The 288358-nt window shown below is 44.1% G+C and overlaps 1 long non-coding RNA gene across 1 annotated transcript; it reads left to right on the forward strand.

Moving 5' to 3' along the window:
* The first annotated feature begins 18040 nt into the window (after positions 1–18040).
* Positions 18041–178724, forward strand: LOC141264349 (uncharacterized). Its single transcript, XR_012319899.1, has 3 exons — positions 18041–18175; positions 145270–145382; positions 178642–178724. It is a non-coding gene; the product is annotated as an uncharacterized lncRNA (long non-coding RNA).
* Positions 178725–288358: the final 109634 nt, after the last annotated feature.

The following is a 288358-nucleotide window of genomic DNA, read 5'->3' on the forward strand; positions in this document are numbered from 1 at the left end:
TTGTTTACTCTTTTATACAGGTTTAATAATCTTCCATTTTCTGTTCACCACACAGTACATTGTTTAACAAGAGTTGATGTTTTATTTATATGAAAAATAAATTGTCAGTGTTGGAAAATAAAATCTGTGCATTTTGTTCTTGGCAACATTTCTTTTTTATCACACAAATAATTTATTGCTTCTTTCCCCAGATGAGATCCATTGCTGACCTTTACAGGTATGATGTATATAGCTGTATATTTGTGATTCTTAATGTTTTAAGAATTAGTTTTGTCATGCTGTTAACACATGTTGCCTTTGGTATTCTAGGCTGAGCCGCTACACACGGCAGGTATTATAAATGGTTTTCTTTAATTTAAAGGATGTTATGTAGGAAAATGTTTTCATTAAAGTTGCAGTACAATTTACAAAATCATATTCCAGTTTCAGTAAAGCAAAGATAATGCCGATAAAATAAATGCAGTTATTGAATAATATGCAGCCTTCTTATTTTTTAGCAATACATCACCAGTGGCATATACATTTTTATCATAACTTTCCACATGCATGTTTTGAATAGCAATGAATTTGTTTAGTAGTCTAAGGGCTGAATTAGACAAATAGATTTCCTTCTGTACTTATCCTGAGCTCAAAATAATGAATAAATCATGCTTTATTTCTGGAGTACCTTGCACCTCGTGGTTTCAGCTTCTGAATTATATTACAGAAACCAGAGGTGGAGGAAATGTTTTGGCAAATTTGAGAATTTTCGTCTCTCAGATTCTGATCATTTTCAAAATTTGTCAGTATTTTAAATAGAATAAAACTCCATTGTGTGTCTAATGTTATTCCATAAAGAATTCATAAAACAGACAACTCTGTCATACTCAGATGACTCAAGGTAGATGGTAGAATGGCTACCAATAACTACTTAATGTATTTTCAAAAAAGAAACATTGATAACTAGTACTTTGCTATGAATATTGTCAAAATAAATTCTATAATCTACCTGAATTACAGGGATTCATGCTAAGGAAAATTTGATTATAACATTTTTGAGTACTGCTCAAAAAAATAAAGGGAACATTTAAACAACACAATGTAACTCCAAGTCAATAACACTTCTGTGAAATCAAACTGTCCACTTAGGAAGCAACACTGATTGACAATCAATTTCACATGCTGTTGTGCAAATGGAATAGACAATACATGGAAATTATTGGCAAATATCAAGACACCCTCAATAAAGGAGTGGTTCTGCAGGTGGGGACCACAGACCACATCTCAGTACCAATGCTTTCTGGCTGATGTTTTGGTCACTTTTGAATGTTGGTTGTGCTTTCACACTCGTGGTAGCATGAGATGGACTCTACAACCCACAGAAGTTGCTCAGATAGTGCAGCTCATCCAGGATGGCACATCAATGCGAGCTGTGGCAAGAAGGTTTGCTGTGTCTGTCAGCATAGTGTCCAGACACTGGAGGCGCTACCAGGAGACAGGCCAGTACACCTGGAGACGTAGAGGGGGCCGTAGGAGGGCAATAACCCAGCAGCAGGACCGCTACCTTTGCCTTTGTGCAAGGAGGAACAGGAGGAGCACTGCCAAAGCCCTGCAAAATGACTTCCAGCAGGCCACAAATGTGCATGTGCCTGCAGAAATGGTTAGAAACCGACTCCATGGGGGGGTATGAGGGCTTGTCATCCACAAATGGGGGTTGTGCTCACAGACCCACACTGTGCAGGACGCTTTGCATTTGCCACAGAACACTAGGATTGGCAAAGTTGCCACTGGCGCCCTGTGCTCTTCACAGATGAAAGCAGGTTAACACTGAGCACATGTGACAGACGTTAAAGAGTCTGGAGACTACGTGGAGAGAGATCTGCTGCCTGCAACATCCTTCAGCATGTCTGGTTTGGCAGTGAGTCAGAAATCGTGTGGGGTGGCATTTCTTTGGAGGGCCGCACGGCTATCTATGTGCTCTCCAGAGGTAGCCTGACTGCCATTAGGTACCGAGATGAGATCCTCAGACCCCTTGTGAGACCATATGCTGGAGCGGTTGGCCCTATGTTCCTCCTAATGCAGGACAATGCCAGTCCTCATGTGGCTGGAGTGTGTCAGCAGTTCCTGCAAGATGAAGACATTGAAGCTATGGACTGGTCCGCCCGTTCCCCAGACCTGAATCCGATTGAACACATCTGGGACATCATGTGTCGCTCCATCCACCAACGTCACGTTGTACCACAGACTGTCCAGCAGTTGGCGGATGCTTTTGTCCAGGTCTGGGAGGAGATCCCACAGGAGACCATCCGCAACCTCATCAGGAGCATGCCCATCAGGGAGGTCATACAGGCACGTGGAGGCCACACACAATACTGAACCTCATTTTGACTTGTTTTAAGGACATTACATTAAAGTTGGATCAGCCTGGAGTGTGTTTTGCCACTTTAATTTTGGGGTGACTCCAAATCCAGGCCTCCATTGGTTAATAAATTTGATTTCCATTGATAATTTGTGTGTGATTTTGATCTTAGCACATTCAACTTTGTACAGAACAAAGTATTCAATGAGAATATTTCATTCATTCAGATCTAGGATGTGTTATTTGAGTGTTCCCACAGTGTATTGAAGTGGAATAAAATTCGACTCAGATATTACAATTTTTTTTAATGTGCTTCCTCACAGATTTAAAAAAATGTTGGCAACTGGCTGGGTCATCAAAAGGTTAAAAAAAAAAAAAAAAACTTGTGCTCACCTTACTGCTTAACTGCTTAACCCAGTGCACCTGCATCCTGGAAACAGGCCAATTGAATGCCGCTATCACTGACTGACAACAACATTTATATAGGTAAACACCAGTGACTAGAGCTAGCTTTGGCTGCTGTTATAGTCAGATGACTGTTTTAAAACATAGCCAGCATCTGCCTGGTATAGAGCAGGATCAGCTCCTGAGCCCATTTATACACATGCACCATGACTGTGACTTATCAAGATATCTAAGGGGGTTAAGCCAGATGCATACAGAGGTATCTTAATGGCCTAAATCTTCCTTACTCAATTATTTCTTGTATTCAGAAGTTGAATAGCTCATAATACTTAACTTTTATTTTATTTTTTATCTGTCACCTTATATTAAAGGCATATTCATAGGATACACATTAACCCATTAGTGATGGACCAATTTTTTTTAATCTGACCAGTGTCATTTTAAGTAGTAATAACTCTGGAATGCTTCATCATATCCCATTGATTTTGAGACTGTTTTTTTGCGACACATGATACTTTATTATAAATGGTAAATTTAGATTGATAGGTTTTGCGTTTAATTATAAAAATATCCGAAATTTGACAAATATATTTTAAAAATTGCAATTTTCAAACTTTGAATGACTATCCCTTTAATCTCAATAGGCATACCACACACAAATATCAATAAATAACATTTCTCTCATGTATGCCTTACATCAGCGCCATTTGTAAAGTGTTGTTTTATTTTGTTAGCATTTTAGAAAGTTTAAAATGTAGCAGTAAGTTTTCATTTCTTATTTTTATAGGGACCTGTTCAGTTTTGAAGCAACTTTGGGGGTCCTATATGTTGGAAACCACCCAAAAGTTATACCATTTTAAAAACCGCACCCCTCAACATATTTAAAATTGCTTTCAGGTAGTTTATTAACCCTTCTGGTCCTTTTCAGGAAATAATGGAAAGTGGCATGACAGGAATGAAAAAGTTTATTTTTACCACCTAAATTTTGATAACTTCTGAACAGGCCGCTGTAGCCGGCAGACTCTAAACTCTAAGGCCGGCTATAGCGGCTCTGTTAACTATTTAGATTCTGTACTCACTATTGACAGCAGAATCTAAGGGGTTAAATGTCCATGGTCGGTGCCAACACTGATCGTGGCTGACGCAGCAAGTTGTCAGCTATAGTGTACAGGTGACAGTTACAGGATTGTCACCAGTCAGGGGATGCTAGTCTCTTATATCGCAGGTCAGTAAAAGAGACGTCTAGTGGTCACTAAGGGGTTAAAACAAAACCATGGCCAGGTAAAATTCAATATCTGTCATTGAGGAGAGTAAGAAGGCCCCCATACACATTAAATGGTCATGGGGTTGCACCTGAATATAACATTATCGCCTTTATAGAAAAGTGTCCTTATAATTGCTGATATAAACACTTGTAATTGTAAAAGATCCAGCAACAGCACTCTAATAGCTCTAGTCCCAACTTACCACAGATGTCCAAATATAAAACGTGTGAAGTAAAGGTGTTACACACTGCTACTTCTCATACATGTATTTTGCTGAATAGAGACAACTGCACCAACAACCACTCTTAGAGCTAGAGCCTGGCTATGTGAGCCTTGTAACATGCTTCATATATCCAATAGCATATTTTATACATTTACTATACATGCAAAATATAAAATACAAATAAATAACATGCCATTATTTATTCTGCTCCTTTTTACTGCATTCAGCAAGGTTTGACGTCATAACATTTTAATATTTTTATATAGTATTTTCTCTAAAATGGATCATTTGTATGTAGGTCACATGCTCATTGTTACCCATACAAGGCAAGGTTACCATAATATGAATAGATGACAAACATTTAACCCCTTTACTTCTGAAGACGCTGATAATATTCCTTCTATGCTACAAGCCAACATGACTTTAGGCAACATGACTTTTAATTAGTCTATTTGATGTTTGACACCAGCTTGGTAAAATGCATTTTTATAGTGTGCGGAAATGTGCGTTAAAGCTTCAGTAGAAGAAAATTAATAGTCTGGAACCATGAGAATCTGACTATCTGAATATTGATGATCACACATTCTGAGTCTCTCTGGAATAGTGGGTGTGAGGTGTTGATCATTGCTGCTCACTGATAAGCAAAATATTTCCGGAGCGTGAAGAATTCTGTGGTGTGTGAGAGGGATAAACCATAATCTTCATCAGCACACTAACTTCTCTGCTGCCATTTGCATTGAAAATCAGGTAGAAGTTATGCTAAGCTCTCTATTATAGCCTCATGTATGTGAAAGGTCTTCCCCTTCATTTGAATAAGGCCTCTTATGCATGTGCAAAAAAGCACATTTAGAAAGGGACGTTCCTTTAATTAGTATGGCATTTAGAAGCAGGATCCTTAAATGTTCAGGAGGTTTTTTTTTTGTGATGTTAAATTTTGCAGACTATTTCCAATGGATCACACTAGTCATTTTCATTATGCATTTTAGTTTATTTTAAGAAATGATATGCTTCAAAACAGGGCACAGAAGGCGTTGACTCACGTGACAAGCAAGATTAGGGAAAATTTAAATCTGGTTGCTTGATGAAACATCGAAAAGTCTTTAAATATGGGATTAGTTTTCCATTCTGAATAGCAGTCGGAGCAAAAAAAAAAAAAAAAGATCAAACATCGTTTTCAGAGGTGCTGTTGCAAGGAGATGAAAATTAAATCCATTTCCAGTGTAATAAGTGAAGTTTTCAGGGTTTATTAGCAACATGTGTTAGTATTACACATTATTTAAATGTTTTTCACAGGAATCTGACATAATGGTTAAATCTATTTTAAATCCATGATTTTGTGTTTTCTCCTAAATCAAAAGCATCACTTTCATGTCAGTATTTACACGTCATCTTTAACTTTTTTTAACAATTTATTCAGGTTGGAAAATTACGTTTGCAGTTATAAGCTCGGCATCTTTTCCATAACTGAGGTCTCAACAAATATTATTATTATTATTATTATAAAAAAGTACCTTAAAAAATAGCTCCGAAAAATGTGCTGTTGGATGCACGGTCATGCTTTCAACAAATATTTGCTGCAGCAACATGGTCTTGGACATATTACATACATATTACATATTTTAGCATGTGCTACTAAACACTCATACTCATGGGTTTTCTTTCAGGTAAGAAATTTAACTACAAGAGCTATTCTCCAGTAATATTAAGGCTACAAATCCTGGCCTGGCAGCAGATCTCATAACCTTACCTTAAAGCATCGTAGATATATACAGCATGGTTAGTTTGGGTCACAAGATGCAAACTCAGGCCAGAATTTAGGACCGAGCTTTCAGCTGTAAACGTTATTTTCCAACCTGAATAATTGTTCAAAAAAGTATATGATATTGCAACATTATAACATTATAATATAATGACCTTATATTATATTACTTCAGGCATTTCAAATGTTTAAAATAGCTTCTGCGAGAGGATAATGACTTGAAATATTTTCGCTATCGTGAAATTGGTCAAATAGACATATACAAACTATTTTAGAAGACATTTTTAAACTGTTATTGTTTCTCACTCTTCACATTCTCTGTATAACTGCTCGCACTATTGAAATGCAAGCAAAAATCACATGTGGAAATAAACCTTTACAGAATTGTCATATGTAAAGCTTAAGTGACTTTGACATGTTGGGTGATTTACAGCATGTTTGACTTGGCCTGTCTTGACTACATTGTTTTCATTCTGTTGTCTTTCTCTGTGGTTGTATCTGTATTTATCTCATTGGGGGGTGATTTATTTTCACTAGATACAGTATATGTACAACTGTGTCTACTACTCTTTGGTTTCTAAAACATTGAATGTCCCCATGTTCCCTCATATAAATATTCATAGAATCACATTAAGCTCTTTAAATAAAAAATCACAATGAGTAAAAGTTCATTTCTAGGAATTAAAAGTTACTTGTGTGTTCGACTCATCAATTAACTCATTAATAGAAGCAAAATAAAAAATGTTATTATCAATAATGTTCCTGTCAATGGTGATATAATAAAATATGTGATTTTTGCATGTAAGTATTTGTTTATACTTTAAAAGGGTATAGAAAAGAATAAATACATAGTACACAATCAACATTTCTAAGGTTAGTAAAGCATTGTAGTTTGGATTAGCTCTTGGATTGACCTGTAACACAAGGTTTAGTAAACAAGCTGCCTGTTGACTGACAGATAAATACTTCTACTTTACATATGGATCAGATACTGCTTGTTTGTCTTCATAGTTAGTCTCAAAGAGGGGTTGGGGGAAACCAAACAATCTGTTTTGCCACAAGCAGCTAGGCACAGCATGAGATTGTGTACAGTGGTAATGACACATAACCAGTAGGTGGTGCCAGTCTTTGGAATGAGCTGTAATGTATTCATGCAGGGTTTAAATGGTAAACAACGGGTTTATGTTGATTATGAAGAGGAATTGCAAATGAAGATCTTTGTCTGCTTTATTTTTTTTTCTGACAACAGAAGTGTTTTTGCTCAACACGTGTGTCAGCTGTTAACCACCACTGCCAAATGTAGTTACATCTCATAGACATGCTGCCAGCACTCACTGAAGCTTGGTTTATGCACACCATGTTTTGTCAATGCCACTCTGTCACCCTGACAGGCAACACAATGATATATTGTTAAATGGAAACCATGCTGAAATCACATAAGGGTGTTTTTTTACTCTATCCATAACCATAATTTGTAGCTGAGGTTTTGAGATGACAATATTGAAAATCAAGCGCATTGATGACAGCATCATTACTGTGGGGTACCCAACTACTTGGCAGAATTTTACAACACTTGCCACCATAAGGAGAAAATTTAATACTGATGTACATACACATGACCATACATCCTCTGCTCCATTTGTCTGAGGTATGCATCGATTACCATTCCTATACTTTTCACCCTGCATGATTATTCTAATATTTCTATTATATATTACTTGTCTCAATATTGAAATTGTAACACCAAGAAAGAAGATTCCTGGAATTATGGAAATCACAGGATCAATAGACATGTTAGTGATATGGAAATGATGAAAAAATGGAAACATATTGTTGAAAACATCTTAATTTACTCAATATCGAATATGAGTGCAACACTCAGAAATACATGCAATTACACACTTTGGCATGCTATCAATTAAGTTATTAATGGTTGTCTGAGAAATGTTATGCCATGCTTAACGCACTTGGGCATGCTAATCATCAAGATTTGCTGCTGGCAGCTAGATTTTGTATTTCTGATGAATGATGTCCCATATGTGCTTGATGAGAGTCAAGTTCATAGATGCTGCAGGCCATAGTAGCATGTTTAGACCACACTGGCTGCTCACAGTAGCAACATGCAGCCTGCCATGAAAAACAGCTCCTGGGACACTTTGGAGAAATGGCCGTACCAATGGTTTCAAGACCAAATCAATGTAACACCGAGCTGTTAGTATAACTGGAATGAAGAAGAGAGGGAGCCAGTTGCTGCACTATATGCCACTCCACACCATATTCCTGGGAGTGGGACCAGTGTAATGTTTCCTTTGAAGACCTCTTCATGGCATCGTCCACATAGTGTAAAGATCAAGAACTATGCAAAAATCCTACATGGATAAAGGATGATCCCCTTCAAAACTAGAGCAACTAAACCCTTAGCAATATAGAGGGAGCATACAGCAAGGGAGCAAGTTCAGAGAAGAGCAACCAGGATGGTGATCGGACTGCAAAGTATGTCCTACGAGCAACGGTTAAAGGATCTGGGAATGTTTAGCTTGCAAAAAAGAAGGCTAAGAGGAAACTTAATGGCTGTCTACAAATATCTGAAGGGATGTCACAGTATAGAGGGATCATTCTTATTTTTATTTGCACATGGAAACACAAGAAGCAAAGGAATGAAATGGAAAGGCAGAAGATACAGATTAGATATGAGAAAAAAACTTTTTGACAATGGAAAAGGCTGCCACGAGAGGTGGTGAGTTCTCCTTCAATGGAAGTCTTCAAACACAGGCTGGACAGACATCTGTCTGAGATGATTTAGTGAATCCTGCATTGAGCAGGGGGTTGGACACGATGACCCCAGAGGTCCCCTCCAACCTTAACATTCTATGATTCTATAGTGAGGGTGATCAATGAGTGGAACAGGCTGCCATGAGAGGTGGTGAGTTCCCCTTCAATGGACGTCTTCAAACAGAGGCTGGACAGACATCTGTCTGAGATGGTTTAGTGAATCTTGCATTGAGCAGGGGGTTGGACCAGATGACCAAGGAGGTCCCATCCAACTCTAACATTCTACGATTCTATAATTCTATGATCAATATGTAATAGAAATATATCATAGTTTATTGTTCATTTACATTAGCAAATCTATATAAAAAAACAAAAATATATGATGAAGAGGACAATGGATATGTACATCTTGAGCAGATTCACGTACAGTACGTGCTATAATGGGAGACTAGCAACAGCCTAATTAAGGCTTTAATGTGCTTTCTTTGCCCAATTATTCATTACTATGGCCACAGGTAACTGTTATTATGATAAACATATGACTGGTTGGCTTTATTTATAACTTAATCTTATTACTACAGTATTCATATGTTATTTATATTATTTTATTATCATAATACTCTTTATAAGGCACATTGAGGCTAGTCAAATCTCTGCAATATTTTTTATGTACATATTACCTTTTGCAGCAGTCTTTTTGTTGACTTTCCATGTCATGCGAATAGTTCATTATTAAGAGTATCTTTATGTTTCTTTATCTACATGTTGATCAATAGGCTAGGCTTTTCAATATTAGGGCATCTAGTTATATGCTTTTCTGAATCTGCTCCAGCCTAGCTGCTTTATAAGGGCTATAAGTGCATTACAGGCCTTGCAGTAGTAACAAAAACTCCTGATCAGGCCTGCATCTATTCTATTGAATACTGCTTTTAGCTGGACACGTTTCATGAACTGTCTCTCTACGCCTTGGAGGTCCTGGCCTGCCCTGGCACTAGTGTTTTGTCAGAGCTGAATATTAGTGCCAAAAAGGACATCATAACTGATAGGCGCATCCGCCTGTCAACTGAAAATGCTGACAGGCTGCTCTTATAAAAATGAACAAGGGCTGTATTGGCCCAGACTTTTCAACCTCACCGGATGACAGCAGCACAACATAAAGCCAATTCTAATGTTCCTTTTTGCACACATTTACCCCTTCCCATCCAAAGACGGGTATAAGGTTTTTGTTGTCTTGCTACTACAACATAATTTTTACAGGATATACACTGCTCAAAAAAAATCAAGGGAACACTTAAACAACAGAATATAACTCCAAGTAAATCAAACTTCTGTGAAATCAAACTGTCCACTTAGGAAGCAACACTGATTGACAATCAATTTCACATGCTGTTGTGCAAATGGAATAGACAATAGATGGAAATTATTGGCAATTATCAAGACACCCTCAATAAAGGAGTGGTTCTGCAGGTGGGGACCACAGACCACATCTCAGTACCAATGCTTTCTGGCTGATGTTTTGGTCACTTTTGAATGTTGGTTGTGCTTTCACACTCGTGGTAGCATGAGACGGACTCTACAACCCACAGAAGTTGCTCAGGTAGTGCAGCTCATCCAGGATGGCACATAAGTGCGAGCTATGGCAAGAAGGTTTGCTGTATCTGTCAGTGTAGTGTCCAGAAGCTGGAGGCGCTACCAGAAAACAGGCCAGTACACCAGGAGACGTGGAGGGGGCCATAGGAGGGCAACAACCCAGCAGCAGGACCTCTGCCTCCGCCTTTGTGCAAGGAGGAACAGGAGGAGCACTGCCAGAGCCCTGCAAAATTACCTCCAGCAGGCCACAAATGTGCATGTGTCTGTACAAACGGTTAGAAACCGACTCCATGAGGGTGGTATGAGGACCCGACGTCCACAGATGAGGGTTGTGCTCACAGCCCAACACCGTGCATGATGCTTGGCATTTGCCACAGAACACCAGGATTGGCAAAGTCGCCACTGGTGCCCTGTGCTCTTCACACACCCTGTGAAAGCAGGTTCACACTGAGCACATGTGACAGACGTGATAGAGTCTGGAGACGCCGTGGAGAGCAATCTGCTGCCTGCAACATCCTTCAGCATGACGGGTTTGGCAGTGGGTCAGTAATGGTGTGGGGTGGCATTTCTTTGGAGGGCCAGACTGCCCTCCATGTGCTCACCAGAGGTAGCCTGACTGGCATTAGACCCCTTTTAAGACCATATGCTGGTGCGGTTGGCCTGGGTTCCTCCTAATGCACGACAATGCCAGACCTCATGTGGCTGGAGTGTGTCAGCAGTTCCTGCAAGATGAAGGCATTGAAGCTTTGGACTGGCCCACCTGTTCCCCAGACCTGAATCCGATTGAGCACATCTGGGACATCATGTCTCGCTCCATCCACCAACGTCACGTTGCACCACAGACTGTCCAGGAGTTGGCGGATGCTTTAGTCCAGATCTGGGAGGAGATTCCACAGGAGACCATCCGCAACCTCATCAGGAGTATGCCCAGACATTGTAGGGAGGTCATACAGGCAGGTGGAGGCCACACACAATGCTGAGCCTCATTTTGGCTTGTTTTAAGGACATTACATCAAAGTTGTATCAGCCTGTAGTGTGCTTTTCCACTTTAGTTTTGGGGGTGACTCCAAATCCAGGCCTCCATTGGTTAATAAATTTGATTTCCATTGAGGATTTTTGTGTGATTTTGTTGTCAGCACATTTAACTTTGTACAGAACAAAGTATTCAATGAGAATATTTCATTCATTCATATATGGAATGTGTTATTTGAGTGTTCCCTTTATTTTTTTTGAGCAGCGTATATGAAGCCTACCTCTAGAATTCTCTTACATATATACTGTTTATGTAATCCCCCCAGGGCTAATTGTTTTTCAGCCCTTGAACTTACTGCATCGGCTTTACAAGTTTAGGTCTCCCACTCCTAAATGTGTCCCAGTCGTACCTGGCAGTCAATATCTTTGTCTTCTTTGTGTTGACTTCAGGCTTTCCACCCAACAAATGAACAAAACACTCATTCATTGGGTAATTTTTAAACTTGCTGAGAACAGTGACAGTCTGTGCACACAGAAAAATCTAATACCGATAGGTCAACTGTGCTTCCAATGTGCACAGAACAATCTAAACATTGTATTAAATGACCAATAATCAGTGTTCATTTAATGCCTCAGATAAGCCAAAGTAATCTCTCTCCACAATCCTCCCTACTCCTTATCAATTTTAAAGCTCTTCTTTCTATCTTTTCTAACTCTAAGACATCCTTTCTATGAACTAATGCTTAGAACTGAACTGCATATTGCAGAGAAAGGTGCAATCAGGTTTTGTAAAGTGGTAGTGCTGCATCCCTGTCCAAAAAGTCCATGCAGCTTTTAAAACATTTTGCTATCCAGCTGGCCTTCAGAGCAGCTGATTGACATTGCATTGTGTTATCTAGTCTGTGATCTACAAAAACACACAGATATGTCTCTTCAAGTAGCTCTCCAAGATTTTACTCTTTGGCTATGTGCCCACGTAGCGTTTTTGTAGCGTTTTTGCGGTGTACTTACGGCCGTGAAAATGCCGCGAAAACGCTTGTAAAACAGTCTGCCATGCAAAGCAATGTGAATTCGGATGTGCTGTGCACATGATGCGCTAATATGCGCGCCGAATTCGCATTGGTTTGCAAAACGCAGCATGACCATTTCTACCACGATTACGCTGCAGCGTAATCACGGTGCCTGTGGTACCTGGGATGAAGAGGAGACTACAACTCCTCTTTATCCCAGCTACCAAGTGGTGAAAAAAAGAAATAAAAAAGTTAAAAATAAACAAAACCTATATATTCACCTCTCCGGCGGCCCCTGGTCTCCTCCGGTCTGCTCCAGTCTGCTCCCAGCCTCGTCTTCTCTCTCAAGCGTCCCGCAGTGTACTGTCAAGACCTGCGGTGACGTCATTTAGTCACCTGATGGTCACGAGACGGCTTACGTCGGCGGTCAGGTGATGGTCGTGTGACCATCAGCTGATGAAATGACGTCACCGCAGGTCCTGACAGTACACTGCGGGACACTTAAGAGAGAAGATGCGTCCGGGAGCAGACTGGAGCAGACCGGGGGCCGCTGGAGAGGTGAATATACAGTTTTTTTTTATTTTTAACGTTTTAATTCTTTTTATTTTACTATAGATGCTGAATTTAAAGCATCTAAGTTGTTCACACATTATAAATCCATGCCGGTTGCATGGATTTATATTGTGTGATCAACTTGTCAAGCACTTTTCCAAGTGATGCTCAAAATCGCTTGGAAAAGTGCTTGAAAAAACGCATGCAAAAAGGCATGTAAAACGCTTCTCTCTGTCAGAGAAAACGCATGTGAATCTGCTTGAGTTTTTTCTGCCAGAGAGAGGCAAAAACGCTCTGCATCAAATCTGCTACGTGGGCACATAACCATCCTAGGACATAAGATGCATGTAGATTGTTAGTACCCAGATGCATAACTGTACATTTATCCACTCTAGACCTCCACTCTAGACCTCATCTGCCAAGTGCAATCCTCAGTTTGTCAGAGTCAGCTCACACTTTACAAACATCTGCCATAGACTGCACTATACTATGCATTTTGGTGTCTTTCACAAAATAAGAAACAACGCTATTAATAATATTGTCAATATCATTAATATGTACAATGAATAATAGCGAGTGCACTACTGAAGCCGCATCTAATCTAAATGTATACAAACTATTCCACCTTATAAATAATAATCATATTTTTCATATTTTTAGTGGTATCACTGCACAAAAAAATTAAATTTTACAGTTAATTTCAATATGTTGTTTGAGATACACTATTAACGCCTTCGCAACATATGATGTTCTTGTACGTCACACACCATCTCTCTGACTTTGTTGTGGGCTCACTCACCAAGCCCACATCTTTCCCTGCTGATAATGGCTGATTTAATCAGCCATCCTGTGCCTTTAACAGTTGTGGGTGGAGTGGAGCTCTGCCCGCGGCTGTTAACCAGTTGAATCCCACTGTTAATCTCTGATAATGGAATTTAACACATGACAGCAGAGGGTGCGTTGTTCCATGCATTCGTCGGCACGTCCGTGATGTGATCATGAGGTGCTGATGGGTTGCTATGAGTGACGTTCGTCTACTCAAAACCTCCATGATTGTAATGATGATCCTCCTGTGAAAGCCATCATGTAGCTGGCGTTCATAGAAGATTATGATTTCAGTGATGCATAGCAGTACTGATGCACTGCTATGAACAGCACAAACTGTACATTTTGCTGAATCCGTGCAAAGCGAATTTACAAAAAATTGTATTCTCAAAAATACTATTTTTTTTTTATAAAAACGAGTAGAATTCAATTCCATTCAAATAAATTCACTAATCTCTAGTAAAAATCTATCTATATTTATGTTTAAGAATATAAATTGTGAGACTAAGACCATGGCCCCACTATCAGAATTTGGTCAATATTTTTTCTCAGGAGTAGGAGTAAAAACCAGGTGAGGAACAATCAGAGAAAAGGTGTAATAGAAACAAGTCACTAACTCTCCATTTATCACCCACTTCTGGTTTTGACTCCCACTCCTGAGAAAAAATACTGACCGAATACTGACCAAATACTGATACTGCCGTGGCCTAAGAGTTGGTTCATACTGGCATAGAAACAGTGTGTGCTGTCCAACACTGACCAATGCAATTTAATAGGGCTGTTCAGGTAACAGTTCTTCTAGTAATCAATAGTGGTGTAGGTGGCACACCCTTGCTGGATGGCATGACTTTGTATAGGTTGACACACACCTATCCCTTTACAAAATCCCTAGTCCTGGTGTACCTCCTTGTTCTGGAGAAATCCATTCCAAATCTTGGACCTTTCTAATTTTGAGAGCATTTACCACAGCAGGCATGTCTGATGAAGGGTATTTAGCTTAAATGTTATGTTTTGTCTATACTGACTGTGGTGTAATCTATGTATATGAGATATTCTGAATAAACATTGATTACGCATCTCCATGTGCCTTATGATTTGCAGTTCCTTCGTTTTTCACTGCAGAGTATTTTATTAATTGTCTGTGTGAAAATAATTGTAGCATGCACTATTCTCTTCCATATACAGTTGAAACCAGAAGTTTACATACACTATACAAAGACACATATGTATGTTTTTCTCAATATCTGACATGAAATCAGAAAAAAACTTTCCCATTTTAGGCCAATTAGGATAGTTTTTAATATTTGCCAAATACCAGACTAATGAAAGAGAAAGAGAATGTTTTAAGGCATTTTTATTACTTACTGCAAAGTCAAAGGTTTACATACATTTCATTAGTATTTGGTACCATTGCCCTTAAACTGAATGACTTGGATCAAACATTTGGAAAATCCTTCCACAAGTTTCTCACAATAGTTTGTCGGAATTTGGGCCCATTCCTCCTGACAAAACTGGTCAGGTTTGTAGGTTGCCTTGCTCGCACCTGCCTTTTCAGCTTTGCCCACACATTTTCAATAGGATTGAGATCAAGGCTTTGTGATGGCCTCTCCAAAAGATTGACTTTGTTATCCTTAAGCCACTTTGTTACCATTTTGGCAGTATGCTTTGGGTCACTGTTCATTTGGAAGACCCATTTCCGCCCAAGCTTTAACTTCCTGGCTGATGTCTTGAGATGTTGCTTCAGTATCGCCAAATAATCTTATTTTCTCATGATGCCATCTATTTTGTGAAGTGCATCAGTCCCTCCTGCAGCAAAACAACCCCAAAACATGATGCTGCCACCCACCCCCGTGTTTCACAGTTGGGACGGTGTTCTTAGGCTTCCAAACTTCTCCCTTTTTCCTCCAAACATAATGATGGTCATTAATTATGCCCAAAAAGTTAAATTTTAGTTTCATCAGACCACAGGACATGTCTCCAAAAATGAAGGTCTTTGTTCCTGTACATTAATCTGGATTTTTTATGTTTCTTTTGGAGTAATGGCTTCCTCCTGGCTGAGTGGCCTTTCAGCCCATGTTGATACAGTACTCGTTTCACTGTGGATATAGACACAATCTTACCAGCTTCCGCCATCATCTTCACCAGGTCTTTTGCTTTTGTCCTTGGGTTGATATGCTCATGTCGGACAAAAGCACGTTCATCTCTAGGACACAGAACCTCTCTTTTTCATGAGCGGTATGATGGCTGGACATTCCCATCTTGTTTGTACTTGTGTTTAATTGTTTGTGCAGATGAACGAGGCACCTTCAGGTATCTTTAAATCGTACCCAAGGATAAGCCAGACTTGTGCAAGTCCACAACTCTCTTTCTGATATCTTGGCTGATTTCTTTAGACTTTCCTATGATGCTGCACAAAGAAGCAATGTTTCAGGTGTGCATTAAAATACATCCACAGGTGTGTCTCTAATTAACTCAGATGTTGCTAAAAAACAGAAGATTCCAAACACATGACATTATCATATAGGCAGTCCAGAATTGTTTAAAGGCATAGTAATCTTAGTGCATTTAAACTTTTGACTTTGCAGTAAGTAATAAAAATACCTTAAAACATTCTCTCTTATTATTCTGGCATTTGGCAAATATTAAAAATTATGGTAATCCTAATTGACCTAAAACGGGAAAGGTTTATTCTGATTTCATGTCAGATATTGAGAAAAACATGGATATGTGTCTTTTTATATAGTGTATGTAAACTTCTCGCTTCAACAGTATAAGATGAGACTAACCCGTTCAAGTCTATGGCTGCGTAAATTTTTTTTAATCTTATATGAAACATCCTTATTGCATCAGATTTTACTGGATGCATTGCTACCATTAACCTAGAAAACTGTATTTGTACACTTTAAAATGTTGATGGATAATTGCGGATGAAAAATAGATTCCATATAGATATCACACAGAGGGAAAATTCAAACACTCAAATGGCACAAGGATGTCACTAAGGTTGAAAATCATCTGAATTTTCTAGATGAAACCCAAGAAGCACGGCAGCATGGTGGCTCAGTGTTTAGCACTGCAGCCTTGCAGTGCTGGGGTCCTGGGTTCAAATCCCACCAAGGACAACATCTGCAAGGAGTCTGTATGTTCTCCCCATGTTTGCATAGGTTTCCTCTGGGTTCTCCAGTTTCCTCCAACACACCAAAGACATACTGATAGAGAATGTAGATTGTGAGCCCCAGTGATGATAATTTCTGCAAATTGTCTGAATTGTAAAGCTCTACAGAATATGTTGGCGCTAAATAAGAAGATTATTATTATTATAAATGCTCGTCTGACCCAGGACATACTTAGGAAAGGACTCCACTTTTCCGCTTTGGCACTGCAATATTTTCTGCACTGTGCAGAAAATATTGCAGTGCCAAAGCGGAAATAAATATGTATAAAAATCTCTTCAGTACACACAGGAAAATCAAGTAGAGAGCAAAAACACAGGTTTCAGACAAAACTATTTTTAAGTGATGGTAAAATATCTCATAATTCTAAGGGTGAAACTGTACTTCTGTCTTAAACATTTAAAACATTTATATTGAAATAGAATAATTTTGTCCAAAAGACAACATGTCGATGATCAATTTCATCTTCATTAAAATGTTTCAATTAAAGTGTCACTTAATGAAGGTATTTTATAGCTGAAGCAGGTCATTGTTTTATTCTTTTCTTGCGGAATCTGTCGAATTTAATTACTACAGATAGTGTCTTAAAGCCTTCAGCCTAAAGCTAGATTTAGTTTGCTTTATTTGCATGTAATTAGACAAATGTGATAAAGGGCAATGGAACTTGTTAAATGTATCCCCCTCTGTTTCTCTTGGTGATACATCATGGAAAGTCGTCAGACCTGTCATTGTGGCATCACTAAAAGGATGTGGACAACATACCCCATTCAAATTACCGTTCAAATCAATCACCCTCATCAGTCTCCTATCTTTATTTGATGGCTGTGGGACAAATGTTTTGGCTTATGGGTAGGAAATGTTAGCATCTGAAAGAGAACTGACTGAGAAGGTTTCAGTGGGTAACTTTGATAAATTAAGCTTTAGTAAGAAAGAATAGAAAATGTCCTTCTTAAAAATACTTTCTCAACTAAGTTCAATGGCTTAATACTGTGTGTGCACAGTGGACTCTAAAGAAAGCATGTAGCGGCAGAGGCAATGTCTAAAATCGTACTCCATTTTAATCCAAACACAATTATCATTATCAAATACAAAGCAAACATATTTTATCTCTGCATTATCATAAAACCACACTGCTTAAATGTTGCTATCTGCATTGCTTAGCATTGTACTGACAGCCTGCTCGGTCACATTAAACTGCTTATTGCAGCCCTTTCACAGAAGACGCCGGATAACATAAAATGCTACTAAGAGCATTTAAAACACTTGGATTATCTTCATTAACCTATGGGATGTAAGTGTTGACATTACCAAATCTATTATTATACAATGTTAAGAATTTCCTGAACATAGAAATGTAACTTTTATGTAAAATTAACTTTTTTTTCAACTTGGTAACATAAGAGCTTGTTATGGTGAAAGGTTAATTAAATTGCACGAAAAGGTACATTTTTTTCCAATAGATTTTGAGTGCCAGCATATTTGGCAAAGGAACCTGCAAATTGTAGTCACTTAACTGTTTCCCTACTCGCAGAGGTTTGTTGGTGTCTTTGAAAATCACACCTAATGCGAAGGTTGTATGTATTTAGGTCTATTGTTGAAGCTCGCTCTTTGACTGGCTAATGGGAATCAGTGCACAAAAGCTTCAGTTCGTGGTAAACTTAACTAGTAATGCATGGTCAGTATGTCCTTCATATGTAATGAAGGATCATTTCTGATGTCAATGTTGGATGCAAAAAATATATGTTCCATGTAAGGTTTAAATACCTTTATTAGGTACAAGAACCACCTATGTGTTATTAGACCGTGCTGATCTCTTCATCAAGGTGATACAAAATCATTAATTGTGTCATAAACTACAGATGTTCTACACAAAATAGAGCTTGCTCCGTGTAGCTAAGAGTTTTAATGTGTGCACTTGTCTGCACCCCTTAGCCTCTGTTCACATTGAGTTCTTAGGATTGATAGTGTTTTGGTTATTCACATACTACCAATTAGATTCAAAACCCTTTTTAATGCTGCCATAAATAATATCAATACTTCAGAGCATATTTTGTCCTTCTGCATAGTATTAGAGCATTGCCCAGCACTGACATACTGTTAGATATATGACATATAATTTGGCCATCCAAGGTAAAAAAAACAAATATTGTTAGCAATTTTGTTATCATATCCACGAATAAAGAATGTAGGAAGTAAGCGATGCTTACTTCTATCTTCAACTGTCTGTTGAAACGGTTGTATTATTTTTTATTATTTATTAATAAATAATAAAAAGAGGGAGACAACTACCACAGTTGTCTAGTGGGTAAATAGAAGTAAAAAAAATATATAAAGAATATATATAGACCTGCGCTACTATTAAAGTATATAAAGTATATGTACCCAATTCTAGAGAATAGAAGAGGAGATGTAGAACAAACCACTGCAATACTAAGAAGCACCCTGCACTTTATTTAGGACCATCAGGATCTGCCCAAAACTTACCTTTTGTTTTTATAAATAATTTTTTATCTAATTTTTATAATTTTTCTAAATAAATTTGTTTTTTATGCAGCTGACATCTCCTTTTCTATTCTTTAGAATTGGGTACATATACGTTACATATTTTGATACTAGAGCAGGTCTGTATATATTCTTTATATATATTTTTACTTCTAAAGTGAAATAAAATCAGCAAACAGAAATTGTATATTGGCATCACCATGTATTGCACTACATTGTGTATACTATTAGCCAAAATATTATTGTCTACTAATATAAATTGTGGTTGTCACAAAATAGGACACTGTAGCCATGTACAGTACAGACCAAAAGTTTGGGCACACCTTCTCATTTAAAAATGTTTCTGTATTTTCATGACTATGAAAACTGTACATTCACACTGAAGACATCAAAACTATGAATTAACACATGTGGAATTATATACAGTGCCTACAAGTAGTATTCAATCCCCTGCAGATTTAGCTGGTTGACACATGCGGAATTAACTTGGCATTGTGACATTTGTACTGTAGATCAGCCTGGAAGTGGGAAATGCACTGCAGCAAATTTTTTTTTTTTTTTTAAAACGTAAAAAGTTAATTCAGAGTGTCATTTATTATTCAACCCCTCAAACCACAAGAATTCTGTTTGGTCCCCCTAAAGTATTAAGAAGTAGTTCAGGCACCAAGAATAATGAACTTCACATGTGTGGATTAAAGATCTCTTTTGCCAGCCTTTTCTGACTATTTAAGACCCTCCCCAAACTTGTGAACAGCACTCAGACATGGTCAACATGGGAAGGACAAAGGAGCATTCCAAGGCCATCAGAGACAAGATCGTGGAGGGTCACAAGGCTGGCAAGGGGTACAAAACCCTTTCCAAGGAGTTGGGCCTACCTGTCTCCACTGTTGGGAGCATCATCCGTAAGTGGAAGGCTTATGGAACTACTGTTAGCCTTCCACGGCCAGGACAGCCTTTGAAAGTGTACTCCCGTGCCGAGGCCAGGCTTGTCCGAAGAGTCAAGGCTAACCCAAGGACAACAAGGAAGGAGCTCCGGGAAGATCTCATGGCAGTGGGGACATTGGTTTCAGTCAATACCATAAGTAACGTACTCCACCGCAATGGTCTCCGTTCCAGACGAGCCCGTAAGGTACCTTTACTTTCAAAGTGTCATGTCAAGGCTCGTCTACAGTTTGCTCATGATCACTTGGAGGACTCTGAGACAGACTGGTTCAAGGTTCTATGGTCTGATGAGACCAAGATCGAGATCTTTGGTGCCAACCACACACGTGACATTTGGAGACTGGATGGCACTGCATGAATACCATCCCTACAGTCAAGCATGGTGGTGGCAGCATCATGCTGTGGGGCTGTTTCTCTGCCAAGGGGCCTGGCCATCTGGTCCGCATCCATGGGAAGATGGATAGCACGGCCTTCCTGGAGATTTTGGCCAAGAACCTCCGCTCCTCCATCAAGGATCTCAAGATGGGTCGTAATTTCATCTTCCAACAAGACAACGACCCAAAGCACACAGCCAAGAAAACCAAGGCCTGGTTCAATAGGGAAAAAGTCAAGGTGTTGGAGTGGCCTAGTCAGTCTCCTGACCTTGACCCAATTGAAAACTTGTGGAAGGAGCTCAAGAATAAAGTCCACATGAGACACCCAAAGAACCTAGATAACTTGGAGAAGATCTGCATGGAGGAGTGGGCCAAGATAACTCCACAGACCTGTGCCGGCCTGATCAGGTCTTATAAAAGACGATTATTAGCTGTAATTGCAAACAAGGGTTATTCCACAAAATATTAAACATAGGGGTTGTATAATAATTGACCCACACTTTTATGTTTAAAATTTAATAAAATTCAACTGAGCAACATAACTTTTTGGTTTGTAAGATTTATGCTTCTGTTCATAAAACCTACTCTCGTTTGCAGTTTGAAGGCTCTAACTTATTTGCATCTTATCAAACCAGCTAAATCTGCAGGGGGTTGAATACTACTTGTAGGCACTGTAGTTAACAAAAAAGTGTGAAACAACTGAAAATATGTCTTATATTCTAGGTTCTTCAAAGTAGCCACCTTTTGCTTTGATGACTGCTTTGCACACTCTTGGTATTCTCTTGATGTGCTTCAAGAGGTAGTCACTTCACAGGTGTGCCCTGTCAGGTTTAATAAGTGGGATTTCTTGCCTTATAAATGGGGTTGGGACAATCAGTTGTGTTGTGCAGAAGTCTGGTGGATACACAGCTGATAGTCCTACTGAATAGACTGTTAGAATTTGCATTAAGGCAAGAAAAAAGCAGCTAAGTAAAGAAAAACAAGTGGCCACCATTACTTTAAGAAAAGAAGGTCAGTCAGTCTGAAAAATTGGGCAAACTTTGAATGTGTCCCCAAGTGCAGTTGCAAAAACCATCAAGCGCTACAAAGAAACTGGCTCACATGAGGACCGCCCCAGGAAAGGAAGACCAAGAGTCACCTCTGCTTCTGAGGATAAGTTTATCCGAATCACCAGCCTCAGAAATCGCAGGTTAACAGCAGCTCAGATTAGAGACCAGGTCAATGCCACACAGAGTTCTAGCAGCAGACACATCTCTACAACAACTGTTAAGAGGAGACTTTGTGCAGCAGGCCTTCATGGTAAAATAGCTGCTAGGAATCCACTGCTAAGGACAGGCAACAAGCAGAAGAAACTTATTTGGCCTAAAGAACACAAGGAATGGACATTAGACCAGTGGAAATCTGTACTTTTGTCTGATGAGTCCAAATTTGAGATCTTTGATTCCAACCACCGTGTCTTTGTGTGACGCAGAAAAGGTTAACAGATGGACTCTACATGCCTGGTTTCCACCGTGAAGCATGGAGGAGGAGGTGTGATGGTGTGGGGGTGCTTTGCTGGTGACACTGTTGGGGATTTATTCAAAATTGAAGGCAGACTGAACCAGCATGGCTACCACAGCATCTTGCAGCGGCATGCTATTCCATCCGGTTTGCGTTAAGTTGGACCATCATTTTTCAACAGGATAATGACCCCAAGCACAACACCAGGCTGTGTAAGGGCTATTTGACCAAAAGTGAGAGTGATGGGGTGCTACGCCAGATGACCTGGCCTCCACAGTCACCAGACCTGAACCCAATCGAGATGGTTTGGGGTGAGCTGGACCGCAGAGTGAAGGCAAAAGGGCCAACAAGTGCTAAACATCTCTGGCAACTCCTTAAAGATTGTTGGATGACCATTTCCAGTGACTACCTCTTGAAGCTCATCAAGAGAATACCAAGTGTGTGCAAAGCAGTCATCAAAGCAAAAGGTGGCTGCTTTGAATAACCTAGAATATAAGACTTATTTTCAGTTGTTTCACACTTTTTTGTTAAGTATATAATTCCACGTGTGTTAATTCATAGTTTTGATGCCTTCAGTGTGAATGTACAATTTTCATAGTCCTGAAAATACAGAAAAATCTTTAAATGAGAAGGTGTGTCCAAACTTTTGGTCTGTACTGTAGATAGAGGCCTTAGTAATGCAGGTGCTTCTAATTGAAGGCCCCAATAATAAAGACAAAGTGAATCAATGACCTAGTGCACCCCAAATGTCACAAATTAGCAACAGTAGTAGTATACTTCTGTCTCTCTCCAGTTTGAAAAACCTCAAAATTTTACTTTAATATGATGCAAACATATTCAATATTTATTGAGCTTGAATCTAAAGGTATGCACTGATGAGCAAAAGGGTAACAATGTTTTGAACTTTTGACTTTCAGGCTCCCTATCTCACCATCCACTACTGCTTCGAATATGAGACAACCATCATTTTATAGACAATCATCTTGGCTATCTCATACATAAATTTGACTTTCAACTATTTTGCATATGACTAGTTATGCAGATTCATGTCATGTCACTGCATTGTTACTGTTTTGCTCCTAAAAATCTAAATTTACATTTTTATTATTTTGTAAATATTTTGTAAATTCACCTTTGGCTTTCAACACTGCATCACTCCTTCTGGGCATGCTCTCAATCTGATTCAAGCATGTCTTGGTCCAAAATCTGATCCCAGGTCTCTTCTACACATTCCAAAAGTTGGTGCATACTGGTTGACTCACTTAGGTATGTATACAACTTTCTCTTCAACTCTACCTACAAGTGTTCAATTCTGTTGAGGTCTGGGAACTGTGGGGGCCAATCCAGCTCCTCTAATTTATTGTCATTGAACCATTTCTTCGCCAATCTCAATGTATGCTTTGGGTCGCTGTCCTGCTGGAACACTATGTCGTCATTTTCATAATGATAGTGACGCGCCCCCAGAGCCGTGGGGCACTCGGCAGCGGGGCCTCTGGATGCCGGTGGGGGATATCACGGTGGCTGACCCAGTCCATGGCCCAGGGCGGTCAACAAAAAGGGGAATATTTATAGGGGATTTGTAAAGTGTTCGTGACGTCACCTGTGGAATGCGGCTAAAGGGAGCTGCCGCTGCGGAACAGTCCTCTGGAGTTGGTGTTACGGCAGCAGGGATGGTGTGGCTTTCCACAGGTAGAGCTAGCTCCACGGCAGTGTAGGTAGTGTGAGTTGCGCTGGGCGTTGTAGTGCCAGGAGGCAAGAGGGCGCAGATGAGAGAATGGACGGAGGCAGTACGGTGCAGTCATCCGAGTTTTTACTCACAGTTCTTATGACAGTTCCACTGGTGCACTGTACGGGTGCCAGCCTCCCACATCACGCTGCGTTCACCAGGCAGGATTTCAGCTCTTCCTCAGGCAGATTAGGAGCACCTGACGGAAATCCACTTTCTTGTGTTCCTAGCTAGACCGTCTTCACGCTGGGTCTTTCTCCCTCCTGCCCTGCGCTTCCCCACTCTCAATCCCGCTCGGGTGCTCTGAGGTCCCTCCTGTCTTGCTGGAGTTTCCAGACCTGCTTGACCCTCACGGAGATTAGAATGAGACTTCGGCAACTGACTATATAAGCCAGAAGCCTCCGGTTTTTCCAGCCGAGACTTGGAGTTACACGACTGGTCCAGGGGCCGGTCCCCTTCTTGCGGCCTACGATCCCTCTGTCTTCTGACAGATTCGGGGTGTACGGATGCTGTCCCGCACTCGCCGTACCCCCTGGGATCCCTTCTTTAGATCGGAGCCTACTCCTCTGCTCCCTTCTGGGCCTCTAGGACTGGGCCCTACTTTTGGAGCAGAGCTCCAAAAGAGACTCTGCTCCCTGACTGACTTCTCCCTCTTACTAATCTCTCTGTTCTACCACCCTAAGATGGCCTCCCTTTTTATATCTCACTCTATAGTGCTCCCCTAAACTTCTTCCTTCACCCACACCCACTACTGGTTCCCCCTACCTTTGGGTTTCCCCCACTCCAGCCAGGGACAGGGCTCAGCAGGAAAACACATTGCACCTTACCCTTCCAGCCGGCCTGGATTAGTGTAGTGTTGGATGCAGGTGTTGGGGTTCCGGGAAGCACTCTCTCCTTACCTGATCGAAGGAGACACCACACCTCTGGGTGAGGTGCAGCACCTCTGTGGCGACTGAACCCTCAGGGGCGCCACAATAGTACTCGTGTGTATGAAGTAACTTGTCTTGTAGAATACTCACATACAGCTCATCATTGAGACCACCATCGATCCTGGTCAAGTATCCAAGGCCTTTGGCACTGAAACAACCCCATATTATCAGGCTTCCTCCACCAAACGTGACAGTTCCTTCAATTTCTCAATTCTTTAGCCCCTTTTTCTTGCACCCACCAGAGTCTAGACTCCTGACTTTCAGCTCATCACTCTAAATCAACATTTTCCAAACTTCTACTGTTCACTTTTTGTACTTTTTTGCAAACTTACGCCAATGCTTCTTAAGACGATATTGAAGTTGGTTTGTTCATTTTTTTCGGGCCACCAAGCCACACTTGTGTAATGTGCATCGCACAGTGCTTGTATGGATGTCTGTGATCTCACAATAATTTGCATTGTAATAACAAATGCATGAGTTTGCATTGTAATAATAAAGCACCTGAGCCACTTCCAGTGCCGTGTTTTTCGCGCAAGACCCGATTGACCTTAAAATGAGCCAACTGGTTGACTCCGATATTTAGCTTGGACATCCACCTCTTGGCTTTTGAATGAATGGAAAAACTTTATATCGTATTCTTCCAACTGCCATAGCACTAACATGATGCAGTTTAGCAATTTTCTTGGCTCAGAGTCCCCTATCGATGAGATGGATGATGCTGCTTCTCTTTTCCTGTGAAATCTTCTTCATGGCTGCTCCTCAATTCAAACCAGTGACCTTTTGCTTGGGAATCAACCTAATAACAGACTGAGTTATTGGAGAATGTGAGAACAGGTTGTAATTTGTAGTATACAGAAAAAAAACAGTAACAATGCAATGACATGCATTGCAGTGACATGACAAGAATAACTAATTATATGCAAAATAGTTACAAGTTACATATATGTATGAGATAACCAAGATGGTTGTCTATAAAATGCTGGTAGTCTCACAAACAAAGCAGTAGTGGATGGTGAGATATGGAACCTGAAAGTCAAAGGTTCAGCATATTGTGTTACCCTTTTGCTCATCAGTGTCAGTTAAAATGGCTACCCTTTCATGTCATCCATTGAGGAGATAATCTTTTCTAAGTCTTTACTCAACATAGGAAGTTGCCCAACATAGGAAGTTGCCCAAATTTACTAAGTAATATCCAGCCGTAGCTGTGTCTATATCGTGTGTATTCTTACTTTAAGTCATAAGGAAAAATTTGGCATTTTAGAAAATCTTTTGACGTAAATTGTTAAAGTTGTGCATGGAAACTTTTATAATAGAGTTACTTTTTTCTAATGTATACTTTTAAAAATTGTTAGTATTAGTTAAAGACATTCAATTCCTTTTACTGAAGTTGTTGAGATCAATTTTTTTATATCATGTTTTTTTTTAAATTGTATTGCAAATTTATAGATTTTCATTCTACTAACTGTTTTAGTCATATCCAGCATTTCAATTAGCGTCTGTTTTTACTGAAGTTCTTTCACTATATTTATATACTGCAGTTGTACTACAATTGTAATGTAATTTTTTCAACTACAATCTAATATTGCAGCTAGACTTGCTGCATATGTCCATGTGGCTTCTAAACTTTTGCTAATATTTCGTGTTGACATCTTAAAAAACAATCTAGTGAAGAGTTATGACATTTTTATGAAAGAAAGCCAAGGTAGGCGCCACAAAACATAAAATTAGAGTGCCACTATAAACAGTGTAAGAAAACTAAGCAATGTAATATAAAAACTATATACTGTGCAAACAAGGCACATCGAATTATCAAATATATGGAAAATTGTTAAAGTGTATTTAAATGTATAAAAAAATTAGACTATGTAGAAGACACAGATAAAAACATATATACAGCAGGTTATACTACCACTCATGTCAGACGCCACCAATATTTAAATACTATAACCTAGTGTAGCAAGCACATTGTAGCTAATGAGCCAAACAGAGATGAAGGAGAAATTAAACAATTAAGGAGAAACCACCATGAGCTGGAATAACCTAAATAAATATCATGTGGTATAAAAAGCTACCAAATAGTGCAGGTCAGTCAAAAGGAACATGAAGGAAATAAAAACCTCATATGTATTGCTGGGAAAACCAACTTCTTCAGTGGTTGAGTTTTATGACATCTATTTACATAGTATGATGCTACTTCATTTTGAAAGTGCATATCAATGTGCATTTCCACCCGATGAGCTCAGTGCTGGTGGGCATGTGACGCGCCCCTGGGCCTGTGTCGCGCTGCGTTGCGCACGCGGGAGCTTACCCGGAGCCGGATCTGTTTAGGGTTGTAGTCTCGTGGCGGTGACCCGGTCCGTGCCCAGGGAGTCAAACTGGACGGCAGTCTGTTAGCGGTAGAAAATGTTTGATGACTACGCCACCCGTTGAATGCAGCCAGGGGGCTGCTGCTGCAGGGCAGACCGCGGAGGCCGGTGGAAGGATGGTGCAGCGTGATAGTATAACCCCCAACGGGAGGGGTATGGCCTCAGGGCAGCCGACGTGGATGATGGGGGTAGCAGGAACCACTCAGAGACGGTATGGTAGCGTTCAGGGTCTTTACTGGTAACAACGATAGACCCTCCCGGAGTACTTGCTAGCGAACGGGGCCTGGTCAGTCCTTGAGCAGATGGGATCTCCCCTGGCCAGGCGTAGTTGTAGGCCTCCCAATCTGACTGTACTCTTCTGGCTACCTTGCTAGAAGCTGATGTAAGTAGCCCACGTCCCTGAGTGTACCGTGTGGTGCTCACCCGTATGGCCGGTGACTCGGGGCCTTCTAATGGCTTCCGCTCCACGATGGCGGTGCTGGTCCCACGCGTGTGACCGGGCCTTCGGGCTTCTGGGCCAGGGGACCTGAAATCCCCTGCCTGACGGATTCTGCTGCTGGGTAGAAGTTAGTCCCCACAGCCTCGGACTCCGGGTCCGGTAAAGAATCTTCTTAGTCAGGGCGAGCTCTTTAGCTGCCAGCCCCTGACTCCTTGTGACTCTGCTGCTTCCTATGCTGCTCTTGTCTCTACTCTTCCTGGACTCACTAACCCTGCCTCAGCCCCGGGTTTATACAGGGGAAGTTCTTCCCCTCCTAAGGCTGGGCAGGAGGTGTGGCATGCACAGGATCCCTGACCAAAGGACCTCCCACCTGCTCTCAGACGTAATATCTCTATCACTGTGACAACCAGACCCCTGGGGTGTCACACTCCCCCCTAGTGAAATTTAGTACTCCGGGACTAAACACTTTTTAGAAAAATATAACAAGGTATATCAAAGAACAATAAAATACAATAAGGAAACACAATAAGATGGTCACGGATGTCCGCAACCGGGTGCAGTCTTTGAAGAAAAGCAAAGGTGTCCATTTCACCAACACAGGGAGACGTAACCAGGTAGGGGTCTGTCCTACCCCGAGTCCTTAACAGTCTCTAGTCCATCCTGGGTTACGCTCCAACTATATACAAAGGATTCCCGGTAAATCCACCGAAGACTCCTAAAAACAACTAGAAACACAAAATTACACACAAGCAACAATAAACAGGTAAACATTGTAAAACAACTTAAACATTTAGATCCTCCAACGTGCGGGTAACTGGCCTCTAGTGGCCCTAGTGGACCTACGGAGCTGACTGTCTGGCCCTGAACTACAGGGTGTAGGAGCTGTCAAGGGTAAACTGGGCAGCTGTCTACCGGCTCTTTGTCTCACTAGGGGTACGGCAGGCTCACTATAAGCAGAGGGTGGATTCTCCTGTTCCGCTTGGGTGGAGTCTTCTGCCTCCTGGACCGGCTGCTCTTCCAGCTCTACCCGTTGCTCCGTAGGTTCTTGGGATGATGGTTGGAGGAAGGTGAGTACGGGTACCACAACTGCACCATTGACTTGAGTCCAAGACCGAGGGAAGTCCCCGAGCACGGTACTTACCATATCTTCCCTTTCTTCCACGGGTCGATGGTCTTCCTGTTCCTCCTCAGGGTTCCTCAGTTGTTCGGGGCACTTCTTCAGGTGGTCCCGGGATACAATGGCTGTGGTTTCCCCTCCGTCTTTACTGATGGTACAGACCTTCGGGTTCTCGTGGCTTGAGGGCAGTACGGTGTACGGGTCCTTCTCCCACTGGTCGTCCAACTTGTGGAGCCGTCTCTTCCTCTTCAAGACCTGCTCTCCGGGTACCAGGGGAACAGCGGGAGCATACTGGTTGTAAGTCTTCTCTTGTCTTTCCCTAGCCTGACAGAGACTTCGCTCCACGCTCTCCTGTACTTTCCGGTACTGCTGCTGCCTCTCTGTGTCCCAGTCTGTTTCTGGTGAAGTGTCCTCGGGCGTCAGGACTCCCATTTCCAGGTCAACAGGTAACTTACCAGGTCTTGCCCTCATTAGGTAAGCCGGGGTACAGTTGGTGGAACCTACCGGGATGTGGTTGTATAGGTCCACCAGATCGGGCAACTTCTCAGGCCACAGACTGCGTTCTTCCAGGGGCAACGTTTTTAGAAGATCCATTACCACCTGGTTCATTTTCTCACAAAGTCCATTAGTTTGCGGATGGTAGGGTGTCGTCCTTATCTTCCGGCAGCCATACAGATTGCAGAATTCCTGGAAGACCTCCGCTTCAAAGGCAGGTCCCTGGTCCGTCAGCACTTGGTCCGGGTACCCGTGTGGACAGCAAAAGTGCTGCTGGAAGGCTCTAGCTGCTGTTCGAGCCGTTAAGTCCTTGACGGGGACGACAACCAGAAACCGGGAGTAATGATCCACGATGGTTAACGCGTAGACGTAGCCACTTCTGCTGGGGGTCAGTTTTACATGATCCAAGGCTACCAGTTCCAACGGTTGCCGGGTGACGATGGACTGCAGGGGAGTCTTCTGGCTGGCACGGTCCTTCCTTCTCAGATTGCACGGGCCACAGTCTCTGCACCACTTCTCGATGGTTCCCCTCATGCCTACCCAGTGGAACCGCTCGCGCAGCAGGAACTCCAGCTTTTTCCACCCGAAGTGTCCAGCTCCGTCGTGGTATGCCTCCATCACCATGGCTGCGTCTCTTCTTGGCACCACTACTTGCCAGAGTAGTTCATGCGTCCTGGAGTTAACCATTCTGCGGCACAACTTCCCCTTGTAAAGGAACAGTCGACTCTTCTCTGCCCATAGTTGTTTGGCTTCCTCTGGAGCGTCTGATTCCAGGCTAGCCTCCGGGCGAGTCAGCATCTCCTTCACCAGTCGGACGGCAGGGTCGCTGTCTTGCGTTTCCGCCCAGTTGTAGTGAGGTAAGGGGTTCAACGTAGCAGCCTGCTTACTCCTTACCCGGTGGGAATACTGGATAGTCCCATGACGGTGGAACGCAGGGAGTTCAACTTCTTCCAGTCCCTCCGGATCTTCTCCTCCGTCCGGCAGGTTGGGCATCCTGGACAGGGCGTCCGCGTTGGTATTGGAGCGCCCTGCCCGGTATTTAATTGTGAACTCGTAGTTGGACAGACGGGCCATCCACCTCTGCTCCAGGGCACCGAGTCTTGCCGTGTCCAGGTGTGTCAGCGGGTTGTTATCCGTGTATACGGTGAACCGGGAAGAAGCGAGGTAATGCTTAAAGTGCTCGGTGACTGCCCATACCACGGCCAGGAACTCTAGCTTAAATGAGCTATAATTCTCGGGATTCCTTTCGGTGGGTCGCAGTTTTCGGCTGGCATAGGCGATTACTCGCTCTTTCCCCTGCTGAATCTGGGACAGTACGGCTCCTAGCCCGACGTTACTGGCGTCGGTGTAGAGGATGAAGGGCTGGCTATAGTCCGGATACGCCAAGATTTCATCCCCCGTGAGGGCCATCTTCAGCTGGCGGAAGGACTCTTCCTCTAGCTCTTCCCATTTGAAGGGCGGCTTCTGGTTCTTGGCCTTCCGGGACTGGCCTATCAGGAGGTCCTGCATAGGCGCCGCCTTTTTGGTGAAACCGGGAATAAACCTTCGGTAGTAGCCTACCAACCCTAGGAACTGCCGCACTTCTTTTACGCTGGAAGGGCTTGGCCATCCTTTGATTGCGGTGATCTTATCGGGGTCGGGAGCCACTCCGTCAGCGCTCACCACGTGTCCCAGGTATTGCACCTTTGGTTTCAGGAGGTGACACTTGGAGGGTTTCACCTTTAGGCCGTAACTCGCCAGAGCTTCGAACACCTCCGCCAGGTGTTTCAGGTGGTCCTCATAAGTTTTGGAGTATACGATGACATCGTCCAGGTACAACAGGACCGTCTCGAAGTTTCTGTGGCCCAGACAGCACTCCATTAATCGTTGGAAGGTTCCTGGGGCGTTGCAGAGTCCGAACGGCATGCAGGTGAACTCGCTAAGTCCCATCGGGGTGGTGAATGCGGTCTTCTCCCGGTCCGCCTCTGCTACAGGAACCTGCCAGTACCCGCTAGTGAGATCCAAGGTAGAGAAGAAGTTAGCAGATCTTAAAGCAGCCAATGACTCCTCTATCCTTGGTAAGGGGTACGCATCCTTGTGTGTGATACGGTTGATTTTCCGGTAATCTACACACATCCTCATGGTGTTGTCTTTCTTTTTGACTAAAACTAGTGGGGCTGCCCAGGGGCTACAGCTATCCCGGATTACCCCAGCCTCCTTCATGTCTCTAAGCATCCCCTTGGCGTGTTGGTAATGTGCAGGGGGTACGGGTCGATACCTCTCTTTTATGGGAGGATGATCTCCCGTGGGGATGCGGTGTTCTACCCCCTTGACTCGCCCGAAGTCTAACGGGTGTTTACTAAACACTCTCTCATACTCTTGAACCACCCGATAGACTCCTTGTTTCTGGTGTGAGGGAGTGGAGTCAGTACCCAGATGTAGTTGCTGACACCAGTCCTCCATGTCTTTCTTAGAGCCGTTACCTTCCTCCGGGTGAGATGGAGGCAAGGGTTCCACAGATTGTATAGAATTTTGATTAGTGGTATATAATTTGGCCAGCGTGGCATACCGGGGCAGGTACACTTCCCTCTCCCCGATATTTATTATGCGAACGGGCACCCTCCCATGGCGTACATTGACCACCCCCCGTGCTGTCAAAATGGTGGGCCTACTGTCTGAGTAAACTGGTTCTACCATTGCCTGGTAATCTCTACCTCTCAGACCAATAGCTGCCCGGCACCAAATCATCATTTCACTTTTTGGGGGCATGGCAATAGGAAAAGGGTCACACATTCTTACGCTACCAATCTCACCGCCGGAGAGTTCCACTTGTTGCCGTTGCATCAGTGCCCGGATCTCTTTCTGGAGCACCCGCTGCTCGCCGGAGCTGGCATTCTTGGCAACCTGCTGTAAAAGGAAAATCACCTCTGCAAGACAATTTTCAATTACATTAGTTCCTAGAGTTATTTTTGGGTGACTCTCATGTTTGTCAATATCTACAATGATCAGTCCCTGTGCGGCCAGTTCGACTCTACCAATTTTGATGGTCACCTCTTTAAATCCGATCTGTGGCACGGGCTGACCATTGCTGGCGATGATACTCAAGTCGTCGTCAGGGTAGCGGGTAATATCCGAGTCATTCCAGTACTGCTTGAAGAGCACGTACGGGATGGTGGTGACCTGTGACCCGGTGTCCAGTAGGGCACTCATGGGAATGCCATCCAGTATCACAGGCAAGACTGGACGTCCTCCCACATATCTGTCGCGCCAGTTCGATGGGCCTGGTGATCTTTTTCCTGGGGGTTGGCCCTCTACCCCAGGTTGTGCCCGTTTAAAGAACAGTACCTTTCCATATGTCCGGGTTGATTGCAGCGGCGGCAGATGGGTCGTCCGTCCTCGCTGTATCGGTCACTGGGTCTTCCTCTGGCCGGTGGGGTCCTCCTTGGTCGACGCCACGGGATGTCCTCCGGTCCGGATGCCAGCTGGATCTTCCCTGGAGTGGAAACCTGTAAAGACTGCACAGTTCGGGTTAGCGCAGCAACGCTTTTAGCTAGCTCTTGGACCTGATGGTGTAGGTCTGGAGCCGGGTCATTGTCCAAAGCCTGCGCATCAGCTCCCACAGGCCCTGCTGACAAGGGCGCCGCCTCCTGGTAGTAAGTGGTAGTGGGGCGTCTGTGGGTCACAACGCCACCTGGTGCCGGTTCTCGGAGCACCCGGATGGCTCTGTCCTTGAACTGTGCAAATTCTAGATGAGGGTCCTGTAAGGCCATTGCCCGCAACTGGGTGCGGTGGGCATTGCAATATAAACCCTCTATAAATTGTTCGGTCAACAGCCTGTCCTCGTTTCCCACTCCATTAGGGTCGGTCTGCTTAATGGCCCTCAGGGCCTCTTGTAGGTTGAGTGCATAGTCCCTTATACTCTCATGCGCTCGCTGCTTGCACCCGTAGAATCTAAGTTTAATCTCGGCTGAGGTGCGGGTATCAAAGGTGTCCTTCAGCCGGGTTAGTATCCCTGCGACAGTCTTCCTCCCAGGTGGCCAGGATTTTACTTCCCTTTTGGCTGCCCCAGTTAGTTGGGCCACCAGGATGCTCACTTTTTGCTCTTCTGTGAGGGGGTACACCTGGAAGAGGCTATCCAGCTTTTCTCTAAAGTCATGCAGGGTATGTGACTCCCCTGAGTACTGGGGTAGCCAAGCTGCTCCCGGGATATAGGGCATGGTGAAGGGCATAACTGCAACAGCGGTAGCGCTGGCGGGGGTTGAGGCAGTGGAGCTCCCCTCCGTATCCGACATCTTCCTCCCCCCTAGTGGACCGTGGCCTACCTTGCGATGATCCTGTTCCGTAGGCCGCGGCTCCGCAGTGGATCGTCAGGGTTGAGGACCTTCCGTCGCGCTCCTGTGACGTCGGCGTCTGCTGGGCTCCTTCCAGGACCTTACGCAACGTCCGGACGTGAGGCGGGGCTTCAGTTCTCGCGCGCTTTCGGAGTCCACGCCCCTCTTCTTCCCGCGCGGCGTCCTCAAGATGGCGTCCAATGGCGGGAAAACTCCACGGATGGCGGGAAGAAGGCTGAAGATGGCGCCGGATGGCGGGAAACTTCACCGATGGCGGGAATCTTCACCACTGGTAAGTTTGAACAGTCTTTGCTTTTCAGGCACGCAGTACCCGGTGGTTGCGGGCACGTGATCCTGCCGACTACGCCAAAGTTGACGCGCCCCTGGGCCTGTGTTGCGCTGCGTTGCGCACGCGGGAGCTTACCCGGAGCTGGATCTGTTTAGGGTTGTAGTCTCGTGGCGGTGACCCGGTCCGTGCCCAGGGAGTCAAACTGGACGGCAGTCTGTTAGCGGTAGAAAATGTTTGATGACTACGCCACCCGTTGAATGCAGCCAGGGGGCTGCTGCTGCAGGGCAGACCGCGGAGGCCGGTGGAAGGATGGTGCAGCGTGATAGTATAACCCCCAACGGGAGGGGTATGGCCTCAGGGCAGCCGACGTGGATGATGGGGGTAGCAGGAACCACTCAGAGACGGTATGGTAGCGTTCAGGGTCTTTACTGGTAACAACGATAGACCCTCCCGGAGTACTTGCTAGCGAACGGGGCCTGGTCAGTCCTTGAGCAGATGGGATCTCCCCTGGCCAGGCGTAGTTGTAGGCCTCCCAATCTGACTGTACTCTTCTGGCTACCTTGCTAGAAGCTGATGTAAGTAGCCCACGTCCCTGAGTGTACCGTGTGGTGCTCACCCGTATGGCCGGTGACTCGGGGCCTTCTAATGGCTTCCGCTCCACGATGGCGGTGCTGGTCCCACGCGTGTGACCGGGCCTTCGGGCTTCTGGGCCAGGGGACCTGAAATCCCCTGCCTGACGGATTCTGCTGCTGGGTAGAAGTTAGTCCCCACAGCCTCGGACTCCGGGTCCGGTAAAGAATCTTCTTAGTCAGGGCGAGCTCTTTAGCTGCCAGCCCCTGACTCCTTGTGACTCTGCTGCTTCCTATGCTGCTCTTGTCTCTACTCTTCCTGGACTCACTAACCCTGCCTCAGCCCCGGGTTTATACAGGGGAAGTTCTTCCCCTCCTAAGGCTGGGCAGGAGGTGTGGCATGCACAGGATCCCTGACCAAAGGACCTCCCACCTGCTCTCAGACGTAATATCTCTATCACTGTGACAACCAGACCCCTGGGGTGTCACACATGCATGCTTAGTCCCTTTGCTCATCGTGACTGAGCATGCATATCTTTCTGGCTCCGTTGTCAGAAAAGGATCAGACCCTCTGCAGTTTAATTGCATTATAGCTAAATAGACTTTTTCTACAGGTTAAATAATAAGTAATTATAGTTTAAGCTGCCAGAGGGGAAAGGAGACTGATTCTGTACAGTGCTTCCTTCCAGCAGTAAAAATAGCAGCAGCACTAAGGGTCACATGAATACAAATTATGAAAAATAAATGTTTCATTCAATAAGCACTGTCAATTATTTTAAAATACCTCTTTATAGCATTTGGAAAAATGTCAACTAAGACGATTTTGCATCACAGGATCAAAGTGCTTGTGGCAAAAGTCTGACCTAAGCAAAGCCTTAGATGCAGAATATTAAATAAATAAATGTAGTGAAGGAATGAGAGACCCAGGCAAGTCTGCGTGTCGGGTGGAATCTCGGAATTAGACAACAAATAAAAAATAAAAAAAGGAAGAACTGAAAAAGAGCTTATTAGTATTGATGAGCAAGCATGCTCACCACTATTCGTTATTCGCCCGAGCATCACAGTGCTCGAGATACTCGCTATCCGGCGAGTATTTTTTTAATGTTTGGGCGGGAGCTCGAGTCCCTGCCCCGCATGTTGGGCGCATTTTAGGCAGCCAATTGACAGGCAGGGATTATCTGACAGTCACTGTAGTGCTGTAGCCATGTTGATTATGGCATTACAGTGATTGGCTGGCCGCATTGTGTCATCAGGTCTATATAAGACCCGGGGACCCTATGCTTGTCACAGTCTACCCAATAAACAGTCAGAGCAGGGAGAGGTGCTGCTGAGTGAGGGAGAGAATTAGCGGTTATTTCAAACAGAGATTCCACACCACTATTATAAATCTACTCTAACAGTCCCTGTAAGTACTAATTCTGAAGAAAATATCAATCCTGCTGATAGCACTACTTAGGCAGAGTATGTGGAGAGCTAGTATAGTACAGAATATGGTCCATTGCACGTTCTTTCTGCTGCTGAAATTCCTATCACTAGCCCTAGATATCAGGGCTAATGATATTCTAATTGCTCTTAATCCTGCTAATTTTGTTGAAAAGCAATATAATACAAAATTTTTACTGCTCCATTTGCTTTTTATCAGCATACAGCCAGATTTGGTTGATTTGAATAGCATTGCTGTATTGTGGAAGCAGAGAAACTTGTCCATCATCTCAGGTGGTCAGATATTACTGCAGTATTAATCCTTTTTTTTGCAAGCTGCAAAAGATTATACTAAATTTAAAGTCTGCTACTTGTGTGTCCGAAATATATTCACACTTGTTTGCTGACCAATAGCATCGGTATACCCTCACTGGGCAAAAGAATTGGTCACCAGATGTGATCAAATACTGCAATATTAATCCTGATTTTTTTGCAAGCTGCAAAATATTATACTGCATTTAAAGTCTGCTACTTGTGTGTCACAAATATATTCGCACTTGTTCACTTACCAATAGCATTGGTATACCCTTACTGGGCAAAAGAATTGGTCATCAGACATGATCAAATACTGTAGTATTAATCCTGATTTTTTTTTTGCAAGCTGCAAAAGATTATACTCCATTTAAAGTCTGCTACTTGCATGTCAAAAATACATTCACAATTGTTCGCTGACCAATAGCATCGGTATATCCTCACTGGGCAAAAGAATTGGTCATCAGACGTCATCAAATACTCTGATATTAATCCAGATTTTTTTTGCTAGCTGCAAAATATTGTACTCCATTTAAAATGGACAAGGAGCGGGGTAAGGGACAATGAAGTGGACGTGATGCTGATGACGCACGCTGAGGCCGAGGCCGTGGGTAAGATGAAATTGTGCCTGCTGGGGGAGCACAACAAACACCAACATCATGTCCACATACTTTCCTGTCCCACTTTCTAGGGGGCCGCGTGACACCACTCTTGAAGCCAGAGCAGTGTGAAAAGGTTGTTGGTTGGATAGCAGATAATGCTTCCAGTCAATTTGCCACCACCACCACACTGTCTTTCACATGGTCCAGTCTCAGTAGCCGTGAGTCTGGACCACATGTTCCTCATCCTGATCCTCCTTCCTCCCACCATGCGGAGCGCCTGGAGACAAGTGATCCCACACTTGGACAGTCTGAAGAGCTGTTCACATTTCCATTTATAGATTCTGGTCTTTCGCTCGGTCTGCTTCAAGAGAGCCAAGAGGAATTCACATGTAGCGATGACCAAATATTTGAGCAGCCACTGTCACACAAAAGCGACGTTGGGAAAGGGCAATTACTGTCGCAAGAGGTGGATGATGATGATGAGACACAATTTCCAGCAAGTCAGGAGTAGGCCCAGGGTGCGTACATGGAAGATGAGGTTGTGAATGATAAAGTCACTGACCCAACATGGCAAGGTGATATGCATAGTAAGGACAGCAGCACAGAGGGGGAGGGAGGCATAGCACCAGAACAGGTAGGAAGAAGCAGTGGGGTGGCCACAGACACAAGGCGGGCAACTGTTCCCCAAAACACCAATATGAGGAAAGTTGCCAGTCCAACTGCTAGGTCTTCCTAAGTCTGGTTCTTTTTTAAAGACTGTCCACTTAACACAAAAAAGGCCATTTGCAACATCTGCCATGCCAGCATTAGCAGGGGCAGCAAAACTGCCAGCCTGACCACCACCAGCATGCTCAGGCACATGTCAGTAAAGAACACGACCAGTTAGGCTGAACGCCAGTGTCCAGCAACAATGTCTGTGGGTGACAGCACTGCTTGTTTAACTGTAGTGCATGCATGCCAATCCCCTGTCCATGGTGCAGGCGAGGCTTGTGGGCCTTGGGTCAATCAGAGTTGCACCCACATTCTACAGCTCCTGCACCTCCTCCTCTTCTTCAGCCTCCATATCCGAAATGACCACATCAGTCGGAAGCTGGAAGCACTGCAGCACTGCCTTGGCCAAGCAGCAAAAGGCTGTGCTGAAGCTAATATACTTAGGTGACAAACCGCTCACCGCTGCAGAGTTGTTGAAAGCTGTTACAGAGCAGGCAGATCTGTGGCTGTAACCGCTGAACCTACAACCAGGCATGGTCATGTGAGACAATGGCTGGAACCTTGTGACGGCTCTGAAGCTTGGCTACCTCGCACATGTACCATGCCTGTCCCATGTGCTCAACCTAGTGGTTCAGCGGTTTCTCAAAGCCTACCCTTATCTGCCTGAGCTGCTTGTGAAAGTACGCCGCGTGTGTGCCCATTTCAAAAAGTCAGCTACTGCATCTACCGCCCTGGCAGTGCTTCAGCAGCGTTTGCAGCTTCCAGCTCACCAACTGATCTGCGATGTCACCACGCATTGGAACTCAACGTTGCATATGTTGGGAAGGATTTGTGAGCAGCAGAAGGCAGTTGTTGAATACCAGCTTCAACACGCCCGTCGGTATTCTGGTCAACCTCCCCACATAACAGCTGATGAGTGGTCAGGAATGTCTGACAACAGTGTCTTCCTCCAAAACTTTGAGGACTCCACCAAGATGGGGCCTGACAAGTGATTCTGACAAGTGATTCTGACGATTGATTCTGACGAGTGATTCTGACGAGTGATTTTGATAAGTGATTCTGATGAGTGATTTTGACAAGCGATTCTGACAAGTGATTCTGACGAGTGATTTTGATAAGTGATTTTGATGAGTGATTTTGACGAGTGATTCTGACAAGTGATTCTGACAAGTGATTTTGACAAGTGATTCTGACAAGTGAATCTGACAAGTGACTTTGACAAGTGACTTTTACAACTGTAATAATAATAATAAAAAAAGTAACTGTTAAAGGAGAAGGGGATAGAGAGTGTTGTAGAATTCTCCTATTTCCCTGTTTTTGCATAGGTTTACTCCAGGTGCTCTGGCTTCCCCCTGTACAACAAAAGACCTACTAGTAGGGAATCTAGATTCTGAACCCCAATGGGGAGAGTTGTGGTAGTGTCTGTAAAGCACTGCGGAATATGATAGTGCCATATAAGCAAGTACAATAGATAAATAAATCATTTTTCAGGTGAAGAACTCTATTTTATTTGTTATGGTTTGGGAGGCAGAGGGCTTGAAGGAGGAGTTGGCTGACAGAGTCAAAGACACAAGATAACATGACATCTTAGTTATGAACAGAAGAAGAGATATGTGTGTCATCTGGATAAAGATGATATTAAAAAAGCTATAGGGAAGGTAAATCAAATCAACTGATGCAAGGAAATTTTTATATTATTATTATTATTTATTATTACAGCACCATTCATTCCATGGCGCTTTACATGTGAAAGGGATATACATACCGTAGCACAAACAATTACAATAAATTTTGAACAATACAAGTCGACAACTGGTACAGGAGGAGCTAGGACCCTGCCCGCGAGGGGTCACAATCTATATAGGAAAAATACTGAATACTGAATGTCAAGAAAAGGTAAACAGAAAATCAGTTTCAATTGTGTTAAATTATTACAACACTGAGTCATTACAATTGGTTGGCTTCATCATACAAATTTAATTCCTTAAAGTGAAATATTATTGTAAATGTGTTTTTTTGCAACAAGTCAGGAAACAAAAATGTTATTGAACCTGTTTTAAATCAAAGAGTTTCCACTAAAACATTCTCAAAAACTGTATTACTTTAAACCTTTAGGCTGTGTGCCCATGATGCGTTTTTTAAGCGTTTCCGCAGCGGCAAAAACGCTGCAGAAACGCTTAAAAAACGCATGGTAGAAGGCCTGCCATGTTCCCCAATGATAATCCGCTTGTGCTGTGCCCATGCTGCGGAAATTTCCGCCGCGGATAATAATTGCGGAAAAAAACGTAGCACTACCAATTATTTTGCGGAAGTGCTGCGGTTTCGCCGCCATTGACTTGCATTAGACCGCATGGATTATGCATCACTGTATTTGTAGATGCGCATTCCATGCGTTCTAATGTGCGGATGGTACCCGGGTCTAGAGGAGAGGAGACTCTCCTCTGGACCTGGGTACCATTGAAAACTGTAAAAAAAAAGAATAAAATAAAAAATAAATATATACTTACCTTCTGGCGGCCCGCGCTGCGCTCCTCCTTGCTTGGCTGCAGTTCACGATGGAATGAAGGACCTGCGCTGACGTCAGTGTCATGTGACGGGTCACGCGACGCTGACGTCGGCAGGTCCTTCAGTCTACCGCTGCCGGCAGCCGGGACGGTGAAGCAAGCCAGCGCGGGCCATCGGAGGGAAAGCATATATTTATTTTTTTTTTTTTTTACATTATCTCGGGTCACAGTATATAAATCCATGCTGTTTGCATGGATTTATATACTGTGACCAAGTTGACAAGCACTTTCCAAGTGATGCTAAAATCGCTTGGAAAGCGCTTGTCAACCCGCATGCGGAAATGCAAGTGAAGAACGCTTCACTTCCGCATGTCCCTGGCAGGAAAACGCATGTACAATCCGCATGTACAATCCGCATACTTTTTTTTCTGCCAGGGAGATGCAGAAACGCTCAGGAAAAAATCCTGAGCATTTCTGTATCGTGGGCACATAGCCTTAGAGTGTGCACTTAGAAGAAGGAGAGTTTTTTGTCATCAGTTGAGACTTTACTAATCCTTAAAAGATGTTGGCTATGGCAGCTGTAACAAGGAGTTCCATCTGGGATTAGATTGTTGGCAAAGTATTATTTACAGTTGCACTTCCGTGGAAGGTGATGAAAGTGACGGCCATGATCTTATGACTACTCCGCATACAGAGCTGTCTTCTCCGCAGAAAAGGGCCACACTATTTACGTGCACAGCTCTAGAAGGCTTTCAGGTTTCTGGGAGCTATTTAATGTGTTTGTCTTAGTAAATTTCACTCAAATCCTTGTAACATCCCATGCACTAATGATATATTCTTAGACAAAGCTTTTGACTTAACAATTATTTAGACTCGCACTAGGGCTCAGTGTCCAACATACCGGTAGTATGCAGCAGAATATTATCAGGTGAAAAGGAAAATTAGCCCTAATTTACCATTGAAACTTGCTTTTAGTAGAAAAAAACTGCACACATGCTGTCTGGTGGGACTTATGTTCTTTTGGAATGACTGAATTTCCTTTTTCCATATGCAGACACTCTCTTATCACAGCCAAATTAGGTACCACTAAACCTATTAACTTATATTACCTCACTATAAATCCATCGTAGCTCCACTGACTGTAAAATTCCATGGTAATGCCTAGCATTTGAAATATGATTTGAAACAGAATTTATAATGTTGCAGAATTACATAAAACTGTGTGAAATTGTGCAGATAATCATTTAAATCTCCCTACATGAGAAGATAATTGCTCCAGAAATTAACTGTACCTGGGGTTCATTCATTTGGTCATGGATAGTTTCTTATATAGTAATGATTTGATATTAGAGCTAATTAAGATCAGGTCAGAGTTGCTGAAGGTCAGACATTAATGCACAGGATCATTGAAATGATAATTATAAACAGATTAGGAAGCTACGGTCTTTTATAAGGGGTTATTAGATAATTACTGTGTGAGTGTACCGCTTACTGTAATAATGGATTATCATCTGCTTACACTGTTTTAAGGCTGAGAATACATTGATTCCTTACGGACTGTACTTAATTCTTCCTGCAGATTCTAAATATCGTGTTTTTTTTCTTACATTTTTATTGCTTTTTTTTTTACAATACAGACAGAAACATGGTATTACCCACATCAGATACATGAAAGGTGCCACTAACAACCTGATAATGGTCTAGCAATCAATGATAAACTGCTAGGGTAGAGCTACATGGGCAGAAAAGCTGCAGGTTTTACCTGACTTTGAACTAGAAAAATCCACTACAGAATACACCAGCATTTAGTAGCAGTAGTAAGTCATGTGAAGATTTTAACTATTTTATCTACAAAATGCACAATTTTTCATATTAAAACTGAACTGTGGAGCAAAATTTAATATCTATCATTCACCTATCCAGAATATAATATCTATCATTCACCTATCCAGAATTTAATATCTATCATTCATAGAATCATAGAATGGTAGAGTAGAAGGGGACCTCCTAGGTCATCTGGTCCAACCCCCTGCTCAAAGCAGGATTCACTAAATCATCTCAAACAGATGTCTGTCCAGCCTCTGTTTGAAGACGTCCATTGAAGGGGAACTCACCACCTCTCGTGGCAGCCTGTTCCACTCATTGATCACCCTAACTGTGAAAAAGTTTTTTCTAATATCTAATCTGTGTCTCCTCCCATTCAGTTTCATCCCATTGCTTCTAGTCTTTCCTTGTGCAAATGAGAATAAAGATGATCCTTCTACAATGTGACAGCCCTTGAGATATTTGTAGACAGCTATTAAGTCTCCTCTCAGTCTTCTTTTTTGCAAGCTAAACATTCCCAAATCCTGTAACCATTCCTCATAGGACATGGTTTGCAGACCGGTCACCATTCTGGTCGCTCTTCTCTGAACTTGCTCCAGTTTGTCAATGTCTTTTTTAAAATGTGGTGCCTAAAACTGGACGCAGTATTCCAGATGAGGTCAGACCAAAGAGGAGTAAAGTGCAATAATGACTTCACATGATCTAGACTGTATACTTCTGAATATCTCTCCATGGAGTTGAACTCATGAACTCCTATTTACAAGACAGGCGCATTAACCCAGTAAGCCACTGGAACATCACATTCACCTATCCAGAATTTAATATCTATCATTCACCTAACCAGAATTTAAAATGTGTGGTATGTCCAAGTCAGAGGCAGATTTTTACAGCATAATTTACTCTTTTCATTGTCAGTGGGTCACTTCTGTGATGAATTGGGGGCGAAGCCGAACTAGTCAGATGTCAGGTTCTCTTTAAACCAGGGATGGACTATAAAATGTGGAATCTTAGCAATGTATAGTATAGGGTTCTCCTCTATTTCTCACATCTGGTTATGTGTTAAAATATTACTATTTTCTCCACTAGTAAGAGGACCTTTCACCAAATTGTTCATGTTGAACAGAACAAATGATGTAATAGTGGATGTGGAGCGGAATAATTTGTGTCTCCATAAGAGATATTAGCAATCAACATATTTTGCACCTAATGAGTTAACTTTTGATAAGTGCAAGTGGGTGTATTTCTCCCTGTATGAGTTTCTGTCTGTTTACACCCACTTGGACTTAACAAAAGTTAACACGTTAGGTGCCAATACTTTGATTGCAAATATCTCCGCAACAGACAGTCGAAATTAAAAAAAATAGTTTTATAACACCTTACAACCACAATTGCATCATACATACTATTAAAAGTATTACATTACTTTTATTCTGCGCAGGAGCCGGAAAGTCAAAGTAATTTCCACTCCCAGTGTTCTCCGGCGCCCAGAAAAGGTGCACACCCGAATTCCTTCCTCCCACCCTGCATAGTAAGCTTGTCATTTGCACCTTTTCTGTGCACCAGAGAACAATGGGAGGGGAAGCTACAGTGACTCTCCGGTGCCTGTGCAGAACAAAAGTGAAGCCAATGGCCATAGAAGGTTGGAACAGCGAAGAGGAGCAATGGCAGTCAGAATGCACAGGTATGGGATTTCTGGTCACGCACCTGATGTCACAGGGACAGAGTGACAATGTGGGAGAAGAAAGATAGGATAGTGAAGCGAGGAGGCAGCGTTATCTTTCGGGCCGCGTACGCCCCATAGCCTAGAAGAAGTTTCCATAAAGCGATGAAAGCTGATTCTTCCACAACAAGGCATATGATGTGAGGCGTACAGGTACCATTTTTTTCAGCACTCTACATATTACATATTGTTATGCACACGCCCGGGCTGAGCGGCGTGTACGTGTGATTGTAGTGATTCCACTGGACCATGAACCGGAGAGTGCCTGGAGGGGCGTGACTAAGTATCTGGCCGATCCGACCAAGATGGCACGACGGCATACGACGCCAGTGCACCAGGGAGAAACCGGGCAGAGGGACCAGGTGCTACTCCAGGTCAAACTCCGGACACGGGGGTTGACCCACACAGGGATTACTGGATCAGGCTGGTTAGGCTGGCGCACAGACTGGAGGGTATAGGCAGGCACGACTGGTATGCAGGCAGGCGGGTAAAGGCAAGCGCAGCTAGAGTGCAGACAGGGAGGCACTTGCAGGTAGGAACACAGGCGGGATAGGACCCAGTACACACTGGGACTCAGGAACAATACAGGTAGAGGGGTACAGGCAAGCACAGCTAGAGTGCAGACAGGGAGGCACTAGCAGGTAGGAACACAGGCGGGATAGGACCCAGTACACACTGGGACTCAGGAACAGGCAGGTTAGGCTGGCACAGACTGGTGGATATAAGCAAACACGGCAGGTATGCAGATGGGTGGATACAGGCGAGTATGCAGGCAGGGAGGTACTGGCCGAAAGGACGGGCTGGAGCACAGAAAGGTTAAGACCCAGTACAGACTGGGTCACAGAACCGCAGATGCGGTAGACAACCACAGCAGAGAGGGAACGCCCGAAGCGGTGGGCAAGAACAGAGCAGGACGGGGCTGCAGGAGCAGCGAGCACAAGCAGGGCAGGACAGGACTGCCGGAGCAGCGGGCAGAAGCAGGGCAGGACAGGACTGCCGGAGCAGCGGGCAGAAGCAGGGCAGGACAGGACTGCCGGAGCAGCGGGCAGAAGCAGGGCAGGACAGGACTGCCGGAGCAGCGGGCAGAAGCAGGGCAGGACAGGACTGCCGGAGCAGCGGGCAGAAGCAGGGCAGGACAGGACTGCCGGAGCAGCGGGCAGAAGCAGGGCAGGACAGGACTGCCGGAGCAGCGGGCAGAAGCAGGGCAGGACAGGACTGCCGGAGCAGCGGGCAGAAGCAGGGCAGGACAGGACTGCCGGAGCAGCGGGCAGAAGCAGGGCAGGACAGGACTGCCGGAGCAGCGGGCAGAAGCAGGGCAGGACAGGACTGCCGGAGCAGCGGGCAGAAGCAGGGCAGACTAGAACCGCCGGAGCGGTGAGCAAAGGAGTCAGAGCAGGCTAGAACCGCCGGAGCGGTGAGCAAAGGAGTCAGACCAGGCTAGAACCGCCGGAGCGGTGAGCAAAGGAGTCAGAGCAGGCAAGGCTGAGTAGGGGGGACAGGGCTCTGTTCACACGGAACAGACAGGAAGGGAAAGGCAGAGCCAGACACCCACAGGGTACTAGCAGAGAAGTAGCGAGTGGACCACAAACTCACAAACGGGAGTACAGAGACAACAAGCAGGAGTTAGGTACGAGTTCAGACTCTGCAGAAAAAGGAAGGGAACGGACATAGAGGCAAAACAGGTAAAGGATAGGAGAGAGTTCAGACTGGAACTGAGTGTACGGAGGAGACCGACACTGCAGCGGAATACAGGAGCGGGTCTGGGAATACGGCCCCCAGAGAGGCAGGACGAACAGGCAAGGAGCGTGTTCAGACAGGACAGACAAGATACAGGAGCGGGTCTAGGTAATCAGCCCCTAGAAGGCGGGAGGAACAGGCTAGGAGCGTGTTCAGACAGGTCAGACAAGATACAGGAACAGGTCTAGGTAATCGGCCCCTAGAAGGCAGGAGGAACAGGCTAGGAGCGTGTTCAGACAGGCCTGGAAATACAGCCTCCAGGATAGGCAGACAAGAGAACACAGAACGGGACCTGGCACCTTCAGAGTGCAAGCACACACTGAATGAAACACTATGCTCAGGCAGTGATAGATGGGAGCAGCTGAGCTATATACCAGGTGACAGACAGCAATAGGCTGAGGACGCACAAGGGGTGTGACCCACAGCAGGTACAAAATCAGGAAGTGATCGGGCGCCGCCCTTAAGCAGCAGAAACAGACACAAACAGACAGCATGGAGGGAAGCCAGAGAGACATTCTGGACAGGAGATCAAGTGCGCGCTCTTGCACAGTGGGAGATGGACCACTATGCAAGGACGCCGCCAGGTATGTTACACATATGTACACAACCTACATATTAATAGGTCAGAACACTTAAATGTGATGACAGATTCCCTTTAAACACGTGCAATTCTTACTATAAAATGTGTGCTTAATAAAAAACAAAAGAAGAGAATAAGCAGCAAGTGTTTATAAGCTGATTGATGAAGCAAGGAACAATTACAAACAATGAGTGTTGAAAGAAAAGGTACCTGATCATAATGTTTCCAACCTTTGTTCCCTAGTTGTAGAAGACAATAAGTCCATCTTCAGCAGCACTCGGCAGATAGTATCTCATATTTAATTTGCTGTTCAGTCCATGTTTCCAAAACACTAAAGTTTCATTACTTGGCTGCACTGGCTTGAATTACTTTAGTGGTACTTAGAATGTTTTTTTTCTTTTCCTTACCCTTTTCCTTACCCTGTAGGTCAATCTTATTTCCTTAAAAACTGCTTGAAATACCAGGTAATATTTGGTGAAGGATCTATAAAACCAAATTATCTATTATGAACTTCTAAACAACATATTAGAAGCTAATTGATTAAATCAAGATAGTAGTATGGAAACATCAAACAAATAGTTTACCCCACAGCACGATTAGTCTCGGGTAGGATAGAGCAAAAATATTTGCACTGCCCCCGTCCAGCGTCCAGTTTAGTTGTCTGTGGCAGGCTGATCAGGGCAGTCCTCACTTCTGGATCCAGCATTCTTGACCCGGCATCCTAGGCGCCTCTCATTTTTACTAGGACCCCCGACATCTAGTTTTGGGGTTTTGCTTTAGGTAAGTTTTACATTTACTACTACTAAAAGGGAGAGATGTTTTCTTTTCATAAGCAGTTATTAACCATGGCGACATGGATAGTGGAGAAATAATTTGAAAGTGTTTACCAAGAGGGAATGCTGAGGATTACTAAAACACTTCTAGAAGCAGAGCCTTGGCTCTTCATGGGCTCTCCGGTATTGCAGATGTCCCACTTTATAAGTAAATAAAATTAAACTGAATATCAGACATGGTCCATGAAAAGATATTTTTTTTAATTATGAAAGCCCTTCTAATACTCAATTTGTCTGACAAAGGGCACTTTTACCTCAGTCATAAACATCTACACTTATACATTTCATATTAGATGTGTGAAAGATTAAAACATTTGCAACATCATTAAATTGCTTCCCGTCCCTTAAAAATCAGCAAATTGAATGAGAAGAAACTTCTTATTTATAGATGCAACTTCAGAAAATGGCTGTACAATTGAATACCAGCTAAAGCCTCATTCAGTCTGTGATTTTTATTGTACGTAAAAACACAGATTGTTGTTTATTGGTGTCTTGGAACAGAGATTCATCAGTGTTTGGTCAGTTTTTCAGTTTTTTTACCATCAGTGTTATGTCAGGGATTTTCACATATATAAAAATAAATACATTGTAAATCTTCTCCTATGCAATACAAAGTTAATCACAGACAGCAAACTGATTGCACATGGCTACAATAATTGTGCTGTCCATGACTTTCATGGACCCATAGACTGTTATGGATAATTTTCATCCTTAACCTGTATCAAAAATGGATATGTCTGAATGATTTTTTGTATACCATTTGGACATGTGACTAGCCCAATAGAATATGATAAAGAGGTGTGATATCTGTGAGGAAAGTAAAGACAACATCTACATGACTGAAGGACGTCTGAATGAGACTTATGCTGATTTGTAAGGAAGCAGGAAGGTAAATCTGTGTCATAGTCAGTGCCATTTGTTTCAATACGTGGTGTATTATTGTTTTGCAACACCAGGGCGGCAGCATACAATTCACAGTGCAGCTCACGCACTGCAGCGCCAAAAACTTCCTGCTGTTCTAACTCAACATGCAGTAAGCTTGGCTTTATGAATCTGAAGGGAGAATATGTCTGCTTCAATCTGCAAGGCTGAGAGAATACTCAGTGTGTGCACATCCCTTTCTGCTGCTGTTTTACACTGGAATAAAGTGAAGAATTAATAAACCCTGCAGCAATATAAGGTCAGAGAAACAGCTCATAGAAAGTACATGTGTGTGCATGCATAATGTAATATGTGACTATATAAGTAAAAAAAATATATACAATACAGACCAAAAGTTTGGACACACCTTCTCATTTAAAGATTTTTCTGTATTTTCATGACTATGAAAATTGTACATTCACACTGAAGGCATCAAAACTATGAATTAACACATGTGGAATTATATACTTAACAAAAAAGTGTGAAACAACTGAAAATATGTCTTATATTCTAGGTTCTTCAAAGTAGCCACCTTTTGCTTGGATGACTGCTTTGCACACTCTTGGCATTCTCTTGATGAGCTTCAAGAGGTAGTCACCGGAAATGGTTTTCACTTCACAGGTGTGCCCTGTCAGGTTTAATAAGTGGGATTTCTTGCCTTATAAATGGGGTTGGGACCATCAGTTGTGTTGTGCAGAAGTCTGGTGGATACACAGCTGATTGTCCTACTGAATATACTGTTAGAATTTGTATTATGGCAAGAAAAAAGCAGCTAAGTAAAGAAAAATGAGTGGCCATCATTACTTTAAGAAATGAAAGTCAGTCAGTCGAAAAAATTGGGAAAACTGAAAGTGTCCCCAAGTGCAGTTGCAAAAACCATCAAGCGCTACAAAGAAACTGGCTCACATGAGGACCGCCACAGGAAAGGAAGACCAAGAGTCACCTCTGCTTCTGAGGATAAGTTAATCCGAGTCACCAGCCTCAGAAATCGCAGGTTAACAGTAGAGTTGAGCAACCCCCGTAGTGTTCGAGATCGGTTCGGTTCGTCGAACACCCGTATGTTCGTCGAACTGTTCGTCGAACTGTTTGTCGAACACAGTTAAAACCAATGGCAGGCAAACAAAAACACATAGAAACACATAGAAAACACATAGAAAACACTTCAAAGGTGTCCAAAAGCTGACAAACTGCTCAGAAGACACAACTAACACATGGAAAAGTGACAAGTACATATAGTCATGCGAAAAGAAAAGAGGTGGAGGAGTAAAAGGAGGGGGAGACACAGATATAGGCATGTCATGCCCTTCTAAAACCAAAAAAGTGCGAAGCCGACACGGCCAGTCCGTTCCTGCCCGTGCGACCTCTGTGTCGCCGGGTTTGTGCCAGAGCCACGGTGGACCCTGACGGCCAGCCCCCCTCTCCCAATACTGGTGCCTGTCCGCTGGTGGGTCGAGCCCCCCCGCGGTGGGGGGGGGGGTAACATCTGCAGAAGAAAGACCATCTTCCAGCCAAACTAAGATGTCTACTTCCTTTCGTGGACAATGTGATACGATCCCTTTCTTACGGACACGCCCATCGCTACAAATTCCAGATGAGGCACAAAAACAGCAGGTGCTTCAACGGATATCAAGTGCTCCTTCAAGTGGGCTCTACTCCACCTCAACTTCAACATCACAAATACTCCAGTCCTCAGAGGTGTTACCCCAATCGCACTTGCTTCCTCGCAGCTCCCAAGTCTCCAGCTGCCCGTCTGAGTATGGGGTAACACAGATGGTTGAGTCTGCACAGCTGTTTACTCATACTATAGCCTGGGAAACGGAGGTCTGCTCCAGAGCTTCTGTTAATCCAGACGAGGAAATGATCTGCACTGATGCCCAGAATCTTTATGAGTTGGATCCAGGACCAGATGAAGAAGGTTTTGAGCATAATGTAGACCCTCGTTTCCAAACTGTAACTCCTGTTGGTGGAGACAATGATGAAGACGATGATGAGACTCAAATACCTGATTGGAGCGACAACTTGACTTTTCGGTCAGGGCAGGAAGAGGTTGGCTCTGAGGACGACGGGTGTGATAACACACAGGGTGATGATGATGATGAGGTTGGAGATCCCACTTACTGTCAACCCACAGTCAGCCAGTCGATGAGGTAAGCAGAGGAGGTGGAGGAGGATGTGACTATCCCAGGGGATGGGGATGACTCTGTACCCGGGCCTTTGCCTGGCCTTTGGGATGTCGCGGTGGTTGGCTTCCGGGCCCCTACCCTGGGGTCACTCTTTAAAAGGGTGGATAATTGTTAATTTTATAAGACTTCGTAACGCCACCTGTGGTATCTGGTGAGAAGAACCAGCGATGCAGCAGTCCACTGAGGCCGGTGATAAGGCAGCTCGATGGTATAGCTCCCCACAGGTGGAGCTAGGCTTCAGAAAAGCGTATGCAGGGGGAATGCAGGACAGGCGAGACCCAGCTGGGTCAGAGCAAGAATGGGAACGGACACGGTAGTCACTTCAGTACCTTTTACTGGTGGAAATTCAGGCACATCCTGGAGCACTGTAGGGTGAAGGGTGCATATCAGGATCCTCCCCAATGAGGGGGTATAGGGCCTCCTGTTTCTTGCCTCTGCGTACTAAGTTTCTGACCTGCCTGGAGCTAGGCCTAACTTTGTCTCTGTCCTGCGCTGGCTGACCTTGTGGTAGGGCCTTGTCTTGGAGTTCACACTCCCAGTATGCGGGGCCTAAGCATCTCCTGGCTCTGTTACGTATCAGCACCTTAGCGATCCTGGGACTTGTAGTTCTCCAGGGATTCCATTTATGCCTTACTGGGTCATAGAGATCCCGGTAAGCTCGGATCCGGTGTCTGGTAAATGCTTTGGGGTGAGCTGGTTAAGCTCCTCTGCCCCCTATGTACTAACTCTCCACTCGCCTTCGGCCTAATCGGGCCTTCACTAGGCTATACACACTAACGGCAGCTTGCCGCGCTTCACCGATCTTATGGCGCCGCCACACCTTAAGCTCTAACTGGGCTCCCTGAATCTAGCTAGCAGGAGCCTTGTGCTCCACTGCTGAACTATTAATGAGTTCTCTAGACTAGACTGAGCTCCTCTGCAGACTGACTTCTCTTAGGCTTCTCTACTGCAGGAACTCTTCAGAGCAACTGAACTGCCTAGCTCCACCTTCCCTATTTATATCCCTAACGGGCTCCCTCTTCTGGTCTGAGGTGGAAGGTGGAGATGTGAGAATGTTTATGGGGGCCTCTTGTGGAGGATTCCGTCAATGCACTCTTCTAGGATCTGTGATACCAACCGCAGCTGGGCGTCACAGATGCTACTGACTAGTGTTGAGCCACCCCGTAGTGTTCGGGTTCGGTTCGTCGAACACCGGGATGTTCGAGGAACTGTTCGTCGAACTGTTCGTCGAACACCTTAGATCACCGTCGAACACCGTTAAAACCAATGGCAGGCAAACAAAAACACATAGAAACACATAGAAAACACCTTCAAAGGTGTCCAAAAGCTGACAAACTGCTCAGAAGACACTCTCTTTAAAAAAGCCGGCTGGCAAATTCAGCAGCGGCATACACCGGTACCCGACAATTTAGACAAGAAGGAATAGAGCATCACACATAGATTAGATAGATAGAAACATGTCAGTCACACATATAAGAAGCACAGTGACAGTGTTGGTTACTGCACTTGTCATTTAGTGTAAAGGATTTATTAAAAAAAATATTAGTGTTTTCATGCACCATCTCTTTAAAAAAGCCGGCCGGCAATTCAGCAGCGGTACCCGACAATTCAGAACAGAAAGAATAGAGCTTCACACATAGATTAGATAGATAGAAACATGTCAGTCACATATATAATAAGTACAGTGACAGTGTTGCTTACTGTACTTGTCATTTAGTGTAAAGGATTTATTTAAAAAAATAATAGTGTTTTCATGCACCGTCTCTTTAAAAAAGCCGGCCGGCAATTCAGCTGCAGTACCAGACAATTTAGAACAGAAAGATAGAGCATCACACATAGAGTAGATAGATAGAAACATGTCAGTCATATATATATTATAAGTACAGTGATAGTGTTGGTTACTGTACTTGTCATTTAGTGTTAAAATAAAGGATTTATTAAAAAAAAAATTAGCGTGGGGTTCCCCGTAATTTTAGTCTCTAGCGGAGGTTAAGCAGACGGCTGGGGCAGATGTTTGAAGCCTGGGAAGGGGGTAATACCCATGGAGCTTCCCAGGCTACTAATATCAGCCCCCAGCTGAATACCTAGCCTTTACTAGCTATTAAAATGGGGGACACCCCCCAAAAAAAATGACGTGGGGACCTCCCTATTTTAATAGCTAGCAAAGGCTAGGCAGACAGCTGGGGGCTGATATTAAAAGCTCAGGAAGGGTGCCATGAATATTGGCCCCCTCCCAGGCTAGAAACACCAGCCGTCAGCCGCCCCAGAAATGGCGCATCCATAGGATGCGCCAATTCTGGCACTTAGCCTCGCTCTTCCCACTGCCCTGTAGTGGTGGCAGTGGGGTAATAGGGCTGGGGTTGATGTCAGCTTATAATGCCAGCTGACATCAAGCCAGGTTAGTAATGGAGAGGCGTCTATAAGACACCCCCATTACTAACCCCATAGTGAAAGTTAAAAAAAACACAAACACCCAGAATAAAGTCCTTTAATTGAAATAAACACACAATTCTTTATTGTTCTAAATTAAACCATACTTACCGTCACGCCCATTCCAGCTGAAGCCAACGATCTCCCGCAATAAAAATAAAATAATAAACCAACATCATCCTTACCTTTCGATGGTTCCCAGGACAGCTTCAGCTCTGCTACATCGAGATGACAGGCTGGACCGCAGCAGAACGCAGCCATCCAGCCTGTCAACCCGCAGACACTGAGAAGAGCAGGCTTGCTTGCGCTCCTCAGTGTCTCGCTGTGACGGCATCCAGATGAGCCGAGGTCATGTCCAATGAACACGGCTCACCTCACGCACGTCACTGACAGCGTGGGAAAATTCTCCTGCGCTCAGCGCTTCAGCGTGGGAGAATTCTCACGCGGAAGCGCTGAGTGCAGGAGAATTTTCCCATGCTGTCAGTGACGTGCATGAGGTGAGCTGAGATCACTGGACATGAACTCACCTCATGCACGTCACTGACAGCGTGGGAAATTTCTCACGCTGAAGCGTTGAGTGCAGGAGAATTCTCCCACGCTGTCAGTGACGTGCATGAGGTGAGCTCATGTCCAATGAACTCAGCTCACCTCATGCACGTCACTGACAGTGTGGGAAAATTCTCCTGCACTCAGCGCTTCAGCATGAGAATTTTACCACGCTGTCAGTGACGTGCATGAGGTGAGCTCATGTCCAATGATCTCAGCTCACCTCATGCAAGTCACTTACAGCGTGGGAGAATTCTCACGCTGAAGCGCTGAGTGCAGGAGAATTTTCCCACGCTGTCAGTGACGTGCATGAGGTGAGCCGAGTTCATTGGACATGACCTCGGCTCATCTGGATGCCGTCACAGCGAGACACTGAGGAACGCAAGCAAGCCTGCACTTCTCAGTGTCTGCGGGATGACAGGCTGGATGGCAGCGTTCTGCTGCGGTCCAGCCTGTCATCTCGATGTAGCAGAGCTGAAGCTGTCATGGGAACCATGGAAGGGTAAGGATGATGTTGGTTTATTATTTTTCTTTTATTGCAGGAGATCGTTGGCTTCAGCTGGAATGGGCGTGATTGTAAGTATGGTTTAATTTAGAACAATAAAGAATTGTGTGTTTATTTCAATTAAAGGACTTTATTCTGGGTGTTGTGTTTTTTTTAAATGCTTTACTAGAAATTAATGGCGGTCATGTCTAATACTGGCGTGACCCCATGAATTTTGGGCTTAGGGCCAGCTGATAATACCAAGCTGGCCCTAACCCCTTTATTACCCAGTGAGCCACCGCACCAGGGCCCTGGATGAGTTGGGTACAGCGCCAGAAGATGGCGCTTCTATGAACGCGCCATTTTCCGGGGTGGCTGCGGACTGCAAGTTGCAGCGGGGGGGGCCCAGAAAGCTTGGGCCTCCCTGCGCTGCAGATTCCAGCCCCCAGCTGCCTAGTTGTACCTGGCTGGACACAAAAATAGGGCGAAGCCCCAGGTATTTTTTTTCTAATTATTTCATGAAATTCATGAAATAATTAAGATAAAAAGGCCTTCCCTATATTGTTGTGACCGGCCAGGTACAAATAGGCAGCTGGTGGTTGGGGGCAGCACGTTCCTGCCTGCTGTACCTGGCTGGACACAAATATAGTGCGAAGCCCCACTTCAATTTTTTTTAATTATTTCAGGAAATTTATGAAATAATTAATAAAAAAAAGGCCTTCCCTATATTGTTGTGTCCGGCCAGGTACAAATAGGCAGCTGGTGGTTGGGGGCAGCCCGTTCCTGCCTGCTGTACCTGGCTGGACACAAATATAGTGCGAAGCCCCACTTCAATTTTTTTAAATTATTTCAGGAAATTCATGAAATAATTAAAAAAAAATTGACGTGGGGCTTCGCACTATATTTGTGTCCAGTCAGGTGCAGCAGGCAGGAACGGGCTTCCCCCAACCACCAGCTGCCTATTTGTACCTGGCCGGACACAACAATATAGGGAAGGCCTTTTTTTTTTAAATTATTTCATGAAATAATTTAAAAAAAATTGACGTGGGGCTTCGCACTATATTTGTGTCCAGCCAGGTACAGCAGGCAGGAACGGGCTGCCCCCAACCACCAGCTGCCTATTTGTACCTGGCCGGACACAACAATATAGGGAAGCCCTTTTTTTTTTTAATTATTTCATGAAATAATTTAAAAAAAATTGACGTGGGGCTTCGCACTATATTTGTGTCCAGCCAGGTACAGCAGGCAGGAACGGGCTGCCCCCAACCAACAGCTGCCTATTTGTACCTGGCCGGACACAACAATATAGGGAAGCCCTTTTTTTCTTAATTATTTCATGAAATAATTTAAAGAAAATTGACGTGGGGATTCGCCCTGTTTTTGTGTCCAGCCAGGTACAACTAGGCAGCTGGGGGCTGGAATCCGCAGCGCAGGGAGGCCCAAGCTTTCTGGGCCACCCCCGCTGCAAATTGCAGTCCGCAGCCACCCCGGAAAATGGCGCGTTCATAGAAGCGCCATCTTATGGCGCTGTACCCAACTCATCCAGGGCCCTGATGCGGTGGCTCACTGGGTAATAAAGGGGTTAGGGCCAGCTTGGCATTATCAGCTGGCCCTAAGCCCGAAATTCATGGGGTCACGCCAATATTAGACATGACCACCATGAATTTCTAGTAAAGTATTTAAAAAAAACACAACACCCAGAACAAAAGTCCTTTAATTGAAATAAACACACAATTCTTTATTGTTCTAAATTAAACCATACTTACCATCACGCCCATTCCAGCTGAAGCCAACGATCTCCTGAAATAAAAGAAAAATAATAAAGCAACCTCATCCTTACCTTTCCATGGTTCCCATGACAGCTTCAGCTCTGCTACATCGAGATGACAGGCTGGACCGCAGCAGAACGCTGCCATCCAGCCTGTCATCCCGTAGACATTGAGAAGCGCAGGCTTGCTTGCGCTCCACAGTGTCTCTCTGTGAGGGCATCCAGATGAGCCGAGTTAATGTCCAATGAACTCGGCTCACCTAATGCACGTCACTGACAGCGTGGGAAAATTCTCATGCACTCAGCGCTTCAGCGTGGGAGAATTCCCCCGCTGAAGCGCTGAGTGCAGGAGAATTTTCCCACGCTGTCTGACGTGCATGAGGTGAGCTGAGTTCATTGGACATGAGCTCACCTCATGCACGTCACTGACAGTGTGGGAGAATTCTCCTGCACTCAGCGCTTCAGCGTGAGAATTTTCCCACGCTGTCAGTGACGTGCATGAGGTGAGCCGAGTTCATTGGACATGACCTCGGCTCATCTTTATGCCGTCACAGAGAGACGCTGAGGAGCGCAAGCAAGCCTGCGCTTCTCAGTGTCTGCGGGATGACAGGCTGGATGGCAGCTTTCTGCTGCGGTCCAGCCTGTCATCTCGATGTAGCAGAGCTGAAGCTGTCGTGGGAACCATGGAAAGGTAAGGATTATGTGGCTTTATTATTTTTCTTTTATTGCAGGGGATCGTTGGCTTCAGCTGGAATGGGCGTGATTGTAAGTATGGTTTAATTTAGAACAATAAAGAATTGTGTCTTTACTTCAATTAAACGACTTTATTCTGGGTGTTTGTGTTTTTTTTAACTTTGACTATGTGGTTAGTAATGGGGGTGTCTTATAGACGCCTCTCCATTACTAACCTGGGCTTGATGTCAGCTGGCATTATAAGCTGACATCAACCCCAGCCCTATTACCCCACTGCCACCGCTACAGGGCAGTGGGAAGAGCGAGGCTAAGTGCCAGAATTGGCGCATCCTATGGATGCGCCATTTCTGGGGCGGCTGACGGCTGGTGTTTCTAGCCTGGGAGGGGGCCAATATTCATGGCACCCTTCCTGGGCTATTAATAACAGCCCCCAGCTGTCTGCCTAGCCTTTGCTAGCTATTAAAATAGGGGGGACCCCACGTCAATTTTTTGGGGGGTCCCCCATTTTAATAGCTAGTAATGGCTAGGCATTCAGCTGGGGGCTGATATTAGTAGCCTGGGAAGCTCCGTGGGTATTACCCCTTCCCAGGCTTCAAACATCGCCCCAGCTGTCAGTTTAATCTCCGCTAGAGCCTAAAATTATGGGGAACCCCACGCCAATTTTTTTTTAAATAAATCCTTTATTTTAACACTAAATGACAAGTACAGTAATCAACACTGTCACTGTACTTCATATATATGTGACTGACATGTTTCTATCTATCTAATCTATGTGTGATTCTCTATTCCTTCCATTCTAAATTGTCGGTACCGCTGCTGAATTGCCGGCCGGCTTTTTTAAAGAGACGGTGCATGAAAACACTAATATTTTTTTTTAATAAATCCTTTACACTAAATGGCAAGTACAGTAATCAACACTGTCACTGTACTTCTTATATATGTGACTGACATGTTTCTATATATCTAATCTATGTGTGATGCTCTATTCTTTCGGTTCTAAATTGTCGGGTACCGGTGTATGCCGCTGCTGAATTGCCGGCTTTTCATGTTTCACTGTGAGCACAGTTCCCATCGATTTGGGCAATCACTCTAATGCCACAACCACCATGGCTGTGGCATTACAGTGAGTGGCAGACAATCCCTGCATTATTGGTGCTCTAAATAGCGCCAGACATGCAGGACACGCTTTTGGTGCACGAACAGTTATCGAACATAACCTCGAACAGCCGAATTTTTTGCAAATCGTTCGGGTTCGTCGAACAACTCGAACACCGCCCAAAACAGCTCGAATTTGAGATTGGTGAACAGTTCTAGTCGAACACCGCTCATCTCTACTATTGACGAAGAGGTTAGGTTGCGCCTTCCTGGACACAGACGGAGTACTGGAAGCAAGTCAACAACTGCATCCTCAACCACAACTCTGCCTCTGACCACAAGTCGTGGTGGCTCTTCAGGTCACATGGGCTCTAAGCCTTGCATAGGCTGGACATTTTTTCAGATCAATAAGGATGACCCAACTCATGCTCTCTGTAATATTTGTCACCAAAAGCTAAGTAGAGGCCAAAAAATCCATAGTTTGAGTACTTCATGCATGAACCGTCACATGGATATGAAGCATAAGTTGCAGTGGGAAGCTCACTGTGCTACAATGCGGCCTAGCGGGCCGGACCAACTACCATCTGCCCCATCTTCTGCATCCGCAGAATCTTCATCCTCTGTGACTGGGGGGACAGCAGTCACACATCTTTTTGGACGCAGACCTGCCACCTCTTTACCCGCAACAGCCAGTGTGATTGGCAGGTCATCATTTCATTTGGAAGTGGAAACACCAGCTGGTGTTGAGCGCTCTCCGACATCGAGAGCACCACCTTTGGATCAAGGCAACCTAACTTTTCCGCCTGCATCTTCCTCACAGACCGGCAGTTTGCCTGGGACACCCTACTCTACCCCGTCTAAGCACAACAGCCAGCCCTCGGTCCCTCAGATGTGGACAAGTAAAAGACCATTTCCTCCTAGCCATGACAAAGCTAAGAGGTTGAATTTCACCATCTGCAAGCTGTTGGCTACAGAAATGCTGCCTTTCCACCTTGTGGGCACAAAGGATTTTCGAGACCTTATGTCCGTTGCAGTGCCCCAGTACTAGATGCCCAGTCGGCACTACTTCTCAAAGAAAGGTGTGCCTGCGCTACACCAGCATGTCGCACACAACATCACCGCTTCTTTGAGAAACTCTGTGTGTGACAGGGTGCATTTCACCACAGACACTTGGACGAGTAGGCATGGACAGGCGCGTTACATGTCGCTGACTGGGCACTGGGTAACTATGGTGACAGCAGGACAAGGGGCTGCTGTCCAAGTCTTGCCATCCCCACGAGTTTTGCGTCAATCCTCTTTATCTAGAAGTTCCTCCACTGCTTATGCCTCCTCAACCTCCTCTCAGTCCTTCACCTGCACCCAAAGCCTGTCTGGTAATGCCACCCGCTTTCTAACTGCGCAGAAGGGATCCTGCACACCTCCTTACTATGCTGGCAGCAGGGCTCAACGGCATCAGGCGATGTTTACTTTGAAATGTCTGGGAAATGTGAGTCACACAGCTGAGGAGCTGTGGTCAGCTCTGGAGACCCAGTTCATGAATGGTTGTCTCCACTGGACCTGCAATCAGGGAAGGCCGTGTGAGACAATGCTGCAAACCTGGGTGCGGCCCTTCGCCGGGGCAATGTCACACACGTGCCTTGTATGGCTCACGTGTTGAACCTGGCTGTCCAGAAATTTTTAGCCCACTATCCCGGACAAGATGGCCTTCTGCAAAGGGCACGGTCGCTGTGTGCTCACTTCCACCATTCGCATCCCGCAGCTCAACGACTTACATCTCTACAGAAGTCGTTGGGCCTGCCAGTTCAACGGCTGAAATGCGATGTTCCGACACAGTGGAATTCAACTCTGCACATGTTGCAGCGACTGTGGCAGCACCGACAAGCCCTGGTGCAATACGTTCTGACGTATAGCCTGGGCCAACGAGATCCAGAGGTGGGGCAAATCACGCTGCAGGAGTGGCCTCAAATCAGGGACCTATGAAGTTAACGCGCCTCCTGGGCCATGGGGTACCCAGAGCCGGGCCATGGGGTACCCGGAGCCGGGCCGGTAGAAGCTGGGGGTTGTAGTCACTGTGGCGGTGACCCGGTACGTGACCCAGGGTGGTCAATCCAAGGGTAATTTGTATATATGGGTTTTATAATGTCCGACTACGCCACCCGTGGAGTGCGGCCAAAGGGGCCGCCGCTGCGGAACAGTCCTCTGAAGCTGGTGGTTTTTCAGCAATGGTATTATTACTCCCCACAGGAAGAGAGTAGCTTCAGGGCAGTGTGGGTGGATGATGGTGGTTGAAGTGCAGGGAGTCAGTAATGAACACAGAGTCCGTGTGTTGCAGTCCCAAGATCTTTACTCACAGTTGTTGCAGTCTAGATTACAGGTACCAGAGCAATCTGCCCCGTCGTGCTGTGCGTACTCAGTGAGGGGCTCAGTCCACCCCCATATAGCTCCGGAGTACTTAGCAGGACCCCCTTCTGTGTGTCCTTTCTCTGGCCTTCTCCCTGCACCTCACACACAGTGACACTTCTATCTAGTATCCTCGGGCCTTGGCGGGCGACGTGTGTTCCGTCCCCTGGGTCCTATGTGGCTACCTTCTTAGTGAGACTGGTGTGGACTTTGGCCTGCAGTACATGAAATGCTGCAGCCTCCGGATTCTAGTTGAGCCTTGCTGTTTCTCCGCTAGTTGAGGGACCATTTCCCCTTATCTGGCCTGACCCCTATACCTCCTGGTAGCAGCAGGCGTACGGGTGGCCTTCTGCATGGCCCGTACCCCTAGGGTCCCTTCGGTTCCTGGAGCCTTCCTGCTCCCACTCCTCTCTTCTCTCCTTCAGTCCTGGGCCTCCCAGGCTAGGCCCGCCTCCGAAGCTGAGCTCATGCAGAGCCTCTGCTCCTGTCACTTCTCCTCCTCTGACTGGCTTGCTCTTTCTAAGATGGCTTCCTATTTATACTCTCCCTGTCATGTGCTCACCTAAGCTGCTTTCTCCACCCACACCCACTACATAGGACCGTCCCGCCAGCTAGGGACCTGGGACTGTGCTCTCCCATAGGAGCAATCTCACCCTACCCCCACTGCGGGTATGTGTTGGATGCAAGTGTTAGGGTCCCGAGCCATACTCCTTCCTTACCTGAGGGTGAGATACCACACCTCTGGGTGAGATGCAGTGCCTCTGTGGCGACTGAACCCTCAGGGGCGCCACACACCCTTCTGCACTGTTTTGAAATGGTGACGAAGATGTTTAGTGCTGACAACGATGCCATTATCAGCATGACTATTCCGGTGATTTACATGCTGGAGCACACGTTAAACAGAATTCAGAGTCAGGTGGTGGGACAAGAGGAGGTGGAGGAAGTAGAGGAGGAGTCGTATGCTGAAGGGATAACATCTCCAAGGTCCAGACGGTCGGCAGCACCAAGGCGGCAGGCATGGGAGGGTGGGGGAGAGGGATTAACCAGTGCACATGGTAGCAGCCAAACTGTTGAGGAAGGTGCAGGAGCCGAGGAAGAAGTGGAGGATGAACTGGCGATGGGCATGGAAGACTCATCAGGTGAGAGAGACCTTGATCACATTTCTGTTGTGTGAGGTTGGGGGGAGAGGGCAGAGGAAGGAAGCATGATTCTTACCTCGCTACCAACACAACAAGGACTTGGTCCTCCTGGATGCTCAGGACACATGAGTGCCTTCTTGCTGCACTACCTGCAACATGACCCTTGGATTGTCAGAATTCGAAGTAATCTCGACTACTGGGTTGCCAGTGCCACACTCTTAGATCCCGGGTACAAAAGTAAATTTGCCGAAATAATTCCTGCCATAGAAAGGGATTCACGCATGCAGGAGTATCAGCAGAGGCTGTTGCGGAATCTTACATGTGCTTTTCCGCAAAACACCAGTGGTGCATGTAGTGAATCTCACAGTTCTAACTTGCAAACCGTGGGACTGTCGAGTCTTCATGACTCAAACCATAACAGTAACACAGTATCTGCTGGTAACAGCAATTTTGTGGAATCGTTTCACCACTTTTTTATACCATCCTTTGCAAGGCCACAGGAGACAAGAAGTCTGACACATAGTCAACGCCTAGAGAGGATGGTACAGGAGTATCTCCAAGAGAACATCGAAGCTATGACTGTGTCACTGGACCCTTGTTCATTTTGGGATTCCAATCTGGAAAAATGTCTGGAGCTCGCCACTCACGACTTGGAGATCTTGTCATGCCCTGCAGCCAGCGTTCTCTCTGAATGTGTGTTCAGCGCTGCTGGTGGTGTGCTGACAGATAAGCGCACGCGGCTGTCCACTGAGAATGTAGACAGACTCACGTTCATAAAGATGAACAAATCATGGATCCGCAAGGACTTTTCTACCCCTGTCTCATCCTGGGGAGAATAAAAGCTTGAGGATTTGGTAAAATCACCTCACCAACCGTTTTAAGCAACTCTGGGTCAATTGATGCCACTTAAGTGGTGTCTGTGCCACAATTTTTGGAAAAAATGGAGACTCTTTTTGGAGTCCCCTTGCTGTGTTTTACATGACGTTGGCATCGTCAATTCCAGGTGGGTTGGGGCGCCCCCCCCTTTTAACTGTAAGAAACTACATACACTATGGCTTGGGGTAACACAGATGGTTGAGTCTGGAGAGCTGTTTACTCAGAGGTCTGCTCCAAAGCTTCAGTGTCTGCTAGTCAGCGTACAATTTTTAACTGCATCTAGCCTAGGCAATACTTTGGGCATAGTAGCCCAGCTGCGAAGCAAGCTGCACCGCCTGTGTATCTAATAAGAATTTTTAAATGCATATAGCCTAGGCAGACTGTGGGGACCTCCAACCAAACCCAGACGCTCAGCCCCCCTACCGCCCCCCTTTCCTTGACAATACAATAATGTAACTTTTACAACTGGATGGGTGAGGACTGGTCACAGCTTTATTAACTCTTTATACTCATTCCATTAGAAAGGCATTTTATTTCTAAAATAATTCAGCTTGTTGCAGCATGCCCTGGGTCTCCACACCGGCAAGTTGGCCAACAAGTGTAACTCTTCAACATGTCCTTTCTATTTCCAGGCCACAGAGGATCCTGTGTACTCGTATGCAGGACTCTGACCCCCATCCATCACTCTTAACGCTTGTTCCACTCTGTCCTGGAGTCCCGACAGGAATATGTTCAGTCCAATATCCATTAAGTAAACACCGTCGGGCCGTATGAGGCCTGCTTTATCTCCTTCCAGTTGTCAGTGTTGTATCACTACACCGCCTCTGTCTCTTCTAAATTTTGCCATCCGAATATTTATTACCCGCCTTGTCCGTTCGATGGCTGTGATGTCTCGCGCACCTTGCCATACCGCTAACGGCACAATCTCTGACCATACTATAGTTAGTTTTGTGAAAAATTCTCTGAAGCTCTCAGTGTCTAGTTTCATTATTGCCATTAGTTATGCGCTCTTGTGATGACCTAGGTCGTTTCCCCCGGCCTGTATAACTAAGATGACCGGACCTCTTGTATCTCTCCCTACCTTGATTACCTCCTTGAGTACCTGTGGCCATAGCAGACCTCTAATACCTCTCCAGTTGAAATATGTGTTATGAAACTCTAATTTCCTCCTTTCGCCCTTTTTTCTGCCCAATAAATGTACGAGTGGCCTGTCACCCACACTGTTGGCTTAGCGTCACCTGTAAAAGAAACAAACCACGTTAGGATAACAAGTCCGGTCTTATGTATCTCGCCAAACATGTGGATCGCCATCTCCCTATCCTCTGAACTTCCGTTTCTGACAGTCCTGCTCTTGCTGCTTCCGTGGCCGCGCCTATGCGAAATGAGTGTGTCCCGTAATCTTTGGGGTGGTTCCCTGCCGATGTTAGGCATTTATTAAATATAGCTTGGAACTGGTATCTTGATAATGGCATTCCATCATTGTGTGATAGGAAGAAATTACTTTGTGATCTGATGGTTATATACTGTATGTTTTTACTATTGTTACCCGACTCAGTGTACCGTTTGTGGGTTGTAGAAGTACCCAAGTGCCCTTGCCAGCTGGAACCGTTTTCGATTGGCCTATGCGTAGACGTATTGCATTATTGGCTATGACTACATCCTGGTGTAATAAGCCTCCACTCGTGGTAATTTTGAATTGAGGGACTAATTCGCTTATGCATAGCGCCCCGAACAAGGCGATCGCAAATGCAGTAGACAGTAGTCTTGCTTCAAATTGTGAGTGTCATGTTAATGGTGTTAGGGATATGATGTGAGAAATCAGTTTTAGTGACCCGGGACGGGACGTCTATACTCCTGACTTGGCTGACCCCTTTTCCACCCTTTTATGGATTGTCTGATGATGAATCTCTTTGTCACATCTCCCCAATTCAGTAGTTGGAAGTGAAATGCTACTCCGGTCAGACACCGCTGCGGTGATGCCCCTGATATTTCCCACATCATTAGCTGGTGGAGAAATTCTATGGTGACTTGTAATCTGGCTTGTTCACATTGGTCAACCCGTCTGCCTGCTACTAGTCGTGTCCACTCTTCCCATGCCTTACCGTATGCTTGCCACGTCGATGGGGCAACTGACGCTCTGATTAATGGCATCAACTATTCGCCACTAGATCCCATAGGCAGGGTGGGCAACTGTTGCCCGATGGGTGGGCGTTGGGGAGGAGCTCTGTGAAAATCTGCCAATTGAATTGTGATAAAGCGTTAGCAGCAGCTTTAGACCCCTCAGCATCATGGCTAGCGCGGACCTATACATTGTGTTTTAGGCACAGGAATGCTAGCTGGCGTAGTAGGCCTAGCACTGGGAGAGACGATGATGCCATCTTTTTAATGCAGTACACTAGGCTGGTGTTTTTTGTTATGAAGCGTATATTTTTGTTAGCCAGGCGCGCGCCCCATATTTCTTTTGCTACCACTATTGGGAAGAAAAATTATTTTCCGGGCTAGATGCAGCTAAAAATTATTATTAATTTCAAAGCTGGTGGACCTTAGTATAGATGGCCTAATAGAATCAGTACCACACACTGCTAATATGCCCAAAATTATTTTACAGGCAAGATGCAGCTAAAAATTATTATCAATTTCAAAGCTGGTGGAGCTTGGTATAGATGGCCTAATACAATGAGTACCACACGGTGCTCCTATGCCCAAAATTATTTTCCAGGCAAGATGCAGCTAGAAATTATTATTAATTTCAAACCTGGTGGAGCTTGGTGTAGATGGCCTAATACAATGAGTACCACACACTGCTACTATGCCCAAAATTATTTTCCAGGCAAGATGCAGTTAAAATTATTAGTAATTTGAAAGCTGGTGGAGCTTAGTATAGATGGCCTAATAGAATGAGTACCACACACTGCTAATATGCCCAAAATTATTTTACAGGCAAGATGCAGCTAAAAATTATTATTAATTTCTAACCTGGTGGAGCTTGGTATAGATTGCCTAATACTATGAGTACCACACACTGCTACTATGCCCAAAATTATTTTCCAGACAAGATGCAGCTAAAAATTATTAATAATTTGAATGCTGGTGGAGCTTAGTATAGATGGACGAAGAATAAGTCCCACACACTGCAACAAGCCCAAAATTATTTTCCGAGCTAGATGCAGTTAAAAATTATTTGCAATTTGCAAGCTGGAGGAGCTTAGTATAGATGGACTAAGAATAAGTCCCACACAATGCTACAAGCCCAAAATTATTTTCTGAGCTAGATACAGATAAAAAATATTTGTAATTTGCAAGCTGGTGGAGCTTAGTATAGATGGACTAAGATTAAGTCCCACACACTGCTACAAGCCCAAAATTATTTTCCGAGCTAGATGCAGATTAAAATTATTTGTAATTTGCAAGCTAGGGGAGCTTAGTATAGATGGACTAAGATTAAGTCCCACACACTGCTACAAGCCCAAAATTATTTTCCGAGCTAGATGCAGATAAAAATTATTAGTAATTTGCAAGCTGGTGGAGCTTAGTATAGATGGCCTAATAGAATGATGCTATGCCCAAAAGGTTTTACTTGGCTAGGTGCAGTTAAAAAAATTGTATTCTATACACAGGTGGTGTAGCTTGCAACACAGATACGCTACTCCACTGACTAACACACACTGCAAGAGGCCAAAAAGGATTTGCTTAGCTAGATTTAGCCAAATGCTGTGAAAAACTCTTGGCACAGACCTGCCTGGCAAAAAGTCCAAGGAAATGCTGTAACCTAGTCCTCAAAAGGACTGCAATTACAATTAGCCCCTACTCCCAACCTATCTATTTAAGAACACAGACCTGCCTTTTAAAAGTCATAGGAAATGCTGGAACCTAGTCCTCAAAAGGACTGCAATCACAACTATTCCCTACTTCCAAGCTATCTGTATATTTCTGAGAAAATTGGCTTGAAATTAACACTGAAAGTATAGCGCACTCAGCAACAGCGGTGCCGTCTAACCCGCAGCTGCAGCAGTGAGAAAATGGCGGTGACGGGGAAAATGGCTGGGTCTTATAGGGCAAGGACATGTGACATACACAGCCAATGACACATGCCCTTGCTTGTGTGAAAAAAAGCAGTTCGCTCCGTGTGTGCGCTGCTGATAGGCTGACAGACTGCACCTCCCCACTGTAAATGCGGGAAAGAGAAAAAAAATGGAGATCTTCATTATTTATGCAGAGATCCATCCCCTGCCCCTCCCCCCGCCCCACTGTACACTCAAACTGTGTATTAACATTGATTATCAGCATCACTGTGAAAAAATCCAGTAATGATTTTTGTGCACGAACAGTTATCGAACATAGCCTCGAACAGCCGGATTTTTTTCAAATCGTTCATGTTCGCCGAACGGCTCGAACACCGCTCAAAACAGCTCGAATTTGAGATTGGCCAACAGTTCGAGTCGAACACCGCTCATCTCTAGTTAACAGCAGTTCAGATTAGAGACAAGGTCAATGCCACACAGAGTTCTAGCAGCAGACACATCTCTTCAACAACTGTTAAGAGGAGACATTGTGCAGCAGGCCTTCATGGTAAAATAGCTGCTAGGAAACCACTGCTAAGGACAGGCAACAAGCAGAAGAGACTTGTTTGGGCTAAAGAACACAAGGAATGGACATTAGACCAGTGGAATTCTGTGCTTTGGTCTGATGAGTCCAAATTTGAGATCTTTTGGTTCCAACCACCGTGTCTTTGCGTGACGCAGAAAAGGTGAACGGATGGACTCTACATGCCTGGTTCCCACCGTGAAGCATGGAGGAGGAGGTGTGATGGTGTGGGGGTGCTTTGCTGGTGACACTGTTGGGGATTTATTCAAAATTCAAGGCATACTGAACTAGCATGAAAAAATGAAAGAAAAAAGAAAGGCGACAACAAAGCCCCAAATAAGCAAAGAAAAAATATATAATTTTACTGAATACACAAGTCAAAAAGGTAATACATGAACGAGCTTAAAGGCACAGGGTGCCACATATGTGATAAAAAACCAAGGACACCAAAAGACCCCCCCCACACACAATAACCCAATATAGACAACAATTAGAGGCATGTTCCCTTGCGATGCCCCCTGTACTCATATTACTATATCCTTATGTCTGCAGACTAGTATTCCATGATTGATTGATATGATTATGCGGGCGTTTCTGTGGTATATTCTTTATATACTGAACTAGCATGGCTACCACAGCATCTTGCAGCGACATTCTTATCCATCTGGTTTGAGTTTAGTTGGACCATCATTTATTTTTCAACATGACAATGACCCCAAACACACCTCCAGGCTGTATAAGGTATATTTGACCAAGAGGGAGAGTGATGGGGTGCTACACCAGATGACCTGGCCTCCACAGTCACCAGACCTGAACCCAATCGAGATGGTTTGGGGTGAGCTGGACCGCAGAGTGAAGGCAAAAGGGCCAACAAGTGCTAAGCATCTCTGGGAACTCCTTCAAGATTGTTGGAAGACCATTTCCGGTGACTACCTCTTGAAGCTCATCAAGAGAATGCCAAGAGTGTGCAAAGCAGTCATCCAAGCAAAAGGTGGCTACTTTGAAGAACCTAGAATATAAGACATATTTTCAGTTGTTTCACACTTTTTTGTTAAGTATATAATTCCACATGTGTTAATTCATAGTTTTTATGCCTTAAGAGTGAATGTACAATTTTCATAGTCATGAAAATACAGAGAAATCTTTAAATGAGAATGTGTGTCCAAACTCTTGGTCTTTACTGTATATATATATATATATACTGTATGTATATATACAGTATACTAGCTATTGAACCCGTTCCATGCCCGGGTGGCAAGCATTTTTATTGGTATGTGGTCCCCCATCTTGTTATGTGCTGTCCCCATCCTGTTATTTGCTGTCCCCATCCTGCGCCCCCGTCCTGTTATGTGCTGTCACCACCCTGGTATTTGTGCTACCCAATCCTGTTCCCCCATCCTGTTATGTGCTGTCCCCTTTTTATCCTGGTATGCATGGCACTCCTCATCCCCAATCCTGGTATGCATGGCACTCCTCAACCCCAATCCTGGTATGTATGGCACCCCTCATCCCCAATGTTGGTATGCATGGCCCATCATCCCTATCCTGGTATGCATGGTAACCCTTCATCCCTATCCTGGTATGCATTATACCCCCTCATCCCTATCCTGGTATGCATGGTACTCCTCATCCCCAATCCTGGTATGCATGGCACCCCTCATCCCCAATCCTGGTATTCATGGCACCCCTCATCCCAATACTGGTATGCATGCACCCCATCCCTTATTCTGGTATGCATGACCCCCTCATCCCCAATCCTTTTATGCATGGTACCCCTCATCTCAAATCTGGTATGCATGGCACCCCTCATATCAATCCTGGTATGCATGGCACCCCATCCCTTATTCTGGTATGCATGACCCCCTCATCCCCAATCCTTTTATGCATGGTATCCCTCATCCCAAATCTGGTATGCATGGTACCCCTCATCCCAATACTGGTATGCATGGCACCCCATCCCTTATTCTGGTATGCATGACCCCCTCATCCCCAATCCTTTTATGCATGGTACCCTCATCCCAAATCTGGTATGCATGGCACCCCTCATATCAATCCTGGTATGCATTGCTCCCTCATCCCCAATCCTGGTATGCATAGAACACCTCATCCCCATCCTGGTTTGCATGGCACCCCTCATCCCCATCCTTGTTTGCTTGTCACCCCTCATCCCCCAATCCTGGTATGCATGGCACCCCTCATCCCCCAATACTGGTATGCATGGCACCACATCCCTCATCCTGGTATGTATGGTACCCCTCATCCCAAATCCTAGTAGGCAAGGCACCCCTCATCCCCAATCCTGGTATGTATGGTACCCCTCATCCCCAATTCTGGTATGTATGGTACACCTCATCCCCAATTCTGGTATGTATGGTACCCCTCATCCCTATTCTGGTATGCATGGTACCCCTCATTACCAATCCTGGTATGTATGGTACCCCTCATCCCTATCCTGGTATGTATGGTACCCCTCATCCCTATCCTGGTATGCATGGCACCCCTCATCCCAATCCTGGTATACATGGCACCCATCATCCCCCAATCCTGGTATGCATGGCACCCATCATCCCCCAATCCTGGTATGCATGGCACCCCTCATCCCCAATCCTGGTATGCATGGGACCCCTCATCCCCAATCCTGGTATGTATGGTACCCCATCCCTCATCCTGGTATGCATGGTACTCCCTCATCCCTATTCTGGTATGTATGGTGCCCCTCATCCCTATCCTGGTATGCATGGTAACCCTCATCCCCAATCCTGGTATGCATGGTGCCCCATCCCTCATCCTGGAATGCAGGGTACCCCCTCATCCCTATCCTGGTAAGCATGATACCCCATCCCTCATCCTGGTATGCATGGTACCCCTCATCCCCAATCCTGGTATGCATGGTACTCCATCCCTCATCCTGGTATGCATGGTACCCCTCATCCCTATCACTCTTCACACACAAAAAAATAAACACTTATACTCACCTTTCTTCCCTTGCTGTTGGAGGAGTGTGGTGCCAGAGTACGTGTGTGCCCATACTGCGCTGTCCGGCGCCATTTTGCTGAAGACACACTGCAAATGTGTCTTCAGTAAAATGGCGCCGGATAGAGCGCTATGCACATGCGCCGATTCCGATGCCGCACTCCTGCCCCGGTCTCCGGTCAGAACAGAGGCGCCGTGGCAGCACTCCTCCGGGTTAGGTAAGTATGTAAGTATGGTGCCGGAGATCTCGGTATGCGTTCATTGCCAACGCATACCGCGATCTCCAGCGACATATACTCCTCTTACCTGTAATGGCTCGATGTGTTCTTCTGTCTGGAGCCAGACTGTAATGGGTGTGTCGCCACGAAGATCGTCGCGACTACACAGCCTGACTTCTCGCAGCTGAGTTTTTGGTGCTTTGTGTTTTTTGGTTGTGAGGGAGTTAATTCTCTCTCTCTGTGCTTGACGAGACTCAGCCACGCCCAGCTGCAGTTAATGCTGCAGTATTGGGATTCCTTCAAATACCTGCTGGTCTGATAGGGAAGTTGTCTGTGAAAGCATTTCTTGCAGACCTTCAGAGTGGATCGTTGTTTGGTGGAGTTCGGAGCGAGGAGTATGCGGTGTGGTTTGTTCCCTTCCTCCCTTTATCATTTATCTCCTAACCTGTTGTTGTTCCCTCTGTAATTGTGGTGTTAGTTTTTGTATGCAAGGTGGTTTTTGGTTTTCCCCGTGTACTGTCTCGTTTGTCTAGTACTGTGTTTTGGGCATTTTCTATCCTGTTCCCCATTGTTGCGATCGGGGTCCTTCTCAGGACTAGATCACTTAGGTTCAGGGATATTCAGGAGTTTAGGGTTACGCTGGCGGCCTCGACCTATCTACCATTAACAGTACCTCCAGGTTGAGGGATTAGTCAGGGCCCCCGTCTAGGGTCAGCTCAGGCCCCTGACCCCCCTGTACGCTGAGACAGCGTGACACAGACAGTGCAGTCTATAAAGGCTTCGGACAGAGGGACACATCTATGATTATATTATAGATATATGTATACATATACAGGTGCATCTCACAAAATTAGAATATCATCAAAAAGTGAATTTATTTCAGTTCTTCAATACAAAAAGTGAAACTCATATATTATATAGAGTCATTACAAACAGAGTGATCTATTTCAAAGGTTTATTTCTGTTAATGTTGATGATTATTTCTTACAGCCAATGAAAACACAAAAGTCATTATCTCAGTAAATTAGAATACTTTATAACAACAGCTTGAAAAATGTTTTTAAAATCCGTGTCAGTAGGTCAGGGAGTTGAGCTTCACTCTATCCTCAACCCGAAAAGGTCCCACAAGTTCATCTTTGATGATACCAGCCCATACCAGTACCCCACCTCCACCTTGCTGGCGTCTGAGTCGGAGTGGAGCTCTCTGCCCTTTACTGATCCAGCCTCTGGCCCATCCATCTGGCCCATCAAGAGTCACTCTCATTTCATCAGTCCATAAAACCTTTGAAAAATCTGTCTTAAGATATTTCTTGGCCCATTCTTGACGTTTTATCTTATGTTTCTTGTTCAAAGCTGGTCATTTTTCAGCCTTCCTTACCTTGGCCATATCCCTGAGTATCGCACACCTTGTGCTTTTTGATAATCCAGTAACGTTGCAGCTCTGAAATATGGCAAAACTGGTGGCGAATGGCATCTTGGCAGCTTCACGCTTGATTTTCCTCAATTCATGGACAGTTAATTTGCGCCTTTTTTTGGCCAACACGCTTCTTGCGACCCTGTTGGCTATTTGCCATGAAACGCTTGATTGTTCGGTGATCACGCTTCAAAAGTTTGGAAATTTCAAGACTGCTGCATCCCTCTGCAAGACATCTCACAATTTTGGACTTTTCAGAGCCCGCCTTCTGATTTGAGGTCCACAGCATGTCCATTATTTGTGCGTTTCTGCATGCGGATTTGAGGTCACAATGCATTTGAAAGATGCAAGTCAAATGCGCATGTAAAAACGCTGCAAAAACGCGTCAAAAACGCGTGAAAAATCCGCAAGCGTTTTTACTGCCAAGAACATGCAGAAACGGAAATTTTCTGCTTCAATTCTGCATCGTAGGCACATAGCCTAACTGCTGGTGCCAGCACCATGTCGGTGACGAGTCTCCCATTGCATGTGTGACATTATTTTGTTCCCTTCATTTGGGATTGTATATTTACCAATTACCATTCCATCAGTGATCTTTGATGCTTTCTCTTTTATGGATTTTATTTTGATTTTCATTCTTGTTGTAGTGTCTCTATGGTAACGGAGGTTGGACCAACAGCAGGAATCAAGGGTAGTGGACCATGTCTGTTTAACCATACATATCTGTGTTGTGTTATTTGATTATGTACTTTTTTTCTTGGCTTGACAAAGGTTCTGTGTGGCCCAAACGTTGCTAATTTTCCTGCGTGTACACTGATGTCAATGAAAATAATTTTTGGGAAAGAAAAACTCCCTGTGCCTTGGATTTTTGTACTACCTGCAATGTTTACAACCTAGTGGAGGGGCTGTATCAAGTCTGCATGGGACACGGAGTGGTGCATGGGATACAACTTGTATTGATTATTTGGTCACTGGGGATAAAGATGCACAGTCAAAAATAATATGAGGGTGTTCTATTAGTAAGCAATATGAATTTCAACAACCAAGAGAAAAAGCGCATACAATAACAATGGGCACACCTTCATATACATAACAGATTTTATCAAATACAAAGTGGCATGTATTAAAAACAATTAAAATCAAAATGTCCACAACACTGACATCCTATGATTACAGAAGCCCACAAAATTATATATCAAGTATGGATATAAAATACAAGAAAATATATATTAAATTAATAAATATATGCGGGTATACCAGGGCAATATTAATCTGGGATACTGGGAGTTAATAAATCAATATGTGATGTACAGTATATGATGCCCCTTGCAAAGCTATAACTCAAGTATTATTTAAATAAAGTGCAATTGCATATTACATGAGGAAATGAAAAAGTGATATACAATTGCTATATGAAGGCACAAAGAATGGTATATACAACTAGCTATTCAACCCGTTCTACGCTCAGGTGGTGAGCATTTTTATTGGTACAATTTTTTTAAGACCCTATGTCTGCAAATTCGCATATACGGAGTCTTCAATAAAATGGCTCCGGAGATTGCGGTATGTGCACGAGCTGACTCCAGTGCAATTTTATTAACATAATGTACTACAACATCAACATAGCAGTGCACACGCACCGGCAATAAGGATAATGGCAATGGACAGTGTGTGCGCACTGCTATGTTGACATTGTAGTACATTACTTCACTAAAATGCCGCCGGAGTCAGCACATGTACAGTGGGTACGGAAAGTATTCCGACCCCTTTAAACTTTTCACTCTTTGTTTCATTGCAGCCATTTGGTAAATTCTAAAAAGTTCATTTTTTTTTCATTAAAGTACACTCTGCACCTCATTTTGACTGAAAAAAAACAGAAATGTAGAATTTTTTGCAAATTTATTAAAAAAGAAAAACTGAAATATCACATGGTCATAAGTATTCAGACCCTTTGCTCAGTCACTCATATTTAAGTCACATGCTGTCCATTTCCTTGTGATCCTCCTTGACATGGTTCTACTCCTTCATTGGAGTCCAGCTGTGTTTAATTAAACTGATAGGATTTGATTTGGAAAGGCACACACCTGTCTATATAAGACCTCACAGCTCACAGTGCATGTCAGACCAAATGAGAATCATGAGCTCAAAGGAACTGCCCAAGGAGCTCAGAGACAGAATTGTGGCAAGGCACAGATCTGGCCAAGGTTACAAAAGAATTTCTGCATTACTCAAGGTTCCTCAGAGCACAATGGCCTCCATAATCCTTAAATGGAAGAAGTTTGGGACCACCAGAAGTCTTACTAGACCTGGCCGTCCAGCCAAACTGAGCCATCGTGGGAGAAGAGCCTTGTGGCTGAGCTTCAGAGATGCAGTATTGAGATGAGAGAAAGTTCCACAAAGTCAACTATCACTGCAGCCCTCCATCAGTCAGGCCTATATGGCAGAGTGGCCCAACGGAAGCCTCTCCTCAGTGCAAGACATATGAAAGCCCACATAGAGTTTGCTCAAAAACACATGAAGGACTCCCAGACTATGAGAAATAAGATTCTCTGGTCTGATGAGATGAAGATAGAACTTTTTGGTGATAATTCTAAGCGGTATGTGTGGAGAAAACCAGGCACTGCTCATCACCTGCCCAACACAATCCCAACAGTGAAACATGTGGCAGCATCATGCTATGGGGGTGTATTTCTGCTGCAGGGACAGGATGACTGGTTGCAATTGAAGGAAACAAGAATGTGGCCAAGTACAGAGATATCCTGGATGAAAACCTCTTCCAGAGTGCTCTGGACCTCACACTTGGCCGAAGGTTCACCTTCTAACAAGACAATGACCCTAAGCACACAGCTAAAATAACAAAGGAGTGGCTTCAGAACAACTCTGTGACCATTCTTGACTGGCCCAGCCAGAGCCATGATCTAAACCCAATTGAGCATCTTTGGAGAGACCTGAAAATGGCTGTCCACCCACGTTCACCATCCAACCTAAGGGAACTGGAGAGGATCCCCAAATCCAGGTGTGAAAATAAACTTGTTGCATCATTCCCAAGAAGACTCATGGCTGTACTAGCTCAAAAGGGTGCTTCTACTGAATACAAAGCAAAGGGTCTGAATACTTATGACCATGAGATATTTCAATCTTTATTTTTTAATAAATTTGCAAAAACGTCTACATTTCTGTGTTTTTCAGTCAAGATGGGTTGCAGAGTGTACTGTAATGAGAAAAAAAATGAACTTTTTAGAACTTACCAAATGGCTGCAAAGAAACAAAGAGTGAAAAATTTAAAAGGGTCTGAACACTTTCCGTACCCACTGTACATGCCGTGCTATCTGGCGCCATTCTATTTAAGACACTGTTTGTGCAAATTCGCAGACACAGGGTCTTTAAAAAAAATAGCGTAGCATGCACACACGTTGAGTCCAGTGTCATTTTATTGAAGTAATGTACTACAAAATTAAAGGGAACCTGTCACCAGAAATAATGCAGATATGTGGTTAACCTGCAGGTTAAAAGCGTTATTCTGCTGCCCGGCGCCGGTTTGTAGCAGGGAGAAAATTAACTTTATTCTCCCTGCCAGCATTCGGTTTCAGTCATGCAGTCGGAGATGTCGCCGGTACAGTCATTGCTCCGAGAATACAGAGCGTCCACTGTAATGGCGCCTCCAGCCCTGACTGACACTCCCTCTGCATTAGGGATGGATGGGTCCCCCAGCCTGGTATATGCTCCCCCATCCTTCCTGCACTACTGCTTCATCATCATCATCATCATTATTATTATTATTATTTATTATTCTAGCGCCATTTATTCCTTGGCAATTTACATGTAACGGGGATATACATAGCGCAAACAATTACAATAAATTTTGAACAATACAAGTTGGCGACTTGTACAGGAGGAGCGAGGACCCTGCCCGCGAGGGCTCACAATCTACAGGGGATGGGTGAGGATACAGTAGGTGAGGGTAGAGCTGGTCGTGCAGCGGTATGGTGGAGCGAGGGTTATGGCAGGTTTTAGGCTTGTTGGAAGAGGTGGGTCTTCAGGCTCCATTTGAAGGTTTCAACGGTAGGCGAGAGTCTGATGTGTTGGGGTAGAGAATTCCAGAGTAGGGGGATGCATGGGAGAAATCTTGTATACGATTGTGGGAAGAGGAGATACGAGGGGAGTTGAGAAGGAGATCTTGTGAGGATCGGAGGTTACGTGTAGGTATCAGGAGACTAGGTCACAGATATATGGATATATGGAGGAATCAGGTTGTGGATGGCTTTGTATGCCATGGTTAGGGTTTTCAACTGGAATCTCTGGGCAATGGGGAGCCACTGAAGGGCTTGACAGAGAGGAGAGGCCAAGGAATAGTGGGGAGACAGGTGGATTAGTCAGACAGTGGATTTTAATATAGATTGGAGGGGTGCGAGAGTGTTAGAAGGGAGGCCACAGAGCAGAAGGTTACAGTAGTCAAGGTGGAAGATGATGAGGGTGTACACTATTGTTTTTGCAGATTCGAGGTTGAGAAATGTGCAGATCCGGGAGATATTTTTGAGTTGAAGTCGGCAGGAAGTGGAAAGGAATTGGATATGTGGTTTGAAGGAGAGACTAGAGTCCAGAGTTACACCGAGGTAGCGAGCTTGCGGGACTGGGGAGAGTGGGCAGCCATTGACTTTGATGGATAGGTCAGTTGGGGGGGTTGAGTGAGATGGTGGAAAGATGAAGAATTCAGTTTTATCCATGTTGAGTTTTAGAAATCTGTCAGAGAAAAAGGATGAAATAGCAGACAGACATTGTGGGATTCTCGTTAGTAGACAGGAGATATCGGGTCCAGAGAGGTGGTTTTGTGTGTCATGAGCATAGAGATGATACTGAAAGCCATGGGACTCTATGAGCTGTCCCAGGCCAAAGGTGTAGATGGAGAAGAGCATGGGTCCTAGAACTGAAACTTGGGGGACACTGACAGATAGGGGATGAGATGAGGAGGTGACGTGTTAGTGGGAGATGTTGAATGTTCGGTCTGCTAGGTATGAAGAGTTCCAAGATAGGGTCTTTGAAGTCAAAAGATGAGAGAGTCTGTAGTAAGAGGAAGTGGTCCACTGAGTCAAAGGCAGATGACAGGTCCAGGAGGAGGAGGACAGAGTAGTGTCGGATTTGGCAGTTAGTAGGTCCTTGGTGACTTTAGTCAGGGCAGTTTCAGTGGAGTGGTGCGGTCAGAAGCCAGATTTTAAGCGGTCAAAGAGGAAGCAGGAAGAGAGGTGGGAGGACAGTACTGAATAGACGTGTTGTTCCAGTAGTTTTGAGGCGTAAGGGAGAAGTGATATGGGGCGATAGCTAGTCAGAGAGGATGGGACAAGGAATGGATATTTGAGGATGGGTGTGATCGAGGCATGTATGAAGCATGAGGGGAAGACACCAGCTGTTAGTGACAGGTTGAAAAGGTGGGTTAGGGTTGGAATGAAGACTGTGGTGAGGTTAGGGATGAGGTGAGACAGGATTGGGTCAAGTTCATAGCTGGTGAGGTGTGATTTGGAGAGTAAAGAGGAAAGGTGATCATCTGTAATGGTGGAGAATCTGGTGTTGGAGGAGGAGGGTTGAGTAGATATGAGGAGGGGCTGTGGGGACTTCAGGCAAAAGCTTTGTCTGATGTTATCAATATTTTGCTTGAAGAATGAGGCAAAGTTTTCGGCTGAGATGAGAGAGAGGGAGGAGGCACTGGTGGACCGAGGAGAGAATTTAAAGTGTTGAATAGCTGTTGTGAGGGTTGTGAGACAGGGAGGATATGAGAGATGAGAAGTAGGTTTGTTTTGCTGCAGTAAGTGTGGACTTGAAAGTAGTGAGGGACTGTTTGAATGCGATGAAATGCTCGTTGGAATGGAACCTTTTCCCTTTCCGCTCAGTAACCCTGGAGGCTCTTCGCAGTTCTTTAGTCAGGTTGGTGTGTCAGGGTTGCTTGTTGAGTGGGCGAGCTGTGATATGTGTGAGGGAGGCAACCGAATTGAGAGCTGCAGCTGTTGTGGTGTTATATAAAGTGGCAGCAGCATCTGCATAGTATAATGAACTTATGCCTGTGAGAGGGAGAAGGGATTCAGAAAGTCAGTGAAGGTTAAGGTGTTTGAGATTTATGCAAGGGTGTGCAAGTTTGTGGAGTGGGGCTTGTGCACCTGGAGAGGAGAGGGTAGAGAATGTGAGTAGGTTGTGGTCAGAAAGAGGGAGAGGTGAGCAAGAGATGTTAGATAGGGAACAGAGGCGTGTGAAGATGAGGTCCAGCGTGTGGCCATCTTTGTGAGTGGGGGCAGAAGACCATTGAGCAAGGCTGAAGGAGGAAGTGAGGGACAGAAGCTTGGAGACAGATGAGTGAAAAGAGTCAATGGGAATGTTGAAGTCACCCATGATGATAGTGGGGATGTCAGCAGAAAGGAAATGAAGCAGCCAGGTAGTGAAGTGGTCAAAGAAGGTGGTGGCTGGTCCTGGGGGGCGGTAAATGATGGCCAGTTGGAGGTTGCAGGGGGAGTATATGCGCACACAGTGCACCTCAAAAGAGGGGAGAGTAATGGAGGGTGGGATATGGGTGAAGTAGCAGTTATCTGACAGGAGAAAACCTACTCCTCCACCATTCTTGCCTTTGGAGCAAGGGGTGTGAGAAAGATGGAATCCACCATACAAAAGTGCTGCCAGGTTTCGGTGATGCCAAGGAAGGAGATATAGGAAAGTTTACTGCAGACGGAATGAGTGTTTCATAGAGCTCCTGTTAGTGGGACTGGGGGAGAGGGGGCTGGGCGGATGGGTATAAGGTTTGAAAGGTTGCGAGAGTTTGTGACAAATCGTGGTTAGGAGGTGGAAGTGACAGTGGGGATGTGCTGAGGAGGGCCAGGATTTGGAGAGATATCGCCGGCAGTCACAGGGAGCAAGGAAAGTGTTACCAGGTGGAAGCAGGAGAGGCCGTGAGGTGGCTGGCTGTGTTTGGAGACACAGGAGTTAATACTGAGGAATAGTTCGGAGGAGGAGGTGAGATGAATGGGGAGAATGGAGGGAGAGATGAAGAGTTCCTTACTAGGTGTAGGGATTAGGGTAGTTAGTAGAAACTGAAGGACATAGGGGAGAGAGTGAAAACATACAGAAACATTGTTTACTTTGCCTGGATATCCTCTTTCATTCTCTTCTCTTGAGGTTCAATTCAGGATTAATTCAACGCCACACTCGTATGATCCACACTTGGTGATACACACTGGCCAGACTACGTCACCAGACTTAGACTTCACAATATATATGCTAGCAAATGCATTCAGCTGTTAAGCAGAGGGAAGAGGCCTCTGACCCATGTTTATCAGATAAGTGCAAATTGGGACAGATGCAGGATATAAAACACAAGCAAAGTAAAACAGGTTGGCCATAAAGAAAAGAAAAGTGTTGAACAGGGGTCTTGCTGTGGTCAGCTTACAAACATCCCAGGTTAGTGCAGACATTAATGGCAAGATAGATCACACTTATGGAAAGCTGGGTGTCGTACCAGGTTAATGCAGACCGGAATGGCAGGATAAATCACACAGATGGAAAGCTGTGTGTCTTACCTTCAAGAAGAATAGACAAATGGATATGCTGATTAGAGTGCGATGATCATAGATGACAAGATGCAGATTGTATACATAGTATTAAATTTAGGATTAATTCATCCATCCATCCATGCTACACATCCATCCATCCATGCTGCTCATCCATGCTGCTCATCCATACATCCATCCATGCTGCTCATCCATCCATCCATGCCGCTCATCCATCCATGCTGCTCATTCATGCTACTCATCCATCCATCCCTTCATCCATCCATTCATCCATCCATGATGCTCAGCCATCTATCCATCCTTCCAATGAATTATATAAGGACCTATTATTAAAAATATCCTTTATATCCAAAATGCTAAAAGGTCACACACGTGACCATGGACATAAACAGAAAACAGTTAAATGTGAAACTACCCCATAGAAAAATATATAAAGTTTTAAAACCAAATCCGATTCTGCATATATACACCTCTCTTGATGACCCTTGCATGACCCTATTTATCTCTCCTTCCTACCAGCGGAGATTGGCACAATATGGGGAAAGCGTTCTAGCGCCCCCACTCCTCGGCGGCTGTCCCTCAGATGCCCCAAATTCCTCTACTAGATAACTTAGCAATTAAGCTTAATGGGAGCCACTAATTCTAGACAGAGACCACACCTGGCTTGCTAAGGGTAGGTAAAAAAAGCAGCAAAACAATTATAGATATACATCACATGAAAATAAACAGTGGCTAGAAATTGTAACAGCCCTTCATCTGGAGAGTACCTGTCTAATCAAGATCACAATAATGTACACTTCACATACATGGATAAAGTGCACTGTGCAAGATTCAAGTATTCAGGATAATACATGATAAAACCACCATATTGACAATAGAGTGGCTAGACCACAGTTTAGATGTATAACCTATAAGGTGCACAGTGCATGATTCAAGTAGTACAGGATATCCAATGACTAATTAACTACATAGGCAGTTTAGATAACTCAGTAAATAGGGTTAATATTGATAATCAGATATCTTATATAGGCAGAATAACAAGCACAAACTCTGATAGACCTTCTCTTGCTGTATACATAATCAACTACCCATATACTAAGTTCCCCAGCAATCAAAAAATTAGACTGGTACTCTTCCCAGGAGGTGTGTCACTTGTCCACTACATCGCCTCTACGCATTTCGCAATGCTAGCTTTTCCGGAGGCCTGATAGCAGAAAGTCAAAAAGAGACAGAGGCGCAATGTGAGGACACCTGAGATTAAATGAAAAGTAACAGGGGGCCAAAAGGCTCTTGCACAACTACGGTAAAAGCCTGAATGCCGTGTTGTCTGGCTGGAGATGCAAAGGAGCCAAGCCGATTGTTGTGCCGCTCCACAAACACTTCCTGGTTTGTCACGTGAGTTATCATGTGATGCTGGTCCTAGATGATGTGCAGGCAGGTCTTTGCAACATCGGTGAATGGAAATGTCACTTAGCTCCTCCAAAAGAGTAAGTAATATTAAACAAAACCCAAAGCAGCTCCACCAGTGGTCCCAAAGGGACAAACAGTAGAATTTTTTCAATTTTTTCAGATTTTTCAATGAATCTCACATTTTAAAAAAACGTTTCTTGAAAAAGGTTACCCTAAGCGGCTTCTACAAGATGCATTTAATAAAACAAAAAGCCTCACACATGAATTGTGTGTTGATAAGGTGCTGAATTCTAGATCATCTGTAGGTACATCTAATGATATTTTGCGGTGGAGTTTGGTAACAACTTTTTGCCAACCCCGCAATACTATGTATAAACTATTACAGAAATATTGGTATATTTTAAGAGCTGATCCAATACTGTCCAACACTCTCCCTGAGAAGCCAATGGTCATTTATAGGAAGAATAGGAGTCTACAAAATCTTGTGGCACCTAGTAACACGACTATTAAGACAGTTACGGCACATGAATCTAATATTGGTAATATGGGCTGTTACCAATTTCGCAGCCCCATATGTTTATGTTGTCACAGTATCGTTGATGGAGCACTAAATTTTACATCTAGTACGACTGGGGAAAGTTTTTTGATTAAACATAGATTAACATGTCAATCCACTTATGTGGTTTATCTTTTAGAATGCACATGTGGTCTACAGTATGTGGGCCGCACTGTGCAAACTATGCATGCTCATTTGAATAAGCATAGACAAAATATTCTGATCTGGTATCTAATGCATAGTCTTTCTAAACATTTTAATGCTGCACATCATAGGGATCCCAATAAGATGACCCTTAAAATTATTGACCAAATAGACAAAAAGGAATCACATTGCTTATCGAATCTTATCAAAAAAGAAAGCTTTTGGATTTTCAAATTGGGGACATTAGCACCCGAAGGCCACAATCTCACTATTGAGAATGTGGCAAAATAAATTTTGATACATTTTATAAATTTTATAATGTTATAGTTTTTTAGGGTATTTATTGTCAACGGCCATTCTAAGCTGAATGTGCCTGCCCTCATCAGATTGCAGCCGCTATAGAGCTTGTGGCTGGGCAAGTACCGGCATGGGAGATTGGCTGGGAATCCCCGGTTATGATAATAATTTTATTATTTAGTATTTTGTTTATATATTCTTTGGGGATATTTGTTTGTTCAATTATAAATTTGTGGTTATAAATTTGTGGTTATTATTTAGGGTTATTTGATTATGTTGTTTAAATGTTGAAGTCTTTTATCTGTTTTTAATCTTAATATAAGGGGTTAATTGTCTTGTTTTTATGTCATTAATTGATGGTCCAATCAGTTTCTCTTGGACCCTTTTTAAACTTTCCAAGCCCACCCCCTTGTATCACCTGATGAAGACAGCCTGCGTGCTGTCGAAATGCGTTGTGGATTATACAAGGTTTTCTAATAAAAGGTCCAAATTGACCATTTACTCCTATTTTATTCAGCGTATTTTTATCCCCATCCATCACCCTAGCGCTTAAGATCACTGGCATATTCGCATCACTTTCTACTGATAACAGAAAGTGACAGCTGAAGGCTGATGTGCACCTGTATTCTGTCCACACATGTCTTTTATAGAGCCTGCTCATGGATGGTAACCTCCCCAAACAATTGATAATTTCCTGTGGGCTGGTCTTCATATGACCTCATGATCACCCATAGGTGTGCACTCCAGCCTGGGGCGCATCACATGATTTTGCCAATCTATTGCTCATGACCGGAAGTGACGCAGACACAGATCCCGAGATCAACTCTGGAGCACATAATAAGATGATGACAACACCTCCGGCGCATGAAGGTGACTCGGAAGATCAATCTATGCCAGCAACCGATCACTGCGCCTGTCCCATAAGTGAACAAAATAAACATCAAAGTACAGAAGAGTTTCCAAGTGTGTTAGAGGAATAATTACAACTATATCTCATATGTCATATGAGTATGCATACCCTAAAAAACCTTCCATATATGGGATCAACTTGACCTGCATACAGTATAAATGCATTATACAGGGGAAAGGTTATAGAATCTCAATAACAAGGGGTGGAATGAGGGTAGAAAGGGAAAGAGGCGGGAGGGGGGTTTGTTTTTTAATCATTTATACAATGGAAGGTCAACAAATTGCGGCCAAACGAAAGACTTTCAACACATATATAAAACCCCTGGCAAAAATTATGGAATCAACGGGCTCGGAGGATGTTCATTCAGTTGTTTAATGTTGTTGAATCACAGACATGGCACAAAACTAAAGTCATCTCAAATGGCAACTTTAGGGCTTTAAGAAACACTAAAAGAAATCAAGATTAAAAATGTGGTACTCAGTAAGGGTAATGTTTTTCAGACCGAGCAGAGGGAAAAAATTATGGAATCGCTCAATTCTGAGGAAAAAATTATGGAATCACCCGGTACATTTTCATTTCCAAAACTAACACCTGCATCAAATTAGATCTGCTCGTTAGTCTGCATCTAAAAAGGAGTGATCACACCTTGGAGAGCTGTTGCACCAAGTGGACTGACATGAATCATGGCTCCAACATGAGAGATGTCAATTGAAACAAAGGAGAGGATTATCAAACTCTTAAAAGAAGGTAAATCATCACACAATGTTGCAAAAGATGTTGGTTGTTCACAGTCAGCTGTGTCTAAAATCTGGACCAAATCCAAACAACATTTGAAGGTTGTTAAAGGCAAACATACTGGTAAACCAAGGAAGACATCAAAGCAATATGTCTCCAAAACAGGAAATGCACAACAAAACAAATGAGGAACGAATGGGAGGAAACTGGAGTCAATGTCTGTGACCGAACTGTAAAAAAAAACCTAAGGAAATGGGATTTACATAAAGTAAAGTTAAACAAAAGCCATCATTAACACATAAACAGAAAAAAACAAGGTTACAATGGGCTAAGGAAATGCAATCGTGGACTGTGGATGACTGGATGAAAGTCATATTCAGTGAGAAATCGCGACTCTGCATTGGGCAAGGTGATGATACTGGAACTTTTATTTGGTACCGTTCCAATGAGATTTATAAAGATGACTTCATGAAGAGAACATGCAAATTTCCACAGTCATTGATGATATGGGGCTGCATGTCAGGTAAAGGCGCTGGGGAGATGGCTGTCATTACATTTTCAATAAATGCCTAAGTTTACATTGATATTTTGGACAGTTTTCTTATCCCATCAATTGAAAGGATGTTTGGGGATGATGACATCATTTTTCAAGATGATAATGCGTCCTGCCATAGAGCAAAAACTGTGAAAACATTCCTTGAAAGAAGACACACAAGGTCAATGTCATGGCCTACAAATAGTTTACATCTCAATCCAATTGAAAATCTTTGGTGGAAGTTGAAGAAAATGGTCCATGACAAGGCTCCAACCTGCAAAGCTGATCTGGCAAAAGCAATCAGAGAAAGTTAGAGCCATATTGATGAAGAGTACTGTTTGTCACTCATTAAGTCCATGCCTCAGAGACTGCAAGCTGTTATTAAAGCCAGAGGTGGTACAACAAAATACTATTGATGTATTGGTGTGTTATTTTATGTGTTTGTTTTTCATGATTCCATAATTTTTTCCTGAGAATTTTCCCTCTGCTTGGTCTGAAAAAATTGACCCTTACTGAGTACCACATTTTTTATCTTGATTTCTTTTAGTGTTTCTTAAAGCCCTAAAGTTGCCATTTGAAATGACTTTAGTTTTGTGCCATGTCTGTGATCTGCTTTTTTTCAACAACATTAAACAACTGAATGAACATCCTCCGAGCCCGGTGATTCCATAATTTTTGCCAGGGGTTGTAGAAACATACAAATAATATATCCACAACCTTACATTGTAAAAAGATACCGACACAAAGATTTGTGTAAGCCTATTTTAAGAGCAAACAGTAGCTAATTGGCCAGACAAACAAATTAAAAAAGTTCAGTGGTCCATACCTACACTATGGTTATAGAAAAAAGGAATATGATAACTGCTCATTAATTCCTTTGGGAGCGAGTGAATCCACTCCAAAGATTCACTCACTTTGCCACTTTAGAATGTTCGTATCATGGTCTCCCACCATGGGGCTTGGTTTAACCACCTCAATTACCGTGAAACCAATCTTATCGACTTCGCCCTGATGCATCTTTCTCAGTGTCTTAACAATGAGGTATCACGCTCATTCCTGATATCACTCAGGTCTTCACTCACTCTTGTCCTCAGTTCCCTCTTGGTTTTGCCCACATAATCTCGTGGACATGGGCATGTCACCATGTTCACTACCCTACTGCTTCTACAATTTGAGAAGTCTCTCTGGTAGAAACTTCTACCGTTTGACGCACTCACAAAAGATTTATTTGGTGTCATCCATTTACAGAAATGGCAGTCACCACACCTTTTAAAGCCACATGGTTTCTTTTCAAGCCATGCACTCCCAACAGTGGGCCTCTTATAGTGGCTATGTACCAATAGATCTTTAATGGATCTATCCTTTCTGAAAGTGATTCTTGGGTTATCCACCACAATCTCTCTCAGATCTGGGTCCATTCTCAAAATCTCCCAATGTCTCAGAATTTCTGGGGCGGCTGAGGGCTGGTATCACACAGATGACAGGGTGGGAACCACCAGATGTTCAGCCCCCCCATTCATTTGAATTGGGTCCGGGATCAAGGACCGTTCTGGTACACCTGATGGAACGGAACATCCACGGGTCCGCCAATCACTACTCCTTGGTCTTCATGGTGCTGTTTAGTTAGTGGTGCCACTTGCTTAATGGTGTTGCAACCTCCGTGGTCTTTCAGAAAAAGTGTGTATAAACTGACAGACATGTGACACTGAAATTGCACACAGGTGGACTTCCTTTCACTAAGCATGTGACTTATGAAGGTAATTGCTTGCACCACAAATTTTTATGGCTTCATAGCAAAAGGGGTGAATACATATGCACATGCCAATTTTTACTTATTTGATCCCATAAATGTAATTTATGCCTAGATTTTTCTCGCTTCACTTCACCAACTTAAACTATTTAGTGTTGCTGCATCACACATAAAAAGGATTACCAAATATTTAAACATAGGTTGAATGTAACAAAATAAAACAGCCAAGGGAGTGAATACATTCGCAAACCACTGTATGTATGTTTGTTATGTACTGTATGTGTAGTGTTTATATTTATTTGCTTGTGCCCATTTTACATATGCTATCTGTAAGGGATAAATTAGTGCATAATGTACATAAAAGATGCAGGTGTTTATGCATATTTTTTACATATGTGCAAAATATGTATTTGCTTTTGTATCTTTACGCAATTTGTATGTGGATGTTAATTTATATATTTTATGAAAGTTTGAATATTGTGTATATGCATGTGTATTGGTTTATTTTATATATGTATGGGTATGTATCTGCGTAATGTGCGCACGCATATACTGTAGATGAGTGTGTCAGTGGCCACCCCTGTGGTAACTCTATGAGGGTGATGGGGAGTGAATGATCACATAAACATTCTTTCAAACAAAAAACCCTCATGATTATAGAAATATATACATGCAAGTGAAAAAAACACAGATCAACTTGTTTGTGTTGTGGAAGGACACTTTCTCTTAAAAGACAACAGGCCAAATTAAGATATATAAGTGTGTTTCCTTTGAGCTATAATAGAAAGCCGCTGTGACCAAAATGAGCCAATTATGCTTTACATTATAGGCTGATTATTTAATTAGCTGCAATGTAATTATTATATATCACCTGTAGCACTCCATGCAAGGAAAATATCTGTCTAGTTGTGACTAGTAGGCAGAGAAGAAAGACTTACATGATTCTGGTGTCTGCAGTGTCGAATTTAGTGAGTTGAATTTAATAAAGATAATTTTGATGTGTTTTCTAATGTGATTTAAGAATGAAAGGCTAATATTTGATTTTTTGAAAAATAAGTTGATCAGCATCCTATGCAGTATGTGTTTCCTTACATGATGCTGTCATATTGTTAAAAAGACACCAATATAATTTTAAATTGGTTTATTAAATGGGTCCAAGCAACATCTAATATATAAAACCAATTATTGAAAAGTGAAAGTCATTCCTCCTTTGTGTAACTGTATGCCAGCAAATGTTGAAAGTCTTTATAAGGGAGATATGAAAATCAGAAAAAAAAACGGCATTCATATCTCGCTTGAAGTCAGATTCCCATTATTTATAAATATAGAACTGTGCATCAAGGAGTTTTTCATCAAACCATTGTTTACCTTCAGTGTGTAGCATGTTGAATTCCCTGTTTATAAGTTGCGACAAAGAAAAAAGGAGCTTCAGATGGTCAGAAATGGAAAAAAGAAGCAAGGTGTCTTGGTAAGTTTATGTCTCTGTCATCACCATCTCTGCATCTGACAATATATCCTTTTGATCTTGATGAGTGCATTCCACAGTGAGGAATTTTACACAGAAGTGCACCAGCAGAAGCTTTCTCATGTGAAGATGTCAAATCCAATGAATTTCCATCTATGTGCTGATAGAAAAACTTTGGTAATTGTTGCAGCTCTTTTCCCTACGGCTACATAAATTTTAGTGGCAACATTTCTTGTATCTAATAATTTCAATAGTTTAGCATTGAAGTTGATCTAATACACATAAAGAAATGTGCCTGAGAAAGTAATTGACATAATGAATAGAATATATATATATATATATATTTATAAATATACAGATATGTTAGAGATGAGCGGGTCGATCTGTGGAGGATTGAGTTCGAGTCGAATATCCTGAAACTTGTGGCTTCATGCAATTCCAACATTTTTGAAATTCGATGTGCACTTTTCAAAAAGAAAAAAACTTGCTTGACACCATTTCCCACACTGCTGAAGCATCAGAGAGCGAGCTAATATAATTTTCCATTGCTGCACTGGCCTCCCCATAATGTCCTGCAACTATGACATCTTACGGATTATCATACCTTGTACAGTGGTGGTTAGTACCTGGGCCGGCTGAGATCAATAGTTCCCAGTGGACAACAGTTTGTACAGTGGGAAAAATAAGTATTTGATACACTGTCGATTTTGCAAGTTTTCCCACTTGTCATGAATGTAATTTTTATTGTAGGTATACTTCAACTGTGAGAGACAATAAAAACCAGAAAATCACATTGTATGATTTTTAAATAATTAAATTGCATTTTATTGCATGACATAAGTATTTGATCACCTACTAATCAGCAAGAATTCTCGCTCTCACAGACCTGTTAGCTTTTCTTTAAGGATCCCTCCTATTCTGCACTCATTACCTGTATTAATTGCACCTGTTTGAACTCATTACCTGTATAAAAGACACCCGTTCACACACTCAATCAATCACACCCGAACCTCGCCACCATGGCCAAGACCAAAGAGCTGTCTAAGGACTCCAGGGACAAAATTGTAGACCTGCGCAAGGCTGGGATGGGCTACAGGACAATAAGCAAGCAGCTTGGTGAGAAGGCAACAACTCTTGGCACACTTATTAGAAAATGGAAGAAACACAAGATGACTGTCAGTCTTCCTCGGTCTGGGACTCCTTGCAAGATCTCACCTCGTGGGATAAGGATGATTCTGAGAAAGGTCTTGAATCAGCCTGAAACTACATGGGAGGACCTGGTCAATGACCTGAAGAGAGCTGGGACCACAGTCTCAAATATTACCATTAGTAACACATGTCCAGGCCCATTTGAAGTTCACCAATGACCATCTGGATGATCCAGAGGAGGCATGTGAGAACGTCATGTAGTCAGATGAGACCAAAATAGAACTTTTTGGTATCAACTTCACTCGCCGTGTTTGGAGGAAAAAGAAGGATGAGTACAACAGCAAAACACCGTCCCAACTGTGAAGCATGGTGGGGGAAAGATCATACTTTGAGGGTGCTTTTCTGCAAAAGGGACAGGATGACTGCACCATATTGAAGAGAAGATTGATGGGGTCATGTATTGCGAGATTTTGGCCAAGAACCTCCTTTACTCAGTAAGAGCATTTAAGATGGGTCGTGGCTGAGTCTTCCAGCATGACAATGACCCGAAACACACAGCCAGGGCAACTGAGTGGCACTGTAAGAAGCATTTCAAGGTCCTAGAATGGCCTAGAGGGAGCAGAAACTCAATGTTGCCCAGCGACAGCCCCAAAACCTGAAAGATCTGGAGAACATATGTATAGAGGAGAGGGTCAAAATCCCGGCTGCAGTTTGAGCAAACTTGGTCAGGAATTACAGGAAACATCTGACCTCTGTAATTGCAAACAAATTGTTTTTTGTACCAAATAGTATGTTCTGTTTTTCTATTGCATCAAATACTTATTTCATGCAATAAATGCTAATTAATTAAGTAAAAAATATACAATGTTTTATTTAGATTTTTTTAAGATTCTCTCTATCACAGATGAAGTGTACCTACGATAAAAATTACAGACCTCTCCATTCTTTATAGGTGGGAAAATTTGTAAAATTGACAGTGTATCAAATAGTTATTTTCCCCACTGTAGGTCAGAGTCGCTTTCCATCCCCAAAGTCATTGGATAAGTCTCTCTTTCCTGTAGAGTGTAAGCTCTTAAGGTTAACATGCTTCTTTCTTTCTTCCTTTCTTTTTCTTTCTTCCTTTCTTTTTCTTTCTTTCTTTCTCCTATAGAGTGTAAACTGTTATGGTTAACAGAGTTCTCTCCTGCCTATAAATTGTAAGTTCTCATGGTCAGCCAGTTTCTCTAGACTAGAGGAAGCACTCCTAAAAATGGGGCAAAAAAGAAATGGTGTATTTAGCCCATAATGGGGACCTTTCGGTTTAGAAGTGTGAACCTTATTCAGGCTTGAAGAAGGTTCACATCTCTGAACCGAGTCATCATTATGGGCTAAATTACCCATTTTTTTGCCACCTTTCTTGGGAGTACTGCCTCTAGTTTTAGATATATATATATATATATATATATATATATATATATATATATATATACAACCCCTGGAAAAAATTATGGAATCACCGGGCTTGGAGGATGTTCATTCAGTTGTTTAATGTTGAAAAAAAGCAGATCACAGACATGGCACAAAACTAAAGTCATTTCAAATGGCAACTTTAGGGCTTTAAGAAACACTAAAATAAATCAAGATTAAAAATGTGGTACTCAGTAAGGGTAATTTTTTTCAGACCAAGCAGAGGGAAAAAATTATGGAATCCCTCAATTCTGAGGAAAAAATTATGGAATCACCCGGTACATTTTCAATTCCAAAACTAACACCTGCATCAAATTAGATCTGCTCGTTAGTCTGCATCTAAAAAGGATTGATCACACCTTGGAGAGCTGTTGCACTAAGTGGACTGACATGAATCATGGCTCCAACACAAGAGATGTCAATTGAAACAAAGGAGAGGATTATCAAACTCTTTAAAGAATGTAAATCATCACGCAATGTCGGTTGTTCACAGTGAGCTGTGTCTAAAATATGGACCAAATACAAACAACATGGGAAGGTTGTTAAAGGCAAACATACTGGTAGACCAAGGAAGACATCACAGCGTCAAGACCGGAAACTTAAAGCAATATGTCTCCAAAACAGGAAATGCACAACGAAACAAATGAGGAACGAATGGGAGGAAACTGGAGTCAATGTCTGTGACCGAACTGTAAGAAACCGTCTAAAGGAAATGGGATTTACATACAGAAAAGCTAGACATAAGCTATCATTAACACCTAAACATAAAAAACAAGGTTACAATGAGCTAAGGAAAAGCAATCGTGGACTGTGGATGACTGGATGAAAGTCATATTCAGTGATGAATCGCGAATCTGCATTGGGCAAGGTGATGATGCTGGAACTTTTGTTTGGTGCCGTTCCAATGAGATTTATAAAGATGACTTCATGAAGAGAACATGCAAATTTCCACAGTCATTGATGATATGGGCCTGCATGTCAGGTAAAGGCACTGGGGAGTTGGCTGTCATTATATCTTCAATAAATGCCCTAGTTTACATTGATATTTTTGGACAGTTTTCTTGTTCCATTAATTGAAAGGATGTTTGGGGATGATGACATCATTTATCTAGATGATAATGCATCCTGCCTTAGAGCAAAATCTGTGAAAATATTCCTTTAAAGAAGACACATAAGGTCAATGTCATGGCCTGTGTAACATACCTGGTGGCGGGCTTGCATAGTGCACCATCTCCCACTATGCAAGATCGCAAACATGATCTTCAGTACAGTCTGCTAGCCTGGCTTCTATTCATGCTGTCTGCTTGTCTCTGTTCTTTATTGCTTAGGGCGGCGGCCCGGTTACTTCCAGTTTCTTGTAGCTGCTGTGGGCACACCGCTAATGCGTCCCCAGCCTATTGCTGCCTGTCACTTGATATTTGAACCAGCTCCACCATGGAGCTGATGCCTGAGCAACTCTAACATTCAGTGTGCTCCTTGACTCTGAATGTGCCAGGTCCTGTTCTGTTTTTCCTGCCTGTCCACCTTCCTGGAGGCTGTATTCCCAGGCCTGTCTGAACACGCTCCAAGCCTGTTCATCCCGCCTTCCTGGGACCGCATACCCAGACCTGTTATCTGTGTCTTCTAGCCTGTTTGTCCGCCATTCTGGGGGCCGCATACCCAGACTTGCTCCTGTATCTCACTGCAGTGTCAGTTTCTGTCTGTACACTCATTTCCTGTCTGAACACTCTCCTAGCCTGTTACCTGTTTTTCTCTATGTCCGTACCTTCCTTTCTTCTGCAGAGTCTGAACCTGCACGTAACTCCTACTCTTTGTCGCTGTACTTCCGTTTGTGAGTTTAAAATCCACTCACTACTTCATTGCAAGTACCTTATGTGTATCTGGTTTTGCTTTTCCCTTCCAGTCTGTTCAGTGTGAACAGAGCCCTGTCCTCTCTGCCTTGCTCACCGCTCCGGCGGTTCCTGCCTGCTTTGCCTTGCTCACCGCTCCGGCGGTTCCTGCCTGCTCTGCCTTGCTCACCGCTCTGGCGGTTCCTACCTGCTCTGCCTTGCTCACCGCTCTGGCGGTTCCTGCCTGCTCTGCCTTGCTCACCACTCCAGCGGTTCCTGCCTGCTCTGCCTTGCTCACCGCTCCGGCGGTTTCTCCCTGCTCTGCTTGCTCACCGCTCCGGCGGTACCTCTCTGCTCTGCCTTGCCCACTGCTCCAGCGGTTCCTCTTTGCTCTGCTTGTCTACCGCAACTGCGGTTCTGTTCCTGAATCCCAGTCTGTACTGGACCCTATCCAGCCTGTGCTCCAACCTGCTAGTACAACCCCGTCTGCACGCCAGCCGTTCTTGCCAGCACCCTCCTGTCTGCATACCAGCCATGCCTGCCAGTATCCTCCTGTCTGCACTCCAGCCGTGCCTGCCAGTGCCCACCTGTCTGCATGCTAGCTGTGCCTGCCAATACCCACCTGTCTGTGTGCCAGCCTAACCTGCCTGTTCCTGTATTCAACGGTGTGGGTCAACAGCCGTGTCCGGGGTCTGGCCTGGAGTAGCACCTGGTCCCTCTGCTCGGTTCCTCCCTGGTGACCGGCATCGTTAGCCGTCGTGCGACCTTGGTGGGATCGGGTAGATACGTAGTTACGCCCCTCCAGGCACTCTCCGGTTCATGGTACAGTGGAATCACTAAATCACGCACACGCCATTCAGCCCGGGCATGTGTATAACAGCCTGCAAATAGTCCGGATCTCAATCCAATTGAAAATCTTTGATGGAAGTTGAAGAAAATGGTCCATGGCAAGGCTTCAACCTGCAAAGCTGATCTGGCAACGGCAATCACAGAAAGTTGGAGCCAGATTGATGAAGAGTACTGTTTGTCACTCATTAAGTCCATGTCTCAGAGACTGCAAGCTGTTATTAAAGCCAGAGGTGGTGCAACAAAATACTAGTGATGTATTGAAGTGTTCTTTTGTGTGTTTGTTTTTCATGATTCCATATTTTTTTCCTCAGAATTGAGTGATTCCATAATTTTTTCCCTCTGCTTCGTCTGAAAAAAATGACCCTTACTGAGTACCACATTTTTTATCTTTATTTCTTTTAGTGTTTCTTAAAGCCCTAAAGTTGCCATTTGAGATGACTTTAGTTTTGTGCCATGTCTGAGATCTGCTTTTTTTCAACAACATTAAACATCTGAATGAACATCCTCCAAGCCCGGTGATTCCATAATTTTTTCCAGGGGTTGTATATATAGAAAAAATATATTGGATCAGCACCATTTCACATATACTCATAGTGGGTGCCAGGCCTCCAAGCAACCTGTCCAAATTGCATCTTAATAGAAAAAATATGTTAAGGCAGCACTCCAGATAGATTCAATTCTTAGAAAAAAAAGGTCTTTATTGAGCCCAAATGGTAACGTTTCGGTTCACAGAACCTTTCTGAGAAAGGTTCCGTGAACCAAAACGTTGCTATTTAGGCTCAATAAAGTCAATTTTTTCTAAGAGTTGAATCTATCTGGAGTGCTGCCTTAATATATTTATATATATATATATATATATATATATATATTTATATATCAGAAATAGGTATATATATATTTATATATACACACATATATATGTGTATATATATATGTATATATATATATATATATATATATATACACATATGCAGTATATATATATGACGCGCCCCCTGGGACATATTCCTTTTTAAGGGGAATACCCGGCACCGGATCAGATGGGGGGTTGTAGTCTCCGAGCGGCTGCGACCCGGCCCGTGCCCAGGGCGTCAAGCTCAGTGTTATGTGGCAGTCCTACAGATGTTATTAAGAGTTCTTTTGTGTCGACTACGCCACCCGTTGCGATGCGGTCACTGTGGCCGCCGCTGCAGCAGGGTCCGCTGAGGCTGATGGTGGGTGCGCAGCTTGGTGGGATAACCCCCAACGGGAGGGGTATAGCCTCAGAGGGGACAGGCGCAGAGGATGGGGGTTGTGGTGGTGTAGTGCAGACGGCAGTGAAGACAGAGTCGGGTTGTGCAGTTAAGGGTGTTTACTTACTGCAGATGTTGTACTGGTCACTCCAGCTGCTAGTGACCACCCGAGCCGTGCTGCGTCCACCAGGTCCTGGATCCAGCCAACCCCCAAACAAGTCCGGAGCGTGGCCCTGAGCTCTCTTTCTGTCCCGTTCTCTGGCCGTCCCCACCAGTAATCCACCTAGGTCCAGCTCCCTCGGGCCTTCTGTTGGGACACCCTTGGCCCTGGGTTCCCTGACCCTTCATGTGGTGTGCCTTCGGGGTGGATGTGATGGGTGACCGTGGCAGACGCTGCCCACGGTCTCCGGTCTCTGGCTGGGGAATGTTTTTACCCCCACCAGCTTGGGTTCCGGTACCCTGATGCCGACTCTTCACCCGGTGCTTTTAGTTGGGATCTCAGAGTCCTTCTCTTCTGTGCTCTGGGTCTCTCTCTTTTCTCCTCTCTCACTCTGGGTCTTTGTCTTTCTTCTCTCCTCTGCTCCTGACTTGTTCTCTGCAGCTGACTGACTCTCTGCATCTGATCCTCTGCATCTGACCCTGATCTTAGTTGGTGCCCACCTTATATACACCCTCTATGTGTGAGCTCAGGTGACCAGCACCCAATGAGCTCCTATCTTTACCCAGGCTGCTCCCCCTATCTGCCCCTACACTACATGGGATGTACCACCCCCCTCCCACTCCAGCCAGGAACAGACTAGGTCGTACCTGCACATTTCTAAGTGGGAGTACCGTCGGTCTGCTCCTCGGAAATGGGATGTGTGTAGTGCATGCAGCCTACCGAGCTCAGTTCCACACTCCTTCCTTACCCGGGAGTGGAATATCACACCTCTGGGTTGAGGTGCAATACCCCTGTAGCAGCCGAATCCTCAGGGTGCTACATTCCCCCCTGGTAAACCACAGCACGTCCTCGGGCTGTAAGACATAAATAACACCAAAAACATACATTTTTTTTTTTTTTTCATAAACATATAAAACATATAAAACATTATATATATATAAAACTTTTCATATAAACATTCTCGTCGTCTCTTGTTTCAGGTTCCTCCTCCGGACACTGTGCAACGTGTGTCCGGGAAAAGTGCGACAGTCTCTTAGAAAAACTGGTTTTCCTATAAAACCGGTAGGGGGCGCTTTAGGAAGCGCAACTATATACAGGGGAAGTTGGCCGCTCTCAGTCCTCGGCCAGGTAGAGGGAAGGGAATGGCTGCTCACAGTCCTCAGCCTGTGGGATGAAGGGGTTAACGGGTAAACAGTTCACTCAGCTGGTCCCAACGGGGACTATATATATGTAGCAACAGTTTCTTTATACCCCGATCGGGTAACTATTTACATCACCGCTCTGCCGCACTCAACGGCGTCTTCCTCCTGCTCTTTGCTTATAGCTGGTTGTTACTTCAGACCCGTCCGGGTCCTCTTGCTCCTCCTCCCCGCACTGCAACTCCTCCTCCGTCAGGCGGTGTACGTGGAGGGCGTAAGGTCCTTTGGCACACTTGTGCCGGGTAAAGGTGACCTCGTCTCCGATGTAGAGGTCACGACCTCTGTGCCCCTCCGGCAGATGGGACTCCACGTCTCTGCGCGTGACAAAGACGTCGCCGGGGGTGTTGTTGTCTCGAATGAAGCCCCACCCATGCTGCAGGTTAAACTTTATTACAGTCCCGGTGGTACGGGGACTGTGCGCTGCACGGGGGTCCCTCCTGGTCCGGCTCTTCTGCTCCGCGCTCCTCACTTGAGCTTGCTGTTCCCGGACCCGCCTCTCTCTCCGCTCCCTCGCAAACTCCTCGAGCTGTTGGCGGCAGCACTCAGCACGCTCCGCTGCAGCTGCCCTGGTTTCCTGAGTGAACCCCATTAGGTCTTCTCCGGTGGGGTCCCACTCAAACTGTGCTTCCGCTAGCGGGGGCGAGATCCTTATTACGGGCTTCGGAGCCGGAATCAGGGGTGCACACATGGCCCCAACCCTCCTCTGGTGCTCCAGTTCGTAATACTTCTGGGGCCAGATGAAAGGCTGCCCGTCCGGCCACGTGTGCTGGGCAAACAAGTCCTCTCCCAGACGCGGCACCCTTGGTTTTACGGGTGCGGGCGCGGTGGTGGTGGCGCCCGGGTTGCCCAGGCCTTGCGGCCAGGCCTGGGGCACCTGGAAGGTGAAGGGCACCGTTAATACGGCGGCGCCCTGAGCCACCTGGCCTTGCGACCAGGCCGGAGGCTCCGCGGAGGTAGGGGGCGCTGTTGGTGATGCGACGCCCGGGAATTCTAGGCCCTGCGACCAGGCTGGTGGTACTTCCTGCTTGGTCACGCTCGGGGTCGAGGCGTGTGACGTCACAGGGGTCGCGGCGGCGGCTTCCGGTTGGGGCCTAGTCTGCGTCGGTGACATGGCGTTTTCGGGCACAGCAGGGGGACTTTCGGGCTCTGCGACGGGGAGCTGGGGCAGGTAAGCGGTGTCACGGCTTGGGGTATAGACGTCCCCTTTACCTGCCTCCATGCGTTCGGCTCCCTCCTCGGCGCCGTCTCCGGCCTTGGGTCCTCCCGCGCCATCCTCAGAGGCGGTCTCCTTCCTCATCTCGGCTGGCGTGCTCCGGGTCTTGGTTTCAGCTTGCGTCTTGGTTTCAGCTTGCTGGGCCATCTCCCGGCTCCATTCCGCCAATATCTCGCGCTGTACCCGGGCCATCCTCCGTGCGAGGCCCTCCAGGGCAGTCTGTGCACACTCCCGGTCTCGGGGGAGCTGTGCAAGGACCTCCACTAGGCCTAGTGGGGTCGTGGTGTCTAGCAGGCTCCTGACCAACGGGTCGGTGCTGCTCTGCTCTTCTTCCAGCAGGCTCCTGGCCAGCGGGCCGGTGCTGCTCTGCTCTCTGGACATCTCCGGGTGAGCTTCTCTGCTACTCCTCTCCAGACTTCTTGTCTCCGGGTGCGCTCGCTCCAGACTGCTCCAGGCGGCACCCATCTTCGTTCTTTTCTTTCGTCTCCTCCCACTTCGAGGGCGGTCCCGGGGCAACTCGGTGACTGTCAGCTCCAGGGGCAGTTCTTTCACGCTGACAGACACCTCCAGCATCACAGTCTCTGTTGGTGGGGGCGGTTTCCACTTTTGGCGCCATTTTCTGTCCTGGCCCACGATGGGAAGTGGCCTCTTGCCCTCCTTTGGCACGCCCATAATGGCGTCCGCTGCTCTTCCAAGGCGGGAAAAAGCTGGAAATGGCGGGAATCGCTTCCCAGTGGCGGGAAACTCGGCAGATGGCGGGAACAAGCTGGAAATGGCGGACAATCGGCGGGAAACGACTGGTGATGGAGTCCGATGGCGTGGACCCTCCGGAACCGGCGCGAGACTTCTTTCTGAGGTAAACTTGCACTTTTCTTCAGGCACGCAGTACCCGGGTGTTGCGGGCACGTAATCCTGCCGACTACGCCAAAGTTGACGCGCCCCCTGGGACATATTCCTTTTTAAGGGGAATACCCGGCACCGGATCAGATGGGGGGTTGTAGTCTCCGAGCGGCTGCGACCCGGCCCGTGCCCAGGGCGTCAAGCTCAGTGTTATGTGGCAGTCCTACAGATGTTATTAAGAGTTCTTTTGTGTCGACTACGCCACCCGTTGCGATACGGTCACTGTGGCCGCCGCTGCAGCAGGGTCCGCTGAGGCTGATGGTGGGTGCGCAGCTTGGTGGGATAACCCCCAACGGGAGGGGTATAGCCTCAGAGGGGACAGGCGCAGAGGATGGGGGTTGTGGTGGTGTAGTGCAGACGGCAGTGAAGACAGAGTCGGGTTGTGCAGTTAAGGGTGTTTACTTACTGCAGATGTTGTACTGGTCACTCCAGCTGCTAGTGACCACCCGAGCCGTGCTGCGTCCACCAGGTCCTGGATCCAGCCAACCCCCAAACAAGTCCGGAGCGTGGCCCTGAGCTCTCTTTCTGTCCCGTTCTCTGGCCGTCCCCACCAGTAATCCACCTAGGTCCAGCTCCCTCGGGCCTTCTGTTGGGACACCCTTGGCCCTGGGTTCCCTGACCCTTCATGTGGTGTGCCTTCGGGGTGGATGTGATGGGTGACCATGGCAGACGCTGCCCACGGTCTCCGGTCTCTGGCTGGGGAATGTTTTTACCCCCACCAGCTTGGGTTCCGGTACCCTGATGCCGACTCTTCACCCGGTGCTTTTAGTTGGGATCTCAGAGTCCTTCTCTTCTGTGCTCTGGGTCTCTCTCTTTTCTCCTCTCTCACTCTGGGTCTTTGTCTTTCTTCTCTCCTCTGCTCCTGACTTGTTCTCTGCAGCTGACTGACTCTCTGCATCTGATCCTGATCTTAGTTGGTGCCCACCTTATATACACCCTCTATGTGTGAGCTCAGGTGACCAGCACCCAATGAGCTCCTATCTTTACCCAGGCTGCTCCCCCTATCTGCCCCTACACTACATGGGATGTACCACCCCCCTCCCACTCCAGCCAGGAACAGACTCGGTCGTACCTGCACATTTCTAAGTGGGAGTACCGTCGGTCTGCTCCTCGGAAATGGGATGTGTGTAGTGCATGCAGCCTACCGAGCTCAGTTCCACACTCCTTCCTTACCCGGGAGTGGAATATCACACCTCTGGGTTGAGGTGCAATACCCCTGTAGCAGCCGAATCCTCAGGGTGCTACATTTACATATATATAAACATACAGTAGCTTGCGATAGTATACACCCACCTTTTTACCCATTTTGTTATATTACATCCTGTGTTTAAATATTTTTGTAATTTGATTTGTATGTGATGCATCAGCACTAAATAATCTAAGTTGGCAAACTGAAGTGCGATAAATCTAGGCATAAATTACATTTATGGGATCAAATAAGTAAAAATTGGCATGTGCATATGTATTCACCCCTTTTGCTATGAAGCCCCTAAAAATTTTTGGCGCAAACAATTATCTTTATAAGTCACATGCTTAGTGAAAGGAAGTCCCCCTGTGTGCAATCTAAGTGTTACTTGGTCTGTCAGTATATACACACTTTTTATGAAAGGGCACAGAGGCTGCAACACCACTAAAGGGAACCTGTCAATAGAAAGAAATGCTAATAACCTGCAGATATGTGGTTATAGCATTATAATGCTGATCAGCACCTGACCTTAGCCTAATGCTGCGGGGAGAAATTGAACTCTATTCTCTCCAGCAGCTTTACCGTGCTGGTTCAGTCACCACTCTGAGTATAGAGAGCGGAGGTTGTTGCCACACCCCCAGCCCTGACTGACAGCTGAGCCCCAATGCAGAGTGAGTGTCAGGAAGGGTTGGGGGCGTGGTTACAGCCACCGCCTTGTATTCTCAGATCGTTGGCTGAACCAGCACTAGCGCCACCCAGTGACTGAAATGGGAACGCTGCTGGGGAGAATAAAGTTCATTTTCTCCCCACAGCATTAGACTAAATGCAGGCACCAGCCAACATTATAATGCTATTAACCTGCAGGTTAACCACATATATGCAGGTTAATAGCTTTTTTTCTGGTAACAGGTTACCTTTAAGCAAGAGGCACCACCTAACCAAATAACACCATAAAGGCCAAGGAGATCTCCAAACAAATCAGGGACAAAGTTGTTGAGAAGTAAGGGTTGGGTTATAAAAACATCCCAATTTCTGATGATCCCCTGGAGCACCATCAAATCCATTATTATCAAATGGAAAGTACATCGTACCACAACAAACCTGCCAAGAGAGGGGTACTAACAAAAACTCTCAGACCGGGCAAGGATGGCATTAATCAGAGAGGCGTAACCATGAAGGAGCTGAAGTGTTCCCAAGCAGAGACTGGAGTATTTGTTCATACGACCACAATAAGTCGAATGCTCCATAGAGGTGACCAGTATGGAAGAGTGGGCAGAAAAAAAGCCTTTACTTACACACAAAAATTGCAAGGCTGTTTTTCAGTTTACCAAAAGACATGTGGGACACTTCCCAAATGTATGGAGGAAGGTGCTGTAGTCAGATGAGAATAAAATTGTACTTTTTGACCATCAAACGTAACCGCTATGTCTGGCGCCAAACCAACACATCTCATCACCCCAAGAACACCATGTTTTTGGTAGCAGTGACAGAGAAAATGGTCCTAGTCGAGAGGAAAATGGATGGTGCAAAATAGAGTGTTATTCTTGAGCAAAACCTGTTTCAGGCTGCCAGTGATTTCATACTGGGACGAAGGCTCACCTTCAAACAAGACAATGACCCAAAGCATACTGCTAAAGCAACACTCGAGTGGTTTAAGGGAAAATGTGTAGACGATTTGAAGTGGCCTAGTCAAAGCTGTTACGCTCCAAGGTGGCCACGGACCGGATTTATTCTGGAGGGGCATGACTAAGCAGCTACTTTGGTGTTTGCTGCAACCTCTAGTGTGAGGTCAGGCATGTGCGGCAGGTAGCTGCCAGGTGCCACTTCAGGGCACATCCAGCAGTAGCAGCTAACCCCAAAGGGAAGAGATGTACTTCAGGGCAAGACAGCCACTTGGGACAAGTACAAACAGGGCAGCCACTAGGAACACGGATGAACTGTGTAGACAGGATGGCCACTGGGACAGGGTTCTGGTACTGCAGATGGGGCCACGAGGTACAGATACCGCGGACGCAGTTTCAGGATCAGAGTTTGGGCGTGGGCATTCAGCCCCCAGGGTAGCAGATGCAGTTTCAGGAAACAAAGGAAACCAGACAGGACTAAGGCACTCAGGATATGGGACACAGGATATGGAATACGGACTAGGGACGGGGGACCTGTCAACATACAGTTGCAACACACCAACCACCTAACTAGTGTTGAGCCACCCCCGTAGTGTTCGGGTTCGGTTCGGTTCGTCGAACACCAGGATGTTCGAGGAACTGTTCGTCGAACTGTTCGTCGAACACCTTAGAACACCGTCGAACACCGTTAAAACCAATGGCAGGCAAACAAAAACACATAGAAACACATAGAAAACACCTGCAAAGGTGTCCAAAAGCTGACAAACTGCTCAGAAGACACTCTCTTTAAAAAAGCCGGCCGGCAAATTCAGCAGCGGCATACACCGGTACCCGACAATTTAGACAAGAAGGAATAGAACATCACACATAGATTAGATAGATAGAAACATGTCAGTCACACATATAAGAAGCACAGTGACAGTGTTGGTTACTGCACTTGTCATTTAGTGTAAAGGATTTATTAAAAAAAATATTAGTGTTTTCATGCACTGTCTCTTTAAAAAAGCCGGCCGGCAATTCAGCATCTGTACCCGACAATTTAGAACAGAAAGAATAGAGCTTCACACATAGATTAGATAGATAGAAACATGTCAGTCACATATATAATAAGTACAGTGATAGTGTTGCTTACTGTACTTGTCATTTAGTGTAAAGGATTTATTTAAAAAAATAATAGTGTTTCCATGCACTGTCTCTTTAAAAAAGCCGGCCGGCAATTCAGCAGCGGTACCCGACAATTTAGAACAGAAAGATAGAGCATCACACATAGATTAGATAGATAGAAACATGTCAGTCACATATATATGAAGTACAGTGATAGTGTTGGTTACTGTACTTGTCATTTAGTATTAAAATAAAGGATTTATTATTAAAAAAATTGGCGTTGGGTTCCCCTTAATTTTAGGCTCTAGCGGAGGTTAAGCAGACGGCTGGGGCAGATGTTTGAAGCCTGGGAAGGGGGTAATACCCACGGAGCTTCCCAGGCTACTAATATCAGCCCCCAGCTGAATACATAGCCTTTACTAGCTATTAAAATGGGGGACCCCCCAAAAAAAATGACGTGGGGTCCCCCCTAATTTAATAGCTAGCAAAGGCTAGGCAGACAGCTGGGGGCTGATATTAATAGCCCAGGAAGGGAGCCATGAATATTGGCCCCCTCCCAGGCTAGAAACACCAGCCGTCAGCCGCCCCAGAAATGGCGCATTCATAGGATGCGCCAATTCTGGCACTTAGCCTCGCTCTTCCACGCTGCCCTGGTGCGGTGGCAGGGGGTAATAGGGTTGGGGTTGATGTCAGCTTATAATGCCAGCTGACATCAAGCCCAGGTTAGTAATGGAGAGGCGTCTATAAGACACCCCCATTACTAACCCCATAGTCAAAGTTAAAAAAAACACAAACACCCAGAATAAAGTCCTTTAATTGAAATAAAGACACAATCCTTTATTGTTCTAAATTAAACCATACTTACCATCACGCCCATTCCAGCTGAAGCCAACGATCTCCTGCAATAAAAGAAAAATAATAAAGCAACCTCATCCTTACCTTTCCATGGTTCCCACGACAGCTTCAGCTCTGCTACATCGAGATGACAGGCTGGACCGCAGCAGAACGCTGCCATCCAGCCTGTCATCCCGCAGACACTGAGAAGCGCAGGCTTGCTTGCGCTGCTCAGCGTCTCTCTGTGACGACATCCAGATGAGCCGAGTTCATGTCCAATGAACTCGGCTCACCTCATGCACGTCACTGACAGCGTGGGAAAATTCTCACGCTGAAGCGCTGATTGCAGGAGAATTTTCCCACGCTGTCAGTGACGTGCAGGAGGTGAGCTGAGTTCATTGGACATGAGCTCACCTCATGCACATCACTGACAGTGTGGGAGAATTCTCCTGCACTCAGCACTTCAGCGTGAGAATTTTCCCACGCTGTCAGTGACGTGCATGAGGTGAGCCGAGTTCATTGGACATGACCTCGGCTCATCTGGATGCCGTCACAGCGAGACAGTGAGGAGCGCAAGCATGCCTGCGCTTCTCAGTGTCTGCGGGATGACAGACTGGATGGCAGCGTTCTGCTGCGGTCCAGCCAGTCATCTCGATGTAGCAGAGCTGAAGCTGTCGTGGGAACCATGGAAAGGTAAGGATGAGGTTGGTTTATTATTTTTCTTTTATTGCAGGAGATCGTTGGCTTCAGCTGGAATGGGTGTGATGGTAAGTATGGTTTAATTTAGAACAATAAAGAATTGTGTCTTTATTTCAATTAAAGGACTTTATTCTGGGTGTTGTGTTTTTTTTAAATACTTTACTAGAAATTCATGGCGGTCATGTCTAATACTGGCGTGACCCCATGAATTTTGGGCTTGGGGCCAGCTGATAATACCAAGCTGGCCCTAACCCCTTTATTACCCAGTGAGCCACCGCACCAGGGCCCTGGATGAGTTGGGTACAGCGCCAGAAGATGGCGCTTCTATGAACGCGCCATTTTCCGGGGTGGCTGCGGACTGCAATTTGTAGCGGGGGGGGGGGCCAGAAAGCTTGGGCCTCCCTGCGCTGCAGATTCCAGCCCCCAGCTGCCTAGTTGTACCTGGCTGGACACAAAAATAGGGCGAAGCCCCACGTACTTTTTTTTTAATTATTTCATGAAATTCATGAAATAATTAAGAAAAAAAGGGCTTCCCTATATTGTTGTGTCCGGCCAGGTACAAATAGGCAGCTGGTGGTTGGGGGCAGCCCGTTCCTGCCTGCTGTACCTGGCTGGACACAAATATAGTGCGAAGCCCCACTTCAATTTTTTTTAATTATTTCATGAAATTCATGAAATAATTAAGAAAAAAAGGGCTTCCCTATATTGTTGTGTCCGGCCAGGTACAAATAGGCAGCTGGTGGATGGGGGCAGCCCGTTCCTGCCTGCTGTACCTGGCTGGACACAAATATAGTGCGAAGCCCCACTTCAATTTTTTTAAATTATTTCAGGAAATTCATGAAATAATTAAAAAAAAATTGACGTGGGGCTTCGCACTATATTTGTGTCCAGCCAGGTACAGCAGGCAGGAACGGGCTGCCCCCAACCACCAGCTGCCTATTTGTACCTGGCCGGACACAACAATATAGGGAAGCCCTTTTTTTCTTAATTATTTCATGAAATAATTTAAAGAAAATTGACGTGGGGCTTCGCCCTTTTTTTGTGTCCAGCCAGGTACAACTAGGCAGCTGGGGGCTGGAATCCGCAGCGCAGGGAGGCCCAAGCTTTCTGGGCCACCCCCGCTGCAAATTGCAGTCCGCAGCCACCCCGGAAAATGGCGCGTTCATAGAAGCGCCATCTTCTGGCGCTGTACCCAACTCATCCAGGGCCCTGATGCGGTGGCTCACTGGGTAATAAAGGGGTTAGGGCCAGCTTGGCATTATCAGCTGGCCCTAAGCCCGAAATTCATGGGGTCACGCCAATATTAGACATGACCACCATGAATTTCTAGTAAAGTATTTAAAAAAAACACAACACCCAGAAAAAAGTCCTTTAATTGAAATAAACACACAATTCTTTATTGTTCTAAATTAAACCATACTTACCATCACGCCCATTCCAGCTGAAGCCAACGATCTCCTGAAATAAAAGAAAAATAATAAAGCAACATCATCCTTACCTTTCCATGGTTCCCACGACAGCTTCAGCTCTGCTACATCGAGATGACAGGCTGGACCGCAGCAGAACGCTGCCATCCAGCCTCTCATCCCGCAGACACTGAGAAGCGCAGGCATGCTTGCGCTCCACAGTGTCTCTCTGTGAGGGCATCCAGATGAGCCGAGTTAATGTCCAATGAACTCGGCTCACCTCATGCACGTCACTGACAGCGTGGGAAAATTCTCCTGCACTCAGCGCTTCAGCGTGGGAGAATTCTCACGCTGAAGCGCTGAGTGCAGGAGAATTCTCCCACGCTGTCAGTGACGTGCAGGAGGTGAGCTGAGTTCATTGGACATGAGCTCACCTTATGCACGTCACTGACAGCGTGGGAGAATTCTCCTGCACTCACCGCTTCAGCGTGAGAATTTTCCCACGCTGTCAGTGACGTGCATGAGGTGAGCCGAGTTCATTGGACATGAACTCGGCTCATCTGGATGTCGTCACAGAGAGACGCTGAGCAGCGCAAGCAAGCCTGCGCTTCTCAGTGTCTGCGGGATGAGAGGCTGGATGGCAGCGTTCTGCTGCGGTCCAGCCTGTCATCTCGATGTAGCAGAGCTGAAGCTGTCGTGGGAACCATGGAAAGGTAAGGATGAGGTTGCTTTATTATTTTTCTTTTATTGCAGGAGATCGTTGGCTTCAGCTGGAATGGGCGTGACGGTAAGTATGGTTTAATTTAGAACAATAAAGGATTGTGTCTTTATTTCAATTAAAGGACTTTATTCTGGGTGTTTGTATTTTTTTTAACTTTGACTATGGGGTTAGTAATGGGGGTGTCTTATAGACGCCTCTCCATTACTAACCTGGGCTTGATGTCAGCTGGCATTATAAGCTGACATCAACCCCAACCCTATTACCCCCTGCCACCGCTACAGGGCAGCGTGGAAGAGCGAGGCTAAGTGCCAGAATTGGCGCATCCTATGAATGCGCCATTTCTGGGGTGGCTGACGGCTGGTGTTTCTAGCCTGGGAGGGGGCCAATATTCATGGCTCCCTTCCTGGGCTATTAATATCAGCCCCCAGCTGTCTGCCTAGCCTTTGCTAGCTATTAAATTAGGGGGGACCCCACGTCATTTTTTTTGGGGTGTCCCCCATTTTAATAGCTAGTAAAGGCTATGTATTCAGCTGGGGGCTGATATTAGTAGCCTGGGAAGCTCCGTGGGTATTACCCCCTTCCCAGGCTTCAAACATCTGCCCCAGCCGTCTGCTTAACCTCCGCTAGAGCCTAAAATTAAGGGGAACCCCACGCCAATTTTTTTAATAATAAATCCTTTATTTTAATACTAAATGACAAGTACAGTAACCAACACTATCACTGTACTTCATATATATGTGACTGACATGTTTCTATCTATCTAATCTATGTGTGAAGCTCTATTCTGTCTGTTATAAATTGTCGGGTACCGCTGCTGAATTGCCGGCCGGCTTTATTAAAGAGACGGTGCATGAAAACACTATTATTTTTTTTGATAAATCCTTTACGCTAAATGACAAGTACAGTAAGCAACACTGTCACTGTACTTCATATATATGTGACTGACATGTTTATATTTATCTAATCTATGTGTGAAGCTCTATTCTTTCGGTTCTAAATTGTCGGGTACAGGTGTATGCCGCTGCTGAATTGCCGGCTTTTCATGTTTCACTGTTGGCACTGTTCCCATCGATTTGGGCAATCACTGTAATGCCACAACCACCATGACTGTGGCATTACAGTGAGTGGCAGACAATCCCTGCATGATTGGTGCTCTAAATAGCGCCAGACATGCAGGACACGCTTTTGGTGCACGAACAGTTATCGAACATAACCTCGAACAGCCGAATTTTTTGCAAATCGTTCGGGTTCGTCGAACAACTCGAACACCGCCCAAAACAGCTCGAATTTGAGATTGGCGAACAGTTCTAGTCGAACACCGCTCATCTCTACACCTAACACTGAACTATAGGGGTTGCTCAGGCACCTCCATAATGGGGAGGGTGCCTTTTATACAAGATGTTTCCCAGCTATTGGCTGGGCAGTGTCATACCCAGTGCCCGAAGTTTGTTAGTAAAAAAGAATCCTGAAACCTAGGCTTATGGGTCACATTCAGGGAAGCCATCATTTTTTTATTACTTTTAAAAACAAATACAAAATCTGCAGAATCCTGAAACTTTAAATCACTTCTGCCTCACAACACTGTGCATATTGTCATAATTTTTTCTTTTTTTACTTTTCACACTTCTTTGTTGCAGTAGTCCAATATTATACCCAAATGGCTTCCAATTACAGCATATTTTGCATGTGCTGGGATATTGGATGAAGAACTAAAAAGCTTTTCCTGTACAGTTCATTTTTAGGAGTGCACCAGGGTGCAAATTTTTTTTTATACATTTTTTATAAAACTGACACATTTTCAATTTTTGAATACCTGTTGTAATAGTCTAATCAACAGGCACACTGTTGTCATATTTTCGTTTCCAGACATGATCCTATATGTACCTACCGTATTTTGTGGACTATAAGACGCACTTAACTATAAGACGCACCCCAAAGTTTGGGTGGAAAATTGGAAAAAAAATGTTTTAAATAAAATGGTGGTGCGTCTCATAGTTAGTTTTAATGGTAGCTTACTGGGTTTGCGGCAGCAGTGGAACAAGGTCACAGGAAGCAGCGTCGCTGCTTCAGGAAGCTAGCAGCGGTGGCAGGAATGGGGCGGGAATCGGGCTTGGTGGAGGGGATGTCTCAGAGATCTCAATCTGCTAAAGTGCCGCCTCCAGTTGCCATTTTCCTGAACCCCATCGCAGGGAAATCAATCGGAAAGGGAACTCCGCTCACCAACACTGACATCTTATGAGAGCTCAGGGCCTGCAGCATTCCCCCACTCTTGCAGTCACCGGCCTCCTGAAGCAGCGACCCTGCCTCCTGTGACCCCATTCTAACCAGCCGACCCCCCCCTGGTAAGCTACCTTTGGATTATAAAACGCACCCCCATTTTCCTCCCAAGTTTGGATGAAAAAAGTGCATATAATCCGAAAAATACTGTACTTTGCAAGGTAGCAATCTGGGTTATGTTGCATTTTGTTCAAGGAGGGATATCTTAAACTAAAATTAAATAATAATAAAAAAAGGTTTTACAGCTGTTTTAATTGTCATATTTAACAATCATACAAACCAGAACAGTTTTGCTGGCGGTTGCTGCTGACTACTTACCATGCAAGTGCCTAACATCCAAGGTCGCATTCTGGGCTGGGTATATTGTTGATGAGGAATAATAGTGATTTAAAAAACAAAAATATAAAATTAGATGCAATATACATATGATTTATGTTTTACATGCCTGTTTAAATATTCTAATTTGGCTACTGAATACTCTTCAACTAAACTGTGCGTTGTTGCTATGTTCCTACCTCCTGTTAAATTTGGGCTGGGGGAATTAATTTGCTTTATGCAAACACTTGAATGCAAATTATTAAAGTATATTAAGACTTTTAACTGTGCAAGTCTGTTTTGGCACACATGTTTAAATTGTCAAATTGGAGACATATACATGCCATACACCAATATCACAGGCAGGCTGATGTTGCATTTGCCTTTTAAGCCATCACATGAACCCTGCCTTTCATTTGTGGTTGATTCCATAGTTTTCCAGGGTTGGTTATGTGTGGCAGATGATGAGACCGACAGAGTGAAAACGATGACAATGAAGACTCTGGTCATTACAACCTATCGTCTTAGCGGTGTGATGTAAATTAACCAATAGGGCCCTTACTAGTTTGTGTCAGCATGGCAATCTGTATGCTGAAATTCTTATAGGATGACTGGCGTAATGTTACCATCAAGCAAAGTGATGGCTATTGGATTGCCATACTATTGGAATATTGCTATAAAAGTAACATTGGAGAATTTTTTCTACATTTTAAAAATACAAATTGGTTTATTTCCAGGATAAGTTGTATTTCTGCTTTTCAAACCTTTCTCTAAATAAAAGCTTGCTGACCACATGACTGACCAGCAGACCCTACTGTAATACTTGCAGATCTAACATTTCCCGGCGTATGCCAGCATTAGCCATTCAACAAGTAGCCAAGTCAACAACAGCTACAGCATAATAGACTAGATGCTTTATCTGTCATTTCGACAACCACTTCAGAAAATAGTTGAACTGGCTGAAGAGCCAAGTACAGTCATGCCTAGACTGTGTCCTTTCTCATACAGATACCCTGAGCTCAGATCTCCTGGACTTTCGATTCAGCATATTAGACGAGTGGCAAGAACTGTCCTAGTTTGCTATCAGTGTATCATAATGTCCAGCCTCCAAATCACTTTCTTTAAAATAATTGAACCTTGAGAATTTGAATTTCAAAAGATTCCATCATCTCTAGAGATGAGCAGATCTGACAAGATTCAAATTCACCAAATCACACCAATTTTACAGAGAAATTTATTTCACAGTAAATTTGTTCCCCCAATACTCCCCTGATGTATTTTAATATATTCTGGTGTCTGAGTGGATAATAATCATATTATGCAGAAAAAAGAACAAACAACCAATTCTCACCTGACTGCTCACCTCCACTGCTCACTGTAAAGTCCTCAGTTCCACTTCTTATCACTACCACATTGTTGCAGCCTGAAGTCTCTGTCTAGATTGAAGATGTCTGGAATTTTAGTGTACAGTGGCAGTTAGAAGAGACGCCATGGAACATTTTGGGAAGAGCAGCAATTGAAGTAGCCAGAGTGATGAGAAGTGAGGTGAGTATTATTTTTTTTTCCTTTTGCTAGCCATCTACATTTCAGCAAAATGGCAGCCAACCAGCCTCCATCTTGCTGAATTCACGAAGAGTGAAGAACAAAAAAAAAATCTGTATTCTGGAGAATTGGGATTTTTGTAAAATTTGAGTAAAATTAAATTCCATTCAAATAAATTTGCCTAACTCTAATAATCTCTAATAAGTGTGAGGTTTTCCAAGAGGCATTAAAATTTCAATAAAATCACAACATGACGGGAAATAATTAGTGAAAACTGTATAAAGAAAGAAGAATAATCACAAATGTTAATCATGATAATAATAACTGGAAATGTGGATAATACTAATCATTTTGATATGCAAATGAAGAAAGGATTGTAAATTAGGGAGGCAGCTGAGCTTCTTGAGAATACAATTTTGCTCAGAGCATCTGTAGATTTTCAACAGGTAGCCAAGCATAGCTCAAAGCACAAACAAAGCACTTGGGATGTAGATGCAGTCGAGGAGCCATTATGGCTTTAAGGCAGTGGAGTAGCAATATGATTACAAACAGGAACAATCATCCCCAGTCTAAGGACTTTGGAGAGACATTCCCCAGCAAGCCACTCAAACCCACTTTGTTTTTACCTAATCTTTACAAATATTTAATTTAGCATTCGATCATCATAGTATGCCAAAATGAGATTAGGTAGTTGTTCTTTTGATTTTCAAAATTGTAATTATTAATATTAGTAGCAGTAGCAGTAGTGCTAGTAGTAGTCATAATAATAATAATATTATAATGGTATTTTATCATGGTATGGTATTATATCTGTATTTTCAAAGACGTCAATTGACTTTCTTCAAGTGGTAAAGGCATTACAGTATTGGGATAAACTTACATGTAGGAGAATTATAGTAGAATTTTAGGGCTGAAAATATCAGTTAACTTCATCTGCATTGGCTTGTATTGATGGGGAGCACATAGATTTTAAGACTAATTCAAATTATAAGAAACCACAAGAAGTTATCCTTTCTATCAAAAAATCTATGACTATTTCCTAATTGTTGGATAAGAAGATTTTTGTCCAACAGTTTGGCTATGTGTAAATGGTCTCTCTTGGATGCCGCGGTAGTTGCTAGGTTTTCCTAGGCAAATGCTGGAGGTCATTTTCCTATACAGGCTTTTCTGGCTGTATTGCCATCGTTTTTGCCACTAGTCTTTTTTACTCTACGATCGTGTTGCTTCTGAGCAGAAGCTGCCCAAAAAATGAGCATGTCACATCTTTTAACCACTTCACAATTTCCCAAATGAAGTTGTTAAAAGAAGTGACATTAAACTGAATATGTGCACAACTATGTTATATTGGCGGAGTTGGCCTTAAAAAGGCAATGTGTGTGCATAGCCTTAAAATGGTTGATTTCTCCATTCCGTGCACATTTTCATTGCATGTGCATAACCATCAGTGTACAGACATGGGCATATATAGAAATCATGGGGCCCCATAGCAGAAGTTCTAATCGGCGGCTCTCCCACTAAAAATAAAATCTGTGGGGCACTGAAGAACATATTTCACAAGTTTGCAGTCCTTACAGAGTAATTTTCTCCTATTGAAGCTCTAGATTCGCCTTCCATTGCCTCCTTAAAGTATGATTCCAACAAAAGTGCCCACCAAATACAGTATAATACACACACAGTGAATTTCTATAGTAGTCTCCACACCCACAGTATGATGACCATACTGTACCCACCCAGCAAAGTATGGTGACCCTAACACAATATGATGCCCTGTGACCTCAACACAGCCCTCCACACAATGTGATGGCCACCACACAGTATGATGGACCCCACACAAACCTCCACACTGTATAGTGGCTCCCCAGTAGCCCTCCAAAAAATATAATCGCCCCCACATAGTCCTTCAAACAGTATAATAGCTCCAATATAGCCCTCCACAAAGTATACTAGCCCCCATGCAGCCCTCCAAGCAGTGTAAAGCCCCACATAGCCCTGTAAACAGAATAATGGCCCCATACAGCCCTCCAAACAGTATAACGCCCCCTACATTGCCTTCCATATAATATAATGTGCCCCACATAGCTTTCCATATAATATAATGGGCCCCACATAGCCTTCATTATAATATAATGGGCCCCACATAGCCCTCCATATAGTATGATGGGCCCCACATAGCACTCCATAAAGTATAATGGGCCCCACATAGACCTCCATACAATATAATGGGCTCGACATAGCATTACATATAATATAATGTGCTCCACGTTGCCCTCCAAATAATATAACGGCCCCCACATTGCCTTCCATGTAATATAATGGGCCCCACATAGCCTTTCATGTAATATAATGTGAATCACATAGCCTTTCATGTAATATAATGGGCCCCACATAGCCCTCCATATAATATAATGGGCCCCACATAACCTTTCATGTAGTATAATGTGCCCTATACAGCCTTTCATATAATATGAGTCCCACATAGCCTTCCATGTAATATAATGTGACCTAAATAGATTCACATATAATATAATGGGCCCCACATAGCCTTCCCTGTAATGTAATGAGCCTCACATAGCCTTCCATATATTGCAAGGCCTTCCATATAATATAATGGTCCCTACATAGCCTTCCCTGTAATGTAATGAGCCTCACATAGCCTTCCATATATTGGAAGGCCTTCCATGTAATATAATGTGCCCCACATAGCCTTTCATGTAATATAATGTGAATCACATAGCCTTTCATGTAATATAATGGGCCCCACGTAACCCTCTGTATAATATAATGAGCCTCACATAGCCTTCCGTATAACATAATGGACACCACATTGCCTTCCATGTAATATAATTTGACCTATATAGATTCAAATATAATATAATGGGCCCCACATAGCCTTCCATGTAATATAATGAGCCTCACATAGCCTTTCATGTAATATAATGGGCCCACATAGCTTTTCATATAATATAATGTGCCACTCATAGCCTTCCATGTAATATAATGGGTCCCACATAGCCCTCCATACAATATAATGGACCCACATAGTCTTTCATATAATATAGTGAGCCCCACATAGTCTAAATAATATAATTTTCTCCACAATACCTTCCATATAATTTAATGGCCCCTAAATAGCCCTCCATATAATGTAATGGCCTTGCATAGCCTTCCATATAATATAATGACCAAACATAGCTTTCCATATATTATAATCGGTCCCACATAGCCTTTCATGTAATATACTGGGCCACGCATAGCCTTCCATGTAATATAATTTGCTCCTCATAGTCTTCCATTTAATATGAGCCCCATATAGCCCTCCATATAGTATAATGGGCCCCACCTAGCCTTCCATGTAATATAATGAGCCTCACATAGCCTTTCATGTAATATAATGGGCCCACATAGCTTTTCATATAATATAATGTGCCCCACATAGCCTTCCAGGTAATATAATGGGTCCCACATAGCCCTCCATACAATATAATGGACCAACATAGTCTTTCATATAATATAGTGAGCCCCACATAGTCTAAATAATATAATTTTCTCCACAATGCCTTCCATATAATTTAATGGCCCCTAAATAGCCCTCCATACAATGTAATGGCCTTGCATAGCCTTCCATCTATATATATAATTGTCTTATCCTGTCTGTCTGTCTGTCTGTCTATCTGTCTGTCTGTCTGTCTGTCTGTCCAGGAAATCCCGCGTCGCTCGTTGGTACGGCAGCGGACAATCAGCGCCGCGGGATTTCTGAAAAAAGATGGCGGCCGTTAGCGGCTCATCTGCGGGACGGAGCTGAGCGGCGATGCAGCCGGGAGATGAGCGCCGCGAGGCGCTCATCTCTCGGCCGGTATCAGCGGAAGGACCGCCGGCGCCGCTGACCTCCATGCGGAAGGGAGGACCGGGGAGCGGCGCTGCGGGTCGGGATACTTCTGCTGCGAGTGCCCGCTATGTCCCGGGTTCTCGCAGCGCAAGTAGCTTCACAGGCAGCGGCGCTCCCCGGTCCTCAACAAGACGATTCGATGATTGGTCGCGGTCTTCGGACCCGACCAATCACTGATCTTAGCGCAAAACTTAAACACCGCTGTGCTGATTGGTCGCCGACGCTGCCTGCGACCAATCACGGATTTGGGCGCCACATTTAAATATCGGCCACGAACAATCAGCACAGCGGTGTTTAAATGTGGAGCCAAGATCGGTGATTGGTCGCGGCCGATATTTAAATTTGGCGCCCAAATCGGTGATTGGTCGCGGGCAGCATCCACGACCAATCAGCACAGTAGTGTTTAACTTTGGCCGCAAGATCAGTGATTGGTCGCGGGCCAAGTCAGCGACCAATTAACGATTTGTGCGGCACATTTAAATAGCGGCTGCGACCAATTGGACCCGCAGCGCCGCTCCCCGGTCCTCCCTTCACGCCCTAGCCGCATGGATGTCAGCGGCGCTGCCTGTGCAGATACTTCTGCTGCGAGAACCCGGGACATGAGCGGGCGCTCGCAGCAGAAGTATCCCGACCCGCAGCGCCGCTCCCCGGTCCTCCCTTCACACCCTAGCCACTGATGTCCCCACAGTATCTGCATGATGTTACAAAGGTCCGGACATTGGTGTTAAAAATCACTGATTGGTCGCTGGCGCTGCCCCGACCAATCACCGATTTGGGCGCCAAATTTAGATATCGGCCGCGACCAATCACCGATCTTGGCTCCACATTTAAACACCGCTGTACTGATTGGTCACGGACGCTATTTAAATGTGCCGCCCAAATCGGTGATTGGTCGCGCACAGCGTCGGCGACCAATCAGCACAGCGGTGTTTAACTTTAGCGCCAAGATCACTGATTGGTCGCGTGCGGAGAGCGCGACCAATCAGCGAATCGTATTGGTGAGGAGCGGGGAGCGGAATCGTATTAGTGAGGACCGGGGAACACCGCTGCCTGTGTGGATACTTCCACTCAGAGAAGCCGGGAGATGAGCGACTGCTCGCAGCAGAAGTATCCCGACCCGCAGCGCCGCTCCCCGGTCCTCCCTTCACACCCTGGCTGCTGATGTCCCCACAGTATCCGCATGGTGTTACAAAGATCCGGACATTTGTGTTAAAAATCGCTGATTGGTCGCAGGCGCTGCCCGCGACCAATCACCGATTTGGGCGCCAAATTTAAATATCGGCCGCGACCAATCAGCACAGCGGTGTTTAAATCTGGAGCCAAGATCGGTGATTGGTCGCGGCCGATATTTAAATTTGGCGCCCAAATCGGTGATTTGTCGCGGGCAGCGCCAGCGACCAATCAGCGATTTTTAACACAAATGTCCGGACCTTTGTAACACCATGCGGATACTGTGGGGACATCAGCGGCTAGGGTGTGAAGGGAAGACCGGGGAGCGGCGCTGCCTGCGCGGATACTTCTGCTGCGAGAACCAGGGACATGAGCGGCAGCTCGCAGCAGAAGTATCCCGACACGCAACGCCGCTCCCCGGTCCTCACTTCACACCCTAGCCGCTGATGTCCCCATAGTATCCGCATGGTGTTACAAGGTCCGAACATTTGTGTTAAAAATCGCTATTTGGGCGCAGGCGCTGTCCTCGACCAATCACCGATTTGGGCGCCAAATTTAAATATCGGCCGCGACCAATCACCGATCTTGGCTCCACATTTCAACACCGCTGTACTGATTGGTCGCGGACGCTATTTAAATGTGGCGCCAAAATCGGTGATTGGTCGCGGGCAGAGGCCGCGACCAATCAGCAGAGCAGTGTTTAACTTTAACGCCAAGATCACTGATTGGTCGCGCTCTCCGCACGCGACCAATCAGCGAATCGTATTGGTGAGGAGCGGGGAGCGTAATCGTATTAGTGAGGACCGGGGAGCGCCGCTGCCTATGCGGATACTTCCACTCAGAGAAGCCGGGAGATGAGCAACTGCTCGCAGCAGAAGTATCCCGACCCGCATCGCCGCTTCCCGGTCCTCCCTCCACACCCTGGCCGCTGATGTCCCCACAGTATCCGCATGGTGTTACAAAGATCCGGACATTTATGTTAAAAATCGCTGATTGGTCGCTGGTGCTGCCCGCGACAAATCACCGATTTGGGCGCCAAATTTAGATATCGGCCGCGACCAATCACCGATTTTGGATCCAGATTTAAACACCGCTGTGCTGCCTGCCTCCTGCGACCCCATTCCAACCAGCCAAACCCCCCTCCTGGTAAGCTACCTTTGGATTATAAGACGCACCCCCATTTTCCTCCCAAGTTTGGATGAAAAAAGTGCATATAATCCGAAAAATACTGTACTTTGCAAGGTAGCAATCTGGGTTATGTTGCATTTTATTCAAGGAGGGATATCTTAAACTAAAATTAAATAATAATAAAAAAAGGTTTTACAGCTGTTTTAATTGTCATATTTAACAATCATACAAACCAGAACAGTTTTGCTGGCGGTTGCTGCTGACTACTTAGCATGCAAGTACCTAACATCCAAGGTCGCATTCTGGGCTGGGTATATTGTTGATGAGGAATAATAGTGATTTAAAAAACAAAAATAGAAAATTAGATGCAATATACATATGATTTATGTTTTACATACCTGTTTAAATATTCTAATTTGGCTACTGAATACTCTTCAACTAAACTGTGCGCTGTTGCTATGTTCCTACCGCCTGTTAAATTTGGGCAGGGGGAATTCATTTGCTTTATGCAAACACTTGAATGCAAATTATTAAAGTATATTAAGACATTTAACTGTGCAGATCTGTTTTGGCACACATGTTTAAATTGTCAAATTGGAGACATATACATGCCATACATCAATATCACAGGCAGGCTGATGTTGCATTAGCCTTTTTAGCCATCACATGAACCCTGTCTTTCATTTGTGGTTGATTCCATAGTTTTCCAGGGTTGGTTATGTGTGGCAGATGATGAGACCGACAGAGTGAAAACGATGACAATGAAGACTCTGGTCATTACAACCTATCGTCTTAGCGGTGTGATGTAAATTAACCAATAGGGCCCTTACTAGTTTGTGTCAGCATGGCAATTGTATGCTGAAATTCTTATAGGATGACTGGCGTAATGTTACCATCAAGCAAAGTGATGACTATTGGATTGCCATACTATTGGAATATTGCTATAAAAGTAACATTGGAGAATTTTTTCTAAATTTTAAAAATACAAATTGCTTTATTTCCAGGATAAGTTGTATTTCTGCTTTTCAAACCTTTCTCTAAATAAAAGCTTGCTGACCACATGACTGACCAGCAGACCCTACTGCAATACTTGCAGATCTAACATTTCCCGGCGTATGCCAGCATTAGCCATTCAACAAGTAGCCAAGTCAACAACAGCTACAGCATAATAAACTAGATGCTTTATCTGTCATTTCGACAACCACTTCAGAAAATAGTTGAACCGGCTGAAGAGCCAAGTACAGTCATGCCTAGACTGTGTCCTTTCTCATACAGATACCCTGAGCTCAGATCTCCTGGACTTTCGATTCAGCATATTAGACGAGTGGCAGGAACTGTCCTAGTTTGCTATCAGTGTATCATAATGTCCAGCCTCCAAATCACTTTCTTTAAAATAATTGAACCTTGAGAATTTGAATTTCAAAAGATTCCATCATCTCTAGAGATGAGCAGATCTGACAAGATTCAAATTCACCAAATCACACCAATTTTACAGGGAAATTTATTTCACAGTAAATTTGTTCCCCCAATACTCCCCCGATGTCTTTTAATATATTCTGGAGTCTGAGTGGATAATAATCATATTATGCAGAAAAAAGAACAAACAACCAATTCTCACCTGACTGCTCACCTCCACTGCTCACTGTACAGTCCTCAGATCCACTTCTTATCACCACGACATTGTTGCAGCCTGAAGTCTCTGTCTAGATTGAAGATGTCTGGAATTTTAGTGTACAGTGGCAGTTAGAAGAGACGCCATGGAACGTTTTGGGAAGAGCGAGCAATGGAGGTAGCCAGAGTGATGAGAAGTGAGGTCAGTATTATTTTTTTTTCCTTTGCCAGCCATCTACATTTCAGCAAAATGGCAGCCAACCAGCCTCCATCTTGCTGAATTCACGAAGAGTGAAGAACAAAAAAAAATCTGTATTCTGGAGAATTGGGATTTTTGTAAAATTTTAGTAAAATTAAATTCCATTCAAATAAATTTGCCTAACTCTAATAATCTCTAATAAGTGTGAGGTTTTCCAAGAGGCATTAAAATTTCAATAAAATCACAACATGACGGGAAATAATTAGTGAAAACTGTATAAAGAAAGAAGAATAATCACAAAATGTTAATCATGATAATAATAACTGGAAATGTGGATAATACTAATCGTTTTGATATGCAAATGAAGAAAGGATTGTAAATTAGGGAGGCAGCTGAGCTTCTTGAGAATAAAATTTTGCTCAGAGCATCTGTGGATTTTCAACAGGTAGCCAAGCATAGCTCAAAGCACAAACAAAGCACTTGGGATGTAGATGCAGTCGGGGAGCCATTATGACTTTAAGGCAGTGGAGTAGCAATATGATTACAAACAGGAACAATCATCCCCAGTCTAAGGACTTTGGAGAGACATTCCCCAACAAGACATTAAGTTCTAATCGGCGGCTCTCCCACTAAAAATAAAATCTGTGGGGCACTGAAGAACATATTTCACAATTTTGCAGTCCTTACAGAGTAATTTTCTCCTATTGAAGCCCTAGTTTCTCCTTCCTTAGCCTCCTTAAAGTATGATTCCAACAAAAGTGCCCACCAAATACAGTATAATACACACACAGTGAATTTCTATAGTAGTCTCCACACCCACAGTATGATGACCATACTGTACCCACCCAGCAAAGTATGGTGACCCTAACACAATATGATGCCCTGTGACCTCAACACAGCCCTCCAAACAATGTGATGGCCACCACACAGTATGATGGACCCCACACAAACCTCCACACTGTATAGTGGCACACCAGTAGCCCTCCAAAAAATATAATCGCCCCCACATAGTCCATCAAACAGTATAATAGCTCCTATATAGCCCACCACAAGGTATACTAGCCCCCATGCTGCCCTCCAAACAATGTAAAGCCCCACATAGCCCTGTAAACAGAATAATGGCCCCATACAGCCCTCCAAACAGTATAACGCCCCCTACATTGCCTTCCATATAATATAATGTGCCCCACATAGCTTTCCATATAATATAATGGGCCACACATAGCCTTCATTGTAATATAATGGGCCCCACATAGTCCTCCATATAGTATGATGGGCCCCACATAGCACTCCATAAAGAATAATGGGCCCCACATAGACCTCCATACAATATAATGGGCTCGACATAGCATTACATATAATATAATGTGCTCCACGTTGCCCTCCAAATAATATAACGGACCCCACATTGCCTTCCATGTAATATAATGGGCCCCACATAGCCTTTCATGTAATATAATGTGAATTACATAGCCTTTCATGTAATATAATGGGCCCCACATAGCCCTCCATATAATATAATGGGCCCCACATAACCTTTCATGTAGTATAATGTGCTCTATACAGCCTTTCATATAATATAATGAGCCCCACATAGCCTTCCATGTAATATAATGTGACCTAAATAGATTCACATATAATATAATGGGCCCCACATAGCCTTCCCTGTAATGTAATGAGCCTCACATAGCCTTCCATATATTGCAAGGCCTTCCATATAATATAATGGTCCCTACATAGCCTTCCCTGTAATGTAATGAGCCTCACATAGCCTTCCATATATTGGAAGGCCTTCCATGTAATATAATGTGCCCCACATAGCCTTTCATGTAATATAATGTGAATCACATAGCCTTTCATGTAATATAATGGGCCCCACGTAACCCTCTGTATAATATAATGAGCCTCACATAGCCTTCCGTATAACATAATGGACACCACATTGCCTTCCATGTAATATAACTTGACCTATATAGATTCACATATAATATAATGGGCCCCACATAGCCTTCCATGTAATATAATGAGCCTCACATAGCCTTTCATGTAATATAATGGGCCCACATAGCTTTTCATATAATATAATGTGCCCCACATAGCCTTCCATGTAATATAATGGGTCCCACATAGCCCTCCATACAATATAATGGACCAACATAGTCTTTCATATAATATAGTGAGCCCCACATAGTCTAAATAATATAATTTTCTCCACAATGCCTTCCATATAATTTAATGGCCCCTAAATAGCCCTCCATACAATGTAATGGCCTTGCATAGCCTTCCATCTATATATATAATTGTCTTATCCCGTCTGTCTGTCTGTCTGTCTGTCTGTCCAGGAAATCCCACGTCGCTCATTGGTCCGGCAGCGGCCAATCAGCGCCGCAGGATTTCTGAAAAAAGATGGCGGCCGTTAGCGGCTCATCTGCGGGACGGAGCTGAGCGGCGATGCAGCCGGGAGATGAGCGCCGCGAGGCGCTCATCTCCCGGCCGGTATCAGCGGAAGGACCGCCGGCGCCGCTGACCTCCATGCGGAAGGTAGGACGGGGGAGCGGCGCTGCGGGTCGGGATACTTCTGCTGCGAGTGCCCGCTATGTCCCGGGTTCTCGCAACGTAAGTAGCTTCACAGGCAGCGGCGCTCCCCGGTCCTCATCAAGACGATTCGATGATTGGTCGCGGTCTTCGGACCCGAACAATCACTGATCTTAGCGCAAAACTTAAACACCGCTGTGCTGATTGGTCGCCGACGCTGCCCGTGACCAATCACGGATTTGGGCGCCACATTTAAATATCGGCCGCGAACAATCAGCACAGCGGTGTTTAAATGTGGAGCCAAGATCGGTGATTGGTCGCGGCCGATATTTAAATTTGGCGCCCAAATCGACGATTGGTCGCGGGCAGCGTCCGCGACCAATCAGTACAGTAGTGTTTAACTTTGGCCGCAAGATCAGTGATTGGTCGCGGGCCAAGTCCGCGACCAATCAACGATTTGTGCGGCACATTTAAATAGCGGCCGCGACCAATTGGACCCGCAGCGCCGCTCCCCGGTCCTTCCTTCACGCCCTAGCCGCATGGATGTCAGCGGCGCTGCCTGTGCGGATACTTCTGCTGCGAGAACCCGGGACATGAGCGGGAGCTCGCAGCAGAAGTATCCCGACCCGCAGCGCCGCTCCCCGGTCCTCCCTTCACACCCTAGCCGCTGATGTCCCCACAGTATCTGCATGGTGTTACAAAGGTCCGGACAATTGTGTTAAAAATCGCTGATTGGTCGCAGGCGCTGCCCGCGACCAATCACCGATTTGGGTGCCAAATTTAAATATTGGCCGCGACCAATCACCGATCTTGGCTCCACATTTCAACACCGCTGTACTGATTGGTCGCGGACGCTATTTAAATGTGCCGCCCAAATCGGTGATTGGTCGCGCACAGCGTCGGCGACCAATCAGCACAGCGGTGTTTAACTTTAGCGCCAAGATCACTGATTGGTCGCATGCGGAGAGCGCGACCAATCAGCGAATCGTATTGGTGAGGAGCGGGGAGCGGAGTCGTATTAGTGAGGACCGGGGAACACCGCTGCCTGTGCGGATACTTCCACTCAGAGAAGTCGGGAGATGAGTGACTGATCGCAGCAGAAGTATCCCGACCCGCAGCGCCGCTCCCCGGTCCTCCCTTCACACCCTGGCCGCTGATGTCCCCACAGTATCCGCATGGTGTTACAAAGATCCGGACATTTGTGTTAAAAATCGCTGATTGGTCGCGGGCGCTGCCCGCGACCAATCACCGATTTGGGCGCCAAATTTAAATATCGGCCGCGACCAATCAGCACAGCGGTGTTTAAATCTGGAGCCAAGATCGGTGATTGGTCGCGGCCGATATTTAAATTTGTCGCCCAAATCTGTGATTGGTCGCGGGCAGCGCCAGTGACCAATCAGCGATTTTTAACACAAATGTCCGGACCTTTGTAACACCATGCGGATTCTGTGGGGACATCAGCGGCTAGGGTGTGAAGGGAGGACCGGGGAGCGGTGCTGCGTGTGCGGATACTTCTGCTGCGAGAACCAGGGACATGAGCGGCTGCTCGCAGCAGAAGTATCCTGACGCGCAACGCCGCTCCCCGGTCCTCCCTTCACACCCTAGCCGCTGATGTCCCCATAGTATCCGTATGGTGTTACAAGGTCCGGACATTTGTGCTAAAAATCGCTAATTGGTCGCAGACGCTGCCCGCGACCAATCACCGATTTGGGCGCCAAATTTAAATATCGGCCGCGACCAATCACCGATCTTGGCTCCACATTTCAACACCGCTGTACTGATTGGTCGCGGACGCTATTTAAATGTGGCGCCAAAATCGGTGATTGGTGTCGCCCAGCGTCGGCGACCAATCAGTACAGCGGTGTTTAAATGTGGAGCCAAGATCCGTGATTGGTCGCCGCCGATATTTAAATTTGGCGCCCAAATCGGTGATTGGTAGCGGGCAGTGCCTGCGACCAATTAGCGATTTTTAACACAAATGTCCGGATCTTTGTAACACCATGCTGATACTGTGGGGACATCAGCGGCTAGTGTGTGAAGGGAGGACCGGGGAGCGGCGTTGCGGGTCCGGATACTTCTGCTGCAAGCGCCCGGTCATGTCCCGGCTTCTCGGAGCGGAAGTATCCGCACAGGCAGCGCCGCTGACATCCATGCGGCTAGCGTGTGTAGGGAGGACCGGGGAGCGGCGCTGCGGGTCCGGATACTTCTTCTGTGAGCGCCCGCTCATGTCCCGGCTTCTCGGAGCGGAAGTAGCCGCACAGGCAGCCGCTCCCCGGTCCTCACCAATACGATGCGCTGATTGGTCGTGCCCTCCCGATGCGACCAATCAGAGATTTGAACGCTGAATTCAAACACACTGTCCGCTGCTTAGTAACACGGCGCGAGACATTTAAAACCTGCTTCTATGATTGGTCGCGGACGCCGCCCGCGACCAATCACAGATTTCCGCGCCAAATTTAAACACGCTCTCCGGCCAATTACCGCAACATTTCAAATATCTACGCCACGTACGGGAGATAGCACGGCTAACTCCGCCCATGTGGTCATGTGACTCACAAAATGCTCATAACGTACTGAGCAGGTTTTCTCTGTCACACTGTGCGAGGGACTTCAGTCAGACTGTGCGAGGGACTTCTGTCACACTGTGCGAGGAACTTCAGTCACACTGTGCGAGGGACTTCAGTCACACTGTGCGAGGGACTTCTGTCACACTGTGCGAGGGACTTCTGTCACACTGTGCGAGGGACTTCTGTCTGGTTTACTGAACACGTTCTGCCAGTGACAGCACGCTGAAGAGATACTTCTTTACGCTTCCTGTTTTATAATGGGTCGTAAGCGAAAATACGCCACGGAGGAAGACAGAAAATCAGAAGAAGCAGCAAGAAAATGACAACGTCGAGAGCAACAGACACCACAACATACTGCCGCCAGACAAGCCCAGGATGCGGAAGCTCACAAAAAACGTCGGGAACAGGAGATACCGCAACACACTGCCGCCAGACAAGCCCAGGATGCGGAATCTCACAAAAAATGTCAGGAACAGGAGACACCGCAACACACTGCTGCCAGACAAGCCCAGGATGCGGAATATCACCAAAAACGCCGGGAACATGAGACACCGCAACACACTGCCGCCAGACAAGCCCAGGATGCGGAAACTCACCAAAAACGCCGGGAACAGGAGACACCGCAACACACTGCCGCCAGACAAGCCCAGGATTCGGAAGCTCAACAAAAACGCCGGGAACAGGAGACACCGCAACAAACTGCCGCCAGACAAGCCCAGGATGTCGAATCTCAACAAAAACGCCGGGAACAGGAGATACCGCAACACACTGCCGCAAGACAAGCCCAGGATGCGGAAGCTCAAAAAAAACACCGGGAACAGGAGACACCGAAACACACTGCCGCCAGACAAGCCCAGGTTGCGGAAGCTCACCAAAAACGCCGGGAACAGGAGACACCGCAACACACTGCCGCCAGACAAGCTCAGGATGCGGAATCTCACCAAAAACGCCGGAAACTGGAGTCACCACAACACACTGCCGTCAGACAAGCCAAGGATGGAGAATATCGCAAGAAACAACGGGCGCAGGACACACCGCAACACACTGCCGCCAGACAAGCCCGGGATGCGGAATCTCACCAAAAACGCCGGGAACAGGAGACACCACAACACACTGCCAGCAGACAAGCCCAGGATGCGGAAGCTCACAGAAAATTTCGGAAGCAGGAGACAACACCACACACTGCCGCCAGACAAGCACAGGATGCGGAATCTCAACAAAAACGCCAGGAACAAGAGACACCACAACACACTGTCGCCAGACAAGCCCAGGATGCGGAATCTCACAGACAACGTCGGAAACAGGAGACAACACAACACACTGTCGCCAGACAAGCCCAGGATGCGGAATCTCACAGACAACGTCGGAAACAGGAGACAACACAACACACTGTCGCCAGACAAGCCCAGGATGCGGAATCTCACAGACAACGTCGGAAACAGGAGACACCACAAGACACTGCCGCCAGACAAGCACAGGATGCGGAATCTCACAGACAACGTCGGGAACGGGAAACACTGCAACACACTGCGGCTAGACACGAACACGATGCCGAATCCCATAGACAATGTCGTCTGAATGAATCTCCAGAATCCAGGACAAACCGAGAACAACACGATCAACAAATTTATCAAAAAAGAATGCTCTACCAACTAAGGCAAACCCAGCAGAACATTCAACAACTTGCACGTTACGTAACAGACAATGAAACTATCATTATTCAACACTACTGTGGGAAGATGAATGTAGTTTGTTCAAAATGCGAATCTATGAATTTTATCGAGGAAAAACCGTCTGACAATCAGTTTACTCATTGCTGTCAAAAAGGAAAAGTGATGCTACCAAGATGTCACTACTCAGATCTGTTTGAGCAGTTGATGAAAGGAACGCATGAACACAGTAGAAATTTTATGGAAAATATCAGAAGTATCAACAGTTCTCATGCGTTTGCTTCATTTGGTGCCAACATTGCACCGCCCCCTGGATTCGGACCGTATTGTTTTAAAATTCATGGCCAGGTCTACCACCATACTGGAACACTTCACCCAGAACTAGGACAACCACCAACATTTGCACAATTAGACATCTTTGATCCAAATGAGGCTACAGAACAAAGAATGAACCGAAAAGAAAATGAAAAGTGTAATGCAGAACTGAGGAACCTAATTGCCGTACATTTACAAACAATCAGCCCATTTGCTGCCGCATATCGCATGCTAAAAGACGTTGAAGCTGAGGAGGAACAGAGAGCTTATACAAAATGGGACGGAAATGCCTTCTATTATCATGGCCATTAAACAAGAACGTCAACAAGATCCCCGATGTTACAACAAACCACGTGTAAGTGAGGTCGCAGTTGTTTTTCAAAACGATGATGGAGAGCCTCCTTTTCAAAGAGATATATTAGTCCATCTTAAGCCAGACAAAAACAACCCTTTCGTTCCTAAAACACAACGGATTAGCATTTTGCACAGCAACCTTGATGCTCTTCTGTATCCGCTATTCTTTCCAAGCGGTGATCAAGGGTGGCATGAAAACCTACACCAGCAAGTAACTTCAAGAAGAATTACACAACTACAGTACTACAGTTTTCTTCTGTCTGTGCGAAAATACTTCAATCCTATTTTAAACGGTGGGAAACTGACACAACAGTACTTAGTAGACGCATACGTTAAAATTGAAGCAAATCGGCTCAATTTCATACGAAGAAATCAAAAACAACTTAAAGTTGAAGACTACTGCATTCTTCAAGAACATTTGCAAAATCCATTCAAAAAGGAATTCCAATTGGAAAAACAGTAATTCTCCCGTCGTCCTTTGAAGGTAACCCCCGCAACATGCAACAGCGTTATCAAGATGCAATGGCAATAGTAACAAATTATGGAAGACCTGACATTTTTTTTAACAATGACCTGTAATCCTAAATGGCCGGAAATTACAGAAAATCTACAACCCTGGCAGCAAGTTGAACACAGGCCGGACTTAGTTGCACGCGTATTTCGACTAAAACTCAGCAGCCTTTTTGAAGACATCAAAAAAGGCCTTTTTGGAACAGTCGTAGCAATGGTACACGTCATAGAGTTTCAGAAACGATGTCTCCCACATGCGCATGTACTAATTATTTTAGACGCGGATTCCAAGTTTCGCACGGAGGATGAAATTGACAACATAGTGTGGGCTGAAATTCCTAGCCAAGAAAAGTATCATGAACTGTATAATATTGTAATCTGTAATATGGTTCATGGCCCATGCGGTGTAGCAAATCCAAAAAGTCCATGCATGGAGAACGGAAAGTGTACAAAAGGGTTTCCAAAGCAGTTGAAACAGCACACTGTTAAAGATTTGGACGGCTACCCATCCTACCAGAGACAATTGATTGATTACATTGTACACAACAAAAAGATTATAAATAACTCATGGATAGTTCCATACAACCCGTACTTATTAAAACGCAACAACTGTCACATCAACGTTGAAATCTGCGCTTCAATAAAAAGTGTTAAATATCTTTTCAAGTACATCTACAAGGGTCATGACAAAGCTACCGTCGAAATCCAACAAAAAACAGTCAATCACGATGAATCATCACGGTTTGTTGACTCAAGATATGTCAATGCTCCAGAAGCTGCTTGGAGAATATTTGCATTTTCAATGCATTCACAGTCCCATGCCATTAAACATTTAGCTATTCATTTACCAAATCAACAGCAGCTTTATTTCTTTGAAAATGCTCAAGTCAAAGATGTCTCCAAAAATGTAAGCACAACGTCAACATTAATGGAATGGTTTTTGCTGAACCAACGTGACGAAAACGCAAGGCAGTATTTGTATCGAGAGATTCCAGAGCATTACGTTTGGAATAAAACTTGGAAGCCAAGACAACGAGGACTTAGCAGAATAATTGGACGCATGTATACTGTTAGTGTCAAAGATCAAGAAAGATATTGCCTTCGGCTGTTACTACTGCATGTCAAAGGAACTAGAAGTTACGAAGATTTGAAAACAGTTAATGGAGTATTGCACGATGCATTTAAAGCTGCAGCTTTGGCTTTAGGACTTCTATTGGATGATACTATGTGGACACTTACTTTAGAAGACGCAGTTACTCTACATATGCCTAAGAAACTTCGTGAAATGTTTGCCTACATTTGTGTCTTTGGACCGCCTACAAATCCGGCTCAACTTTGGACAAATCTCAAAGAACATATAATTGAAGATTACTGCTTACGTCTTCACAACAAAAGTGGAAATTGTCACAATTGCGAATCTTATGCCATGCAAGATGTCCAAAATATCCTACTACTGCATGGAAAAACGTTTTCAGACTTTAATTTGCCACAGCCTGCAAGTCAAGTTGCACAAATTCAAGAGTATGACGAAGCTTATGAATTATTGTTGGCAACAGAGAAGAAAAACTTCTTAAATCAAGAACAATGGATTGCATATGACACTATTGTGAGCGCTGTAGAAAACCAAGCCGATCGAACACCAAAATGTTTCTTTATTGACGGTCCTGGAGTCAGCGGTAATACATACCTATATGAAGTTTTAATGCATCACGTTAGAGGGTTAGGAAAAGTCGTATTGCCATCGGATACAACAGGTATTGCAGCAAACCTTTTACGAGGAGGTCTCACTATGCATTCACTCTTTGGGATACCAGTTTCGGTCAATGAAATCTCCGTTTCCAGAATCAAACAAGACACATTTGCAGGAAAACAGTTGAACAGTGCAAATCTTTTGATACTTGATGAGTGCACCATGGCGCCCAAATATGCTTTGAGTTTAATTGACAGACTTCTGCGTGAAGTTATGACTACAAATATTGCTGAAAAAAATGAAATTCCTTTTGGAGGTAAAGTTTTTGACCTTGGCGGAGATTTTAGGCAATGCCTTCCAGTTGTACCGAATGGAACAAGAACAAATATTATCGAGTCAACCTTAAAAATGTCAGACCTTTGGAAAGAGTTTAATAAACTACAACTAATTTACAACATGCGATCTTCTGACCCAGAGTACAGCAACTGGCTTCTTAAACTTGGTAATGGTGAACTGAGCAATGAATATAACCTTGGAGAAGACATTATTGAAGTACCAGAAGACATGGTGTGAACTGACTGCATCGTAAGTGATGTTTTTGGACAACGCGTTGAATTAGATGTAAGCGACCAAAGCAATGCTGAGAGGGCCTCTTCCTATGCAATTCTCTGTCCCAAGAACAATGACGTAGCTCTGCTAAATTCCCGTGTGATGGATAGAATGCCTGGAGAGTATAAATTATACAAAAGTGATGACTCGGTGGATGTCGACAATGAAGATGAACGAGAGCATTATCCAGTTGAATTTTTAAATAGTGTTACGCCATCAGGAATGCCATTCCACAGACTACAACTTAAAGTTGGAGCAATCGTAATGTTGCTTCGGAATCTAAATACAAGAAATGGTCTATGTAATGGAACTCGCCTTATTGTTACTGGACTCCATTCCCACATAATTCAATCAACAGTGATCACTGGATCTGCAAAAGGAGAGGAAGTGTTCGTTCCACACATTGATTTATGTCCTTCAGACACCGGTCTTCCATTTAGGCTTCGACGTCGACAGTTTCCAGTAAAACCAGCATTTGCCATGACAATAAACAAGTCACAAGGTCAAACTCTACAACGTGTTGGCATATATTTACCGGAGCCCGTTTTTGGACATGGACAACTCTATGTTGCATTTTCAAGAGTTAAAATGAGATCCAATGTCAAGGTGCAAGTTTTGGATACCCATTTACAAGGAAAGTTGCTTCCAGATAGTCCAAAAGTATTCACCAAAAATGTCGTGTACAAAAATATTTTAGGTTGATATTGTTAATAAATAAATTCTAGGGTCGTACTTCTTTTGTCCGATGATTTATTGTAAAATATTGTTACATATTCATGGAATGGTTTATATATTTTGATCATCTGTTTAATAATTTTGTTCCGTTGCATTAAGTTCTATAACCAATAATAGTTAATAAAGTATTATTCTGTGTATTCATTGTATTATTGTTAAATCTTCATAGCGGCATCTGCAGCATGTGCTACTAAAGTGAATGCAGATTTGTGCCTCTCCACGCACTTAGTCCCGGCGTGGAAAGCAGCGAATCTACAGACAGCAACTAATCACAGCAGTATCTGAGAGCGCGTGCTGTGCCTCACATCCTGCGAGGAGCTGCTGAAAACAGGACAGACAGCGCTAGAGCGGAGAAAGGAAACAAGGGGAGGATTAGGGTTTAGTTTATGAACTGTGCTGTAGAGATGGGGGAATGAGTATCTCATACAAAACCAGGATAAGGGGGCCATACAAGCTAAGATGAGGAAGGCGTACAATCCAAAATAAGTCAGCCATACAAACCAGGATTAGAGGAATGAGGCAGCCATACAAACCACATTGACAGACTGGGCTGTGGATGCTGGATGTGACACGATGACGGATAACCCCGGCCACAGCCCGTCATTCACTGTGGTGCGCGGAACAGCAGACCCCTGGCTGCAGCCGCAAATAGTTGTGATGTAAACTGAAGCAACATACGGCTGCAGGCGGGAGAATTACGTGCTGGCTGTGCGTCGTCAGCGATGTTGTCACAAGCAGGATTGACAACATGACGTAATGACAAAATTCATTAGGGGCACCGAGGGGATACATTGTGAAGTTAATTAAAAGTAGTGCACAACCCATTTAAACACTGCTTCGCTGCTTAGTGGCGCCCGGTCAGCCGCATGCATATTCTAGATTACCCGATGCATTAGAATCGGGCCACCATCTAGTATAATATAATGACTAAACATAGCTTTCCATATATTATAATCGGTCCCACATAGCCTTTCATGTAATATAATGGGCCACGCATAGCCTTCATGTAATATAATTTGCTCCTCATAGTCTTCCATTTAATATGAGCCCCATATAGCCCTCCATATAGTATAACAGGCCCCACCTAGCCTTCCATGTAGTATAATGAGTCTCACATAGCCTTCCATGTAACATAGTGGATACCACATTGCCTTCTGTGTAATATAATTTGACTTACAGTATATAGACTCACATGTAATTTAATGTGCTCCTCATAGCCTTACATGTAATATAATGAGCCCCATATAGCCCTCCTTATAGTATAATGGGCCCCACATGGCCTTCCATATAATATAATGGGCCCCACATAGCCTTCCATGTAATATAATGAGCCCCACATAGCCTTCCATGTAACATAGTGCACACCACATTGCCTTCTGTGTAATATAATTTGACCTATATAGACTCACATATAATATAATGGGCCCCACATAACCTTCTACGTAATATAATGAGCCTCACATAGCCTTTCATGTAATATAATGTGTTCTCCATATAGCCCTCCATGTAGTATAATGGGCACCACATGATCTTCCATATAATATAATGTGCTCCACATAGCCTTCCATATAAAATAGTGGGCCCTACATAGCCTTCCATATAATATAATGGTCTCCACATTGCTTTCCATATACAGTAATGTAATGGCCCCTAAAAAGCCCTCCATATAATATTGGTTGGCTTTAGTTATTGAGTTACAGTTTTCTACATCAAGATATATCTCTGCATTGTTGCATGTGCATTATTTTAGGAAGTGCTACATCTATTTATAGAAGGTCAGTAGTACAGTATATTTGATTTATACAGCATTAACATATCCTTTAAGATTTTATATGACTAGTTTTACTAGCCAAGTTAAAGATTCTGAATGTTTACAAGACCTCAGTCTCTTTTTCACATGTATTAAAGGGACTAAAATATTAGAATACATTCACATGCAGAAGATTTATTGCAGAAATTGTGAAAAAAAAGTCAGTTACATCCATATGAAATGTTTTTTTGGGGGAGGTGGGGTGTAGGGCGGAGATGGAGTACATGGATTTACAAATTTGGAGTCTTATTCAGGCACACAACACTGACCTTTCTGTCACAATTGTGAATATTAATTGGCGACCAGCATATCAGGGGCTGGCACTGTTGTTTATTTTGTTGCTCTGCTCCTAAAGTGAAGTAGAACAAGGAAAACAATAAGCGTTGATGTTAACAGAAGTAAGTAACTAATTTACAGCTTCTTTTTACGTGGTGATGCATCATCTCCTTGGCATATAATGTTAATTTTTTTTTAATCAAACACTATGCTAATTTATAAGAATACAACTTGTGAAAGTATCCAATTGTGCTACATTCAGTGTGACTCAGTGGGAAATATAAAATTATCCATTTGATGTAGCGTACTTGACAGAGTTAATAATAAGTGAAGAATTTAGTACAAAATGTTATGTGCCAAATATTATTATAGCTTCAGCATTGGAACCAATACAAAAATAATTTTAATTTTTTAAGTGACTTCCTATGTAAACACTAGCCTACACTTTTCTGTGGCAATACTAAATATATTTCAGGTTACAAGACATAAAAGTCAATTTGTATTTAGTGTGTGTGCCTATTCCCAGATACCAAAGGAGATGAAAGAGGTTCATAATGGAAATCACTGTTTGTTCTGCGTAAAACAAATAACTTTCTTGGTCCAGTCTGTATGAACAGGGAGTATTGTGCGACAACTCTTTAGATAAATGTAATAGTCATCTGTTGATCAATGCTTGAAGCATGGCACTGTGTAAAGATGTTATCAATTTTCAAACAGGCCGTCAACAAGTCGTATTAATTCACTACACTTCTACGTGCCATATTATTTTTCTCTTCTCCAGGGCTTAATGTGGTTGCTGGACAACATGATGCATTTCTGTAGTATTTCTCTTACCAACACAGAGACTAAAAACACATATGTTATAAAACCAACAAGCCTTTCTATATACTGCACATAATGTCACATATTAAAAAGCTTCTAGCACTTTACGCATTGAAACAATTATTTCTGACTGCAAATATTAACTTATTGGATAAAGCAAATATCACTAGAAAAGCAAAATTAAAACGGAAAAAAACCCTTTTCTTATGTGTGTTTGCACAGGTTATCCTATAGGTGCAGTACTTCTATTTAGCACTTTTTAATATTGATGGTAAGTAGAAAAATATTAGCTTCCATGCTGATGATATGGAATATAGTTAAACAGGAAATAAATACTTATTTCTAACTAAACACTATTTAATTAAAGAAATGAATCCATCAATTTAAAAATAATACTTAATATTTGTATTGCTAAGCATTGTTTGGGTATTGTTATACAGACATTTATATGTTTTAAAAGTTTTTAATATTTCATGAATAATATAAGCATTTATTAAAACAGATGTTTCAGAAGAGCTGACAAGTCATCTTTAATAAAGATATTATGAATTAGGAATTATAATTGGGAATTATGTGTAATGCTTAAAGAGGTTTTTCTAAAAGTGACAAGCATTTCCTATTCCCATGAATACAAAGGGGGTGTCCCGAGCCCCCATGCTTCAACTTTGTACACTCAGATTAAATGGAGTGGCATTATGTGTAAGCTAATTATAAGAGTTTACACCTTGCAGGCGAAAGAGAGAAAGGACCCCACTGATAGTAAGAGCTTAGAACCTAAAGGAGAGAGAGAGGGAGAACGTTGTTGACCATAAAAACTTACACACTACAGTAGAGAAAAAGTGTGAGAGGGGAACTTGCTAAGAGCTTACACACAACAGAAGAGAGGTTTACCCTCTCGGAAGACTCTGGAGATGGAAAATAACTCTGACTTACAAAGTGTCCTCCACTGAGAGCCACTGATCTCAGATAGTCCAGGTGATGGCCACCACTGTACAAGGTATGATAAACTGCTAGATATCTTAGCTGTAGAACTTTACGGGGATGCCCGCTTGGTAACGTAAAATGACGTTAGCAAGCTTTTTTTCTTTGCAAAATGTAAATGCCAGAAAATTCTGCTCAAACTCGATCCTTAGTGGATTTATCTATTCATCTTTAGTCAGGTGTGCTTGGTGCAAGAACCAGAGTATAATTTGAAAGTCTTGTCTCTGATAAGACTCCATAGAGTAAAAGTTAATGTGATTTATTTTCCAAGAAATTGTTACTTAAATGATTGTGATGATGGTGAAGTCACAAGAAGATTTTGATACAGCTAAGTTTCTATTCATATATATCAGTAGTCCTTAAAGAAGCAATATAATGAAATCCTTTATGCCTAACATCTGTGTAAATGTGTATGCCTTTTTCTAATGCTCCACCGACTTACATTAGAAAACAAGTTCACACATACTCAACTCTAGTGTGACCTAGCGAGTTTAAATTAATGTAAAACACTGGAAACCAGGGAGGATGGTGATAAGCAATAATATTAATCAGAGATGAGCAAATTAATTTGAGTGGAATTGAATTCTATTCAAATTTTACAATAAAATGATTTATTGTAAATATGATTTTTTTTGTAAATCGCTGTGTGAGTATTCATCAAAAAGGCATCTGGCTACGGCTGCCATCTTGCTAAACAGTAGAGGGCAGGTCAAGGGTTAAAAACAAAGAAAAACTCATCTCGCTGTTCACCTTTTCTGTCACACATGACCCGGATTTTATTATGCATGCTTTGGGGCCTACTCGTGACTTGATCACTGGACTGGAGCTGTGATGCGACAAATGTACTGATGTGAAGGAACAGGAGGGGTGGCAGGAAAGGGGAGCAGTGAGGTGAGTATGTTTTTTTTTTTCTTTTTATCCTTTTGCTGTCCGCTCACTTCTCGTCCCAGCTACTCCTTGCCCCCTGTGAGGTCGTTCTGCCAAAGCATATCTATAGCCCAGTGTTCACTCTAGGCTGGGGTTTCGGATGCAAGTAGGCACAGTGAACTCTGTTGCCTGCTCATGGCCAAAAGTCCAGGCCTAGCATAAACATGAGCTTAAGATCTGGCGCGACAAAGGATAGGAGGACTGGACAGCAAAGAGCAGTGGTCATGGCCTGAGAGCTTAAGGATGAGGTAAGCATGAGTTTATTTTCTTTTTTTATCTTAAGATTTTTATGCTTCGGGGTCTTAGGAGATCCCAAAGCATAACAAGGAACATTCGATTTGCAGAGAATAACTTTGTTGCAAATTGAATTTCCTGATGAAATCAGCACAATTTGGTGATTTCAAATTTCGTCAACTCTGCCAATCTCTATTAGTATAGCAACTACATGACACTATATACCCTTTTACACAGGTTAAGGGCATAGAAAGTTTTATGAGAGTGTCTCTTTAAGAGAGACTAGGAACAAACAAATTGATGTCCAAGTTAGTTTAGTCAATATGTGGGATGATTTATTCTTGCCTAAAAGATTATACAAAGACACTGTAAGTGTACATGGATGGCATGGTATTATCAAATTTTTAAACAACTGTGCATAAAAATAATTGCTCTAAGCTATTCTTTCAATCTCTATAGTATCTGAACTACTGTATATAAATACGCTAAAACACCAAGCAATAGATAATCTAGAATTGCTAAAGTCAATTTATTTCAATACCTGGCACAGTGATACCAATGTGAGTGCCTGTATAGGTACATACGAGCCATCATCCTTTCCAGTAACACTTAGTAGTTTCTTATTTTTTCTTCTAATACTTTTATAGAAAACCTGACCCTAATAGGTAGTATTACAAAAGAACATCCACATAAACATTAAATTATTTTTTCACTTAAGGTGCAAAATGGATATTTTCTGTAATTATTTCCACCCACAAAATAAAATATAACATTTATTATCACACTCTGAAGTTTTTCTTTTTTTTCTATGTTTATGTTATTATTTCTGAGAGGTGCAAATTAAAACTTTCAAATAATAAGCTGACACTTGTCCAGTTTAGATTGGACCACTGTATAGTCATATATCCAATGCATTACATTTACTATTTCATGTTTTTTCCTGACAGGTGTGGAGTGAAAAGGTGCTATTAACAGTGATTTGATCTGGCAGTGGCTTTTGTTTTTTTCAAACTTATTATCTCCTTTTTTTTTTAAATTTATCTTTTCATTCACTTTTTCATACATACTGTCCCCAAAAAGACCCATGATGGGCATTTCAAAGCTTAAATACATTTTATATATATATATATATATATATATATATATATATATATATATATATATATATGATTTCTTTTGTAAGCGGGGCTGGCATATCAACCCCAATTAAAGGGCAAGTTCAGCTTTCTGGCTGCACAGCAGAGCTGATCTGGGTCTGTTAGACCTCAGCTGGTCTTACTTCCTCCTTGCACCTGGTGATCAGAAAGGCAAAAATGGCAATAAACCACCTCTGCCTTCTTTAGTGGGTGTCTGGCTGTTCGTGACACCCATCTTACTGCTCTTGAAGCGGCACAGTTTGGTTAAGATACCTACTTTGCAATGAAATTTTAGAACACCCACACAGTTTAAGTCTATGGGCTGTCCAAAAGTAGTTAAGAACCAGAAAAAAGTGTGGCTGAGTTCTAGTGGACCCACTTTAGAAGGAATTTTTAAACCTTTTTTGGTGAAGGTTTCTTCAGCAATTCCACTACAAATTGCAGGAAATGTGAGTATAGCATTGGGATTTTGGAGAAAATGTCCAACAAATCCTCACCCTAACTGCAACAAATTATGATCGGAACCCATCTAGTTTTTATCTTCAAAATGTGGATATACACTACAGATTTACCTTGTATTCGCTCTGGAAAATACACAGTGTATCTTAATATATAGCATCATGGTGTGTTTTGCTTCTATTCTCCAGTAAATAAACCTCATACATAAACTACATCCTAAACGCCAAATTTTCAAGGTAGTTACATCAGCCTTTTGTCCTGCGCTTGATACAATCACAACTTCCATTGTTGTCTATTACTTGTTAAAATCAAGATTTATGCAAATTTATTTTTTGAGTTATGATGGTCATTAATTTAAATTGGCCATGATCTGTTCAATATATTTATTAAAGGCATTTTGTCAGATCAAACTGATGGTTCAAAGTAAGTCTGTGATCTTGCAAGGTACATTGTTTATATAAAACAATACCTTTTAATTGCTCTCTCCATTATACAGAAAAATTAGTTTTATCAAATATACTAATTAGGGTGCTTGGTGCGACCTTGGTGTAGCCGAAAGGCTCTGTGCTCCCATAGGTTTAGCATGAGCCTGCCTCCTCGTTTGATAGACAGCACTGGTCTGAGCTTTTTTGCAGACTGCACTTCCTCTGGGTAACTATGCACTTTCAGCCAACAGAGAGGGAGGTGCACACATACAAACCTATGGGAAGAACTGTGTGCTGAACTGCTTAATTAGCACTCTAATTAGCATACATGACTATGCTACATTCTCTTGGCAATGAAGGAAGGAATTAGAAAATGAAAGCCCAATTCATTATGATGTTTTTTGCTTGAATTCTGCTGTCAAACACATTAAAAAATCCCAAATTTTTTTGCAAAATGCAAAGTTGTACTTTTGGCATTTTTTGTTTTGGGCAGCTCCTCCAAAATGAGTTGAACTTAGGAGGACCAGGGTGGGATGACAAATTAATTAAAAGTGACAGAGTTCATTACGTCTCTCAATGAATAGGTGCATCATTGTTAGGAGGGTGGTTGCAGACAACTTTATTTTAATGGAACGCAACTGACCCCGGGGTCCGCAATGCAGCCTAATGGACTGCTGCTGAACACTTTCAAGGTGCAAAGGAAAGCGACAACTAAACTGATAACCCGTCCGTGTTAACAGCACACCGGACCGGGTAAGGCGATACACTCTATCTCCGTTAACTGCACGGAGGAAGAGCGACCGGCGATGAACTTAACAACTATCCTAGCCCTTCGTGTTAATGCACACGGAAGGGTAAGATGGTTCGCACATTCTCCAAGAACCGCAGGGAGACGTGCGACCGTGGGATAAGCAGCAGCCCTGTCTTTGATACAGGCGCTACGCTATGGGGAATGGCACTAAAGCAGTTCACACACTCTCCAAGAACCACAGGGAGACGTGTGACCGGAGAAGAAGCAGTAGCCCTGTCTTCGGTACAGGCGCTACGCTATAGGAGATGGAGCTAGTATGTGGGTGTGATACCCGTCGGGTATTCGTGCAATCAGCAGGCGTGCTATCGGACTGAGCAGACCCGCTCTATATGGCTCAAGCTACCTGCCTGCTTAAAGCTATGGCTCTTAGAGGAGTCCAAGAGTATAAGCGTGCACACCACAAACAACCAGCTCAAATGATCTGGGCCTTTTAAAGACTAAGCCCTGCCCACCGATGCACCATTGGTGACGTTACCCATGGACCAATCAGGCAGTGCCAGGTCACCGGGTCAGGTGGGTGCCTAACCACCAATCATGATCCGCCAGGTCACGGACATGCTCAGTACGGCAAACTCTGGACTTAGACTCCGGAAGCACGGTCTCTATCTGCAACCTAGGCTTAACATTGTTAGGCACAATTACCAGGGAGATAAACGGTGCTCGCGGACCAGCTAGGCGTTTGGGCTGATGACGATGCTGAGCAGCATCAGTCTTGGCTAGACCGAAATGGGAGACCACAGCAGGTCCTGGACCCATTTTAAATCCAGCACCAGACTGACTCCTAACGTTATCCCCTCCTCTAACATCCCCCTCCACTTGATGCTCATGAGCCGGGGGGCAAGAATGTGGTCCACCAGGACACAGAAAGGATTCATGGAACTGTGACCCCTCCAGTGTACAGGGTACTCTTTTTTGGGGCGGGAAGCAGGATGGCAAGAAATGACAACTGGTTCTCCATGTGGGGGATCCTTCACGGGTGACAGAGGGGCAGAACCCGCCGGTCTCTGGTAGAAAGATTTATCTCTCGCACAGACGGGACACGCGTTTACAAAGTCCTTGACGTCCTGGCGCCACCGGGGTCACCAATAGGACCATTGAAGGGACTTAGTGGTACATTTGACCCCCAGGTAAGCTCCGATCTTAGGGGCATGAGCCCAGAAGAGCACCATATTCTGTAGATTAGGTGAAACAGACGTCCTCCCCGACGGAACCAGGTTAGAGGACACTGCCGCCACCCTCTCTTCCTGAGAGTTCTTTATGAGATAATCTGACAAGACCCGGGTCCTGGGGACAGACAAAGAATCTGTACCGGATGCCACAACGGTAGGGGAATCATAGACTACCCTCCGGGTGACTTTGACCATACACTGAGACGCACAATTCTCACTCCAGGAAGAAATTCTCCCCGTATTCCAGTCAATGTGTGGAGTTTGACAACGTAGCCATAGGAGACCCAATAACACCTCGTCTAAACCACCGGGAATAATAAGAAATGAGATGACCTCCCGGAGGCCCTGAGGGAATGACAGGGTGAGGGGAATCGACTGGTGGGTGATTTGCGCATCCAGGAGTGAACCATTGACAACACTAATGTTCATTGGTCTGGAGAGTAATTCAATAGGGATGGCATGCCTCTGGGCAAATGTAGATGATAAAAAATTGCCCTCAGCACCAGAGTCCACCCACGCCTTGGCAGCAGCTGTAGATTTACCAAGGGACAATGTCACATTAAAAGATAATTTGGAGGAAGAAGTCACGGACTTTAATACACCTCCTTCAACGGTGGTAAGACCTACTCGTTTTACCGACTGCCTGGAACCCTTATTTACGGGGTGCTCCAAGAGATGTGCAGGTCGGGAACGAGAGGAACTAGACTCAGTCCGGGATATATCCATAGCCTCAGGCTCCGGGTCGAGAGTCTTGGGTTTAAAGACGCCTGGTGCCAACAGGTGTTGAGGTCTGGCAACCTCCAGCTCTAACTTATGTTCCGCATTACGCAAGTCAGTACGGTCAGCGAGAGATATTAACTCCTCCAGAGAGGTTGGAATCTCTCTGGTAGATAAGGCATCCTTAATATGCCCAGCCAGACCCCTCCAGAACACCGGAATAAGCGACCGCTCTGACCAATCCAGTTCAGCCGCTAGGGTTTTGAACTGGAGGGCATAGTGACTGGCGGTGGCCGAACCCTGGACCAACGCAAGAAGCTTAAGAGCCATATCATGCGTGACCTGAGGACCCAGGAAAACACTTTTTAGGGTCTTAAGGAAAAGACCCACGTTTACTACCACTGGGTCGTTCCGCTCCCATAGAGGAGTAGCCCACTCCAGAGCCCTGTGAGAAAGTAAAGAAATGATATATCCCACTTTGGCTCTTTCGGAGGGGAACCGTGCCTCCATCATCTCCAAATGAATGGAGGATACATTAATAAACCCCCTACAGAGTTTACTGTCCCCAGAAAATTTCTCCAGGAGAGCAAACCGGGGTAATGGGGCACTTGCAGTGGTTGCAGTAATCACCGCAGCCGAGTTTATAATGTTGGCTGCTAGAGTAGCCGCCTGGGAAGCTACTGCAGTGATATCAGCGACCGGAGCAGTTTGTTCCAGAGTTCTAAGTCTGGCCTCCAGTTGCTGAATATACCGCTGCAGTTGCTGGTTGTCGGCCATGTTCGGCAAGACCCTGGCGCTCAGATACTGTGAGAAGGGCAGTTGCAGACAACTTTATTTTAATGGAATGCAACCGACCCCGGGGTCCGCAATGCAGCCTAATGGACTACTGTCGAACACTTTCCGGGTGGAAAGGAAAGCGACAGCTAAACTGATAACCCGTCCATGTTAACAGCACACCGGACCGGGTAAGGCGATACACTCTATCTCCGTTAACTGCACGGAGGGAGAGTGACCGACGTCGAACCTAACAACTATCTTAGCCCTTCGTGTTAATGCACATGGAAGGGAAAGACGGTTCACACAATCTCCAAGAACCGCAGGGAGACGTGCGACCGTGGGAGAAGCAGTAGCCCTGCCTTTGATACAGGCGCTACGCTATGGGGAATGGTGCTAAAGCGGTTCACACACTCTCCAAGAACCACAGGGAGACGTGTGACCGGAGAAGAAGCAGTAGCCCTGTCTTCGGTACAGGCGCTACGCTATAGGAGACGGAGCTAGTATGTGGGTGTGATACCCGTCGGGTATTCGTGCAGTCAGCAGGCGTGCTACCGGACTGAGCAGACCCGCTCTATATGGCTCAAGCTACCTGCCTGCATAAAGCTATGGCTCTTATAGGAGCCCAAGAGTATAAGCGTGCACACCACAAACAACCAGCTCAAATGATCTGAGCGCATCGCCATGTTTGTGGGCGGGCCTTTTAAAGACTAAGCCCGGCCCACCGACGCGCCATTAGTGATGTTCCCCGTGGACCAATCAGGCGGTGCCAGGTCACCGGGTCAGGTGGGTGCCAAACCACCAATCATGATCCGCCAGGTCACGGACATGCTCAGTACGGCAAACTCTGGACTTAGACTCCGCAAGCACTGTCTCTCTCTGCAACCCAGGCTTAACATTGTTAGGCACAACTACCTGGGAGATAAACAGTGCTAGCGGACCAGCTAGGCGTTGGGGCTGATGACGATGCTGAGCAGCATCAGCTTTGGTTGGACTGAAATGAGACACCACAGAAGGTCTTGGACACATTTCAAATCCAGCACCAGACTGATGCCTAACAATCATATTCCTGTACGTCCCTCATTAAGACTGATGTAAAAAAACTAGTCATATTGAATTGGGGGTATGGTTTTTTAGGGGACAAAATCAATTACAAGACGTTATGTTTACTTTAAACTGTCAATGTTGGTGTCATGATTCTGTTTTCAGATTACTTTGGGCCAGGGGCTCCTTCCCTGTCCCTAGCGCTAGGGGCGCCCTTGTTATCCCTGCTCCCCAGATTACTTCTGATGGTAAGGATGCTGGGGCCACGTACCTTGTTGAACTCTTGCATTTGCCCTATATCTGTCCCTCACCCCACCAATGGAAGTGGGAAGGAATAGTGTATGTATATACACAGACAACAAGGAAGGATGTAGAGAGTTAAGTGAAAAATCAATCATACAAATATACACGCACAGACAACAGAGAGGCACACCGGGGAGAAAAGGAGGGGAAACTAAATAGGAGAGGATGAGGAATTGCACATAGCCGAAACACCAAGCAAGAGTTGATACAATATGGAGTAAAAACGGTTTTTACTGCGCTGCTGGCTGACCATGTGGAAGAAACACATCATATCCTCATATCCAAAGGAATTCCAATAAAGGATTTTTTACTTTTTATTTCTTGTCTGTTAAAGATTAAATTCAGCGCATTTTGAAGTTTTATCCAACTTCTTCATCAGGATAGGATAAGACAAATCTAGATGACAATTAAACATCTTCATTTTTATATACACAAGGTACAAGTGGAAAGAAAAAAAAAAAAGGGGGGAAGGAGAAAACAAGTTCAGGGGAAACACATGATAGGGCAAATGTCATGGTTCACCCTTCACGTTATGAATCTCACAGATTTATAATATTTTCAACCCGATTTCATTTGAATAGTAGTAATAAAAACGTATCTTTTATGTTAAAAATGGAAAACCAAAAAAGGGCATAGTATGATCATTCAATAAATAAAACATGTACGTGTCCTTAACAGAACTCGATCCTGCTTACTAGGAACACTCTTACTGCTGGGAGACTAGCATTATCACTGTGAGCCACATGCTGAGTTGGTTTGTCCCCCTAATTGGGATGGGAAGAGGAGAATCTACAGGTATCTGGACCTGCAGACTAAAATGCCAACGTAAGAGTGAAACATGCCATGCGACCACTGTGTTCACAAAAGACAGGAGCACCAACACCCTGAAGTAGGCCTGACATGGGTGACATACCTCTAAATAATTTTCAAAATGATCTGTAGCAAAAAATGGAGAAAAGTGGAGAAATTATGTTATGCGTTTATGCTCAGGATTCCAAAACGCTGTCAGTATTACCTTAAAAACCCCTTCCCGACCCGTGTCACACCGTCTGTGACATGGAAAACAGTTCGTTCCCGACCCGTGTCACACCGTCTGTGACATGGAGGGATCACGCCCCTGCAGCGCCTGCGAGCGGGGTCGCTCAGGTGTCACAGTTGCTACTGCAACTGGACATCCTGAAGTCGACCCCACGGGGGGTGGATTAACCCCCCCGTGCCTGGGACCCCTCCGATTGGCTGTTTCATTTTCACTTTTAGTGAAACTGCCAATCGGAATGAATTAAATATTTCACCAATGAAAATTGGTGTAATATTTAAATCTGGGCATGGCCTGATGCTTACAGCATCAGCCATTGGTTGGGGGGAGTGTCACCTCTGTCCCCCACTCCCCCCAGATCTGATTGGGGGGCTAGCGTCACATGGATTCTAGCCCTAATCAGATGTGGAGGGAGTTTTTAATGATGGCCGCAACTGCCCAGCTCCTACCCGTCCAAGGATCGTGTGCTGCCGTTGTGGACCCTCTGCTGCTGCCCCCTGTGGACCCTCTGCTGCTGCCCCCCGTGGACCCTCTGCTGCTGACCTGGTGGATCGCGTCTGCCGCCGCCGCGGATCGTCTGCTGCCGCCGCTGATCCGCATCAGGTAGTATTGCCCCCACTCCCCCCCGACCCCCCCTCCACTTTCATACCTGCACCCCGACCTCCGCTCCCTCTGCTCTCTCTCCCACATCTTCATCCACTGGCTGCTGCTCTCCTTCTGACAGCCGGTGGACTGTGATCACAGGCAGCAGCAGGCTCAGTGTAAATGCCCTGCTCCTGTGATCAAACCCACCATCCCCCAGTCCCAGTGATATCACCTCCAAATAATCACCCCCTCCCCCCAGTGTTCACCCCCCCTGTCCCCAGTGTTCAACCCCCTGTCCCCAGTGTTAACCCCCCTGTCCCCAATGTTCACCCCCCCGTCCCCAGTGTTCACCCCCCCATCCCCAGTGTGCACCCCGCCATCCCAGTGATCATCCCCCCCCCTGCAAACCCAGTGATCACCCCCCTGCTGCTGCTGGCTCCTGCTCCCCTTTCTGCCCCAGTAATCACCCCCCTGATGCTGCCGGCCTCCTACCCCCCTTGCTGCTGCCGGCTCCTGCCCCAGTGATCACCCCCCTTGCTGCTGCCGGCTCCTGCCCCAGTGATCACCCCCCTTGCTGCTGCTGCTGGCTCCTCCATCTCCTCAGCCCCCTCCTACGCCTGACCACCCCCCCATGTGCCCCCTACGCCTGACAGCCCCCACACGTGACTGAAGAAGGTTACATCAAGCACACACACACACACGTACACTCACACTATAATAAAGTTTCCATTTTTTTTTTTTTTTTTTTACACACGCACACAGCACACAAAATGTCACGCCCGTCCCACTCATCCAAGTCTAGGGCATACTCAGCTGAGGAGGCTATGTCAGGTTGGTGTGTGTGTTGTAGTGTATGTGAGGTTGTGTGTGTGGTGTATACACTACAATATACCACACCGCACACCAACCTGACATACACTACACAATGGTGTCGGCTAACAAATTGGAACCATGTTGCGTTTGGAGAGTCCCTGTGTGCCCAAACATTGGAGCTCCCCAACAAGTGACCCCATTTTGGAAACTAGATCCCCCAACGCACCTATGTAGATGCATAGTGAGCACTTGGAACCCCCAGGTGCTTCACAAATTGATTCATAAAAATGAAAAAGTGGAAAAAAAAACACTTTTTTATTTTTGCGGATTTATTTGTGAAGGACCTGGGGGGTTCCAAGTGCTCACTATGCATCTAGATAGGTGCCTTGGGGGGTCTGGTTTCCAAAATGGGGTCACTTGTGGGGGAGCTCCAATGTTTGGGCACACAGGGGCTCTCCAAACGCAACATGGTGTCTTCTAACAATTTGAGCCGACAATTTGTTAGCGGACACCATGTTGCGTTTGGAGAGCCCCTGTGTGCCCAAACATTGGAGCTCCCCCACAAGTGACCCCATTTTGGAAACTAGACCCCCCAAGGCACCTATCTAGATGCATAGTGAGCACTTGGAACCCCCAGGTCCTTCACAAATTAATCCGTAAAAATAAAAAAGTGTTTTTTTTTTCCACTTTTTCAGTTTTATTAATCAATTTGTGAAGCACCTGGGGGGTTCCAAGTGCTCACTATGCATCTAGATAGGTGCCTTGGGGGGTCTAGTTTCCAGAATGGGGTCACTTGTGGGGGAGCTCCACTGTTTAGGCACATCAGGGGCTCTCCAAACGCAACATGGTGTCCGCTAACAAATTGAATGGAAAATCGGCTCAAATTGTTAGTGGACACCATGTTGCGTTTGGAGAGCCCCTAATGTGCCTAAACAGTGGAGCTCCCCCACAAGTGACCCCATTTTGGAAACTAGACCCCCCAAGGCACCTATCTAGATCCATGTGTGCACTTGGAACCCCCAGGTGCTTCACAAATTGATCTGCGAAAACAAAAAAGTACTTTTTTTTTCCATTCAAAAAGTAAAATGGCGCTCCTTCCCTTCTGAGCCCTGCCATGCGCCCAAACAGTGGTTTATGACCACATATGAGGTATCAGTGTACTCAGGAGAAATTGACCAACAAATTTTAGGATGAATTTTATCCTGTTACCCATGTGAAAATTAAAAAATTTAGGCTAAAATAAAGTTTTTGTTAGAAAAATTAAAATGTTCATTTTTTTCTTCCATGTTGCTTTAGTTCCTGTGATGCACCTGAAGGGTTAATAATCTTCTTGAGTGTAGTTTTGAGTAGCTTGAGGGGTGCAGTTTTTGGAATGGTGTCACTTTTGGGTGTTTTCTGTCATGTACACCCCTCAAAGGGACTTCAAATGTGATGTGGTCACTAAAAAAAATGGTTTTGTAAATTTTGCTGGAAAAAAGATAAATTGCTGATGAACTTTGAACCCTTCAAACTTCCAACCCAATTTTTTTTTTTTTTTTCAAAATTGTGCTGATGTAAAGTAGACATGTGGGAAATGTTATTTATTAACTATTTTGTGTCACATATCACTCTCTGGTTTAGCAGAATAAAAATTCAAAATTTGAAAATTGCGAAATTTTCAAAAGTTTTCCCATATTTTTGATCTTTTCACAATTAAACGCAAATATTATCGACCTAAATTTAATGCTAACATGAAGCCCAATATGTCACGAAAAAACAATCTCAGAATTGCTAGGATCCGTTGAAGTGTTCCAGAGTTTTTACTTTGTAAAGTGACACTGGTCAGAATTGACAAAAATGCCAAGGTCTTTAGGGTCAAAATAGGCTGGGTCCTGAAGGGGTTAATATGATCATACCATTACCTTCATATGATCATACCATTACCTTCATATGATCATACAATTACCTTCTAAAGGGTAGAAAACGGAGTAAAATAAAAAACAATTAATTATAGAAAAGTTTGCAAAAAGAGCTACCATTCAATGGATTTGAACCTGCCAGAGGGATCATTGAATATGCTCATGAATCATAAACACTAGCAGCGAGAGCCACATATCAGTTAATGGCATGTCCCTTAAAAGACTATTTGATGCTCAAACAGAGGCACTTAAACTGGAGTATCATTAACGATTTTAGAGTATTATTATAGTACATAAGGAACGGACCGACCTGAAACAAAGGGTCCGAAAAGAAGGTCTCGATATCTCAACCATATTATTGAAGAAAAAAAAAACACATTAGAGCGCAACATTTATAATCTTACTAAACTAAATAATCGGGTCTCTTTCCTGATCTCTGTTTTATGTTTAAATAACAGCAAAAAGCTGTTTTATTATGAGTAATCTACATATAAGCAGGCCCTCAATGTAAGATAATTATTTATTTTAGTAAGATTATAAATGTTGCGCTCTAATGTTTTTTTTAATATGGTTGAGATATCGTGACATTCTTTTCTGACCCTTTGGTTAAGGTCAGTCCATTAATTATATACTATGATAATACTCTAAAATTGTTAATGATACTCCAGTTTAAGTGCCTCTGTTTGAGTCTCAAATAGTCTTCTAAGGGAGATGCCACTAACTGATGTGTGGCACTCGCTGCTAGTGATTATAATTCATGAGCATATTCAATGATCCATCTGGCAGACAAGAAATAAAAAGTAAAAAAATCCTTTATTGAAATTCCTTTGGATTTGATGTGTCTTTTCCACAAGGTCAGCCAGCAGCTTTTGTAAAAAACGTTTTTACTCCATATTGCATCAACTCTTGACCGATGGATCCACGGCTATGCAGCAGGTGGTACATGCTTACATATAGTTGCAGGGTGCAACTTACTAAGGTGAGTGCAAGATTTTAATTTATTTGCACTGTTTGTAATCAGGTAAAGCCCTATTTGCGCTCATAATCTTTTAGCCTCTTCACTTTATACCAAGCAAGAGTCACAGATCAACATTCCAAATGTCTCTACCACCAACCAACTCCTCCACTCCTCACCAGGCAGCACAAGACTAACACTGGCAATCCAGATTGTCAGAGGCGAGTATATATAGGAGAGGGGAGTGGCCAATACTGAATAGCTGAGATCATTCAAGCTGGGAAGCTTCAGAGACTTCAAGCTGAACAGATTAACCCCTGCACTGTTAATAGAAATCTGCACTGTTTAATATGAAGGAGAAGTGCTTCTGATCAGTGCAGGAGTACATGAAATCAGATGCTGCAATCTTCGGTCCCCTCTCTGTCATGGTAAATCCGTGACAGTCGGCTGACTGACTCCATCTAATGATCTTATAGAGTGTGCAGATAAAGAAATTTTGCAAATGATAACAAGCTATATAAAATATCAATTAAGAACACGGCAGTGCTAGAACAGAGGGATTTAGTGAAGAAATTAGTGATAAGTAAAGAAAGATTTAGAAAATAAAATCATTTATAAAAAGACAACAGTCCATCAATAAAATGGAAAAACACAAATATAGAAGGTACTTTAACCCCTTCTCGACATAGTCAATTTTAGTTTTTTTTCTCTTCTTCTTCCAAGAGCCATAACTATTTTTAATTTTTTATCCACCTAGTTTGTTTTTTGTAGGATGAATCAGTTTTGGATGACACCATTCATTTTACTATACAATGTACTGCAAAAAAATGGAAATAAAATCCAATTCTGACAGTTTTTTTGGATTTTTTTTAGAACATTTATTGTATGGTAAAAACAACCCGACATCATGAATCTACAAGTAGGTATATTTACAGAAAACTTGTCCAGTTGTTTTATTATTTTCTATTATTATTTAATTCTGAAATTTGTAAAAAACATTTTTTTATTTGTGTCGCTATTTTTTGAGGCTCATATTTTTTTCTTTCATCGATTGAGCTGTATGAGAGTTTGATTCTTGATGGGCAAACTGCAGTTTTTAGTGATCCCATTTTGGGTAACTTCAATGTTCACTTCTGATCACTTTTTCTTGCATTTTTCGCAACCAAGCAATAGCAATCCTGGCATTTTTTTTTTTTTTTGCGCTATGGCATTTATCAAACGACTTAAATTGTTTTATATTTCTGAATTTTAAGAAATTGACTACTGCATCTAATAGGTTAACAGCTACGAGCAGAGCTCAGTTCCATTTGCTGCTGTTTTTGGCATATGTTGGCTGTGTAAGCTGTAAGATAAAAGCCAGAGAGCAAAAAAAAATTTAATTACCAGGATCTTTATTTTTTATCGGACACTTGTTAACAAACTAGTAGGGTACAAGTTGATCCACTCAGAAAGGCATATAGAAAATATAGCTTTAGGCCTCAAAGAAGCATGGCACAATATTCTTTCAGTTGGAATTGTATAGAATTTGATGGAAAACTTTAGTTTTATTGAATTACTCTGCTGGAAGGTAAATTATTAGCAACAAGACTCTTGTTATGTTATGAGGCTACATGTAGGCAAAATACATTGTAATGACATGCTTCACTTCACAGTGTTATTATGTTGCAATGCCTAGATAACACCTGAATGGATGGTGATACTGAAATAGAAGTCCATATTGAAGGGGATGCCAGGACACCTGAAGACAAGATTAGCCAGGAGGGAGCGACAATTGAGGGCTGGGGAAAGGTTAGTAAAATAATATATATATATATATGTGGAGGAGTAAAACATTATATTTATATATGTATATATAAACATACATACATACATACACACACATATACATGGTGGGCCATTTATATGGATACACCTAAATTAAATAGGAATGGTTGGTGATATCAGCTTCCTGTTTGTGCCACATTAGTATGAGGGAGGAGGAAAACTTTTCCAGATGGGTGGTGACCTTGGCGGCCATTTTGAAGTCGGCCATTTTGGATCCAACGTTATTTTTTTTCAATGGAAGAGGGTCATGTGACACATCAAACTTATTGACAATTTCATAAGAAAAACAATGGTGTGCTTGGTTTTAACATAACTTTATTCTTTCATTAATTTTTTACAAGTTTATGACCACTTATAAAATGTGTTCAAAGTGCTGCCCTTTGTGTTGGATTGTCAATGCAACCCTCTTCTCCCACTCTTGACACAGTGATAGCAACACCACAGAAGAAATGCTAGCAAAGGCTTCCAGTATCCGTTGTTTCAGATGATGTAGCTTTTTTTTATTTTCCATGTGATCAACTCTGTTAGCAAATTAAAGGGGTTGTCCAATCTAGAGTGAAATGTCTGGAGTCATTGTGCGACTGAAGAGTTGTGAATCCTCCAAGCGCATTCACTATGTGCTGCAAGGCATCTGTCTGTCTGTCTGCAATATGCATATTCTCAGCCAAAACTTGTCTAGTGGGCGCGGACTCGCTCAATTTAAGTGTATCGACCGAGATAATGCCCACTATTCAGCAAGGCCTCGCCCAATAGACGAGTTCTGCCCTGGAGTATGCATATCACAAGTTTGCAGTCACACAGAGTGCCTAACTTGGATAAGAGCCTATTTGAGCTTTGCATTCCTTTTTAGCGTGAAAACCAAAGCTTAATATCTAAGTAGCCAAAATAAAAAATAAAGTGATACATTCCCTTTAAATAATCTGCACTGTGATTGTGATAGCTGATAAAGAGGAGCAGTATTGTTAAATCTAGTGGGCATTAGCCACATTATTGCTCACAGAACAGCCAATATATTCAGTGGATTGGTAATTAAATAAATCAAAACATATTTGGGTATTTCTATTTATCCATTCCTCAATGGATATTTATATTTACATTACCTTAAATATATGAGTATATTTATATTGAAATCCAATGAAACACCTTGAATAAGTTGAGGTGTCATCATTTATACATTCAGTTATTTTGTGTCTAGTAAGTTGAATGAATGCAAAAAAAATGTAGATCCTTTTGTAGAAATTTTTGTTAACTTTGGCAATAGTCTTTCATTTGTTGATCATTATTAAGAAAGTCTAAAATCTAATGGTTACATAAAAAATAGATCCTTTGAATACTTTTGAAAAGAACTGTACATATATTCAGATTAAACTGAAAATGTCAATAAAAACATTATTTTGGTCTACGTTTGTACTCAGAATGACCCCTGATTTTATTAGTAATGGAATCTAATGACATCATTTTCTGACAGCCTTGATCTTTAACCTAGTTTGATCTAAACCAGACTCTTTTGAAATGATATCATTAAGGTAAATCCTTCAAAGAAAGGATAGACCATTCTAGTATGAACAGTTTAATGATATTAAGTTACTGAGAATTATTTCACTAACCAAAGTTAACCTTATACAGGACAACATCAAAAACTCTCTTAATAGCTGAACATCTTTTTTTGGTAATATGTTAAATATCTCAGTGGATAAAATCGATTAATCTGTGTGGTGGCACAGACCCTTGACCTTCTAAAATAAGACCATATTTATCATGCAAATGTTATACTCATTGTAACAATGTTTTTCTGTGACAATACATTTGAGAGCACTTCAAAAAAATCATTTTATTCATATTGCAAAAAAACGATAAAACTTCAATTATGTTGTTTGCCATAAAAAACAGGACTTATCACAGATAAACAATTTAATAGTCTATTTTGTCAATAGATGTGCAATATTTTTTCATGTTTATTGAATTGTTATCTTTTTTAAGTTTTAATTGAATTGTTCAAAAAAATTTATGGAATTAAAAAAAAAGTTAGAAGAAGCAAAAAAATATCGTAGTGTACAGTTTTATAATGGTGGAGCGCACTGCTTTCACAAGTGATTTGAAGGTAGTCTCTAACAATGAAGTGCTCTAAACTCTGCATTAAGTGAACCACAATCCCTCCTCACTTAAATTACAGCTGTATAGGACTCCTGGAAATTAAAGCCTTTACTCTAGGGAAAAAAGAAAGTCTTGCAGAGTCTTTTAGGCAGAGAGGATAAAGCACATCAGCGTTAGGAGCCACATTAAAAAAATCAAACTTTATTTAGTTTAAAGGGAACCTGTCATGTTATTTGTATAATTTAAACTGTCACCGCACACTCAATTTGAATTCTAATTCCATGCTTCCAATTTGCTGTATTTGCCAGCTATCTCAGTGTGTTTGTGACATTACCTGCACTTGCGCAATGTGTAAATTTAATCCGCGCTTGCGCATTGTTCTTGGGGTCCCCGCCATTGCGCCATGACACGTGGCTCCCCCACGCGTGCACCATGATACGCGGATCCCCGTAGTGAAGCTGTGAATTAAGCACAGCTTCACTATGCATGCATCGGGGAGCCACGCGTCACGGCGCACGCGCAAGGGGTGCCGCTCATCACGGCGGCAACGAGACACTCGCGGGAACCACAGGAACAATGCACAAACGTGGATTAAACTTACGCATTGCGCAAGCGCAGGTAATGTCACAAACACACTGAGCAAGCTGGCTAATAAAGCAAATTGTGCAAGTGTGGAATTAGAATTAAAGTTGAGTGGGCGGTGACCACCATGACTAAATACAGTAAAGAACACCCCTATAACTGAACGAGCAAGTAAGTTATAACTATATAAAATGCTTTTGGCAAATGACTATAGCACTGATTATCATGGAATAAGCATGTTAGTGATGCACATTGCATCACTAATTGTGACCTGGGGACAGTTTAACTTATACAAATGACGTGACAGGTTCCCTTTAAAAAACAATATGTCTAAAAATGTATACACAGTGAAGCAATGTCCCACTTCACAACTCCAGCAGATTCACTACTGCTATCCCCACTAAGAGTAGCTCCATAGACTTAACACTATTGGGTTGTACAAGGAAGGAAACTCCTACAAAGTTTTCTACAAATGCCAAAATAAAGGACTAGGTACATCTCCCCTCTTCAAGTGCTGATATGGTTTTGTCTAGGCTCTGGTATTACAGCCCACACACCAGTTCTATGAAGAATCACAGAGCTTGTCAGCACTGAGAAGAGCAGGGAGACCGCTGCATCTTCCTAATGCCTGGAAACATATTTGCAAAGTGCTGCGTAATATGTTGGCGCTATAAAAATGAAAAAATATTATTATTATTATCATTATTATTATTATGTACCATGTCTCCCATCTCCTACCATTTCTCATAGCAGAGCCAAAACTAGGTTTTACTGCAATTGGGGAAAAAATTCAATTTGGCACCCCATTCTATACACAGATTAAGCGTTTTCAGTAGTTGTCACTTGACCTTTCATATGTTATTTGCATATTTACAGTCACCTGCCAACCTGCTTTTTTTACTGATTCAACGTTCGGTAAAAAACTACAGCTACTGCTTCATTAAGAGAAGCAGAAAAAGAAGGTAGTTGGCATGGGACCGAAAGTGTGAAAATTGCATATGAGTGGACATGTGATGCTCACTAGAACTAGCAAGCAGAGCTGAATTCTTACAGTGAGTATATTACTGACAGTTGTGTTTTGAAATGCTACAGTGTTTGCAGAAATTTTGATCTGGCTCGGAAGACCCCTTTAACTTATACTGTATATAATACGATACGATACACTTTATTGATCCCAAGGGAAATTACAGTATCACATCAGCAGAACATAGACATGAATTACAACATAACAGTAGAGTTTTGCAAGTATTATCTCATACATTCCCTATTCATGACGGATCAGTACGATACAGTATATAATTAGAACGCTTATATAATAATACACCAGTCACTTGGAGAATTTCACACTTAGGGAGTTGTACATTCCTATAGCTGTCGGCATGAACGATTTCCTGTATCTTCCCATCTCAAAGACCTTTTCTGGAATAATACCCTCATCAACAGCTTTTTCGAAAATCTTACGTAATTCCTCTGAAAAACAATTGAGCGGATTGTGAGAGAGCGGGTTATATGTGTCTTTATTCCTCGGTTGTATAAAAGCTGGCCAGATCACCCCATTCTCTCCCTTGTCCGCCAGTTTTATTACCACATCTTTTAATGCTTGTAACTCACACAACGCTTTACTCTGTGCCTGGGTGAGATTGTCATTTTCATGGTGTTGGAGATCCTCCTGAAATTATCACAAACCATTCTAATGAATATCTCTAACTGAGGACAGAGGGATAAAGGAGGAAGCATGGTTGATCTGGGCAGTATTGATTTCGGGAACCCACCTGTAGAGTTAAAAGTCTGTTCTCTCAAGAGTCCATCTAGTGCAGATAGTGCTTCTTCTTCTCTACTGTTAAAGCCAAGGTCACAATTTGACTTAGCGTGAAGTTTGTTCAGGATCACTTTGTATGAGAAAAGATATAAATCCTTCATGGCTGTGAAAAAATTAAATGTATTACTTGGTACAAAATTCAGACCAATATTCAAAAGTTCGATGAACTTACAGACAGTGTCACATAGCCTTCCCATGTCAGAGACAATTGGATGTCCTGGAGAGTCATTGAGGTCCTTGTGCACCTAAGGCTATGTTCACACATCATGTTTTTTTTTTCTGCAGCAAAACTTGATCTCTTGCCTGGAGGTTGTTCAGGATTTTTGTTACTGTTTTCTTGCTTTTTGGGGTTTTTTTTGGTGCGTTTTTGATGAGTTTTTACAGTTTTTTTTCACTGTCCTTTTGTCTCTGTTATGCATGTACATAAAGTTCAGTGAAAAAAAAATCTCATTCAGGTTTATACACAAAAAACACTGAAAAAACGCTGAAAACTTGACACCTTCGTTTTTGGTGCGTTTTTTCAGCGTTTTTATCACCACCCATTACTTCCAATGGGTGAAAAAGCACTGTAAGAAGTGACATGCTGTATTTTGCAAAAAAACATGCAAAGCACAAAATCCTGAACAAAAAAAAAACCATGATGTGTGATGAGATTTCTGGAATATCATAGACTTTGCAGGTACTGCAAAACGCAGATGAAAATTTGCATAAAAGAGCGCTTCAAAAGCCGCTGAAAAAAACATGATGTGTGAACATACCCTTAGGCAATAGGAAGAAAGTAGGTACCACCAGACAATAGGCAATTAGGCCATCAAAGACCTTTTTTGGAATAATACCCTCATTAATTTATAATAAATAATAAATATATTTTCAGTTTTTATGAATTTTGGAGTTCTGTTGACTTCATCCTTGATAAGAGATATACTGTATGTATTCCTTGGAGTCATCTCCATGACTTTTGCGCATACTAATGGTCCTGAAATTCTCTATAATATTAAGTATTGATGGGACGCAGTCTGTATAACAAATAAACATTTACACTCAGGTATCTACAGTTATATGAAAAAGTTTGGGCACCCCTATTAATCTTAAGCTTAATGTTTTATAAAAATTGGTGTTTTTGCAACAGCTATTTCAGTTTGATATATGTAATAACTGTTGGACACAGTAATGTTTCTGCCTTGAAATGAAGTTTATTGTACTAACAGAAAATGTGCAATCTGCATTCAAACAAAATTTGACAGGTGCATAAGTATGGGCACCGTTATCATTTTCTTGTTTTAAATACTCCTACCTACTTTTCACTGACTTACTAAAGCACTTTTTTTGGTTTTGCAACCTCATTGAGCTTTGAACTTCATAGCTAGGTGTATGCAATCATGAGAAAAGCTACTTAAAGTGGCCACTTGCAAGTTGTTCTCCTGTTTGAATCTCCTCTGAAGAGTGGCATCATGGGCTCCTCAAAACAACTGTCAAATGATCTGAAAACAAAGATTATTCAACATAGTTGTTCAGGGGAAGGATACAAAAAGCTGTCTCAGAGATTTAACCTGTCAGTTTCCACTGTGAGGATCATAGTAAGGAAATGGAAGAACACAGGGACAATTCTTGTTAAGGCCAGAAGTGGCAGGCCAAGAAAAACATCAGAAAGGCAGAGAAGAAGAATGGTGAGATCAGTGAAGGACAATCCTAAGACCACCTCCAGAGAGCTTCAGCATCAACTTGCTGCAGATGGTGTCACTGTGCATCGGTCAACTATACAACGCACTTTGCACAAGGAGAAGCTGTATGGGAGAGTGATGCGAAAGAAGCCGTTTCTGCAAGCACGCCACAAGCAGAGTCGGCTGAGGTATGCAAAAGCACATTTGGAGAAGCCAATTTCTTTTTGGAAGAAGGTCCTGTGGACTGATGAAACCAAGATTGAGTTGTTTGGTCATACAACAAGGCGTTATGCATGGCGGCAAAAAAACACAGCATTCCAAGAAAAACACTTGCTACCCACAGTAAAATGTGGTGGAGGTTCCATCATGCTTTGGGGCTGTGTGGCCAATGCCAGCACCGGGAATCTTGTTAAAGTTGAGGGACGCATGGATTCCACTCAGTATCAGCAGATTCTTGACAATAATATTCAAGAATCAGTGACATAGTTGAAGTTGCGCAGGGGATGGATCTTTCAGCAAGACAATGATCCAAAACACCGCTCCAAATCTACTCAGGCATTCATGCAGAGGAACAATTACAATGTTCTGGAATGGCCATCCCAGTCCCCAGACCTGAATATCATTGAACATCAGTGGGATCATTTGAAGAGGGCTGTCCATGCTCGGCGACCATCAAACTTAACTGAACTTGAATTGTTTTGTAAAGAGGAATGGTCAAAAATACCTTCATCCAGGATCCAGGAAATCATTAAAAGCTACAGGAAGCAACTAGAGGCTGTTATTTTTGCAAAAGGAGGATATACTAAATATTAATGTCACTTTTCTGGTGAGGTGCCCAAATTGTCACTTTTCTGGTGAGGTGTCAAATTTTGTTTGAATGCAGATTGCACATTTTCTGTTAGTACAATAAACTTCATTTCAAGGCAGAAACATTACTGTGTCCAAGAGTTATTACATATATCAAACTGAAATAGCTGTTGCAAAAACACCAATTTTTATAAAACATTAAGCTTATGATTAATAGGAGTGCCCAAACTTTTTCATATAACTGTAATAGGTGACATCTTTTCTGATTGACTGTAATCTCATTCCTGTTGTCTCTATCTGGTCTAGACACCATGATGACCTTTCACATCCACAATTAATCTCTGCAGACTTCTGTCTTCTCCAGCCTTCTGCAGTACATCTTGACACAGTTGCCTTAAAAATAAATCCTTATAAAGTCCCTGAATAAAAATATTTGTCCAACAATGTGCCCCTGAATAAATAATTGCCTTTCATTGTACTCTTTGCACAAAATATATCCCCCACACTGTCACCCTTATGGTACATTGCTCCACACTGTCCGCTCCTATAAAATATTGCCTCCACACCATCCCCCTTCTGAACTATAACCACCACACTGTTCACCTGTCTGAACCGTCATTCTTTTCACCCTTTTGAACTATAAACACCACATTGTTACGTGAAAGGTATAAGCTCAAAACTGTTCGCTCTATAACTGCCACACTGTCCACCCTTCTGAACTACTACTGATACCCTGTTCACTCCTATTAACAATACCCATCATACTGACCATTCTTATTAGCTATTGTGCACACTTCTGGGCTCCGGTGCTCAGGAAAGACATATTGGAGCTAGAGAGGGTACAAAGGAGGGCGACTAAGGTAATAAAGGGAATGGAGGGACTAGAATACCCAGAGAGGTTGTCAAAATTAGGCCTATTTACTTTGGAAAAGAGAAGGCTTAGGGGAGACCTCATAAACATGTATAAATACATCAGGGGGCAGTACAGAGATCTCTCCCATTACCTGTTTATACCAAGGATGGTGACAAAGACGAGGGGGCACACTATGCGCCTGGAGGAAATGAGGTTTCTGCACCAGCATAGAAGGGGATTCTTTACGGTCAGAGCCGTGAGACTCTGGAACTCTCTGGGAGAGGAAGTGGTGATGTCCAACTCACTTAATGAGTTCAAGAGAGGCCTGGACGCCTTTCTTGAGAACAATAAAATTACATCTTATGCTTAGTGATAGTTAATTAATCCAGGGATTTAATCTGACTGCCAGATTGGAGTCGGGAAGTGAATTTTTCCTCAATGATGTAAATTGGCCTATACCGCATGGGTTTTTTTTTGCCTTCCCCTGGATCAACGCTGCGGAATACCTGCAGTGCACAAGAAATAGGCTGAACTCGATGGACGCTTGTCTTTTTTCGGCCTTATAAACTATGTAACTATGTATATATGTAACTATTACCTCTATACAGCCCTTATTAGTTATAAAAACCACACTATGCTTCTTAATTTACTATAACTGACATTCTGTCTGCCCATTTTGGCTTTAACTGTTATACTGTTCTCCCTTACTAGCTATAACTACCCTATTATCCAACATTTTTTCAACCATTCTGAGCTATAAACGCATGCACAGTTATGTTTTATCTCTGTCCTTAGTAGGACAGAGCAAAGTGTGCCCATACCAACCGGTGATGTCCCTGCGCAGGCACAAGATTTAATTCCACTCTGTGGATAACACGTCAATCAAAGCCTGATGATGGTGATTACCAGCGAAGAGGAGTGACATACGCTGCAGCAATGACGCCTATCCGACTGGACAGTCTGGATTTACATAAAGTACAGGAACAATTCAAAGGGTTTTTTGGGAGTATACAGGAGGAGTCAGGGGATAATATACAACTTTGTGGAATGCAGCACAGGCACTGATGAATGTGATTATATTTGTTCGCATATGAAAAAAAATGGTGACAGGTTCACTATAAGATGATTTAGAACAGACATTGTGAACGAGGCCCTCTCATCCTACATCAGTGTCTGACCTCAAAAATGCTTTTATCAATTTATTAATACAAAATAAATCCAGGAAGTTCTGACGGTAATCCAAGAGTGTAATGTCCCATGACATCTATCAAATCCTATGGAGTTTCGTTCTGAAAAAGTTCTCAAAATGAGACAACTTCATACGTCATTTCCATTAAGCAGCAGGCATGGAAATTCTCGCTCGTGAGTAGAGATGAGCGTTGTTCTACTCGAACTGTTCGCCAATCTCAAATTCGAGCTGCTTTGGGCGGTGTTCGAGCCGTTCGGCGAACACGAACAATTTGATAAAAATTCGGCTGTTCGAGGTTATGTTCGATAACTGTTCGTGCACCAAAATCATAACTGGATTTTTTCTCAGTAATGATGAAAATTAATGTTAATACGCAGTTTGAGTGTACAGCGGGGTGGGGGGAGGGGCAGGGGATGGATCTCTGCAGGAACAATGAAGATCTCCATTTTTTTTTCTCTTTCCCGCATTTGCAGTGGTGAGGTGCAATCTGTCAGCCTATCAGCAGCGCACACACGGAGCGAAGTGCTTTTTTTCACACAAGCAAGGGCATGTGTCATTGGCAGTGTATGTCACATGTCCTTGCCCTATAAGACCAAGCCATTTTCCCCGTCGCCACCATTTTCTCACTGCTGCAGCTGCGTGTTAGACGGCACGCTGTTGCTGTGTGTGCTATACCTTGTTAATTTCAAGCCAATTTTCGCACAAATATACAGATAGCTTGGGAGTAGGGAATAGTTGTGATTGCAGTCCTTTTAAGGACTAGGTTACAGCATTTCCTACGACTTTTATCAGGGAGGTCTGTGCTCTTAAATAGATAGGTTGTGGGAGTAAAGACTAATTGTAATTGGAGTCCTTTTCAGGACTAGGTTACATCAGTTCCTATCAGTTTTTGCCAGGCAGGTCTGTGCCAGTGCTGTGCAAGTTTTTTTCACAGCATTTGGCTGAATCTAGCAGAGCTAATCCTTTTTGGCCTATTGCAGAGTGTGTTAGTCAGTGGAGTAGCCTATCTGTGCTGCAAGATATACCACCTGTGTATAGAATACCAATTTTTTTACTGCACCTAGTGAAGTAAAATCTTTTGGGCATAGCATCATTCTATTAGTGCATCTATACTGACCTCCATCAGGTTGCAAATTAAAACTAATTTTTATCTGCATCTACAGTACCTCTGAAAAAATATTTGGGCTTCTAGCAGTGTGTGGGACTTGTTGTATTAGTCCATCTATACTGACCTCCATCCGGTTGCACACTGAATATATTTTTTTCTGCATCTACCTCTGAAAAAATATTTGGGCTTCTAGCTATGTGTGGGTCTTGTTCTATTAATCCATCTATACTGACCTCCATCAGGTTGCACACTGAATATATTTTTTTCTGCATCTACCTCTGAAAAAATATTTGGACTTCTAGCTGTGTGTGGGTCTTGTTCTATTAATCCATCTATACTGACCTCCATCAGGTTGCAAACTGAATATAATTTTTTTCTGCATCTAGCTCTGAAAAAATATTTGGCCTTCTAGCAGTGTGTCGGACTTTCTCTATTAGTCCATCTATACTGACCTCCATCAGGTTGCAAATTAAAAATAATTTGTACCTGCATCTACAGTACCTCTGAAAAAATATTTGGGCTTCTAGCTGTGTGTGGGACTTGTTGTATTAGTCCATCTATACTGACCTCCATCAGGTTGCAAATTAAAAATAATTTTTATCTGCATCTACAGTACCTCTGAAAAAATATTTGGGCTTCTAGCTGTGTGTGGGACTTGTTGTATTAGTCCATCTATACTGACCTCCATCAGGTTGCAAACTGAATATATTTTTTTCTGCATCTACCTCTGAAAAAATATTTGGGCTTCTAGCTGTGTGTGGGACTTGTTGTATTAGTCCATCTATACTGACCTCCATCAGGTTGCAAATTAAAAATAATTTGTATCTGCATCTACAGTACCTCTGAAAAAATATTTGGGCTTCTAGCTGTGTGTGGGACTTGTTGTATTAGTCCATCTATACTGACCTCCATCAGGTTGCAAATTTAAAATAATTTGTATCTGCATCTACAGTACCTCTGAAAAAATATTTGGGCTTCTAGCTGTGTGTGGGACTTGTTGTATTAGTCCATCTATACTGACCTCCATCAGGTTGCAAATTAAAAATAATTTTTATCTGCATCTACAGTACCTCTGAAAAAATATTTGGGCTTCTAGCTGTGTGTGGGACTTGTTGTATTAGTCCATCTATACTGACCTCCATCAGGTTGCAAACTGAATATATTTTTTTCTGCATCTACCTCTGAAAAAATATTTGGGCTTCTAGCTGTGTGTGGGACTTGTTGTATTAGTCCATCTATACTGACCTCCATCAGGTTGCAAATTAAAAATAATTTGTATCTGCATCTACAGTACCTCTGAAAAAATATTTGGGCTTCTAGCTGTGTGTGGGACTTGTTGTATTAGTCCATCTATACTGACCTCCATCAGGTTGCAAATTAAAAATAATTTGTATCTGCATCTACAGTACCTCTGAAAAAATATTTGGGCTTCTAGCTGTGTGTGGGACTTGTTGTATTAGTCCATCTATACTGACCTCCATCAGGTTGCAAATTAAAAATAATTTTTATCTGCATCCACAGTACCTCTGAAAAAATATTTGGGCTTCTAGCTGTGTGTGGGACTTGTTGTATTAGTCCATCTATACTGACCTCCATCAGGTTGCAAACTGAATATATTTTTTTCTGCATCTACCTCTGAAAAAATATTCGGCTTCTAGCTGTGTGTGGGTCTTGTTCTATTAATCCATCTATACTGACCTCCATCAGGTTGCAAACTGAATATAATTTTTTTCTGCATCTAGCTCTGAAAAAATATTTGGCCTTCTAGCAGTGTGTCGGACTTTCTCTATTAGTCCATCTATACTGACCTCCATCAGGTTGCAAATTAAAAATAATTTTTATCTGCATCTACAGTACCTCTGAAAAAAATATTTGGGCTTCTAGCTGTGTGTGGGACTTGTTGTATTAGTCCATCTATACTAACCTCCATCAGGTTGCAAACTGAATATAATTTTTTCTGCATCTACCTCTGAAAAAATATTGGGCTTCTAGCTGTGTGTGGGTCTTGTTCTATTAATCCATCTATACAGACCTCCATCAGGTTGCAAACTGAATATAATTTTTTTCTGCATCTAGCTCTGAAAAAATATTTGGCCTTCTAGCAGTGTGTCGGACTTTCTCTATTAGTCCATCTATACTGACCTCCATCAGGTTGCAAATTAAAAATAATTTTTATCTGCATCTACAGTACCTCTGAAAAAAATATTTGGGCTTCTAGCTGTGTGTGGGACTTGTTGTATTAGTCCATCTATACTAACCTCCATCAGGTTGCAAACTGAATATAATTTTTTCTGCATCTACCTCTGAAAAAATATTGGGCTTCTAGCTGTGTGTGGGTCTTGTTCTATTAATCCATCTATACAGACCTCCATCAGGTTGCAAACTGAATATAATTTTTTTCTGCATCTACCTCTGAAAAAATATTTGGCCTTGTAGCAGTGTGTCGGACATTCTCTATTAGTCCATCTATACTGACCTCCATCAGGTTGCAAACTGAATATATTTTTTTCTGCATCTAACCCAGCCAATAGTTTTGGCCTAATACCACAGTTTGGCCACTCAGCTCTGCTCGGTTACCATCCATTGTTTTTTTGTGCAAACAACTCCAGAGTTGTGAATTAGTTAACCACCAAAATGAGTGGAAAAAGGCCTGCTGCTGGTGGAAAGGGGAATAGGCGTGTTGGGAAGGGGAAAAAAGGTTGTGTCCGTGGGGTAGGTGTTAAAGCAACAGTAACATCTGCAGAAGAAAGACCATCTTCCAGCCAAACTAAAATGTCTACTTCTTTTAGCGGACAATGTGATAAGATCCCTTTCTTACGGCCACGCCAATCGCTACAAATTCCAGATGAGGCACAAAAACAGCAGGTGCTTCAACGGATATCAAGTGCTCCTTTAAGTGGGCTCTCCTCCACATCAACTTCAACATCACAAATACTCCAGTCCTCAAAGGTGTCACCCAAATCGCACTTGCTTCCTCACAGCTCCCAAATCTCCAGCTGCCCGTCTGAGTATGAGGTAGAACAGATGGTTGAGTCTGCAGAGCTGTTTACTCATACTATAGCCTGGGAATCAGAGGTCGACTCCAGCGCTTCTGTGAATCCAGACGAGGAAATGATCTGCACTGATGCCCAGAATCTTTATGAGTCGGATCCAGGACCAGACGCAGAAGGTTCTGACCATAATGTAGACCCTCATTCCCAAACTGTAACTCCTGTTGGTGGAGACAATGAGGAAGACGATGATAAGACTCAAATACCTGATTGGAGCGACAACTTTAGTTTTTTGTCAGGGCAGGAACAGGTTGGCTCTGAGGACGACGGGTGTGATAACACACAGGGTGATGATGATGAGGTTGGAGATCCCACTTACTGTCAACCCACAGTCAGCCAAGAGATGAGGTCAGCAGAGGAGGTGGAGGAAGATGCTAGTGACGACGAGGTCAGGTTGCGCCTTCCTGGACAGAGACGTAGTACTGGAAGCACGTCAACAACTGCATCCTCAAACACAACTCTGCCTCTCACCACAAGTCGTGGTGGCTCTTCAGGTCGCATGGGTGCTAAGCCTTGCATAGCCTGGGCATTTTTTCAGATCGATAAAGATGACCCAACTCGTGTTATCTGTAACATTTGTCAGCAAAAGCTAAGTAGAGGCCAAAAAATACATAGTTTGAGTACTTCATGCATGAACCGGCACATGGACATGAAGCATAAGTTGCAGTGGGAAGCTCAGTGTGCTACAATGCGGCCTAGCCGGCCGAGCCAACCACCGTCTGCCATATCTTGTGCATCCGCGGCCTCTTCATCCTCTGTGACTGGGGGGACAGCAGTCACACCTGTTTTGGGGCGCAGACCTGCCACCTCTTTACCCGCAACAGCCAGCGTGATTGGCAGGTCATCATTTTCTTTGGAGGTGGTAACAGCAGCTGGTGTTGAGCGCTGTCCGACATCGATAGCACCACCTTTGGATCAAGGCAACCTAACATGTCCGCCTGCATCTTCCTCACAGACCGGCAGTTTGCCGGGGACACCCTTATCAACCCCGTCTAAGCACAATAGCCAGCCCTCAGTCCCTCAGATGTGGACAAGTAAAAGACCATTTCCTCCTAGCCATGAGAAAGCTAAGAGGTTGAATTTCACCATCTGCAAGCTCTTGGCTACAGAAATGCTGCCTTTCCGCCTGGTGGACACAGAGGATTTTCGAGACCTTATGTCCGTCGCAGTGCCCCAGTACCAGATGCCCAGTCGGCACTACTTCTCAAAGAAAGGTGTGCCTGCGCTCCACCAGCATGTCGCACACAACATCACCGCTTCTTTGAGAAACTCTGTGTGTGACAGGGTGCATTTCACCACAGACACTTGGACAAGTAGGCATGGACAGGGGCGTTACATGTCGCTGACTGGGCACTGGGTAACTATGGTGACAGCAGGACAAGGGGCTGCTGTCCAAGTCTTGCCGTCCCCACGAGTTGTGCGTCAATCCTCTTTATGTCAAAGTTCCTCCACTGCTTCTGCCTCCTCAACCTCCTCTCGGTCTTCCACCTGCACCCAAAGCCTGTCTGGTCATGCCACAAGCTTTCTAACTGCGCAGAAGGGATCCTGCACACCTCCTTACTATGCTGGCAGTAGGGCTCAACGTCATCAGGCGGTTTTTACATTGAAATGTCTGGGAAATGTGAGTCACACAGCTGAGGAGTTGTGGTCAGCTCTGGAGAACCAATTTCATGAATGGTTGTCTCCACTCGACTGTGGCAGCACCGACAAGCCCTGGTGCAATACGTTCTGATGTATAGCCTGGGCCAATGAGATTCAGAGGTGGGGCAAATCACGCTGGAGGAGTGGTCTCAGATCAGGGACCTATGCACCCTTCTGCACAGTTTTGAAATGGCGACGAAGATGTTTAGTGCTGACGATGCCATTATCAGCATGACTATTCCGGTGACTTACATGCTGGAGCACATGTTAAACAGAATTCGGAGTCAGGTGATGGCACAAGAGGAGGTGGAGGAAGTAGAGGAGGAGGAGTTGTATGCGGAAGGGCTAACATCTGCAAGGTCCGGACGGTCGGCAGCACCAAGGCAGCAGGCATGTGAGGGTGGGGGAGATGGTTTTACCAGGGCGCATGGTAGCAGCCAAACTAGTGAGGAAGGTGCAGGAGCCCAGGAAGAAGTGGAGGACGAACTGATGGAAGACTCATCAGATGAGGGAGACCATGATCACATTTCTGTTGTGCGAGGTTGGGGGGAGAGGACAGAGGAAGGAAGCATGATTGTTACCTCGCCACCAACACAACAGGGACTTGGTGCTCCTGGATGCGCAACACACATGAGTGCCTTCTTGCTGCACTACCTGCAACATGACCCTCGAATTGTGAGAATTAGAAATAATCCTGACTACTGGGTTGCCACACTGTTAGATCCCCGGTACAAAAGTAAATTTGCAGAAATTATTCCTGCCATAGAAAGGGATGCACGCATGCAGGAGTATCAGCAGAGACTGTTGCAGAATCTTACATGTGCTTTTCCACAAAATACCAGTGGTGCACGTAGTGAATCTCACAGTTCCAACTTGCCAACCGTGGGACCGTCAAGTGTTCAGCACTCAAACCGTAACAGAACCACAGTATCTGCTGGTAACATCAATTTTGCGGAATCATTTCACCACTTTTTTAGCCCATCCTTTGCAAGGCCACAGGAGACAAGAAGTCTGACACATAGTCAACGCCTAGAGACGATGGTACAGGAGTATCTCCAAGTAAACATTGAAGCCATGACTGTGTCACTGGACCCTTGCTCTTTTTGGGCTTCCAATCTGGATAAATGGCCGGAGCTAGCCACTTACGCCTTGGAGATCTTGTCATGCCCCGCAGCCAGCGTTCTGTCTGAACGTGTGTTCAGCGCTGCTGGTGGTGTGCTGACAGATAAGCGCACGCGGCTCTCCACTGATAATGTAGACAGACTCACGTTCATAAAGATGAACAAATCATGGATCCGAAACGACTTTTCTACCCCTGTGTCATCCTGGGGAGAGTAAAAGCTTGATGATTGTTTAAAATCACCCTACCAACCGTTTTAAGCTTTCAAATTACTAATCATGTTTATCTGTATGTTGACTGGAAAATAATTTGGGCTTTGTAGCAGTGTGCAGCACTGATCCTATTAGGCCATCTATAATAAGCTCCACCAGATTTAAAATTAAAAATAATTTTTAGCTGCATCTAGCCCGGAAAATAATTTTGGGGCTCCGAGATGCGCAAGACACATAAGTGCCTCCTTGCTGCACTACCTGCAGCATGACCCTCATATTGTCAGAATTCGAAGTAATCATGACTACTGGGTTGCCACACTCTTAGATCCCCCAAACTTTTCGATCAACCTTTTCATTTTAATAAAGACCAAAAAAATGGTCATTTTTGAAATTATAAGCATTAGCAGGTTGTTAGAAACTGAAATCAAACAGTTTTCAACTCAAAACTTTATTCTAGGTGATGTTACATTTTCACATAGGACCCCTTGTTCGAAAGGAGCTTCTGAACTCTCTCGTCCATTGAATTTGTCAGGTTTTGGATGGTTTCTGCTTCAATTCTTTTGCATGAGGACAGAATACCCTCCCAGAGCTGTTGCTTAGATGTGAACTGCCTCCCGCCATCATAGACACTCCTTTTAATGATGCTCCAAAGGTTCTGAATGGGGTAGAGGTCAGGGGAGCATGGGGGTCACACCATAAGTTTGTCCCCTTTTATGCCCATATCAGCCAGAGATGCAGATGTTTTATGTGCAGCATGAGATGGTGCATTATCATGCAGAAAAATGATCTTGCTGTGAAATACACGGTTCTTCTTCTTGAACCATGGCAGGAAGTGCTGTTTGAGAAAATCCACATACATTATGGAGTTCATCTTTAGCGCCTTCAGGGATCCTAAAGGGGCCGACAATCTCTCTCCCCATGATTCCAGCCCAAACATTACTCCACCTCCTCCTTGTTGGCGCTGTAGCCGTGTTTGCGTGGGGTGTCCATCAACCAACCATCCTCCACTCCATCCATCTGGACCATTGAGCGCTGCACGGCACTCATCCGTGAACAAAACAGTTTTGAAATCAGTCTTCATGTAATGTTTGGCCCACTGGAGCCGTTTCTGCTTGTGTGAAGTGGATAGAGGAGGTCGACAGGATGGCGTATGCACAGCTGAAAACCTCTGAAGGACCCTGCATCTTGTTGTTCGGGGGACGTTGGAGGCAAAAGCAGCTTCAAAAACTTGTCTGCTGCTATGACAAGGCTTTTTTGCCGCTGCTCTTTCAACCTGACGTAATTGCCTGTAGGAAAGAGTCCTCAATTTGCCCTTATCAGCACGCACACGTGTGTACTGTGAATCAGCTACATACTTCTTGATTGCCAAGACACTTCATCCTGATCATCGCACAATGTTGATTGTAGTCATGCCTTGACCTAAACACTCCACAATTTGTTGCTTCTCAGCAGCCGACACATCCTTTTTCTTTCCCATTTTGGCAGAAAATGTAGGCTGCTGAATAATGTGAGAGAGCCTTCTTAAGTAGTCTTGCCTTTCATTGGACACACCTGACAAACTAATTAGCACTGGTGTCTGCAATTGCTTACAGTGATATAAAGAGCCCTGACACACATCACCATCAATGAGTTTAACTGACAAACAAACAAATTCTTTCCTTATCACTCCTAAACACTTTTTGCATAATAATTTGGAACACAGTGTACATGTGCTTTTCCACAAAACACCAGTGGTTCACGTAGTGAATCTTACAGTTCTAACTTGCCAACCGTGGTCTGTATGGAGTTGTTCAATAAAGGGCCCAAAATTAAGATAACATAGATGGGAGAGGTCTCTATGAATAGGAATTCCTAAGTATTTGATACCCTGTGAGGGCCAGGCAAAGGGAAAGTTGGACTGGATGGAATCCTATATGGATTTGGGGAGGGAGACATCGAGGGCCTCAGACTTTGCTGCATTGATTTTAAAATTTGACCATGTAACAAAGTGATCTATTTCAGCCATTATAGCATGGATGGATATATGTGATTGAGTGATATATACTAGGACATCATCAGCAAATAGAGAGCACTTGTACTCGGTGCCTCCCACCTCAATCCACCTAATATTGGGGTTATGGCGAATTGATGAGAGCAGGTGCTCCGTCACTAGGATGTATAAGAGAGGGGACAGAGAACATCCCTGCCTTGTCCCATTGGTGATTGTGAAAGGTGATGAAAATGTTCTGACGCGCCCCCTGGGCCTTGGGACACCCGGAGCCGGACCCTTTTTGGTGGATGCTGGTGGTTGTAGTCTCCGTGGCGGCGACCCGGTTCCGTGGCTCAGGGCGGTCAAACCAGTGGCGGAACTATTTATGTGGTTTTGATGTTTAAATGTCCGACTATGCCACCCGTGGATTGCGGTCAGAGTGAACCGCCGCTCCAGGGCAGACCGCTGAGGCTGGTGTTGTGGGTGCAGCAGAGCGTAGCATAACTCCCCACGGGAGGAGTATAGCCTCAGGGCAGTGTATGCGGAGGATGGGGGTGATGGTGCAGGGCAGCAGCAGTAACGACACGGAGTCAGTGATGCAGTCCAGGGCCTTTACTCACAGTTCTTATTATCCAGACCACGTCTGCAGCTTCACAGGACCCCCTTTGTGTGTCCTTTGTCTGGCCTTTCTTACCAACCCTTCTGTCCGGCTGCCTCGGGCCTCCTCTTGGTAAACTTGGCGCCAGTTTCCCTGACCCTATGTGGTGCCCTCCTAGCGGGTGTAGCGAGGGGCTGCGCCACATAAAATGTCACAGCCTCCTGTTTCTAGCTGAGGGTCGTTTCCTGCCTCCACTAGTTTTGGGGACCCGTCTCCCCCTTTGGCCTGACCGCTCCACGCAGGTGGATTCGGGCGTGCGGTGGCGACTCGCCCGTCCGCACCCCTGGGATCCCTTCGTTCCTCGTTCCTGGAGCCTTCTCCGCTCCTCTTCCTTCCTTCTCCCTCTTCCAGGCCTGGGCCTCTGTTACTAGACCCGCCTCCGGAGCAGAGCTCATGCAGAGCCCCTGCTCCCTGCCACTTCTGCTCAGACTTCTCTGCACTGAACTAAGATGGTGCCCACCTTTTATTCTCCCTTCTCAATGCACCCAGGAACTGCTTCCTCCCTGCTCCTGCACTACAGGGTTCCCCTTCCTCAGTGTTCCCTCCCCCCACTCCAGCCAGGGACAGGGACTGTCGTGCCCATCTCAGGGGCATATTGGTCGCCCTGCCCCACGGCAATGTGGTGTAATGCATGCAGGTGTCAGGTACTGATCCACACTACATCCTTACCTGAGAGTGAGATATCACACCTCTGGGTGAGGTGCAATACCTCTGTAGCAACCGAGCCCTCAGGGTGCTACAGTTGCATTTATCTTCAGCCTAGGTGACGTATTGCGATACAGGGCCGTGATTTTGGCTATAAAAGGGTCCCCTAGACCCCTACCCCAAGCTTTTTAAGAGAATCATATATGGCGTGCCAGGAGACTCTATGGAATGCTTTCTCAGCATCCAACGAGAGTATCTAATTACAAATTTTTAACTGCATCTAGCCCAGGAAATACTTTGTGCCTAGTAGCAGTGTCTGCTAGTCAGCGGATTATCCCGGCTGTTAAGCAAGCTACACCACCTGTAGTTTGGACACTTAATTTTTTCAAAGGAAATGCTTCGGGACCACGGGATACTCAGTGAAGAGCATCAGGAGGCACCCCAAGGCATAGGGGCTGGGACTGGCAGTAGGATGCCTTGCGGTGGACAGCCGAGCTCGATCCTTATAAAAGCTTTTTAACTGCAGCAGCTTTAGTGGACGCTACTGGAGCTGGAATTACGCGGCTGCTGGCATGAGACTTGCCCTCCAATAGATCCTTGTAAATGGATTTAAAGTGTATTCATTCAAATTAGAGAGACGATTTAAATTAAAAAGCTTAGAGCTGCCTCCACCACAGTGGGGCTCGCTCGACCCACCAGCGGACAGGCACCAGTATTGGGAGAGGGGGGCTGGCCGTCAGGGTTCACCGCGGCTCTGGCACAAACCCGGCGACGCGGAGGTGGCACGGGCAGGAGCGGACTGAACGTGTCGGCTTCTCACTTTTTGGATTTTAGAAGGGCATGACATGCCTATATCTGTGTCTCCCCCTCCTTTTACTCCTCCACCTCTTTTCTTTTCGCATGACTATATGTACTTGTCACTTTTCCATATGTTAGTTGTGTCTTCTGAGCAGTTTGTCAGCTTTTGGACACCTTTGAATGTGTTTTCTATGTGTTTCTATGTGTTTTTGTTTGCCTGCCATTGGTTTTAACGGTGTTCGAAGGTGTTCGACGAACAGTTCGACGAACAGTTCGGCGAACACACGGGTGTTCGACGAACCGAACCGAACTCGAACACTACGGGGGTGGCTCAACACTACCCACGATGCAGATTTAATGCATTTCCGCAGCGGAAAAAGCACCACATCAAACATCCAAAGACCTTATGCCCAACCTGGAACACTCTGAGGTCATGATTTTAACAAGTACCATATGGCGCACTCTAAACCAAGCCGAACTTTATGGGCGAAGGCCTAGGAAGAAACCATTTCTGAAGAAAAGACATAACAAGAAACTAATGATCTTTGCCAAAGAGTACCTAGACAAACCACAATCCTTCTGGGAAAATGTTCGGTGGACAGATGAAACAAAATTATAGCTTTTTGGCAATGCAAAGCAACAGTTTGTTTACAGACGGCACAATGAAGCTTATAAGGAAAAGAACACCTTACCAACAGTTAAGCATGGTTGAGGATCCATAATTCTGTGGGGATGCTTTGCTGCATCCGGTACTTGAGGCATTGATCGTATCACAGGAATCATGAAATCAGAGAATTATCAAGAGATTTTAGAGCAAAATGTTTTACGCAGTGTAAGAAAACTTGGTTTTAGTCAAAGATCATGGGTCCTCCAGCAAGACAATGACCCAAAGCACACATCCAAAAGTACACAGGAATGGTTGGAATGGTTGAAAAAGAAAAAATGGACTGTTTTAAAATGGCCAGCAATGAGTCTGACCTCAATCCCATTGAAAATCTTTGGGGTCAGCTGAAATCTGCCATTGGGAAAAAGAACCCTGCAAACATTCAAGAGCTTGAACAAATGGCAAAGGAAGAGTGGCAGAAAATTCCAGCTGAGAAGTGCAAGAAACTTATAGATGGCTTCAAGAAACATTTGGAGGCTGTCATCAATGCCAAAGTGTAAGCAACCAAGTATTAATTAGGGGTGGCTTTATTGCTGCACATGCTGTTTATTCAGTTTCCTCTTTGAAATTGCAACATGGTGTACATGCTGTTTCTCCTGTTTCTTCTTTGAAACTGCAACATGGAAGTTGAAAAGCAATGTTTTATTATTGTATTACTTTGGAACAATAATTAAAAAATTCTGAGAATATAACTTTGGTACATTTGCATTTATTTCTGAAGATATTGTACAGTCTATGAAAAAATTGAAAGGGTGCCAATAATGGTGAGCAGCACTGTATATTTTCTTTGTATAATTTTGTTGAATGAATGAATGAATGAATGAATGAATGAAGTTGATATAACAATTGATTAAATTACAAGCCAAGGCAAAACAAGAAAATTTCTTTTATATGGACGTATTAATGTGTAAAAGAAGAAAGAGTGCATACAGTTTATTGGATGATATTAAAATCCCAATAGGCATCTGTAAGTGTCCATATAGAAAAACACCAATGCCTTTCTGGTGCATGTAGTCACCTTGATAAAAGGTGCTATATGCAGCAGAAATGCTTTGGTGTTTTTCTATAAGGACACATTGGGATGCTTATTGGGATTTTAATATGATCCAATTAAGATTCAAGTTTTTAACTCAATTGAGCCAGATCTAATCATTGTTCTTTTGCATTCTTTTCATCCCTGGCGGTGACGCTGTTCCATGCTCTGGAGAAATACAAGCTATTGCAGTGAGATGGCTACTTCATTCTATTTTGCAGATATTAAAATACATTCATACAGTTGATATAGAAAATATACACACCCCTGTTAAAATGCTAGGTTTTTGTCATGTAAAAAATCATAATGAGAAGAATCATTTCAGAACTACTGTATTTCCACCTTTAATGTCACTTATCTCTACAAATCCACCGTGAAACAAACAGAAATCATTTTGAGGGAGAAAATAAAAATTTATATTGGTTCTAATTAGCTCCATATATAATTTCCAAGACATTAGACATACCATGGATTACTTTGAAGACAGTCATCAACAAATGGCTAAAATATGACACAACAATGACATTATCTAGAAGTGCAAATCCCTCAAAAATTGAGAATACGAGAAAAAAATTGGTCCAAGAGGCTTCATAGAGACCTACAGCAACATTAAAGGAGCTGCATTAATTTCTGGCAAGAAATGTATGTGTACTGCATGTAACTGCAATCTTCAGTATTCTTCATATATCTGGACTGTGGAGTAGGGTGGTAAGGCACATGTCTTTTTTTGCAAAGCAAAATATCCAAACCCGGATATGCCAAAACCTATATTAACTCTGCCAAATTCATGTTGGAAAATGTGTTATGGTCTGATGAGACAAAGATTGAACTTTTTGGCTATAATTCCAAAAGGTATGTTTGGCATGAAACCAACACTGAGCATCACCAAAAAAACACCAAACCAATGAAACATGGTGGAGACAGCATTGTGCTTTGGGCCTGTTTTTCAGTAGTTGGAAGTGAGGTTTTAGTCAAGGTGAATAGATTAAAGAACAATTCCAAATATCAGTTAATATTCAACAACATCTTCAGGCCTCTGCTACAGAGCTGAAGAGGAATTTCACCTTTCAGTACATCGATGTCTTCAAGTAGACCTCCAAATCAACAAATGAATAGTTTTGTCAGAAAAAGATCAAAGTTTTGGAATGGCCCAGCCAGAAACAATTCCTAAATTTAATTGAAAATAAGCTGGTTGACCTGAAGAGGACTGTACACAGGAGATGCCCTTGCAATCGCACATATCTGCAAAGTTACTGCAAGGAAGAATGGGCAAAGAGTGCCAATTCTAAATGTGCCATGCTATTATACTCATACCCCAAGAAACGGAATTCGGTCATAAATTCAAAGGTCACTTGAACAAGGTATTAGTTTTAAAGGTGTGCATTTTTATGCAACTACATTTTTTTTTATTTTTCTACCCAAAAATATTTCAACTTTGTTTTAATTGAATTGTATAGATTATAGGTGTTATTGAAGGTGGAAAAGGTGGAAAAAGTTAAAATTATTCTCCTTAGTATGATTTTTTTTATGTGACAAGCACCTGACATTTTAACAGGGATGTGCAGACTTATTATATCCACTGTATATAGCTACACACATATATATATATATATATATATATATATATATATATATAAAAGTTTTTCTTTTTGGTATTATGTGAAACATGTGTGTTACACTGGCACTTTTGGACCTCAGGATCTCATGTATAACATCAGTTTTAAATTATTTCTGTGGTACGGAGACATTTAAATTTCTGAAGTTCAAACATATTTCATTGAGAAATCTGAGTCAACTAGGTTTCAGTTTATTACCTTTAAAATGGTAACTAGAAGTGACTATTGACTTTCCTCTAATATTCTCCCCGAGCTCGTGTGACCAGTGCCTCCTAATGCTGAAGAAATCACCATCATATTTTCACTCATCCAAATAATATATTGAGTTACAAAGTTCAGGTATAAGCATGCGTTTGTTGTGTCACAAGTAATGTCTTCCTTTTCACTAACTTTAATTTGCTTTAAAGAAACAGGTGGTTCCAATTCTTTTAAAACGTAATAAGGTATAATCTAATAATGGAAGATTTATGTAGCCAGTGGATATAATCTAAACATTTCTAAATCAAATCTTTGCTTTAGGTAGGAACGCTAATTGCTTTTAACAAGTGCAAAAACGAGGTGAGAGGAAAACTATGGATCACATATTTTTGTTTGCCAGAAAGTTGCTCCTTGTCTAATACCATAATAAGCAGCTCTGAAGAGGACACAGGAGTCGCTCAGTGAACAGGAAATATCACAAAGCAGACCATGTCAGCTCTCTAGTAATTGGTCCTTTGAAGTTTTCAATGTGAGAAGAGATGAACATTTATCCTTTAAGTGTGCCTCGTCTATGGGCTTTCTTTTAGTTAAACTAAGAATGTGCAGATATTTGAAACTTGACCCAGAGGTCTCTAAAAAGTTTGCCTTACATTGTGCTAAAAGTGACCTTGTAAATTTAGACAGCTGCAATATCACTGATGGAAGCAAATTATTACAGATATTGTGATTTTATTCACTAACTGAAAGCAACAGGCAACTCCAATTAGTTGAATCAGTCTTCTAATGGAGACGTCTAAGCTAGATAGGAGAAATCATAGTTAATAATTATTTATAATTTTAACTGTGTAAATGTTGCCTTTTTGGTGGTGACATTCTTTAAGGGAATATATCATCTGATTCATGTTGCCCAAATTGTAGGCAGCAAGAATCGCAACATTGCTGCAATTCATAGCCAGGTATATTATTCTCTGAAGCCCTCTGGCATTTCAGTGAAAATATACATTCAAAATCTGGCCAAGGACAATAGGGAGAGACCAGACTAGTACCACACTGCCCTCAGCCCGCTCATGACAGGTCTCTCCCTATGTACATATGAGGAATCTTCAAAGTATATTAAAAGTATATTTTCTCTGAAATTCCTGAGTTTTTCAGAGAGAAATACACCTGGCTGCAATTGTGCAGTCAGGTTGTAATTCATGCTCCCCTCGATTTGGGCAGCATCAATTGCCAAAGGCTGTGTGCCCACGATCCGGAGCCTCTGCGGGTTTGATGCTGCCGACTTATGCAGCATGAAACCCGCAGCGGCCAGATGTTACAGCAAAGTGGAAGAGATTTGTAGAAATCCCATGTCCGCTATGCGTCTGCAGCTCACCCACAGAAACTGACATGCGGCGCGTCTTTCCAGACAGCAGCATGTCGATTTCTCTAGCGGGTCCGCATTCTGGCTTTCCCTATAGACCTAACCTCTATGAGGAAAGTCCACATGTAAAAAAAAAAATGGCCACCGCTTATTTGCATAAAAGGAGCGGAAGCCGCAGGCGGCTCTTCCGCAGCGTCTGGGCCGCAGCATGGGCACATACACTTATAGTTTAACTTTTATGGATACTTGCAAAGTGCACTATTACTCTTTTATGGGGAGTAGGCTCCTGTTCCCACGTCTATTTGGCTATGTCTAACAGGCCCCTGGGATGTGTAACATATAATAGTTCAAATGGAGAGAACCCTGTTGAGAACTGCAGTATCTCCCGAACAACAGGCATTAAATAGAGCAGTAACATATCCCAATCCTTCCCATCTTTGGAGACCACTTTTTTAGCATAGAATTAAAGGTTTTGTTAAATCTTTCCACTAGACCATCTGTCTGTGGGTGGAACACTGACGTGCGCAATTGTGTTATCTGGACCAGTTTACACAATTCCTTTGTAACTTTGCAGATAAAAGGAGTCCTGTGATCTGTAAGGATCTCCTTAGGTATCCCAAGGTGACAGAACATGGAAAACAGCTCCCAAGCAATAAGTTTAGCCGAAGTGTGATGAAGTGAAATTGCCTCCGTGTAACAAGTAGCATAGTCTACTTCCACTAATATGTGTTGGTGGCCACGGGCTGACTTTACTATTGCCTCTACCAGATCCATAACAATCTGCTTAAAAGGTACCTCTATAATAGGCAGAGGAACCAATGGACTACAGAAACTTGGAGTGGGTGTGGTCAGCTGACACTCTGGTCAAGACTCACAAAACCTCTGAACCTCGGAAAAAGTCCCAGGCCAAAAGAACCATTGAAGAATACGGTCTTAAGATAAGATAAGATAAGATAAGAAATACTTTATTTATCCCGTAGGAAATTGCGGGCTTGCCTCTTTTTAATCCCAAGGTGACCACCCACATGTGTTTGTGTGCCATCTCGAGCACCACTCCATTGAGACACTGACAGCTGTTCTACTACTTCATCCTGGATTTGTGAACCCGATATAGTAAATCCTGAGTACATTTTACCCAAAACATCACAATACATTAATTTGCATACAAATTACATCTTATACTTAATTACTTGAATGGTGTTTATCTGAAACTAATTACCTCCAATGAACTACAGCCACTTAGTTTCTGAAAGTTGAAAGCAAATCCTTTTATGTAAACCTGAACAACTTCTTTAACCTTAAAGCACACCAATCAGCAGGATTGTGCTTAGTAAACTACATACACTGGCAGGTGGGCGACATTACACTGAGTAAAATGATACCTATGTTGATGAAATCCGTCCTATGGTTCTTTTATAATCTTTATTTTCAGTTCTGTCATAATGATATGCTCTTGCTCTGGGGTGAGACTTTAGGGAGGGGCTGTAGCTCGTGCTCTCATTATCTATGCCTATCTCTGGCTTCTGACAGGTCACTGTGCTTTCAGTGACCTGCCTACTATTTTAAATATTGCCTTTGTAATTTCTCTGGCAATGTGAAACTTACATGTCCCAAGATGGCCGCCGGCACCCGCGCATTCCCAGTAGCATCTTTTGGTTGCCGATGCTACTGCTCACGTGCGGGCTCCATTTTGCTGTAGGAAAATGAAACCTGCCTGCAGCAATATGGCCCCCGTCGCCCGCTCATGCGCAGTAGAATTTCTCTGATGCAGATAGATGCTACTGCGCAAGTGCAGTGCCATAACCCAAATTCTTTTTCAAAAAGTAAAATAGCACCCTTGCATGTGCAGTAGCATCTCTCGGCAACCGAAAGATGCTACTGCACATGCACGGGTGCCGGTGGCCATTTCGGGACATGTAAATTTCACATTGGCAGAGTTCTGCCCCAGAGCAAGAGCATATAATTATGGCAGAACTGCAAATAAAGACGATAAAAGAACCATAGCACGGATTTCATCAACAAAGGTATCATTTTACTCAGTGTAATATCTCCCATCTGACAGTGTATGTAGTTTACTGAGCACAATCCTGCTGACAGGTGTGTTTTAATGTGCTGCACTCATAAAATTATATCTATGGAAAAAGGTAGTTAAAGGGTAACTGTATTTAGATGACTTTTTAGAATAAGTCATCAATTATTATTATGCTACAAATATAAATATTTTTGGTCCTTTTATGACTTGTAAGTTACATTTTTCACTAAATTTCTTCTCTGTTGGCTGTACATTAAAGCATCACACATTAGAAGCAATAAGCAGAGTAGCTGTGAATCCAACTATGTGGTGAAGCAGCGATAGGAGTCTTTATGTGCCTGTGTCTCTGTCTTTCATTTTGCTTATCACTTTGCTCCACACCTGCCTCCATAGACTTTAATAAGCAGCTGCAACCTGATAAGCTCAATAAGCTAGTCAACCCTCTTGCTTTTGAGCAACACATATTTTAGGAGATTGTCAGAGTGAATGACCTTTCCAAGGGGCAGGGAGGCTGAGAAGGAGAAGTGGCTTGTAAGTGAAGTAATAACATGTATTGCATGTATTACAAACTTTCTTTTGTCGCTTGTATTACTCATTTGTTTAAAGTTTGTTACCACTACTACCTAAATGTATACTATAGCAAAAGCTGTGCTTACATCATCACACACAGGAGGTTGCTGTTATTAACAGCTGACATTACAGAACGAAAAGCAAAATCTGAGAGAACCTAAATCACGGCCTTTTAACCACTCAGATGCTGTGGGCACTATTGATTCTTAAGTGATCTGAAAGGCCTCCATGATAAGTATTTACAAATTAACCTATGCCTAAGGTAAGTCCTAATAGGTATCTGTCAGTTTTTCACTAACAAGCAGTGATGCATCGGAATACAAGGCTATTGTATTGTGCTATATGTTAAAGGGAAATGTTAAATTAAAGTCTCCTTCCAAACAAACAAACATTTATTTTCCACAAAATGGTATTTCTTAAATAAACATGATCAAACACACAAAACTATACATATTTGCTATTATTTATTATTTTTATATTAAGCATTGCTTATATAGCACTATCATATCCCACAGCGCTTTACATATGTTATCATTGCTGTCACCAATGGGGCTCACTATCTAGATTCCCTATCAGTATGTCTTTGGAATGTGGGAGGAAACCGGAGAACCCGGAGGAAACCCACGCAAACACGGGGAGAACATACAAACTCCTTGCAGATATTGTCCTTGGTGGGATTGGAACTCAGGATCCCAGTGCTGCAAAGTAACAGTGATAACCACTTAGCCACCATGCTGCCCACAGTATCACCATAAATACCACAAATTCTGCAGAAAAAAACTTTTTTTTTCAATACAAAATAAATTACGGGATAATTTTAGTGACAATTTAGGTAGGAAAACCACTTTTCATAAGTATTTGCCCTATGTTTACCTAATTTCATCAAAATCAGTGTAATATATATTTGACCAGTATTTGGTCAGTATTTCTCATCTGTATTTGTATGCCAAAACCAGGTGAGGAGCAATCAGAGAAAAGATATCAAAGAAACACGTGCACCAATTTTTTTCATTGTTGACCCACTCCAGGTTTTGGCTTACAAATACTAATGTAAAATACTGACCAAATACTGAATGTGTAAACGTGACTTTACTCTGTGAATTCTGAAATTAAGTCAATAAGTTGTAATCCCTCCATATCAACTTTAACCAATCACTTTATCCTTTCCGTGGTTTCGTTTTTAATATTCTCTACAGTATGGGTATGTGCCCATGATGCAGAAATGAAGCAGAAAATTTCTGCAGAGTTTCTGCATGTCCTTGGCAGTCAAAAACGCTTGGGGATTTTGCACGCGTTTTTGATGCGTTTTTGCAGGGTTTTTACATGCAGATTTGACTTACGTTTTTATAATGCATTGGGACCTCAAATCCGCATGCAGAAACGCACAAATAATGGACATGCTGAGGATTTTTCCGCAAGGAAAATCCGCTGAGGAAAATTCCGCAGCATGGGCACAGAACATGCAGATTTTCATTGAGGATCATGGGGCAAGGATTACCAAGCGTTTTGCAAGCGTTTATGCTGCGGAAATTCCGCAGCAAAAATGCTTGAAAAACGCATAGTGGGCACACAGCCTATTACTGTAGAAATGTGTTAAGCTATGGCCCCACTATCAGTATTTGGTCAGTATTTTTCCTCAGTATTTGTAAGCCAAAACCTGGAGTGGGTCAACAATGCAAAATTGGTGCACGTGTTTTATCTATGATACCCTTTCTCTGATTGCTCCTCACCTGGTTTGGGCTTACAAATACTGATGAGAAATACTGACCAAATACTGAATGTGCGCACATACCCTTAAAATCAGGATAAATCATTGTACACATGGCTGTGCACATAGACCTTGTATTTAGGCATGGAGGGGATGAGGACTGCTTACTACAGAGTTGTAGGCATGCCGGGGCTGTATATTGAGCCTCATGTTATTGAGATATTACAATACAGTAAAAATTCCATGTACTCCAATGGTTGTCTTATTACTACTCTGCACAACACAGCCTACACAGTAGTGAATAGAGATGTGAATCATTATGGAATAGAATAATAGTAGTTACCCAAAGTCAGTTACTCAGTCAGTCATTTCTCTTTTCTTGTATTTGTAAAATATATCTCAGGTCTACCCTGATAAAACTATGGGATTCACTTTTCATTTTTGTTCTAGCCTATGCAAAATGCCATTAAAGTCCTCTTAAAAAGCTGTATTTGTGTGAGTTTCAAAGATATAATTCTCGGATCCATGATTTTAACAAATATGTTAACAGATCAGTGTTGTTCAATGGGTCAGCAAACGGACATTTCATACGGATGCTTGAATGCAGCTTTAATCTAATGTACAATAAAAAATTATATTGTGAAACTGTATTAGCCAAAAAAATCTATGTGAATACTATGTAAAAATACAAAAAATATTCTAGAAGTGATAGCTTTATTGGTTAACCAGAAAAATTATAGTTGCAAGATTTCAAAGCACATAGGCTCCTTCTTTATGCAAGTTTACAAATGAGTGACTAATCTTATAGCCATAATGAAAATAACGCTGTTTTTTCCCTTGAAAAATCTGATGTAGGCTGTCTTTGACCTTCCATTAGGCCCTCTCCACTTTCATGGAAACGTTCTGAGGGCAGCAAAAAAGGGTAAAAAGGTGCACGTTTTAGCACAGATATTACTTGCGCAAGACATTAAGCTTTTAAATGCCACAATTGTCAAAAATGTCACCCTATTATGTTTTGCATCATTCTTAGTGACTTTAAATCACATGAACTTTGGTGTTCAATGTACATACAGTTGTGCTCAAAAGTTTACATACCCCGGCAGAATTTTTGCTTTTTTGGCCTTGTTTCAGAGAATATGAATGATAACAAAAAAAACTTTTTCTCAACTCATGGTTATTGGTTGGGTGAAGCCATTTATTGTCAAACTACTGTGCTTTCTCTTTTTAAATCTTAATGACAACCAAAGACATCCAAATGACCCTGATCAAAAGTTCACACACCCTGGTGATTTTGGCCTGATAACAAGCACAGAATTTGACACAATTGGGTTTGAATGACTTCTAAAGGTAACATCCTCACTTGTGACCTGTTTGCTTGTAATCAGTGTGTGTGCATAAAAGCTGATTCAGTGTCTGGGATCCAGACAGACTCTTGCATCTTTCATCCAGCCACTGACATTTCTGGATTGTGAGTCATGGGGAAAGCAAAAGGATTGTCAACGAATCTATGGGAAAAGGTAGTTGAACTGTATAACACAGGAAAGGGATACAAAAATATATCCAAGGGATTGATAATGCCAGTCAGCAGTTTTCAAACTGTGATTAACAAATGGAAAATCAGGGGCTCTATAAATACTAAACCACGGTCAGGTAGACCAACAAAAATTTTGCCCACAACTGCCAGGAAAATTGTTCGGGATGCAAAGAAAAACCCACAAATATCATCAGCTGAAATTCAGAACTCTCTGAAAACTAGCGGTGTGGCTGTTTCAAGATGCACAATAAGTAGAGACACCTAAAGAATAATGGGCTGCATTGTAGAGTCACCAGAAGAAAGCCATTACTGCGCAAATGCCACAAAGTATCTCACCTACAATGCGCCAAACAGCAAAGAGACAAGCCTCAAAATTTGTGGAACAATGTAATTTGGAGTTATGAGACCAAAATTTAACTTTTTGGCCACAACCATAAACGTTACATTTAGAGAGAGGTCAACAAGGCCTATGATGAAAGCAACACCATTGCTACTGTAAAGCATGGTGATGGATCGCTGATGATTGGGATGTGTGATCTACAAAGGCACAGGAAACTTGATAAAAGTTGAAGGAAAAATGAATGCAGCACGTTATCAGCAAATACTGGAGGCAAATTTGCACTCATCAGCCCGGAAGCTGCGCATGGGACGTACTTGGACATTCCAACATGACAAAGATCAAAAACACAAGGCCAAGTCTACCTGTCATTGGCTACAGCAGAACAAAGTGAACGTTCTGTAGTGGCCATCTCAGTCTCCTGACCTCAATATCATTGAGCCACTCTGGGGAGATCACAAATGCGCAGTTCATGCTAGACAGCCCTAGAATTTACAGGAATTGGAGGCTTTTTGCCGAGAAGAATGGGCAGCTTTACCATCTGAGAAAATAAAGAACCTCATCCAAAACTACCACAAAAGACTTCAAGCTGTTATTGATGTTAGAGGGGACAATTCACAGTATTAAGAATTAGGGTATGTGAACTTTTGATCAGGGTTATTTGGATGTTTTTGGTTGTCACTAAGATTTAAAAAGAGAAAACACAGTAGTTTGACAATAAATGGCTTCACCCAACCAATAACCATGAGTGGACAAAAAGTTTTTTTGTTATCATTCATATTCTCTGAAACAATGTCAAGAAAGCAAAAATTCTGCCGGGGTATGTAAACTTTTGAGCACAACTGTAGCACGTTTTGTGTGAACAGCCTACAGTGAGTGATCTGTAGGATTGCAACCACCACTGCTAGTACCAAAATGGACCAACAGTACAGAATTGAGACTGTGGCAAAATATGCAGTCACTAAGATTCTGTGTCTAAATCATGTAACCATAAAGAATTTGCCTCTACGACATATTAAACTGGTTTCTTTTTCTGGGCTATAATTGTGCAAATTAGTCTTCATCAAACCCCTTACCTTCACCTAAACCCCTACATGGTAATATACATTGAGCATAATACCTACTCAGCGGGTGAATCAATCACATATCATCCCATTCATGGGAAGAGGAGGGGATTTTACCACATCATTATATGTATGTAAACCCATAGAAAAAATGGTGCACCCCAAGAATATAACTCATATGCTAGAGAGTAGATTAAAAGGTATACATTTTATTTAGATCACAATAAAAGCCAAAATAACTACAAAACATAAAAGAGATCAGTAGGTATAGGGTGAAAAATTCATGAAAAAGATCACAGGAGGGCATAAAAAGTATATGGGCAATTCATTAAGATCATAGGGCTGAAAGGTGCCAGAGGGCAGTATTCATAGCTTGATTGTGCCTAAAAAGTACATAGACTCATGGGACAGTACTAGTACCATGCGCAAAATTTAGATATCAAGAAATGTATAGTATGTGTGAATATAGTACTATGAGCGTAAATACGCTCACTGCCTAGCATGAGTCAGGCTTACCCATATTGTGTCCAGCTGTGATCGCGCCCCGACACGTGTTTCGCGTGGTGGGCTTCCTCGGGGGGGCGGTATGGTATGTATGGGGTCTTGTGTCTATTTATACCCCCATCCTCTATTGAGATGAACATGCCTGCCATCGGTAACGGCGCACGCGCAGTGGGATCCCGGCGTCCACACATCACTTCCGGCCATCGCGATGAGGGCACGGGTCAAGGAAGAGTTTCCTGTGACGTTAGTTCCCGCGTCGCATCGTATGGATGCCTTCAATGATGGTGGCACTACAGGGACCCACCGCGCGTGCGCACACCCAGGTGGCCATTTTCCTTTAGGGCAAAGTGAAGGGCCTACTCCCCAGTCTCTCATATTGTACCATTTTCTAATTTAGAGGATTGCGGAAAATGTTGGGATCAAGGAGTTCAAAGAGGAGCACAGAAAAGCAGCAAAGAAGACAATCAATATCAGCATGGGAACAGGTAATAACATTGAAAAGGATGTCACTATGATGCAATATACATCAACATATATGTCCCAAAGAGGACAATTATGAATTTCTTCTGTATTCCCAGACCGAAAATTATGTCCATCTCCATCCACACTCCATTTCTCACAAGATCATATAGTAAATTGTAAAGGCAAGGGTCCCGTCCATCAGTGGGTTAGACATAGAGATGGGGACATCAAAGATAATGTTATGTCCTACTATAAGATATGAAAAAGTTAAAATCAGATTAAAAGACTACATACAAAATTAAAATAAGTTGGAGAGAGAGGCGAGAACACACATTCGCTGGATTATTTGTTATAGAAAAGGTGAAAAAGATAATTTCTCATTCAACCCAGAGGGGAACATGGTATCCAAAGAGAAAATCCAACGGCATTCCTGTTGAGCTAAGATTTTCTTTCTGTCACCTCCCCTGATGCCACATAGTATTCTATCTATTCCAATGAATTTGATTTCATTTGTATTGCACTTATGGTGTAACCTGAAGTGTCTTGGGATGGTTTTTAATGTGGAGATATCCTCGACCGCACTGGCGGCTTTGATGTCTCTAATATGCTCTCTCACTCTTATGCAGAACTCACGGGATGTGAGTCCCACATAATGGAGGATGCAGGTACAAGTGGCACGATAGATAACATAACTCGTACTACAGGAGATGTAATGAGTAATCCGGTAGTCCCTACCCCCATCAGAAGAAGAAAAGTTGGTAGCCCTAATGATGTTTCTGCATGCCAGACAGGATCCGTATGGAAAACAGCCCCATCTCTGCACACCAGCACCGAAAGATCAGAGGATTCACCACATAATGACTCCTTACCAAGATGTCCTTCAAATTATGACTATTCTTTGCAGTAAACAATGGATGGTCAGGAAGGATTCTCCTCAGAGTGGGTTCTGTAGTGATAATTGGCCAATGTTTTTGTAATATTTGCCGCATTTTCGGCCATTGATTGTTAAAGGTTGAGATGAATCGCAAAAGGGGATCTTTTTTAGAGTGTCTACCCCTATTCACCAATAACAAGTCATGAGGTGTTTTTTTGGCATGGTGGTATCCCTGTTTTACGGCTCTCCTACTATACCACGTTCAAAAAAACGGTCCGATAGGTCCCGGGCCTGAGCCTCAAAGATCTCATCTGAAGAACAGGAAGGAATGGGAAAATTTATCATCTAACTGCTACTGGGGATTTATGGAGGTACTAATTAAATCCAATGTGACACCCTGGAGATGATAGAAACTGAAATTAATTCAATTCAGGAGATTCTCTCAGATAAGCTTGATTCCGAAGCATTATCTAAAGTGAATAAAGACCTGGAGGGGGATTTTGTGAGATGGGAAAAGAGATTGTGAACTCTAAGTCTAAAAAATATCAAAGGGATCTCTTGGACTACACGGAGAACCACGTTTACAAATGGAGGAAAAAACAAAGGTCTAATAGTGTGATATCTAGGCCCCGCACATATTCTTTCTCGTCCTTATCCTCGATTGATGAGGATCCCTCTACGAGCGGTCAGTCTAGCAACACCTATAAAGAGTGAATTGGTCTGGGCAAGCAGGGATCAAGTAAGGATAAAACCCAGAGCAAACGAAAATTGACTCCAGCTCAATCCAAGGAAAAGAAGCCCAAACAGAGTAATAGTTTAGAGGTAATCAACCTTTCTGAATTTATATTAACTGATGCCCAAAGGGAAGTACTCAGTTTGGGTCTTACTTTTGTTCCTGACAACAACTTTGATTCTTTTTTAGCAATAAAAGACTTGCAACTCTTTCTAAGAAAAGTAATTTTATGAAAACTCCATACTCGCTTGGTGAGTGATCAGGACTTGAATACCTTGCAAGAACAGGAAGCGTTATCTGTACTAGAGGAGTTGGCACAAGAGAGCATCCCCGCTGCAGGTACCTTCCCGTCTTTGGTGCTACCTAGATCTGCCACATTCCCTCCCTTCTCCCTGTGCCCCCAGATAGAGATATTCAATAAATTAGTCATTTTGAGAATTTAAAAGGATTCCTAATTGGAGGAGAAATGACAATTTGATGAGGATTCAGCATAGAGCCCTTAAAGAATTGAGGGGCATGAAGGATGTGGTTATAAAACCCACGGATAAGGGAGGGAATGTGGTAGTCTGGACGGCCCGGAGATACAAGAGGGAGGCCTTTAAACAGCTGAGGGATCATGAGGCATATACTTCTCTCACCCAGAATCCCTTGAGTGATTTTTCTCAAACCCTCTTTGATATTCTGGAGCGGGCATTTGCACAGGGGATTATCCCCCCAAAAATATTTGATGGGTTGGTGGTACAGTGTCCAGTGGTCCCTACCTTCTATCTATTACCTAAAATTCATTAGAATGCCCTTGAACCTCAGGGGCGTCCGATTGTCTCTGGCATAGGGGGGCTATGTGACCCTGTGTGCAAATTTATTGAGCACTATTTACACCCTCTGGTTGAAACCCTACCCTCCTATGTCAGGAACACTATGAACGTCCTTAGGAAAATCGATGGTCTGTACCTGGACTCTGACATGACTCTGGTTACTGCGGACGTCGAGTCTCTGTACACCAGCATTGATCATTCGGATGGATTGGAAGCAGTAGAATTTTTCATTAGTACAAGTAATCTAGATTCTGCACTGTGGCACCTTGTTTTGGAACTCCTACAATTCAATCTAATGCATAATTTTTATACATTCAAAGACGGCTTCTTTTTACAGAGATGGGGCACTGCAATGGGGGCAGCGTGCGCGCTGTCGTATGCCAACCTATTCCTAGGATATTGGGAGAGGGAGGTTGTCATCAGCGGCGCGGGCGCCGCTTCCCAGGCACAGTGCTGGTACAGATATATAGATGACTTACTCATTATTTGGCAGGGTCTGGAGCCTGGGCTTCACGATTTCATTTGTGAACTCAATAATAATAAAAGAAACATCAAACTCACTTACAAACACTCGAGGGAAGAGATTGACTTTTTGGATGTGAATGCTGTGTGCCCCATCCTAGAAAGTCCCCAGCCAATGGCCGGAGGACCACTCCTATTTAAAGCACCTCCTCCAAAATGGTTTGTGTGCTAACACTCTCCTCAGCCCTCAGGTTCCAGTGCCTGCCAGCTGGTCTATCAGCCATGCCAGCCTGCCTGTATACCTGTATACCTGCCGTGCCCGCCGGCTTGCCTACCTGCATCACCTGTCAGTTTACCTGCCGGGCCCGCCAGCTTGCCTACCCGGATCACCTGTCAGGCTACCTGCCGTGCCCGCCTGCTTGCCTAACCAGATCACCTGTCAGGCTACCTGCCGTGCCTGCCTGCTTGCCTACCCGCATCACCTGTCTGTCTACCGGTCGTGTTTATCCGCTGTGCCTGTCAGCTTCAGCCATCTGACCCATGGGAGTCACCTGCTCTCACACAAGGTCGATCCCAAAGTGGCACCTGGTGCACCTTCCCGATCTCGCCTAGGTTCATGGTTCAGGGTCGGTCCGGCTAGGCACTTAGTTACGTTCCTCTGGTTATTACTTGAATCACAGCACAGAGGTTCCATCACCCGGATCCGTAACACTAACCCAGTGTGCCATCAGTGAGATGTACCGCCCTTGCACACAAGCACTTGTCCACGTGTCCATGGTTAGGTGGACTTTCCCAGTAACTGCGTTGTTGAGGGTGTGGCTAATGTTGTGGGACACGTCCTCGTGTGATCGTGGAGAAATAGTGGCAGCTGGGGACCGAGTACTGAGGGACAGCCGCCGCCATCAGGTTGCAGAAAACTTACATCGCCATGAGCCTAAAAGGCAACATTTCGAACGCAAGCATTCGCAAAATGTGTGAATTTAGTAGTGTGGCATGTGGGGCTTTGGCTGCATATTTGCGCTTGCATTCCAAGGACTGGGGTAGGGATAACTGAACACTGCGCTGGGACAGGTATGTGGATGTGCTTGCTGATGGTGCTACTTGAGACTGTGCAATGACAGGTGCTGGGCGGGAGGCATCTTGGCATGCGCCATGGCCAGGGGATTGGCGTGCACACACAACAGCGGAACAAGCAGTGGTGTCACATACAGACAATATTGCTGGACCCTGGGGTTCGGCCCATTTAGTCAGGTGCTTTGCTGCCATGTGCCTGACCATGCTGGTGGTGGTGAGGCTGCTTGTTTTGGTACCCCTGCTGATGCTGACCTGGCAGGTAATGCAAATGGCCTTCTTGGGATTATATGCAGAGTCTTTAAAAAATAACCAGACTCGGGAAGACCTAACAGTTGTACTGGCAATTTCCGTCGTGTTGGGGTTACGAGGAACGCTTTCCCACCTTGTGTCTGCGGCCACCACACTGCTTCTTCCTGCCTGTTGGGGTGCTCTGCCTCCCTCCCCCTGTGTGCTGCTGTCTTTGCTCTGTATGTCCCCCTGCCATGTTGGGTCAGTTACTATATCATCCACCACCTCATCTTCCACTTCCGCACCCTGGTCCTTGCAATTTTGTCTCATCATCATCATCCACTTATTGCGACAGTAATTGCAATTCTTTCCCACCGTCACCTTCGTGTGACCATGGCTGCTCCAATATTTGGGCATCGCTACATGCGTTCTCCTCTTGACTCACTTGAAGCTAGTAGGGTGAGAGGCAGGAGGATCAGGGTGAGGAATATGCATTCCAAACTCATGGATACTGAGACATGACTGTGGAAGACAGTGTGGTGGTCGTGGTGGCAAAGTGACTGGAAGTATTATCTGCTATCCAGCCAACAACCTTTTGACACTGCTCTGGGTTCAATAGTGGTGTGCTGCAATCCCCTAGTTATTGGGACAGGAAGGTCGAACGATAAGATGTGAGTGTTTGTTGTGGCACAATTTCAGCTAGCCAACGGCCATGTCCTCGGCCTCTGCATGCACCATCACCATCACGTCGACTTCCCCTTCCCTTGCCACGCACATTGCCCATTTTAAATGGAAGACATTATTTTTCACATTCAAATGGCTGATTTCGGAACGCAGTTATTTGTGACATGTCTGACAGAGAACCACGGTTTTAAATAGCAAGCCTGTAATCTACTATTACTATTCTTCACAGACACTTAGTGTGAATAGCTTTACCAACACACTGCAACAGAATGGAAATGGAAGAAATGTCTGATTTTGGAACAGTCTTATAGGTGATATGTCTGACAGAAAACCACGGTTTTAAACAGCAGGCCTGTAATTTACTAATACTATTCTTCACAGAGACCTAGTGTGAATAGCTTGACTGACACACTTCAACAGAATGGAAAAGGAGGCCAATATTTTCCACGTTCAGTTCAAATTTCTGGATTTTTGTTGCTGAAACATGGACCAGATCTGGCTGTATTCTGCAGTGCTAACAAGCAAATGGAGCTAAAAAATGGTGTACTCTGGATTGTTTTTTAAGCAAATAACCTGTACTAACATAAAAAAAAATTTGCTCTTACCCCTGATATCCGGGGCTATGTCTTCAAATATCCTTAATTATTACAGCAGCAGCAGACAGGACGTTCAATGGACCATCTTGTGTTATATGCACTGCAGTCTGCCACATACACTGCCTGCCTGCCTATCTCCTACCTAGCACTGATTATATGCAGCTGGATTAGTCCTCAGAAGGACTATTAGTTCATATGGATATATATATATGTTGTGGAATACCTATAATAACGGGACGTTCAATGGACCCTCTTGCACTATATGCACGCTAGTCTGCCAAATACCCTGCCTGCCTAACTCCTGCTATCACCACTGAATATATGCAGCTGGATTAGTCCTCAGAAGGACTGTTAGTTCAGTTGGATCTATATATGTTGTGAAATACCTACACTAACTATAAACAAGCAAATCTCTCCCTTACGCAGCAGCATCTCTCCCTACTCTGCCTAATTCTGGGGTAGACTGTGACGAGCATAGTGGTGCCAGGTCTTATATAGACGTGACGCGACCAGCCAGTCACTGTAATGCCCTCAACCAACATGGCTACGGCATTACAGTGCGTGGCAGGCAATCTCTGCATGTTCATTGGCTTTCTAAAGAGCACCAAACATGCAGGGAGGAGACCCGAGTTCTCACCCCAGCAACCCGGAAATACTTGCCAAGCTTGTCGAGCACCATGATTTACTTTGGGTTTACTAAGATCACCAGAAAAATGGCATCACAACAACCAGACAGAAGTAATCACACTTTTAAAAAAAATGCAAAACTTTTTTTCGCCACTGTAACAAAGAAATTATGGATTTATGGCATATGGGCATTTTATGAGAGTTCTATAAAATAGAGTAGAGAGTCATTCTATGTATAGGAAGCTCCTGGTCTGTTAACGAAATCCTCCCACAGATTACTAAGATGACCATTAATCTGTATAGACAAAATGTAATACTACATTTCCCTGATAACACATGGTTTGGGAATAAAATTAAGAAAGTCAAAGCTTTTCTACTTTTGCTGGAGATTTCAAGAGTTGAACTGGCATCTTCTTCATTCTGAATGGGTTTATCTCTTATTAAACATAGCCTTTATATTCTTTAAAAAAAATAATAACCGGGCTTTATACATTAATATTATTTTATTTATTTTAAGTGCTTAAAATCATTGTAAAATAACTGTCTATTGATTTCTTTTTTTTTTTATTGAAATCAAATGAACCAGAGCATTATCACACATTTTTACATTTTACCTAGTTTGGGAAAATCACTGACAGCTTCCATTATAAGGTGAGATGACATAAATTAAGAAGAAAGTCAGCATTTATCTTTTTTATTTTTCATTTTTTTCTTTTGAAAAATTTCAATCTGTATTTTTTTTTCAGTATTCTGAATATTACTCTACTTGTGTTTAATAGATAAACATGGTCCAAAAACGTATTTTCATGTTTTATTACTCAATGCAATACATCTGGCATATTTTGACATTGCAAACAGAGCTATCTTCTAATATAAAGATATACCTGACAACATTTTCTCTTGGGAGAACATGTCTCTCATGTCGCTTTCACTTCCAAAGCTATCTTCAATATCTCCTGCGTATTCATTTTAGTTGCTGTATCAAATAACATATCACATGCTGCTCCCCCTGCTGACAATAGTCTCAGCATAGATTGTTAAACAAGTAGTTAACATCAGTACAGAACAGTATATTAGGTGTGATAACAAGTAAAGAAAAGTTTTGAAATCTTTACAACATTTAGTAGCAACAATCTTTGAAGAAACTAACTGTTTAGCTAGTAGATTGTTACAAGAAATGTAATACCAATGTGTGAAATACAATATACTCACTTATAAGTAAATTTGACAAAGAACAAAATAACAAAATAAAACAGTTCCCCCATGAAAGCAACCCTTTGCATATGATATTATAGAGTTCATAAATCTAAGGGACAATATCCAAACATTTGTTCCTTTTCCTTGTAAAATAATAACTGATCTCCAGGAAAAAACCCATGCAGATAAGCTCATAATATACAGTACAGACCAAAAGTTTGGACACACCTTCTCATTTAAAGATTTTTCTGTATTGGCATGACTTTAAAAATTGTACATTCCCACTGAAGGCATCAAAACTATGAATTAACACATGTGGAATTATATACTTAACAAAAAAGTGTGAAACAACTGAAAATATGTCTTATATTCTAGGTTCTTCAAAGTAGCCACCTTTTGCTTTGATGACTGCTTTGCACACTCTAGGCATTCTCTTGATGAGCTTCAAGAGATAGTCACCAGAAATGGTCTTCCTACAATCTTGAAGGAGTTCCCAGAGATGCTTAGCACTTGTTGGCCCTTTTGCCTTCACTCTGCGGTCCAGCTCACCCCAAAACATCTCTATTGGGTTAGGGTCTTGTGACAGTGGAGGCCAGGTCATCTGGCGTAGCACCCCATCACTCTCCTTCTTGGTCAAATAGCCCTTACACAGCCTGGAGGTGTGTTTGGGGTCATTGTCCTGTTGAAAAATAAATGATGGTCCAATTAAACGCAAACCGGATGGAATAGCATGCCGCTGCAAGATGCTGTGGTAGCCATGCTGGTTCAGTATGCCTTCAATTTTGAATAAATCCCCAACAGTGTCACCAGTAAAGCACACCCATGCCATCACACCTACTCCTCCATGCTTCACGGTGGGAACCAGGCATGTAGAGTCCATCCGTTCACCTTTTCTGCGTCGCACAAAGACCCGGTGGTTGGAACCAAAGATCTCAAATTTGGACCCATAAGACCAAAGCACAGATTTCCACTGGTCTAATGTCCATTCCTTGTGTTCTTTAGCCCAAACAAGTCTCTTCTGCTTGTTGCCTGACCTTAGCAGTGGTTTCCTAGCAACTATTTTACCATGAAGGCCTGCTGCACAAAGTCTCCTCTTAACAGTTGTTGAAGAGATGTATCTGTGATTTCTGAGGCTGGTGACAAGGATAAACTTACCATCAGAAGCAGAGGTGACTCTTGGTCTTCTTTTCCTGGGGCGGTCCTAATGTGAGCCAGTTTCTTTGTAGCGCTTGATGGTTTTTGCAACTGCACTTGGGGACACTTTCAAAGTTTGCCCAACTTTTTGGACTGACTGACCTTCATTTCTTAAAGTAATGATGGCCACTCGTTTTTCTTTACTTAGCTGCTTTTTTGATGCCATAATACAAATTCTAACAGTCTATTCAATAGGACTATCAGCTGTGTATCCACCAGACTTCTGCACAACACAACTGATGGTCCCAACCCGATTTATAAGGCAAGAAATCCCACTTTTTAAACCTGACAGGGCAGACCTGTGAAGTGAAAACCATTTCCGGTGACTACCACTTGAAGCTCATCAAGAGAATGCCAAGAGTGTGCAAAGCAGTCATCAAAGCAAAAGGTGGCTACTTTGAACAACCTAGAATATAAGACATATTTTCAGTTGTTTCATCCTTTTTTGTTAAGTATATAATTCCACATGTGTTAATTCATAGTTTTGATGCCTTCAGTGTGAATGTACAATTTTCATAGTCATGAAAATACAGAAAAATCTTTAAATGAGAAGCTGTGTCCAAACTTTTGGTCTGTACTGTAGATACAGGTGCTTCTCATTGAAATTAGAATATCATCAAAGAGTTAATTTATTTCAGTTCTTCAATTCAAAAATTGAAATTCATATATTATATAGAGTCACTACAAACAGAGTGATCTATTTCAAGTGTTTATTTCTGTTAATGTTGATGATTATGGCTTACAGCCATTAAAAACACTAAAGTCATTATCTCAGTAAATTAAAATACTTAACAAAATAGACATGCAAAGGCTTCTGAAGCATTTAAAAAGGTCTCTTAGTCTGTTTCAGTAGGTTCCGCAATCATAGAGGAGACTGCTGACTTGACAGATGTTTAGGAGGCAGTTATTGACACACTCCACAAGGAGGATAAGCCACAAAAGGTCATTGCTAAAGAAGCTGGCTGTTCACACAGTGCTGTATCCAAGCATATTAATGGAAAGTTGAATGGAAGGAAAAAGTGTGGTAGAAAAAGGTGCACACGCAACCGGGATAACCGCAGCCTTGAAAGTTTTGTTAAGAAAAGGCCATTCAAAAATTTGGGGGAGATTCACCAGGAGTGGACTGCACCTGGAGTCATTGTTTCAAGAGCCACCACACACAGACTTATCCAGGACATGGGCTACAAGTGTCACATTCCTTATGTCAAGCCACTCATGACCAATAGACAACGCCAGAAGCTTCTTACCTTGGCTAAGGAGGACTGTTGCTCAGTGGTCCAAAGTTTTGTTTTCAGATGAAAGTGAATTTTGCATTTCATTTGGAGATCAAGATCCCAGTGTCTGGAGGAAGAGTGGAGAGGCACACAATCCAAGCTGCTTGAGGTCTAGTGTGAAGTTTCCACAATCAGTGATGGTTTGGGGAGCCAAGTCATCTGCTGGGGTAGGTCCACTGTGTTTTATCAAGACCAAAGTAGTCAGCGCAGCCATCTACCAGGAAATTTTAGAGCACTTCATGCTTCCCTTTGCCGACAACTTTTTGGAGATGGAAATTTAATTCTCCAGCAGGACTTGGTACCTGTTCGCGTTGCCAAAAGTACCAATACCTGGTTTAAAAATAACAGTATCACTGTGCTTGATTGGCCAGCAAACTCGCCTGACCTTAACCCCATAGAGAATTCTCTGTGGGGTATTGTCAAGAGGAAGATGAGAGACACCAGACCCAACAATGCAGACGAGCTAAGGGCTACTATCAAAGCAACCTGGACTTCCATAACACCTCAGCAGTGCCACAGGCTGATCGCCTCCTTGCCACGCCGCATTGATGCAGTAACTGATGCAAAAGGAGCCCTGCCCAAGTATTGAGTGCATTTATTGAACATACATTTCAGTAGGCCAACATTTCGGATTTTAAAAACATTTTTCAAGCTGTTGTTATAAAGTATTCTAATTTACTGAGATAATGACTTTTGAGTTTTCATTGGTTGTAAGCCATAATCATCAACATTAACAGAAATAAACACTTGAAATAGATCACTCTGTTTGTAATGACTCTATATAATATATGAGTTTCACTTTTTGTATTGAAGAACTGAAATAAATTAATTTTTTGATGATATTCTAATTTTGTGAGAAGCACTTGCAACTTCGATTTCAGAAGTCACTATCCAGATGGAGCAATCTTTCTAACAAGCTTTTTCATAAATCCATAGTACTGGAAAACATGTATAACTATAATATATCTAATCAGAGAAAGATGCTTCTTTCTACACTTGTGAACAGCTTCTTATCTTTCCACCTACCTTCTAAACAGAGGACAGTGTGGACTGCCAACTCAGTAAAGGAACAGCTAAGAGCTATCCTTTTAGATAAATAAGGACACAAGCGGAAGGAAATAACAGTAAGAGTTAAAGACAGAGAGAGACACACACAGCCATTGATGATGCCTTCTAGTAAGTGTTTTATTCTAGCGCTGGACATACTCTACACTGCTCAGTACTGCTATGTGAGTCAGTCATGTTACTTTATCTAAACATGTGCTAAACAAAAGAGCTCAGAATTCTCTTTTGTACTATGTATGGGAAACATGATAGCAGCTAGTCTTTACCTACTAGCTCATAGACTTAAAATTAAAGATGGATTAAGCGTATAATTGCCTGAAACAGTATTATACTTTATGCACACACATGACAAGTTATTCTTAAAAGTTATCTGAAAATACATGTACACTTAGATACTTGCACTGTATAACAGTCAGGCTGTCAACTGTAACCTGTCCAACATATTCACAGTATGGGAAATCAGGATCCATTTTGTCTTCTCAGTCCCCATTTTATGCACTAAATCTATCATGTATCACCTCTATGCAGAAACCCCCTTTTACACATTTCAAGTACCTGAGAAAGTGAAGCAAACCCAGGCACCTAGACACATCTATGTCTAAATCCCAGAAAACAATTGCTTGCTTTTTGACATAGAGCTTTCCCTGTTCAGTTGTGCATATATCCCTCGCCCGCATTCTATTACAGCAGAATCTTTTGCTGAACACTATTACATGTGTGCTGTCTCTTGATTCTCCAAACTCGTTCATCACAAAACCTCTAATCCGGCCTTACACATCAACTTCAGTGGGTCCGTTGCACCCACAACAGTGAAATGGAATCTGACAGCTGATTCATGCTGTGCGAATTACAGGCAGCATGACTCAGACACTGGCTCCTTTATTTCAGCAACGTATATCCTGTATTGTATTAAATACTGTTGCTATTCAGTAGAAACATTAATGTGAAAGCTGGCTGGATACTACGAGGCTCAGTTGACTAGTTCAAGAAGTTGGTCCCTGGTGGCTTCTTCCTGTCCGGATCACCCGAAAAGTGACAAGTCTCTCCCTATGTGTGTATAAGTTGGGAAGAAGTCACTATTTACCAGACTCTTGGAAAAGTCATTTGAGCCACATGGTCCTCGGCATTTTAGAGTAAAACACACTGCCCATGATTTGGGCAGCATTAAGGAGCTGTCAGGTTCCTTTTTATGTATTAGAAAAATATCCAAGATATTTTTTGTACTACTTTTCATTAAATTTTTTTCAATAAAAATCCAAGAAAAAATGAAGCAAAGGCACCGGGCTTCATTTTAGTATGTGGTCTGAAGCATATGGAAATAGTTTCAACAAAAAACGTGAAATTTTTCTATATACTATTTGTGTCCCTTTAGAACAACTTTTTACTTTATCTTACACTTTCTTGTTTTACATAATTTCAAAATTGAGTGGCCGGCCTTTTCTTTGAGCTGGAATCTCTATTCATCTTGTTTCCCATGTCTGTGTGTCCACTATTTGGGCTCAGTCTTTCTTAGCCCCTATCCACAAGTATGTCACTTGACAAACTGCAAGGTTTTATATATTAGAGTTAGGACTGTCCCGAATAGGGTCACCGTGATGTGGTAGGATGGGTTTTGCATTATTTTGATCAAAATTATGTTAACTAAGTACCCAACTAAGTACCCTATATTATTTTCATGCACTCTTGCTGTTTATTTATTTAATTCAGGGTATTTGCATATTATGTTTCTGTCTTGTTTTTTTATCATTTCAAAATTGCTAAAATAAATAAACCATTAAATATAACAGAGTTTAAACATCATAATCTTTGTTCTAATACCACGTAAAAAATCAAGCTCCTGTAAAAATCTTCCATTAACAGCAAAATAATGTAAAAAGTAAAAAAAAAATTAAATGTGCACCATATTTGTCAACTTTATCCTTAATAAATATTTTCAGTTTCAACTGTTCTTTTGAAAAGATGAGCTTGGATGAGTAGTCTTAATATTGCCAAATATATATCATCTCAGACTAGTTATGCTTGACAAAAATGTTTTATGTGTCACACATACTTGATCCTTGTCCTTACACCTCAAGTGATGAACTAAACAATTTTAAATCTAATATACTGTACAACAAATTTATGAGATAGCACCATTTTAACTAAAGTAAACTGCAAACATATTATAAAATACACAATTTACATAATGTAATCAAGTATAAAGTAGTTGCATATTTAACTACCTAGATGAAAAAAAAATTCCAGAAAAAAATAAGGAAAAACAAAATCAAGAAATCAAGATTTAGACATAATAGTTAAAATATAATAAAATGTGTCTAATATATTAATTGACAATATGTGCCTTTTACAATATCCTCTTAGCTAATGAGATTATACTTCTGAACTGACATTTTATTCCCCATAGTTCATAGCCACAGACTAAGAATCCACTGGAGTTGTAATATATTAGTCGTGCTCTGCAGGAGACCACAAGCATAAATTGTTTCTGTCTTAACCAACATGTGTGTTAACATATGAAGTGTATATTTGTGATTTATTTCCTATCCACTCCTGAATTTCTTTTTGGCTGTTTACTGTCATTTATCCATAATATGTTTCCCATTTCCGTTCTTAATGTTTTATTACCTGAAAAATCCACATGACATTGTAAGTTTGGAAGACTGTGCACAACTCATCAAAATGTTTATCTTTTACCTTGACATTTGAACTTGCATTCATAACCTTTGCAACAAGTGAAACATTTAAAATTGATGTCAGGATATAGTTATACTTTTAATAAGGCACAAAAAATAATAAGATGCAAAAAATAATACATTTATAGAGCTCATAATAAAATGGATAAAACTGCTATAAGCCTTCCCAGGAGTTTTTTTCTACAGATATGAACTATATGGAACATATTTAACCCCTTCACGACATGCACCGAAAATGTGTGGCGCATGGCGTGTGTCCCCCTTTGATGCCAGCTCCGACACAGCAGTGCCCGCATCTTTCCCAGGACATGACAACAGATCTAATCAGCTGTCATGTGCCCCTAACAGCCGTGGCTGGAATTACAATCCACTCGTGGCTGTTAATATGTTAAATGCTGCTGTCAATCTCCCACAGCGGCATTTATCATGGCAGTGCTGGAAGCGCATCACATACCTTGCCCATCAGCGCACCTGTCACTTGATCGTGAGCTGCCGATGGGTTGGCATGACAACCCTGCAGGAGACCCCTGTGGTTGATCTACTATGCGTTCCGCCCAGTGGTTAACACTGAAGTCCTGCTATGTGTAACACAGGCAATCAGATGATCACAGATTCAAGTCTCCTATGGAGATTATTGAAGCAAGTAAAAAGTAGAAAAAAAGTTTTTAAAATATTAAAAAAATAAAAAAGTTCAAATCACCACCCTTTCACCCCATTCAAAATAAAACAATAAAAAAATGAAAAATACACATTTTTGGTATCACCACATTTAGAATCACCAGATCTATCAATATATAAAAAGAATTAATCCAATCGGTAAATGGCGTAATGAGAAAAAAAATCAAAATGCCAGAATTACGGAGTTTGGTTGCTGGAGCATTACAATAAAATGCAATAGAGGCGATCAAAACATCATATCTACCCCAAATGGTATCAATAAAAAAGTCAGCTCAGCACGCAAAAAAATAAGCCCTCACCCATCCCCAGATCCCGAAAAATGGAGACGCTACAGGTCTTGGAAAATGGTGCCATTATTTTTTAAACAAACTTGGGATTTTTTTTCACCCATAAAACTCATAATGACCTATAGAATCAAGAAGCAATTTCATCACAGTTTGAATTTTTTTCCCATTTTCCAGTACACAAAATCGTAAAACCAATCATGTCATGTTGTTCAAAAGTACAACTTGTCCCGCAAAAAATAAGCCATTACTTTGCCATATTGACAGAAAAATAAAAAGTTATAGCTCTGGGAAGAAGGGAAGCAAAAAATATGAGCGCAAAAAATGGAAAATGTTCACGAAGTGAAGGGGTGTAAAACACACCTTAGGCCTTATTCAGACATCAGTCATTTTTCTCGTATGCAGAAAATGGTCCAATCTTTCTGTTTTGAATCTGTAATTCATCAGTATTTAGTCAGAGTTTTAATTTTTACTATCAGTGTTTCAGCATTGATTTCTTTATTCTCTATGAGGACAATTATAAGGCAAGTGAGTATTTTGACTATATCTTAGTTTTCCACAAACGAAAGTTGATTTTAATCAATAGATCTTGGAATAATAATAACTTCCACAATTGGATGTGATTAAATAAAATGTTCCTGTGCTGAGATAATCTTATAAATGTGTCCCTGTGTAATGGCTGTGTCTGACTATGCAGAAACATGGTCTGATCATACCACAGCTCGTGGGCAGGGGAGGAAGCAAAAGAGTATACAGACATTACAGACATTGTTTTTAAGCAATGTTTTATTTCAAAGAAAGAATCAGCTGCAATCGCCTGCTGAAATGTCTGTATACTCTTTTGCGTCCTCATCTGCCCAGGAGATATGGTATGATCAGACCATATTCCTGCAAGGTGAGAAACAACCATTACACAGTACATAGAAGGTGCACGTTTATAAGATTATCTCAGCACAGGAACATTTTATTTAAACACATCCAATTGTAGAAATTATTATTATTATTCAAAGATCTATTGATTAAAATTAACTTTCGTTCATGGGAAAACCCCTTTAATGTTTATGCAGATTTTCCAACTCCAAGCTGTACAAACTTGAATGCTTATTGGATGAAGCAGATCAGGTGATGTGTAATTGTGTAATGAGAGAGGGTGTGACCTAAGGATATAACACCCTTTATCAAATCTTACAGATGGATTCAGCTGTGTTAAAATTGTTAAGATATTGAGGTGTGATCACAGCACATTCAAAAGTTTTGTTGCAAAAGGTTAACAAAAAACGTGTTAAGAAAAAAAGATGAATAGTAATTGCCAAAGATTTGAGAAGAATAAAACGTGAAGTGATTAGGAACCCAATATCCTCCAGTGCTGTTATATTTTACAATTGCAACTTCCTTGGAGTGCCCAGAAATACAAGGGGTTCAGTGCTCAGAGACATGGCCAAGGTAAGGGGGGCTGAAGCCTGACCACCACTGATCAAGACACAGAAGTTGAATCAAGACTGGGCCAAGAAATATTTGAAGACAAATTTTTCAAAGATTTTATAGACTGATAAGATGAAAGCGACCCTTGACATAGTAGATGGGTGGGCCTGTGGCTAGATCTGTAATGGGCACTGTGATGGCGATGGGAGTTGACCCACTGTGCCACTGGTCAGGCTTACCCTGAAGAGGCATGACTAAGTGGCTACCTGGTATTCACTAAAGCTTCTGATGGTAAGGATAGGCTTGGGCCACTAGGGTATCCACCAGGTGCTACTCTAGGGCAGTGCCCGTACCTGCAGCAGCTGACCAACAGTTCAAGGCAGGGATACGAGGTACAGAGTGCACAGGCAGGAATGTAGTCAGACAGTCCTAAATTGGGGCGGGCAGTACAAGAACAGAAAACAAAGCTGGAGTCAGTAGCGGAGAGGTCAGACGACACAAGGAAACCAGCTGGATCGGTAACAGGTGAGACAACACTATAATACACCTTGACAGGATACTAGTAGATGAACTGTACTAGGAACCTAAGTTCAGGCACTGTGCACAGGACAGAGCTGCCTAATATATTCCCTGCTGGCAGAGGATAGGCCAGTGAAGTTAAACTCTGCAGGACACACAAGGGTTAAATACCTGCAGAGTCTGGCCGTGACTCCTTATAGTAAGGTGGAGGATGCAGCAGTGCTGGGAATGCTGCAAGAGGGAGATCAGCATGATGGCCTGAGACTGAGAGGAGCAGGGCAGTCATCGAAGTGAGTAGAATGGTGCTGAAAAAGTGTGCAACTAACATGACAAGCACAGACCTCCACTTTGACTCACTCCAACATTGGCAAGGAGGAAGGGGGGTACTGCTATGGGCTGGCATTATTAAAGATGGCTTAGTTGGACCTTTTTCAGGTAGAATATGAATTCAAAATCAACTCCCAAACCTATGACCAGTTTTTTGAAGGCAACTTCTTGAAGCAGTGGTACATGCATCTTAATACTCCATCGCATGCATTACAGTACTCCATTGCTTGACTAGCGAGGAAAGGCCTTAATGATTAAAGAATAATGACATGGCCCCATTCCTCAACCTTATTGAGAATTATTTGTGAGCCCTTCTTACACGGGAGATTTACGGTGAAGAAAAACAGTACACCTCTCTCAACAGTGTCAGGGAGGCTGGAACTTGCACTGCCCAAAAATTTGATCGTCACGAGATTGAGAATCTGACAGACTCGATGGAGTGAAGGCTTATGACTAGACATGAATTAATCAATTCACAGGACTCCAGTCCAGTGTTGAGGTCAGGAGCACCTGGCTGCTAGACAAGATGACCGCGAATCTTGTACCTTTAGACATCCCCAGCGTGGGATTAGATTTGTCAATGCTGGCACAATGTCATCTAAGTGACATGATGCACAAATGATATCGCGACAGCCTTAGCTAATCAAAAGCCTCACCTGTGATGTCGAAATCTAAGAGATACATGGGCCACTCGTGTAAATGACAGGTGCCACTTACTTGGATGCTGGATCAGAGTCCTGTGATTCAATCCGCTTTTCTTTATCACTGTTATTGGAAAGAAGTGTCAGAAATGTATTTTAGGGCATTTTAAATTGTTTGGTTATTATTCTCACTTTAACAGATGAAAATAAATAAATAAGATTGGAAAATTTACTTTTTACATTTAGTTACATAATAATTCTGCACACTAATTGTTGCCATTAATTATGCACATGTCACGGGTGTGTCAGAGGTGACAGACAGTCGCCCTGCAGTTGGTTGCAGGAGATCTCTACATTTGGCATTACAGGCATCTTCTTAGAGGCTGATTGTCTCTAGGACCCAGCGGCTACCTCCCTCTGGCTAATTAGCTCCCTGGCCAGGGTGTATAAATATCTGGTGTGTCTGAGAGGGAGGTGCCGGCGATAATCATTACTACTTGTAAGGCTTTAGCAAGAGCAGTACTTCGTCCTCTCTGGAGCTTGAGGCCGTGTGCGCATTTGTTTGGAGTCATCTAAAGATAAGCAATCCTCCCCTGTTTGTCTACCCTTGTTGTCTATAGAGTTTAGTGGAGATCGACTAGTGCTCATCTCCTTCCTTCCCTAGCCTTAGCCATACGCCAGGGAAAGTCTGGGTGAGGCACGCATGCGGCGATTGGTGAAAAGCCACTATAGGGACGATAGTTGAGACAGGGTAACACTAGACCAGACTAGGTGGTCTCCACTCGCCCCTTTCCCTAGTGTTTGGGCTCCCTTTCCCTCTTCCCTCTGTGCTGCACTAAGTCTTTATCGCCGGCCAAGCACGTTTTGAAAAGTAAAAAAAAAAAAACTGACATTTTTTTTCTCTGTGTGTTTTTGGGCGTGGACCTTTTTTTTTCCTTTCTCCTTTGGTATGGGTTCAGTTGCAGAGCGGCTGCACAGCCTGTCTTTGAAGGTGAATGACCTCCACGGTGAGGTACAGCAGCAGCATCAGTGGCTACAGGTCGCCAATATGGGGGTCTCTGCAGGTAGGCCTGCCCAGCCTGAACCCAAGGTTGCCCTCCCGGACTGGTTTTCTGGAGGTAGTGACAAGTGTTTTGTATGCAAGGAAAATTTTCAAAATTTTAATTAGCCAGTAAATTAAGAGTGTTTAAACAGCAACGTTTCAGTCATATAGACCTTCATCAGAACACTCTGTATGGCTGCGTGTTGAGAGGGATAGGTGTGGGACTCAGTGTCTCACAAAAGAGAAGTAATTCATAAAGCACGTGTCAAGATTCTCTTAGATAGACGGCGTCCTAATGCGGTATCCACTGCTTGTTAGCCTGTGGCGCCACAGGCCATACAGAGTGTACTGATGAAGGTCTATATGACCAAAACATTGCTGTTTAAACACTCTTAATTTACTGGCTAATTAAAATTTTGAAAATTTACCTTTAGTGTCGAGTTTTGTATCATATATCTACTGGCGCTGGACCCTGCTCGAGCGCCACATATAGGAAGTGAAGTGATTTACTACTTTATTTTGTATGCAAGGAGGCCTGTAAATTGTATTTTATACTTCATCCCTATTCCTCCAGAAATGAGGAGCAAAGGGTTGGAATAGTGATCTCTCTATTGCAGGGCAATCCTCAATCCTGGATATTTTCTTTACCACAGGACTCGGTTTGTCTCCAGTTTGTGGAGAGGTTTTTCGGGGCTTTGGCCCTTATCTATGATGACTAGAGATGAGAGGTGTTCGACTCTAACTGTTCGCCAATCTCAAATTCGAGCTGTTTTGGGCGGTGTTCGAGCCGTTCGGCGAACCCGAACGATTTGAAAAAAATTCGAGGTTATGTTCGATAACTGTTCGTGCACCAAAATCATAACTGGATTTTTTCTCAGTAATGCTGAAAATTAATGTTAATACGCAGTTTGCGTGTACAGCGGGGTGGGGGGAGGGGCAGGGGATGGATCTCTGCTGAAATAATGAAGATCTCCATTTTTTTTTCTCTTTCCCGCATTTACAGTGGGGAGGTGCAATCTGTCAGCCTATCAGTAGCACACACACGGAGCGAACTGCTTTTTTTCACACAAGCAAGGGCATGTGTCATTGGCAGTGTATGTCACATGGCCTTGCCCTATAAGACCCAGCCATTTTCCCCGTCGCCACCATTTTCTCACTGCTGCAGCTGCGTGTTAGACGGCACCACTGTTGCTGTGTGCGCTATACTTTGTTAATTTGAAGCCAATTTTCACACAAATCTACAGATAGCTTGGGAGTAGGGAATAGTTGTGATTGCAGTCCTTTTAAGACTAGATTACATCATTTCCTACGACTTTTATCAGGCAGGTCTGTGCTCTTAAATAGATAGGTTGGGAGTAAAGACTAATTGTAATTGCAGTCCTTTTCAGAGCTAGGTTACATCAGTTCCTATCACTTTTATCAGGCAGGTCTGTGCTCTTAAATAGATAGGTTGGGAGTAAAGACTAATTGTACTTGCAGTCCTTTTCAGGGCTAGATTACATCAGTTCCTATAACTTTTTGCCAGGCAGGTCTGTGCCAGGGCTGTGCAAGTTTTTTTCACAGCATTTGGCTAAATCTAGCAAAGCAAATCCTTTTTGTCCTCTTGCAGTGTGTGTTAGTCAGTGGAGAAGCCTATCTGTGTTGCAAGCTACACCACCTGTGTATAGAATACAATTTTTTTTACTGCACCTAGTGAAGTAAAACCTTTTGGGTATAGCATCATTCTATTAGGCCATCTATACTAGCAGTGTGTGGGACTTGTTCTATTAGTCCATCTATACTAACCTCCAGCAGGTTGCAAATTCAATATAATTTTTTTCTGCATCTAGCTCTGAAAAAATATTTCGGCTTGTAGCAGTGTGTGGGACATGTTCTATTAGTCCATCTATACTAACCTCCAGCAGGTTGCAAATTCAAAATAATTTTTATCTGCATCTAGCTCTGAAAAAATGTTTGGGCTTCGGCTTGTAGCAGTGTGTGAGACTTGTTCTATTAGTCCATCTATACTAACCTCCAGCAAGTTGCAAATTCAATATAATTTTTTTCTGCATCTAGCTCTGAAAAATATTTGGGCTTGTAGCAGTATGTGGTACTCATTGTATTAGGCCATCTATACCAAGCTCCACCAGCTTTGAAATTAATAATAATTTTTAGCTGCATCTAGCCCTGAAAATAATTTTTCTTCCCAATAGTGGTAGCAATAGAAATATGGGGCGTGCGCCTGGCTAACAAAAATATACGCTTCATAACAAAAAACACCAGCCTAGCGCACTGCATTAATAAGATGGCATCATCGTCTCTCCCAGTGCTAGGCCTAATATGCCGGCTAGCATTCCTGTGCCTAAAACACAATCTATGGGTCCGCGCTGGCCACGATGCTGAGGGGTCTAAAGCTGCTGCTAATGCTTTATCACAATTCAATTGGCAGATTTTCACAAAGCTCTTCACCAACGCCCACCCATCGGGCAACAGTTGTCCACCCTCCCTATGGGATCTAGTGGCGAATAGTTGATGCCATTAATCAGAGCGTCAGTTGCCCCGTCGATGTGGCAAGCATACGGTAAGGCATGGGAAGAGTGGACTCGACTAGTAGCAGGCAGACGGGTTGACCAATGTGAACAAGCCAGATCACAAGTCACCATAGAATTTCTCCACCAGCTAATGATGAGGGGCATATCAGGGGCGTTAGCGCAGCGGTGTCTGACCGGAGTAGCATTTCACTTCCAACTACTGAATTGGGGAGATGTGACAAAGATTCATCATCAGACAATTCATAAAAGGGTGGAAAAGGGGTCTGCCAAGTCAGGAGTGTAGATGTCCTGTCCCGTGTCACTAAAACTGATTTCTCACATCATATCCCTAACACCATTAACATGAGACTCACAATTTGAAGCAACACTACTGTCTACTGCATTTGCGATCGCCTTCTTGGGGGCGCTATGCATAAGCAAATTTGTCCCTCAATCCAAAATTACCACCAGTGGTGGCTTATTACACCAGGACGTAGCCATAGCCAATAATGCAATATGTCTACATATACACCAATCAAAAACGGTTCCAGCGGGCAGGGGCACTTGGGTACTTCTACAACCCACAAACGGTACACTGACAACAATAGTAAAAACATATATAACCATCAGATCACAAAGTAATTTCTTCCTATCACACATTGATGGAACGCCATTATCAAGATACCAGTTCCAAGCTATATTTAATAAATGCATAACATCGGCAGGGAACCACCCCAAAGATTACGGGACACACTCATTCCGCATAGGCGCGGCCACGGAAGCAGCAAGAGCAGGACTGTCAGAAACGGAAGTTCAGAGGATAGGGAGATGGCGATCCACGTGTTTGGCGAGATACATAAGACCGGACTTGTTATCCTAACGTGGTTTGTTTCTTTTACACGTGACGCTAAGCCAACAGTGTGGGTGATAGGCCACTCGTATATATATTGGGCAGAAAAAAGGGCGAAAATCCGCCAAGGCGGGAGGAAATTAGAGTTTCATAACACATATTTCAACTGTAGAGGTATTAGAGGCCTGCTATGGCCACAGGTACTAATGGAGGTAATCAAGGTAGGGAGAGAGGCAAGTGGTCTGGTCATCTTAGTTATACAGGCCGGGGGAAACAACCTAGGTCATCACAAGAGCGCATAACTAATGGCAATAATGAAACTAGACACTGAGCGCTTCAGAGAATTTTTCACAAAACTGACTATAGTATGGTTAGAGATTGTGCCGATAGCGGTATGGCAAGGTGCGCGAGACATCACGGCCATCGAACGGACAAGGCGGGTAATAAATATTCGGATGGCAAAATTTAGAAGAGACAGAGGCGGTGTAGTGATACGACACCGACAACTGGAAGGAGATAAAGCAGGCCACATACGGCCTGACTGTGTTCACTTAATGGATATTGGACTGGACATATTCCTGTCAGGACTCCAGAACGGAGTGGAACAAGCGTTACGAGTGATTGGTGGGGGAGAGTCCTGCATACGAGTACGCAGGATCCTTCGTGGTGTGGAAATAGAAAGGACATGTTGGAGATTTACACTTGTTGACCAACTTGCCGGAGTGGAGACCCAGGGCATGCTGCAACAAGCATAATTATTTTAGAAATAAAATGCCTTTCTAATGGAATGAGTATAAAGAGTTAATAAAGCTGTGACCGATCCTCACCCATCCAGTTGTAAGAGTTACATTATTGTATTGTCAAGGAAAGGAGGGCGGTTGGGGGGCTGAGCGTCTGGGTTTGGTTGGGGTCCCCACAGTCTGCCTAGGCTAGATGCATTTAAAAATTCTTATTAGATACACAGGCGGTGCAGCTTGCTTCGCAGCTGGGCTACTACGCCCAAAGTATTGCCTAGGCTAGATGCAGTTAAAAATTCTACGCTGACTAGCAGACACTGAAGCTTTGGAGCAGACCTCTGAGTAAACAGCTCTTCAGACTCAACCATCTGTGTTACCCCAAGCCATAGTGTATGTAGTTTCTTACAGTTAAAGGGGGGGGGGGAGCGACCCAACCCACCTGACATTGATGATGCTAACGTCACGTAAGACACAGCAAGGGGACTCCAAAAAGAGTCTCCATTTTTTCCCAAAATTGTGGCACGGACACCACTTAAGTGGCATCAATTGCCCCACAGTTGCTTAAAACGGTTGGTGAGGTGATTTTACCAAATACTCAAGCTTTTAGTTTCCCCAGGATGACACAGGGGTAGAAAAGTCCTTGCGAATCCATGATTTGTTCATCTTTATGAACGTGAGTCTGTCTATATTCTCATTGGACAGCCGCGTGCGCTTTTCTGTCAGCACACCACCAGCAGCGCTGAACACACGTTCAGAGAGAACGCTGGCTGCAGGGCATGACAAGATCTCCAAGGCGTGAGTGGCGAGCTCCTGCCATTTTTACAGATTGGAATTCCAAAAGGAGCAAGGGTCCAGTGACACAGTCATGGCTTCGATGTTCACTTGGAGATACTCCTGTACCATCCTCTCTAGGCGTTGACTATGTGTCAGACTTCTTGTCTCCTGTGGCCTTGCAAAGGATGGTCTAAAAAAGTGGTGAAACGATTCCACAAAATTGCTGTTACCAGCAGATACTGTGTTACTGTTATGGTTTGAGTGATGAAGACTCGACAGTGACACGGTTTGCAAGTTAGAACTGTGAGATTCACTACGTGCACCACTGGTGTTTTGTTGAAAAGCACATGTAAGATTCTGCAACAGCGTCTGCAGATACTCCTGCATGCGTGAATCCCTTTCTATGGCAGGAATTATTTCGGCAAATTTACTTTTGTACCGGGGATCTAAGAGCGTGGCAACCCAGTAGTCAGGATTACTTCGAATTCTGACAATCCAAGGGTCATGTTGCAGGTAGAGCAGCAAGAAGGCACTCATGTGTCTTGCGCATCCAGGACGACCAAGTCCTTGTTGTGTTGGTAGCGCGGTAAGAATCATGCTTCCTTCCTCTGCCCTCTCTCCCCAACCTCGCACAACAGAAATGTGATCAAGGTCTCCCTCATCTAATGAGTCTTACATGCCCATCGCCAGTTCGTCCTCCAATTCTTCCTCGGCTCCTGCACCTTCCTCAAAAGTTTAGCTGCTACCATGCGCACTGGTTAATCCCACTCCCCCACCCTCCCATGCCTGCCGCCTTGGTGCTGCCGACCCTCTGGACCTTGGAGATGTTATCCCTTCCGCATACGACTCCTCCTCTACTTCCTCCACCTCCTCTTGTCCCACCACCTGACTCTGAATTCTGTTTAATGTGTGCTCCAGCATGTAAATCACTGGCATAGTCATGCTGATAATGGCATCGTCGTCAGCACTAAACATCTTCGTCGCCATTTCAAAACTGTGCAGAAGGGTGTGTGGGGCCCCTGAGGGTTCAGTCGCCACAGACTTACTGCATCTCACCCAGAGGTGTGGTATCTCACCCTCAGGTAAGGAAGGAGTATGGCTCGGGACCCTTACACCTGCATCCAACAATACTCGCAGTGGGGGTAGGGCGAGATTGCTCCTAAGGGAGAACACAATCCCAGGTCCCTAGCAGGTGGGAGGGTCCTATGTAGTGGGTGCTTAGGGGAGCAGCTTAGGTGAGCACATGACAGGGAGAGTATAAATAGGAAGCCATCTTAGAAAGAGCAAGCCAGTCAGAGGAGGAGAAGTTACAGGAGCAGAGGCTCTGCATGAGCTCTGCTCCAGAGGCGGGCCTAGCCTTGGAGGCCCAGGACTGAAGGAGAGAAGAGAGGAGTGGGAGCAGGAAGGCTCCAGGAACCGAAGGGACCCTAGGGGTACGGGCCATGCAGAAGGCCACCCGTACGCCCGCTGCTACCAGGAGGTAGAGGGGTCAGGCCAGATAAGGGGAACCGGTCCCTCAACAAGCGGAGAAACAGCAAGGCTCAACTAGAAATCGTAGGCTGCAGCATTTCATGTACTGCAGGCCAAAGTCCACACCAGTCTCATTAAGAAGGTAGCCACATAGGACCCAGGGGACGGAACACACGTCAACAGCCAAGGCCCGAGGATACCGGATAGAAGTGTCACTGGGTGTGAGGTGCAGGGAGAAGGCCAGAGAAAGGACACACAGAAGGGGGTCCTGCTAAGTACTCCGGAGCTATCTGGGGGTGGACTGAGCCCCTCACTGAGTACGCACAGCACGACGGGGGAGATTGCTCTGGTACCTGTAATCTGGACTGCAACAACTGTGAGTAAAGATCTTGGGACTGCATCACACTGACTCTGTGTTCATTACTGACTCCCTGCACTACAACCACCATCATCAACCCACACTGCCCTGAAGCTACACTCTTCCTGTGGGGAGTAATAATACCATTGCTGCAAAACCACCAGCTTCAGAGGACTGTTCCGCAGTGGCGGCCCCTTTGGCCGCACTCCACAGGTGGCGTAGTCGGACATTATAAAACCCATATATACAAATTACCCTTGGATTGACCGCCCTGGGTCACGCACCGGGTCACCGCCACAGTGACTACAACCCCCAGCATCTACCGGCCCGGCTCCGGGTACCCCACGGCCCAGGGGGCACGTCAACTTCATAGGTCCCTGATCTGAGACCTCTCCTGCACCGTGATTTGCCCCACCTCTGGATCTCGTTGGCCCAGGCTATACATCAGAACGTATTGCACCAGGGCTTGTCGGTGCTGCCACAGTCGCTGCAACATGTGCAGAGTTGAATTCCACCGTGTCGGCACATTGCATTTCAGCCTGTGAATTGGCAGGCCCAATGACTTCTGTAGAGATGTAAGTCATTGAGCTGCGGGATGCGAATGGCGGAAGTGAGCACACAGTGACAGTGCCCTCTGCAGAAGGCCATCTAGTCCGGGATAGTGGGCTAAAAATTGCTGGACAACCAGGTTCAACACGTGAGCCATACAAGGCACGTGTGTGACATTGCCCCGGCGAAGGGCCGCACCCAGGTTTGCAGCATTGTCGCACAGGGCCTTCCTTGGTTGCAGGTCCAGTGGAGACAACCATTCATGAAACTGGGTCTCCAGAGCTGACCACAACTCCTCAGCTGTGGGACTCACAATTCCCAGACATTTCAAAGTAAACACTGATGCTGTTGAGCCCTGCTGCCAGCATAGTAAGGAGGTGTGCAGGATTCCTTCGGTGCAGTTAGAAAGCAGGTGGCATTACCAGACAGGCTTTGGGTGCAGGTGGAGGACCGAGAGGAGGTTGAGGAGGCAGAAGCAGTGGAGGAACTTCGAGATAAAGAGGATTGACGCACAACTCGTGGGGACGGTAAGACTTGGACAGCAGCCCCTTGTCCTGCTGTCACCATAGTTACCCAGTGCCCAGTCAGCGACATGTAACGCCCCTGTCCATGCCTACTCGTCCAAGTGTCTGTGGTGAAAAGCACCCTGTCACACACAGATTTTCTCAAAGAAGCGGTGATGTTGTGTGCGACATGCTGGTGGAGCGCAGGCACACTTTTCTTTGAGAAGTAGTGCCGAATGGGCATCTGGTACTGGGGCACTGCGACGGACATAAGGTCTCGAAAATCCTCTGTGTCCACCAGGCGGAAAGGCAGCATTTCTGTAGCCAACAGCTTGCAGATGGTGAAATTCAACCTCTTAGCTTTGTCATGGCTAGGAGGAAATGGTCTTTTACTTGTCCACATCTGAGGGACCGAGGGCTTGCTGTTGTGCTTAGAAGGGGTTGAGTAGGGTGTCCCCAGCAAACTGCCGGTCTGTGAGGAAGATGCAGGCGGACATATTAGGTTGCCTTGATCCAAAGGTGGTGCTCTCGATGTCAGAGAGCGCTCAACACCAGCAGGTGTTTCCACTTCCAAATGAACTGACGACCAGAAAGTCAAACTGGCTGTTGCGGGTAAAGAGGTGGCAGGTCTGCGTCCAAAAATGTGTGACTGCTGTCCCCCCAGTCACAGAGGATGAAGAGGCCGCGGATGCACAAGATGGGGCAGACTGTGGTTGGCCCGGCCCGCTACGCCGTATTGTAGCACAGTGAGCTTCCCACTGCAACTTATGCTTCATATCCATGTGACGGTTCATGCATGAAGTACTCAAACTATGGATTTTTTGGCCTCTACTTAGCTTTTGGTGACAAATATTACAGATAACACAAGTTGGGTCATCCTTATCGATCTGAATAAATGCCCAGGCTATGCAAGGCTTAGAGCCCATGTGACCTGAAGAGCCACTACGACTTGTGGTCAGAGGCAGAGTTGTGGTTGAGGATGCAGTTGTTGACGTGCTTCCAGTACTCCGTCTTTGTCCTGGAAGGCGCAACCTAACCTCGTCATCAATAGCATCTGTGACGCCCCGCTGCGCTTGGTATCACAGATCCTAGAAGAGTGCATTGATGGAATCCTCCACAAGAGGCCCCCATAAACATTCACACATCTCCACCTTCCACCTCAGACCAGCAGAGGGAGCCCATTAGGGATATAAATAGGGAAGGTGGAGCTAGGCAGTTCAGTTCCTCTGAAGAGTTCCTGCAGTAGAGAAGCCTAAGAGAGGTCAGTCTACAGTGGAGCTCAGTCTAGTCTACAAAACTCAGTTAATAGTTCAGCAGTGGAGCACGAGGCTCCTGCTAGCTAGATTCAGGGAGCCCAGTTACAGCTTAAGGTGTGCCGGCGCCATAAGATCGGTGAAGCACGGCAAGCTGCCGTTAGTGTGTATAGCCTAGTGAGGGCCCGAGTAGGCCGAAGGCGATTGTCAAGTTAGTACATAAGGGGCAGAGGAGCTTAACCAGCTCACCCCGAAGCATTTACCGGACACCGGATCCGAGCTTACCGGGATCTCTATGACCCAGGAAGGCATAACCTGAATCCCTGGAGAACTACAAGTCCCAGGATCGCTAAGGTGCTGATACGTAACAGTGCCAGGAGACGCTTAGGCCCCGCATACTGGGAGCGTTAACTCCAAGACAAGGCCCTACCATAAGGTCAGCCAGCGCATGACAGAGACAAAGTTAGGCCTAGCTCAGGTCAAAAACTTACTACGCAGAGGCAAGAAACAGGAGGCCCTACACTGGCTCATTGGGGAGGATCCTGATATGCACCCTTCACCCTACAGTGCTCCGGGATGTGCCTGAATTTCCACCAGTAAAAGGTACTGAAGTGACTACCGTGACCGTTCCCGTTCTTGCTCTAACCCAGCTGGGTCTCGCCTGTCCTGCATTCCCTCTGCATACGCTTTTCTGAGGCCTAGCTCCACCTGTGGGGAGCTATACCATCGAGCTGCCTTATCACCGGCCTCAGTGGACTGCTGCAGCGCTGGTGCTTCTCACCAGATACCACAGGTGGCATCACGAACTCTTATAAAATTAACAATTATCCACCGTTTTAAAGAGTGACCCCAGGGTACGAGCCCGGAAGCCGACCACCGCGACATCCCCAAGGCCAGGCAAAGGCCTGGGTACCGAGTCATCTCCATCCCCTGGGCTAGTCACATCCTCCTCCACCTCCTCTCCTGACCTCATCGACTGGCTGACTGTGGGTTGACAGTAAGTGGGATCTCCAACCTCGTCATCATCACCCTGTGTGTTCTCACACCCGTCGTTCTCAGAGCCAACCTCTTCCTGCCCTGACCGAAAAGTCAAGTTGTCGCTCCAATCAGTTAATTGAGTCTCATCATCGTCTTCATCATTGTCTCCACCAACAGGAGTTACAGTTTGGGAACGAGGGTCTACATTATGCTCAGAACCTTCTTCATCTTGTCCTGGATCCGACTTATAAAGATTCTGGGCATCAGTGCAGATCATTTCCTCGTCTGGATTAACAGAAGCTCTGGAGCAGACCTCCATTTCCCAGGCTATAGTATGAGTAAACAGCTGTGCAGACTCAACCATCTGTGTTACCCCATACTCAGACGGGCAGCTGGAGACTTGGGAGCTGTGAGGAAGCAAGTGCGATTGGGGTGACACCTCTGAGGACTGGAGTATTTGTGATGTTGAAGTTGAGGTGGAGGAGAGCCCACTTGAAGGAGCACTTGATATCCGTTGAAGCACCTGCTGTTTTTGTGCCTCATCTATAATTTGCAGCGATGGGCGTGTCCGTAAGAAAGGGATCGTATCACATTGTCCACGAAAAGAAGTAGACATCTTAGTTTGGCTGGAAGATGGTCTTTCTTCTGCAGATGTTACTCCCCCCCCACCGCGGGGGGCTCGACCCACCAGCGGACAGGCACCAGTATTGGGAGAGGGGGGCTGGCCGTCGGGGTCCACTACGGCTCTGGCACAAACCCGGCGACACGGAGGTGGCACAGGCAGAAACGGACTGGCCCTGTCGGCTTCGCATTTTTTTGGTTTTAGAAGGGCATGACATGCCCATATCTGTGTCTCCCCCTCCTTTTACTCCTCCACCTCTTTTCTTTTCGCATGACTATATGTAATTGTCACTTTTCCATGTGTTAGTTGAGTCTTCTGAGCAGTTTGTCAGCTTTTGGACACCTTTGAAGGTGTTTTCTATGTGTTTCTATGTGTTTTTGTTTGCCTGCAATTGGTTTTAACGGTGTTCGACGAACAGTTCGGCGAACATACGAGTGTTCGACGAACCGAACACTACGGGCGTGGCTCAACTCTAATGATGACCCTGACCAAGTCGCCTTGGCTGAGTCTAGGCTACGTCACCTTCAGCAGGAGAATCGGTCAGTGGAGACGTACAGTTCGGAATTCCATAGATGGGCAATGATATTCCAAATGGAATGACTCAGCCCTTAGAAGTCAATTTTGTGAGGGGATTACGGAAAGGTTAAAAGATACCTTGGCAGCATATGAAACCCCCTCAGTCCTTGGAGGCTGCCATGTCATTGGCCATATGTCTTGATAGACACCTTCGGGATAGACGAGTGAGACCTCCTTCTTCGGGGCCTTCTTGTCAGGGTTGTGTGCCCCTGCTAGGGGAGCGGTCTGGAGGTGAACTGGTACTGGGGGAGGTGGAGGGACCCATGCAGTTGGGGGGTGTCTCTGTATCATACATCTCCCCAGAGATTTGCAAGAAAAAGGCGTATGTTTTTTTTGTGGGAAAAAGGGACATTTTGTTGGGACCTGTCCTTCAATTCCTAAAAAAAAGGAGACTCGATTAACTCTTGGTAGTCTGGAGTTGGATAAACAAGGGGTGCATTTGTGCCCAAACTGCAGTTCCCGCTTTGTCCTGACAGCAGACCTTGTGCTAGAGAGTAAAACCGAGAAAATTTCTGTGTTTGTTGACAGTGGAGACGGAGTCAGCATGGTGGATGCTGAGTTTGTGAAATCTCATGGTCTTGCTTGTTGTACTCTAGATAAACCTATTTCAATTTTCGCCATCGACTCGGTGCCACTTGCACAGAAAGAATTTAATCATACTGTACATAACGTAAAACTGAGGGTGGGGGTCAGCTCATTGTGAAATAATCCCTTGCTATGTTCTGGTAAATCTTCCCACACCGATTGTCTTGGGTATCTCTTGGCTTATTAAACATAATCCATTGGTGGATTGGCAAGCTGGGGAGATTATTGAATGGGGAGATTACTGCCATGAGAACTGTTTAGATATTTCCCTTGCTACTGTCTCTACGGAAATATTACCTGCTTTTCTGTCTGGTTTTGAGGACATTTTTTTCTGAGAGGGGGTGTCAGTATTTGCCTCCTCATCGTGCTTATGACTGTCCTATTAACCTGACCCCCGGAGTTAAACTACCGAAGTCCAGACTGTATAATCTTTCTAGCCCTGAGAGACAAGCCATTGTGTAAAGTCTGGAGAAGGGACATATCAGACCCTCATCTTTCCCCGTGGCGGCAGGGTTCTTCTTTGTGAAGAAAAAAAATGGCGGTCTACATCCCTGTTTAGATTTCCGGGAATTAAATCAAATTACCATCCGTGATCCATACCCTCTTCCTCTGATTCCTGATTTGTTCAGCCAGGTTGTGTGAGCTAAGGTATTCTCAAAGTTGGATTTAAGGGGAGCCTACAGCCTGGTTAGAATCAGAGAAGGGGACGAATGGAAAACAGCTTTCAATACCCGGGAAGGACATTTTGAGAGTCTGGTTATGCCTTTTGGTTTGACCAATGCACCTGCAGTATTCCAGCATTTCATAAATGACATTTTCCATCATTTGGTGGGGAGGTTTGTGGTGGTCTATCTGGACGATATTTTGGTTTACTTACCTGATTTTGAGACTCATCGGGGGCATGTTAAGCAGGGTCTCCAGATATTAAGGGATAACAAATTTTATGCCAAACTAGAAAAATGTGTTTTCGCTGTTCAGGAGGTACAGTTTTTGGGGTACTTGTCATCTTCGGGTATTTGGATGGATCCAGAAAAGATCTGTCCAGTCCTTGACTGGGAACGTCCCAAAAGCCTGAAGGCTCTACAACGTTTTTGGGCTTTATTAATTTTTACCGAAAAATCATCTAAAATTACTCTGTTATAGTGAAACCCCTTACTGACATGACTAAGAAGGGGTCTGATTTTTCCAAATGGTCGGATGCTTCCCTCCAGACTTTTTCTTCCTTAAAGAATCATTTTGCCACTGCACCTATACTCAGTCAACCCAATGTTTCTCAACCCTTTATTGTGGAGGTTGATGCGTCGGATGTTGGGGCTGGGGCTGTGTTGTCTCAGGGTTCGTCCTCTGGCAAATGACGTCCATGCGCCTTCTTTTCTAGAAGTCAGCTAAGTCAGCTAAATGTCTCAAACCTAGGCAAGCCAGATGGTCCCTGTTTTTTACTAGGTTCAATTTTGTTGTCGCTTTTCGTCCAGGGGTCAAAAATGTCAAGGCTGATGCTTTGTCTCATAGCTTCCCTGGTGGTGGAGACCATAAGAACCCTGCCCCGATATGACAGAAAGGGGTAGTCATTTCGGCACTTTATCCTGAACAGGAAGGTGAGGTGTTGGAGGCACAGGGGAATGCCCCTGCCTCCTACCCTTCAGGAAAGTTATTTGTACCATCTAATCTGCGCCACAAAGTAATTAAGGAACATCATTCCTCTGTGCTTGCTGGGCATCCAGGTGGTAAGGCAATTGTGGACCTCCTCTCTCATCAATTTTTTCGGTGGCCGGGGTTGCATCGGGATGTAATTGAACATGTAGCTGCTTGTAGTATTTGCACGCGTTCTAAGGTTTCACATACCCGTCCGTATGGTACTCTTCTTCCGCTATCTATTCCAAGTAGGATACCACAAAAAAAGGTCTATAGCGGTTGATGGACGCTAGACAAGAAGAGATTCTGACAAGTAAATAAAAAAAAAAAAAAAAAGACAATATTTTATTAGGTAAATATTAAAATAGGAAAAAATGAGGCAAGGGGAACCTCCAAAAACAGGGAATGTACACACTCAAGGTACACTGCGTGTGCAATAGACAGTAAATAATGCAGATAAGATCTATACACCAGGATAACGTTTCTCAAGGAAAATATATGGATGACCAGCGTAATGGTCAAAGAATTTTTTAGCTCAAATATAGAGCCAGTGCGACCTAACGAGCTTAATAAATGTGACCTGAAGAATTAATTCATGGTACATACATGACTAAACAGTGAATCCCAAATCTCAGATTACTGACAGCTGCTAAGGGCCCCAGATACCCCTGTATAAATTCAGTAACAGGTGTAACCACATACATCACCTAATTGGTGAAAACTGGTACCTGTATAAGTAAATCTGGGGAATCAGGGCAAAGCAGACATATAAGCAATGAGGAGAGTAGCAATGGGGAGAGAACCTAGATGTATGGTAAGCTGCAGGGGGCATGAAGCAAGAAACGTAACTACCTGGGAGTGAAGATGCTGCAACGCAGATGACCGAGGAGGGGGTCCTCCCCACACCCGGATAATGATAATGACCCGTCTCATGCTGCACATAACACATCTGCATCTCTGGCTGCTGTGGGCATAAAAGGGGACAAACTTATGGTGTGGCCCCCATGCTCCCCTGACCTCAACCCCATTGAGAACCTCTGGAGCATCATCAAAAGGAGTGTCTATGATGGCGGGCGGTAGTTCACATCTAAGCAACAGCTCTAGGAGGGTATTCTGTCCTCATGCAAAACAGTTGAAGCAGAAACCATCCAAAACCTGACAAATTTAATGGACGAGAGAGTTCAGAAGCTCCTTTCGAACAAGGGGTCCTATGTGCAAATGTTACATCATCTAGAATAAAGTTTTGAGTTGAAAACTGTTTGATTTCAGTTTGTAATAACCTGCTAATGCTTATAATTTCAAAAATGACCATGTTTTTGTTCTTTATTAAAATGAAAAGGTTGAAAACTCTGCTGTGCATAATAATTTGGAACATGCATTTTGAGTGCAGTTTGAGGTTTTTATTTTTTAAAAATATACTGTTATCATAGGCAGTTTGTACAAAAACCTTTCAATTGTACTCTAATAGTTATTTGACTGGAAAATTACAATGACTGCAACTCATATAGGTAATTTGGGAAAATCTGAGAAAAAATTATTTGCTGTGTCAGGGAGAGATTTGATTGTGTAATAGGTAGTGTAGGGAGAAAAACCGTACATTACACATATCCATCCTAACAAACAGTCCTTCTGAGGACTAATCCATCTGCAGAGATATCAGGCAGGCAGTGTGTATAGGCAGGCGGTGTATATAGCAGACTGCAGTGCATATAGCACAAGAAGCTCCATTCCAATTCTGCCTTCTGCTGCTGTTTCTATACAAAGGCCCAGGTCCCAGGGGCCAGGAATACTTTTCTTTGGATCTTAATCCTCATTATTTGCTTAAAAAGCAATCCAGAGAACACCATTTTTTCTGCGCCATTTGCTTGTTGACACTGCAGAATACAGCAAGGTCCTTTCCATATTAGAGCGCTAGAAATCCAGCTATTTAAAACTGTGGTTTTCTTCGTCAAACGGATCACATATACGTTGTCAGAAAATACTGCCATTTCTGGCCTCCATTAAAATTTTCCTTTAGTGTGTCATTGAAGTAATTCACCGCAGTTTGCTGTTCAAACTACTTACCCACAGGCCAGGTATTTAAAACTGTGTTTTCTCCATCAAACGGATCACATATACGTTGTCAGAAAATACTGCCATTTCTGGTCTCCATTAAAAATTTCCTTTACTGTGTCACTGAAGCAATTCACTGCAGTTTACTGTTCAAACTACTTACCTACAGGCCAGGTATTTAAAACACTATTTTCTCCGTCAAACGGATCACATATATGTTGTCAGAAGATTCTGCCATTTCTGGCCTCCATTAAAAATTTCCTTTAGTGTGTCATTGAAGCAATTCACACCAGTTTGCTGTTCAAACTACTTACCTACAGACCAGGTATTTAAAACTCTGTTTTCTCCATCAAACGGATCACATATACGTTGTCAGAAAATACTGCCATTTCTGGCCTCCATTAAAAATTTCCTTTAGTGTGTCACTGAAGCAATTCACCACAGTTTACTGTTCAAACTACTTACCTACAAGCCAGGTATTTAAAACTCTGTTTTCTCCATCAACTGATCACATATATGTTGTCAGAAAATACTGCCATTTCTGGCCTCCATTAAAAATTTCCTTTAGTGTGTGATTGAAGCAATTCACCGCAGTTTGCTGTTCAAACTACTTACCTACAGGCCAGGTATTTAAAACTCTGTTTTCTCTGTCAAACGGATCACATATACATTCGCTCCAAACTCAGTCATTTTTAGTGAGCGTGGAAGATACTGTCCTCCATTTTAAATGGGCAAGGCATGTGGCAAGGGACGGGGAACTGGACGTGATGGTAATGGTGCATGCAGAGGCCGAGGACAAGGCTGTGGGCAAGCCGAAATTGTGCCACAACAAACACCCACATCTTCTCGCCTGACCTTCCTGTCCCAATTTCTAAGGGACCGCAGCACACCACTATTGCACCCAGAGCAGTGTCAAAAGCTTGTTGGTTGGATAGCGGATAATGCTTCCAGTCACTTAGCCACCACCACCACCACCCTGTCTTCCACACGGTCAAGTCTCAGTAGCTGTGAGTCTGGACCGCATATTCCTCACCCTGATCCTCCTTCCTCCCACCATACCGAGTACTCAGAGACAACTGATCCCACACTTGGACACTCTGAAAAGCTGTTCACTTTTCCATTTATAGATTCGGGCTTCTTGCCTGGTCCACTTGAAGCAGGACAAGGGAGATCGCGTGAAGCGATGCCCAAATACTTGAGCAGCCACGGTCACACAAAGGCGATGGTGGGAAAGTGACACAAGAGGTGGATGATGATGAGACCAAATTGCCAGAAAGTCAGGAGGAGTACAAGGGTGCGGAAGTGGAAGACGAGGTGGTGGATGATATAGTAACTGACACAACATGGCAGGAGGACATGCAGAGCGAGGACAGCAGCACCCAAGGGGAGGGAGGCAGAGCACCCCAACAGGCAGGAAGAAGCAGTGTGGTGGCCGCAGACAGAAGGCAGGCAACCGTTCCTCGTAACACCAACAAGAAGGAAGTTGCCAGTACAACTGTTAGGTCTTCCGGAGTCTGGTTGTTTTTAACCCCAAAAAGGCCATTTGCACCACCTGCCAGGCCAGCATCAGCAGGGGTGGCAAAACGACCAGCCTGACCACCACCAGCATGATCAGGCACATGTCAGCAAAGCACCCGACTTTGTGGGCTGAACCCCAGGGTCCAGGAACAGTGTCTGTAGGTGGCACCATTGCTTCTTCCGCTGTTGTGCATGCAAGCCAATCCAATGTCCATGGTGCATGCGAAGACGCCTCCTGCACTGCTCCGGTCGTTGCACACTCTCAAGTAGCAGCATCAGGAAGCACGTTCATGTCCTTTTCCCAGCACAGCATTCAATTGTCCATACCCCAGTCCTTGGAACGCAAGCACAAATATGCAGCCAATGCCCCACAGGCCACACTACTAAATTCCCACATTTAACAACTGCTTGCGCTGGAAATGTTGCCTTTTAGGCTCGTGGAGACGAAAGCATTCAGCAACCTGATGGCAGCGGCCGTCCCTCGGAACTCAGTCCCCTGCCGCCACTATTTCTCCCGGTGTGCCGTCCCCGCATTATACAAGCACGTGTCCCAAAACATTAGCAGTGCTCTCAACAACGCAGTTACCGATAAAGTCCACCTAACCACGGACACAGGGACAAGTGCTTGTGGGCAGGGACGGTATATCTCGCTGACGGCACACATAGTGCAAGCCGGGACCCAGTCAGACATTAGGACGGAACGCGTCCTCCCAACGCCAAGTATTGCGTGCCCTATGTCAATCAGGGTTGCCCCCACGGTCTACAGCTCCTCTACCTCATCCTCCTCAGCCTCCTCCTCCTCTTCAGCCTCCATCTCCGAAATCACCACATCAGTCACAAGCTGGAAGCACGGCAGCACTGCCTCGGGAAAGCAGCAACAGGCTCTGCTGAAACTAATATGTTTAGGAGAAAAAACGCACAATGCTGAAGTTGTGGACAGCTCTGAAAGAGCAGGCAGATCTGTGGCTCACACCGCTGAACCTACAGCCAGGCATGTTCGTGTGTGACAATGGCCGGAACCTGGAGGCGGCTCTGAGGCGAGGCGAGCTCATACACGTACCATGCCTTGCCCGTATGATTAACCTCACAGCTCAGCAGTTTCTCAAATCCTACCGGGAGCTGCCAGATCTGTTTGATAAAGTACACCGCCTGTGTGCCCATTTTAGAAAGTCAGCTACAGCTTCCGCCGCCCTTGCAGTGTTTCAGCAATGTTTGCAGCTTCCGGCTCACAGACTGGTGTGTGATGTCCCCACGCATTGGAACTCTACACAGCAGATGTTGGGAAGGATTTGTGAGCAGAAGAGGGCAGTTGTTGAGTACCAGCATCAATAAGGCTGTCGATATTCAGTTCAGACTCCACACATAAGACCTCAGGAGTGGACATGGATGTCAGACATATGTACCATCCTCCAAAGCTTTGAGGACTCCACCAAGATGGTGAGCGGCGATGACACCATAATTAGCATCACCATCCTGCTTCTCTATCTTCTGAAATGCTCTCTGCTCACAATCAAAGAGGATGCATTGCAGGCAGTGCACGATGAGATGGAGCAAGGAATTATTCAGGGTGATTACACACAGCCAAGCTTCATCTCATCCCAACGTGGATAGGGTGACAATGAGGAAGAGGAGGAGGAGGAGTAAGGACAAGAGCTAGTTTCATGCACTATAGATGGTACTACCTGCACAGCTGTCATACCATCTATTCAGCATGGAAGGCCAGAGGACAGAGAGGAGGAGGAGGAGGAGAGCATGGTCAGTCATCCTCTTGGTGAGGACAAGGAAGTCTTGCTTGTTAGTAGTCTGGCACGCATGGCTGAGTTTATGTTACGCTGCCTTTCCCATGACCCTCGCGTTCTCAAAATTTTGGGTGACAGTCATTACTGGTTGGTGACACTTCAAGAACCACGCTACAAGGAGAACTTTTAATCTCTTATTCCTGAGGCGGACAGGTCTACAAAAATGGGCCAGTACCAGAAGGCCCTTGTTGCGGAACTATTAAAAAAATTCCCATCTGAAAATGCTGGCGGCAGAGGGCACACTTCGTTGGGCAACCAAGGAGTACAGGCGAGAGAGACACAACTTCAATCCAGCAGAGGCAGGGGAACACTGACAAAGTTCTAGGAGAGTTTTCTCAGACCCTCCCATCGCACAGGCCCTGAGGCGTGGTGTACTTTCACAAGGAGTGCAAAGTTTGGGAAGATGCTGAGGGAGTACCTTGCCGACCGTACCAACGTCCTCTGTGATTACTCTGTGCCTTTTAATTATTGGGTATCCAAGCTGGATACGTGGAATGAACTGTCTCTCTATGCCTTGGAGGTCCTTGCCTGCCCTGCCACCAGCGTTTTATCAGAGCGGGTTTTTAGTGCCGCTGGTGGAATTATAACTGATAAGCGCATCCGCCTGTCAACTGAAAATGTTGACAGGCTGACTCTTATAAAAATGAACAAGGGCTGGGTTGGGCCAGACTTCTCAACACCACCAAATGATAGCAGCGTAACATAAACTCAAATCCAGTGTCTTTTCTTGGGAGGTATATTCCCATGCACCTTTTAACACCCACACATGGGTATACGCTTCCTGATTTTGGCTATTTGCTCTTGTCCTCCTCCTTCTCCTCATCCTCCACCACCATATCACCAGGGTGACCGTGGTCCGTGATGCAACACCCACATAGTTTTTTTAAAGGGTGTTTATGATGCCCGTAAAAATTTTTTTTTATACAATATGTTCATGTTTATCCCCCAGGGGTAAATGTTTGTCAGCCCATACACTTAGTACATGGGCATTACAAGTGTAGGAGGCCCACTCCTTTCTAATGGGAACATTTTTTTATGAGGCCCTCCTCCACTTCTCTTCCAAGGGGCATTGAAGTGCCTCCAAATTTTTGGCAGCCCTTGCATTCACTGCATAGGCCAACACTATGGGAGACTCTCTCCTTTCTAAAGGGAATTTGTCATTACTGTGGCCCTGCTCTGTGTGTCTTTAAATTCTTAGTGGGGTTTTTCCTAAAATTGGTCAGCCGTTGGACTCACTGCATACCCTATAACTGTATAGCAGACCCTCTCCTTTCTAATGGGAGCATGTCGTACCTTGTTATTGTGGACCTGCTCCATGTGTATTTAAATTCTTAGTGGAGTTTTTCCTAAAATTGGTCAGCCGTTGGACACAGTGCATACCCTATAACTGTATAGCAGACTCTCTTCTTTCTAATGGGAACATGTCATAACTTGTTACTGTGGCCCTGCTCCATGTGTTTTTACATTCTTAGTGGGTTTTTTCCTAAAATTGGTCAGCCTTTGGACTCACTGCATACCCTATCACTGTATAGCAGACTCTCTCCTTTCTAATGGGAACATGTCGTACCTTGTTACTGTGGCCCTGCTCCGTGTGTCTTTAAATTCTTAGTCGTGTTTTTCCCAAAATTAGTCTTTACCTTGGAAAGGAACTTCGTTAACATATTTCACAGGAAAGCACTTTCAGTTTCATTTTTGAACGTTTTATTGTGAGCCCGTAAAAGTGGCTTAATAAGTCAGACAGCAGTGACCTGGGGGTCAGAAATGCTTCCTGAGGCGATCCCCATGCTGTCCCCATGTCATTTGAGCACTGTCACTATTGTTTTGGGCATTTGTTAAGCTTTTAAAAGACTGCCGGGGGTGCCGCCGCAAAACTGTTCAGGTCTCCCATAGACTAACATTGGGCTCGCTGCTCGGGTCGAGCACCCGAGTATCACGGTGAGCTCGGCCCAGCTTCGAGCACCCGAGCATTTTAGTGCTCGCTCAACACTAGTCTCTCCCCATTATCAGTGTGTGATGTGTGATGGTTCCAGTTTGCGCCATAGTCTTTGCCTATGCCTACCAAGCAAAAGCTGCCAAAAATTAGGACGGAGGAACTTGCAATGCCCCTTACAAGAGCAATACAGTACAGCATATTACAAACATTATTCCCATTATTGGGGAGTGGGTCTCCCATAGTCTGTGCCTATGCCTTCCAAGCAAAAGCTGCCAAAAATTAGGATGGAGGAACTTGCAATGCCCCTTACAAGAGCCATGCAGTACAGCGTATTACAAACATTATTCCCATTATTGGGGAGTGTGTCTCCCATAGTCTTTGCTTATGACTTCCAAGCAAAAGCTGCCAAAAATTAGGACGGAGGAACTTGCAATGCCCCGTACAAGAGCCATGCAGTACAGCATATTACAAACATTATTCCCATTTTTGGGGAGTGTGTCTCCCATAGTCTTTGCTTATGCCTTCCAAGCAAAAGCTGCCAAAAATTAGGATGAAGGAACTTGCAATGCCCCTTACAAGAGCCATGCAGTACAGCATATTACAAACATTATTCCCATTATTGGGGAGTGGGTCTCCCACAGTCTTTGCTTATGCCTTCCAAGCAAAAGCTGACAAAAATAGGGACAGAGGGACTTTCAATAATGGCAACACGGACGACGGTCATCCTGGTGGTATAGTGGTGGTGGAGGCTGAGGATAAGGAGAAGAACATAAAACAGCCGAAATGAGGAAGAGTATACCCATGTGTGGGTGTGAAGCGGTGCATGTGAATACACCTCCCAAAATAACACAGTGGATTTGACTTTATGTTACTTTGCTGTCATTTGGTGGTGATGAGAAGTCTGGCCCAATAAAGCCCTTGTTCATTTTGATAAGGGTCAGCTTGTCAGCATTGTCAGTTGACAGGCGATTGCGCTTATCAGTTATAATTCCCCCAGCGGCACTAAAAACACGCTCTGATAACACACTAGCGGAAGGGCAGGCCAGAACCTCCAAGGCGTACAGAGCGAGTTCATTCCAAGTGTCCAGCTTGGATACCCAATAATTAAAAGGCACAGAGGAATCACGGAGGACGCTGGTACGGACAGCAAGGTACTCCCTCACCATCTTTTGAAACTTTCCACTACTTGTGAGAGGACCCCGCGCCTCAGGGTCTGTCCGAAGGGAGGGTCTGAGAAAACTGTCCCAGAACGTTGACAGTGTTCCCCTGCCTCTGCTGGATTGGAGTTGCATCTCTCTCGCATGTACGCCTTGGTTGGGCAACGAACTGTGACCTCTGCCGCTAGCGTGTTCAGATGGGAACTTTTTTAACAGTTCTGCAGCAAGGGCCTTCTGGTACTGCACCATTTTTGTAGACCTCTCCACCTCAGGAATAAGAGAGTGAAAGTTCTACTTGTAGCGGGGGTTTAAAAGTGTCACGAACCAGTAATGACTGTCACCCAACATTTTGACAACATGGGGGTTACGGTTAAGGCAGCGTAACATAAAGTCAGCCATGCGTGCCAGACTGGTAATGAGCAAGACTTCCGTGTCCTCACCAAGATGACGACTGACCATGCTCTCCTCCTCCTCCTCCCCCCTGTCCTCAGGCCACCCACGCGGAACCGACGGTATGACAGTTGTACAGGTACTACTGTCTACAGCGCATGATACAAGCTCCTGTTCTTCCTCCTCCTCCTCCTCCTCTCCCTCATTGTCCTCCAATGAACGTTGGGATGAGATGAGGCTGGGCTGTGTGTAATCGACCGCTATGGTTTTTTGATCCATCTCATCATACTCTGGCTGCAATGCCTCCTCTTTAATTCTCTGCAGAGAGCATTGCAAAAGACAGACAAGTGGAATGCTAACGCTAATGATGGTGTCATCGCCACTCACCATCTTGGTGGACTCCTCAAAGTTTGTCAAGACGGTACATATGTCAGACATCCAGGTCCACTCCTGAGGTCTTATGTGTGGAGTCTGACCTGAATATCGACGGCCTTGTTGCAGCTGGTACTCCACAACTGCTCTCTTCTGCTCACAAATCCTTTGCAACATGTGGAGGGTAGATTTCCAACGTGTGGGGACATCACACACCAGTCGGTGTGATGGAAGCTGCAAACGCTGCTGCAACACAGCAAGGGCGGCGGAAGCTGAAGCCGACTTGCGAAAATGAACTGACAGGCGACGCACTTTGATGAGCAGATCTGGCAACTCAAGGTACGATTTAAGAAACCGCTGAACCACGAGGTTAAGCACATGCGCCAGGCATGGTACGTGTGTGATCTCGCCTTGCCTCAGAGCCGCCACCAGGTTACGGCCATTGTCACACACGACCATGCCTGGATGTAGGTTCAGCGGTCTCAGCCACAGATCTGCCTGCTCTTTCACAGGTGTCCACAACTCACAAGTAGTGTGAGGTTTCTCACCTAAGCTTATGAGTTTCAGCACAGTCTGTTGCCGCTTGGCGGAGGCAGTACTGCAGTGCTTCCAGCTTGTAACTGGTGTGGTGATATCTGAGATGGAGGCTGAACATGAGGAGGACGATGATGCACAGGAGCTGTACACTGTGGGGGCAACTCTGACTGACATAGGCCCGCAATCCTCGGTGTGGGGAGGATGTGTTCTGTCCCAAGGTCCGATTGGGTCCCGGCTTCCACTATGTTTACCCAGCGCGCCGTCAGGGAGATGTACCGTCCCTGGCCACAAGCACTTGTCCACGTGTCCGTTGACAGGTGGACTCTCCCAGTAACTGCATTGTTGAGGGCACGGCAGATGTTTTGGGACACGTGCTTGTGTAGTGCGGGGATGGCACACCGGGCAAAATAGTGTCGGCTGGGGACCGAGTACCGAGGGACGGCCACCACCATAAAGTTGCGGAAGGATTCCGTCTCCACCAGCCTAAAAGGCTGCATTTCCAATGCAAGCAGTCGTGAAATGTGCGAATTTAGGACTGTGGCCTGTGGGGTGTTGGCTGCGAATTTTCGCTTTCGCTCAAAGGTCTGGGATATGGACAATTGAACACTGCGGTGGGACGTGGACGTGGTGTGTTGATGCTGCTTCTTGAGAAACTGCCATAACAAGTGAAGACTGAGAGGAGGGGGCATCTTTGCATGCAGTATGGACAGGGGATTGCTTTGCACACACAACAGGGGATTGTATTGCACGCACAACAGCGGAAGAAGCAGTGGTGACACCCGCTGACACTGGTCGTGGATCCTGGGGTTTGCCCCACAAAGTCGGGTGCTTTGCTGCCATATGCCTGATCATGCTGGTGGTGGTCAGGCTGGTAGTTTTGTCACCCCTGCTGATGCTGGCATGGCAGGTGGTACAAATGGCCTTTTTGGGGTTATCCACAGAGTCTTTAAAAAAATTCCAGACTCCGGAAGACCTACAGGTTGTACTGGCAATGGCCCTCGCGCTGGTGTTACGGGGAACTGTTGCCTGCCTTCTGTGTGGGGCCACCACACTGCTTCTTCCTGCCTGTTGGGGTACTCTGCCTCCCTCACCCTGTGTGCTGCTGGCCTCGCTCTGCATGTCTTCCTGCCACGTTGGGTCAGTTTCTAGATCATCCACCACCTCCTCCTCTTCCACTTGCGCACCACAATCCTCCTCCTCACTTCCTGGCAATTGTGTCTCGTCATCGTCCACCTCTTGTGACAAATTGCCAGCGTCGACTTCCTGTGGCCGTGGCTGTTCAAATATTTGGGCATCGCTACATGGGATCTCCTCTTCCACCACTTCAAGCGGAGCAGGCGAGGGGCACAAATCTGGAAATGGACCAGTGAACACCTCTTCAGAGTGTCCAAGTGTGGGATCAGTTGCTGTCTGACGACACTCGGCATGGTGGGAGGAAGTAGCATCAGGGTGAGGAGGAGTATGCGGTCGAGACTCATGGTTACTAAGATTTGACCGTTTGGAAGACAGACCGGAGTTGGTGGTGCCCAGGTAACTAGAAGTATTATCTGCTATCCAATTAATAACCTGTTCACACTGATCAGTTCGCAATACTGGTGTTGTTCTGTGCTTCCCTAGTAATTCGGTCAAGAAGTGGGAGCGAGATGTGGCTCTTGGTTGTGGCACATTTTCATCTTTGCCATGGCCCCGTCCTCTGCACGCACCATAATCAGAACGTCCAGTTCCACGTCCCTTTCCACGCGCCTTGCCCATTGTAAAGGAAGTAAAATAGCTTACACTCGCACTATCAATGGAAAAAGGGTAATAAAAAGTAGATTAGAACCGTGGAAGTGGAAAACCACAGTTCTATTTCTCTGGCCTACACCCAACTCTTTTAAACAATCTGAACAATCAGGGAGAAACTATTACTGTTTTTCTTTACGGAAAAAATACCAAAAGCTGAATAATAGAGATTTTTTACCGTGGAATGGCAAAACCACAGTTATTGTTTACTGGGGTGTACCAGACAATTTTAAATATATATATTTGCGGCTGAACAGTGAGCGACACACTCAAACTATTTTTTTTTAGGTAAAAATGGCCCAAAAGTGGATAATACAGAGGCTTGAACCGTGGAACTGCAAAACAACACTTCTATTTCTCTGGCCTTCACCAGACTATTTTCAACAGATATATTTGTGTCTGAACAATCAGGAGACACTATTACTGTTTTTCTTTACGGCAAAAAATGGCAAAAGCAGGATAATACAGAGATTTGACCCGTGGAACTGCAAAACCACACTTCTATTTCTCGGGCCTACACCAGACTATTTTCAACAGATATATTTGTGTCTGAACAATCAGGAGACACTATTACTGTTTTTCTTTACGGCAAAAAATGCCAAAAGCAGGATAATACGGATTTTTCATCATGGAACGGCAAAACCACAGTTATAATTTACTGGTGTATACCAGACTCTTTTAAACAGATATATTTATGTCTGAACAATCAGGAGACACTATTACTGTTTTTCTTTACGGCAAAAAATGGCCAAACCAGGATAATATAGAGATTTGACCCGTGGAACTGCAAAACCACAGTTCTATTTCTCGGGCCTACACCAGACTATTTTCAACAGATATATTTATGTCTGAACAATCAGGAGACACTATTACTGTTTTTCTTTACGGCAAAAAATGGCAAAAGCAAGATAATACAGAGATTTGACCCATGGAACTGCAAAACCACACTTCTATTTCTTGGGCCTACACCAGACTATTTTAAACAGATATATTGGCGTCTGAACAATCAGGGAGACACTATTACTGTTTCTCTTTAAGGAAAAAATACTAAAAGCAGGATAATAGAGATTTTTTACCGTGGGACGGCAAAACCACAGTTTTAATTTACTGGTGTATACCAGACTCTTTTAAACAGATATATTGGTGTCTGAACAATCAGGAGACACTATTACTGTTTTTCTTTACGGAAAAAATACCAAAAGCTGGATAATAGAGATTTTTTACTGTGGGGTGGCAAAACCACAGTTATAATTTACTGGTGTATACCAGACACATTTAAAATGATATATTGGTGTGTGAACAATCAGGAGACACTATTACTGTTTTTCTTTACGGAAAAAATACCAAAAGCTGGAAAATAGAGATTTTTTACTGTGGGACGGCAAAACAACAGTTATAATTTACTGGTGTATACCAGACTCTTTTAAACAGATATATTGGTGTCTGAACAATCAGGAGACACTATTACTGCTTTTCTTTACGGCAAAAAATACCAAAAGCTGGATAATAGAGATTTTTTGCCGTGGAACGGCAAAACCACAGTTATAATTTACTGGTGTATACCAGACTCTTTTAAACAGATATATTGGTGTCTGAACAATCAGGAGACACTATAACCGTTTTTCTTTTCTGCTAAAATTGCCAAAAGCAGGATAATACAGAGATTTTTTACCGTGGAACAGCAAAACCACAGTTATAATATACTGGTGTATACCAGACTTTTTTAAATATATATATTTGCAGCTAAACAGTGAGCGATACACTCAAACTGTTTTTTTTAGGTACAAATGGCCCAAAAGTGGATAATCCAGAGGTTTGAACCGTGGAACTGCAAAACCACACTTCTGTTTCTCTGGCCTACACCAGACTATTCTAAACAGATATATTTGTGTCTGAACAATCAGGGAGACACTATTACAGTTTTTTTTTTACGGCAAAAAATGCCAAAAGCAGGATAATAGAGATTTTTTACCGTGGAACAGCAAAACCACAGTTATAATTTACTGGTGTATACCAGACTTTTTTAAATATATATATTTGCGGCTGAACAGTGAGCGACACACTCAAAGTGTTTTTTTTTAGGTAAAAATGGCCCAAAAGTGGATAATACAGAGGTTTGAACCATGGAACTGCAAAACCACACTTCTGTTTCTCTGTCCTACACCAGACTATTTTAAACAGATATATTTGTGTCTAAACTGTCACAGACACACTTTTTTTTGGGGGGGGGGGGCAACAAAAGTTTTATAAGATGGGTATTTGTACAGTGTGAAGGAGGAAAAAAAAAAGAGGATTTAGATGAAAAAAAAGGATTTTTCCTGGCCCCCCTGGACCTGGAGCTAAGTCCAGAAATTTCAACAACAGGAGCACACAGGACTGTAATGCAGCGTTTGCTGGTATAACCACTGCATCTCCTATACTGCCTGCCTGCCTGATATTTGGAATGGATATTAGTCCTGAGAAGGACTGTTTGTTTTATTTGGCAGCCTTTACAGACCCTCCACTATTTCGCAGAATAAATCTCTCCCTAGCTCAGCAGCGCTTTCCCTACACTAGCTGATCTGGAGCGACTGCGTCCAAGATGGTGGCGCCTGGTTTTAAATACTCGAGGTGACGCTGTGCAGCAAGCCAATCAATGTAATGCCCACAACCAACATGTCTGCGGCATTACAGTGACTGGCTGGCATTCCATGCATGTTCATTGGCTCTGTAAAGAGCGCCAAACATGCATGGCGGAGACCCGTGCTCCCGCCGGAGTAACCCGGAAATGCTTGGTGCTCGCCGAACATCCCGAGTAGCGTGATGCTCGGGCGAGTACCGAGTAGTGTCGAGCATGTTCGCTCAATTCTAATGGGAACATGTCGTACTTGTTACTGTGACCCTGCTCTGTGTGTCTTTAAATTTTTAGTGGGGTTTTTCCTAAAATTGGTCAGCCGTTGGACTCACTGCATACCCTATAACTGTATAGCAGACCCTCTCCTTTCTAATGGAGACATGTCGTACCTTGCTACTGTGGCCCTGCTCCGTGTGTCTTTAAATTCTTAGTGGGGTTTTTCCTAAAATTGGTCAGCCGTTGGACTCACTGCATACCCTATAACTGTATAGCAGACCCTCTCCTTTCTAATGGGAACATGTCGTACCTTGTTACTGTGGACCTGCTCCATTTGTCTTTAAATTCTTATTGGGGTTTTTCCTAAAATTGGTCAGCCGTTGGACTCACTGCATACCCTATAACTGTAGAGCAGACTCTCTCCTTTCTAATGGAAACATGTCGTACCTTGTTACTGTGGCCCTGCTCCGAGTGTTTTTAAATTCTTAGTGGGGTTTTTCCTAAAGTTGGTCAGACGTTGGACTCACTGCATACCCTATAACTGTATAGCAGACCCTCTCCTTTCTAATGGGAACATGTTGTACCTTGTTACTGTGGCCCTGCTCTATATGTCTTTAAATTCTTAGTGGGGTTTTTCCCAAATTTTGGCAGCCCTTGCAGTCACAGCATGGGCATTATCACTATAGCAGACCCGCTCCTTTATAATGGGAACATTTTTTTACTGAGAAACTAAAATAGTCTGAGAAAATGGCGACAAAAGCAATTTTATTTTACATAGCTCTTTTTTTTAAAAAATCTCTAGAATCTACAAAAAAATGTTATAACTTCGGTATTGCCATAACAGTACTGACCTGAAGAATCATATTTTCTGGACACTTTTACTGCAAAACTGACACTGTAAAAGCAAAAATGCAATGAAGGAAATGCGTTTTTTTCCTCACATTGAACCTCATTTGGAATTTTTACTGTAAGCTACATAAGCTACACAAAAAATTAAGATATACACTACCGTTCAAAAGTTTGGGATCATTTAGAAATGTCATTATTTTTGAAAGGAAAGCACATTTCTTTCGTTGAAGCTAACATTACATGAATTAGAAATATACTCTATACATTGTTAATGTGGTAAATGACTATTCTAGCTGCAAACGTCTTGTTTTTATTGCAATATCTACAGAGGTTTATAGAGGCCCATTTCCAACAACCACCACTCCAGTGTTTTAATGGTACATTGTGTTTGCTAACTATGTAAGAAGGCTAATGGATATTTAGAAAACCATAGAAAGCCTTTGCACAAGTATGTTAGCCCAGTTGAAAATGGTTTGGCTGATTTGAGAAGCTATAAAATTGACCTTCCTTTGAGCTAGTTAAGACTCTGGAGCATTACATTTGTTTGTTCTATGAAACTCTGAAAATGGGCAGAAAAAGAGAACTTTCATGTGAAACTCGACAGACTATTCTTGTTTTTCGAAAGAAGGCTATTCCATGCGAGAGGTTGCCAAGAAATAGAAGATTTCCTACAATGGTGTGTACTACTCCCTTCAGAGTAGAGCACAAACAGGCTCTAACCAGAGTAGAAAGAGAAGTGCGAGGCCCCGCTGCACAACTGAGCAACAAGACAAGTACATTAGAGTCTCTAGTTTGAGAAATCGACGACTCACAGCTCCTCAACTGGCAGCTTCATTAAATAGTACACGCAAAACGTCAGTGTCAACGTCTACAGTGAAGAGGCGACTCCGGGATGCTGGCCTTCAGGGCAAAGTGGCAAAGAAAAAGCCATATCTGAGACTGGCTAATAAAAGGAAAAGATTAATATGGGCAAAAGAACACAGACATTGGACAGAGGAAGATTGGAAAAAAGTTTTATGGACAGACGAATCAAAGTTTGAGGTGTTTGGATCACACAGAACATTTGTGAGACGTAGAACAACTGAAAAGATGCTGGAAGAGAGCCTGACACCATCTGTCAAGCATGGTTGAGGTAATGTGATGGTCTGGGGTTGCTTTGGTGTTGGTAAAGTGGGAGATTTGTACAAGGTAAATGGGATTTTGAATAAGGAAGGCTATCATTCCATTTTGCAATGTCATGCCATACCCTGTGGACAGCGCTTGATTGGAGCCAATTTCTTCCTACAACAGGACAGTGACCCAAAGCACACCTCCAAATTATGCATGAACTATTTAGGGAAGAAGCAGGCAGCTGGTATTCTATCTGTAATGGAGTGGCCAGCGCAGTCACCAGATCTAAACCCATTGAGCTGTTGTGGGAGCAGCTTGACAGTATGGTAAGCAAAAAGTTCCCATCAAGTCAATCCAACTTGTGGGAGCGGCTTCAGGAAGCATGGGGTGAAATTTCTCAAGATTACCTCAGCAAATTAACAGCTAGAATGCCAAAGGTCTGCAATGCTGTAATTGCTGCAAAGGAGCATTCTTTGACGAAAGCAAAGTTTGAAGGAGAAAATTATTCTATCAAATAAAAATCATTATTTCTAACCTTGTCAATGTAAGGACTATATTTTCTAATCATTTTGCAACTCATTTGATAAATAAAAGTATGAGTTTTCATGGAACACACAAAATTGTCTGGGTGGGCCAAACAATACATGACTAGACGTTGTCCACCTTAAAAGGGGTTTTCCCACAAACAAAGTTAATGTTAATCAACATTTTAATCATTCGATCTTGGAATAATAAGTTACACAATTTGATGTGTTTAAAAAAAATGTCCCTTTGCTGAGATAATATTGACCCTGCTGTGTACTGTTTAATAGCTGTGACTTATCGTGCAGGAACATAGTCTTATCATACCACATCTCCTGGGCAGGGTAGTACACAAAAAAATATACAGGCAGGGCAGCACAGGATCACAACTGATTCTTTCTATATGGTAAAAAATTGCTTAAGTACAGGCAGTGAAATATTTTACCTCACAGGAAGAATCAGCTGTGATCCCATGCTGTAATGTCTGTATACTCTTTTGCTTCTTCCCCTGCCCAGGAGATGTGGTATGATCAGACCATGTTCCTGCACGGTCAGACACAGCCATTACACAGTACACAGCAGGGGCACATTTATAAGATTATCTCACCACAGGAACATTTTATTTAACACACCCAATTGTGGAACTTATTTTTATTCCAAGATCTATTGATTAAAATGTACTTTGTTCATGGGAAAACCTCTTTAAATTGGAGTAAAGGATTGACATCTTTATCGGATGCAAAAAATGGTCAACGAATAAGCAATGGCACACAATTAAACACTTAAAAAGTAAAGTAAGTACGACATGAAATATTTACCAAGGCCAGTCACCTTGATAAGTAATTCTATCTGACCCCCAAATAATACAGATCAGGGAAAAGTGAAAAATGTGTGATCAAGTAGATGCAAGCAAAAAAATACAATAAAAAATGCTGAAATATAAATAAATACAATTAAAATATAGCAAAGTATTGTCTGTCCTTGGTAATAATTATTAAGTCCCTAATCACAAATAAAACATCAGAGACCATTTGTGTATGAAACAAAAGCAGTGTGGAACCATGTTAGATGATATGGGGGTGTGACAAAGGTCACCACAAAGAGCTGTAGCTTCTTCAGGAATTAATGGTCTAGTATTGGAATAACTGCATATACATATATAAGTTCATTCATGGTATGTCTAATCAATATGATTGGTTCATACTGCATGCACAAGAAGTAGTTAAAGTGAATTGTCATCACGTTTTTGCCACCTAATCTGAGAGCAGCATAATGTAGAGACAGTGTCTCTGATTCCATTGATGTGTAACTTACTGGGCTGTTTAGTTTGCTATTGATAAAAGTACTCTTTTATCAGCAGAGCATTATCACTAGAGGACTAGTAAACCTGCTGCCAAGTAGTCAAGCATATTCATGAGTTCTGTATAATCCCGCCTCCACCACTGATTGAAAGCTTTCTGTGTACACTGTGCATATGCAGAATGCTGCCAATCAGTGGTGTGGATGGAGTTATGAAGCATTCATATAATTTCTAGATCTGCAGTAGAGAAAACAGTGATTTTATCAAAATGACAGTAAGAAGCTCAGTAAGTTACACATCACTAGAATCAGGGTCTATGGTCCTACAATATGCTGCTTTCAGATTGGATCACAAAAACCTGGAGGTCTATTTTCTTTAAGTGAGAGAAACAAAGAGTTGTCGGAAATAGTACATACTTTAAATGTGCTAAGTAGTGTTGAGCCACCCCCGTAGTGTTCGAGTTCGGTTCGTCGAACACCAGTATGTTCGCCGAACTGTTCGTCGAACTGTTCGTCCAACAACTTCTAACACCGTTAAAACAAATGTAAGGCAAACAAAAACACATAGAAACACATAGAAAACACTTCAAAGGTGTCCAAAAGCTGACAAACTGCTCAGAAGACACAACTAAAACATGGAAAAGTGACAAGTACAGCGAAAAGAAAAGAGGTGGAGGAGTAAAAGGAGGGGGGACACAGATATAGGCATGTCATGCCCTTCTAAAACCAAAAAAGTGGGAAGCCGACAGGGCCAGTCGGTTCCTGCCCGTGCGACCTCCGTGTCGCCCGGTTTATGCCAGAGCCGCGGTGGACCCTGACGGCCAGCCCCCCTCTCCCAATACTGGTGCCTGTCCGCTGGTGGGTCGAGCGAGCCCCCCTGCGGTGGAGGCAGGTCTGATCTTTTTAATTTAAATTGTCTCTCTAATTTGAATGAGTACACTTTAAATCCTTTTACAAGGATCTATTGGAGCGCAAGTCTCATGCCAGCAGCCGCGGTAATTCCAGTTCCAGTAGGGTCCACTAAAGCTGCTGCAGTTAAAAAGCATTTATAAGGATCGAGCATGGCGGTCCACCACAAGGCGTCCTACCGCCAGTCCCAGCCCCTGTGCCTTGGGGTGCCTCCCTGATGCTCTTCACTGAGTGTCCCGGGGGCCCGAAGCATTTCCTTTGAAAAAATTAAGTGTCCAAACTACAGGTAGGGTCGCTTGCTTAACAGCTGGGATAATCCGCTGACTAGCAGACACTGCTACTAGGCACAAAGTATTTCCTGGGCTAGATGCAGTTAAAAATTTGTAATTAGATACTCTTGTTGTATGCTGAGAAAGCATTCCCTAGAGTCTCCTGGCACGCCATATATTATTCTTTTGAAAAGCTTGGGGTAGGGATCTAGCGGACCCTTTTATAGGCAAAATCACGGCCCTGTATCGCAATACGTCACCTAGACTGAAGATAAATGGAACATTTTCATCACCTTTCATAATCACCAATGGGACAAGGCAGGGATGTCCTCTGTCCCCTCTCTTATACATCCTAGTGACGGAGCACCTGCTCTCATCAATTCGCCATAACCCCAATATTAGGTGGATTGAGGTGGGAGGCACCGATTACAAGTGCTCTCTATTTGCTGATGATGACCTAGTATATATCACTCAATCCCATATATCCATCCCTGCTGTTATGGCTGAAATAGATCACTTTGTTACATGGTCAAATTTTAAAATCAATGCAGCGAAGTCTGAGGCCCTCGATGTCTCCCTCACCAAATCCATACAGGATTCCATCCAGTCCAACTTTCCCTTTGCCTGGCCCTCACAGGGTATCAAATACTTAGGAATTCGTATTCATAGAGACCTCTCCCATCTATGTTATTTTAATTTTGGGCCCTTTATTGAACAACTCCATACAGACCACGGTTGGCAAGTTAGAACTGTAAGATTCACTACGTGAACCACTGGTGTTTGGTAGAAAAGCACATGTACACTGTGTTCCAAATTATTATGCAAAAAGTGTTTAGGAGTGATAAGGTAAGAATTTTTTTGTTTGTCAGTTAAACTCATTGATGTTGATGTATGTCAGGGCTCTTTATATCACTGTAAGCAATTGCAGACACCTGTGCTAATTAGTTTGGCAGGTGTGTCCAATGAAAGGCAAGACTACTTAAGAAGGCTGTCCCACATTATTAAGCAGCCTACATTTTCTGCCAAAATGGGAAAGAAAAAGGATGTGTCGGCTGCTGAGAAGTAACAAATTGTGGAGTGTTTAGGTCAAGGCATGACTACAATCAACATTGCCAAGACACTTCATCCTGATCATCGCACAATCAAGAAGTATGTAGCTGATTCACAGTACACACGTGTGCGTGCTGATAAGGGAAAATTGAGGACTCTTTCCTACTGGCAATTACGTCAGGTTAAAAGAGCAGCGGCAAAAAAGCCTTGTCATAGCAGCAGACAAGTTTTTGAAGCTGCTGGTGCCTCCAACGTCCTGCAAACAACAAGATGCAGGGTCCTTCAGAGGTTTGGAGCTGTGCGTAAGCCATCCTGTCGACCTCCTCTATCCACTGTACACAAGCAGAAAAGGCTCCAGTGGGCCAAACAATACATGAAGACTGACTTCAAAACTGTTTTGTTCACGGATGAGTGCCGTGCAGCGCTCGATGGTCCAGATGGATGGAGTGGAGGATGGCTGGTTGATGGATACCCCATGCAAACACGGCTACGCGCCAACAAGGAGGAGGTGGAGTAATGTTTTGGGCTGGAATCATGGGGAGAGAGATTGTCGGCCCCTTTAGGATCCCTGAAGGGGTAAAGATGAACTCTATAATGTATGTGGAGTTTCTCAAACAGCACTTCCTGCCATGATTCAAGAAGAAGAACCGTGTATTCCGCAGCAAGATCATTTTCATGCATGATAATGCACCATCTCATGCTGCACATAACACATCTGCAGCTCTGGCTGATATGGGCATAAAAGGGGACAAACTTATGGTGTGAACCCCATGCTCCCCTGACCTCAACCCCATTGAGAACCTTTGGAGCATCATCAAAAGGAGTGTCTATGATGGCGGGAGGCAGTTCACATGTAAGCAACAGCTCTGGGAGGGTATTCTGTCCTCATGCAAAACAATTGAAGCAGAAACCATCCAAAACCTGACAAATTCAATGGACGAGAGAGTTCAGAAGCTCCTTTCGAACAAGGGGTCCTATGTGCAAATGTAACATCAACTAGAATAAAGTTTTGAGTTGAAAACTGTTTGATTTCAGTTTCTAATAACCTGCTAATGCTTATAATTTCAAAAATGACCGTTTTTTTGTTCTTTATTAAAATGAAAAGGTTGATCGAAGAGTGTGTGGGATCTAAGAGTGTGGCAACCCAGTAGTCAGGATTATTTTGAATTCTGACAATCTGAGGGTCATGTTGCAGGTAGTGCAGCAAGAAGGCACTCATGTGTCTTGCACATCTAGGAGCCCCAAAATTATTTTCCGGGCTAGATGCAGCTAAAAATTATTATTAATTTGAATGCTGGTGGAGCTTAGTATAGATGGCCTAATAGAATCAGTACTGCAAACGGCTACAAGGCCCAAATTATTTTCCAGCCAAGATACAGATAAACATGATTAGTAATTTTAAATCTGGTGAAGTTTAGTATAGATGGCCTAATAGAATCAGTACTGCACACTACTACAAGGCCCAAATTATTTTCCAGCCAAGATACAGATAAACATGATTAGTAATTTGAAAGCTTAAAATGGATGGTGAGGTGATTTTAACAAATCATCAAGCTTTTACTCTCCCCAGGATGACACAGGGGTAGAAAAGTCGTTTCGGATCCATGATTTGTTCATCTTTATGAACGTGAGTCTGTCTACATTATCAGTGGAGAGACGCGTGAGCTTATCTGTCAGCACACCACCAGCAGCGCTGAACACATGTTCAGACAGAACGCTGGCTGCGGGGCATGACAAGATCTCCAAGGCGTAAGTGGCGAGCTCCGGCCATTTATCCAGATTGGAAGCCCAAAAAGAGCAAGGGTCCAGTGACACAATCATGGCTTCAATGTTTACTTGGAGATACTCCATCGTCTCTAGGCGTTGACTATGTGTCAGACTTCTTGTCTCCTGTGGCCTTGCAAAGGATGGGCTAAAAAAGTGGTGAAATGATTCCGCAAAATTGATGTTACCAGCAGATACTGTGTTTCTGTTATGTTTTAAGTGCTGAACACTCGACGGTCCCACGGTTGGCAGGTTGGAACTGTGAGATTCACTACGTGCACCACTAGTGTTTTGGGGAAAAGCACATGTAAGATTCTGCAACAGTCTCTGCTGATACTCCTGCATACGTGCATCTCTTTCTACGGCAGGAATAATTTCTGTAAATTTACTTTTGTACCGGGGATTTAACAGTGTGGCAACTCAGTAGTCAGGATTATTTCTAATTCTCACAAATCGAGGGTCATGTTGCAGATAGTGCAGCAAGAAGGCACTCATGTGTCTTGCGCATCCAGGAGCACCAAGTCCCTGTTGTGTTGGTGGCGAGGTAACAATCATGCTTCCTTCCTCTGCCCTCTCCCCCCAACCTCGCACAACAGAAATGTGATCAAGGTCTCCCTCATCTGATGAGTCTTCCATCAGTTCGTCCTCCACTTCTTCCTGGGCTCCTGCACCTTCCTCACTAGTTTGGCTGCTAACATGCGCCCTGGTAAAACCATCTCCCCCACCCTCACATGCCTGCCGCCTTGGTGCTGCCGACCGTCTGGACCTTGCAGATGTTAGCCCTTCCGCATACAACTCCTCCTCCTCTACTTCCTCCACCTCCTCTTGTGCCACCACCTGACTCCGAATTCTGTTTAACATGTGCTCCAGCATGTAAATCACCGGAATATTCATGCTGATAATGGCATCGTCAGCACTAAACATCTTCGTCGCCATTTCAAAACTGTGCAGAAGGGTGCATAGGTCCCTGATATGAGAACACTCCTCCAGCGTGATTTGCCCCACCTTTGGATCTCGTTGGCCCAGGCTATACGTCAGAACGTATTGCACCAGGGCTTGTCGGTGCTGCCACAGTCGCTGCAACATGTGCAGAGTTGAATTCCACCGGGTAGGCACATCGCATTTTAGCCGGTGAAGTGGCAGGCCCAACGACTTCTGTAGAGATGTAAGTCACTGAGCTGCGGGATGCGAACTGCGGAAGTGAGCACACAGCGACCGTTACCTCTGCAGAAGGCCATCTAGTCCAGGATAGTGGGCTAAAAATTGCTGGACAACCAGGTTCAACACGTGAGCCATACAAGGCACGTGTGTGACATTGCCCCGGCGAAGGGCCGCCCTCAGGTTTGCAGCATTGTCGCACACGGCCTTCCCTGGTTTCAAGTCCAGTGGAGACAACCATTCATGAAACTGGTTCTCCAGAGCTGATCACAACTCCTCAGCTGTGTGACTCACATTTCCCAGACATTTCAAAGTAAAAACAGCCTGATGACGTTGAGCCCTGCTGCCAGCAAAGTAAAGCGGTGTGCAGGATCCCTTCTGCGCAGTTAGAAAGCTTGTGACATGACCAGACAGGCTTTGGGTGCAGTTGGAGGACCGAGAGGAGGCAGAAGCAGTGGAGGAACTTCGACATAAAGAGGATAGACGCACAACTCGTGGGGACGGCAAGACTTGGACAGCAGCCCCTTGTCATGCTGTCACCATAGTTACTCAGTGCCCAGTCAGCCACATGTAACGCCCCTGTCCATGCCTACTCGTCCAAGTGTCTGTGGTGAAATTCACCCTGTCACACACAGAGTTTCTCAAAGAAGCGGTGATGTTGTGTGCGACATACTGGTGGAGCACAGGCACACCTTTCTTTGAGAAGTAGTGCCGACAGGGCATCTGGTACTGGGGCACTGAGACGGACATAAGATCTCGAAAATCCTCTGTGTCCACCAGGCGGAAAGCAGCATTTCTGTAGCCAACAGCTTGCAGATGGTGAAATTCAACCTCTTAGCTTTCTCATGGCTAGGAGGAAATGGACTTTTACTTTTCCACATCTGAGGGACCGAGGGCTGGCTGCTGTGCTTAGATGGGGTTGAGAAGGGTGTCCCCGGCAAACTGACGGTCTGTGAGGAAGATGCAGGCGGACATGTTAGGTTGCCTTGATCCAAAGGTGGTGCTATCGATGTCGGACAGCGCTGAACACCAGCTGGTGTTTCCACCTCCAAAGAAAATGATGAACAGCCAATCACGCTGGCTGTTGCGGGTAAAGAGGTGGCAGGTTTGCGTCCCCAAACAGGTGTGACTGCTGTCCCTCAAGTCACAGAGGATGAAGAGGCCACGGATGCACAAGATGTGGCAGACGGCGGTTGGCTAGACCGCATTGTAGCACAGTCAGCTTCCCACTGCAACTTATGCTTCATATCCATGTTCCGGTTCATGCATGAAGTACTCAAACTATGTATTTTTTGGCCTCTACTTACCTTTTGCTGAAAAATGTTACAGATAACACAAGTTGGGTCATCCTTATCGATCTGAAAAAATGCCCAGGCTATGCAAGGCTTAGCACCCATTCGACCTGAAGAGCCACCACAATTTGTGGTTAGAGGCAGAGTTGTGTTTGAGGATGCAGTTGTTGACGTGCTTCCAGTACTACGTCTCTGGGTTGACAGTAAGTGGGATCTCCAACTTCGTCATCATCACCCTGTGTGTTATCACACCCGTCGTCCTCAGAGCCAATCTCTTCCTGCCCTGACAAAAAACTCAAGTTGTCACTCCAATCAGGTATTTGAGTCTCATCATCGTCTTCCTCATTGTCTCCACCAACAGGAGTTACAGTTTGGGAACGAGGGTCTACATTATCTTTAGAACCTTCTGCGTCTGTTCCTGGATCCGACTCATAAAGATTCTGGGCATCAGTGCCGATCATTTCCTCGTCTGGATTCACAGAAGCTCTGGAGCCGACCTCTTATTCCCAGGCTATAGTATGAGTAAACAGCTCTGCAGACTCAACCATCTATTCTACCCCATACTCCGACGGGCAGCGGGAGACTTGGGAGCAGTGAGGAAGCAAGTGTGATTAGGGTGACACCTCTGAGGACTGGAGTATTTGTGATGTTGAAGTTGAGGTGGAGGAGAGCCCACTTAAAGGAGCACTTGATATCTGTTGAAGCACCTGCTGTTTTTGTGCCTCATCTGGAATTTGTAGCGATTGGCGTGGCCGTAAGAAAGGGATCTTATCACATTGTCCGCTAAAAGAAGTAGACATCTTAGTTTGGCTGGAAGATGGTCTTTCTTCTGCAGATGTTACTGTTGCTTTAACACCTACCCCACGGACACAACCTTTTTCCCTTCCCAAAACGCCTATTCCCCTTTCCACCAGCAGCAGGCCTTTTTCCACTCATTTTGGTGGTTAACTAATTGACAACTCTGGAGTTGTTAGCACAAAAAACAATGGATGGGAACCGAGCAGAGCTGAGTGGCCAAACTGTGGTATTAGCCCAAAAGTATTGGCTGGGGTAGATGCAGTAAAACAATTTTATTACAATCACAGGTGGTGGAGGCTAGTATAGATGGACTAATAGAACAAGTTCCACACACTGCTACAAGCCCAATCCCAAATATTTTTTCAGAGCTAGATGCAGATAAAAATTATTTTGAATTTGCAACCTGGCGGAGGTTAGTATAGATGGACTAATAGAACAACTCCCACACACTGCTACAAGCCCAAGCCCAAATATTTTTTCAGAGCTAGATGCAGATAAAAATTATTTTGAATTTGCAACCTGGTGGAGGTTAGTATAGATGGACTAATAGAATGATGCTATGCCCAAAAGGTTTTACTTGGCTAAGTGCAGTTAAAAAAATTGTATTCTATACACAGGTGGTGTAGCTTGCAACACAGATAGGCTACTCCACTGACTAACACACACTGCAAGAGGCCAAAAAGGATTTGCTTAGCTAGATTTAGCCAAATGCTGTAAAAAAAACTTGCACAGCACTGGCACAGACCTGCCTGGCAAAAAGTGATAGTAACTAATGTAACCTAGTCCTCAAAAGGACTGCAATTCCAATTAGTCTTTACTCCCAACCTATCTATTTAAGAGCACAGACCTGCCTGATAAAAGTGATCGGAACTGATGTAACCTAGCCCTCAAAAGGACTGCAATTACAATTAGTCTTTACTCCCAACCTATCTATTTAAGAGCACAGACCTGCCTGATAAAAGTTGTAGGAAATGATGTAACCTAGTCATCAAAAAGACTGCAATCACAACTATTCCCTACTCCCAAGCTATCTGTAGATTTGTGCGAAAATTGGCTTGAAATTAACAAAGTCGAACACCGCTCATCTCTAGTGCTAAGTTGGAAGGGTACTTCTACATGAGTCTGTGTTGGGCCAAATTCTTTTTAATCACCTTATTTAATTGGAATAAAAGTAAATTGTTGCCAAGCTTTGCTAGTTATTAGTGATAGGCGAGCACTAAAATGCTCAGATGCTCGATGCTCGGGTCAAGCACATTTGAATACTCGAGTGCTCGACCCGAGCAACGAGCCCCATGTAAGTCTATGGGAAACTCTAGCATTCCCCCCGGCGGTCTGCAGAGGGCCTTAAAATTGCCCAAATCGATGGGAACAGTGCTCAAATGGTATGGGAACAGCATGGGGAAAATCCCTGGAAGCATTTCTGACTCCCAGGTCACTGCTGTCAACAATGTTGTCAGAGGTATTAAGCCACTTTTACGGACTCACAATAAAACATACAAAAACGAAATCAAAATGAATTTTCCTGGGAAATAAGTTAAGGAACATCCTTTCCAGGGTAATGACTTGTATATAAGGCAAAATAAATAACCAAAAACAAAAATACTCCTCCACACCATAGGCTATGTTCACACGTAGCATTTTTGATGCATTTTTGCACTTTTGTACTGCTTTCAACCGTGACAAATGCATTCACAGGGAAATATCAGTTTAACATTTTACAACCTTATCTGGGGATGTGGTGTGTCAGACATGATCAGACACATCCTGTTTCATTTATGAAGGAGGGACTCAGAAAGTCACAAAGCCTACTTTTATAGGGCCATCAGGCAGCATTTACTATCCTTTACGGGCCAGCGGTCGGCCCTCACTATTCTTAGAGAGCCATCAGCCAGCTATGCTTTGTGGTTCCCATTACTAAATGGTGGGTCTCCTATACTGTTATTGCGTATGCAGTGAGTAGCAGGGCTGCTCAAAATTTGGACGCACCCCAATACCCCTTTGAAGAGTCTTAGAGGAGGGCCTCCTGAAAACAATGTTCCCATTATAAGGACGTGGGTCTCCCATACTGTTTGCCTATGCAGTGAATGCAATGGCTGCCAAAAATTTTGACCTACTCCAATGCCCCTTGGAAGAAACATAGAGGAGGGCCTTCTGAAAAAAAATGTTCCTATTATTAGGAAGTGGGTCTCCCATTGTGTTTGGCTATGCAGTGAATCCAAGGGTTGCCAAAAAATGGGAGGCATTCCAATGCCCCTTGGAAGAGACGTAGAGGAGGGCCTCATGAAAAAATATTCCAATTATTAAAAAGTGGGTCTCCCATAGTGTTTGGCCTATGCAGTGAATGAAAGGGTTGCCAAAAATTGGAAGAGATCTGGAGGAGGGCATCATAAAAAAATGTTCCCATTAGAAAGGTGCAGGCCTCCTATACTTGTAATGCCCATGCACTAAGTGTATGGCTGACAAACATTTACCCCTGGGGGGTATACATGAACATACTGTATAAAAATTTTTTTTTACGGGCATCATAAACACCCTTTAAAAAAATTATGTGGGTGTTGCATCACAGACCACGGTCACCCTGGTGATATGTTGGTGGAGGATGAGGATGAGGGGAAGGAGGAGGACAAGAGCAAATAGCCAAAATCAGGAAGCGTATACCCATGTGTGGGTGTGAAAAGGAGCATGGGAATACACCTCCAAAAAAAGACTGGATTTGAGCTTATGTTACTCTGCTATCATTTGGTGGTGTTGAGAAGTCTGGCCCCACCCAGCCCTTGTTCATTTTTATAAGAGTCAGCCTATCAGCATTTTCAGTCAGCGCCTATTGGTTATATTTCCACCGGGGACACTAAAAACCCACTCTGACAAAACGCTACTGGCAGGGCAGGCCCAGACCACCAAGGCGTAGAGAGCCAGTTCATTCCACATATCCAGCTTGGATGCCCAATAGCTATAAGGCACTGAGGAATCACGGAGGATGTTGGTATGGTCGGCAAGGTACTCTCTCAGCATCTTCCAAAACTTTGCACTCCTTGTGAGAGTACCCCGCGCTTCAGGGCCTGTGCGATGGGAGGGGCTGAGAAAATTCTCCCAGAACTTTGACAGTGTTCCCTGCCTCTGCTGGATTGGAGTTGTGTCTCTCTTGCCTGTAGTCCTTGGTTGTCCAACGAAGTGTGCCCTCTGCCGCCAGCGTTTTCAAATGGGAATTTTTTTAATAGTTCCACAACAAGGGTCTTCTGATACTGCCCCATTTTTGTAGACCTGTCTGCCTCAGGAATAAGAGATATAAAGTTCTCCTTGTAGTGTGGGTCACCAACCAGTAATGACTGTCATCCAAAGTTTTGAGAACGCGAGGGTCATGGGAAAGGCAGCGTAACATAAACTCAGCCATGCGTGCCACACTGCTAAATGGCAAGACTTCCATGTCCTCACCAAGAGGACGACTGACCATGCTCTCATCCTCCTCTCAAGCCATCCATGCTAAACAGACGGTATGACAGTTGTGTAGGTAGTACCGTCTATAGTGCATGAACATAGCTCCTGTTCTTCCTCCTCCTCCTTCTCTTCCTCATTGTCACCCAATCCACGTTGGGATGATATGAGGCTGGGCTGTGTGGAATCACCCTGTATGGTTCCTTACTCCATCTCATCATGCTCCGCCTGCAATGCATCCTCTTTGATTGTGAGCAGAGAGCGTTTCAGAAGACAGAGAAGTGGGATGGTGAAGCTAATTATGTGTCACAGGTGTGTCAGAGTTGACAGACAGTCGCCCTGCAGTGGTTTGCAGGAGATCTCCACGTTTGGCAATGAAGACAGCTGCCTAGATAGGAGGCTGTGTTTAGGACCCAGCGACTACCTCCCTTTAGTCTGGGTATATATATACCTGGTGTGTCTAGGTGGGTGTCTCCGGTTAAACTCATTACCCTTTGGAACTTGGGTGAAGCAACATCATATCCTCTCTGGAGTCTTGAGACCGTGTGCCCTGTTGGAGTTCTTCTAAAGCTGAGTAGTTGATTCCCTGTGTTGTCTTCCCCTTTTGTCTTTAGAGTACTATCGGAGGTTGACTAGTGCTCCTTCCACCCCCAGCTATAGTCTTACGCCAGGGATAGTAGGGTGAGGCACATGATCGGCGACAGCTTTGGAGGCTGTAAAGGGATTTTAGGGGGAGACAGGGTGACTCTCGTGCTGATTAGGAGATCACCTCTTTCTCTAGTGTCTGGGCTCCCTTTCCCTTTATACTCTGTGTTGCACTCACACCTGGCATGACATTATGGCTAGAGATGAGCGTTGTTCTACTCGAACTGTTCGCCAATCTCAAATTCGAGCTGTTTTGGGCGGTGTTCGAGCCGGTCGGCGAACACGAACAATTTGAGAAAAATTCGGCTGTTCGAGGTTATGTTCGATAACTGTTCGTGCACCAAAATCATAACTGGATTTTTTCTCAGTAATGATGAAAATTAATGTTAATACGCAGTTTGAGTGTACAGCGGGGCGGGGGGAGGGGCAGGGGATGGATCTCTGCAGGAACAATGAAGATCTCCATTTTTTTTTCTCTTTCCCGCATTTGCAGTGGGGAGGTGCAATCTGTCAGCCTATCAGCAGCGCACACACGGAGCGAAGTGCTTTTTTTCACACAAGCAAGGGCATGTGTGATTGGCAGTTTATGTCACATGTCCTTGCCCTTTAAGACCAAGCCATTTTCCCCGTCGCCACCATTTTCTCACTGCTGCAGCTGCGTGTTAGACGGCACCGCTGTTGCTGTGTGCGCTATACCTTGTTAATTTCAAGCCAATTTTCGCACAAATATACAGATAGCTTGGGAGTAGGGAATAGTTGTGATTGCAGTCCTTTTAAGGACTAGGTTACAGCATTTCCTACGACTTTTATCAGGCAGGTCTGTGCTCTTAAATAGATAGATTGTGGGAGTAAAGACTAATTGTAATTGGAGTCCTTTTCAGGACTAGGTTACATCAGTTCCTATCAGTTTTTGCCAGGCAGGTCTGTGCCAGTGCAGTGCAAGTTTTTTTCACAGCATTTGGCTGAATCTAGCAAAGCTAATCCTTTTTGGCCTATTGCAGAGTGTGTTAGTCAGTGGAGTAGCCTATCTGTGTTGCAAGATATACCACCTGTGTATAGAATACCAATATTTTTACTGCACCTAGTGAAGTAAAATCTTTTGGGCATAGCATCATTCTATTAGTCCATCTATACTGACCTCCATCAGGTTGCAAATTCAAAATAATTTTTTTCTGCATCTAGCTCTGAAAAAATATTTGGGCTTCTAGCAGTGTGTGGGACTTGGTCTATTAGTCCATCTATACTGACCTCCATCAGGTTGCAAATTAAAAATAATTTTTTTCTTCATTTATCTCTGAAAAAATATTTGGGCTTCTAGCAGCGTGTGGGACTTGTTCTATTAGTCCATCTATACTGACCTCCATCAGGTTGCAAATTAAAAATAATTTTTTTCTGCATCTAGCTCTGAAAAAATATTTGGGCTTCTAGCAGTGTGTGGGACTTGGTCTATTAGTCCATCTATACTGACCTCCATCAGGTTGCAAATTAAAAATAATTTTTTTCTGCATCTAGCTCTGACAAAATATTTGGGCTTCTAGCAGTGTGTGGGACTTGGTCTATTAGTCCATCTATACTGACCTCCATCAGGTTGCAAATTGAATAAAAAAATTTTCTGCATCTAGCTCTGAAAAAATATTTGGGCTTCTAGCGGTGTGTGGGACTTGGTCTATTAGTCCATCTATACTGACCTCCATCAGGTTGCAAATTAAAAATAATTTTTTTCTGCATCTAGCTCTGAAAAAATATTTGGGCTTCTAGCAGTGTGTGGGACTTGGTCTATTAGTCCATCTATACTGACCTCCATCAGGTTGCAAAATAAAAATAATTTTTTTCTTCATTTAGCTCTGAAAAAATATTTGGGCTTCTAGCAGTGTGTGGGACTTGTTCTATTAGTCCTTCTATACTGACGTCCAGCAGGTTGCAAATTGAATATAATTTTTTTCTGCATCTAGCTCTGAAAAAATATTTGGGCTTCTAGCGGTGTGTGGGACTTGGTCTATTAGTCCATCTATACTGACCTCCATCAGGTTGCAAATTAAAAATAATTTTTTTCTGCATCTAGCTCTGAAAAAATATTTGGGCTTCTAGCAGTGTGTGGGACTTGGTCTATTAGTCCATCTATACTGACCTCCATCAGGTTGCAAATTAAAAAAAAATTTTTCTGCATCTAGCTCTGAAAAAATATTTGGGCTTCTAGCAGTGTGTGGGACTTGGTCTATTAGTCCATCTATACTGACCTCCATCAGGTTGCAAATTAAAAATATTTTTTTTTCTTCATTTAGCTCTGAAAAAATATTTGGGCTTCTAGCAGTGTGTGGGACTTGTTCTATTAGTCCTTCTATACTGACCTCCAGCAGGTTGCAAATTGAATATAATTTTTTTCTGCATCTAGCTCTGAAAAAATATTTGGGCTTCTAGCGGTGTGTGGGACTTGGTCTATTAGTCCATCTATACTAACCTCCATCAGGTTGCAAATTAAAAATAATTTTTTTCTGCATCTAGCTCTGAAAAAATATTTGGGCTTCTAGCGGTGTGTGGGACTTGGTCTATTAGTCCATCTATACTGACCTCCATCAGGTTGCAAATTAAAAATAATTTTTTTCTGCATCTAGCTCTGAAAAAATATTTGGGCTTCTAGCAGTGTGTGGGACTTGGTCTATTAGTCCATCTATACTGACCTCCATCAGGTTGCAAATTGAATAAAAAAAATTTCTGCATCTAGCTCTGAAAAAATATTTGGGCTTCTAGCGGTGTGTGGGACTTGGTCTATTAGTCCATCTATACTGACCTCCATCAGGTTGCAAATTAAAAATAATTTTTTTCTGCATCTAACCCAGCCAATAGTTTTGGCCTAATACCACAGTTTGGCCACTCAGCTCTGCTCGGTTACCATCCGTTGTTTTTTTGTGCAAACAACTCCAGAGTTGTGAATTAGTTAACCACCAAAATGAGTGGAAAAAGGCCTGCTGCTGGTGGAAAGGGGAATAGGCGTGTTGAGAAGGGGAAAAAAGGTTGTGTCCGTGGGGTAGGTGCAGAAGAAAGACCATCTTCCAGCCAAACTAAAATGTCTACTTCTTTTAGCGGACAATGTGATAAGATCCCTTTCTTACGGCCACGCCAATCGCTACAAATTCCAGATGAGGCACAAAAACAGCAGGTGCTTCAACGGATATCAAGTGCTCCTTTAAGTGGGCTCTCCTCCACATCAACTTCAACATCACAAATACTCCAGTCCTCAAAGGTGTCACCCAAATCGCACTTGCTTCCTCACAGCTCCCAAATCTCCAGCTGCCCGTCTGAGTATGAGGTAGAACAGATGGTTGAGTCTGCAGAGCTGTTTACTCATACTATAGCCTGGGAATCAGAGGTCGACTCCAGCGCTTCTGTGAATCCAGACGAGGAAATGATCTGCACTGATGCCCAGAATCTTTATGAGTCGGATCCAGGACCAGACGCAGAAGGTTCTGACCATAATGTAGACCCTCATTCCCAAACTGTAACTCCTGTTGGTGGAGACAATGAGGAAGACGATGATAAGACTCAAATACCTGATTGGAGCGACAACTTTAGTTTTTTGTCAGGGCAGGAACAGGTTGGCTCTGAGGACGACGGGTGTGATAACGCACAGGGTGATGATGATGAGGTCGGAGATCCCACTTACTGTCAACCCACAGTCAGCCAAGAGATGAGGTCAGCAGAGTAGGTGGAGGAAGATGCTAGTGACGACGAGGTCAGGTTGCGCCTTCCTGGACAGAGACGTAGTACTGGAAGCACGTCAACAACTGCATCCTCAAACACAACTCTGCCTCTCACCACAAGTCGTGGTGGCTCTTCAGGTCGCATGGGTGCTAAGCCTTGCATAGCCTGGGCATTTTTTCAGATCGATAAAGATGACCCAACTCGTGTTATCTGTAACATTTGTCAGCAAAAGCTAAGTAGAGGCCAAAAAATACATAGTTTGAGTACTTCATGCATGAACCGGCACATGGACATGAAGCATAAGTTGCAGTGGGAAGCTCAGTGTGCTACAATGCGGTCTAGCCGGCCGGGCCAACCACCGTCTGCCATATCTTGTGCATCCGCGGCCTCTTCATCCTCTGTGACTGGGGGGACAGCAGTCACACCTGTTTTGGGGCGCAGACCTGCCACCTCTTTACCCGCAACAGCCAGCGTGATTGGCAGGTCATCATTTTCTTTGGAGGTGGTAACACCAGCTGGTCTTGAGCGCTGTCCGACATCGATAGCACCACCTTTGGATCAAGGCAACCTAACATGTCCGCCTGCATCTTCCTCACAGACCGGCAGTTTGCCGGGGACACCCTTATCAACCCCGTCTAAGCACAATAGCCAGCCCTCGGTCCCTCAGATGTGGACAAGTAAAAGACCATTTCCTCCTAGCCATGAGAAAGCTAAGAGGTTGAATTTCACCATCTGCAAGCTCTTGGCTACAGAAATGCTGCCTTTCCGCCTGGTGGACACAGAGGATTTTCGAGACCTTATGTCCGTCGCAGTGCACCAGTACGAGATGCCCAGTCGGCACTACTTCTCAAAGAAAGGTGTGCCTGCGCTCCACCAGCATGTCGCACACAACATCACCGCTTCTTTGAGAAACTCTGTGTGTGACAGGGTGCATTTCACCACAGACACTTGGACGAGTAGGCATGGACAGGGGCGTTACATGTCGCTGACTGGGCACTGGGTAACTATGGTGACAGCAGGACAAGGGGCTGCTGTCCAAGTCTTGCCGTCCCCACGAGTTGTGCGTCAATCCTCTTTATGTCATTTTTCCTCCACTGCTTCTGCCTCCTCAACCTCCTCTCGGTCTTCCACCTGCACCCAAAGCCTGTCTGGTCATGCCACAAGCTTTCTAACTGCGCAGAAGGGATCCTACACACCTCCTTACTATGCTGGCAGTAGGGCTCAACGTCATCAGGCGGTTTTTACATTGAAATGTCTGGGAAATGTGAGTCACACAGCTGAGGAGTTGTGGTCAGCTCTGGAGAACCAATTTCATGAATGGTTGTCTCCACTGGACCTGAAACCAGGGAAGGCCGTGTGCGACAATGCTGCAAACCTGGGTGCGGCCCTTCGCCGGGGCAATGTCACACACGTGCCTTGTATGGCTCACGTGTTGAACCTGGTTGTCCAGCAATTTTTAGCCCACTATCCCAGACTAGATGGCCTTTTGCAGAGGGCACGGTCGCTGTGTGCTCACTTCCGCCGTTCGCATCCCGCAGCTCAGCGACTTACATCTCTACAGAAGTCGTTGGGCCTGCCACTTCACCGGCTAAAATGCGATGTGCCTACCCGGTGGAATTCAACTCTGCACATGTTGCAGCGACTGTGGCAGCACCGACAAGCCCTGGTGCAATACGTTGCTGATGATGCCATTATCAGCATGACTATTCCGGTGATTTACATGCTGGAGCACATGTTAAACAGAATTCGGAGTCAGGTGGTGGCACAAGAGGAGGTGGAGGAAGTAGAGGAGGAGGAGTTGTATGCGGAAGGGCTAACATCTGCAAGGTCCAGACGGTCGGCAGCACCAGGGCGGCAGGCATGTGAGGGTGGGGGAGATGATTTTACCAGGGCGCATGGTAGCAGCCAAACTAGTGAGGAAGGTGCAGGAGCCCAGGAAGAAGTGGAGGACGAACTGATGGAAGACTCATCAGATGAGGGAGACCTTGATCACATTTCTGTTGTGCGAGGTTGGGGGGAGAGGACAGAGGAAGGAAGCATGATTGTTACCTCGCCACCAACACAACAGGGACTTGGTGCTCATGGATGCGCAACACACATGAGTGCCTTCTTGCTGCACTACCTGCAACATGACCCTCGAATTGTGAGAATTAGAAATAATCCTGACTACTGGGTTGCCACACTGTTAGATCCCCGGTACAAAAGTAAATTTGCAGAAATTATTCCTGCCATAGAAAGGGATGCACGCATGCAGGAGTATCAGCAGAGACTGTTGCAGAATGTTACATGTGCTTTTCCACAAAATACCAGTGGTGCACGTAGTGAATCTCACAGTTCCAACTTGCCAACCGTGGTCTGTATGGAATTGTTCAATAAAGGGCCCAAAATTAAGATAACATAGATGGGTGAGGTCTCTATGAATAGGAATTCCTAAGTATTTGATACCCTGTGAGGGCCAGGCAAAGGGAAAGTTGGACTGGATGGAATCCTATATGGATTTAGGGAGGGAGACATCGAGGGCCTCAGACTTCGCTGCATTGATTTTAAAATTTTACCATGTAACAAAGTGATCTATTTCAGCCATAACAGCAGGGATGGATATATGTGATTGAGTGATATATACTAGGACATCATCAGCAAATAGAGAGCACTTGTACTCGGTGCCTCCCACCTCAATCCACCTAATATTGGGGTTATGGCGAATTGATGAGAGCAGGTGCTCCGTCACTAGGATGTATAAGAGAGGGGACAGAGGACATCCCTGCCTTGTCCCATTGGTGATTGTGAAAGGTGATGAAAATGTTCTGACGCACCCCCTGGGCCTTGGGACACCCGGAGCCGGACCCTTTTTGGTGGATGCTGGTGGTTGTAGTCTTCGTGGCGGCGATCCGGTTCCGTGGCTCAGGGCGGTCAAACCAGTGGCGGAACTATTTATGTGGTTTTGATGTTTAAATGTCCGACTACGCCACCCGTGGATTGCGGTCAGAGTGAACCGCCGCTACAGGGCAGACCGCTAAGGCTGGTGTTGTGGGTGCAGCAGAGCGTAGCATAACTCCCCACGGGAGGAGTATAGAATCAGGGCAGTGTATGCGGAGGATGGGGGTGATGGTGCAGGGCAGCAGCAGTAACGACACGGAGTCAGTGATGCAGTTCAGGGCCTTTACTCACAGTTCTTATTATCCAGACCACGTCTGCAGGTAACGGCTGCCCACGTCGTACTGTGCTCACCAGGTGAGGGGCTCAGACAACTCCCAGATAACTTTGTAGCGCTTCACAGGACCCCCTTTGTGTGTCCTTTGTCTGGCCTTTCTTACCAACACTTCTGTCCGGCTGCCTCGGGCCTCCTCTTGGTAAACTTGGCGCCAGTTTCCCTGACCCTATGTGGTGCCTTCCTAGCGGGTGGAGCAAGGGGCTGCGCCACATAAAATGTCAGAGCCTCCGGTTTCTAGCTGAGGGTCGTTTCCTGCCTCCACTAGTTCGGGGACCGGTCTCCCCCTTTGGCCTGACCCCTCCACGCAGGTGGATTCGGGCGTGCGGTGGCGACTCGCCCGTCCGCACCCCTGGGATCCCTTCATTCCTCGTTCCTGGAGCCTTCTCCGCTCCTCTTCCTTCCTTCTCCCTCTTGCAGGCCTGGGCCTCTGTTACTAGGCCCGCCTCCGGAGCAGAGCTCATGCAGAGCCCCTGCTCCCTGCCACTTCTGCTCAGACTTCTCTGCACTGAACTAAGATGGTGCCCACCTTTTATACTCCCTTCTCAATGCACCCAGGAACTGCTTCCTCCCTGCTCCTGCACTGCAGGGTTCCCCTTCCTCAGTGTTCCCTCCCCCCACTCCAGCCAGGGACAGGGACTGTCGTGCCCATCTCAGGGGCATATTGGTCGCCCTGCCCCACGGCAATGTGGTGTAATGCATGCAGGTGTCGGGTCCTGATCCACACTCCATCCTTATCTGAGAGTGAGATATCACACCTCTGGGTGAGGTGCAATACGTCTGTAGCAACCGAGCCCTCGGTGCTACAGTTCCATTTATCTTCAGCCTAGGTGACGTATTGTGATACAGGGCCGTGATTTTGGCTATAAAAGGGTCCCCTAGACCCCTACCCCAAGCTTTTTAAGAGAATCATATATGGCGTGCCAGGAGACTCTATGGAATGCTTTCTCAGCATCCAACGAGAGTATCTACTTACAAATTTTTAACTGCATCTAGCCCAGGAAATACTTTGTGCCTAGTAGCAGTGTCTGCTAGTCAGCGGATTATCCCGGCTGTTAAGCAAGCTACACCACCTGTAGTTTGGACACTTAATTTTTTCAAAGGAAATGCTTCGGGACCACGGGATACTTAGTGAAGAGCATCAGGAGGCACCCCAAGGCATAGGGGCTGGGACTGGCACTAGGATGCCTTGCGGTGGACAGCCGAGCTCGATCCTTATAAAAGCTTTTTAACTGCAGCAGCTTTAGTGGACGCTACTGGAGCTGGAATTACGCGGCTGCTGGCATGAGACTTGCCCTCCAATAGATCCTTGTAAATGGATTTAAAGTGTATTCATTCAAATTAGAGGGACAATTTAAATTAAAAAGCTTAGAGCTGCCTCCACCACAGGGGGGCTCTCTCGACCCACCAGCGGACAGGCACCAGTATTGGGAGAGGGGGGCTGGCCGTCAGGGTTCACCGCGGCTCTGGCACAAACCCGGCGACACGGAGGTGGCACGGGCAGGAGCGGACTGGCCGTCTCGGCTTCTCACTTTTTGGATTTTAGAAGGGCATGACATGCCTATATCTGTGTCTCCCCCTCCTTTTACTCCTCCACCTCTTTTCTTTTCGCATGACTATATGTACTTGTCACTTTTCCATGTGTTAGTTGTGTCTTCTGAGCAGTTTGTCAGCTTTTGGACACCTTTGAAGGTGTTTTCTATGTGTTTCTATGTGTTTTTGTTTGCCTGCCATTGGTTTTAACGGTGTTCGAAGGTGTTCGACGAACAGTTCGACGAACAGTTCGGCGAACACACGGGTGTTCGACGAACCGAACCGAACTCGAACACTACGGGGGTGGCTCAACACTAATTATGGCATCATCGCTGCTCACCATCTTGGTGGAGTCCTCAAAGTTTTGGAGGATTGTACATATGTCTGACATCCATGTCCACTCCTGAGGTCTTATGTGTGGAGTCTGAACTGAATACCTACGGCCTTGTTGATGCTGGTACTCAACAACTGCCCTCTTCTGCTCACAAATCCTTCCCAACATCTGCAGTGTAGAGTTTCAACACTTGTGGACATCACACATCAGTCTGTGAGCTGCAAGCTGCAAACACTGTTGAAACACGGCAAGGGTGGCGGAACCTGTAACTGACTTTCTAAAATGGGCACACAGGCGGCGTACTTTATCAAGAAGATCCGGCAGCTTCGGGTAGAATTTAAGAAACCGCTGAACCACGAGGTTAAGCACATGGGCCAGGCATGGTACGTGTGTGAGCTCGCCTCACCTCAGAGCCACCACCAGGTTCCATCCATTGTCACACACGACCATGCCTGGCTGTAGGTTGAGCAGTGTGAGCCACAGATCTGCCTGCTCTTTCAGAGCTGTCCACAACTCTTCAGCATTGTGCTTTTTGTCACCTAAGCATATTAGCTTCAGCACAGCATGTTGCCACTTGGCCGAGGCAGTGCTGCAGTACTTCCAGCTTGTGATTAATGTGGTCATTTCGGAGATGGAGGCTGAAGAGGAGGAGGAGGCAGGGGAGCATGAGGTGCAGGATCTGTAGACTGTGGGGGCAACCCTGATTGACCTAGGGCCTGAAATCCTTGGAGTCGGGAGGACGTGTTCCATCCCAAGGTCCAACTGGGTCCCGGCTTCCACTATGTCAACCCAGTGGGCCGTCAGCGAGATGTACTGTCCCTGCCCACTAGCACTTGTCCATGTGTCCGTGGTTAGGTGGACTTTCCAGGTAACTACGTTGTTGAGGACATGGCTAATGTTTTGGGACACATGCTTGTGTAATGCGGGGATGGCACACCGGGAGAAATAGTGGTGGCTGGGGACCGAGTACCAAGGGACGGCCGCCGCCATCAGGTGGCGGAATGCTTCCGTCTTCACGAGCCCGAAAGCAACATTTTGCGAAATGTGGGAATTTAGTAGTGTGGCCTGTGGGGAGTTGGCTGCATATTTGTGCTTGAGTTCCAAGGACTGAGGTATGGACAAATGAATGCTGCGCTGGAACAAGGATGTGGACGTTCTTCCTGATGCTGCTACTTGAGAGTGTGCAACGACAGATGCAGGGCAGGAGGCATCTCTGCATGCACCATGGACAGGGGATTGGCGTGCATGTAGAACAGCAGAAGAAGCAGTCGTACCAACCGCAGACACTGTTCCTGGACCCTGGGGTCTGGCCCACAAAGTCGGGTGCTTTGCTGCCATGTGCCTGATCATGCTGGTGGTGGTCAGGCTGGTACTTTTGCCACCCCTGCTGATGCTGGCTTGACAGGTGGTGCAAATGGCCTTTTTGGGGTTATCGGCAGAGTCTTTAAAAAACAACCAGACTCGGGAAGACCTAAAAGTTGTACTGGCAACTTCCTTCGTGTTGGTGTTACGGGTAACGGTTGCCTGCCTTCTGTCTGAAGCCACCACACTGCTTCTTCCTGCCTGTTGGGGAGCTCTGCCTCCCTCCCCCGTGTGCTGCTGTCCTCGCTCTGCATGTCCTCCTGCCAGGTTGGGTCAGTTACTATATCATCCACCACCTCGTCTTTCACTTCTGCACCCTGGTCCTCCTTCTGACTTTCTGGCAATTGTGTCTCATCATCGTCCACCTCTTGTGACACTTCCCACCGTCGCCTTCATGTGACCGTGGCTGCTCAAATATTTGTGCATCTCTACATGCAATCTCCTCTTGCCCCATTTCAAGTAGACCAGGCGAGAGGGACGAATCTATAAATGGAAAAGTGAACAGCTGTTATGTTCTGCTACCAAAGCTAAGGAAAGAGAGGAGATCTGTCCCTACTATAAGACTCAGCTGAATCCCTACGATGTAACAGGGAACCTGATCCTGCGATCAGACCTGCTAAAGTCCTAATCTAGTCTGTACGGAGACCTATAGATTTGGGGAGGGAATCCCTACAAGTACTAAGGACTGGGAGGAATATGGGACACCTCCTAACAGAAATAGCAGCAGACAGACGAACAAACAAAATAGATAGAACCTAGAGGTCCGTAGACCAAGCAAACTAACAGAGTTAGATACAGAGCACAGGCTAGCTAGAAAGTAGATATACAATGAAGTCCAGCAAAGCCAGAAGGGCGGAGCAGGATTAAATAGGCCAACAAGGTCATGTGACCAGCAAAGGAAAAAAAACCTAACAGCAAGGTTCTAACAGTACCCCCCCTTCTAAGAGGATCCTCCGGATCCCCTAGGACCAGGCTTATCAGGAAATCTCCTGTGAAACGCTCTGATAAGTCTGGACGCGGAAACATCATCTGACCTCACCCAAGAGTTATCCTCGGGTCCGAAACCTTTCCAGGCCACAAGATACTGCAAACTACCTCTATACCGTCTAGAGTCAAGGATGCGAGAAATTTCATATTCCCCGTCCTCCACCACCGGAGGAACAGAGGCAGAGGCGTCACCATCCGACACAACAGCTTTTTTTAACAGAGAGACATGAAAGACCGGATTAATTCTCCAGGAGGTAGGAACCTCCAACCTAACAGCAGATTGGTTGACAACCTGAAGCACCTTAAAGGGCCCTACAAACTTGGGACCCAATTTCTTAGAAGGAATCCTCAACCGCAGATTCCTAGAGGACAACCAAACCATGTCACCAACAGCGAACAAAACCTCCTGTCGTTTCCTATCAAAGTAGTCTTTAGATTTTCTGTTGGCCTCCTGAAGATTACCACGCACATCCGTCCAAACTCTTTCCAAATCACCGGAAAAATTCTCCTCCTCAGGCACGGCAGATCCCAACTTGGAGAACGACCCAAACGACGGATGTCTCCCAGAACAACAAAAAAAAGGCGAACAACCAGCAGAAGAAGATGTATGATTGTTCAGAGCAAATTCGGCAAGTGGCAGAAACTCAGACCACCCCTCTTGATTGTCTGCCACAAAACAACGCAAGAACTGCTCAACATCCTGGTTTTTCCTTTCTGTCTGGCCATTAGATTCAGGATGATATCCGGACGAAAACGACAAATGAATTCCCAACCTGTCACAAAAGGCACGCCAAAAACGAGCCACGAACTGAGGACCCCTATCAGAAACAATGTCAGTAGGAACGCCATGAAGTCTGACAATTTCCTTGACAAAGGCCTTAGCGAGAGTTTTAGCGCAGGGCAGTTTGACGAAGGGAACCAAGTGACACATCTTGCTAAAACGGTCCACGACCACCCAGATGACAGTAAAACCCTCAGAGGGGGGAAGGTCAGTTATAAAGTCCATAGCCAAATGTGTCCAAGGAGCACTGGGGACCTCCAAAGGACAAAGCAACCCCGCAGCAGGAGTATGTGAGGACTTAGATCTAGCACATATAGTACATTGGCGCACCCACTTAATGACTTCCTTCTGCCATCCAGGCCACCAAAAACTGCGACCCACCAGTCTCTTGGTCTCAGAGATTCCGGGATGACCTGCCAACCGAGATTCGTGACACTCAACAAACAAATCTCTCCTAAAGGTCCCAGGCACAAACAACCTCCCATGAGGAGTGTTAGATGGGGCATTCTCCTGAGCTTTAAGAATCTCATCTTCCAAAACGGAGTCTAAAGCAGCTATCACAACACCTTCTTGTAAAATGTTTTCCTCTTTCTCAGCACCGACTATGGGAGAAAAACTGCGAGACAAGGCATCCGCCTTAACATTCTTAGTACCAGGGATGTAAGTAACGGAGAAATTAAACCGCGAGAAAAACAGTGCCCACCTAGCCTGACGGGCATTCAGGCGCTTGGCAGCGTCAAGATATATCAGATTTTTATGATCCGTAAGAACCTGAACGGGAAATTCCGCACCTTCCAAGAAGTGGCGCCAGTGTTCAAATGCGAGTTTAATAGCCAATAATTCCCGATTACCAATATCGTAATTCAATTCAGTCTCCGAAAATTTTTTTGAAAAAAATGCACAGGGATGTAATCCATCCCCGTTATCCTGAGACAATACTGCGCCAACCCCCACAGAGGAAGCATCAACCTCAACCAAAAACGGCCTAGTAACATCAGGCTGCATAAGGATGGGAGCAGAGGTGAACCTCTCCTTGAGATACACAAAAGCTTCAATGGCCTCAGAAGACCACTGAACCGCATCAGCACCTTTCCTGGTGAGATCAGTCAGAGGTTTGACAATACTAGAAAAATTTTTTATGAATTTTCTATAGTAATTGGCGAAACCCAAAAACCTCTGTATTGATTTCAAACCAAAAGGCCTAGGCCATTCCTGCACAGCCTGAACCTTAACCGGATCCATCTCAAAACCTTTGCTGGAGATAATGTAGCCCAAAAAACTAATTCTCTGTACAGCGAACTCACATTTCTCCAGCTTAGCAAAAAGCGAATTGTCCATTAATAACTGTAATACCTCACGCACGCTCCGCCAATGAGACTCCAGATCTGGCGAATAAATCAAAATGTCATCCAAATACACAACCACATTTTTACCGATCAAAGGTCTAAGGATGTCATTAATCAGATTCTGAAAAAATGCAGGAGCATTAGTAAGACCAAAAGGCATAACCAGATTCTCAAAATGACCCACAGGAGTGTTAAAAGCAGTCTTCCATTCATCACCCTCCTTCATGCGCAACAGATTGTATGCCCCCTTAAGGTCAATTTTAGAGAACCACTTGGCCCCCAATAACTGGTTAAACAGATCAGGAATCAATGGCAGTGGGTAAGGATTGCGTACCGTAATTTTGTTAATCTCACGAAAATCCAGACAAGGACGTAAACCGCCGTCCTTTTTTTTTACAAAAAAAAATCCAACCGCCACAGGAGACTTAGAGGGCCTAATGTGACCGGCGGCCAAACTTGTCTGTATGTATTCCTCCAAAGCCTTCCTCTCAGGAATAGTAAATGACTTTTAGGAAGAGTCGCTCCAGGGACAAATTCAATAGAACAATCATAGTCTCTATGGGGAGGCAAAACCTGCGATTCTTTCTCAGAAAAAACTCTCCAAAAATCCTGAATAGGAACAGGCAATTCTCCCCTATCCAAAGCTGCAATACGCCCGTTACAACACTTGTCATAACATTTATGGCTCCAGGATTTAATTTCACTGGTAGACCAATCCAGTACAGGATTGTGAAATTTTAACCAGGGCAAACCCAATATTACTGGAGAAGGCAAGTTATTCAACACTACCAAATCCAATTTCTCATGGTGAACACCATTAATAGTGAGAGGAAATTCACTGACCTTGAGAGTAATATTCTTCAAAGGGGAGCCATCCACAGAAACCACAGCAATGGGGGATGATAAAGGTTCAGGTTTTAAATTGAGTTTTTCCACGAATCCCCCATCAATAACATTCAGTGTAGACCCGCAATCAACAAACACCCGAAATTCCATTAATTTTTCCTGAGCAATCGTGGAAGCAGCTAAAAATATACCCTTGGAATTTAAACAGGCAATACGGGCGTGACTGACCATTTTTTTTTCTTTCTTCATACGAAGCTCACAGCCTTTAATCAAATGACCAGATTTTCCACAATAGAAACACAAGCCTTCTGAAAAACGACGGTGTTTTTCTTGAGAGCGAGGTGCCACCGATCCAATCTCCATCGGTTCACCACTGTTAGTACACACATTATCATAACCAGAAACTGACATAGCAGAGGATTTGCTCTCATTAACCCTAGCACGCAGTCTTCTGTCCACCCGTATAGCTAATTGCATAGCCTGTTGCAAATCCTCAGGTGTAGGATAAGCAATTAGCAGGTCTTTAACCTTTTCACTGAGCCCAGCAAGAAATAGACTTTTCAGAGCAGAATCGTTCCACCCTGTTTGAGTGGACCAACGACGAAAATGTGTACAATATTTTTCCATATTACCTGATCCTTGTTTTAAACGTCTCAACTCAGTCTCAGCTGATGCCACACGGTCAGGATCATCATATAATAGTCCTAAAGCAGAAAAAAAACTATCCACTGATCTGAAGCATGTATCACTAGGTTGCAAAGAAAAGGCCCACTCCTGAGGCTCTTTGCGCAAAAGTGACATTATGAACCCTACGCGCTGGGATTCATCCCCAGAGGACTTGGGTCTCAAACGAAAATACAATAAGCAAGCATTTTTAAATGAAAAAAATTCTCGATGTTCACCAAAAAATAAATCCGGCAAACATACCTTAGGCTCCAAGAAATATGCTCCAGGACAGTTACTCACGTGCTGACGGAGCTCGGCCACTTCCAGAGAGAGTCCCTGCAGGTGTTTAGCCAAATCCTGAACCGACACCATGATGGAACAAAAAAAAATCTTTCCTTAGAGAATTTACAGGCTGGACTTACTGTTATGTTCTGCTACCAAAGCTAAGGAAAGAGAGGAGATCTGTCCCTACTATAAGACTCAGCTGAATCCCTACGATGTAACAGGGAACCTGATCCTGCGATCAGACCTGCTAAAGTCCTAATCTAGTCTGTACGGAGACCTATAGATTTGGGGAGGGAATCCCTACAAGTACTAAGGACTGGGAGGAATATGGGACACCTCCTAACAGAAATAGCAGCAGACAGACGAACAAACAAAATAGATAGAACCTAGAGGTCCGTAGACCAAGCAAACTAACAGAGTTAGATACAGAGCACAGGCTAGCTAGAAAGTAGATATACAATGAAGTCCAGCAAAGCCAGAAGGGCGGAGCAGGATTAAATAGGCCAACAAGGTCATGTGACCAGCAAAGGAAAAAAAACCTAACAGCAAGGTTCTAACAACAGCTCTTCGGAGTGTCCAAGTGTGGGATCAGTTGTCTCTGGGCATTCTGCATGGTGGGAGGAAGGAGGTTCAGGGTGAGGAATATGCAGTTCAGACTCACGGCTACAGAGACTTGGCCGTGTGAAAGACAGGGTGGTGGTGGCTAAGTGACTGGAAGCATTATCTGCTATCCAACCAATAACCTTTTCACACTGCTCTGTGTTCAATAGTGGTGTTCTGCGGTCCCCTATTAATTTGGACAGGAAGGTCGAGCGAGAAGACGTGGATATTTGTTGTGGCAAAATTTCTGCTTGCCCATGGCCTAAGCCTCTGCATGCACCATCACCATCACGTCTAGTTCCCGGACCCTTGCCACATGTCTTGCTAATTTTAAATGGACGACAATATCTTCCACGCTCACTACAAATGGCTGAATTTGGAGCGAACTTATATGTGATCTGTGTGACGGACAAACCACAGTTTTAAATCGCTGGCCTGTAGGTTACTATTTTGAACAGCAAACTGGTGTGAATTGCTTCACTTACACACTGAAACAAATTTTTAATGGAGGCCAGAAATAGCAGTATTTTCTGAAAACGTATATGTGATCCGTGTGACGGAGAAAACAGTTTTAAATAGCTGGCCTGTAGGTAACTATTTTTTAACAGTAAACTGGTGTCAATAGCTTTACTGACATACTGCAACAAAATTTAAATGGAGGCCAGAAATGGCAACATTTTCAGCTCAATTATATGTGATCCGTGTGACGGACAAATCACAGATTTAAATAGCTGGCCTGTAGGTAACTATTTTTAACAGCGCCGACCTCGTGTCAATCAGTTCACTGACACACTGCAGCAAAATTTAAATGAGGCCAGAAATGGCAATCTTTTCAGCGCAATTATATGTGATCCGTGTGACGGACAAACCACAGTTTTAAATAGCTTAATTTTTAGTGCTGTAATATAGAAAAAACCTGGCTGTATTCTGCAGTGCGAACAAGCAAATGGCGCAGAAAAAGTGTTTTCTGGATTGCTTTTTAAGCAAATAATGAGGATTAAGATCCCCAAAAATATTTTACTGGCCCCTGAGACCTGGGCCTAGGTCTAGAATTGTCTTACAGCAGCAGCAGACAAAACTGGAATGGAGCCTCTTGTGCTGTATGCACTGCACTCTGCTATATACACTGCCTGCCTGCTTATATACACTGCCTGCCTTATATCTCTGCAGATGGATTAGTCCTCAGAAGGACTATTTGTTGAGATAGATATGTGTAAAATACTTCTGTTCTACCTACACTACCGAATAAACAAGCAAATCTCTCCCTAGCTCAGTAGCAGCTCTCCTTACACTGTCTGATTCCGGAGTGACTGTGACGAGCACGGTGGCGCCAGTTCTGATATTTATCTGATGACGCTGTGCGGCCAGCCAATCACTGTAATACCCACAACCAACATGGCTGCGGCATTACAGTGAGTGGCAGGCAATCCCTGCATCTTCATTGACTCTGTAAAGAGCGCCAAGCATGAAGGGAGGTGACCCGAGCTCCGGCCGAGCAACCCTGGAAATACTCGGCGAGCACCAAGCATCTCGAGCAGTGAGATGCTCGGGCGAGCATCAAGCAGTAGCGAGCATGCTCGCTCATCACTACTAGTTACCTGTTTTGTATATCATTATAGAAAAATCTAAACAAAAACCTAAACAAATTTGCACCATTGGCATGAACATGGCTGATGAATTTTAATGTTGTTAAATAGAAAGTAATATACTTAGACCAAAGTATTAATATTGCTGTATATACATTGCATGGAAATATACTAGAAATTACAGAACAGGAGAAAGACATGGGTTACAAATACCGCTAAGTGCTCAATGCCTACCTGCAGCTGCAAAAACAAGTAAGATCTTAGAGTGTATAAAAAGAAGAACTGGAAAGGGTTAAATGGTACTGGATGCCTCTTAGGCCAGGTTTACATGGGTGTATGGAAAATCATCTGTTTTACATCAAGAAAAAATGTATTATTTTTCATTCCTGTTCTCATCCATAGACAGCCTGTATGTTATTTGTGTATCTGTCTTTTTTATGAGCATATATAATCTGTATGACCATTTAGTTCATCCTTATGGCATCTATTTTTACATGAACAATTTAATAAATAATAAAGATCAAATACAGTTTCCTATCTTTATAATTGTAAAAAATCAATAAAAAATACATGACGTATGAATGGTAACCTGTATATGGTTTGTTTTTTGCGTACACATTCACTTATAATGGGTGAGTCTCATCCAGAATATGGATCGTGTGGGTAGCATGGACTAGTGCATGAGCTCTGCTTTTACACTCACACTATCGGACGGTGTATAAAAATGTTCTTGCGAACCAGCACTTGCATAGCTCAGTGTGCTATCCGTATGCTATCAGTTTTGCATAAAGATAGCACATGGATTTAATATTTTAATCTGTAGACTAATGTCTGAGTACTTTCGATATGACATGAAGTTTGTGTTACTTGGATTTTAGCTTGGAATTTGCTCTTCCATCCACATTAAACGTACTTCAAATACTCTTTAAATAAGCTTCCTAATTTCTTTTTGATTAAAATGGGAACACTTGCCTGTAGTACATATGGTGCTTTTTATTTTAGCTGTTTTTTTCAATGTGGAAAAAAAGCAAGCTGTCAATTGTGTTACTTGGTCAGACAGCTGTATAAATCGGAGTGGGATTAGACCGCAGTGCTCGGACTGGCAGGCGGCTCTCGCGACCCGTACATGACAACTGCATAGAAATATATTAAGCTGTCATGTTGGGTCGGGAGAGCCGCTGGCCAGTCTATGCTCTGCGGTCTGATGTCACTCTGGTTTATACAGCCATCTGACTGTGCCCTAATTGTTAGGAAACATGTTTACCCTGTTAACTGTCTTAACCTTGGGTTGTGTCATAGTAGGGTGTATTCCACAGTCTGAAAAATACTATAGAGTCAACATACTCTGGAGCATTTTACAATTCAGCGGGTACATGTACAAGAAATCAGACATTATAGAGAAACATATTAATAATTCAAGCAAAAGAAGTGAGGGTCCTGCTTGCATGATTGCAATCTGTAAGGAAATAGGGCTGATGGAAGATGCCGACAGCGTTTATGTTTTTTGGTCCTGCCATTTTTTTTCATATAAAATAAGGGTTTCCATGTAAGGCTACATGAACCAGTCACCAGCCAGTGTCTGAAAATGTCCAGATGCAAAGTGCATGGAGGGTGTGGGAAAATAATAATGAAGGAACCTGGAGAAAAATTTAGGAAGAGAGAAACTGAAAACATTTAGATTAGTGAAGTGAGATATTGTGATAGGCCTGCCTAGAAAGATTTGTATTAAGGCATGCTTAGAACTGTTGGGACTTGGAGTGATACAAGTTGCCACCTTTGGGGGCACTGGGTTATTTTTTGTTAATTAAATACATGTATTATGGGCTAAAAATAATTTTTGAAATTGGGCTTCATTACAAATTATACATCTTTTGTCTTTTACAGCCTTTGTCTGTTTCACCTCACATTCAACTTTAATGTAGTATGTCGCCACAAATGAGCTGAGAGGAGCTCAGAAAAAGTCAGATAAAAGAGAGTTATAAAGTTTCCTGTTAGACTGTCAGAACGAGCTCAATGATGGATTCTCAGGTAAAGAGGTCGGCCACTTTCTCTTGTTACTGCAGCTTTCTTCACAAACTGACCAGCACATCTGCCCATAAAATCACTGCTGGTGGACGAGCATGTCACCGATCCAACAGCAATTAGTTCCAGAATTTTCTGCACGGGAGTGCGGGATACATGTGGTGCACACTCTTACATAATCTGGTCAACCAATGAGTCTTGGCTTCATTACAAATCCTGACATTAGAAATATTCATTTGCAGCATTGTGCCCCTATGTTCATCTACCTATATGTAGCACCACCCCGGGGAATATCTATGAAACCCCTTTACAATGCCAATAATACACTGTTGAACAACAGCATTGTCAGATCTGTTTTATGAAATACCCATAGCATAAAGTCACTTGGCCCATTGACTCATGCTGCATTAAATATAATGGCAGAACTGCAGTGCATGTTTATATATGGTCACAGACAACAGTGGGGGCGGTATGAAAGAATAAATGAAGCTGAATTGTAAATACAATTAAATTAGAAACTTACACTGGCGTTAAAAAAAGCATGCTGAGTTCATTTAGATAGAAAAAAAATAGGAAACTGATGATGCATGATCGTTTGATTTTTGGAAAGATAAAAATAGGTAGAAGTTTATATGGCCCAACCTTCATAGCATGAGATCTTCTCAATAACTCAATACCAGCGATTAAGCATTCTAACAAAGATTTTTACACCACTAATTGCATGTTTTCTCATTGTACATTCAACTGAAATTTTAAAGTGATGACATATTCTTTAAGCATGTCAAAGCTTGTTGATACATCAGCTGCAACAACGAAGGAATTGTCCTTGACGTCTTCCCTGCTAGTTCAATAGGATAGCTGAATATTTGTCAAACCACTTCACTTGTTCTCACCTTTTCACATATGGCAGGAAGCAGCTTTGTTGTTATGCCAGATAGCCTAGACCTGACCCTCAACCCTCCCCCTAATCAATTATTAACATTCTCCACCTTAGGAGAAGTATTATGCTTCAAAGTTTCACTGTTTGTGTAACATCCAATGGCATGTTTACATGGGGAGGCTTCAAAAGGCTCTTTTCGCAGTCTGAAACACTTGTGGTTGACCAGCTCCTATGGTAAAATATTTCAAATGTATAACACACAACAAGCTTTTTAGGGTATCTGCAATTATCTTGAGAGTATTTTGAGATCCCTTTGATGAAATATTTCAAATGATTTGCTACACATTAATTTTTTTTTAGTTTGATAACATTCATAATTTATACATTTTTTTTACCTTTTAAGAGTTTAGAAGAAGAAGCAATGGGTCTGTCTGTTGCTGAATAATGAATCACAGGTATCAGGCTGACACCACACTTTGTATTTAGCTGAATTTTTCGAAAGGTTTTTTTAATGTTTTTTCTACAGCATTTTTTAAGTCACAGACACTACAGCTAGGTGTACTTTTAAAGTATATAGTATATATTGAAATGTTGAAAATGTTTTCTCTTTAGCACTATTCACTTAGAAGAATTCTTTTATAACTGCAGTGATTTGTTGATTTGGATTTTTATGGTTGGTTTGGGTTAATATGGTGCTTTTTCCCGATAGGCTTCACTTTAGGACTTAAAACTACCATAAAAATTAATGTTTAACATATTTCAAGCTAATACACTACTATTAGAAATGCTTATAAAAAAACCTATAAACACATGATGTTTTTACAGACATTTTAGACAACTGAAAGCATAGTGTGTGAACGAACCTCTCAATCTGCACAGACACTCTGTATCATATGTGCGTCAGTTACTTTATAATCCTCCTTGGTTTTTTCATACTGGTGTTGAATCATATTGGACTAACCTGAGAGTAATAGGTTGAATATTTATAGTCACTAGGCTTGCTGAGGTCCACAACATGTTATGGGGCTAGAACATAAGGTAAAGTTGTGTCCTTGATTTTAAGCCCCATGATGATATGGCTACTAAGGGTCAAAGAAGAAAAATCACAGATGCATACAAAGCTAGAAAAGACGCAAGATAGGGGTCAAGAGTTGACCAGCTGCCCCTCAAAACAGATTTTATGAGGTGTATCTATGAGTAAAGCCCCCGTCTCACATAGCGAGATTGCTAGCGAGATCACTGCTGTGTCATGGTTTTGGTGACGCAACAGCGACCTCACCAGCGATGTCGCTATGTGTGACACTTTACAGCGATCAGGCCCCTGCTGTGAGGTTGCTGATTGCTGCAGAATGTCCTGGACCATTTTTTGGTCATTGCCCTCCCGCTGGTCAGTACACATCGCTGTGTGTGACCAGCGGGAGCAGCGATCAGGCTGGTAACCATGATAAACATCGGGTTACTAGGGGCACACGCGCACTTAGTAACCCGCTGTTTATCAGGGTTACGAGCCTGCTAAAGTGAGCGGTAACCTCCCGCTCACCGTAGCAGAGTGGTAACCATGATAAACAGCGGGTTACTAGGTGCGCGTGTGCCCCTAGTAACCCAATGTTTATCATGGTTACCAGCCTGCTCCTGCTTCAGCAGACTGGTAACCAGGAGCAGGACATCGTGGAAATATTCTTTCCACGATGTCGCTGCTCTCCTGATTGTTGGTGAGCCTGCCTGTTTGACAGCTCACCAGCGACAACATAGCGACGAAGCAACAATCCCTGACAGGTCGTATCGTTGTCGGGATCGTTGCAGCGTCGCTAAGTGTGACGGGGCCTTAAAGATGCAACGCTGATTCTACTATAGGTCGCAAACACAACCCAGTTCTGTTAATCTCCAATTGAAGACATTTCTAGAAAGCCCAAAGAGAGGTGATAAAGAGGCGCCAATGAATAAACAAACATGACACAGCCCAGAAATCTTTGCCTTGTTACTTTTATGAAATGCCCCAAGGCAATTGCCCCAAGTGGATCAATAAAGTTTGGACTTTCTATTGAAAAAATTGACAAAGTGTAACAAATTCCTACACAACTACTTTTATCCTATAGTTGATGCTATATTACCTTTGCACCTTATCTGATTTACCCCAAAATAAAGAAAATAAATTAAGCCATAATATTGAGGTTTTACTCATTTCTGTTTTATCCTGAAGTAATATGTGCTATCATTTCAGCTTACCTATAATGAAGCCTTGAATCATCACTACTACAGTAGATATAAAAAGTCAATACACCCTGTGAAGATCTCAGGTAGTGGGCTGTAAGTAATCACCTAGGCAGGTTAACGATGCAACAATATTTTATTGATCACAGCCATGGTACTAAAGTAATTCCAGGTAAATGGCAAAAATACAGTTCTCTCAGTCCTTAAGTTCTCAACCTGGGATCAGTAGTTCCACTGGCTTTGTATCGGGTGATACCCACTGTCTCCCAACTTTTGGTTGGCCCACAGATTTCGTATCTCCAGCCAGTATAGTCTGTAGCCACAGTCCATGATCCTCCAGACGACAGATAAAATGATGAAAGCACAGATATCCAGTAGCAGCAGTCCTTCAATAAAGTTTAAATCCAAATGACATATCCACAACTGAAGCACGTTTATCCACTTTAGTTGATAACAGATCTTCAAGTCATCCATCCAACAGCTCCAGGTCCACAGCCACAGATGCTAACTCTCCGGCATCCTTCCACCCACTCCTAGACTAAAACATGTCTCTCCTCTCCTTCCCTAGGGTCAGCCCCCCACCCAACCCAGAAGTGATGACACCCTTCCCCTTAAGCATTTACTGTTCGATAAAACAATGAAGAATATTCTAGAAGCCTTCATCTGAGACTGCCTGTAAGACCCCCTGTGGTGACGGCTCTACTGTGACTCAATCTACACTCACCTAATGAGATTATTGGCTGTTGAAACAATGGACTCCAGAGATAAAGATGAGATTAGTGGAAAGCTGGACATTTTACAAGTGAATCTAGTGCACATGCTGACAAGTTAGCAGAACTATATAAAACATAGCAAGTAAATCACTAATAAAACACAATAATAATATTGACAAAAATGGTGGTCCGTTGCTGGAAAAGTATCATAATCTTTTGTAAGTGGGCAGCTCCTCACACACCCCTATTAAAAAGCCAGGTTTTTATCATGTAAAACAATCATACCAAAAAGAATAATTTTTATACCTATAATGTTATCCATAATTTGTATAATGCTATTAAAAACTGAAATCATTTTGAGGCAGAAAATAAAATATCGAAACTAAAATAATGTTTTATAAGTGTGAACACCCTTTTATAATTGAGGATGTGGTTGTGTTCAAAATGAACCAAACACTATTAAACTCCAGGAAGTAGTTGATGGTTAGTCTTCTGGCCCTCTTGGGAATCTGTAGCTACAGATTCCCAAGAGGGCCAGAAGACTAACCATCGACCATTTCCTGGTTCATATCCAGGGACGCTACCGGCCGAAGTGTCCCTGGCTCTTCACAGGCAGCTGCTTCTTCTTCAGCCTTCACATTCGCGCTGCTGATTCCAAGTGCGCAGCTGCCTCTTCAAGCCCGTTCCCGTACGCCGGACACCGCTGACCTCGGACATTTATCCATGCATACTCAGTGAGTAAACCACTTTCTACACCGACGGCATATATTCAACAATTTAAAGGTAATACGGGCAATCAGCACTTTATTTCCTCTACTGTTAGCGGCTGCTTGAGGCGCAGTTTTTTACTTGCGGTTTTATGCTGAGTGCAAGTATCTAAGTACATTATCAGGACATTGTATGGACTATTTATTCTATGCATTCAAGAAGTATGCTATTTTGGACTATTATGGATATATGATTTTTCTTTACAATACAATAACTGAGCTTAAATAGTATATGTATTTATTGCATTTTTTATATAAAAGTGCTTCTCATAAAATTAGAATATCATCAAAAAGTTAATTTATTTCAGTTCTTCAATACAAAAAGTGAAACTCATATATTATATAGAGTCATTACAAACAGAGTGATCAAATTCAAGTGTTTATTTCTGTTAATGTTGATGATTATGACTTACAGCCAATGAAAATACAGAAGTCATTATCTCAGTAAATTAGAATAATTAACAAAAAACACCTGTAAATGCTTCCGATGAGTTTAAAAAGGTCCCTTAGTCTGTTTCAGTAGGCTCCACAAACATGGGGAAGACTGATGACTTGACAGATGTCCAGAAGGCAGTCATTTTATTGCTCCAAGAGCCACCAGACACAGACGTATCCAGGAAATGGGCTACAGGTGTCGGATATCTTGTGGCAATCCACTCATGACCAATAGACAATGCCAGAAGAGTCTTACCTGGGCCAAGGAGAAAAAGACCTGGACTGTTGCTCAGTGGTCCAAGGTGTTGTTTTCAGATGAAAGTAAATTTTGCATTTCATTTTGAAAACAAGGTCTCAGAGTCTGGAGGAAGAGTGGAGAGGCACACAATCCAAGCTGCTTGAGGTCTAGTGTGAAGTTTCCACAATCAGTGATGGTTTGGGGAGCCATGGCAACTGATAGTGTAGGTCCAGTGTGTTTTATCAAGACCAAAGTAAGCGCAGCCATGTACCAGGAAATTTTAGAGCACTTCATGCTCTAAAAGCAAACTCACCTCACCTTAACCCCATAAAGAATCTATGGGGTATTGTCAAGAGGAAGATGAGAGACACCAGACCCAACAATGCAGAGGAGCTGAAAACTGTCTATCAAAGCTACAGTGTCCATTTTAGGACATGATCCGATATCAAAATCAAACATCAGAATGATGTCAGTTTGAGGCTAAATACCCTGTCTGAGAACTGATTTTGATAAGTGATTCTGACAAGTGATTCTGACAAGTGATTTTGACGATTGATTTTGATGAGTGATTCTGTCAAGTGATTCTGATGAGTGATTTTGATGAGTGATTCTGACAAGTGATTTTGACGAGTGATTTTGATGAGTGATTCTGACAAGTGATTTTGATGAGTGATTCTGACAAGTGATTTTGACAAGTGATTTTGATAAGTGATTTTGATGAGTGATTCTGACAAGTGATTTTGACAAGTGATTTTGACAAATGATTTTGCCGCGCGATTCTGACAAGTGATTTTGACGAGTGATTTTGATTAGCGATTCTGACAAGTGATTTTGATAAGTGATTTTGACAAGTGATTCTGACAAGTGAATTTGAGGAGTAATTCTGACGAGTGATTCTGACGAGCGATTTTGACGAGTGATTTTGATTAGTGATTTTGACGAGTGATTCTGACAAGTGATTTTGAGGAGTGATTCTGACGAGTGATTCTGACGAGCGATTTTGACGAGTGATTTTGATAAGTGATTTTGATGAGTGATTCAGACAATTGATTTTGATAAGTGACTTTGTCAAGTGACTTTTACAACTGTAATAATAATGAAAAAAAAAAAAGTAACTGTTTGCTGATGGGACTTGAACCCAAAAATCTGTGTCCTAAAGACAGTGCACTAACCACTGAGCTATAAACTCAGTAGAGAAATCCTAGGAGTTCTATTTGGTTATATGATTTTCAGTGCCAACTTGTCTAAAACTCATTGGGACTTAAGCGCAGACTGCAAGCAAGCCAAATTCAAATGATGTTTGATTTTGATGTGTGAGTCTGATGTGTGACTTTCTTCAAACATCAGAATCAGAATCACAATGACTTTTAGTCACCCTGAGTATTTTCATGGTTGATCTCATAAGACAAGAAAAGATATCAGTTAGTATCTCTTGACTGGATAGCGCAATGGTAAACCATCAGCCTCTGAAACTGAAGTGTTAAGAGTTCAAATCCTGATATGAATAAAAAATTTTATTTTTTAATTATGACTGTTTAGTAGTGTTGAGCCACCCCCGAAGTGTTCGAGTTCGGTTCGGTTCATCGAACACCCGTGTGTTCGTCGAACTGTTCGTCGAACACCTTCGAACACCGTTAAAACCAATGGCAGGCAAACAAAAACACATAGAAACACATAGAAAACACCTTCAGAGGTGTCCAAAAGCTGACAAACTGCTCAGAAGACACAACTAACACATGGAAAAGTGACAAGTACATATAGTCATGCGAAAAGAAAAGAGGTGGAGGAGTAAAAGGAGGGGGAGACACAGATATAGGCATGTCATGCCCTTCTAAAATCCAAAAAGTGAGAAGCCGACACGTTCAGTCCGCTCCTGCCCGTGCCACCTCCGTGTCGCCGGGTTTGTGCCAGAGCCGCGGTGAACCCTGACGGCCAGCCCCCCTCACCCAATACTGGTGCCTGTCCGCTGGTGGGTCGAGCAAGCCCCCCTGTGGTGGAGGCAGCTCTAAACTTTTTAATTTAAATTGTCTCTCTAATTTGAATGAATACACTTTAAATCCATTTACAAGGATCTATTGGAGGGCAAGTCTCATGCCAGCAGCCGCGTAATTCCAGCTCCAGTAGCGTCCACTAAAGCTGCTGCAGTTAAAAAGCTTTTATAAGGATCGAGCTCGGCTGTCCACCGCAAGGCATCCTACTGCCAGTCCCAGCCCCTATGCCTTGGGGTGCCTCCTGATGCTCTTCACTGAGTATCCCGTGGTCCCGAAGCATTTCCTTTGAAAAAATTAAGTGTCCAAACTACAGGTGGTGTAGCTTGCTTAACAGCCGGGATAATCCGCTGACTAGCAGACACTGCTACTAGGCACAAAGTATTTCCTGGGCTAGATGCAGTTAAAAATTTGTAATTAGATACGCTCGTTGGATGCTGAGAAAGCATTCCATAGAGACTCCTGGCACGCCATATATGATTCTCTTAAAAAGCTTGGGGTAGGGGTCTAGGGGACCCTTTTATAGCCAAAATCACGGCCCTGTATCACAATACGTCACCTAGGCTGAAGATAAATGGAACTGTAGCACCCTGAGGGCTCGGTTGCTACAGAGGTATTGCACCTCACCCAGAGGTGTGATATCTCACTCTCAGGTAAGGATGGAGTGTGGATCAGGACCCGACACCTGCATGCATTACACCACATTGCCGTAGGGCAGGGCGACCAATATGCCTCTGAGATAGGCACGACAGTCCCTGTCCCTGGCTGGAGTGGGGGGAGGGAACACTGAGGAAGGGGAACCCTGTAGTGCAGGAGCAGGGAGGAAGCAGTTCCTGGGTGCATTGAGAAGGGAGTATAAAAGGTGGGCACCATCTTAGTTCAGTGCAGAGAAGTCTGAGCAGAAGTGGCAGGGAGCAGGGGCTCTGCATGAGCTCTGCTCCGGAGGGGGGCCTAGTAACAGAGGCCCAGGCCTGGAAGAGGGAGAAGGAAGGAAGAGGAGCGGAGAAGGCTCCAGGAACGAGGAATGAAGGGATCCCAGGGGAGAGGACGGGCGAGTCGCCACCGCACGCCCGAATCCACCTGCGTGGAGGGGTCAGGCCAAAGGGGGAGACCGGTCCCCGAAACTAGTGGAGGCAGGAAACGACCCTCAGCTAGAAACCGGAGGCTGTGACATTTTATGTGGTGCAGCCCCTCGCTGCACCCACTAGGAAGGCACCACATAGGGTCAGGGAAACTGGCGCCAAGTTTACCAAGAGGAGGCCCGAGGCAGCCGGACAGAAGGGTTGGTAAGAAAGTCCAGACAAAGGACACACAAAGGGGGTCCTGTGAAGCGCTCCAAAGTTATCTGGGAGTTGTCTGAGCCCCTCACCTGGTGAGCACAGTACGACGTGGGCAGCCGTTACCTGCAGACGTGGTCTGGATAATAAGAACTGTGAGTAAAGGCCCTGGACTGCATCACTGACTCCGTGTCGTTACTGCTGCTGCCCTGCACCATCACCCCCATCCTCCGCATACACTGCCCTGAGGCTATACTCCTCCCGTGGGGAGTTATGCTACGCTCTGCTGCACCCACAACACCAGCCTCAGCGGTCTGCCCTGCTTCGGCGGTTCACTCTGATCGCAATCCACGGGTGGCGTAGTCGGATATTTAAACATCAAAACCACATAAATAGTTCCGCCACTGGTTTGACCACCCTGAGTCACGGAACCGGGTCGCCGCCACGAAGACTACAACCACCAGCATCCACCAAAAAGGGTCCGGCTCCGGGTGTCCCAAGGTCCAGGGGGTGCATCAGAACATTTTCATCACCTTTCACAATCACCAATGGGACAAGGCAGGGATGTCCTCTGTCCCCTCTCTTATACATCCTAGTGACGGAGCACCTGCTCTCATCAATTCGCCATAACCCCAATTTTAGGTGGATTGAGGTGGGAGGCACCGAGTATAAGTGCTCTCTATTTGCTGATGATGTCCTAGTATATATCACTCAATCACATATATCCATCCATGCTGTTATGGCTGAAATAGATCACTTTGTTACATGGTCAAATTTTAAAATCAATGCAGCGAAGTCTGAGGCCCTCGATGTCTCCCTCCCCAAATCCATATAGGATTCCATCCAGTCCAACTTTCCCTTTGCCTGGCCCTCACAGGGTATCAAATACTTAGGAATTCCTATTCATAGAGACCTCTCCCATCTATGTTATCTTAATTTTGGGCCCTTTATTGAACAACTCCATACAGACCACGGTTGGCAAGTTAGAACTGTAAGATTCACTACGTGAACCACTGGTGTTTTGTGGAAAAGCACATGTACACTGTGTTCCAAATTATTATGCAAAAAGTGTTTAGGAGTGATAAGGGAAGAATTTGTTTGTTTGTCAGTTAAACTCATTGATGGTGATGTGTGTCAGGGCTCTTTATATCACTGTAAGCAATTGCAGACACCTGTGCTAATTAGTTTGGCAGGTGTGTCCAATGTAAGACAAGACTACTTAAGAAGGCTGTCTCACATTATTAAGCAGCCTACATTTTCTGCCAAAATGGGAAAGAAAAAGGATGTGTCGGCTGCTGAGAAGCAACAAATTGTGGAGTGTTATGTCAAGGCATGACTACAATCAACATTGTGCGATGATCAGGATGAAGTGTCTTGGCAATCAAGAAGTATGTAGCTGATTCACAGTACACACGTGGGCGTGCTGATAAGGGCAAACTGAGGACTCTTTCCTACAGGCAATTACGTCAGGTTAAAAGAGCAGCGGCAAAAAAGCCTTGTCATAGCAGCAGACAAGTTTTTGAAGCTGCTGGTGCCTCCAACGTCCCCCGAACAACAAGATGCAGGGTCCTTCAGAGGTTTGCAGCTGTGCATATGCCATCCTGTCGACCTCCTCTATCCACTTCACACAAGCAGAAACGGCTCCAGTGGGCCAAACATTACATGAAGACTGATTTCAAAACTGTTTTGTTCACGGATGAGTGCCGTGCAGCGCTCGATGGTCCAGATGGATGGAGTGGAGGATGGCTGGTTGATGGACACCCCACGCAAACACGGCTACAGCGCCAACAAGGAGGAGGTGGACTAATGTTTTGGGCTGGAATCATGGGGAGAGAGATTGTCGGCCCCTTTAGGATCCCAGAAGGCGCTAAAGATGAACTCCATAATGTATGTGGATTTTCTCAAACAGCACTTCCTGCCATGGTTCAAGAAGAAGAACCATGTATTTCACAGCAAGATCATTTTTTTGCATGATAATGCACCATCTCATGCTGCACATAAAACATCTGCATCTCTGGCTGATATGGGCATAAAAGGGGACAAACTTATGGTGTGACCCCCATGCTCCCCTGACCTCTACCCCATTCAGAACCTCTGGAACATCATCAAAAGGAGTGTCTATGATGGCGGGAGGCTGTTCACATCTTAGCAACAGCTCTGGGAGGGTATTCTGTCCTCATGCAAAACAATTGAAGCAGAAACCATCCAAAACCTGACAAATTCAATGGACGAGAGAGTTCAGAAGCTCCTTTCGAACAAGGGGTCCTATGTGAAAATGTTACATCACCTAGAATAAAGTTTTGAGTTGAAAACTGTTTGATTTCAGTTTCTAATAACCTGCTAATGCTTATAATTTCAAAAATGACCATTTTTTTGGTCTTTATTAAAATGAAAAGGTTGATCGAAAAGTTTGGGGGATCTAAGAGTGTGGCAACCCAGTAGTCAAGATTACTTCGAATTCTGACAATGTGAGGGTCATGTTGCAGGTAGTGCAGCAAGAAGGCACTTAAGTGTCTTGCGCATCTCGGAGCCCCAAAATTATTTTCCGGGCTAGATGCAGCTACAAATTATTATTAATTTTAAATCTGGTGGAGCTTAGTATAGATGGGCTAATAGGATCAGTGCTGCACACTGCTACAAAGCCCAAATTATTTTCCAGTCAAGATACAGATAAACATGATTAGTAATTTGAAAGCTTAAAACGGTTGGTAGGGTGATTTTAACCAATCATCAAGCTTTTACTCTCCCCAGGATGACACAGGGGTAGAAAAGTCGTTTCGGATCCATGATTTGTTCATCTTTATGAACGTGAGTCTGTCTACATTATCAGTGGAGAGCCGCATGCGCTTATCTGTCAGCACACCACCAGCTGCACTGAACAAACATTCAGACAGAACGCTGGCTGCGGGGCATGACAAGATTTCCAAGGCGTAAGTGGCTAGCTCCGGCCATTTATCCAGATTGGAAGCCCAAAAAGAGCAAGGGTCCAGTGACACAGTCATGGCTTCAATGTTTACTTGGAGATACTCCTGTACCATCGTCTCTAGGCGTTGACTATGTGTCAGACTTCTTGTATCCTGTGGCCTTGCAAAGGATGGGCTAAAAAAGTGGTGAAATGATTCCGCAAAATTGATGTTACCAGCAGATACTGTGGTTCTGTTACGGTTTGAGTGCTGAACACTTGACGGTCCCACGGTTAGCAAGTTGGAACTGTGAGATTCACTACGTGCACCACTGGTGTTTTGTGGAAAAGCACATGTAAGATTCTGCAACAGTCTCTGCTGATACTCCTGCATGCGTGCATCCCTTTCTATGGCAGGAATAATTTCTGCAAATTTACTTTTGTACCGGGGATCTAACAGTGTGGCAACCCAGTAGTCAGGATTATTTCTAATTCTCACAATTCGAGGGTCATGTTGCAGGTAGTGCAGCAAGAAGGCACTCATGTGTGTTGCGCATCCAGGAGCACCAAGTCCCTGTTGTGTTGGTGGCGAGGTAACAATCATGCTTTCTTCCTCTGTCCTCTCCCCCCAACCTCGCACAACAGAAATGTGATCAAGGTCTCCCTCATCTGATGAGTCTTCCATCAGTTCGTCCTCCACTTCTTCCTGGGCTCCTGCACCTTCCTCACTAGTTTGGCTGCTACCATGCGCCCTGGTAAAACCATCACCCCCACCCTCACATGCCTGCCGCCTTGGTGCTGCTGACCGTCTGTACCTTGCAGATGTTAGCCCTTCCGCATACAACTCCTCCTCCTCTACTTCCTCCACCTCCTCTTGTGCCACCACCTGACTCCGAATTCTGTTTAACATGTGCTCCAGCATGTAAATCACCGGAATAGTCATGCTGATAATGGCATCGTCAGCACTAAACATCTTCGTCGCCATTTCAAAACTGTGCAGAAGGGTGCATAGGTCCCTGATCTGAGACCACACCTCCAGCGTGATTTGCCCCACCTCCGGATCTCGTTGGCCCAGGCTATACATCAGAACGTATTGCACCAGGGCTTGTCGGTGCTGCCACAGTCGCTGCAACATGTGCATAGTTGAATTCCACCGGGTAGGCACATCGCATTTTAGCCGGTGAAGTGGCAGGCCCAGCGACTTCTGTAGAGATGTAAGTCGCTGAGCTGCGGGATGCGAACGGCGGAAGTGAGCACACAGCGACCGTGACCTCTGCAGAAGGCCATATAGTCTGGGATAGTGGGCTAAAAATTGCTGGACAACCAGGTTCAACACGTGAGCCATACAAGGCACGTGTGTGACATTGCCCCGGCGAAGGGCCGCACCCAGGTTTGCAGCATTGTCGCACACGGCCTTCCCTGGTTTCAGGTCCAGTGTAGACAACCATTCATGAAATTGGTTCTCCAGAGCTGACCACAACTCCTCAGCTGTGTGACTCACATTTCCCAGACATTTCAAAGTAAAAACCGCCTGATGACGTTGAGCCCTACTGCCAGCATAGTAAGGAGGTGTGCAGGATCCCTTCTGCGCAGTTAGAAAGCTTGTGGCATGACCAGATAGGCTTTGGGTGCAGGTGGAAGACCGAGAGGAGGTTGAGGAGGCAGAAACAGTGGATGAACTTTGACATAAAGAGGATTGACGCACAACTCGTGGGGACGGCAAGACTTGGACAGCAGCCCCTTGTCCTGCTGTCACCATAGTTACCCAGTGCCCAGTCAGCGACATGTAACGCCCCTGTCCATGCCTACTCGTCCAAGTGTCTGTGGTGAAATGCACCCTGTCACACACAGAGTTTCTCAAAGAAGCGGTGATGTTGTGTGCGACATACTGGTGGAGCGCAGGCACACCTTTCTTTGAGAAGTAGTGCCGACTGGGCATCTGGTACTGGGGCACTGCGACGGACATAAGGTCTCGAAAATCCTCTGTGTCCACCAGGCGGAAAGGCAGCATTTCTGTAGCCAAGAGCTTGCAGATGGTGAAATTCAACCTCTTAGCTTTCTCATGGCTAGGAGGAAATGATCTTTTACTTGTCCACATCTGAGGGACCGAGGGCTGGCTATTGTGCTTAGACGGGGTTGATAAGGGTGTCCCCGGCAAACTGCCGGTCTGTGAGGAAGATGCAGGTGGACATGTTAGGTTGCCTTGATCCAAAGGTGGTGCTATCGATGTCGGACAGCGCTCAACACCAGCTGGTGTTACCACCTCCAAAGAAAATGATGACCTGCCAATCACGCTGGCTGTTGCGGGTAAAGAGGTGGCAGGTCTGCGCCCCAAAACAGGTGTGACTGCTGTCCCCCCAGTCACAGAGGATGAAGAGGCCGCGGATGCCCAAGATATGGCAGACAGTGGTTGGCCCGGCCGGCTAGGCCGCATTGTAGCACACTGAGCTTCCCACTGCAACTTATGCTTCATGTCCATGTGCCGGTTCATGCATGAAGTACTCAAACTATGTATTTTTTGGCCTCTACTTAGATTTTGCTGACAAATGTTACAGATAACACGAGTTGGGTCATCTTTATCGATCTGAAAAAATGCCCAGGCTATGCAAGGCTTAGCACCCATGCGACCTGAAGAGCCACCACGACTTGTGGTGAGAGGCAGAGTTGTGTTTGAGGATGCAGTTGTTGACGTGCTTCCAGTACTACGTCTCTGTCCAGGAAGGCGCAACCTGACCTCGTCGTCACTAGCATCTTCCTCCACCTCCTCTGCTGACCTCATCTCTTGGCTGACTGTGGGTTGACAGTAAGTGGGATCTCCAACTTCATCATCATCACCCTGTGCGTTATCACACCCGTCGTCCTCAGAGCCAACCTGTTTCTGCCCTGACAAAAAACTAAAGTTGTCGCTCCAATCAGGTATTTGAGTCTCATCATCGTCTTCCTCATTGTCTCCACCAACAGGAGTTACAGTTTGGGAATGAGGGTCTACATTATGGTCAGAACCTTCTGCGTCTGGTCCTGGATCCGATTCATAAAGATTCTGGGCATCAGTGCAGATCATTTCCTCGTCTGGATTCACAGAAGCGCTGGGGTTGACCTCTGATTCCCAGGCTATAGTATGAGTTAACAGCTCTGCAGACTCAACCATCTGTTCTACCTCATACTCAGACGGGCAGCTGGAGATTTGGGAGCTGTGAGGAAGCAAGTGCGATTGGGGTGACACCTTTGAGGACTGGAGTATTTGTGATGTTGAAGTTGATGTGGAGGAGAGCCCACTTAAAGGAGCACTTGATATCCGTTGAAGCACCTGCTGTTTTGTGCCTCATCTGGAATTTGTAGCGATTGGCGTGGCCGTAAGAAAGGGATCTTATCACATTGTCCGCTAAAAGAAGTAGACATTTTAGTTTGGCTGGAAGATGGTCTTTCTTCTGCAGATGTTACTGTTGCTTTAACACCTACCCCACGGACACAACCTTTTTTCCCCTTCCCAACATGCCTATTCCCCTTTCCACCAGCAGCAGGCCTTTTTACACTCATTTTGGTGGTTAACTAATTCACAACTCAGGAGTTGTTTGCACAAAAAAACAATGGATGGGAACCGAGCAGAGCTGAGTGGCCAAACTGTGGTATTAGGCCAAAACTATTGGCTGGGTTAGATGCAGAAAAAAATTATATTCAATTTGCAACCTGATGGAGGTCAGTATAGATGGACTAATAGAGAAAGTCCCACACACATCTAGAAGCCCAAATATTTTTTCCGAGGTAGATGCAGAAAAAAAATATATTCAGTTTGCAACCTGATGGAAGTCAGTATAGATGGACTAATAGAGAAAGTCCCACACACTGCTAGAAGGCCAAATATTTTTTCAGAGCTAGATGCAGACAAAAAATTATTTTTAATTTGCAACCTGATGGAGGTCAGTATAGATGGACTAATAGAGAAAGTCCCACACACTGCTAGAAGGCCAAATATTTTTTCAGAGGTAGATGCAGAAAAAAATTATATTCAGTTTGCAACCTGATGGAGGTCAGTATAGATGAACTAATAGAACAAGTCCCACACACTGCTACAAGCCCAAATATTTTTTCAGAGGTAGATGCAGATAAAAATTATTTTTAATTTGCAACCTGATGGAGGTCAGTATAGATGGACTAATAGAATGATGCTATGCCCAAAAGATTTTACTTCACTAGGTGCAGTAAAAAAATTGGTATTCTATACACAGGTGGTATATCTTGCAACACAGATAGGCTACTCCACTGACTAACACACTCTGCAATAGGCCAAAAAGGATTAGCTTTGCTAGATTCATCCAAATGCTGTGAAAAAAACTTGCACAGCACTGGCACAGACCTGCCTGGCAAAAACTGATAGGAACTGATGTAACCTAGTCCTGAAAAGGACTGCAATTACAATTAGTCTTTACTCCCACAATCTATCTATTTTAGAGCACAGACCTGCCTGATAAAAGTTGTAGGAAATGCTGTAACTTAGTCCTTAAAAGGACTGCAATCACAACTATTCCCTACTCCCAAGCTATCTGTAGATTTGTGCGAAAATTGGCTTGAAATTAACAAGGTATAGCGCCCACAGCAACAGCGGTGCTGTCTAACACGCAGCTGCAGCAGTGAGAAAATGGTGGCGACGGGGAAAATGGCTTGGTCTTATAGGGCAAGGACATGTGACTAGAGATGAGCGGTGTTCGACTAGAACTGTTCGCCAATCTCAAATTCGAGCTGTTTTGGGCGGTGTTCGAGTTGTTCGACGAACCCGAACGATTTGCAAAAAATTCGGCTGTTCGAGGTTATGTTCGATAACTGTTCGTGCACCAAAAGCGTGTCCTGCATGTCTGGCGCTATTTAGAGCACCAATCATGCAGGGATTGTCTGCCACTCACTGTAATGCCACAGCCATGGTGGTTGTGGCATTACAGTGATTGCCCAAATCGATGGGAACAGTGCCAACAGTGAAACATGAAAAGCCGGCAATTCAGCAGCGGCATACACCTGTACCCGACAATTTAGAACCGAAAGAATAGAGCTTCACACATAGATTAGATAGATATAAACATGTCAGCCACATATATACGAAGTACAGTGAAAGTGCTGCTTACTGTACTTGTCATTTAGTGTAAAGGATTTATCAAAAAAAATAATAGTGTTTTCATGCACCGTCTCTTTAAAAAAGCCGGCCGGCAATTCAGCAGCGGTACCCGACAATTTAGAATAGAAAGAATAGAGAATCACACATAGATTAGATAGATAGAAACATGTCAGTCACATATATATGAAGTACAGTGACAGTGCTGCTTACTGTACTTGTCATTTAGCGTAAAGGATTTATCAAAAAAAATAATAGTGTTTTCATGCACCGTCTCTTTAAAAAAGCCGGCCGGCAATTCAGCATCTGTACCCGACAATTTATAACAGACAGAATAGAGCTTCACACATAGATTAGATAGATAGAAACATGTCAGTCACATATATATGAAGTACAGTGATAGTGTTGGTTACTGTACTTGTCATTTAGTATTAAAATAAAGGATTTATTATTAAAAAAATTGGCGTGGGGTTCCCCTTAATTTTAGGCTCTAGCGGAGGTTAAGCAGATGGCTGGGGCAGATGTTTGAAGCCTGGGAAGGGGGTAATACCCACGGAGCTTCCCAGGCTACTAATATCAGCCCCCAGCTGAATACATAGCCTTTACTAGCTATTAAAATGGGGGACCCCCCCAAAAAAATGACGTGGGGTCCCCCCTAATTTAATAGCTAGCAAAGGCTAGGCAGACAGCTGGGGGCTGATATTAATAGCCCAGGAAGGGAGCCATGAATATTGGCCCCCTCCCAGGCTAGAAACACCAGCCGTCAGCCGCCCCAGAAATGGCGCATTCATAGGATGCGCCAATTCTGGCACTTAGCCTCGCTCTTCCACGCTGCCCTGGTGCGGTGGCAGGGGGTAATAGGGTTGGGGTTGATGTCAGCTTATAATGCCAGCTGACATCAAGCCCAGGTTAGTAATGGAGAGGCGTCTATAAGACACCCCCATTACTAACCCCATAGTCAAAGTTAAAAAAAACACCAACACCCAGAATAAAGTCCTTTAATTGAAATAAAGACACAATCCTTTATTGTTCTAAATTAAACCATACTTACCGTCACGCCCATTCCAGCTGAAGCCAACGATCTCCTGCAATAAAAGAAAAATAATAAAGCAACCTCATCCTTACCTTTCCATGGTTCCCACGACAGCTTCAGCTCTGCTACATCGAGATGACAGGCTGGACCGCAGCAGAATGCTGCCATCCAGCCTCTCATCCCGCAGACACTGAGAAGCGCAGGCTTGCTTGCGCTGCTCAGCGTCTCTCTGTGACGACATCCAGATGAGCCGAGTTCATGTCCAATGAACTCGGCTCACCTCATGCACGTCACTGACAGCGTGGGAAAATTCTCACGCTGAAGCGGTGAGTGCAGGAGAATTCTCCCACGCTGTCAGTGACGTGCATAAGGTGAGCTCATGTCCAATGAACTCAGCTCACCTCCTGCACGTCACTGACAGCGTGGGAGAATTCTCCTGCACTCAGCGCTTCAGCGTGAGAATTCTCCCACGCTGAAGCGCTGAGTGCAGGAGAATTTTCCCACGCTGTCAGTGACGTGCATAAGGTGAGCTCATGTCCAATGAACTCAGCTCACCTCCTGCACGTCACTGACAGCGTGGGAGAATTCTCCTGCACTCAGCGCTTCAGTGTGAGAATTCTCCCACGCTGAAGCGCTGAGTGCAGGAGAATTTTCCCACGCTGTCAGTGACGTGCATGAGGTGAGCCGAGTTCATTGGACATTAACTCGGCTCATCTGGATGCCCTCACAGAGAGACACTGTGGAGCGCAAGCAAGCCTGCGCTTCTCAGTGTCTGCGGGATGACAGGCTGGATGGCAGCGTTCTGCTGTGGTCCAGCCTGTCATCTCGATGTAGCAGAGCTGAAGCTGTCATGGGAACCATGGAAAGGTAAGGATGATGTTGCTTTATTATTTTTCTTTTATTTCAGGAGATCGTTGGCTTCAGCTGGAATGGGCGTGATGGTAAGTATGGTTTAATTTAGAACAATAAAGCATTGTGTGTTTATTTCAATTAAAGGACTTTTTTCTGGGTGTTGTGTTTTTTTTAAATACTTTACTAGAAATTCATGGTGGTCATGTCTAATATTGGCGTGACCCCATGAATTTCGGGCTTAGGGCCAGCTGATAATGCCAAGCTGGCCCTAACCCCTTTATTACCCAGTGAGCCACCGCATCAGGGCCCTGGATGAGTTGGGTACAGCGCCAGAAGATGGCGCTTCTATGAACGCGCCATTTTCCGGGGTGGCTGCGGACTGCAATTTGCAGCGGGGGTGGCCCAGAAAGCTTGGGCCTCCCTGCGCTGCGGATTCCAGCCCCCAGCTGCCTAGTTGTACCTGGCTGGACACAAAAACAGGGCGAAGCCCCACGTCAATTTTCTTTAAATTATTTCATGAAATAATTAAGAAAAAAAGGGCTTCCCTATATTGTTGTGTCCGGCCAGGTACAAATAGGCAGCTGGTGGTTGGGGGCAGCCCGTTCCTGCCTGCTGTACCTGGCTGGACACAAATATAGTGCGAAGCCCCACGTCAATTTTTTTTAAATTATTTCATGAATTTCCTGAAATAATTTAAAAAAATTGAAGTGGGGCTTCGCACTATATTTGTGTCCAGCCAGGTACAGCAGGCAGGAACGGGCTGCCCGCATCCACCAGCTGCCTATTTGTACCTGGCCGGACACAACAATATAGGGAAGCCCTTTTTTTCTTAATTATTTCATGAATTTCATGAAATAATTAAAAAAAATTGAAGTGGGGCTTCGCACTATATTTGTGTCCAGCCAGGTACAGCAGGCAGGAACGGGCTGCCCCCAACCACCAGCTGCCTATTTGTACCTGGCCGGACACAACAATATAGGGAAGGCCTTTTTTTCTTAATTATTTCATGAATTTCATGAAATAATTAAAAAAAAAGTACGTGGGGCTTCGCCCTATTTTTGTGTCCAGCCAGGTACAACTAGGCAGCTGGGGGCTGGAATCTGCAGCGCAGGGAGGCCCAAGCTTTCTGGGCCCCCCCCCCGCTACAAATTGCAGTCCGCAGCCACCCCGGAAAATGGCGCATTCATAGAAGCGCCATCTTCTGGCGCTGTACCCAACTCATCCAGGGCCCTGGTGCGGTGGCTCACTGGGTAATAAAGGGGTTAGGGCCAGCTTGGTATTATCAGCTGGCCCCAAGCCCAAAATTCATGGGGTCACGCCAGTATTAGACATGACCGCCATGAATTTCTAGTAAAGTATTTAAAAAAAACACAACACCCAGAATAAAGTCCTTTAATTGAAATAAAGACACAATTCTTTATTGTTCTAAATTAAACCATACTTACCATCACACCCATTCCAGCTGAAGCCAACGATCTCCTGCAATAAAAGAAAAATAATAAAGCAACCTCATCCTTACCTTTCCATGGTTCCCACGACAGCTTCAGCTCTGCTACATCGAGATGACTGGCTGGACCGCAGCAGAACGCTGCCATCCAGTCTGTCATCCCGCAGACACTGAGAAGCGCAGGCATGCTTGCGCTCCTCACTGTCTCGCTGTGACGGCATCCAGATGAGCCGAGGTCATGTCAAATGAACTCGGCTCACCTCATGCACGTCACTGACAGCGTGGGAAAATTCTCACGCTGAAGTGCTGAGTGCAGGAGAATTCTCCCACGCTGTCAGTGATGTGCATGAGGTGAGCTCATGTCCAATGAACTCAGCTCACCTCCTGCACGTCACTGACAGCGTGGGAAAATTCTCCTGCAATCAGCGCTTCAGCGTGAGAATTTTCCCACGCTGTCAGTGACGTGCATGAGGTGAGCCGAGTTCATTGGACATGAACTCGGCTCCTCTGGATGTCGTCACAGAGAGACGCTGAGCAGCGCAAGCAAGCCTGCGCTTCTCAGTGTCTGCGGGATGACAGGCTGGATGGCAGCGTTCTGCTGCGGTCCAGCCTGTCATCTCGATGTAGCAGAGCTGAAGCTGTCGTGGGAACCATGGAAAGGTAAGGATGAGGTTGCTTTATTATTTTTCTTTTATTGCAGGAGATCGTTGGCTTCAGCTGGAATGGGCGTGATGGTAAGTATGGTTTAATTTAGAACAATAAAGGATTGTGTCTTTATTTCAATTAAAGGACTTTATTCTGGGTGTTTGTGTTTTTTTTAACTTTGACTATGGGGTTAGTAATGGGGGTGTCTTATAGACGCCTCTCCATTACTAACCTGGGCTTGATGTCAGCTGGCATTATAAGCTGACATCAACCCCAACCCTATTACCCCCTGCCACCGCACCAGGGCAGCGTGGAAGAGCGAGGCTAAGTGCCAGAATTGGCGCATCCTATGAATGCGCCATTTCTGGGGCGGCTGACGGCTGGTGTTTCTAGCCTGGGAGGGGGCCAATATTCATGGCTCCCTTCCTGGGCTATTAATATCAGCCCCCTGCTGTCTGCCTAGCCTTTGCTAGCTATTAAATTAGGGGGGACCCCACGTCATTTTTTTGGGGGGGTCCCCCATTTTAATAGCTAGTAAAGGCTATGTATTCAGCTGGGGGCTGATATTAGTAGCCTGGGAAGCTACGTGGGTATTACCCCCTTCCCAGGCTTCAAACATCTGCCCCAGCCGTCTGCTTAACCTCCGCTAGAGCCTAAAATTAAGGGGAACCCCACGCCAATTTTTTTAATAATAAATCCTTTATTTTAATACTAAATGACAAGTACAGTAACCAACACTATCACTGTACTTCATATATATGTGACTGACATGTTTCTATCTATCTAATCTATGTGTGATGCTCTATCTTTCTGTTCTAAATTGTCGGGTACCGCTGCTGAATTGCCGGCCGGCTTTTTTAAAGAGACAGTGCATGAAAACACTATTATTTTTTTAAATAAATCCTTTACACTAAATGACAAGTACAGTAAGCAACACTATCACTGTACTTATTATATATGTGACTGACATGTTTCTATCTATCTAATCTATGTGTGAAGCTCTATTCTTTCTGTTCTAAATTGTCGGGTACAGATGCTGAATTGCCGGCCGGCTTTTTTAAAGAGACGGTGCATGAAAACACTAATATTTTTTTTAATAAATCCTTTACACTAAATGACAAGTGCAGTAACCAACACTGTCACTGTGCTTCTTATATGTGTGACTGACATGTTTCTATCTATCTAATCTATGTGTGATGCTCTATTCCTTCTTGTCTAAATTGTCGGGTACCGGTGTATGCCGCTGCTGAATTTGCCGGCCGGTTTTTTTAAAGAGAGTGTCTTCTGAGCAGTTTGTCAGCTTTTGGACACCTTTGCAGGTGTTTTCTATGTGTTTCTATGTGTTTTTGTTTGCCTGCCAATGGTTTTAACGGTGTTCGACGGTGTTCTAAGGTGTTCGACGAACAGTTCGACGAACAGTTCCTCGAACATCCCGGTGTTCGACGAACCGAACCGAACCCCAACACTACGGGGGTGGCTCAACACTACATGTGACATACACTGCCAATGACACATGCCCTTGCTTGTGTGAAAAAAGCACTTCGCTCCGTGTGTGCGCTGCTGATAGGCTGACAGATTGCACCTCCCCACTGTAAATGCGAGAAAGAGAAAAAAAAATGAAGATCTTCATTATTCCTGCAGAGATCCATCCCCTGCCCCTCTCCCCACCCCGCTGTACACTCAAATTGCGTATTAACATTAATTTTCATCATTACTGAGAAAAAATCCAGTTATGATTTTGGTGCACGAACAGTTATCGAACATAACCTCGAACAGCCGAATTTTTCTCAAATCGTTCGTGTTCGCCGAACGGCTCGGACACCTCCCAAAACAGCTCGAATTTGAGATTGGCGAACAGTTCGAGTAGAACAACGATCATCTCTACATAGCAGCAGACAAGTTTTTGAAGCTGCTGGTGCATCTAACGTCCCCCGAACAACAAGATGCAGGGTCCTTCAGAGGTTTGCAGCTGTGCATACGCCATCCTGTCGACCTCCTCTATCCACTTCACACAAGCAGAAACGGCTCCAGTGGGCCAAACATTACATGAAGACTGATTTCAAAACTGTTTTGTTCACGGATGAGTGCCGTGCAGCGCTCGATGGTCCAGATGGATGGAGTGGAGGATGGCTGGTTGATGGACACCCCACGCAAACACGGCTACAGCGCCAACAAGGAGGAGGTGGAGTAATGTTTTGGGCTGGAATCATGGGGAGAGAGATTGTCGGCCCCTTTAGGATCCCTGAAGGCGCTAAAGATGAACTCCATAATGTATGTGGATTTTCTCAAACAGCACTTCCTGCCATGGTTCAAGAAGAAGAACCGTGTATTTCACAGCAAGATCATTTTTTTGCATGATAATGCACCATCTCATGCTGCACATAAAACATCTGCATCTCTGGCTGATATGGGCATAAAAGGGGACAAACTTATGGTGTGACCCCCATGCTCCCCTGACCTCTACCCCATTCAGAACCTCTGGAGCATCATCAAAAGGAGTGTCTATGATGGCGGGAGGCAGTTCACATCTAAGCAACAGCTCTGGGAGGGTATTCTGTCCTCATGCAAAACAATTGAAGCAGAAACCATCCAAAACCTGACAAATTCAATGGACGAGAGAGTTCAGAAGCTCCTTTCGAACAAGGGGTCCTATGTGAAAATGTAACAGCACCTAGAATAAAGTTTTGAGTTGAAAACTGTTTGATTTCAGTTTCTAATAACCTGCTAATGCTTATAATTTCAAAAATGACCATTTTTTTGGTCTTTATTAAAATGAAAAGGTTGATCGAAAAGTTTGGGGGATCTAAGAGTGTGGCAACCCAGTAGTCATGATTACTTCGAATTCTGACAATATGAGGGTCATGTTGCAGGTAGTGCAGCAAGAAGGCACTTATGTGTCATGCGCATCTCGGAGCCCCAAAATTATTTTCCGGGCTATTATTAATTTTAAATCTGGTGGAGCTTAGTATAGATGGCCTAATAGGATCAGTGCTGCACACTGCTACAAAGCCCAAATTATTTTCCAGCCAAGATACAGATAAACATGATTAGTAATTTCAAAGCTTAAAACGGTTGGTAGGGTGATTTTAACCAATCATCAAGCTTTTACTCTCCCCAGGATGACACAGGGGTAGAAAAGTCGTTTCGGATCCATGATTTGTTCATCTTTATGAACGTGAATCTGTCTACATTATCAGTGGAGAGCCGCGTGCGCTTACCTGTCAGCACACCACCAGCAGTGCTGAACACACGTTCAGACAGAACGCTGGCTGCGGGGCATGACAAAATCTCCAAGGCGTAAGTGGCTAGCTCCGGCCATTTATCCAGATTGGAAGCCCAAAAAGAGCAAGGGTCCAGTGACACAGTCATGGCTTCAATGTTTACTTGGAGATACTCCTGTACCATCCTCTCTAGGCGTTGACTATGTGTCAGACTTCTTGTCTCCTGTGGCCTTGCAAAGGATGGGCTAAAAAAGTGGTGAAATGATTCCGCAAAATTGATGTTACCAGCAGATACTGTGGTTCTGTTACGGTTTGAGTGCTGAACACTTGACGGTCCCACGGTTGGCAAGTTGGAACTGTGAGATTCACTACGTGCACCACTGGTGTTTTGGGGAAAAGCACATGTAAGATTCTGCAACAGTCTCTGCTGATACTCCTGCATTCGTGCATCTCTTTCTACGGCAGGAATAATTTCTGTAAATTTACTTTTGTACCGGGGATCTAACAGTGTGGCAACCCAGTAGTCAGGATTATTTCTAATTCTCACAAATCGAGGGTCATGTTGCAGATAGTGCAGCAAGAAGGCACTCATGTGTCTTGCGCATCCAGGAGCACCAAGTCCCTGTTGTGTTGGTGGCGAGGTAGCAATCATGCTTCCTTCCTCTGCCCTCTCCCCCCAACCTCGCACAACAGAAATGTGATCAAGGTCTCCCTCATCTGATTAGTCTTCCATCAGTTCGTCCTCCACTTCTTCCTGGGCTCCTGCACCTTCCTCACTAGTTTGGCTGCTACCATGCGCCCTGGTAAAACCATCTCCCCCACCCTCACATGCCTGCCGCCTTGGTGCTGCCGATTGTCTGGACCTTGCAGATGTTAGCCCTTCCGCATACAACTCCTCCTCCTCTACTTCCTCCACCTCCTCTTGTGCCACCACCTGACTCCGAATTCTGTTTAACATGTGCTCCAGCATGTAAATCACCGGAATAGTCATGCTGATAATGGCATCGTCAGCACTAAACATCTTCGTCGCCATTTCAAAACTGTGCAGAAGGGTGCATAGGTCCCTGATCTGAGACCACTTCTCCAGCGTGATTTGCCCCACCTCTGAATCTCGTTGGCCCAGACTATACGTCAGAACGTATTGCACCAGGGCTTGTCGGTGCTGCCACAGTCGCTGCAACATGTGCAGAGTTGAATTCCACCGGGTAGGCACATCGCATTTTAGCCGGTGAAGTGGCAGGCCCAATGACTTCTGTAGAGATGTAAGTCGCTGAGCTGCGGGATGCGAACGGCGGAAGTGAGCACACAGCCACCGTGCACTCTGCAGAAGGCCATCTAATCTGGGATAGTGGGCTAAAAATTGCTGGACAACCAAGTTCAACACGTGAGCCATACAAGGCATGTGTGTGACATTGCCCCGGCGAAGCGCCCCACCCAGGTTTGCAGCATTGTCGCACACGGTCTTCCCTGGTTTCAGGTCCAGTGGAGACAACCATTCATGAAATTGGTTCTCCAGAGCTGACCACAACTCCTCAGCTGTGTGACTCACATTTCCCAGACATTTCAAAGTAAAAACCACCTGATGACGTTGAGCCCTACTGCCAGCATAGTAAGGAGGTGTGCAGGATCCCTTCTGCGCAGTTAGAAAGCTTGTGGCATGACCAGACAGGCTTTGGGTGCAGGTGGAAGACCGAGAGGAGGTTGAGGAGGCAGAAGCAGTGGAGGAACTTTGACATAAAGAGGATTGACGCACAACTCGTGGGGACGGCAAGACTTGGACAGCAGCCCCTTGTCCTGCTGTCACCATAGTTACCCAGTGCCCAGTCAGCGACATGTAACGCCCCTGTCCATGCCTACTCGTCCAAGTGTCTGTGGTGAAATGCACCCTGTCACACACAGAGTTTCTCAAAGAAGCGGTGATGTTGTGTGCGACATGCTGGTGGAGCGCAGGCACACCTTTCATTGAGAAGTAGTGCCGACTGGGCATCTGGTACTGGGGCACTGCGACGGACATAAGGTCTCGAAAATCCTCTGTGTCCACCAGGCGGAAAGGCAGCATTTCTGTAGCCAAGAGCTTGCAGATGGTGAAATTCAACCTCTTAGCTTTCTCATGGCTAGGAGGAAATGGTCTTTTACTTGTCCACATCTGAGGGACCGAGGGCTGGCTATTGTGCTTAGACGGGGTTGATAAGGGTGTCCCCGGCAAACTGCCAGTCTGTGAGGAAGATGCAGGTGGACATGTTAGGTTGCCTTGATCCAAAGGTGGTGCTATCGATGTCGGACAGTGCTCAACACCAGCTGGTGTTACCACCTCCAAAGAAAATGATGACCTGCCAATCACGCTAGCTGTTGTGGGTAAAGAGGTGGCAGGTCTGCGCCCCAAAACAGGTGTGACTGCTGTCCCCCCAGTCACAGAGGATGAAGAGGCCGCGGATGCACAAGATATGCCAGACGGTGGTTTGCCCGGCCGGCTAGGCCGCATTGTAGCACACTGAGATTCCCACTGCAACTTATGCTTCATGTCCATGTGCCGGTTCATGCATGAAGTACTCAAACTATGTATTTTTTGGCCTCTACTTAGCTTTTGCTGACAAATGTTACAGATAACACGAGTTGGGTCATCTTTATCGATCTGAAAAAATGCCCAGGCTATGCAAGGCTTAGCACCCATGCGACCTGAAGAGCCACCACGACTTGTGGTGAGAGGCAGAGATGTGTTTGAGGATGCAGTTGTTGACGTGCTTCCAGTACTACGTCTCTGTCCAGGAAGGCGCAACCTGACCTCGTCGTCACTAGCATCTTCCTCCACCTCCTCTGCTGACCTCATCTCTTGGCTGACTGTGGGTTGACAGTAAGTGGGATCTCCAACCTCATCATCATCACCCTGTGCGTTATCACACCCGTCGTCCTCAGTGCCAACCTGTTCCTGCCCTGACAAAAACTAAAGTTGTCGCTCCAATCAGGTATTTGAGTCTCATCATCGTCTTCCTCATTGTCTCCACCAACAGGAGTTACAGTTTGGGAACGAGGGTCTACATTATGGTCAGAACCTTCTGCGTCTGGTCCTGGATCCGACTCATAAAGATTCTGGGTATCAGTGCAGATCATTTCCTCGTCTGGATTCACAGAAGCACTGGAGTCGACCTCTGATTCCCAGGCTATAGTATGAGTAAACAGCTCTACAGACTCAACCATCTGTTCTACCTCATACTCAGACGGGCAGCTGGAGATTTGGGAGCTGTGAGGAAGCAAGTGCGATTGGGGTGACACCTTTGAGGACTGGAGTATTTGTGATGTTGAAGCTGATGTGGAGGAGAGCCCACTTAAAGGAGCACTTGATATCCATTGAAGCACCTGCTGTTTTTGTGCCTCATCTGGAATTTGTAGCGATTGGCGTGGCCGTAAGAAAGGGATCTTATCACATTGTCCGCTAAAAGAAGTAGACATTTTAGTTTGACTGGAAGATGGTCTTTCTTCTGCAGATGTTACTGTTGCTTTAACACCTACCCCACGGACACAACCTTTTTTCCCCTTCCCAACACGCCTATTCCCCTTTCCACCAGCAGCAGGCCTTTTTCCACTCATTTTGGTGGTTAACTAATTCACAACTCTGGAGTTGTTTGCACAAAAAAACAATGGATGGGAACCGAGCAGAGCTGAGTGGCCAAACTGTGGTATTAGGCCAAAACTATTGGCTGGGTTAGATGCAGAAAAAAATTATATTCAATTTGCAACCTGATGGAGATCAGTATAGATGGACTAATAGAACAAGTCCCACAGACAGCTAGAAGCCCAAATATTTTTCAGAGGTAGATGCAGAAAAAAATTGTATTCAGTTTGCAACCTGATGGAGGTCAGTATAGATGGACTAATAGAACAAGTCCAACACACAGCTAGAAGCCCAAATATTTTTTCAGAGGTAGATGCAGAAAAAAAATATATTCAGTTTGCAACCTGATGGAGGTCAGTATAGATGGACTAATAGAGAAAGTCCCACACACTGCTAGAAGGCCAAATATTTTTTCAGAGCTAGATGCAGACAAAAAATTATTTTGAATTTGCAACCTGATGGAGGTCAGTATAGATGGACTAATAGAGAAAGTCCCACACACAGCTAGAAGCCCAAATATTTTTTCAGAGTTAGATGCAGATAAAAATTATTTTTAATTTGCAACCTGATGGAGGTCAGTATAGATGGACTAATAGAGAAAGTCCCACACACTGCTAGAAGGCCAAATATTTTTTCAGAGCTAGATGCAGAAAAAAATTATATTCAGTTTGCAACCTGATGGAGGTCAGAATAGATGGACTAATAGAACAAGTCCCACACACAGCTAGAAGCCCAAATATTTTTTCAGAGTTAGATGCAGATAAAAATTATTTTTAATTTGCAACCTGATGGAGGTCAGTATAGATGGACTAATAGAGAAAGTCCCACACACTGCTAGAAGGCCAAATATTGTTTCAGAGCTAGATGCAGACAAAAAATTATTTTGAATTTGCAACCTGATGGAGGTCAGTATAGATGGACTAATAGAACAAGTCCCACACACAGCTAGAAGCCCAAATATTTTTTCAGAGTTAGATGCAGATAAAAATTATTTTTAATTTGCAACCTGATGGAGGTCAGTATAGATGGACTAATAGAACAAGTCCTACACACAGCTAGAAGCCCAAATATTTTTTCAGAGGTAGATGCAGAAAAAAAATATATTCAGTTTGCAATCTGATGAAGGTCAGTATAGATGGACTAATAGAGAAAGTCCCACACACTGCTAGAAGGCCAAATATTTTTTCAGAGCTAGATGCAGACAAAAAATTATTTTGAATTTGCAACCTGATGGAGGTCAGTATAGATGGACTAATAGAGAAAGTCCCACACACTGCTAGAAGGCCAAATATTTTTTCAGAGCTAGATGCAGAAAAAAATTATATTCAGTTTGCAACCTGATGGAGGTCAGAATAGATGGACTAATAGAACAAGTCCCACACACAGCTAGAAGCCCAAATATTTTTTCAGAGTTAGATGCAGATAAAAATTATTTTTAATTTGCAACCTGATGGAGGTCAGTATAGATGGACTAATAGAGAAAGTCCCACACACTGCTAGAAGGCCAAATATTGTTTCAGAGCTAGATGCAGACAAAAAATTATTTTGAATTTGCAACCTGATGGAGGTCAGTATAGATGGACTAATAGAACAAGTCCCACACACAGCTAGAAGCCCAAATATTTTTTCAGAGTTAGATGCAGATAAAAATTATTTTTAATTTGCAACCTGATGGAGGTCAGTATAGATGGACTAATAGAACAAGTCCTACACACAGCTAGAAGCCCAAATATTTTTTCAGAGGTAGATGCAGAAAAAAAATATATTCAGTTTGCAATCTGATG

This window comes from Phyllobates terribilis, unplaced genomic scaffold (assembly GCF_046119375.1).
Source record: "Phyllobates terribilis strain yellow unplaced genomic scaffold, ASM4611937v1 Scaffold_4__5_contigs__length_816908805, whole genome shotgun sequence".
Lineage (NCBI taxonomy): Eukaryota > Metazoa > Chordata > Amphibia > Anura > Dendrobatidae > Phyllobates > Phyllobates terribilis.